General features: G+C 55.3%; 4 protein-coding genes and 1 pseudogene across 8 annotated transcripts in view; 1 reads left to right on the top strand and 4 right to left on the bottom strand.

The window, feature by feature from the left end:
- PACSIN1 (protein kinase C and casein kinase substrate in neurons 1) overlaps nucleotides 1-44,930 on the top strand; it is a 56,438-nt gene extending 11,508 nt beyond the window's left edge. The window contains exons 1-10 of one of the 4 annotated variants that reach the window (XM_055129043.1): nucleotides 29,493-29,629; nucleotides 36,687-36,812; nucleotides 37,761-37,917; nucleotides 39,425-39,660; nucleotides 39,935-40,090; nucleotides 40,180-40,355; nucleotides 40,803-40,923; nucleotides 41,038-41,165; nucleotides 41,958-42,145; nucleotides 42,642-44,930. In XM_055129043.1, the coding sequence (XP_054985018.1) occupies nucleotides 36,750-36,812; nucleotides 37,761-37,917; nucleotides 39,425-39,660; nucleotides 39,935-40,090; nucleotides 40,180-40,355; nucleotides 40,803-40,923; nucleotides 41,038-41,165; nucleotides 41,958-42,145; nucleotides 42,642-42,751 (1,335 nt within the window). In that variant the 5' untranslated portion in view covers nucleotides 29,493-29,629; nucleotides 36,687-36,749 and the 3' untranslated portion in view covers nucleotides 42,752-44,930. Of the gene's footprint in view, nucleotides 1-29,492; nucleotides 29,630-29,661; nucleotides 29,821-36,686; nucleotides 36,813-37,760; nucleotides 37,918-39,424; nucleotides 39,661-39,934; nucleotides 40,091-40,179; nucleotides 40,356-40,802; nucleotides 40,924-41,037; nucleotides 41,166-41,957; nucleotides 42,146-42,641 lie in introns of those variants that run through there. The other 3 variants (XM_055129042.1, XM_055129044.1, XM_055129041.1) reach the window with 3 other exon arrangements.
- On the bottom strand, nucleotides 30,064-32,865 carry LOC129402445 (uncharacterized). Of its 2 annotated transcripts, none has more exons than XR_008628663.1 (2): nucleotides 31,589-32,865; nucleotides 30,064-31,542 (listed from the first exon to the last, which is right to left on the bottom strand). XR_008628663.1 is itself a non-coding variant. In XM_055129045.1 (2 exons), the coding sequence occupies exons 1-2, from the start codon at nucleotides 32,800-32,802 to the stop codon at nucleotides 31,803-31,805; spliced, it is 951 nt and encodes a 316-aa protein (XP_054985020.1). In that variant the 5' UTR covers nucleotides 32,803-32,865; the 3' UTR covers nucleotides 30,064-31,802. The 2 variants fall into 2 exon arrangements, 1 of the variants encoding a protein (XP_054985020.1); XM_055129045.1 differs by having other exon boundaries at nucleotides 30,064-31,822; nucleotides 31,872-32,865.
- A 3,420-nt stretch (nucleotides 44,931-48,350) lies between the features above and the next one.
- On the bottom strand, nucleotides 48,351-65,703 carry SPDEF (SAM pointed domain containing ETS transcription factor). Its single transcript, XM_004617645.2, has 6 exons — nucleotides 65,407-65,703; nucleotides 55,428-55,889; nucleotides 53,315-53,512; nucleotides 51,622-51,669; nucleotides 51,058-51,204; nucleotides 48,351-48,747 (listed from the first exon to the last, which is right to left on the bottom strand). Exons 2-6 carry the CDS (start codon nucleotides 55,858-55,860, stop codon nucleotides 48,569-48,571), a joined length of 1,005 nt encoding a protein of 334 aa, XP_004617702.1. The 5' UTR covers nucleotides 55,861-55,889; nucleotides 65,407-65,703; the 3' UTR covers nucleotides 48,351-48,568.
- A 24,175-nt stretch (nucleotides 65,704-89,878) lies between these two features.
- Nucleotides 89,879-175,172, bottom strand: ILRUN (inflammation and lipid regulator with UBA-like and NBR1-like domains). The gene is made up of 5 exons (XM_055129046.1): nucleotides 174,748-175,172; nucleotides 129,438-129,592; nucleotides 123,308-123,505; nucleotides 108,618-108,946; nucleotides 89,879-91,948 (listed from the first exon to the last, which is right to left on the bottom strand). Exons 1-5 carry the CDS (start codon nucleotides 174,903-174,905, stop codon nucleotides 91,913-91,915), a joined length of 876 nt encoding a protein of 291 aa, XP_054985021.1. The 5' UTR covers nucleotides 174,906-175,172; the 3' UTR covers nucleotides 89,879-91,912.
- A 4,614-nt stretch (nucleotides 175,173-179,786) lies between these two features.
- On the bottom strand, nucleotides 179,787-180,061 carry LOC101554075 (40S ribosomal protein S27-like; annotated as a pseudogene).
- Between the last annotated feature and the right edge of the window lie 39,957 nt (nucleotides 180,062-220,018).

Genomic DNA, 220,018 nt, shown 5'->3' with positions numbered 1-220,018 from the left:
AACTGAGGCTGCAGAGGAGCTGGTGGTTCCCAGCGGAGCGCCCCAGGGGGAGGATGCCTAGAGTTGGACCCAAACTGCCCCTGAACCGGGTCTCCCCACTTCTGCCTCCACTCCTCCCCCGCCCCAGATCTGATGTCGCCTCTATCAGCGGCTCCATCGGACACCAGGCGGCCACCACCGCCCGCTCCCTCAGTGTTGGGTGACTGGCCGCCGGCTCGCCTGCCCTGCTTGGCCCTGCCCCAGGTGGGGCACCTCTGATCCCGGACCCACCCTGGCTTGCAGGCCGGGCTCCTGGCCTTTGTCCTGGGCCCCAACGGCTGGCCGGGCCTCGGCGCCACCCCGGGGGCGGGGCCGGGGCGGGGCCGGGGGCGGGGTCAGGGAGTCAGCTGGGGTGTCCCTCTGTGGTCCAGTGCTGAGCTGGGGCCTGGGCTCCCCGCCCCCACCCAGCTCCCGGGAATAGCTGCTCCCGTGCAGGGTCCGAGCCAGGGAGCCCATCTCCCTGGGAGAAGACCGGTTCATTTTTTGTGTCGGGGCCACACCCTGCAGTGCTCAGGGCTTACTGACTCCTGGCTCTGCACTCGGGGTCACTCTTGGCAGTGCTTGGGAGACCCTATGAGGTGCCCGGGGTCGAACCCGGTTGGCCATCTATCTCCCTGCCAAGGCAGGCTCCCTACCCACTGTGCTCTCTGTCTGGCCCCCTGTTGGCACGGGCGCAGGGCCATCACCTGCGCCCCCTCAGCTGCCTCTCAGCGCCCCAACTCCGTCATCCTGCCCCCTGCAGATGGAGATTTCCTGATTTGATCACTTTGTTTGCATTAGATAGGCTTCTATAAATAAACCCTCCGCCGATGCGGATGTTCTAGAATCAGGTACCAACTGCGATGTACAGAAAGTTTCGCTTCCTTCTTCCGATCCACCAGGTTCTAGAGAAACCTCTACAGGTGACCTACATATATATATATTATTTTTTAAATATTAAGGTGCATAAATAGATTCTGCTTCCCCCCCCATGAGGGGGCCTCACCCAGCAGTGCTTTGGAGTCGCTCCTGGCAGTGCCTAGGGGAGCATCTGCCTCGCCAGGGGCTGAATCAGGCCTCCGAGGGCAGAGCTATGCATCTGGATAGTCTGACATAAAAGTCACTATTCAAGTCGTACCATCTAGGTCAAAAATATAGCACCGGGGGCTGGAGCGATAGCACAGCGGGGAGGGCGTTTGCCTTGCACGCGGCCGACCCGGGTTTGATTCCCAGCATTCCATAGGGTCCCCCTGAGAACCGCCAGGAGTAATTCCTGAGTGCAGAGCCAGGAGTCAGCCCTGAGCATCGCTGGGTGTGACCCAAAAAAAGCAAAAAAAAAAAATATATATATATATATATAGCACTGCCAGGTGTGGCCCCAAAGCCAGAAGGAAGGAAGGAAGGAAGGGAAGGAGGGAGGGAGGAAGGAAGGAAGGAAGGAAGGAAGGAAGGAAGGAAGGAAGGAAGGAAGGAAGGAAGGAAGGAAGGAAGGAAGGAAGGAAGGAAGGAAGATCGGTCACAGCTCAAAGAAATCCCCTGGGGCCCTGCAGGCCTTTTACCACGTGTCTCTGCCCTGTCCTGGGAGACCCCCCATTCTAGATAGGCTATCAGTGGCTTTGTTTTGAGGGTTTGCTGTGTGCATCCAAACCAAATGACTCTTCCTTTGCACTTTAGTGGATGGAATGATATCTTTTTAAATGTCTGGCACTTTTCCCATGAAAGTGTTCTTTGTGCCATGTGTCTGGGTTGTTCTGGTGGTAGGAACCCTTTCACTTCTTCCCGTGACTGACTTCTTCATCTTACAGTCATGGGGCTCTTTCTGATTTTTTTTCTTTGTTTTTTGGTTACGAAGTGACATTTTAGTTTTGTCAAATGTGGATTTTTATTGTCATTAAGGATTTCTGTAAATTTTATATGTTTCTTTGCACTCACTCTCCGTGATGTTCAAACCGTCCCATCTTCAAGCAGCACGTACCTCTGTAAATTGGCTCTGCTGTTCCTTTCATTAAAATTTTCTTTTCCAGGGGGCCAGAGAGTTAGTACAGTGGGTAGATCTCTTGCCTTGCACGTGACTGAACTGGGTTCTATTCCCGGCACCCCAGAGAGTCCCCCGAGCCTGCCAGGGGATCCCTGAGCACAGAGCCACGAGTAAGCCCTGTTCATGCTGCCTGTGGCTCCCCCCGAAACAAATAGAAAAAGTTTTGTTCCAGGGGCTTCACTCTCCGTGGTGCCCAGGAGAGCAGGGGAGCGAGGCACCCGGGCTCCAGCCCCGACTCTTCTCCTGGCCCCCCTGACGGCCGCCCTGCTCTCCGGAGTGGCCTCTCCAGGGTGAAGATGCCCGGCTCCTCAGAGCTGCAACAGCCGTTTCTCCAAAAGCCGTGGACCTACAGATGTAAATTCTTTTAAAAAAAAGTTATATACAAATATGTCTCATATATATATATAGATTTGCATTTTTTTGGGTCACACCCGGCAATGCACAGGGGTTACTCCTGGCTCATGCACTCAGGAATTACTCCTGGCAGTGCTCGGGGGACCATATGGGATGCTGGGAATCGAACCCGGGTCAGCCACGTGCAAGGCAAACGCCCTACCCGCTGTGCTATCGCTCCCGCTCCATGTCTCATATATTTTTTTTTTTTTTTTTTTTTTTTTGCTTTTTGGGTCACACCTGGCGGTGCACAGGGGTTACTCCTGGATCTGCACTCAGGAATCACTCCCTGGCGGTGCTCAGGGGACCATATGGGATGCTGGGAATCGAACCCGGGTTGGCCGCGTGCAAGGCAAACGCCCTACCCGCTGTGCTATCGCTCCAGCCCCTTTGTCTCATATTTTTAACCTTTAAAAAATTACATTTTTGGAGGGGGGGCTGGAGCCATAGCACAGCGGGTAGGGCGTTTACCTTGCACGCGGCGGGACTGGGTTCGATTCCCAGCATCCCATATGGTCCCCTGAGCACCGCCAGGGGTAATTCCTGAGTGCAGAGCCAGGAGTGACCCCTGTGCATCGCCGGGTGTGACCCAAAAAGAAAAAAAAAATACATTTTTTTTGCATGTTTGCAAAGCTACTCAACCATTCTTTGATTCCAGAACATTCCATCTTTCCAGAAGGAACCCCCTTGCCCATTCGCCGCCACTGCTTTTCCATTCCTCTCACTCAGCTCAAGCAACCATCAATCTGCTGCCTCTATAAATTGGCCTGTATTTGGCATAAATGGAACCATGCACATATTTATTTATGCTGGGGGCTTGAGGGCCTGGCAGTGCTCCAGGACCCCACCTGGCTCTGTGCTCGGGGGGCCATGGCTGGGGGTGCCAGCGTTGGAACCAGGGTCACGGCTGCCGGCTAGGCAGTGCCTTAACCTCTGTCCCATCTCCCTGGCCCTGAATCATGCGCGTCTTTGGTGTCTCGGGTGATAATCCGGCTGGTCAGGTGCTCGCCTTGTTCGTGGCAGCCCGGACTCAGTCCCTGTGTGCTCCCCCGAGTACTGTCGGAGCATCCCTGAGTGCAGAGCCAGGTGTGGCCCCAGAAAGCAAACAAAGCAAAACAAACCCACGCACATCTTATATTTTTAAGATTCAGCTTTTTGTTTTTTGATTCTGTTTTTTTTTTTTTTTTGGACCACACCTGGTGGTGCTCAGGATTTATTCCTGGCTTTGTGCTCAGAGATCACTTTTTTTTTCTTTCTTTCTGGGTCACACCCAGTGATGCTCAGGGGTTACTCCTGGCTCTGCACTCAGGAATTACTCCTGGCGGTGCCTGGGGGACCCTATGGTGCGCTGAGGATCGAACCTGCATCAGCCACATGCAAGGCAAATGCCCTACCCGCTGTGCTATCTCTCCAGCCCCCTCAGAGACCACTCTTGACGGTGCTTGGAGGACCGTATGTGGTGCCGGGGATCCGACTCGAGCCCACCACCAGCACCTCACCCCCACCTCACCTCCTGTACTGTCTCTCTGGTCCTGGTGTTGTAATAGAACTCCCAGCTCGATCATTCTGTTTGCGCTGCCTACAAACGCCACGAGGATGACCAAACCCAGGACACCATTCATGCACAGTGTGCTGTCTGCCGCTGAGCTATACTTCAGGCCCCAGTGTTTCCCTCCCCTACCCCCCTCTTTTTTTTTTTTTTTTTGCCACACAGTGGTGTTCAAGGCTTACTTCCAGCTCTGAGCTCAGGGATCACTCCAGGCAGTGCTGGGGAATCCCATGATGCTGGGAGATGAACCTCAGCCAGCTACATGAGAGGCGAGCACCCTACCCACTGCACTACCTTTCTGGCCCCTCTTCCCTCCCCTGTTTGGTGACTAATATCTCACTGTGTCGGCATAGACATTTTGTGTCTTCATGCATATGCATTCGTTGCACATCGGCGTGGCATCTGCTTTCCAGTTCCCGTGAAAAATGCTTGGGGAACACTTATCCACGAGTTTCTGTGTGGCCAGATGTTGTCCTTCCCCTCGGACACACAGCCAGGAGTCGGATTTCTCAGCCACAGGAGACCCGTCAGCGTAACCTTGGAGGGCCGCCGGCCGGCTGACTTCCCAGCCTGCCCGGAGACATGCCCCCCAGCCGGCTGCAGAGGCCCAGTTTCTTTTCGTCTTTGCCAGCCCTTGTCCTTGTCCATCTGTCTGTTTGGTTTTGCTTTCTTGGGCTGTACCCCGAGGTACTCAGGGCGCACCCCCACCTCTGTGCCTCGGGGTCACACTGGAGCTTCTGGGGCCCAGGGCAGTTCCAGCCAGCACGGGCTGCACCAAGGCAGGGCTCACCCCGCACTGTCTCTCCAGCAATTGTCCGTCCTTCTGCTCAGAGCCATCCTGCCGGGGTACGAAGGGACGGCTTACGGTTTCAGTTGTGCTTCTTGAAAGCCTAATCCCTGCCAGACATCTGTCGTACACTAGTCGGCCTGTGCATCTTATCTGAAATGACATCTTTTCATATCCTTCACCCACCATTATTATTATTATTATTTTGGCTTTTGGGCTCTGTGCTCAGAGATCACTCCTGGTGGTGCTCAGGGGACCATGTGGGATGCTGGGGATCAAACCCGGGACAGCCGCGTGCAAGGCAAGCGCCCTCCCCACTGGACTATCCGCCCATTTTTATTTTTTGCTTTTTGGGTCACACCTGGCGATGCACAGGGGTGACTCCTGGCTCTGCACTCAGGAATTACTCCTGGTGGTGCTCAGGGGACCCTATGGGATGCTGGGAATCGAACCCAGGTCAACCGTGTGCAAGGCAAACGCCCTACCCGCTGTGCCATCACTCCGGTCCCCCATCCGCCCGTTTTTAAGTGGGTGATTTGCCTTCCTGTTGTTGAGTGTTTCCCCCTCACCCAGGATCACAGAGAGGGGGCTGTCGGGGTCTCGTCTGTGCCTCTGGGTGCCGCTGGGGTCCGGCCTCTGTGGCCTGCGCTCGCCAGGCAGCTGATTGGAGGCCTGGCGCCATCTCTGGCCCTCTAGGACTGAGACCTCAGGTGCTAGACGCTCATCACGCAAATGTTTGCTCCCGGGCGGGGGCCTTTACCCTGTTGTCTGTTGGACGGGGAATGGTCTGGGGGTTGGAGGCGGCTTTCAGAATTCTAGAAACCGACCGAAGGAACCACCCAGAATGTCAGACTCTCTGGGGCAGGGGCTCCGGCTCCGGGGCTGGCTGGCAGGGCACCCCGGCTGTGCGGCTGCAGACACTAGAGCCGGGTCCCCAGCGTGGCCCCCCATTGCTCCTCTTGGGGTCCTCCCCCCAGGCTGACACACACCCTCCAAACCCCCGAGCTTTAGCTGTCTCCTCGGCCCCAGCCCAGAGCCCTCGTCTTCCTGGGTGACCCCCAGTGACCCCAGATGAGGGAGGTTGCACTTGGACTTTTGGCACTGATTCATTTTGGGAGAAACTGGGCACAAGCAAGGAAAAGTGTTTTCTTTGTTGCATGACTCAGCAGTGCCTTTAGCCTGCCGGTGTGTGAGACGCTGTCCAGGAACGGAGTGGTTGGAACCGCCAGCAAGGGGACGTCCTTCCCTGGGGATGGACACATAAACAGTGGCGCATGCGTGCAGCTGATGACATGTTATTTATTTGTTTGTTTTTGGATACTTTTTAAAATTTTTATTGAGTCACCTTGAGATACATAGTTACAAGGTTGTTTATGGTCGGTTTCAGTCATACAAGTTCCAAAACTCTCCTTTCACAGTGTACATTTCCACTGTGTCCACCACCAGTGTCCCCAAGGCAAAGCAGCTACTTTTCCTCTCTGTCTCTGTCTCTGTCTCTCTCTGTCTCTCTGTCTCTCTGTCTCTCTCTCTTCTTTTAGCCGTTATGGTTTGCAATACAGGTACTGAAAGGCTTAAATATCCTTTAACTGAAGAGCTCAGTTCTTTTTTTTTTCCTTTTTTTTCTTTTTGGGTCACACCCAGCAATGCACAGGGGTTCCTCCTGGCTCTGCACTCAGGAATTACTCCTGGCGGTGCTCAGGGGACCCTATGGGATGCTGGGAATCGAACCCGGGTCGACCGCGTGCAAGGCAAACGCCCTCCCCGCTGTGCTATCACTCCAGCCCCCAGCACTCAGTTCTTGTCCAGAGTGATCATTTCCAACTATTATTGTTATAGTGAAATGACATATTTAGCATAAAAAAAAGTTGTCACGCTATAAAAAGCATATATTAGTGGCTGCTCCCAACTCTACCGAAATCGCAGAATGTGGAGCACCCGGGGACCTCAGGGAATCTCTGGGCTGGATGTGTCATTTCTGGGTCGCTGATTGATGCTAAGGATCCCGGGGTACCCCTCAGGGGTGTGGGGTAGCCTTGAGGAGGGTGGGGGGGGCATTCCCTAGGCTTTGCTCCCTTTTGCAAAAGGGAGCCACACTGCTAAGACAGCTAAACAGTGTTTGCTAAACAAACAAACCCCAGCGTGATTCATTCAAAACATAGCAGCAGGGAGCAGAGCATGTTAGGAAGAATGCCTCAGGATTAAGGGGCCGGCCCTGGCTGCTCCCTGGGCACATGTGCACATTGATCAGCGGCCCAAACTGGCTGGCCGGGCCCGTGGGCGCGCCCCCTGGTGTCTGAGAACCCTGGAATTTTCTCCTTTAATGGCGTGTCCCTGGGCATCAAAGCAAGGGACCAAATTTAGATCCCCCTCTTTTTTTTTTTCTTTTTTGTGGTGGTTGGGGGGAGGGGGGGAGTGCGACTCCCAAGCCGGTGGTCAGGAGGTCCAGAGGCCCCATCAGTGGTTCTCGGCCCGTGGGCCAGTGGGTCCAGCGCAAAGGCCCAAAGATGCGATGTGGTCCAGGCCCCGCCGGGGGAGGGATGCTCAATGAGCTCTCCAGGAACTGGGGCTGCTGAGGGGAGCCCGCTGGGCGGGTGCTGTTCTCTCCTGCACCCTGCGTTCTGTTGGGGGGGGTGCTCCTCACCTTGTCCTGACTGTGGCCTGTTCCACCCTCCTGTCCTGCTGCGGCCGGGGTCCTCACTCTGGCCCCCCGCCCCCCCTCCCCCCCCCCCCCGTGTTCAGGGGCTGCTTCCTACAGCCGTTCCTCACACCAGCTGTCAGGGGCGGGTCCCTGGGCAGAGATGCCGGGAGGAAGATGGTGTGCAGAGCTTGGGGAGTGCTCGGGCACTCGGTACTTGCAGCACGGAGGGCTAGCAGGAGTGGCCGCGGAGGGAACACAGTCCCCCTGGATCCAGGAGGGTGGCACTTGTCCTGGACACAAGCGGGGGAGCTGGGCCTGTGCCGGTGGCTGGGGATGAGCTGCCGCAGAGAGGGGGCAGGAAGGCCATGGGAGCACCCCTGGAGCTCCTCTGTCCTAAGCCGGCTCCGGGGCAGTGTGGCCCCCACACTGGGCATGACTTAGGTCACCGTGTGCCTCGGTGCCCCTGCCCAGCCTTCCTGCAGGCCCTCTAAGGCTTCGCCGGCTGAGCTGCCTTCCGTGGGCGTCCGGGAAGCTCTGCCAGGCGGCCGGGCACCGTTCTCTCCCGGCAGCACCCGGCTGTGCTGTGTCCTTGCCGACACTTGCTACCGTCTGTCCTTTTCTTGTAGCCCTTCAGTGGACCAGCCCTCAGGGACTCTGTGGGGGAAAGCCCGTCCGTGCTGTGTGAGGGTGAGACTGGGGGGCTCCCGGGGGTGTGCCCCACCTGGCTGTATCGTCGGTCACTTCCCGGGGCCGGCTTCAGAGCCCAGCCCTGGCTGGCACAGCAGTGAAAGCCGAAGATTCCCCCAGCATGCCTTGGTGCGAGGGTCCCTTGCAGCTGAGATTCCAGCCCTGCGGGGCCGGGGGCACAGAGACGGGGACAACTGGCCGCCCGTGAGGCCACGCGCACTCGGGGTCTCCCGAGGACATGGGCAGCAGCCAGGATGACTCACTCACGTGTGTCACAGCCTTTCCAAACCGCTTCATCATCCTGGCTCCGTCAGCCCCGCACAGCAGCCCTGGAGGCAGCTCAGCTCTGGCTCCATCAGACGGAAGGGGAAACTGAGGCAGAGTCAAGGGCGAGCTCGTGGGCCCAGACACAGAGTCCAAGGCCAAGATCACCCCTTTTCAGGCTGGAGAAATCATGTGGAGCAGAGGCATTTCCCTTGCATCAGGCGACCCTGTTTCCATCCCCAGCACCACGCAGGAGCCCCTCGCCCCACCAGGGGGCACTCCTGAGCACAGGGCCCCGAACGGCCTTGCAGACCCGTTGGTGTGGCCACAGGGCAAAAGAAGATCCCAATTTTTCATTTTAGTGAGCTCATAACATGCGTGGGTGCTGCACGACGTGTGCGTTTGGTGGCCGAGAGCCGCCTCCCACCCTCCCCAGGCCTCCCCAGCAGAGAGACAGAGAGACAGAGAGACAGAGAGACAGAGACGGGGGACCACAGCCTGATGGTGAAAGTGGCCCGTTTCATGCAGAGCTCCTGGTACCCTTATAGAACATCGAAAGGGGCCAGAGGCGTAGGACACATGTCTGTGATTGACAGAGGTGAAACTTTCCAGCAGAGTCAGTTCTGGGAAAGATAAACTCAAGGTTTATCTCTGTCCCCAAAGGATATCTATACTGCTTCTCTCTTTCCTCCTAGTTGTATATATCAAATAATTAAGTCAAACAATCAGACAGTCAATCAAACAATTAAGGCAACTTCTTACCAACACTTGCAGTTGTTTGGATAAACACAGTAAGAGATCAAGATCCCAAACTTCATTCTCTGGGCTCTTAGTTCCCTGAGAGCAAGCAAGGCTTTTACCGTAAATCCCCGACTAAGTCTTCAGGCCGGTTCAGCGTGTCCTTCTCCATGGGGGTCCTGTCTCTTAAGTCATAACAGCATCAAGACCATGCATTTATGCTTTCTACACTGTCCCATTTCAGTGCCGGGGTAGCTTTGCCACTTACCCTGAATCCATCCCAGCCCCGTGGTGGAACCTCCCTTTTGGGGTGTTAGGAGCTACAGCAACTGATGCTGAATCGAGTAATTATGATGGGTGCCTGGGAGTAGACATATTTCAGAGTCAATCAACTCCCAAATATTAGGAGCACAGTATTAACAGTCTTTCTGTGTTTATGCAAAGAACAACATTGCTCCATAGTAAAATATAAAAAGACTATAGGGGAAACAGAAAAGCAAGTAATTCACTACAAATACAAAATCCAGAATTGCCAGAAAGTTTTGGCTTACAAGTAACCAAGATTGACTTGGGGAACTGTGACAATGAGATGTAAAACATAAAGGAGAGGTTAAAGATAAACTCAGGGGAAACTTTGGTACATCTACACAATGGAATACTATGCAGCTGTTAGAAAAGAAGAAGTCATTAAATTTGCATATAAGTGGATCAACATGGAAAGTATCATGTGGAGTGAAATGAGTCAGAAAGAGAGGGACAGACATAAAAAGATCGCACTCATCTGTGGAATATAAAGTAGCAGAATGGGACGCTAACACCCAAGAGTAGTATAGATAAGGACCAGGAGGTCTGCCCCACAGCTTGGAAACTGGCCTCACATGCTGGGGGAAAAGGCAGCAGAGACAGAGACGGGAACACCAAATACAGGATGTTGAGAGGACCCACTCGGGTTGAAAGCTGCGTGCCGAAAGTAGACTATAGACTGAACATGATGGCCACTCAATACCTCTATTGCAAACCACAACACCCAACAGGAGAGAGAACAAAAGGGAATGCCCTGCTGCAGAGGCAGGGTGGGGTGGTGGGGGTGGTGAGAGGGATACTGGGATTGGTAGAGGAGAATGGGCACTGGTGGGGGAATGTAATCAATCACTGTATGATTGAAATGCAAACATGAAAGTTCATAAGTTTGTAACTGTACCTCACGGTGATTCACTAATAAAAAAAAAACAACCTTGGGGATTAGGGATGCTCGCAAGAGCACTGTAAGCTTCTCTGGGCAATTCACTGATGAAGCCTAAAGCACTTAGGGTTAATATCCAACATTAACCCACACTCCTCCTCCCTCCCTTAAGAAAGCCCCAGGGGATCAGCGCGGTCATACAGCAGGAAGACACTTTACCTTGCTTGCATGCAGTTGCCCCGGGTTTGGACCCTGGCACCCCATATCGTCCTCTGCCAGGAGTGCAGAGCCAGGACTCAACTTTGAGCACTGCCAGCTGTGGCTGTAAAAAGGACAAAAGCCCACGAGTGGGGATTAGCCCCTCTCCCGTTTCCCAGGAATCCCCTGCCAGCTGTGCTGGAAGACTTTGTGTCTGGAGGCCTGGGTCCCCGGAAGCTGCATTTCCGACAGCCTCCGAGCAGTGCCTGGACACTGAGTAAGGGGGGGGGGGTGCGGCTAGCCCACACCCCGGCCTAGCATCTCCCTCCTGGGTGCCTGCAGACACAGCCTGGCGGCTGGCCAGCCTAGACTCTAGCAGGTTCAAGCCTTGAGGCCGGAGCGATAGTACAGCAGGCAGGGCGGCTGACCGGGTTCAATCCTCAGCGCCCCGAGGGTCCCCTGAGCCCTCCCGGAAGTGATCTCCGAGTGAAGAGCCAGGAGTACGCCCTGCGCCCCATCAGGTGTGGGTCAAAACCAAGCAACAGGAACGCCACCCGCGCTGGAGCGATAGCACAGCGGGGAGGGCGTTTGCCTTGCACGCGGCTGACCCGCGTTCGATTCCCAGCATCCCATAGGGTCCCCTGAGCACCACCAGGAGTGATTCCTGAGTGCAGAGCTAGGAGTAACCCCTGTGTATCACCGGATGTGACCAAAAAGCAAACAAACAAAAAGAAAACAAATCAAAAAAGAATGCCACCTCAGTTCAAGCCCCGTTTCCTCATGTGGAAGGTGTCATTCATCCATCCAATTAAATCCCTTTACTCTTTTGGTTGGGGGGGCCCTGGTGGGGCTCAGGGGCCGCTGCAGTGCCAGGAAACAAGCCCAGGGCTGACACTCACAGACACAAAGCTCTAACCTTGGATCTGTCTCCCTGGTGGTGTGGTCGGACCTTCCTCACTGCTTGGAGGCTGTCGGAAATGCAGATTCCTGGGACCCCCCCCCCCAACCTCCGGACACAAAATCTACCAGGCTGCTCCCAGGGGCCTTCTGGGCACGCCAGCACTAAAGGCATCTGGAATATCTATATTTGGGAGAGGGGCTCGGGGCGAGCAGCGATGGAGCCCGGGCCCTCACGTATGTCAGGCGGGTGCTCTGCTCCTGAACCACTCTCCTGACTCTTTTTTTTTCTTTCTTTTTTGGGTCACACCTGGTGATGTTCAGGGGTTACTCCTGGCTTTGCACTCAGGAATCACTCCTGGCGATGCTCGGGGGACCCTATGGGATGCTGGGAATGGAACCCGGGTCGGCCTCGTGCAAGGCAAACACCCTACCCGCTGTGCTATCGCTCCAGCCCCCACACTCCTGACTCTTCAATGTTCCTTACTCTTGTTTTATATTTTTGGGTTTGGGGTCACAGTGCTTGGGGGACCGTATGCAATGCGGGGGATCAAAGTGGGGTTTGCCCGGCTGCCTCTGACCCTCGCCCCTTACTTTGACCTTCTCCAGAAGCTGCAGTTCCCTGCAATTTCCCGTTCTTCCCTCCTTCCTCTTCTACCCACACTCCCCATTCTCGCCCTCCTCTGCTCACAAATAGGCAAAATCTCAGCTAGCCCTCAGGGGGTAAAAAAAAACCTGGGTGAGTCAACTTATTTATACTCAAGTGTGAATGACTCACATTTCTTGCCTTAACTCTTCCCATCGTTGTTTAGATGTGCAAAGGGAGCTTTTTGGTTGTTGGATGCGTTGAGGGTGTGAGGGAAAGAAAAAAAATAAAAAAGGAATTCTTTTCCACGTCTCTAACATTTGCCAGACTTAAGCTGGTGATTTAACTCTCGGGCAGACACTTGAGAAAACAAACAGGAATGCTTGGACCTGAGTTCACATCAGTCAGTCCCAGAATCTCCAGGATGGGGCCAGGAATGTGGAGGCTTTTTGTTTGTTTGCTTGTTTGTTCAGTCTCACCGGCAGTGTTCAGGGGTCACTCCTGGCTCTGCACTCAGGAATCACTCCTGGCGGTGCTCGGGGACCATATGGGATGCTGGAGATTGAACCTGGGTTGGCTGCATGCAAGGCAAACGCCCTACCCGCTGTGCTATTGGTCTAGTCCCAGAATTTTTTTTTTTCTTTTTGGGTCATACCCAGCAATGTTCAGGGGTTACTCCTGGCTCTGCACTCAGTAATCACTCCTGGCGGTGCTCTGGGGACCATATAGGATGTTGGGGATCAAACCCATGTCGGTCACGAGCAAAACAAATTCCCTCCCCCCTGTACTATTGCTTTGGCTCCTGGAATTTTTTTTTAATAAGGCGATTTTTTTTTTTTTTTTTTTTTGCTTTTTGGGCCACACCTGGCGATGCACAGGGGTCACTCCTGGCTCATGCACTCAGGAATGACTCCTGGTGGTGCTCAGTGGGCCATATGGGATGCTGGGAATCAAACCCGGGTCAGCTGTGTGCAAGGCAAACGCCTCCCCGCTGTGCTATCACTCCAGTCCCTATAAGGCAAATTTTATGTGCAAGTTTGTGAATTTCATTCCTAAACCCCAGGGCGCCGTGTCGTCAGTGGTGATGAGCCGTGGGGCTCCCGTCTGTGCCGGGAGCGGGGCCGGCAGCCCATCGCCCACCCTGCAGCTGTCATGTGGGCGAGGACGGCCGACTGCAGGGCTGCGCTGGGAGACCGGGGGCCGCCGGTGCCGGGGCGGGGGCTGAGGCCCGGCTGGGGGCGTCTCTGCACCTGCGGGAGCCTTGTTCCCCGTGGCTCGCTGGGAGTAATTATTTTGCCAATTATGAAGATTGCCCAGGAAGCTGGGGTCTGGTGTGCGTTCTGCCCCCTCAAAGGTCCTCTGCGGTGGCCTGACTTCCTGCGCGGGTTGGTAGGAGGCTGTGCACATGTGTGTGTGTGTATGAGCATGTCTGTGTGTGTGAGTGTGTGTCTGTGTGTCAGTCGTGTGTGTCAGTGTGTATGAGTGTGTCTGGGCGTATCTGTATGTGAGGGTGTGTCTGTGTATGAGTGTGTGTATGAGTGTGTATGAGTGTGTCTGGGTGTATCTGTATGTGAGGGTGTGTCTGTATGAGTGTGTATGAGTGTGTCTGTAGGTGAGGGTGTGTCTGTGTCTGAGTGTGCATAGGTGTGTGTCTGTCAGTATGTATGTGTCTGTTGTGTATGAGTGTGTCTGTATGAGCGTGTCTGTCTGTGAGGGTGTGTCTATGTATGAGTGTGTGTACTAGTGTGTGTGTGAGTGTACAGTGTGTGCCTGTGTGTACAAGTGTATGTGCATGTCTGCATGTGTGTCGGTGTGTCTGACTGTGTCTGTGTGTCTGTGTGTGTGTTCTTGCTGCTGGGGGGCTCGGGCTCTAGCCATGCTCTGCTGGCTGAGGGGGATCCCAGCACGGAGCCCCTCAGGCCTTGCTCAGCTGAGCAGGCTGCAGGGGGGGCGTGTGGTCTGTGCCAACCCTTGGGGAGACTGAGGCAGAGCGGTGGCCCCTCGAGCTCCCAGCCCCAGCCTGGCAGCCGTGTGGGGCTGTCGCCCCCTTGCTCCGTCTGCGTCTCTCCAGACCGAGGGGCGCAGAGCGCGGCTGGGTCCTGGGATACTGCGATGCGTGCAGAGGGTCAGTGTGGCTTGAGCTGGACAGGACTCGGCTGGGGGCTGCCTCGCGCCCGCTGTGTCATGGCACCCGAGGTCGCCTCTCTGAGCCCCACGTTCCTTTGGGAAAGGGAGGAAAGGGGGCCCGGCTCCCAGGGCGCTCTGGAGCCTGGGGACTGTCCCCCGGCCCAACTGAGAGATGAGGAGACTACAGTATGGTGGCAGCTTCCCGGGCCTTTAGCCGCGACCCTCCTCCCTCACCCCTGCCTCTCCAGGAGGGAGGAGCTTCCCCAGGGCTCAGCGCCCTCACTCCTGCACGCAGTTCCCGAGCCTCTCTCACGCCATGCCACAGCCAGGCCTCCCTGACGCCGCCGGGCACTCGGGGACCCTGTCGGTCCTGAGCCTCTCCCAGCCCCTCCCCTGCTCCTCCCCAGCCTGCGCAGGGCACTCGGCAGGGAGCTCAGGGGCGACTTCCAGAGACGGGATCTTCCGTGTCGCGCCAAGTCCAGCTGAAATCCCACGAAATTCCCCGAGGCCGCTCCTTTCCCGGAGACAGGCACCTGGCGGTGACTCCGACAGCCGGAGTCACTCCTGGGGTCAGTCTGCCACTAGCTGGTGGCCGTCGGAGTCCCTGCACCGGAGTCACTCCCTGGAGTCGGTCTGCCACTAGCTGGTGGCTGTTGGAGTCCCTGAAGGCTCCGGGGAGCTTGAATTACTGATGTCTCGGCGCCACCCGGACTCGGGGAGATTTGAGTGTCCTTAGAAAGCCTGGGGGACCCTTGGCGCCCCACACCGCCAGGAGGAACCTAAGAGGCCCAGGCAGGGCCCGAGCAGGGCCGTGTGTGATCCCAGAGCAAACAACAAAGCAGTAAGAAGAAGCAGAGAAGGGAGGAATTAAATTTGACCCTTTCCTTCCATCACATACAAAAATGACTTAAAGATGGATGCAAGATCCAAATGTAAAATCTCAAATCCTGAAACTTTTCTTTCTTTTTCTTTGGCTTTTGGGGCCACACCTAGCGATGCTCAGGGGTCACTCCTGGCTCTGCACTCAGGAATTACTCCTGGCAGTGCTTGGGGGACCATACAGGGTGTTGGGGATCGAACCTGGGTCTGCCATGTGCAGGGTAAACAACCGACCCACTGTAGTATTGCTCTGGCCCAAAATCTGAAACTCTTTAGAGAATATGTATGGGGGAAATCTTTCTGACATTGGATTTGGCAATGATTTCTTTTTTTTTTTTTTTGCTTTTTGGGTCACACCCAGCGATGCTCAGGGGTTACTCCTGGCTTTGCACTCAGGAATTACTCCTGGCGGTGCTCAGGGGACCATATGGGATGCTGGGAATCGAACCCGGGTCGGCCACGTGCAAGGCAAACACCCTACCCGCTGTGTTATCACTCCAGCCCCTTGGCAATGATTTCTTGGCTGTGACAACAAAATCCCAGGAAAGAAAAACAAAAATATATTGTGTTGTATTAAAAACTTTTCTATCAAATAATTGATTTTGTTGAAAGCGTGAAAATCCAACATAGAATGGGAGAAAATGCTTGCAAATCACATATCTGATAAGATATTAAAATTCAGAATATAGAAACAATTCCGACAACAAAACCCAAACAGTCTGGCTGCAAGCCTTGCAAAGGGCTTCAGTAGACGCTTCTTCCGAGAAGGTAGACAGATGGCAGAGAGGCGCTTGGAAAGATGTTCAGGCTCAATCAGGGAAGTGCCAGTGAAAACTACCATGATATATTGAATCACATTCATTAAGAAGGTCATTATTGGGGCTGGAGTGATAGCATAGCGGGTAGGGCGTTTGCCTTGCACGTGGCCAACCCGGGTTCAATTCCCAGCATCCCATATGGTCCCCCGAGCACCGCCAGGAGTAATTCCTGAGTGCAAAGCCAGGAGCAACCCCTGAGCATCACCAGGTGTGACCCAAAGAGAAAAAAAAAAGGTTATTATTTTAAAAACACACAACAAGGGCTACAGAGATAGCACAGTGGGCAGGGTGCTTGCCTGGCATGCAGCTGACCCGAGTTCAATCCCTGGCATCCCATATGGCCCCCCAAGACCCACCAGTAACCCCAGAGTGCAGAGCCAGGAGTAAGCCCTGAGCCCCACGGGGGTGCAGCCCCCAAACCAACAGAAATACACACCAGAAAATAACAAGGGTGGGTGACACATGGAGAAGTCAGGAACTTCCTGCTTTCTCGACGGGGCTGTGAGAGGGCACAGCTTCTGTGGAAACAGTTTGTCGGTTACCCAGAAGTTAATTATAGAATGTGACCCAAAATGCCACTTCCAGGATGTACCCTGAGAACGAAAAACAGGAATTCCAGCAGACTCGGGAACACCCGTGCGCGTTGCAGCACCAGCGCCCACTGCTAATAAGTGGCATCCACCCAGCCGCCCCCCGACGGGTGGACGATGACCCGCGATGGCACTGGCGTGTTGGTGGGGGGGGGGGACACCCTCTGAGCGAGGCTCCTGGCAGCCCTGTCGTCGTCGTCGTGCTCCTGTCACAGCGAGTCACGGCACCCGCCTGGAAGCCACAGCCTCCGACACCCGGGGTCGCGGGAGCGAGGCCGCTGGCATCACTGCCGTCTCTGCCTTCTGCCAGCCAGCGTGTGCCCAAGTGGCACGTGACCGTCCAGACTCTGGAATGTCATTCAGCCTTAGAAACAGATGAGGTCCCGCAGCCTCGGCACAGTTCAGCGGGCAGAGCGCAGACTTTGGTCCCTGGGAGGCCTGGCTTTGGCCCCCGGTGCCAGGAGCTTCCTGGGCACCGACAGGAGCCGTCTGTGAGTGAGCCCGGGGCCTGGAGTAGCCGCCCCGAGCCCCGCTGGGTGTGGCTCAGAACACAAACAAAATGATGAAATTTAGACTCGTGCCACAGCACGGGTGAGTAAAACACGAAGGTCTAGCACGGCACGATTCCACCCCACCTGGCAGGGCCAGAGGAAATAGACACAAAGGCAGCAGGGGGGGTGCCCCGGGCTGATGGGATGGCGGTTCCGTGGGGACTGAGTTTGGGATGACGAGAAAGTTCCAGAGGCTGTGTGTGATAAGGGATATGTAACGTGTAACTGTGTGAATATAATTAGTGCTGTTGAGTTGTACCTTTCTAGGGATGGGGGGGGGGCGGGGGGCTATGCCTGATGGTGCTCAGGGGTTGCTCCTGGCTCTGCACTCAGGGATTACTCCTGGGCGCTGCTTGGGACCATATGAAATGCCAGGGATCGAACCTGGGTGGGCCGTGTGCAAGGCAAGCACCCTTCCCGCTGTGCTATTGCTCCCACCCCCGGCTGTACCTTTTAAAATAGTTTGTTAGAGCACCGCCAGGAGTAATTCCTGAGTGCAGGACCAGGAGTAACCCCTGAGCATCGCTGGGTGTGGCCCAAAAAGAAAAAAAAAAGAAGCCTAAAATAGTTTGTTAGGTGCTTTTTAGTACCAGTTTTAGAAGTGCTCCAGGGACCAGGGAGATAGCATAAATGCTTTGCATGGAAGAGCACAAGTATCAGAGCACTGCCAGGAGCATCGCCCCCTCCCCCCAATAAAATAAGATAAATAAAGTGTTCTGGCTTCTTTCTACCCTAACTGAGCACCTACGGTCCTCAGTCTCCTACAGTGATCACAAAATGGTTGCCACAGCCCAGACATCACGTACAGACTCCGCAGTGTCCAGGGAGACAAAGGGCTGTTTTCTCCCCCAGGCTTCTCTTACTATTAACAAGAAAGCCTCGCTCTGTTCCCACCGACCTGGGGAGCAGTGGCTTTGAATAAGCGGGTTTTGGAGTGGAATCCCTGCACCGGGAACGTTAGCATCACCTGAACATGTGATAGGAATTCACATTCTTGGGGTCCGTGCCAGGGATCAGACCCGGGGCCTCACACACGCAGAGCGCATCATCTGTCAACAGGCCACGGCTTTTCCCTAGAAATGCAAATTCTTGGGCTCCTCCGTGGACCTCCTAGACCAGAAGCGTTGGGAGTAAGCCCCCACCATCTGCTCTGACAAGCACTGCCCACTCCCAGGTAAGAGCGTTCTAGGAGGGGCCTGTGTGCGTTTACGACCTCTCGAAGAGCCCCCGGCAGCTGGGCTTGAGTTGGGTGGGTCCTGGGGACTCTGACGCATGTTCTGGTTCCAGACCTCTGGCTTAGTCCACACCTGGGCCAGTGTTTCTCAGCCTGCTTGATTTTGCCTTGGCAGCAGGTAACGGGCAGGGATGCTACCAAAACGCCCCTTACGAGGCGGGACAGCCTCAGGACAAGGAATCACGGGGCCCAGGAGTCAGGGTGCCAGAGTGAAGGCCACCCTTTAATCAGTTCCCCCCTCCCACCCCGAGTCACTGGCAGGGGGGCAAAGGCTGCAGCTTGGACAGCACAGTGCGTGCTAGACACCGCCACTTCGCACGCACAGCAGACACACGGGCCGGAGAGACAGAGCAGAGAGCGAGGACGACGGGGAAGGCGCCAGCCTTGCACCGGGCTGCCTGGCCCGGGCTCTTTCCCTGGCACTGCAAACGGTCCCCCACCGGGAGTGATCCCTGGGTGTAGAGCCAGGAGTAAGCAGAGAGAGAGAGGGGTGGGGCACGACTCTCCGGGTCAGGGAGAAAGCTCTGTTTTGTCCCCGTCTGACTGTGACAGGGTCACTCGGTGGCTTCCTTTAAGTGTCATTAGTGGTGCTATCTTTTTTTGGGAGGGGTCACACCTGGCGATGCTCTGGGGTTTCTCCTGGCTCTGCACTCAGGAATGACTCCTGGCGGTGCTCGGGGGACCTTATGGGATGCCGGGGATTGAACCTGGGTCGGCCACGTGCCAGGCAAACACCCTCCCTCGGTGCTATGGCTCCGGCCCCAGTGGTGCTGTCTTGTCGGGAGCGTGACCATCTTCTGAACTAGGCCACGTGCTTTTAACACACGGCCGCGTCCGTATAAATGTGCGTTTTCGTGTGGAAGCGTCTGAGTGGCGGGGCAGCGGGGGCTAGCTGGGGAGGGGCTCTGCCTGGGGCTGCTTGCGCGCGTGTGTGTGGGATTCGCTTCTGTACCTTTTGTTTCCTTTGGGGACACACCTGGCCGCACTCAGGCTAACCCCCTGGCTCGAAACTCAGGGTTGACTCCTGGCAGTGTGGGGACCCTTAGGGGATGCTTAGGGGATGTGGGGGATCGGATGCTCATCAGCCATGGGCAAGGCAGACGCCCCCCTGCTGGACTGTCTCTCTGCCCCCCCCTTGCTTTCCCTCGGCCCACAGCACTGCCCACGCGGCCTTCCTTCCTTCCGTGTCTGTCTGAGCCCCTGGCCACGGGCGGGGTGCGGGCAAGTGGCTAAGTATAACCGAAGAACGAATCTTTTTTAGGAAGAAAATTTTTCATTTAATTTCATTTAAATAATTGAACGGGCGGTCGGGGAGTGCTCATGTGCCTTTCCTTCTTGCTGGAGGCCGGGGTTTGATTCCCCCGTACCTACCAACCCCCCATCACCCATTCATCATGGCCGGAGTAAGCCCTGAGCACAGACTTGGGAATCGCCCTGGGCACTGTCGGGTGTGGCCCCAACACAAAATAAACAGAGCCAAGGGCGCTAGTAACTACTGTAATGGACGGTGTGACTGTATTTTGTTGGGTTTTGTTTTGTCCTGTTTTGTCTTTTGGGTCACACCCAGCGGTGCTCAGGGCGTACTCCAGGCTCAGAGCTCAGGGGTCACTCCTGGCGTCCATGGGGGCCCGCATGGAATGCTGGGCATTGGACCCAGTCAGCCGTGTGCAAGGCACATGCCCTCGCAGCTGTGCTATAGCTCCGGCCCCTGGACAGTGCTATATTAGGGTCCCTCCACCCCAAATTTCTCACGGCTCTGGGGAATGTGTGGTGTGAGAGGCACCGGGTGTAGGGAGCGCTACACGGGTCTGTCTGTCTTAAAGGCTGCGCGGTCCAGCTCTGTGGAGGGTCCCCACAAAGGGAAAGGGGATGCGCTATTATTATTGTTGTTGTTGTTATTATTATTATTATTGGTCTCACTGGTGGTACTCGGGTTACTCCTGGTTCCACACTCTGGGATCACTCCTGGTGGTGCTTGAGGGACCACACGGGATGCGGGGATCGACCCAGGGCTGGCTGTGTGCAAGGGAGGCGCCCTGCCCGCTGGAATATTGCTCTGGCCCCACTTGTTATTTCTGCAGTGCCGGGGGCGGGGCACAGCCAGGGGCCTCACACATCCCCGCTGAGCCCCACCCCTGCCCTAAAAGCTGTACGTGGCCTGAACACTTCCCAAGCAGAGACAGCCCCGCCCTGTGTGGGTGGGGTGGGGTGGAGTGGGGGTCTCCACTGGGCCTGGAGTGCCGGGGTGGTGTAGTCTGCGCATCTCCCATCGGTGGGCTGAGGAGGCATTTGCTTTCGGAGTTAGAAAAATCACTTAGCAGGGGCAGTTTGGTGGACAAAAAAAAAAAAAAATCCTTCATGGGGGCCGGAGCGATAGCACAGCAGGGAGGGCCAACTCGGGTTCGATTCCCAGCATCTCATAGGGTTCCCCGAGCACCGCCAGGAGTCATTCCTGAGTGCAGAGCCAGGAGTAACACCTGAGCATCACTGGGTGTGACCCCAAAAGCAAAAAAAAAATTCTTCAAAAACATGGGGCTCTCTGGGTGAAGAGATTCGTGAGGGCTCGCTCAGGGGTGCAGGGGTGTGAGGTTGCGAAACAGGTCCGACCCCTCGGTGTGAGGGGAGCCACCGTGGGGCATGACCCATGTCATGTCCCCAGGCTGTGGCCCGGTGTCTGCCAGGACCAGCCCTGTGTCTGTGGCATCCAGACAGGACACGGGGGCGAGGTGGGAGCCCCTTCCACGGCCGTGTGTCAGGAGCAGCAGGAAAGAGCCAATTGTCGGCCCCCCTACAGACCCAGCCTGGTGCTCCGCTGATCCGCACCTGACTTCTCTGCCAGATTCGCTCTCTGGGGTAGCCCCCACGGCCTTGCTGCAGCTGAGCTCGCCCCCCCCCCCCCCCAGCTCTCTGGACGGGGCAGCCACAGGACGGAGATGACAGGAAAGATTCGCACACTTGAAGACAGCATCGTGGACGTGATCTGAACGGCTGACGGGAGATGGGCCGGAACGGCCTCGAGAATCTGTGGAGGAAGAAAAACGGCCCAGCAGCCAGAGCGTTAGAGCCCTAGGGGAGGAGAGAGAGAGGCAGTGGCTGGAAAAGATTCCAAATTCGACAGAAGACGTAATAAATCTACGGCTTTGGAAAGCAGAGTGACCTCCAAACCAAAACTCCCCTGTCTGGTACCACATCATCGAACACTCAGAAACAAAAACAACGGGCAGGTCCTGCGAGCAGAGAGAAATGGCAGCTTGCCCCGAGAGACAAACAGCCCCGGCCACAGATCCCTCACCGGTATCTGCGGAGACCAGACGGCGGGAGGGAAGACGCATCACCCCGGAACACGGGGCTCCGTGCATAGATCCTTCGCGGCCATGGGAGATAGCAAAACAATCTCAGAGGAAGGAAAACGGGGAGAATTTGTTGTTTGCTGACTTTCCCCGAGAAAGAATGACTCAAGGCTATTCTTAAATCAGAAAGGAAGTGATGAAAGAAATCTCGGGCTTTCGGGGAGGGAGGGAGCACATCCAGAGAGCTGAAACACAAGCGAATGTGATCATCTCAGCCTACTCGGGGAGTTTTCTGAAATAGGTTTAAAGCTTGAAGCCAGGATGGAGATACTGGGCCAGAGAGGGTAGGGCGTTTGCAGATGGCCAACGGGTGGGTTTTATTTTTTCTTTTTGGGTCACATTTGGTGATGCTCGGGGGTTACTCCTGGCTCTGCACTCAGGAATCACTCCTGGCAGTGCTCGGGGAATCATATGGGATGCCGGGGATTGAACCCAGGTCAGCAGCATGCAAGGCAAACACCCTCCCCACGGTGTCATTGCTCTGACCCCAACCTGGGTTCAATCCCCAGCACCCACTGTGGTTCCCTGGGCCTGCCAGGAGGGACCCATGAGCACAGAGCCAGGAGTAAGTCCTGAGCACTGCCTGTTGTGGCCCTAATACAAACCAAGAAGTTGAAAGTACTGTCTGAGGTACTTCTCAAATAAGGGAGACATTTGTAGAGGAAACATTTAAGAGAGTAAGATTATTGGGGGTGGAGAGATGGTACAGTAGGGAAGGTGCTTGCCTTGCAAGTGGGCAACCCAGGGCTAATCCCCGACACCACGTTCGTCCCTAGGGTACCATCAGTCATGATCCCACCGAGGCAGGAGTAAGTCCTGAGTACCTGAGTACCACCTGGTGTGGCCCGAACAACCCCCTCCCCCCTCCCCAAAAAAAGAAAAGAGAAGATTGTTGGGTCAGAGATGTAAAGATCAATTCTACACACTTTTTTTTTGCTTTTTGGGTCACGCCTGGCGATGCATAGGGGTTACTCCTGGCTCATGCACTCAGGAATTACCCCTGGCGGTGCTCAGGGGACCATATGGGATGCTGGGATTCGAACCCGGGTTGGCCTCGTGCAAGGCAAATGCCCTACCCACTGTGCTATTGCCCCAGCCCTACACACTTTGTTTGAACTGCAGAATACTGACACTAGCAGACAGGTACGTTATTAGGTGGGTCAAGTGTCAGACACACTCGCAAAGCTCTGCTAAAGGGTTGGAGCCAGAGTGAAAACACTGGGCCAGGGTGATAGGGCAGTGGGTCGGGCACTTGCTTTGCACATGCCAACCTGGTCGGGTTTGTTTTCTTTCTTTCTTTCTTTCTTTCTTTCTTTCTTTCTTTCTTTCTTTCTTTCTTTCTTTCTTTCTTTCTTTCTTTCTTTCTTTCTTTCTTTCTTTCTTTCTTTCTTTCTTTCTTTCTTTCTTTCTTTCTTTCTTTCTTTCTTTCTTTCTTTCTTTCTTTCTTTCTTTCTTTCTTTCTTTCTTTCTTTCTTTGTCACACTTGGCGATGCTCAGGGGTTACTCCTGGCTCTGCTCTCGGGCATCACTCCTGGTGGTGCTCAGGGAAGCCGGAAACTGAACCCAGGTCAGCTGTGTGCAAGGCAGGTGCCCTCCCCGCTGTGCCATCGCTTTGGCCCCCCTATGCCGGTCCTCCTTGTCCCTCGCCTCCGTCCCTCGCCCGCTGCTCCTCATTACTGACCTGGGGGGGACCCACCAGGAAATAGGAGACGCGCTGAGGAGTTTGGCCGCCCACACAACGCCTGGCCTTTCCGTTCCAAATGCAGCACCTTGGCGGGAAGGACCCCCGGCCCCCACCCACTTGATTCTGGGCTGGACCTTGTGACTTACGGTCGGAGTCCCCGGGGCGGGTCCTGTGGGTCCTCTCGCTGTAGGTGCTCTGAGCTCCCCTGTAAGTTGGCTCAGCCGCGAGGAGCCGTTCTGTGGACGAAGAGGTTGGTCAGACCTTTCTGCCGGGCTGAGGCCGCGTGGAACAGAACTACGTGCCTGGCTGGACTCGGGCAAACTGTAGAGTCACGGAGAGTGACACGCTGTTGTTCAGGGCACTGGATCCTGTGGAGCGGAGGGAGGGTGGACAGGCAGAGAAGTGCCACAGCCAAGGGTGTGTCCCCCTCACTCAGCACAGCAACAAATGTTTTTGTTTCTGGGCCACACCTCAAGGTGCTCAGGGCTTCCTTTGGGCTCCGCACTCAGGGATCAGTCCTGGCAACCTTGGGGTACCGGATGGGGCACTGAGACTCGAACCCGATTGCCACATGCAAAGCAAACACCCTGTCTGCTGTGCTATCACCCCAGCCTCAGGAAAATGTCTTTTGCTTTTGCTTTTGGGGCCGTACCCAGCAGTGTTCAGAGGTTACTCCTGGCTCTGCCCTCAAGACTTAACTCTCAGGCTCAGGGGACCAGATGGGATGTCGGGGATCGAACCCCAGTTTACCGTGCAAGGCAAGCTCCTACCCACTGAGCTATCTTTCGGGCCACTTGACTTCTCTCATGGAGTGTAGACCTTGGGATTTTGCCATGTGGCTATGTGTAGTTGGGTCATTTTCGTTGCTGTGCGGTTAGAATTCAGTTACAAGAATAACTGTGTTTGATGCCTTACTGTGAACTTTGCACTGTGGAATTCTGTATGGCAGTGAAAAAGCAAATGACTTCGACCATATGCCATCAAGCAGTTGGAATGTTCTTGATCAGCCCTGCCGTGGATGGGCACGTGAGCGGCTTCCACTTTGGATAGAATTTGCAATTCAAAACAAATGTTCTCGGACATCTGTTTTGGTGGCCGTGAGCACTCACTTTTGGTTATGTTTTTGGATCACACCTGGCAATGCTCAGGGGTTGCTCCTGGCTCTGCACTGAGGAATTACCCCTGGCGGTGCTTGGGGGACCATATGGGATGCCAGAGATCGAACCTGGGTCAGCCACGTGCAAGGCAAACGCCCTCCCCGCTGTCCTATCTCTCGGGCCACAATTGAACACCCATTTCTGATGAGAATTAATGTGGCAAAAACCCCTGGTTTTCGTGTTTCAGCCCTTGCCCCTTCTAGTTACTTTTTCACGTGAAAACCACAGTGATCTTTGTTTGTTTGTTTGGGGGCCACACCCTGCGGTGCTCAGGGGTCTCACTCCTGGCACGCTTGGGGAATCTCCTGGGGTGCTGGGGGTGGAGCCGGGGTAGACCACATGCAGGGCCCTGCCCACTGTGCTACCCGCCCCACAATGATCCTTAGAGAATAAGAACTGGATCCCTTCCCGGGTGTCAGAAAGGCTTCCCCTCAGCCTCAGAATTTAGCGCAGTCCCCTCCCACAGCCTCCCAGAGAGAGTGCCTTCCTCAGTTTCCCCACCTCACACTTTCTCCCGGCAACCATCCTGCCATCTGCCCACTCGCCTGTCCACCCCTCATCTAGTCTCCTGGTCCCTTCGTGTGCCCGGCATGCCCCGACCTCAGGACTGTGCCTTTGTTTCCTCTGCACCCCCCAATCCTCACATCCCACTCCCCCACCCCTCTCTGTGGAGGTGTCTGCCCGAATGCCAGCTCCTCGGAGGGGTTCTGTGTGCCCCTTGCCCTCTGTTCCTCCCCCCACCGCCCCCCGTGCGTTTTCTAGCTAGCTCTGATCACTGCAACTTCCAGTGTCTGAAGATCCCAGGCCCGCTGGCTTCTTGCTCTGCACGAGAGACCTTGAGATGACCTTGTGCTCACGCTCATCCCTTGGGTCCTAGAGCAGGGCCGCGTGTAGTAGGTGCTCAGGAAACCCTGGCTGAATCTCAGACCCCAGCAGGGCCCGAGGTCAGACGCGGCTCAGCCCGACACCAGCTTCCTCTTCCCTGGGAGTGGCTCTTAATCGCCTCGGCCCTGAGATCCCCCGTCTCTTACCCGCCGCCCACAGGGGATCCCTAGCTGGAGGGTCCCGGCCTGGGGGAGACCGTAGCCACCCCAGACAGTCCCCACACCTATGAAATGGTTCATGGTGGACAGCTAGTGGGGAGGGTGTCCGCCCTCCCCTGGTGGCCAGGGCCCTGTGCCCGTCCCTCTGACCCCCGTCTCCGGGGCCCTGTGCCCGTCCCTCTGCCACCCTGTCCCCAGGGCCCTGTGCCCGTCCCTCTGCCACCCTGTCCCCAGGGCCCTGTGCCCGTCCCTCTGCTGCCCTGTGCCCGTCCTTCTGCCGCCCTGTCCCCAGGGCCCTGTGCCCGTCCCTCTGACGCCCCGTGCCCGGGCACTCTGTCTCAATGCAGACCTCAGGAGAAGGCCGCCTCGTTCATTCCCCACCGCCAACCCCCATCCGGACAGAGCGTGGGGCCATTCTGCCTTCTTGGTAGTCACGACCACATTAAGCATCCACTGATGAGGGCTGGTTGCCTGTGCCCTGGTGCCAGCGGGGCCCGTAGCCTCAGCCCTGGGCTCCCGAGGAGGCAGGGAGCACTGCTGTGGCTGCGTGGGGGCAGCCTGGGACAGGAGTGGAGGCCCCCAGGGGCTGGAGCAACAGGACAGCGGGCAGGGCGTCGGCCTCCCATGCAGCCAACAAGACTTTGGTCCCTGGCACCCCATTTGCTTCCCCGAGCCTGCCGGGAGGGATCCATGAGCACAGAGCCAGGAGCAAGCCCTGAGCACTGCTGGGCGTGACCCCAAAACATCAACAAAGAGAAGTGGGGGACACAAGGGCTCAGTGGCCCAAGGGGGCTCCTGTCCTGTAGACTGGCCCTGCCTGGGGCGGGAAGGAGGTGTTGGGGGGGCAGTGACGGGGGAGGTCCCTGGGCCTATCAGGAACCTGCCAGCGGGAGTGTAGAGTGTAGAACGTTCCAGTTGGGTGACGGGGATCCTCTCAGCAGCAGATGGGGCTACCGGGGGTGGGGGTGGAAGACCTCTGAGCTGGGGGCAGGCCCGACAGAGGGGTCACCTTTTCCGCAGAGTCCCAGAGGGTGGACGCTGAGCTCAGGGGCCTGCGGGCAGCAGATGGGCCGGGTCAGCTGACAGGAGGTGCCGGGGTGGGGGGCAGGGTGGGGGGGTGGTTGCCCCGGATGAAAGATGATCTGGGGGGCGGGTGGCAGGTGGGCTGGGGCTCCGCTTACCACACCCGGGAACTCAATCCCTCCCCGCTCCAGCTGGGGTTCCCCTGCCCCCCACCCTCGTGGCCTGACCCCAGGGGCGGTCTCTGGCCCGGGAAGGCCAGGCGGGACCTGTCATTTGCAGGTCCCCGCTCATGTTTGCTGATATGTGACGGGCACTTCAGGTACACGGGATCCTGTCCTGCCTTTGACATAGGGCAGGTCCTTTAGCCGTGAAACTTCTAGAAACTGGTAGCCGGGGGCTGGCAAGGTAGTACAGACAAATGGCTGGCCTTGCACATAGCTGGCTTGGGCTGGACCCCAGGACCCACACAAGGTCGCCTGAGCCCCACCAGGAGGGATCCCTGAGCACCGCGGGTGTGGTCCAAAACACACAGGAGAAGGAAGGAAGGAAGGAAGGAAGGAAGGAAGGAAGGAAGGAAGGAAGGAAGGAAGGAAGGAAGGAAGGGAGGAAGGGAGGGAGGAAGGAAGGAAGGAAGGAAGGAAGGAAGGAAGGAAGGAAGGAAGGAAGGAAGGAAGGAAGATTGGGTTACAGTTACTGTACTCTCTACTCATGTTCTCCCTCCCTTTTATTTTCTCCTTCCCTCCTCCCCCTCCCTCCCTCCCTCCCTCCCTCCCTTCTTTCCTTCCTTCCTTCCTTCCTTCCTTCCTTCCTTCCTTCCTTCCTTCCTTCCTTCCTTTCTCCCTTCATTCCTTTTCTTCCTCCCTTCCTCCCTCCCTTCCCCCTCCCTGCCTGCCTCTTCTCTTCCTTCCTTCTTTCCCGCCCTGTGGTGGTCAGTGGGGCTTCCCTGACAAGTGCTCAGGAGTCTCTCCCATGAATACTGAGACCATGCGGAGCCACGGATCGAACCCAGGGCCCTCCCTGCTCACAGACCACACGCTCCAGCCTCTCTGAGCCTTGTCCTCAGCCCTTCGGAGGGAGCAGGGAACCGGTGCAGGGACCGGGGAGGACTGGGCAGGCCGTGGGGCCCAGCCTGGCTTCCGTGTCTCGGAGCCTCGGACCCCAGCTGGGGCCAGCCAGGATGGGAGGGCAGGACCCACGAGACCCCCGCCTCGGCAGCATCCGGCCGTCACGCTGTGCACCAGCGAAGAGAGGAGAAACACACGATTGGCCGGGGCAGCGCGGACAGGCAGGGGCCGAGAGCGCTGGCCGGGCCGGGGGAGGCCAGACCCGGAGCAAACCCAGAGTAGAGGGCGTTACCGAGAGGATATTCCCGCCCTGCGACCAGCCGTGACCCGTGGCAGTGGCCAGGCCCACGCGGTGGCGCCCCCGAGCGGCCGGCCGTGGGGTGACCGGGGAGCCTGGCCCGGTCCAGCCCGCGGCTCCCCGACACCCGCCACCTGTGCCCGGACGGCGCGTCTGGTTTGATGGGCAGGCGGGAGCCGGGGCCGCGCGTGCGCGGAGCGCGGAAGGGGCGGGCCCAGAGAGCGCAGCGGGCGGGCGCACAGGCTCCGCGCGCAGGAGACCCAGGTTCGATCCCCGGCACTGCGGCAGCGACCCCTGAGCACAGTTGGGAGTAGCCCCTGAGTCCTTCAGGGCGCGCTCCCGCCCCCAAAGCACTGTGGAAGACACTGTTCCTAAGCACTTTTTCTTTTTTTGCTTCATTTTAAATGTATTTTTGCTTCCTTCCTGTCCCATCTGCCCTCCCCGGGCTCTATGGGGTCCCTGACAACTTCCAGGGACTCAAGACTGCAGGGACCCCGCCCAGTGTCTCTCTGACCAAGTCCCCCGCCCCCGGCTATGGGGTGTTCCTGCTGCGGGGCGGGGTGCAGGGGTGGGAGGCGGAGGTGGGGTGCTGCTGAAGCTCATTGCACTCTGTTCTATCGTAAGACCAAGCCTCAGGACTGGCCAGCACCCTTGGGGGGGCAGCATCAGCTTCCCACCCCCTGGGGTGACAGGCTCTAGGTGGGACCTGGGGCGGGCCAGGCAGAGACTTGCAGACGGGAGCAGGGCCCGCCTGCACCCCACCCAGTGTCTGATCCTTGGAAGGCACGGGGTGCCCCGCCCACGTCACCTCCGTACCTCCCCTGTCCCCACTGCAGCACCAGACCCGCCACCGAGGGATGGGGCCGGGGGCGGGGGGGGGGGGGGCGCTGTAGGTCAGGCTGTGACTGGGCATGCCGAGGGCTGGTGTGTTGGTGCTGGAGCTGAGTACAGGGGGTGTGTGCACGGCCTGGAGAGGGCTGTGTGTGTACTTGTGCGGGGAGATGGGGACAAGCACCCCGTGGGGCGCAAAGACACTGTGGGTGCTCGTGGCAGAAGTATGTGGCTGAGGAGCGAGAACACAGCAGGAAAGGTACTTGCCCGGGTCCCATCCCTGGCGCCTGAGAGTGCTGCTAGGAGTGAGCCCCAGTACCGCGGGGTGGGGCCCCAAACCAGAGGGAAGGGAGGGAGGGAAGGAGGAAGGCAGGCAGGGAGGGAGAGGGGGATGGGAGGGAGGAAGGAAGGAGGAAAGAGGGAGGAAGGAAGGAAAAAGGAAGAGAAGGAGGGAGGAGGTAAGGAGGAAAAAGAGAGGAAGGAAGGAAGGAAGGAAGGAAGGAAGGAAGGAAGGAAGGAAGGAAGGAAGGAAGGAAGGAAGGAAGGAAGGAAGGAAAGATGGACGGAAAGGAGGGAGGAAGGAAGGAGAAAGGAAAAGAGGGGAGGGAAAAAGGAAGGGAGGAAGGAAGGAAGGAAGGAAGGACTGGAACTTTCCAAGCGCCCAGACGCGCGCGAGCTGGGCGGTGGGTGGCCGGCGCCGGAATCACAAGACCGGGTGCCCGCGGGGGTCGGGGCGCTGGACGGGGACAGCCGGCGGCCAGTCTGTAGAATGGGTGGGCGCGCAGCCTGCCCCGGCCTCGCCCCCGAGCGGTGACTGGGCGCGCGCGGTCGGCGAGGGATGCGGGGCGGGTGGGGGGGCCGGGCCGGCGCCGCGGGGAGGGCGCGGGGCGCGGGCGCGCGGGCGCCAGGGGTGAAGCGCGCGCGGGGTGCGGGCGGCCCGGGGTCCGCGGCGCGGGGCCGGCGGCGCAGCTTTGCCCGGTTGCCATAGAAACCAGCAGAAGGAGGTGGGTGGCGGGGGCGGGGGAGGGGAGGCAGCGGCTGCGGCGGCGCTGGCGCGGCGGCTTCCCGCGGCGGAGGGGACCCCAGGGCGCCGAGCCCCCCGCCGTCCCCCGCCACGGAGCAGGACTCGGAGCGGCCGGGCCCAGCGGGGGCCGCGCGCCCACCTGCCCCTGGCCCGGCGCCCACGCGGGCCCAGGTAGGCTGCCCGCTGGGCGCGGGGACCCCGGGGCGGGGGCCGGCCGGGCCCGGCTCTCTGCTCGGTCCCCCCGGGGCTCGGGGGGCTGGGCCGGGAGGGGGCGTCCGTCTCGGCCTCCCCCCCGCCCCCCACCCCGGGGACGCCGGCGCAGCCCCCGCGGGCCGCGGGCACCGGCCGCCCCTCCTCTCCGTCCCTCTGCGGCACGGCCGGGGACGGACCGCGAGCGCGCGGGTGGGGGTGGGGCCCCAGGAACTGGGCCGCTGCGGGGTTCGGGGGCGCGGGTCGGGGGTGACCTCGCGGGAGTGCTGGCGGCCCCGGGGCGCCCCGCCGTGAGGGTCACGCGGAGACCCCCGTTCTCTTCTGCTCTCGAGGTGGCAGCCACAGAGTCCGGCTCCCCTTGGGGCTCAGACCTAGCGGGTGGCAGGCCCATGTCCCCCCCCCCCGCCCTGTCCCCCCCACGACCCAGCCGGCCTGGCCCCCATCACCCTCCGTCTCCGTCACTGCAAAGGCCCTGGGCCCCGGGGTTCGTTTCTGCCTGGAGCCCTGGTGTGTCCTCCCGGCTCCGCACCCCCAGCTCCTGCCTTCCCCACACCCCCCATGTGGCGCCCGTGAGGCCTGGCTCATTCCTTCCGGTCCCCCTCACCGAGCGGCCCCCCTTTCTCTCCCAGTCCTCCCTGTAGGCCTCCCTCCTGAGTCCCGTTGCCCCCAGACTCAGGCAGGGAGACCCCCAGATGTGCCTCCTGGAACACAGTTCCCATCGCCCCGCACCCACCCTCCGCCAGGGTGGGTTACCCCCGGCTGAGGGTCCCCAGAACACCCAGAGAGCCGGCCCTGCGGGCTGGAGGGAGACTGGCCCTCCCGGGCCTCCTGGGCAGTGAGGGGAGCCCCCCCCCAGCTGCGCTAGGAGTTGGGTCTCCACTAACTGCACTCCCGGTGCAGGAAGCAGCACCCCGGGGTCTTGCCAGGCCCAGGACCCTGGCCCTGCCCTGTGGACCCCGGTGCCCCCGCCTTTCCAGGCTGTCCCCAGCATTCCCCTGCTCCCAGCACCTCATTCACCTGGGGGGCTGCAGCCCCTGCCAGGCCTCCCCAGGAACCAGGGTTCCCTGACACTGTCTTGCCCCAAGTCTGTCCTTCAAGGCCCTGGGGGTTGCCTCAGCCCTCCCTGCCCTCCCCCACTGGCCTCCTCCCTCTGTCCGCCACCTCCGCCAGGCAGGGTCAGCTGCCCCAGGGCCTAGGCACTGACCTTCCTTTGCCGTCTCCCCCTTCCCCCGCCCCCTGCCTGGGCGTGCCTCCTCCCCCCACTCTGGGCTAGAAGCTCCTGGCTCGCCCCGCCTGTCCCCTCCCTGCCGTGTCCATCTGTGCGGGGCTGGGGCCCGGCACCTGCTCCACTGGCCGTCCCTGCTCTCATGCCCGGCCGCCAGGCCGCTCCCCGGAGCAGGGCCGCTCCGTCCCGCCCTCGGGGAAACCAGAGCTGTGACCGGAGCTGCGAGTCCACCCAGGGGGTCCGCCAGCAGCCCTCCCGCTGCATCTGTGCACCCGGGGGCCGGTTCTCGGGGTGTGGGCCAGCGCCCCTGTCCTGCTGGCCACAGGATGGACGGGGCCCTGGGGCCAGGCATCTCTGCCAGAGATAGAGTGTGTGTCTGTGTGCATGTGTGTGTGTCTGTGTGTACCTGTATGTGTACCTGTGTGTGTACCTGTGTGTGTGTCTGTGTATGTGTGTACCTGTGTGTGTCTGTGTGTCTGTGTGCATGTGTGTGTATGTGTGTACCTGTGTGTGTCTGTGTGTATGTGTGTGCCTGTGTGTGTTGTGTATGCATGTGTGGATGCCTATATGTATGTCTTTATGTGCATGTGTGTGTACCTGTGTATGTATGTGTGTGCCTGTGTGTGTCTGTGTGTATGTGTGTGCCTGTGTGTGTCTGTGTGTATGTGTGTGCCAGTGTGTGTTGTGTATGCATGTGTGGATGCCTGTATGTATGTCTTTATATGCATGTGTGTGTACCTGTGTGTGTCTGTGTGTGCCTGTGTGTGTTGTGTATGCATGTGTGTACCTGTGTGTATGTGTGTGTTGTGTGTGCATGTGTGGATGCCTGTTGGATGCCTGTGTGTGCCTGAGTGTGTACCTGTGTGTGCCTGTGTGTGTGTTGTGTGTGCGCCTGTGTGCCAGTGAGTGTGTGTGTGTGCCCTCCTGCTGAGCGGAGTTCGGTGCCGTGTGGAAAGACTTGCTGACCCCCGGGCCCCAGGAGACTGATCAGGGCACATGCGGGTGTGAAATGACCCAGGCTCCATCCCGGGCCTCGCTGGGGTGGCCCTGGACACGCCCGAGCACTGCGGGGTGGTCCCTCGGGTCCCCGCCACACCCCAGGCCCTCACACTGGACGCCGGCCTGGCTGGCCGGGTTGCGCCCGGCTCCGCTGGACCTTCTTGGTGCTCCCCGGGGAGCAGGTCGCCTCTGGTCCTGCTGGGGCAGGGGCGAGGTGGGAGAGTGCGGGGGCATTCAGGGAAGGCCTCCTGGGGGCAGCGGGGTTCTCGGGGGAGAAGGTTAGGTGGTGTGTGTCGCGGATGGCTGGGGACGGAGGCCCCTTGCCGCTCCCTGGCCCCTCTGCCCGCCCGTCTCGGGGGGTGGCGCAGCCTGGCTGTCCGGGGCGGTCTCACCCCCTCCTGTGCCGAAGGAGGCAGTTCCGGCTTCCCCCGAGCAGGGCCCAGTGGCCCCAGGGCCAGGAGGACTGGGGTGACCCCCCAGGGTGCTGGCTCTGGACTGGCTCCTGCAGAGGGGGGGTGGTCAGGGGAAGGACTCGACTCATCTCTGGAACAGGGCCTACTGTCCCCTCCCAGCTGTGTGACCACAGACCTGTCACTCACCTTCTCTGGTCTGAGTGAGGCAGAGAAGTCGCGGCCCAGCCTGGCCAGCAAGGTGTGAGGGTCACACAGCCGGGCGCACAGCAGGCCCCCGCCATGGCACCCGTCGGGCCTGCGAGGCATCCAGGGCGCGGGGTGGGGGGGCGGAGCTGGCCGCCCCCGATGCTTCCCCACACGTGCGCCAAGAAGCCGCCCGGTGACTGGGGGGCGGGGTGGGGAGGGGGGGGCTCTGTTTCTGCCTCCCTCTGGGTCTGACTTGGGCTCGCATCACCTTTTGGTTTTGTTTTTGGGCCACACCCGGCTGTGCTCAGGGCTCACCCCTGGCTCAGCACTCAGGACTCACTCCTGGCAGTGCTCAGGGGGCCATGTGGGGTGCCGGGGATTGAGCTTGGTGGGCCGCGTGCAAGGCGAACTCCTGACCCCACAAACGCTGAGCTGAGCTGTCTCTCTGGCCCCAGGTCGCTACTTCCTCTCTACACATAGTGGGCGCCTGCTGTGTGCAGGTGCCCGTGTTTGGCGCGGGGACGGGTGGGGATTTAGTGTTTTTGCCATTTGATGGGTAGACGTTCCAGAAGGCCCTTGGCATTGCTTCACTCATTCAGCAGAAACGCATCACACAGGCGGTGCCAGGCGCTGCTCTGGGTGCTGGGAACACGGCAGAGCAGCAGCAGGCCGAATCGGCTGAACAGAAGTGGGAGAGAGGACACGCAATTGCTGAGCAGGGGCTGCTGAGCAGGGGCCCGCACAGCCCCTCAGACACAGGCAGCGGGAGCGGGAAGGGGCCCAGGGTGGGAAAGGGCGTGTGCTGAAGCGACGGAGACATCTGAGCAGAGCTGGAAATCTGTGGGGGAAGCACCCCTAGTAGGTGCAAAGGCCCTGAGGTCAGAACAGGGAGAAAGTAGAGCTGGAGCAGGAGGGAGGACAGAGGGTGAGGGCTGGGCCAGCTGCACTTGAGGAGCCTCCTGGAAGGAAAGAGCTTGAACCTGGAGGAGGTTGGGAGCTGTGGGATGGTGCTGAGGAGGGGAGCAGCGGGGTCTGGTTTGGATTTGACCAGTTTCCCACAGGCTGCTGCTGGGGAGTGGGCAGGAGACTCTGAGGGGAGGAGGGGGCCAGGCGCGGGGAGGTTGTCGGGAAAGCACAGGACCTTGTGGCCAGACAGATAGCACAGGGGGGAGGCCTTTGCTTTGCATGTGGCAGACCCAGGTTCAATCCCCAGCACCCCAGATGGTCCTTAGCACTGTCAGGAGTGAGCCCCAAGCACAGAGCCAGGATGAGCCCCGAGCATAGAGCCAGGAGTGACCCTGAGCACAGAGCTGGGAGTGAGCCCTGAGCACAGAGCCAGGAGTCAGTCCCGAGCACAGAGCCGGGAGTGACCCCGAGCACAGAGTCAGCAGTGAGCCCCGAGCACAGAGCTGGGAGTGAGCCCCGAGCACAGAGCTGGGAGTGAGCCCCGAGCATAGAGTCGGGAGTAATCCCCGAGCACAGAGCTAGGAGTCAGCCCCGAGCACAGAGCCAGGAGTCATCCCTGAGCACAGCTAGGAGTGAGCCCCGAGCACAGAGCTAGGAGTCAGCCCGGAGCACAGAGCCGGGAGTGAGCCCCAGCATCAGGTGTTCTCCCCACAAAATAAATTCCCAGCTCCGGGCTTGAGGAGTGACAAGGGAATTAAGGGCAGGTGCTATGGCCCCCCCCCTGCCCCCATCTCACTCCCCCCCTGTCATCAGCAGATCCCAAGAGTTTTCTTTTTTGAGGGGAGAGGTCACACCAACAGTGCTCAGGGCTTACAGTGCTCAGGGGACCATGTGGGGTGCCGGGTATTCGAACCCAGGTTGGCCGAGGGCAAAGCAAACGCCCTCCCCGCTGTGCTCTCCTCTCCTTGAAACTCTAAATTCTCAGCCCCGGCTCCCTTCGTGGTTGATGTTGTGTGCGGGTGGCGGGGGTCACGCCGAGCCGTGGGTCCCCCACGGGGGGGGGGGTGCTCGAACTCCCTTTTGTGGTGTGCGCATGCCGCTCGCTGTGGAGTGGGGTGTGGCCCAGGGACCGTGGACGGCAGAGTGGCCCCTGCCTGCGGGTCCCCTAGGCTGGGACGTTTCTTTCTTCTCCTTTCCGGTGGTGCCCAGCCGGGGCGTCAGGCCTGCCAGGCTCGTCTCTACAGAGCTGCCCCGCCCCCCTCCCCCGACACCCTCCTTGTCAGCGGAGCCCAGGGCCAGGCGAGGGGCCCGCGGTGTCTGCAGGGACCCCAGACCCAGAGCTCGTGCCACGACAAGGCCCCTCAGCCGCGTCCACCTCGCTGCGGGAGCCCGGATGCCCGGCTCTCCCTGGCCTGGGCAGGGCAGAGGGTGGGTCCTGCCGTCCCTCTCTGGACGTGCCAGGCCCGAGCTGCGCTGCCCCTTCCCCGCCTCGAGAGTGTCCGCTGCCCCAACGCCAGCCCAGGCGAGGGGCTTTTTCTTTTTTTGCTTTTTGGGTCACACCCAGCGATGCTCAGGGGTTACTCCTGGCTCTGCACTCAGGAATCACTCCTGGTGGTGCTCGGGGGACCGTATGGGATGCCGGGGATCGAACCCGGGTCGGCCACGTGCAAGGGAAACGCCCTCCCCGCTGTACTATCACTCCGGCCCCGAGGGGGCTTTAAACAGAGGAGGGGTTTTTGTTGTAGGATTTTGTGTGGGAAGAGGGCACAGCCGGCAGTGCTCAGGAAGTACTCCCGGGCCTGTGCTCGGGGCTCGCTGGGGTGGGCTCGGACCACGTGGGGGCTCTGCGCAGACGAGCAGGATGGAACGGCGCAGAACGAGCCAGCCGGGACGTCTCCTTCTCCCCGGCCCACCTCCCAGTTCTGGTTTTGGGGTCACAGCCGGCAGTGCTGAGGGGTTACTCCTGGCTGTGCTTGGGATTCCGGGCATCGAACCCGGGTCAGCCGCATGCAAGGCAGACACCCTCCCCGCTGTGCTATCACTGTACCCCCCCACACACACACCTCCCAGACAGCCTTCTGCTGATTGACACGTCTTGGGAGGGTCCCCTCCAACTAGAACATTCTGGCCTCCCTGCTTTCCCCGCCCAGCCCCGCACCCCTGGACAGGGCAGCACCTGGGTCTTCTCCAGCAGGGAGGGCATCCGGCCACCTCCTGGGGTCACCCACTCGCTGGCGGGCCGCAGGGCCCCAGGTTCCCCCTGGGTGTTTCCCGAGTCATGGCCCCTCTGCCCCCAGGCCTTGACCTTCGTTTCCAAGATAAATCAAAGAGTCCAATTTATTTTTCTTTTTATTTGAGGGGGAGGGTTGGGCCGAGTGTGCGCAGGTCTCACCCCTGGACCTGTACTCAGGGGTTACTCCTGGCGGTGCCGGGGCCCGTCTCTGGGCCTGGGGGTCAAGCTGGAGGAAGCGGCATGCGAGGCAGGCGCCTCGGCCTGTAGTGCCTCAGCCCCAGGGCCCCGCTCTTTGTGGCTTCACGGGCTCTGGGGGGCGGGGGGGCCCTGGTCTGGCCGACCCTCTTCCTTCTCTGGAGGCTCCCCAGAGCGAGAGAGATGGTGTGGAGGTTAAGTAGCACGCTTGCTCTGCAGGGGGCCGAGACCCTGATCCTGGTTCAATCCCTGGTATCACATGTGGTTCACGCACCACGAGGTGTGTTCCCTCAGCACGGACCCTGATGTAGACACACACACACACACACACACACACACACACACACACACACACACACACACACACAAGCTCCTCCAAGCCAAAATAAGCAAAATGCTTTTACTTGTTTTTTATTTGGGGCCCACACCTGGCAATCTGACTTGCTCAGGGGTTACTCCCAGCTCAGTGCTCCAGGGAGCGTGTGGTTCCTAGGCTCATGCCTGGAGGGACAGGGGGTCTCGGGGTCACTGGACGGTGAGTCCTGAGCAGGAAGTCTGCATCTGAGTAGCGGGGGATCCCGCACCCCCACAGCGAGTTGGGACTCCAGCTCTAAAATGGGGTGCACGGGGACACTCCTCTCATCTCTGGGGTCTCTCTTCTGCCCCGCAGCGCATGAGCAGCCCGGCCCGCTGACCGCCACATCGCCACTGTCCACCCCGCCACGGCCACGCCATGTCCGGCTCCTACGATGAGGCCTCGCTGGCTGCAGAGGAAACCACAGACAGCTTCTGGGAGGTGAGCCCTGTGACCCCCCACCCCCGGCCGGGCCCAGGCCTTGCTCTCGGGAGTAGTGGGTGGGATGTCTGCCCCCGTGCTTGTGCCCCTCATCCCCATCAGGCCCCTGGAGGGGCCCCTGACACTGCCCTGGGGCTCTTGCACAGCTGTCCGCCCCTGCCCTCCCCATGGACGGGGTGCAGAGAAATAGGGGGTGTTCAAGGACCACCGGCAGGGGGCACGGAGGACAAGGCTAGGACGCAGGAGTACTTAAGAGGCAGAGAAGTGTTTTTCTGTTGGCTCCTGAGCCCCCAAACATAAACTGCCAACGCTAAATTAATATGTGTTTAATGAGACGTCGACAAAACCTAATATTGTGTCAAGACGCCGCAGCCGCCAGCGCGTGTGACTGTCTAAATAGCGAGAGCGCATGAATAATTCATCCCAGCCCGGCCGGTTAGGGCAGCGTTCCGCAAGGAGGAAACCATGCGTGAAGTGGGCGAGGGCTCTGCAGACCCCAGGGTGGGCTGGCAAGGGGCGCGGGGCGGGGGGGAGGAGGGAGATGCGGCGGACGCGCGGGCGCCCCCTGCCGGACGTGGCGGGCACTGCGGAGGTACCCGCGGCGGGCGGGAGGCGGGGGAGGTGAGACGGGCGCGCGGCGCGGGCGCCCCCTGCAGAGCGCGGCGGGCAGGGCGCGCGGGCTGCGGAGAGGCAGGGAGGCGGGGGAGGTGAGCGGGCGCGGGCGCCCCCTGCAGGACGCGGAGGGCACGGTTGGAGGCCTCGCGGCGGGCGGGAGGGGGGGAGGTGAGACGGGCGCCCCCTGCAGGATGCGGAGGGCGCGCAGGCTACGGGAAGGTGGGGGAGGGGCGGCGGGCGCGGGCGCCCCCTGCAGGGCGCGGCGGGAAAGGCGCGCGCGCTGCGGGGAGGCGGGCAGCCCGCGGGAACTCCGCTCACCTGCCTGGCCCCCAGGTGGGGAACTACAAGCGGACGGTGAAGCGCATCGATGACGGCCACCGCCTGTGCAATGACCTGATGAACTGCGTGCAGGAGCGCGCCAAGATCGAGAAGGCGTACGCCCAGCAGCTCACCGACTGGGCCAAGCGCTGGCGCCAGCTCATCGAGAAAGGTGAACCATGCCCTGAGCCCCCTGGCTGCATCCTGCCCCAGGGCCTTTGCTGCCGCTGGCCCCACACCTGCACACCCCTGTCCCTCTCCCACCCCAAACCAGGCCTTGCTGTCCTGGTTGTACAAAACTCGGTACAATTTTTGGTTGAGCACTGCTAGGAGGCGAGCCCTGAGCACAGCCCCAGAAGTAGCCTTAGAGCACAGCCAGGTGTGGTCCCCAAACCAAACAAAAGCAAACCATCACCTTTTTCTTTTTTTTCTTTTTGGGTCACACCCGGCGATGCACAGGGGTTACTCCTGGCTTTGCACTGAGGAATTACTCCTGGTAGTGCCCAGGGAACCATATGGGTTGCTGGGAATCGAACCCGGGTCGGCCGCGTGCAAGGCAAACCCCTCCCCGCTGTGCTATCGCTCCAGCCCCACCATCACCCTTTTTTTTTTTTTTTTTTGCTTTTTTGGATCACACCCGGCAATGCTCAGGGGTTACTCCTGGCTTTGCACTCAGGAATTATTCCTGGTGGTGCTCGGGGGACCATATTGGATGCTGGGAATTGAACCCGGGTCGGCCACGTGCAAGGCAAACACCCTACCCGCTGTGCTATCTCTCCATCCCCCTCACCATCACCTTTTTCTTCTGAAATAATTTAAACAGAAAAGTTGCATGAATAGTCCAGAGAAATTGGATCCTTCCACCTAGGAGGTAATACCTCACCTTTTATTTTCTCACTCTATGGGCATATTTTCAAAGCCCTTTATTTTATTTTATTTATTTATTTTTTTGCTTTGTGGGTCACACCTGGCGATGTACAGGGGTCACTCCTGGCTCATGCACTCGGGAATCTCCCCTGGCGGTGCTTAGGGGACCATATGGGATGCTGGGATTCGAACCAGGGTTGGCCGCGTGCAAGGCAAATGCCCTACCCTCTGTGCTGTCGCTCCAGCCCCTCAAAGCCCTTTAAATGCGACCCTTTGCCCCAAGTCTTCCTGCAGCGTCTAAGCAGGAGAACCCTTGTTTTGGTGCCAGGAGCCCAGCCAGACACCCGGCCGGCGAAGGGCACTGTATAATTCCCCTCCGGGACTCGGGTTCCGGGATCCAACCCCGGCTCCCGTGGCCCTTCGCGGTCAGGTTCCTAGAACGAGGCCCTCGGTGCCGGCCAGTAACAGTCCCAGCCGGGGGTTTCTGTGTCTGAGCTGCTGGTTTTCTTCATCACTCGCCTCCCAGTCCCAGGGCCGGGGCTGGGCCCATTCTGCCCGGCACGGAGCCTGGCCCCGGGCCCAGAACACAGAACAAATGACGAGACCAGCTGGCCGCGAGGCCTCTCGCCTTCCTCGCCACCTGGCCCTGCTATGCCCAGCCCCCGCTTCAGGAGCCCCTCGTGTGCCTGGTGCCCGCACTGCCCCCCCTCCCCGTCAGGCTTACGGGCCCGGGCAGGGGAGGGTCTCAGGGAGGTGGGGGTGCCTGTGGGGTGCCGAGGTCCCGTGACGTCCCCCATTGGCCGGTCCCTCAGGCCCGCAGTACGGCAGCCTGGAGCGCGCCTGGGGGGCCATGATGACCGAGGCAGACAAGGTGAGCGAGCTGCACCAGGAGGTGAAGAACAACCTGCTGAACGAGGACCTAGAGAAGGTCCGGAATTGGCAGAAGGACGCCTACCACAAGCAGATCATGGGCGGCTTCAAGGAGACCAAGGAGGCGGAGGACGGCTTCCGCAAGGCCCAGAAGCCCTGGGCCAAGAAGATGAAGGAGGTGCCCGGGGGTCAGCTGCGGCGGAGGGGGGCCACCTGGTCAGAGGGAGGGGGTCCAGTCAGAGGGAGGAGGTCTCTGATCATGAACGTAGGAAGCATCCGGGCTTCTCGGGAAGAAACCAGGGGACAGGCGGGAGGATATAGGGTCCCCCATGCAGCGGGCAGGCACCACACTGCCCAGCGGGGCTCTGGGAGTGGGCACTGCTCGGGCCCCATCCCCCCAGCCCAGGCAGGACGCGGACGTGGCCGACTCACCAGTCCCGCCCCACCCGCAGCTCGAGGCCGCCAAGAAGGCGTACCATCTGGCCTGCAAGGAGGAGAAGCTGGCCGTGGCGCGGGAGATGAACAGCAAGTCCGAGCAGTCCGTGACCCCCGAGCAGCAGAAGAAGCTGCAGGACAAGGTGGACAAGTGCAAGCAGGATGTGCAAAAGGTGCTGGCCGGCCCGGGGGGCTTGGGGGTGGGGTGGGGGGGCCGCCGCAGGCCTGGCTCTCATCTTCTCCTTTCACCCCTGACCTTCAGACCCAGGAGAAGTATGAGAAGGTGCTGGACGACGTGGGCAAGACCACCCCGCAGTACATGGAGGGCATGGAGCAGGTGTTCGAGCAGTGCCAGCAGTTCGAGGAAAAGCGCCTGGTCTTCCTCAAGGAGGTGCTGCTGGACATCAAGCGCCACCTCAACCTGGCGGAGAACAGCAGGTAGCGGGTGCGGCGGCGGCCTGGGCACCGCCAGCAGCGCCCGCGGTCTCAGGACAGGGCAGGGACTCGTCCCGGGGCTGCAGGGAGAGCGCCGGCCTTGCGGGTTTGCTCCCCCGCACCCCTGGGGGTCCCCTGAGCCCTGCCAGCAGTGATCCGAGCCGGGAGGAAGCCCTGAGCACCACTGGGCACTGCCCCGCTGCCCCTCTAATGAAAGAGGGAGAGGTGCGGACCCCGTGGGTGCCAGGGGCAAGCCGGACGCATGAGGCATTGGCTTGCTGGGGGCTGCGTGGCCTGTGGGGGAGGGGAAGAGCGGCTGGGGTGGACCGGGAGCTGCCTGTGGGAAACCTGGCCGGAAAGAGCATCCACCTGAGCTGCTGAATCCCAGCGCTCAGGAGAGGAGGGGCCGGGTAAACCTGTGCCCCCCCTTCCCGTCTTCCCTGGGCACAGCTACATGCACGTGTACCGAGAGCTGGAGCAGGCCATCCGGGGGGCCGACGCCCAGGAAGACCTCCGATGGTTCCGCAGCACCAGCGGGCCCGGCATGCCCATGAACTGGCCCCAGTTTGAGGTGAAGACGTGTGGGATGGGGCAGGGGTGGGTGAGGAGGGTGGGAAGCGGCCTCTGAGGGCAGCCCTGCCCCCCCCGCCCACCCCCAGCCTGACCACTCCCGGGCCTCCAGCAGGAGTGGAACCCAGACCTCCCTCACACCGCCGCCAAGAAGGACAAAGTTCCCAAGAAGGCCGAGGGGGCATCACTGAGCAACGCTGCCGGGGCGGTGGAGTCCACCTCGCAGGCAGGGGACCGCGGCAGGTGAGTGCCCGGCCGGGGCCGCAGGGGTGCCCACGCTGGGCAGCCGCACCCTAGCCCAGGCCACGAGACGTGGTCCAGAGCAGAGTTTCTCAGCCTTTCTCCAACCGTCGCCCCTCCCAGCCTTGCTTCCTGGCCATCCTTCTCATGCCATTCGTGACTTTCACCGTGGTTGCGCCCTGAGACTGTCCCGGCCTAAATCACAGCGGCCTCCGGCTCTGTCGGGCCAAGCTGGCCCTCCCACGGCACCAGCGCCGTGCGTGGCATTGTCAGCGGGCCTGGACGGGGCTGCAGGCTCTCCACACGCCCGCGGGTGCCGTCCTGCCCTCTCCCCGCTGCTGCGGGAATGTTCCCGTGTACAGATGGACGGGCCGACACCCAGAGGGGCTCCGGGCTCGTGAAGGGCACACAGCACAGAGTCAGCCTCGGAGCCAGGGCAGGATGCCCAGGAGGCCGTTAGTCGTGGGGGCTGGAGGAGGGTCACCAGGGCGACACCTGACAGTATCGGGGAGAGTGCCAGGCCTGGCACGTGGTGCGCAGTGCCGCGGGGCAGATGCCGTATACTCGGCCCGGGGGCTGGCCCTGGGCCAGAAGCTTTGCTCTTGAACACGAGGCCGGGCCGCCTCTCTCCGGTCCCCAGACGTTCGCTGGGGTGTGAGTGCTGTCACGACGGCCACGCTCCCCATCTGTGCTGAGCGCTGCCGTGGGTGTCCCCGGCCCAGCGCGGTGGGAGCCGGAGAGTGGGTGGGCTCAGGAGGGGCGGGGCGGGCGCCTCAGCTGGGCCCTCTCCCTCAGCGTCAGCAGCTACGACAGGGGCCAGACTTATGCCACGGAGTGGTCGGACGACGAGAGCGGGAACCCGTTCGGAGGCAACGAGGCCAACGGGGGCTCCAACCCCTTCGAGGATGACTCCAAGGGCGTGCGCGTCCGCGCCCTCTACGACTACGACGGCCAGGAGCAGGACGAGCTCAGCTTCAAGGCCGGTATGGGAGGGTCCGGCCGGGGAGGGGCGGAGCCTGAGGCAGGGCGCGCTGCGATTTGCGGGCTTGCTGCTGGGGGCGGGGTCTGAGGCAAGGGACCCAGCGATTTGCGGGCTTGCTGTTGGGGGTGGGGCCTGAGGCATGGGGCGCTGCGATTTGCGGGCTTGTAGCCGGGGGCGGGGGCTGAGGACAGGGGCCGCAGAGATTTGCGGGTTTGCTGCGTGGGGGCGGGGCCACCATCTGTACTAAGATGTGTGGTCCCTGGGGCTCAGATTCCTGGGGCCTTAGAAAGGCAGGGGCAGGGCTGGCGGGCATCAGTTAGGTGCCCGGCCAGAACAGAGGCCTAGGATGGGGGTGCGGGGTGAGGAGAGTCCCTGCAGGGCCCTGAGGTTCTTGGCCCGCGGGCTGTGCAGGAGGGCTGGTCTCCAGGGCCCAGACCGCTGGGGGCTGCGCCCTGCGAGCCCCCGCCAACCAGCCCCTCTCTGTGTCCCCTTCCCAGGAGACGAGCTGACCAAGCTGGGCGAGGAGGACGAGCAGGGTTGGTGCCGCGGGCGGCTGGACAGCGGGCAGCTGGGCCTCTATCCCGCCAACTACGTGGAGGCCATCTAGCTGCCCTGCTCCCCACACACTACCCCCCTGCCTCTCCCTCACCGCGCCCTCCTCCCCCCTTCCCCACGCCATAGAGTTCCAGACATATTTTCCGATCAAGCTTTTATTTTTTTAAACGTCAAAACAGAACAAAACAAAAACTACAAAGAGACAGAGCGTTTGCAGGGCTGCCCGGAGGCCAGCGCCCCAGGGTAGGTGAGGGTCTTAGCCTGACTGACATCACATCTGCTCTCCAGACCCCACCAGAGTGTCTCCTGAGCCGGAGGGACGGCTCCTGGACCCTTCTCTCAGCTCGCGTCCCCGCCCCCATTCTCGGGCCTGATTTTCTGATCTCTCGTTGCCGTCAGCTCCCACCGCCACCTTGCTCTCCCCAGCCCCCCCCTCCAGGCTCCCCAGAAGGGGACTTCTGGTCTGTCGTCTTTCACTTTGTCTTGGGGAGCCCCCTTTATCTCCTAGCCCCGCCCTTGGGACTGGAATGGGGCTGGCGGAGGAGAAGGGGGACCCTCTTCTCCTGTAGAGGAATCCTGGGGTCCCTTGCTTCCCCCAGGTACGAGGAGAGGTGAGCTGGGGCCGGCACCGGTGTTCGTGAGGTGCTAGAGGGTGCATGAAGGAGCAGGCCTCAGTCCTCCCAGCTCCCCGCCCAGCCAGGGACCGCCACCCCCTGCTGGACCCTTGCCCCCCACTGTCCAAGCAGCTCGTCCCCGGAGCCGCCCCCTTAGCAACTCACAGAGACCCCCAACCCCCTCTCAGATGTCTCCAGGCCCAGGGCACAGCCAGCAACAGTAGCAGCCTTCCCTGTGGGGGGGCCCCTGACCAGCGCCCCGCTCCAGCCCCCACAAGGCGCATCACGCCGCAGGAAAGCGAGCCGGAATGCCAGGCACCCCCTCCTGCCCCCTCTCTGGCCTGTGTCGGGGGTCCCGGCGGGGTTTCAGGGAGAGCCTGGGAACGTCCCTGCTGTCCTGACAGGGTTTGGCCGAGCAAGGACCGTGATCTCCTTGTGAGAAGTCCAGAGAGTGACTCTGTCTTCCCTGCCCCACTCCGTCCCCTTGCAGGTTCCCCTCCCCCGCAGCTACACACTTCCCTGCTGGCAGCCCCTGCAGCCCCCCAGCCTGGGTCTCAGTAAAACAACGTTTTGGGGTGGGAGGAGCTTTGGAGGCAGAAAGAGGGGCCAGTGCAGGGCAAGACCCCGAGGTGGCGGGGAGCACTGTAAGGGAAGGGGGGAGGGTGAGGAGCTGGAAGTTCTGGGGGCCCGGGGAGCTGCCCCCTCTCCGGGGCCTGCAGGCCCCGCCCCACTCTGCATTGCATCATCGGGCAACTGGGCCCTCCTGGCGCCCTAGCCCGCCCCCCACCCTGGCTGCTCCTCCTGACAGCCCACTCCCAGCGCCAGGGAGCCCAGCCGCAGGGCCCCCCCCCACGCTGCGTGGGTGCTGTGTGTCCTCGCGGCTCCGGGCCAGGGGGGTGGGGTACCCCCGCAGCACCCAGGGCCTGTGGGCTCGCTCCCCCCCGCCATCTGCAGCTCTGCAGGGCTTGGAGCGAGTGGGGTGCCCTCAGCCCCGCCCCGCTCACCAAAGGCCTCCAGCCTCTTCCAGCCAGCGTGGTGTCGGGGGGGCTGGTGCCCTCATGCCCTCGGAAGGTGGGAAGCTGGCGCGTCTGCACCCGGGGCCTGGCCTTGGCCTTCTCGCTGTGCCGGCGGCTGCCCAGCCTCGGGGGAGGGGCGGTGGCCCTGACCACATCCCAGGCCTGGCGCCCTCAGAACTCAGCTGCCCGCGGGGCAGGGACTCGACACCCCGTTCTCTCTAAGTACCCGCCTCCGGGGCCCCGTGTGGGAGCCCCCTGCCCTGGGCCCAGACTCTCAGGGTGGGGAGCGGGAGGGCTTCCCCCACACACACACACCGGAAGGTCCCCGGGCTTCAGGGGCACGGGCCCCCCTGGCCGTGCCCCCGCCTCCTGTAGCCTCCCGCCCGCCCGCACCCTCGATGCTGCACGGGCCCGCCCGCGGGGCTCGGCGAGTAGCGTGTTTGTCCCCGTGAATCGCCCTCGCTCGCCGCCCTCGGCTTCCTGACTCCATTAGTCCGACACTTGTGAACCTCTGAGAAGTGCTGTGGTCTCAGCAATGCGCCTGTTTTGTACATGACTGTGTAATTTAAAGGCATATAAATACAAATATATATCGAGAGCAGTCGCCAGTGTGCGAGTGTCACTGCGGCCAGACCCGTCACCCGGCGGCACACGCTCAGTCTCCGGCAGGCGTTTCCCGGGACTGGGGGCCGGGCCCGAGGCCAGCGCAGATGCTCCCCGGGTTCGTCGGTGGGAGGCAGGGACACAGGTGCCTCCGGCCGCCCCCAGCACAAACCCCTCTTGGTTCTGGTGCCTGGTGACAAGCGTGACCCAAAGGCCTTCCCCAAACACCCTTCTAGGGACCCTTGCACCCACAACGCAGTTTGTTTTCATTGTTGTTTTGGGGCCACACCTGGGGGGCTGGGGGCTACCCCAGGCGCAGGCGTTGCCCCTGCGGTGTTGGGAGCCACGTGGAAGCAGATGGGGCCGGGGTCTCCTGCAGGCAAAGCCTGTGTTTCGTCCTGTGCATCGTCTCCCCTTCCCGAGGCGTTGATTTTGGTTGGTTGGTGTTGGGGCCACACCCGGCAGTGCTCAGGGATTATTCCTGACTTTGTGCTCAGGGATCACTGCGGGCAGTGCTCGGGGGACTTTGTGGGATGCCAGTATTGAACCTGGGCTGGCTGCCTGCAGGGCACACACCCTACCTGCTGGACTCTCTCCTGTCCCTGTGAGCAGGGGGCACACACAGCAGTGCTCAGGGCTTACTCCCGCAGAGTGGGACCATATGAGGTGCTGGGTGTTGAACCCGGGTCAGTCCTACCCGCTGCGCTATCGCTCTGGCCCAATTTTTTTTTTTTTTTTTTTTGCTTTTTGGGTCACACCCAGCAATGCACAGGGGTCACTCCTGGCTCTGCACTCAGGAATCACCCCTGGCGGTGCTCAGGGGACCATATGGGATGCTGGGATTTGAACCTGGGTCGGCTGCGTGCAAGGCAAACGCCCTCCCCGCTGTGCTATCGCTCCAGCCTCACTGGCCCGATTTTTTGAAGCAAAGTTCTAAGGGAGGCCACAAGGCCTGTGGGGCCCCTCACGCCACAGTCCCAGGCTTCCTTTGGTGTGACATCATCGGGCCTGACCCCGTGGTGTTCTGCCTGGCCCCCAAGAGCACTTCTGCGTGGGACCCCCGAGCGGCTTGGGCAGGCCTGGACGCTGGGCTCTGTGTGGTCAGGCCCAGGCCCTGCCCGTGGTCCCTGTCCCCAAGTGGGCAGCTTCCAGGCAGAGCTGTGACCCGAGGCCAGTTCCCACCCTGCCACCAGATCACTGTGTCCCCACCCTATGTCTGGCTGGACGTTTCAGTGGCCACTCTGGCCCCAGAGCCTGGCAGGTGCCGGCACAAACCAAGCCATAGTACAGTGGGGCGGGCACTTGCCTTGCACATGGCTGACCCGGGTTCGATCCCCAGCACTCCATATGGTCTCCTGGGCACCGCCAGGATGGATTCCTGAGCACAGTGCCGGGAGCAAGCCCTGAGCATCACTGGGTGTTGATTTGGTGTTTGGGTTGTATTTTATTTTGTTTTGACAAAAGCCAAAAATCTGTCACTAGATCAGCTCAGACCCTCCATGCCCCCCTCCCCGCCGACTGTCGGCCACCCTGCCCGGCCCAGTGGCCGTAAGGCCTGCTCGGCGCTGGCAGGGGACACCAAGCTGGGGCTGCCTCTGCCCAGCCCTGTCTGCCTCACTCCCCAGTCCACCCGCAGCAGAAGCTTCTCTCGGTGGTTCCATGGGCAGCCCCCTGAGGAGGGGCTCCGGGGAAGGACAGGAAGTGGGCTGCCAGCCAACCGGGGGTGGGCGGGGTGTGCCCGCCCCGGGATGGGGCCTCGGCCACGCAGGAGCCCCCCCCCCCCAGCTCCCTGCTCCAAGCTCTGAGGCCCTTCCCGCCTCCCCCTGCCAGCAGGTGTTTCAGGGACTCCAGGGTGGGGGCGGGGGGCAGGGCAGCGGCTGGAGACAAAGCCGGTTCCCCAGAGCCAGGCTGGGTTCTGGCCAGGGTCCCAGACCGCCCTTCCTGGGGGCCGGGCAGACAACAGGGGCCCAGCCGGCCGGGCCTGAGCCAAGGCACCCTCCTCCCCATCCCAGCCGACAGATGCCAAGGTGCTGTTTGCTCAGTGCCAGGAGCAAACCTGCTTCTGGAGACAATAAAATTGCTGGGGGCAGAAGACTCTGTCCCAGGCAGCCGTTAACCCTCGGCAGTCCGGCCACACGGCTCCTGTGGGGTCATCGGAAAGCAGAGGCTGTGGGGGGCGGGGGCAGAAAGCTGGGGTGGGGTCCCTGCTGAGGCTGTTATGACTGAAACTGCATCTTCGCCCCCACAAAGGGGGAGGGGCCCTGGAGAAGGGCCCTGAGCACAGATGCAGCCTCGGGAGCCAGTCAGGAGAGCTGGGGGGCTCCCGGGAGCCCACCGCACCCTCGCGCGCCTGCACCCCACTCCCGCGCTTGCAGGGGGCGCCGTGACCTTGGCCCTCGGCAAAGAGGCACTGAGGGCACGCAGCTTCCCTTCCACCCTGCCGGCTGCAGAGCCAGCACCCCCTCCCCTTTCCCCCTCCCCCCTCAACCCCACCCTCACCATCACCCCCACCCCAACACTCACCCCACCCTCACCTCCATCCCCACCCCCACTCCCAGCCCAGCCCCCACCCTCACCCCCACCCCAAGGCTCACCCTCACCCCACCCCCACTCCCAGCCCAGCCCCCACCCTCACCCCTCCTCTCTCAGCCCCAACCCCCCTGGACGGAGACGAGCCCCTGTAGCGGGGTCAGCCTCCAGCCCCCAGGCAGAGGCCGGGCTCAGCACAACAGGACGGGAAGGACAAACCTGCACCCCACTGCACAGTGGCGCCCCCTCTGGCCCCGCCACTCCCCTCGGGGCCTCCACCAGGTGAGGGGGGGTCGGGGTGTCCATTCAGTCGCCGCTGTGGCCTCAGGACTCGCCGCCTCGCTCACACGCTTCTGCCGTCACCTCTTACCTACGGGCAGGTGCATTCGGTGGGACTCCGGGCCCACTTCCAGTAGCGCTGGGGGCCGGGGCTGGGCCTGGAGCCCCCACATGCACACTTCGTTCCCTCCGAGCCCCCACCCTGCAAACCAGGCCTTTCCTTCCCTTTGGGGCGCACCTGCCACGCTCAAGGAACCATATGGGATGCCGGAGATGGAACCTGAGTCGGGCGTATGCCAGGCAAGCACGCAACCTGCTGTGCTAAGTCTCTGGCCCAACCGTTTTAGACTCAGCTCAACGCCACCTCCTCCAGGCAGCCTCTTTTGACCACCTCTGACCCCCTGCTACCACAACCACCTTCAGTGCTAGGCCCAGCCAGCCACTGTCCTCACCCCTCACTGCAGAGACATGGCAGGGGGATACGTCCGTTCTTTAGCATCTTTATTATCGGACCTGGAGCCCCCCTCCCCCGGACTCCCCAACTCGGTGGTGTAGATGTCTCTTAGCATCATGCCAGGCAGAATGCGAAGTAGGCAGCAGAGAGCACTGGAAGGCGAGTCACCATGGGCAGGTGACTGCAGCTCTGACCCCCCCCAGTCTGACAGGCAGGGTGGAGAGCAGGCCTGCCTTGGGGGGCAGTGGACACGGAGGGCCCCTCCGGCCTCCCTGGACGGGGCACATGAGTAGTCGCCAGGCCTGAGGCAGAAGCAGCTCCTTGGGGCTTCTGGGGCCGCCCCGCTGCCCAGTGCCCCCTGCCTGGGTCCCGGCTCAGATGGGGTGCACGAACTGGTAGACCAGGCGCTGGGAGACGTCGGGCTTGCGGATGATGCCCTTCTTGTAATACTGGCGGATGGAGCGGCTCAGCTTGTCGTAGTTCATGGCGGGCCGGTTCTTGCGGATGCCCCAGAGCCGCGCCACCTGGGCCGAGTCCTCAATCTTGAAGATGCCTGTGGGGAGCGGGCAGGCCCCAGGCGGTGGGTGCGGCGGCAGAAGGGGGAGAGAGGGGGAGCAAGAGTTAGTCTCCTATGGAGCCTGGGATCCAGCGGGGCTGGGGGGCCAGGCCTCCCCCCGGGGGGCGTATGGACGAGGCAGCCCCCAGGGAGTGAGTGGCACACTGGCAGGTCACACACTGGCGGCCACGGGACAAGCCCAGGTCACCCTGGCGGGCTACAGGGACCCCGAGGGCTTGGCCAGGCCCCTCCTGCACGCCTGCACCCCCTCTCCGCCTGCCCCCCCCCCACACACCCTGGCACACCACCTTCCCAGCCCTGGTCTACAGGGACCCTGAGGGCCTGGCCAGGCCCCTCCTGCACGCCCTGCCCCCTCTTTCTGCCTGCCACACACACACACACACACACACACACACACACCCTGGCACGCCACCTTCCCAGCCCTGGCTGCCTGGCTGACAGCCTGTACGCCCGCGAGGTCCGCTGCACGCGCTGCAGCCCCCAAGCCCGCTCCAAAGGAACGGAGAGGAGGGGGCAGGAGGAACGGACTCGAGAGGGATCAGCTGGGTTTGGAGCCCGGCTCTGCCTCTTTCTGCTTTAGAACCTCTCTGTGCCCCCTCCTTTCCTTCCCTACGCAGGGAGTTGGGGTATCCGCCAAGTGGTGGGGGGGGCTGCAGAAAGACAGGGTGGGAGCCCTTGGGATGCAGACCTCCTCCGCCACAGGCCCAGGCCAGCACACGCTTCCTCCAGGAAGCCTTCCCTGGCCATCCACCCTCACCACCCTGATCTTCCTTTCTCAGAGGGCAGTCTCGAGGCCATCTCAAACCCATCCACAGGCTCCTTGCGTCTTGCACAGAAACTATAACCTTCGGACCTCTCACACATAGCCCCACGCAGAGGGCAAGTCCTCCGGGCCCGTGGCCCCCTGCAGCCCAGCGTGCACTGCACACATGCTCATTGCACTGCTACTGGTCCCGGCGGGACAGCGGGCACCTCCCTGCCACCCCCGGAGACGGCAGTTCTCAGTCAGTGTCTGCCGAGCAAGTATGGACCAGAGACTTGACAAACTTCATAAAGTCTGTTGAGTGAATGAATTGTCCCGTTTTGCAGATGAGAAGACTTAGGATTTGGCAGCCACAGCTGCTTGTGGCAGGAGGGGGGTCCTAGAGCCCAACTTCCTTGGCTCTGAGCGGTTTTCAAACAGGCGCCCACAAATAGCTCCCCACAAAGGCCTAGCCCTATACTGTTCGCCTAGCCACATGCAGCTCTGAGCACTTGAAAAGGGAAATTTGAACTGAGACAGAATTAAATACCTGACTTTGAAGAGTTAGTCAAGCATTTTATTAATGTTTTGGGGAGAGAGGTCCTCCCGAGTGGTACTCAGCAAGTTCGAGGGCCCCACCCGTGATCCTGGGCTCCCGGCACAGTGCTCGGGCCTGAGGATGCTACTGGGTACTGAGGTGGCCGGGCTATGCCAGTGGTACTTGGGGCTCCCAGGGCTGTACCCAGAGATGCTGGAGAAACCATGTGGTGCCAGAAATCAAGTCAGGGGTGGGGGGAACGCTGTGCATATACCCTAACTGCTATAAATAAGTACCCAACTGCTATACTATCTCCCGACCCTTAGTTTTATATTGATACGTTAACATGATCATAAATTCTAATACTGGGTTAAATGTAAAACCACATTAAAATTAAATTTACCTGCCTAGAAAGTAACTTAAAAATCTGTAATAACCGGGGCTAGGGAGATAGTACAGTTCAGGTGCTTGCTTGCATCCCACTCGTCCAGGTTCCAATCCCCTGCGCCGCGTAGGGTCCCCAAAGGACCAGTAGGGGTCACTCCTGAGCACAGCCAGGAACAGCCCAGAGCACTGCTGGGTGTGGCCCCAAAGGCCCCAACACCTCTCCTCCACCCCCAATAATCGACGATGACAGACACTTGGTCTGCAATGAAGGGGTCGCATTTGCTGTGTCACACTGGGAAACTGCCAGCCCCCCGGGGTCAGCACTGACATCAGCACACAGCGCAGCCTCCGGGCCTCCCCTGGTCTTCCTCAGCTTCTAGCCACTTCCCGAGAAGCCGTGAGGCGTTGAGGGCAAAGCTGTATGTCAGCTGCTCTATGGCCCTGCGCGTCCCAGGACCACGTGGCTCTGGGGGTCCTAACCTGGTAAGGACTCCCAAGAGGGCAGCACCAAGGGCAAGGGGTGCGGGAGAGCTCTGCAGCTGGGACCCCCAGGCCGGCTCCCATGAACCCCAGAACATGCGTCCTGGCCGGCCCTGAGCGCCCGCAGGGCCCCACTCACCCTTCTCCTTGTTGAGCCACCGGATGAAGCGGCCGTAGCTGTGGGGCTTCAGCAGCAGCTCCTTGAGGAACTGCCACAGGTGGATGGGCTGCCCGGAGCACGACGAGTCCACCTCGCTGTCCGTCCAGCTTTCCTCCACCGTAGAGGCTGGGTAGCCGGGAGGACAAGAGAGCAGTAAGCAGGGAAGTCCCCTGCAGTAATAGCAGACACCCCTGCACCCCATCCCCTGCAGTAATAGCAGACACCCCTGCACCCCATCCCCTGCAGTAATAGCAGACACCCCTGCACCCGACTCTGCAGCCCAAAGCCCCGCCCTTCCCGTCCAGGCCCCGCCCATCCAGCCAAGGTGATGCTCCCAGGCCAGGCCCCCTCCGAACAAGGCCCCGCCCATCCAGGCCAGGCCCCGCCCATCTAACCAAGACCCGCCCTCCCAGTCAGGCCCCGCCCCTTCAGCCAAGGCCCGCCCCTCCCAGCCAGGCCCCGCCCAGCCGGCCAAGGCCCCGCCCCCAGGCCTGGCCCTGCCCGTCAGCCCCTCCCCTCCCGACAATACCCTGTCCCTCATACCACAGAAGTGCATGGCCCCCGGCGAAGTCCTTTCTTTCATCCAGGCCGCTGTGGGACAAGAGGAGGGACCCAGAATGGAGGGCATGTGGTGGAATGGTGGTGGGCCATGGCTGTTCCCCAGGATTCTGGGCAAGGCGTCTATTTCCAGTAGGGACCTCCAGATGGAGGCACCCCAGGGACCCTCCCGCAGGGCTCCTCTGAGAGCAGCTCGGCCGCCCCCTTTGCCCTCGTGTAAGGAAGACATCAAGATGGTGGGAACTTGGGGGTCGCCAGGCCCTCCAGCCGTCCTGCTCTCTGCCTAGCCCTCCAAGGCCGCCTGTGCTCACATCACCCTGATCTGAGCCGCACTGCCCGCCCCGTGGAGCGGGGTGTCCTCCCGGCTGCTCACCTGTCTCAGAGGGGGACCCGGGGACAGGAGTGAGCACTGCCACCCCTCCAGGGGCGCTGTGCCTCCCGGGGGTTCCCAGGGGCCCTTGTCTGCCCCGGGGCGCTGTGCTCCCCGAGGCTCCGTGTATGTGTGGAGGGGCCAGATGAGACTCTGAGATGAGACCCTTAACCGGAAGCAGCTGACAAGGCCCTTCAAAGGCGCCTTCACTGCTGGGGAGAAGTCCCCCTGGGCCCGGAGAGCAGAGAGGGGACGCTGTGGTCTTTGTGTTTCAGAGAAAACGTGAAAACACACACGTGGGCCAGAGCAAGGGCTGCTTCCCTGCGTGCTGAGCGTCACTGTTTAGCTTAGTTTTTAAAATGCACATGTTACATTGCCATTTCCCTCATGAAAACACAAAAGGAATAATAAATTTTTTACACTTTTCTTTTTTGAAGGAAAAAAAGGGAGTTCTGGAACCGCATCTTTAAATGCTTAGGAGCTACTCCGGGGTCTGTGCTCAGGGGTAACTCTTGTGGTGCTCAGAAAACCGTATGAGATGTCGCATCAAGGATCCAACTAGGGTAACCACGTCAAGGCAGCTACCTTACCCCTGTACTAGTTGGCTCAAGAAACAAACAAGGGGCTGGAGCGATAGCACAGCGGGTAGGGCATTTGCCTTGCACGCGACCAACCCCGGTTCGATTCCCAGCATCCCATATGGTTCCCTGAGCACCTCCAGGGGTGATTTCTGAGTGCAGAGCCAGGAGTAACCCCTGTGCATCGCCAGGTGTGACTCAAAAAGCAAAAAAAAAAAAAAAAAAAATTGAGTACAAAGGATGACTTCACAGTCCCACAGTTCATGCCGACCCTGACATTTGGGACCTCACAGCATTAATTATTTTTGTTTGTTTGGCCCAAAGCCAGCAGTGCTTAGGGCTTACTCTGGGCAGGGCTCAGGGGCCATAGGAGGTGCTGGGGATGGAACCTGGGTCAGCCATGTGCAAGGCGAGCGCCCTGCCCTCTGTGCCATTTTTCTGGCCCCAGGTTCTACCTTTACTCTTTGAGGTGCCTCTCCTGGCTGTGTTGAGGGGTGCGCAGGGGGTCATGCTGGGGATCGAACCTGGGTTCTGACCGGCACAAGTAACCTGCTCTCCTGATCCCTGGCCCTTTTCCCTCCCTCCATCCAACCAAAGCCCTGCCCTTCAGGCCAGGCCCCGCCCCTCCAGCCAAGGCCCCGCCCATCCCGGTCCATAGGCAGCCTGGCTGAACTGTCCTCGGCCCTCTGGCTGGGCCCCTGTGGGGAATGCGCCCCCGCGCCATGCCCACCTGATTTCCAGATGTCCAGGTGGGCGTGCAGCACGTCCCCGCCCAGGGGCGAGCGCTGGCGGAACTGCTCCTCCGACATGGCACACAGCTCCTTGCCCCCCAGCTCCTGGAAGGCCTTGCCCACCGGGGGCAGCCGGTACTGGTGCTCCGTCCACAGGAGCCACTTCTGCACATTGCCAGGGCTCCAGTCCACCGGGTCTGTGCGAGAGACACCCCTCAGGTCCCGGCCCCGCACACGCGCCCCGCTCTGCTCCCTGGCTCCGTCAGGGAGACCTGGGACGGGGGCTCGGGCTCCCGCTGTGGGGACAGGCGAGGCTGACGCGGCCTGGAGGGGTCCTGGGGACAGGGGTGCCCAGGGAGAAAGAGGGTGAGGGGAAGTCTGGGCCCTCCGGACAGACTTGGCTTGGACAGACAGACAAACGCCTTTCCCCTACCTACCCCCCAGTCCTTGAGTCCTCCCAGATCCTCTAAAGAACCTTCTGGATCTTTTAGGTGGGGACTAGGGGAGGCAGCACCGTAAGGCGCTTCCATGCCAGGCCAACCGGGCTTTGATCCCTGGTACCCCATATGGTCCCCCAAGCCCTACCAGGAGTGATCCCTGAGCACCGAGGTGGGAGCACTAGAGGTGTGGCCCAAAGACCAAAACCAAAGAAAGAAGAATCTTGGGGGAGCCCCACCTGGAAGGAAAGGTGACGCCCACTGAGACATCCCCCCATGCCCCCTCCCCCAGTGCCACCGGGAATTAGCGCCTGCCCGCCCCCACGCCCGCTGTAGCTGACGAATGAAGCGGCTGAGGCAGAAGGCAGCCAGCGGCCTCGCCCAGCCCCCAACAAAGCGCTGGTGCCGGAAGCCAGCCCGAAAGCAGGGGACGGCCTGGACAGAGTCCCTGGCAGGCCCACGTCTCCCTGGGAGCCAGGGGGCCGGGGTGGGGGGGCAGGGACAATGGGGCCTCCGCGCCAACACGGTTCTGAGCCGGCGACCTGCAGGTCGGGCTGCCCGCACTGAGCAAACCCGTGTCCCTGCCCTGCCGGGGTCAGAGCCATTTATTTCTGTCTCCATTGTTCCTGGGCATCACCGGGAGCACTGCTCCGTGGGAACACCCGGGGGTGGTGCGGACGGGCACAGGACAGCCGGAGGACTGGGCTCTGGGCACGGGGCTGTTGGGGTGCAAGGGCCAGGCCCCCCGCTGGTCTGCACACACGCGCAGACCCCTGGTGCCCCCGGTCAGCCCGCAGCGCCGACCTGCCACGCGTCTGGCTCTCTTTATTGGGGGCCTCTCTGGGTGATGCTCAGGGATTCGTCAGGCCAGGCCTCTCTCCCGCCTGCACCCTCCCCGCCCCCAACACCAGCTCCAGGAACCGGGGGCTCTGGGCTGCCTCACCCCTCTGGCCCCAGGGCCAACGCACCATCTGGCCTGGGAAAAAGTTTCTGTTTGGGGAAACTGTGGGGCGCAGAACTGGGATGGAGGAGAGACCGACCCAATGCCTGTCTGCAGGGAGGGCCGGGGTGCACGTTCCAGAGGGGGACACGGATGGTCGGGCCACACAGCAGGACACGCCGGGGGGCAGCAGAGGGGGCTAAATGGAGCAAATGCTTTATTATTATTATTATTGCTTTTTGGGTCACACCCAGCGATGCACAGGGTTTACCCCTGGCTCTGCACTCAGGAATTACTCCTGGCGGTGCTCAGGGGACCACATGGGATGCTGGGAATTGAACCCGGGTCGGCCGCGTGCAAGGCAAACGCCCTACCCGCTGTGCTATCACTCCAGCCCCTATTATTTTTATTATTATTAGATGTATTTTGGGAGGCGCCACACCTGGTGGTGCACAGGGCCCACGTGCGAAGCACACGTGACTCCAGGCTCTGCGCAGGGGTGTCTCCCGGCTTGGCTGTGCGCAGGGCCGGGCCCGACTCGCTGCTCTCTCCCTCTCAGCCCGGGGCCGGCGGCCCAAGGAGCCAGAGGCGCCTCATGGACCTGGTGCCCGAGGTGGTCCTGGGGCGATGCGGGAGATCCTGCTAGTGGGGGCGGGCGCCCCCGGGCCCCGCCCCCGCGCGGAGGAGGCGGCGTGCGGGGGCGGGCGGGAGCGGGGGCGGGACCCCCGGGCTCACCCGCCGTGATGTTGAGCAGCTTGCAGGCCGTCTCGATGTCCTTGAGCACCTCCCCCACCACCATGGTCTGCACCTGCTCCAGCGACTGCTCCTCCAGCGCCAGCGTGCCGGGCGCCAGGTCCAGGCTGCCCCCCGGGGCTTGGCTGTCGATGACCGGGCACTGCTCGGGCTCCTCCGGCCGCTCCTCGCGGCCGCCGCTGGCCGCGGGGCCCTTGGGGGTCCAGGCGCCGGGGTCGGGACACAGCATGTCGAAGTAGGAGAGGTAGAAGGCCGAGAGGCCCGGCTCGGGGGTGCCCGGCGGGCTGGGGCTCCAGTCCTGCCGCTCGGGGCCCGCGGCGCCCACCGCCTTCTCCAGGCCTGTCCGCAGCGCGGCGTCGGGGGGCAGCAGCAGGCGGCCGGGGGCCCCGCTCAGGCCCGGGCTGGCACTGCCCATGGCGCCGCGGCTCAGCTCCGGGGCTGCGTCTGCGGGAGCGAGGACAGAGAGAGGGTGGGGGTCTGGGGGTGCGAGGCGGGTTCCTGGGATGAGGGGCTGCTCGGGACGTGCCCCCGGGGAGGGAGGGGCAGCTTCTGGGCCACTGGGACGGGGCTGGGCAGACGGGAAAGAGCAAGCGGGGGCGGGGGGCGCGTGGGCAGTGGGCAGCCCCCGCCCCAGGAGGCCAGGCCCCGAGACTAGGGAGCCAGGCGCTACCTGGCCCCGGGGCGGACTCAATTCCACTGGACACTTGAGAGACCTGAGGCCGGGTCCTGGGTGTTGCGGGTCCCCAGCCCCGCGGAGGTTTCTCTGAGGGCTCTGGCCGGTCCCCCTCACTCTCCCGGCAAGGCCAGGAGGGAGGGAGAAGGCCACAGACACGCTCGCCCGGTGTCCCCCTGCCCGTGTCCACGCCCCATGCTCAGCCCGGCTTCAGTCCCCGACACGCCTTGCTCTTCCCCGGAAGCCGTCCTCTTGGGGTGCTCCCAGAGCCTCCCCTCTCCCCGAAGCTGTGGAGGGGGTGCCCTTGGGGTGGCCTCGGGGCTGCTCTGAGAAGGTGCCCAGCCCTCGGCGACCCTGACGCCTCCCTGGGACCCGAGCGGCCTTGCCTGGGACCTCAAGGTCCCCCTCCCTCTCGGTCACCCCGGTTTGTCTGAGTCGGGGCCCCTTCCCTGAGCCCCCTACTGGGACAGAAGGCCCGTTGAGATGTGCAGGTACCGGTACGCCAAGGTTTCTGGAAGTTTCCGTGGCTGTGGGCTTGCGGCTCAGAGCAAAGCAGGGCAAGGAAGATGGTGACCGACCCCAGCTCAGACCCCCGGGCTGCCCTGAGGCGGGGGAGGGGTCTGAGCCCCTTGGGGTGCACAGAGACGCTCGATCACATGACTGCCGGGTGGTGGGGGATGCCCTGCTCCAGGCCTGTCCTTCCCCACCTGCAGCCATCAGCCCCTCCCCCCCTCCCCTCCTGACACGTGCGGCCACAGGTGGGCCCGGGGGCCCGAGGGGACGTGAGAGCAGCTTCGCCCTGCGGCCAGCCTGCCCTCCTTGCTCTCCTCAGGGTGCCCGTCCGCGCTGGGCAGCCCCCGGGCCCTGGCGGGAGGGTGTGCCCGCGCGGGGGAGGGCGGCCTGTGATTTCCACTTTCCCTTTGAAGGGCTCCTCCGAGTGCCAAGGAAGGAAAGGTCAGGGGAGGGAGGGGCGGGCCGGGTGTCTCGGCGGACACGGGGCCGGTCTGGCGCCGTGTCAAGTCCTTCTGTGTAAACACACGTGTGTGCCGTGGGCTCCTGGTATTTACCCAGGCGACACCAGCAGCCCTCTCTGCCCTGGGTCCCCACCCTGCCCGGGGGCCCACACCCTTCCCCTCTGGGGCCCCACCCTTGCAGCGTCCCCTCTCCCCTCACCCCACCCTCCAGCCCCTCCTGCCCCTCCCGCCCGCCCCTTCCAGGTCCCCAGCCTTCCCGTAGCTGCCACGTTAGGACAGACTCTGCCAACAGCCCGGGCCGCGTGCCAGGGAGACGGCACCTCTCCAGGAAGCAGAACCTGCTCCAGGTGCCCTCCTGTTGGCGGGGGGTGGAGGCAGGGGCGCGGGGTGGGGGCCGGGGGGGCGCTCGGTAGAGCAGGGGCTGACAGATACCTGCCGCCCTGACAGGTATCGGGGGAGCGCCTGAGCCAGTCACCCTCAGGCGCGTCCTCTGCCCGGCCAGACCTGCTTCCCGAGGACCGTGAGGGGCAGGAAGCTCAGACTCGGGTCCACATCTCCAGACTCCTGGCTCAGTGCTCCTCCGCCATACTCCACATGCCCGCTGCCTGGACCTGCTACCGGGGAGCACTTCCCAGCTCCCACATGTTCCCGGGGACAGAGGGGGCAGGCCACGGGCAGGAGAGAGAGCCCCTGGGCTCAGGCACCTGCTGGGTGTGCGTTGACCCCTGGCTTATACCCCTGGCACCACAAATGGTCCGCCAGCCGGGGGTCACTCCTGCGCACAGGCCAGGAATAGCCCCCGAGCAAAGCCCCCCCAAAAGGGCTGCCAACCACAGGTTACAGGTGGGGCAGGACGTGCCTGACCCCAGTAGCCCGGGCTAGGGCAACCTCAGCGTGGGGCCAGAGGTCAGGGGTCAGAGGTTGTTCGCCCAGCTCGGGGCAGAACTCTGGAAGAGAGAAGCGTCTCCGGGTACTTCCTCCCCTTCACCACTCGCGCCTGGGCTGGAGCCCCACGGCGGAAGCCAGCCTTGAGGTGCATGCGGGGACGCCGGGGAAGGGCGTCTCTGGATTCCCTCCCGGGCCCCCGGCTGGCCAGTCCACCTTCCTGGAGCCCCGCTTCTCCTGACAGGCCTGCGAGATCCATCCACCCAGCGGTGCTCAGGCTCTGAGCTCAGTGCAGGGGAACCATATGGGATGCCGGGGGTCGAGCCCTCCCTGCTGGATGGTGGCCCCGCCCTCCGGCCCAGCTCATTCGCCTGTGCCCTTTCGTCTGGACCCCTCCGCTCAGGAAAGCCCCCGGCGCCCCACGCCCACCCTGCTCCGTCCTCGTGGCCGAAGCCTGCTCTGAGGTCACCACCCGAGCCGGAAGGAACCTTGTGCTCTGACTGTTTCCTGTCTCCATGGCACTGCGGGGTCCCGAGGAGCAACACACTCGCTGGCTGGACACGGGTCCGAGTCACACAGGACCCGACCAGAAGGGCCTGCCTTGTTTCTGACCACCGGCCTTTGGCCCGAGATGCCCCTTTTCTTTCCATCCCCGTTCAGCCTGAAGCCCTCCTCCCCTAGGATGGCCTCCCAGACTGCTCCCTCTCTCAGTGCTCCTCACCTGTGCCACTCATCAGCCACACGCACCTCCCACGGGAGGATCTTTCCAGAGGACCAGGGGTCCCGGGGGGAAATCAGTCACACCGCAGAGCCTGGACATGACCACAGGCCTGCTGGCCCCCGGCCACTGCTCCTGGGCGCCTACGCCTGGGGTCCTGCAGGGCTGCGGCCCAGCCTCCCACCTCGCCTCCTGGTGTCTGGATTGAGACTCTGTCCTGACTCCCTCCGGCCACATGCACACGGAGAAAGCCGGTGACAGCTGGGGCAGGGTCCGAGGATCCCTGGGGTGGGGCCCTGCCCCCCTGCCAGGAAGTCAGGAGAAGGGGAGAGGGGAGAGGGTCCGTGAGCCGAGCGGCCTGCCCGGGGCCAGGACGGGCCCCTGTACCCCGCTTCCCCCGGGGCCCCCACCCAGCGCCCCGGCAGAGCTGGGGCAGAGCAGCCCTGAGAAGTGGAGTCGACTGGCCCCTGTCTGGGGACCCCGCCCAGTCTCCACTTCCCGCTGTCAGTGCTCGGGCAGGGGGGGGCCCGGTGTGGCCCCACGGTGACCCTGGGCTCCAGGGAGTCTGAGCACTGCTGGGGGTGAGGGCAGACCCCTTTTCACAAACGGGGGGCCTGCTCCAGCCCCCGAGAGCATCTGCTGCCCAGTGGCCCCCGCCACTCGCCCCTGCTCCTTTGACATGTCAGAGTCGGGACATGGCAGGGGTGTGGCCAGGCTGATTTGCAGAGTGGACAGGGGCCTGTGAATGACCCCAACCAGGCTCCAGCTCGCCTGAGACCCCCAGGCTGGGCCCCCAGCCCGCCTGAACACTGCTGCCCCCTGCTGGCTCCCACCCTCCCACCACACTCGTCTCCCTGAGGCTGCCCCCAACCCACCCCCGCCACCCCTCTCCCCTTCTGTGCAGTGACTGCTGCCCAGGCTCTGTCCTGCAGCTGCCCACAACTGCGCCCCGGCAACTGGCCTTTGTCCACTGGACAGAGCCCTGTTTCTCAGGGGCAGTTCGGCCATCCCTCAGCCCCCACCCAGCTGACCCCAGCTGGGGTACTGTAGCACTGTCCTGTTGTTCATCAATTTGCTCTAGAGCACCAGTAACGTCTCCATTGTGAGACTTGTTACTTTGTTACTGTTTTTGGCATATTGAATACTCCACGGGGAGCTTGCAAGGCTCTGCTGTGCGGGTGGGATACTCTCGGTAGCTTGCTGGGCTCTCCGAGAGGGATGGAGGAATCGAACCCGGGTCAGCCGCCTGCAAGGTAAATGCCCTACCTGCTGTGCTGTCGCTCCAGTCCGCCCAGCTGAGGTATCCCGGGACAAAGAGGAGGGAGGGGCGTGGGGCAGCTGAGGGGTCCGGGCTGTCTGGCCTTCAGGGGCCGCATGCTTCCGGGGCCCCTGATGTTCTCGCACCGCCTCAGGGCCTGAGCCAGCTCCCTGGGGCGCTCTGTTCTCTGAGACCTCAGAGGGGTTGGGGGCCTCGGGCCTGGGGTGTGGGGGAGACATGGGGGTGCAGGATCAGAGGCTCAGGGGCGGGGGAAGGGGCACGGGAATGGGGCAGCCTCGGCTGGGATGGAGGGAGACAGTCCCCAGAGCTCTGGCCGGGGCTGGGAGCCCCAAGTCCCTGCCGTGTGGGCTCCAGGGAACCCTCATCCTGGCCTGGGTGCCCCCAAGAACAGCCCCCACGGCCCGGGGGCAACAGGTCAGCCCCACCTCGGGGACCCCACATGTGTCTGGGGGCCGAGGGGGCACTGGAGCCCGAGCCCTCATTTCAGACTCCACGCCCCAGTGAGCCCCTTTTGCCTCTGCTCAGGCCACTCGCTGCCCGGAAACACCCGCCCCGCAGGGACCACTGGGACTCGGGGGGCTCGGGGCCCCTCTCAGCCTCAGCTCACCCCAAACTCGAGTGGCTCATGGGGAGGGCCGGGAAGGGCTCGGCGCCCCTGGGGGTGTGGCCCCCCCAGGTCTGTGACGTCGCCGGGGTCCACCCTCCGCTCCACGGTCCCAACGGGGGTGCGTGGTCTCTGCTCTGTGACCCAGAGAGCCTCCCTCTGTGTCCCCCCCACACCGCCGGGTTTGAGGGGGGAGCAGTTGAGGGGCCCTGGGGCAGACTCTGCAGGGCTGACACTGTCGGCAGAGCGGGGTGCGGCCGGCCCCCTTCTGGGGTGGGAACCTGGGCGCCCCCTCCCTACTGCCCTCACGGCACACACTGTCCACCTGGCCCTGCCCAGTCCTGCAGACCCGGGCCCAGGAGGGAGTGGGAATGAGGGGTGCGAGGATCTGGACCCCAGCGGCCCCCCGTAGCAAGCACGGATGCTGCCGTCCCCTCAGGCAGGGGGGCCGTCCCATGACAGTCTCGTTTCTCAGCCTCTGTGTCCCCATCTGCCCGTGGTCCCGTGACCCGCAGAGGCTGGCGGGCTCGGGGCTCCCCTCCTCCTTCTGGCACTGTCTCCGCTGAGCCCCACAAACCCGCCTCTTCTCTCTCTGTCCCTCCCTGCAGAGACTGACCCTAACCCAGCCAGGACGGAGGCGTGAGGGGCTGCGGTTGTCCCCCACCCCCGCCTCGGTCTCCGTAACACTAGACACCATGTTCCTGGCCCCGGGAAGGAGCAGGCGGCACCGGGAGCTGGGGACGGCACGACCGCCCGGAGGCGAGTGCGGCTGTCGGCTGTCAGCCGCTCTCCTGACTCCTGTGTTCCTGCCGCTCTGCTTCAGACACTCTGGCCTCGGAATCCGCAAACTCTCCCCCTGCTCCAGGCCGGAGACCAAGCCCAGGGCCTCGCCTGCAGGGGGGCTGCCCTCCGCTGAGCTACACCCCCGGGGCTGCATCTGGACACTCTCGGGGGGCCGGGGGAGAGAACGTGCTCTGAGAACCGGTCTTGAGGCTCGGAGGGGGTTTGGACACGAAGTGAAGAGTTGCCCGCGTTAGAGAAAACGCCCAGGTCCAGAACGAGCCGCGCAGGGAAGCCCAGGGCAGGCGCCACTCCCGTAGGGGGCCCAGCACTGGCGAGCGCGTGGGGGAGGCGGCGTGCCTGGCCCGGGGGTGGGGGGACGCTGTGGTGGCCGAGACCCTGATTTGAATCCCTGGTGCCAAGTACGGACTCCCGAGCACCTCCAGGGGTCACTGCGGACCACAGAAACAGCCCCTGCACACCTCTGGGCGGGCCCCGGCCTCTCCCGCAGTCAAGGCTGGAACAGCCGTGACACACACGGGCCGGGAGCGTGTCTCGGACCCCGAGCACTGTGCAGATTGACGGCTTTGCACAGACAAACAGAAACAGAAAAGGGTCACATGGATGAGCCGCTGGGGGGGTGGCGAGGAGAGGCCCCCCCCGCCAGCCTGCTGCGGGGAGCACTGGACAGGCTGGGGCCCAGCTGCTCAGACCAGCGGCTGCCCAGGCGAGGCTGGGCCAGTGCCTGCCACCCCCGCCTCACCCCTGGAGCAGAGGGGACCGGGAAGTGCACCCCCATCTTGGTGGTGCCGGGGGAACTTGTCGCCCCTCTTACTTTTGTCTGTTTGGGGGCCACACCCGGTGCTCAGGGCTTACTCTGGCGCCATACGGGGGCCGGGGATCGAGCACAGCCACGTGCCAGGGAACTGCCCCGCCCGCCGTCCTACCTCCCCAGGCCCTCCTCGCCCCTCTCTGCGCATGGGGGGGGTGAGGGGGGAGGGCTCTGGCCTGTGGGTCTCCCCCGCCCCCGCCTGCCTGTGACACTCAGGTCCGAGGGCGAGAAGGCGCAGTGCTGAGCTCACCCTCCGCTCTCCAGAGCCCCCCACCCCGACCCCCACCGGGGTACACGGGCCGGGGGAAGCTGGCAGGGGCGCCTCCTGGGCTGGGATATGCAAACCAGGAGGTCGGGAAGGAGCCCGGCATTAAATGTCAGGAAGGGCCCAGGGCGACTCGGGCTGAGCAAAGTTTGCTTTGGGAAGAGTCGTTCCACCTGACAGGCTGCTTGCTTGGCTGGGGGCACGGGGTGGGGCGCGCAGCAGGTGGGGGCAGGGGGGTCCCAGCCCGGGCTGGAGCTCTGACTTCCTGTCCGCCAGCTCAGCTCTGGGAACTGGGGTGACCGACCCGGGCTCCCCACCCGAGACTCAGTTGTCCCATCTGTTGAATGGGTTGTCAGGGCTTTTAAAAAATTTATTTATTGGGGTGCATTCAGCAGTGCTCGGGGTGGGGCACGCCCTGTACGGGGGAGGGGGCAGCACTGGCTTGAGGTGCTGGGGACCGAGCCCAGGCGCAACTGCTGGAGCCACAGGGCAGCCCTTCAGGGTGAAAGGGGCAGTGGTGGGGACTCCTGGACGAGGCGACAGTGGGACGCAGGGAAGAGGCCGGCAGCAGGGAAGGGCTGGGACTAGGAAAGGGGGGAGGCAACGGGGTGAGGAATGAGAGGAACAAAGGGAGAGAGGGTGTGGCAGGGGCCAAGGATGGTGTGCGGGAAAGCTAAGCACACCCCAGCTCTAGGAGACCCCAGGCCCCCCAACATACATTTCTGGCGAAGCTGTGGTTGGCCTGGTCCAGCTCCTATGCAGCCTGCAAAACCCCACTCTGGGCGACCTCCTCCACAAAGCCTCCTCTATCAGTTCAGTGCCTGTCTCGCCCGTTCCGCAGAGCAGCTGCGCGTGCGGGCGGGAGGAGAGCCTGCCCCCACCACACACTGCGTCCCCCCTGCACCTTCCCTTTGTTTCTGTTTTGGGGGTGCTCAGGGCTTGCAGCTGGCTCTGTGCTCCGGGATCACTCTTGGTCCTGCTCAGGGAACCATATGGGAAGCCGGGGCTCGAACCCAGGCTAGCTCCTGGCAAGGCAAACCACCATGCTGTCACTTGGGTGCCCCGGCACCTCTCCTTGTCGGAGGATGTGTGCCCACGGGCAGCCTGACCCCCTCGCCAGCCCCGGGCCTGCACCGTGTCCTCGCGCCCCCAGGGGCTCAGGCTGCTTTGGGCCGTTCACTGTGTTGGTGGAGTGCTCAGAGGCAGGGAGCAAGTGCTCCCACTCGCCCCCCTGGTCGAGCCTGCTCCCTCTGGTGGGGGGCCCCGGGGGAGCAGGGCTGGGCGCACAGAGAGGCTCCCAGGGGCCCGTTCGCCACGCCTCCCGGTGTGTTACCCCGTTTGGTACCGGGACACACCACAGTAGCCCTGTCGGGGCCGAGAGCTCAGCTTGGGCCCCCCAGTGCCTGGTGCTGAGGAAGCACCTCTGCGGCCACCCGAGGGCAGTCAGATGGCGGGGGCCCGCCCCGCCCGGGCAGCACCCTCAGCCCCTAACCTGCGGGACGCCAACACATGTCTCCTCTCCCCACTCCTGAGGGTCAGAGGTGCTGAGGCCTGTGGGGGGCAGTGGGGAGCAGAGTGGGACGGCCTGGGGGAGCCTCTGCCCAGCCCTGCCCAGCCCCTCCGGCCGGGCAGCCCGGCTGTTTGCTTTGTTACTCAGCCCAGCAGCTGGTACTGCGGAGACGCAGCTTTATTGGGGTGGCCACGAGGCTGTTTGCGGGGAGGTGGGGCGAGCCCCAGCCCGGGCAAGGAGGGAAAAGGCTGAGACCGTCGGAGGGCACGGGGGTCCCGAGGCTCCGGGATGGGGGTGGGCTGCTGTGGGGCCCGGCCGCCAGGGGCCGGCCGGGATGAAGGGTCCGGGGCCAGGAGACTGGGCCTGCGTGCACACGGGCGCACACACGCAACAGGCATTCACACACCCACGCATACACATGCATGCACACACACATGCAACAGGCATTCACACACCCACGCACACACATGCATGCATACACACATGCATGCAGGCATTCACGCACCCACGTACACACACACACATGCATACAGGCATTCATTCACATGTGTGCTTACACACGCATTCACACACATGCCCAGGTATGCACATGCACATACACATGCTCACACACACATACACGGTCACACACACTCATGCATACACACCCTCAAGTATGCACACACACATGCACACTTATGTGGGCTCACACATAGACACACAGGCTCACAACATATGCACAAGCTTACACACATACACATGTGCTCACACACAGACTAATGCACACACATACATGTGCGCGCGCACACACGCGCACACACACAGGCTGACACACATGCACACATGAATGAACCCTCCACCCCCCACACACGGTGCAGCCTCTGGGACCCCTGCCACCCAGCCCCTCAGCCTCTCACTCTGCCTCTGCGGCCCCGCGTCACGCCCCAGCAGGGAGTGGGCCGGGCATCTGTGCAGACCAGGCCCAGAGGCCAGCGTGTGCCCGTGGACCCCAGGGCCAGGTGGCTCCATCCACAGTGCTCCAGCAGCAGGTCCCGGCCCCAGACCCGACTCCACGGCTCCCTGCTGTACCCCTGTCCCCTGCCCCGGCTCCAGCGGGACCCTGCCAGGCTGTGGCCCCGGGGCCCCGTGGCAGCGCAGAAAGGCCGTTTGTGTTTCTCTAGCCAAGCAGAACCGGGCGCTCTCGGCCACGGCGCCCTCCGAGCCGCCTTCCTGCGGGCTGGGAGCGCAGGGGTGCCGGGCAGAGGGGCTGCCCAGGCCGCCCCAGGCCCGGGGCTCACCCAGCTGTGGGGTTGGCCCCAGGGGGCCCGGGAGCTGCGGGCGGAGGGGTCAGGCGTTGCTGAGGTGAGAGAGGTCCAGGACCCGGCGCTGGAGATGGTTCGGAGCGCGCACCCGCCCCTGCCCCCGTGCGGGCTGCTGTCACCCCCTCCCCAGCCACACTTACCCGTTAGCCGCCCGGCGCCCCCGGAGTCGTCCGCCGCTGTGCCAACCTCGGGGCCAGGGGCAGGCGCGGGCAGCTCAGGCCACTGCTGGGTCTCAGCCGGGCATCTGGGGGGCCAGGGGGCTCAGGTGGGCCGAGGGGGTCTGGGCCCTTGCGAGGAGCGGCCCGCTGGGGTCGCAGGGCAGATGCCTTGCCGGGAGCCCCGCCGCTGACCCAGGCACCTGCTGGCACTGTGGAAGACCCCGGCTGGGGGGCTCAGAGAGGGGCCGCGGGGGTCACTCGGGCGAGGGCCGCGGGCAGTGTGAAGGCAGCTGAGTGCAGGAATGTCCTGGGAGGAAGTCGGGCAGCCGAGATGAAGGGTTGGCCAGGGCCTGATTTCCCATTATAAGTAATCCTTCCTTATTTACCTGAGCAAACAGCTCCCGCTTACCTCAGACCACAGACGGGCTCCCAGTTAACCCTTGCAGGCCTTCCTGCCTGCCTGGGGGACCCACACCCGGCGGGGACTTTCACGCACGTACACACTCACACGCTCACTCACACTTATTCACTCGCCACACACACGGGCACATACTCATTCACTCATTCAGTCCCTCACACACACACACACCCTCACACACCCACTCACTCACACACTTATTCCTCACACACTTATTCACACACACACTTATTCACTCATTTCCTCACACACTCACACACTCACCTACACACTCATTCACTCCCTTTCTCACTCATTAGTCACTCACACACTCATTCACTCACACTCACTTTCTCATTCATTTACTTAGTCACACACTCATTTACATTCACTCACTCATTCACATACTCATCTATTCTCACATTCATTGACTCACTTATTCACACTCATCCACTCACACATTTATTCACACATTCAACCACTCATTCACTCACATACTTACTCATTCACACACTCAGCCATTCAGTTATTCACACATTCATTCACTCACACATTCATTCATTCACACACTCACTCATTCACTTATTCATGTACTCATTCATTTATTCACTCACTCACCAACAAACTCACTAATGCACGCACTTATTCATTCATACACCAATTCGTTCATTCACACACTCACTCATTCACTCTTCCATTCAATCATGAGTTGAGATAAAATTCTCAAACTTGTATTCCATGTGGGGTGCAGGAAACATATCAAGAGGGACTCAGTGGGGTTCAAAGATGAACTGTTTAGGCAAGGGTCATACAAGGAAGCAGTAAGTTTAGAGTCATTAGTGCCCCAATAGAGAGTGACAAGCAGGCACCAGCAAGAGAGGTTAGGGAGGGCTTCCTGGAGGAGGTGCTGGTGGCTCCGCAGGCCAGACAGGGAGGAACTTCAGAGAAGCCTGGGGAGGGGCCTGATGACGCTGCCATGGCAGGAGCCGGCCTGTGTGCCCCAAGGCTTGGCCGGCCTCTTGGTGCTCAGGGCTCAGCAGCCCGCTGTTGTACCCCGCAGGTCTGACAAGTGTCAGGTCGATTTATTGTCGTTTTCTGTGTCACTGCCCACAGTGAGCGTGCCCTCGGCTTCCGGAAGATTCCAAGGCCTTGGGAAGTAACCGCCTCCCTGACGGCCCCAGCAGGAGAGCACTGGGGAGCGGGGAGAGTTGTTTCCCGGGGAGGAGCGGCGTGGGGTGCAGCAAGGGGCCCCCCCATGTAGCTGCAGCCCACCCTGCACCCCGTGCTCCCCTCCTGTCCAGTGCTGAGCTGGCCCGGCCCGGGAGCACACCCCACGGCTGCGCACGTGTCAGGGCCCCCATCCACGCTGGCGGGGGGCACGGGCCAGGGGTGGCGATCCGGAGCCCTCCCCACCTCACCTGCTCAGTAACGGAGCCCCGACACTTTACACTCTCTTCCTTCTCCCGCCCCTTCCCGTCCTCGTCGGGTACCCCTGTGATCGAGGCCTGCGTGTGCCTGGGCATGAGTTCTCAGGGGTACGGCCCGGAGCTGCTGCGCCCAGGGCCACAGTCACTGAGGTCGGGGGTCATACTCACTGAGGTCGGGGTCACACTCACTGAGGTCGGGGTCACACTCACTGAGCTTGGGGTCACACTCCCTGAGGTCTGGGTGCCTCACGCATTCTGGTTGTTACATTCTCAGAGGTTGTGCTTGCACCTGGGGCCGTGGAGGGGCGTGCTCCTGGCCACAGTGCTCACCCTCTCTCCTTTGGGCTCGCACACACCCGGCTGTGCACGGGCCATCACAACGTTTCCAGCTGAGATGCTGGGAGCTGCCGGTAGCCCTGGGATGAACTGAACCTCCCAGCAGCTCAGACCCCAGCCGGCAGTGCTCAGGGCTTACTCCTTGCTCTGTGCTCAGGGGTCACTCCTCCTGGCAGGGCTCGGGGGACCAGACGCGGTGTTGGGGCTTCAACCAGGGTCAACTGCGTGCAAGGCAAGTGCTTCCCCGCTGTGGTATCTCTCTGGTCCCACGGGACCCTAATTTTGAGCCGGGAAGTTAGCTTCCTGGAAGTAAAACTACCCCAGACCCCCTTACAGCTTGATGTAACCATGTGACCAAGTCAGGACATCACCCTTCAATGCCGATGACTTTCTTCTGAAACTGCCCCAGACCATTTGCCCGATTCTTTGCCTTCTCTCTGTTGTGCCACCTGGAATGCAGCTGTGATGGCTGGAATTCTAGCTGCCACTCAGAGCTGTTAGGACGAAGGATGATGTCATGATCTGGAAGGAACTTGGCTCTCTTGAGGACTGCCTCCATGACCTCCGGACGAAGCAGGCCTTCAGCTTCCGTTAAGTAGGTCTCGCACTCAAAGCCAGATCTGGTCTGAGGAGGACACAACAGCCTTGCGGGTAGAGAGGATGTGTCGGCGCTGGAGGCCTCGGGAAGGGCCCAGCCACAGGGCGGAGAGTGCTGGCTGTGGAGGGGACGTGCTGACCCCTGGGCCTTACTCTGATGTGTCACCAGGAAGGGGTGGGCAGAGAGCAAGTCAGCAGCTGTGGAGACGGTGATGGTATTGCAGGAGGAGGACTGCAAGGACCTGGGCCCGGAGTGAGAGGAGTACTGAGAGGTATTGCAGGAGGAGGACTGCAAGGGCCTGGGCCCGGAGTGAGAGGGGTACTGAGAGGTATTGCAGGAGGACTGCAAGGACCTGGGCCCGGAGTGAGAGGAGTACTGAGAGGTATTGCAGGAGGAGGACTGCAAGGGCCTGGGCCCGGAGTGAGAGGAGTACTGAGAGGTATTGCAGGAGGAGGACTGCAAGAGCCTGGGCCCGGAGTGAGAGGGGGTACTGAGAGGTATTGCAGGAGGACTGCAAGGACCTGGGCCCGGAGTGAGAGGGGTACTGAGAGGTATTGCAGGAGGAGGACTGCAAGGGCCTGGGCCCGGAGTGAGAGGGGTACTGAGAGGTATTGCAGGAGGACTGCAGGGCCTGGGCCCGGAGTGAGAGGGGTACTGAGAGGTATTGCAGGAGGACTGCAAGGGCCTGGGCCCGGAGTGAGAGGAGTACCGAGAGGTATTGCAGGAGGAGGACTGCAAGGGCCTGGGCCCGGAGTGAGAGGAGTACTGAGAGGTATTGCAGGAGGAGGACTGCAAGGGCCTGGGCCCGGAGTGAGAGGAGTACTGAGAGGTATTGCAGGAGGACTGCAAGGGCCTGGGCCCGGAGTGAGAGGGGTACTGAGAGGTATTGCAGGAGGAGGACTGCAAGGGCCTGGGCCCGGAGTGAGAGGAGTACTGAGAGGTATTGCAGGAGGAGGACTGCAAGGACCTGGGCCCGGAGTGAGAGGAGTACTGAGAGGTAATGCAGGAGGACTGCAAGGGCCTGGGCCCGGAGTGAGAGGAGTACTGAGAGGTATTGCAGGAGGACTGCAAGGGCCTGGGCCCGGAGTGAGAGGGGTACTGAGAGGTATTGCAGGAGGAGGACTGCAAGGACCTGGGCCCGGAGTGAGAGGAGTACCGAGAGGTATTGCAGGAGGACTGCAAGGACCTGGGCCCGGAGTGAGAGGAGTACTGAGAGGTATTGCAGGAGGAGGACTGCAAGGGCCTGGGCCCGGAGTGAGAGGAGTACTGAGAGGTATTGCAGGAGGAGGACTGCAAGAGCCTGGGCCCGGAGTGAGAGGGGGTACTGAGAGGTATTGCAGGAGGACTGCAAGGACCTGGGCCCGGAGTGAGAGGGGTACTGAGAGGTATTGCAGGAGGAGGACTGCAAGGGCCTGGGCCCGGAGTGAGAGGGGTACTGAGAGGTATTGCAGGAGGACTGCAGGGCCTGGGCCCGGAGTGAGAGGGGTACTGAGAGGTATTGCAGGAGGACTGCAGGGCCTGGGCCCGGAGTGAGAGGGGTACTGAGAGGTATTGCAGGAGGACTGCAAGGGCCTGGGCCCGGAGTGAGAGGAGTACCGAGAGGTATTGCAGGAGGAGGACTGCAAGGGCCTGGGCCCGGAGTGAGAGGAGTACTGAGAGGTATTGCAGGAGGACTGCAAGGGCCTGGGCCCGGAGTGAGAGGAGTACTGAGAGGTATTGCAGGAGGACTGCAAGGACCTGGGCCCGGAGTGAGAGGGGTACTGAGAGGTATTGCAGGAGGAGGACTGCAAGGGCCTGGGCCCGGAGTGAGAGGAGTACTGAGAGGTATTGCAGGAGGACTGCAAGGGCCTGGGCCCGGAGTGAGAGGAGTACCGAGAGGTATTGCAGGAGGAGGACTGCAAGGGCCTGGGCCCGGAGTGAGAGGAGTACTGAGAGGTATTGCAGGAGGACTGCAAGGGCCTGGGCCCGGAGTGAGAGGAGTACCGAGAGGTATTGCAGGAGGAGGACTGCAAGGACCTGGGTCCGGAGTGAGAGGAGTACTGAGAGGTATTGCAGGAGGACTGCAAGGGCCTGGGCCCGGAGTGAGAGGAGTACCGAGAGGTATTGCAGGAGGACTGCAAGGACCTGGGCCCGGAGTGAGAGGAGTACTGAGAGGTATTGCAGGAGGACTGCAAGGGCCTGGGCCCGGAGTGAGAGGAGTACTGAGAGGTATTGCAGGAGGACTGCAAGGACCTGGGCCCGGAGTGAGAGGAGTACTGAGAGGTATTGCAGGAGGACTGCAAGGGCCTGGGCCCGGAGTGAGAGGAGTACCGAGAGGTATTGCAGGAGGACTGCAAGGACCTGGGCCCGGAGTGAGAGGAGTACTGAGAGGTATTGCAGGAGGACTGCAAGGGCCTGGGCCCGGAGTGAGAGGAGTACTGAGAGGTATTGCAGGAGGAGGACTGCAAGGACCTGGGCCCGTAGTGAGAGGAGTACTGAGAGGTATTGCAGGAGGACTGCAAGGGCCTGGGCCCGAGTGAGAGGAGTACTGAGAGGTATTGCAGGAGGACTGCAAGGACTGGGCCCGGAGTGAGAGGGGTACTGAGAGGTATTGCAGGAGGACTGCAAGGGCCTGGGCCCGGAGTGAGAGGAGTACTGAGAGGTATTGCAGGAGGAGGACTGCAAGGGCCTGGGCCCGGAGTGAGAGGAGTACTGAGAGGTATTGCAGGAGGACTGCAAGGGCCTGGGCCCGGAGTGAGAGGGGTACTGAGAGGTATTGCAGGAGGAGGACTGCAAGGGCCTGGGCCCGGAGTGAGAGGAGTACTGAGAGGTATTGCAGGAGGAGGACTGCAAGGACCTGGGCCCGGAGTGAGAGGAGTACTGAGAGGTAATGCAGGAGGACTGCAAGGGCCTGGGCCCGGAGTGAGAGGAGTACTGAGAGGTATTGCAGGAGGAGGACTGCAAGGACCTGGGCCCGGAGTGAGAGGAGTACTGAGAGGTAATGCAGGAGGACTGCAAGGGCCTGGGCCCGGAGTGAGAGGAGTACTGAGAGGTATTGCAGGAGGACTGCAAGGGCCTGGGCCCGGAGTGAGAGGAGTACCGAGAGGTATTGCAGGAGGAGGACTGCAAGGACCTGGGTCCGGAGTGAGAGGAGTACTGAGAGGTATTGCAGGAGGACTGCAAGGGCCTGGGCCCGGAGTGAGAGGAGTACCGAGAGGTATTGCAGGAGGACTGCAAGGACCTGGGCCCGGAGTGAGAGGAGTACTGAGAGGTATTGCAGGAGGACTGCAAGGGCCTGGGCCCGGAGTGAGAGGAGTACTGAGAGGTATTGCAGGAGGACTGCAAGGACCTGGGCCCGGAGTGAGAGGAGTACTGAGAGGTATTGCAGGAGGACTGCAAGGGCCTGGGCCCGGAGTGAGAGGAGTACCGAGAGGTATTGCAGGAGGACTGCAAGGACCTGGGCCCGGAGTGAGAGGAGTACTGAGAGGTATTGCAGGAGGACTGCAAGGGCCTGGGCCCGGAGTGAGAGGAGTACTGAGAGGTATTGCAGGAGGAGGACTGCAAGGACCTGGGCCCGTAGTGAGAGGAGTACTGAGAGGTATTGCAGGAGGACTGCAAGGGCCTGGGCCGAGTGAGAGGAGTACTGAGAGGTATTGCAGGAGGACTGCAAGGACTGGGCCCGGAGTGAGAGGGGTACTGAGAGGTATTGCAGGAGGACTGCAAGGGCCTGGGCCCGGAGTGAGAGGAGTACTGAGAGGTATTGCAGGAGGAGGACTGCAAGGACCTGGGTCCGGAGTGAGAGGAGTACTGAGAGGTATTGCAGGAGGACTGCAAGGGCCTGGGCCCGGAGTGAGAGGAGTACCGAGAGGTATTGCAGGAGGACTGCAAGGACCTGGGCCCGGAGTGAGAGGAGTACTGAGAGGTATTGCAGGAGGACTGCAAGGGCCTGGGCCCGGAGTGAGAGGAGTACTGAGAGGTATTGCAGGAGGACTGCAAGGGCCTGGGCCCGGAGTGAGAGGAGTACTGAGAGGTATTGCAGGAGGACTGCAAGGACCTGGGCCCGGAGTGAGAGGGGTACTGAGAGGTATTGCAGGAGGAGGACTGCAAGGGCCTGGGCCCGGAGTGAGAGGAGTACTGAGAGGTATTGCAGGAGGACTGCAAGGGCCTGGGCCCGGAGTGAGAGGAGTACCGAGAGGTATTGCAGGAGGAGGACTGCAAGGGCCTGGGCCCGGAGTGAGAGGAGTACTGAGAGGTATTGCAGGAGGACTGCAAGGGCCTGGGCCCGGAGTGAGAGGAGTACCGAGAGGTATTGCAGGAGGAGGACTGCAAGGACCTGGGTCCGGAGTGAGAGGAGTACCGAGAGGTATTGCAGGAGGACTGCAAGGGCCTGGGCCCGGAGTGAGAGGAGTACCGAGAGGTATTGCAGGAGGACTGCAAGGACCTGGGCCCGGAGTGAGAGGAGTACTGAGAGGTATTGCAGGAGGACTGCAAGGGCCTGGGCCCGGAGTGAGAGGAGTACTGAGAGGTATTGCAGGAGGACTGCAAGGACCTGGGCCCGGAGTGAGAGGAGTACTGAGAGGTATTGCAGGAGGACTGCAAGGGCCTGGGCCCGGAGTGAGAGGAGTACCGAGAGGTATTGCAGGAGGACTGCAAGGACCTGGGCCCGGAGTGAGAGGAGTACTGAGAGGTATTGCAGGAGGACTGCAAGGGCCTGGGCCCGGAGTGAGAGGAGTACTGAGAGGTATTGCAGGAGGAGGACTGCAAGGACCTGGGCCCGTAGTGAGAGGAGTACTGAGAGGTATTGCAGGAGGACTGCAAGGGCCTGGGCCCGAGTGAGAGGAGTACTGAGAGGTATTGCAGGAGGACTGCAAGGACTGGGCCCGGAGTGAGAGGGGTACTGAGAGGTATTGCAGGAGGACTGCAAGGGCCTGGGCCCGGAGTGAGAGGAGTACTGAGAGGTATTGCAGGAGGAGGACTGCAAGGACCTGGGTCCGGAGTGAGAGGAGTACTGAGAGGTATTGCAGGAGGACTGCAAGGGCCTGGGCCCGGAGTGAGAGGAGTACCGAGAGGTATTGCAGGAGGACTGCAAGGACCTGGGCCCGGAGTGAGAGGAGTACTGAGAGGTATTGCAGGAGGACTGCAAGGGCCTGGGCCCGGAGTGAGAGGAGTACTGAGAGGTATTGCAGGAGGACTGCAAGGGCCTGGGCCCGGAGTGAGAGGAGTACTGAGAGGTATTGCAGGAGGACTGCAAGGACCTGGGCCCGGAGTGAGAGGGGTACTGAGAGGTATTGCAGGAGGAGGACTGCAAGGGCCTGGGCCCGGAGTGAGAGGAGTACTGAGAGGTATTGCAGGAGGACTGCAAGGGCCTGGGCCCGGAGTGAGAGGGGTACTGAGAGGTATTGCAGGAGGAGGACTGCAAGGACCTGGGCCCAGAGTGAGAGGGGTACCGAGAGGTATTGCAGGAGGACTGCAAGGGCCTGGGCCCGGAGTGAGAGGGGTACTGAGAGGTATTGCAGGAGGAGGACTGCAAGGACCTGGGCCCGGAGTGAGAGGAGTACCGAGAGGTATTGCAGGAGGAGGACTGCAAGGGCCTGGGCCCGGAGTGAGAGGGGTACTGAGAGGTATTGCAGGAGGAGGACTGCAAGGACCTGGGCCCGGAGTGAGAGGAGTACCGAGAGGTATTGCAGGAGGACTGCAAGGGCCTGGGCCCGGAGTGAGAGGGGTACTGAGAGGTATTGCAGGAGGAGGACTGCAAGGGCCTGGGCCCGGAGTGAGAGGAGTACTGAGAGGTATTGCAGGAGGACTGCAAGGGCCTGGGCCCGGAGTGAGAGGGGTACTGAGAGGTATTGCAGGAGGAGGACTGCAAGGACCTGGGCCCGGAGTGAGAGGAGTACTGAGAGGTATTGCAGGAGGAGGACTGCAAGGACTGGGCCCGGAGTGAGAGGAGTACTGAGAGGTATTGCAGGAGGAGGACTGCAAGGACCTGGGCCCAGAGTGAGAGGGGTACCGAGAGGTATTGCAGGAGGACTGCAAGGGCCTGGGCCCGGAGTGAGAGGGGTACTGAGAGGTATTGCAGGAGGAGGACTGCAAGGACCTGGGCCCGGAGTGAGAGGAGTACCGAGAGGTATTGCAGGAGGACTGCAAGGGCCTGGGCCCGGAGTGAGAGGAGTACCGAGAGGTATTGCAGGAGGAGGACTGCAAGGGCCTGGGCCCAGAGTGAGAGGAGTACTGAGAGGTATTGCAGGAGGACTGCAAGGACCTGGGCCCGGAGTGAGAGGAGTACTGAGAGGTATTGCAGGAGGACTGCAAGGACCTGGGCCCGGAGTGAGAGGAGTACTGAGAGGTATTGCAGGAGGAGGACTGCAAGGACCTGGGCCCGGAGTGAGAGGGGTACCGAGAGGTATTGCAGGAGGACTGCAAGTGACAGTGCAGCAGCGGGGAGGACATTTGCCTGGCATGCAGCTGACCCAGGCTCCATCCCTGGCATCCATATGGTCTCCCGAGCCCTGCCAGGAGTGATCCCTGAGCACAGAGCCAGGAGTAAGCCCTGAGCACTGTTGGGTGTGCACCCTGCAAAAAAAAGAAAAAAGAAAAGGGAAAAGAAAAGAAAAGAAAAGAAAAGAAAAGAAAAGAAAAGAAAAGAAAAAGGAAGGAGTGAAAAGGGAAAGGGAAACAGAAAAGTAAAGCAAAGTAAGACCCAGCCCGGACGGGGCCAGGGGGGAGCGAGCAGCTCCCGTGGCTCAGGCATCCTGGACGGCCTGCGCTGAGGCGCCAAGAGGGTGCTGGGCTGTCAGTGGGGGAGGGCAGAGCACCTCTGGTGGGTTCTGGGAGGGAGGACAACTAGAGCCCACCCTCAACCTACGAGGGGAGTTTGGGTGACACCCCCTGGCCCCGTACTGTGTTCATAAAGTTCCGTGTCAGGCACCAGCTCAGGATCTGATCCAAGTACAGAGCCCAATCTATCGCCTTCCGGCTTGGGCCATGGAGTTGGCGTTGTTGAAGGACCCTCTCTTCATCCCAGAGCACTGCTGAGAGGAGTAAGCTAATGCCGGGATCTGAGCTCAGAGGGCCTGGCACCCTGTCCCCGTGCTATGGTGGTCCCCGTGTAGCATCTCGTTCCCATGACATCTTGCTCCAGTGGCACCTCACTCCCGTGGCACCTCGCTCCCGTGGCACCTCGCTCCCGTGGTATCTTGCTCCAGTGGCACCTCACTCCCGTGGTACCTCGCTCCCATAGCACCTCACTCCCGTGGCACCTTACTTCCATGGTACCTCACTCCCATGGCACCTCACTCCCGTGGTACCTCACTCCTGTGGCACCTCGCTCCTGTGGTACCTCGCTCCTGTGGCACCTCGCTCCTGTGGCACCTCGCTCCCATGGCATCTTAATCCCATGGTATCTCGCTCCCGTGGCAATCATCTAGGTAGATATGGTCCTGGCTACTTTTGTTTCTTTTTGTTTTGGGACCACACCTGGCAATGCTTAGGGGTTACTCTTGGCTCTGCACTCAGAAATCACTCCTGGTGGAGCTCGGGGGACCACATGGAATGCTGGGGATCAAACCCGGGTCAGCAGTATGCAAGGCAAACGCTGTACTGTGGCTCTGGCCCCGATCTCGCCTGTTTTTTTTTCCAGGTGAAGAAACTGAGGCCTGAAATTAAACCATCTTGGGACGAATACTCAGACTCAAAACGTCCGTCATCCACTGCTGCCGGTGTGGCCCCCGTCAGCCGTGCTTAGAGGTCAGCTGCAGGGCCTGACCTGGGCCCCCAGGCCCCCAGACCTCCTGCTTCTGCTCCAAGCTCCCCAGGGTCTGAGGTTGCTCTTCAGTCCCCGAGCCTCACCGGGTGATCCCCGAGCACAGAGTAGGAGTAAGGCCTACGCCCCGCCAGGCATGACCTGAACGCCCACTCTCCAAAAACATATAGACTGGGGGGGACGTCTTGCCCCACCAATGGCACGTCACCTTCAGCCTGTCTCGAGGATCCTGCTGTCCCCACAAAGCCTTCCTGAGGCCCTCACCCCCGTTCTGGGCATTGCTCCCCAACATTCTCTCCTTCCAAATTCTCCCCCGAGCTGGAGCACCAACCTGGGGCTTTCTTTCTTTCTTTCTTTTTCTTTTTTTTGGGGGGGGTCACACCCCGTGATGCCCAGGGGTCACTCCTGGCTCTGCACTCAGGAATTCCTCCTGGCGGTGCTCGGGGGACTATATGGGATGCTGGGAATCGAACCCGGGTCGGCTGCATGCAAGGCAAACGCCCTACCTGCTGTGCTATTGCTCCAGCTCGGGCTCTGCTTTCTTTATTAAAAAAATTTATCTAAATTTATCTAGGGGCTGGAGCAATAGCACAGCGGGCAGGACATTTGCCTTGCACATATCCGACCTGGGTTCGATCCCCAGCATCCCATATGGTCTCGCAAGCACCGCCAAGAGGAACTCCTGAGTGCAGAGCTCTGCGCACTTCTTTTTTGACCCAAAAAAGCAAAAATAAATAAATCAATTAAATTAACTAAATAATAAATTTTAATTAAATTTTTTAATTAATGAATTAAAAATTTGAGTTGCCATGAGCCACGTAGTTACAAAGCTGTTCATGATTGGGTTTCATTCATACAATGCCCCAAGCCCTGTCCCTTGCCCTGGCCTCTGCTCTCAGCCCCTGGAGGCTCCGGGACGGGGCGTGGGTGGGGGCAGGGGTGTGGGCTCACCGCAGGGGCCATCACCTGTGTCCCAGGCACCCCTCACCTCTGACCTGCCCACAGCCCCAGGGCCCCACTGGCGGGGAGGGGTCGCAGGCCGTCTGTGCCCACTGAGGCGGAGCAGGATGAACTGGGAAAGGGGGACCCCTCTGTCCTCCCTAGGCTGCAGCTGCCCCCACAGCCCCACTCTCCAGGTGTGTGGCCCTGCCCGCCTGGCTGACTGTGAAGGGGCTGGGACATCCCCGTGGCACCGTGGGGCAGACGGGCGGGAAGTCAGGCTGGCGGGAGCCTGGAGGGGGCCCAGGGACAGTGCGGGCGGCCCCCGAGGGCGGACAGGGTCCACTCGGATCCCGTGTCGGCTGCCCCGCCCGCAGCTCCACAGGCGCTCGTCACCCCCAAGCACCATTTCCAGAGCCAAAGGCGGGGCAGCTTGGCCCCCGCCAGGCTCGCAGCGGGAGGGGGAGGGGGCATGAGGGATGTAGGGGACCAGTGTGGGGGTGGGGGGGGCTGGGCTGCAGGGGTGGGGGCACGGAACAGCACTGAACACGGAGTCGGGCCCAGCTCCTTGAGAAAGTGGGACCTGAGCAGGGGCCGGGGGGGTCCCCAGGTCCCCTCTGCCGGCTGGAGCCGGGGGCACACTCGGCGAAGCTGCAACTCTGTCCCTCCTGGGGTCTCCACGGCACTGCAGCCCCCGCATGGGCCCAGAGGCCTCGGGGTCCCTGGCCACCCGTGCTCACCACCGTGAGGAAACTGAGGCACAGAGTGTGTGGTGCCCTGGCTCTCCGCGGGGAGCGTGCGCCAGCTGCCCCGGCCGCCGTGGGGGGTGAGGCGCGGGGCCGCCTTTGCCCCCCTTAGCGCCGAGCCGGCCGGGCCGTGCAAACCGCAGGCCCAGATAAGAGCACAATCGGGGCCTGTTCTGCGGCGGGCTCTGGGGGCGGGGCGTGGGGGGCTGCTATCTGCGGCCCTGCCCACCCCTGCCCGGAGCCCCTGTGAAATTTACCCACCTTATCAGGGGCTGCTTTCCGTGGTGGAGGGCGGCTCCGGCCCACGGCCTGGACGCGGCCTTCCGCCGGGCTGGCCCGGGCCAGAGGCTCCAGGGGGTGGGGGCGTGTGCACCTGTGTGCGTGCGTGTGGGCACAGCGTGTGTTCACGTGTGCTGACCGTGACCACTGGGGAGGAGGCCGGGCCTCACACCAGGGGGGCCCTCTCCTCACATGCCCAGTGACCTTCCCGGGGGCCCCTCTCTGCCCTCTGAACCTTCACCCCAGCAGGCAGCACCCCCAAGCCCTTCATCCCTCGTCCCTCACCTCGTCCACACCTGCCACAGGCGCCCCCGGGCCCGACTGGCCTCCCCGCCCGTCACACCCCCCCCCCGCCAGTGTTGCTTGAGCAGCTACTACACCCCAGGCCCCAGCCAGTACACACAGGCTGGGCAGGGACAGGACACCAGCACGGTCCAGCCTGTGCCATGGGGTCACTGCAGCTCTGTGGTGCCAGGAGGCCGGGCAGCGGGACGGGAGGGCCTGCCTGGGAGGGCCAGAGCCATAGGACAGCAGGGAAGGCGTCTGCCGTGCACGCGGCCGACCGGGGTTCCCACTACAGGTGCGACTTCACTCATGTGTTGTGACAGTCCCATTTCACAGATGGAGAAATTGAGGCACCATGGAGGGTTGGGGCATTGTTCCCACTGACCACGCCGGCAGGCTCTGGGGGCTCTTTCCCTGACTTCCGGTGCTGAGCTCCAGACACACAGACCCAGAGAGGGCTGGCACCTGTCCCCTGTCGTTCTGTAGCTCTGAGAAGGGGTTCAGTCCCCCTCTCCCTGGGGCCCCTTCTCCTCAGCTCACACTGTGAGCAGGGCTGCAGGCCCCCAGGGCCACCGGGACTGCTCTGAGTCCAGCCTGCAAGAGCAGGGGGGGCTTCCGGACACGCTCCTGCCCTTTTGGAGGATGCCACAGACACGCGAGGGGGTGAAGGGATGAGTGAATGAATGTGAGTGGATAAATGAATGCGTGAGTGAATGAGTGGACGAATGAATGAGCAGATGAATGAATGAATGTGAGTGAGCAGATGAATGAATAAATTTGAGTGAATGAATGCATGAATGAATGCATGAATGAATGAATGTGGGTGTAGAGGTGGCGGGGGAGAGGCGTTCCAGAAGAAAAGCTCAGAGCACTTCTGGCAGTGGGGGTGGGAGGGGACCAGGTGGGAGGCGGGGGGCCCCCCCGGGGCCAGCTCCCTGTCCGGGAGCCCTGCCCTGCCCGGAGATCCGGGCGGGTGAGGCAAAGCGCAGGAAGGGGCAGCCAGAGCCCCGCCAGGGGCCGGGGCAGCAGGTAGGACGTCGCTGCTGGCCGCCGGCTGGGAGGCCGTGGGCCCTGGCCGCAGGCCCTGAGACGGGCAGAGCCGGGCTCGGCCCCCCGGGAAGGCCCGAGCCTTCGGGGAAGCTCTGAGGGCGACACCGGAGGGCGGGACACACGTCCTCCCCCGCACGGCCCTTCCTGAACGCCGGTCCTCTCAGGGGCTGGGGCGCCGGCAGGGCGGCGAGGGGGCAGGAATAATCCCTCGCGATACCCACGGCCCTGAGCACAGAGCCAGGAGAGACTCCTGAGCACTGCTGCTGTGCACCCCACAATGAAGAGGAGGCCCTTGTACCCTGACATTTTTGGGACCTAGGAATAAAACACTCACCCCACCCCTACACATGCCCCGCCCCCCGCCCCCCACCCCTACACCCCGCTCTCAGACTGTCCTTCTCCTTGCCTGCTTCCTGCACTGGGTTGGGGCCCAGAAGAAAGCAGCTTGTCCTATTTGCTTGGTACTCTTGGACTTGACTGAAACGCTTGGAAAATCCACCTTTATGGGACAGAGGGACAGACGGGTGGGTGGGTGGGTGGACGTGTGCCTAGACAAACGTGACCAGGGTGAGTGGGTGGCTGAACCCGTGAATGGACTGTGTACCGGTGGGTGGGTGGAAGGACTGTTGGAGAGAGGGAAGGACGGGTGGATGGGTAGACGGGTGGACGGAGAGGGTGGGCGGGTGGGTGGATGGGTGAGTAGTTGGGGGTGGGGGATGGGAGCAGCTGGATGGAGGATGGGCGGGTGGGGAAGGGCGGGTGTGAGTGGAGGGTGGCTGGAGGAACGGTGGGGGTGGGGATGGGGGTGGGGAGATGGATTTGGAGGGGCTCGGGCAGCAAGCGGGAAGGGGTGGGTGGGGCTGGCTGAGGTGGTTCTGGGAATGCCCCGGAACGGGGTGGGTAAGAAGATGCTCTGGGGACCACGGGCTGCAGGCCTGGGAAGGGGCAGCCAGGGGAGGGGGCGCGGGTGCTGGACAGGGAATCTGACCTGCTTCCTGCTCCTGCTTCCCAGCTGCTCCCCCTCCCCCGCACGGGAGAGGTAACAGGACCCCCGTGCCCGTGCCGGGGGCTGAGACACCGGCCCCCCAGGACCGCCGTGCCGGCCGCCACATGGCATACGGGGCCGGCCACTGTCACTGTCCCCCTTCCTGGGTATCACCCGCCCAGCCCAGGAGGGCCTCGAGGACCCCTCAGGCGGAGGAAGGGGCCCCCTCAGGAAGGGGGGACGGTGGGCTGCAGCCGGGGCCTCCATCTGCTCCTCCCCCCGCACCCCCCTGCCTCCTGTGCGGGGGCAGCCCTCCCGGGGGGGGGTCTCCTCCTCAGGCCCGGGCAGGTGAGACCCCGCACGTGTCCATCCCGAGACCCTCAGAGCCGCGCAGGCCCACCCTGACCGCCAGCCCGGTCTCCGGCCTCCTCCTCGGGGAAGCCAGGGGCCCTGCCCGGGCTGTGCTCAGGGTCACTCACTGACCCCGCCGGACCCGTGCCAGCCTCTCCCTCTCTCCCTGCCTCCCGCCCCCGGCCCGACTGTCCTGCATCACGAGCCCAGTCTGTGGCGAATGGCCTCTCTGTACAGCGTCCCCAGACTCACCACAGGGCTGGACACGGCTCCAGGGCCGGAGCCCCGAATCCCGTCCCCAGCACCCCAGGACCTCCGAGCACCAGCAAGGTCACCCCTGACCACCAAGACCGGAGCAGCCCCAAGCACTGCCCTCTGTGGCCGTTATTTAGCATGCCTAGATGAAGATGAGAAAATTGAGGTCCAGAGAGGCTAATTAACCTGCCCAGGGACACAGAGCAGGCAAGAAACAGCCAGGCTGGCTGACCAGCCCAGCCCCTGGGTCGCAGAGGTCGGTCCCAGCAAGATCACGATGTCCCGACCCAGCAGCTGGTGGCCCCCCCTGGAGCTGCCCTGCCCCCGAGGGCGACCTTCGTCCCCCCCAGCCCTGCTCCTGCGTCACACCAGGTCCCCGCGCCCAGCCTGGGGCGCAGCTCGCAGCTGCCGCGGGCAGAGACCCGCCCAGCGGCCCCGGGGCCCCTCAGCCTCCGCCTGGCAGCCTGGCCTGGCCCTGCACTCACACGTGGTGCTGGGGAAGGGTCGGGCTGGCATAGATGCAGTGTGTGGGCATGGCGAGGGCCGGGCACCGGCCAGGCCCGGCCCGTGGGAGTGGGGCAGGAGGCAGGCAAACGGAGGCCGGGCCAGGACTGCTGCCCAGAGAGGCCAGAGCTGGCGAGAGGGAGGGGTCCTGCCCAGCTGGCATCCCAGGGCCCTGGGGAGTCGAGGTCCGGAGAGGTTTGGGGGCTGGGGACCCCCTCTCCACACCTGTCCGGGCAGGCTGGCTGTGGGCCTGGACCCGCCAGCCTCCTCTGGGCCTCTGGGCCTCAGCGGGCTGCAGCGCACGCACTGACCACTGAGCCCTCCTGCCAGGGTCTGCCCTGTGCACCACCTCCAGGAAGCGGGTGTGCAGGGACCAGATGAGGAAACGAGAATCATCAGGAGCCTCTGGGGCCCCCACCTGGGGCAGATGGTGCAGCGGACTGTGGGCACACTCCCTTCCTCTGACTCCCTGGCTGTTCTTTCTTTCTTTTTGGGTCACACCCGGCGATGCACAGGGGTTTTACTCCTGCACTCAGGAATCACTCCTGGCGGTGCTCGGGGACCATATGGGATGCTGGGGATTGAACCCGAGTCAACCGTGTGTAAGGCAAACGCCCTCCCCGCTGTGCTATCACTCTACTCCCTGGAGTTTCGTTTTCTTTTTGGGTCACACCCGGTGGTGCTCAGGGGTCACTCCTGGCTCTGCACTCAGGGGACACTCCTGGCGGTGCTGGGGATCGAACCGCGAGTCGGCCGTGTGCAAGGCAGACGCCCTCCCCGCTGTCCTTTCGCTCCGGTCCCCCACTGGAGTCTCTGGGCGTCTTGGCGGGTGGCGGGCCACCCCGTGGGCGCTGCTGTGAGTGTCCAGGCGGTGGGTGCGACATCCCCCTTGCACAGGCTGGGGCCTGGAGCAGAAGGGGGCTGACCCGCGCTCCGATGACCAGCAAGTGCCCAGTGAGGGTTTGCACCCTGACTGCTGGGTCTGAGCAGAGACCACCAGGGTTTTCTGTGGGGTTCCGGGCAGCGTCCACACGGTCCTTCCTCCGCTGGCCCTGTGGGGCCCAGACTGGAGGGGGAGCAGAACTTCCACGGAAGGCTGAGTTCTGGGACTTGGGGGGTCATAGGGGGGTCCTGAAAGCGGCTGGGTTCTCTCCCATCAGGTGTCAGGAGCCTTCCCGGCCCCCCTCCACCCTCCACCCCACCCTGCACAGACGGAGAATAGTGTCCCGAGCTGTCCGGCAGGGCCCTCTGAGAAGGGCCTGGCCCTGCTCTGTCCACCTCCATTCCCTCTGCCCCAGCGGCGGCCAGCGGGCAGGTGAGGCCACTGGCCCGGAGCCCTCCTCACCGCATGCCGGGAGGGACAGTGAGCCCAGGCCTTCAGGTCCCCTGAGCGGGAGACGGGCGCAGAGGCGGCGGGGAGAGGGGGGACGGGAGAGGCTGATTTGGGATGTCCCGAGACGCCTCTTCTTCCTGCTTTTGGGTCACACTCAGATGTGCTCGGGGGTCACTCCTGGCAGGGCTCGGGGGCCCACCCGGGGTGCCGGGGCTGAACACGGGTCAGCGTGTGCAAGGTGAGCGCCCTGCCCGCCGTGGCACAGTCCCGCCTGAGTCGCGCTCCTAAGGGTGTCAGTACCTGGCAGGGGAGCTGGGGGGGTCTGGGGGAGGCTGGGAGCGGCTGTTTGTTCCCGGGCGGCCCAGGCTCAGGGCGGGCTTTATGGTGCCATCTGGGAGATGGAGCACGGGGCGGGCCTGGCTGGCACAGGCCCAAGGCCGGAAGGGGGCACAGGCGACTGCCCCGTCTCCGCACAGCTGTTTCCGGCACACGGCCGGGGCGACTGTCGGGGACAGGCTTGGTGAGGGTCGCTGGGCCCGGCCCCGAGCACTGGGCCCCGAGCACTGGGTGTATCAGCACGTCCCTGCCCGCCCCTGCCCTGGGCTGTTCTTGCCGCCGTGGGGGGATCGGGGCGGGGCACTGGGGGCTCTGGAGGAGCCCGGCTCCCGGGTGGCGTGCTCTTATCTCCACCCGCTCCCCTCGCCGTCACCGTCACCGCCACCGTCACCGTCACCGCCACCGCGCTGGCTGCGGGTCGCTCACAGCCTGCTGCTGGCCAGGGTCAACGTCCGCCCTCCTCCCCCTGCGCTGGCCCCAGGCGGGCGGCGGCTCCAGTTCCGGGCGGTGCCGCCTCCTCCATGCAACTCCCCCGGTGGACATCAGACGCCGGACGCCGTGTCCAGCTGCTCCACGCCCTGCGCGTGGAGGGAGTCGCCCGGGGACTCCCTGGGGTGTCCCCGCCACCGGCCACTCCAAAGGGCCCAGGAAACGTGCCCTGGGCTTGTCCTGGGAGCAGCGCACACTTTGGGCCACCAACACCTGGCGGTGCTCAGGGGTCACTCCTGGCGGTGCCTCGGGGACCACAGGGGGTGCTGGGGATCGAACCCGAGTTGGCCCAAGTTCAAGGCAAGCGTCCTCCTGCTGTGCTATCCCTCCGGCCGCAGCCCACGGGGAAGCGATCACTAGGGCCACTGTCTAACCAACGCAGGACACCCGAGTCGTGGCGCAGGAGCAGGCCAGCAGGGCCGCAGGCCGGCCTGACTCCGTCTTTCCCCCTTCCTGCCTGGAACCGGGGCTTGATGACCGGAGCTGTGGTGGTTTCCCTGTGACCAGGAGGGGCCGGAAGCTGGCCAGTCCTGCATTCCCTCCAGGCCTTATCCGAAAGCAGAGAGAAATTAATTCCTATTCTGTCCCCCCCCCCGCCCGGACTGTTACTCGCAGCCAAACCGAGTTCCTAAGGGCTCAGGGGGACCCGCTGGAATAAGCCACCTCCCCGCTGTTCAGATCCTGGTGACCGTCGCCCTAGGGACTCTGAGGAGCAGGGCTGGGCCCGGGTGTGGGCGTGCAGGGAGGGGAGGGCAGGAGGGACCCCAGACTCCCCTCAGCCTCCGCAGGAGCCTACACAAGCCCCGGGACTCCCGCGCTACCCAGTCAACGCAGCCGCGTTTGGACATGCTCGAGTACCAGAAAATACCCCAGGGCGGGAGTGACGGGACAACACGGAGGGCGCCTGCCTTGCACACGGCCGACCCTGGTTCAGTCCCCGGCACCCCTTAGGGTCCCCCAGTACTGCCAGGAATCATCCCCGAGCACAGTCAGGAGTAGCCCCTGAGCACTGCTAGGAGCGGCCCCCTGAAAACAAAGAGAATGGGGCAGGATTCGAATGGGGCAGGGACAAGGGAACACAGCCGGGCGCGTCTGCTTACAGGCACGAAGCTCTGAGGCGTGAGCCGGGATGGACAGAGGCCACCAGCTGTGACCCCACATTCCTGAGGGCCCGCGGCCCCGGCCCGAGCGCTGGAGCAGGCAGGCCTGACCTCCAGGTCCCCGCGCCAGGGCCGGTCTGGCACCGGGTCAGCCCCGCAAACCCTCCCCGCCCGATGCTGTCCCCCTTGGGAGAGAGCGAGGCAGCAGCTAAGGGCTGTCAGCATCTTTTCTCACTAATTTCTCACAGATGCAAATTCCCGTCCGCATGCAAATGAGCCCCAAGGCCATGGTTGCTCCCCCCCAGGGCCCGTGGGGTTCCCCGTCCCAGTCCTGAGCAGGGAGCCAGTGAAAGCGGGTTCCCTCCCAGGGGTCTCTGCTCTGGTCAAGGCCATCTCAGTCACTTAGTGACCTCCCATGACCCAAGCCTCCTCCCCTCTGGCTTCACCCCTTCATCACTGTTTCTGCACCTCAGGGCCTTTGCACAGGCGCTCAGGCGTGGGGGCACAGGGCCGTGTGGAGGGCTTACCCAGGCCTGGAGGTACTGCCAATGGTGATCGCTGTCCTCTCTCCCGCCAGGTACTTCCTGCTAGTGTGCCCCACTCACAGGCCCCACAGAGACCCCCAGCTGGTCTCCACAATCCCTCCCTCCCCCTGCCTCCTCTCCACCCCATCTTTCCCTCCCTCCTGCTCTCCCCCTCTCCTCCTGGTGCTCCTGCCCCAAACCACCGCTGGGGCTGGGTCACTGCACAGGACTGGACAGGGGTGTGTGCCTGCCTTACTCGCTGCCGACCCAGCCTCACTTCCCAGCACCACGAGTGGCCCCAGAGCACTGCTGGGGGTGCCCCCCCCACCCCAGCCCACCAGCTCCCTGAGCCGGAGCCTTCACCGCAACGGCTGGGGCGTGCGCCCGGCTGGCAGCCGTGTGGGAGGTGGTGGCGGGCACAGCAGGAAGTGGGGCGGCTCAGAGGGTCCGGCTGCCAGCGCCACCTCAGTGCCCACCTGCGGCCTGGCGCGGGCCCGGCCCTGGTATTGATACAGCTCCTGCGGGCACCTGGGTGCAGACGTGTCAGCCCCGCGCTCCGCCCTGGAAGTGGTAAACCACAGTGGCCAAACCAGTTCCCGGGCACAGGGTTCCAGCCCGTCACTGCCCGGCCACACCTGTGGGCTCCCGGCACCCCCAGAAGTGCCCCCCACCAGGCCGGGCGGGTCTTCTGAGAAGCCAGGCCAGCCCCAGCGCCGGGCAGGGCGCCGACTCCCAGCGCTGTGCTGAGGCGGCCGCGCAGTCTCTCGGCAGGAGGAAAGGAGGGTGCAGCCGTGCACGGGAGGCTGGGGGCCAGGGCTCGTCACACCCAGTGGTGCTCGGGGCTGACTCCCGGCTCTGTGCTCGGGGCTGACCCCCAGCTCTGTGCTCGGGGCTGATTCCCGGCTCTGTGCTCAGGGCTGACTCCCGGCTCTGTGCTCGGGGCTCACTCCAGGCGGGATGCTGGCATCAAAGCTTACTACTGTATGACTGCTCTGGCCCCATCCCCTTAGAATTTTTAAATAGGAAATTAGGTTTCTCTGTAGAGCCCCAAACTAACTTGGCTTACTGCCCCCTTTGTGGGGTCCCGTCCTGTCCCGCAGGGAGGACCCTTCGTGGGGCTAAGGAGGGGACGCAACCGAATGAAGAGACACAGAGCCAGAAGGAGGAGGAGAGAAAGAGTTTATTCACAGCAGTTACAATACTTATACCTCTTGGTGGGAGGGGGTGGTATGCATGCTTGGACCCCCATAGGAACAATAGTAAAATGCAGATCAGGCATGGGCGTTGGCTAGTGAGAGGGGAATGGCGAACTGACAAGATCAGTAAGGTCAGCAGTGGTGACCTTGTTACAGGAACCCCAAATAAGCCTCCGCTGGACTAGAGGATAAGAGCCGGGCTTGTAAAATGGCTCCCTACACCCCTTCACAGGAAAGGCGCACTTGGTGGCCCCCCTGGAAACCTGCCTCCTCGAGCAGAGAAAGGAAAGGCCCCTCACGTGCACCAGCGGCTACTGCTGCCCGACAGGTCGCTAGGGCTGGTGCCGCCCGCCAGGAAGCAGGATTCTAGTCTTCCAGGTACTTTTCTGTATCTCAGGCGGACCCCAGGCCACTTTCTGGAGAGCGAGAACCCAGTTTGGGCCTGGCACCCTGCAGCTCTCCGGCTTTATTTTTTTTGGGGGGTGGGTGGGAGGGCAGGGCAGTTGGGACTACACCCAGTGGTTCTCAGGGGACCAGATGGGGTGCCGGGGACTGAACCCAGGTCTGCTGAGTGCAAGGCAAGTGCCCTACCCACTGGACTCTCTGGCCCCTTCATCTTGACCCGAGGCTCTGAATCCCACTTGCTGGCCTCCTGCTTCCAGCTTGAGTTGGCCATGACCCAGCCGGCCCAGAGTGGCCCCTGGACACCGGGCAGGCGTTGCATCTCCCACTCAGCCGGCTCAAAGCGGACCCCTGCTTCCCCCACCGCCACCCCAGGGCCCCTGCCCAGCCACCCAGGCGAGAGTGGCCGGAATGCCCTGCCCCTCCCTCCCCGAACTCGCACCAACTCGCTCAACTTCTGTGATGCAGAGAATTGGGCCACAGTCCCACAGATTTCTTCTTGGTCATCCCTCGTGAAGCACAGGGGTCCCTCCTGGCTCTGCACTCAGGGATCACTCCTGCTGGTGCTCAGACCCCATATGGGATGCCGGGGCTTGAAACTGGGTCAGCCGCGTGCAAGGCAAACGCCCTCCCCACTGTACTGTGGCTCCGGCCGCCGCTATACACTCTCCAGCAGCTGTGACTGCATGTTCCTGAGCGTGGCCCTAGGATTCAGGGGCGTCTTCTAGACTGTCCCTCCCAGAGCTCGGAGCCCTCTCCCCAGGCTCCAGGTCAAGGCCATTTCAGTCACTTCTCGGCCTCCCATGACCCAAGACCCCGCCCCTATGGCTTCTCCATCACTATTTCTGCACATGCCCACCTCACCTCAGGGCCTTTGCATAGCCTGGGATTTTATTTTTGGGTCACACCCTGTGGTGCTCGCTCAGGCACCATTTGGGGTGCAGTGGGTTGAACTCAGTTGGCACACGCCCTCCGCACTGCTCTGCCACCGGCAGACCTGGCTGGAACGCTCTTCCCCCCCACATCCTCCCAGTGCTCTCGGTGCACCCCGAGGCTTCTCGGCCGTCCTGCATGAGCCCACGGACCCCTCCCCTCCACCTCTTACCCTCCCCTTCGCTGCGGTGGCCCGGGGCCTGTGACACCTGCCCACCGGGTGGCACCTTGGTGGCAGGGCATGTGCTCGCAGGTCAGTGCTTGTGGCCAGCAGAGTCCCCGGGTGTCCTCTGTCCCCAAGGTGGCCCCCGGCTAGTAAGACGGACACATCACTACCCCTGGGGCTCCTCAGCAGCAAGGCCGCTCGCTCCCGTCTGGACGCTGCCCGTGCCAATGTCCTGCGTCCTGTGGTGGCCGCTGTGTCTCCGGGCAGGGCTGAAACTACGCGGCTCAGCGATCCGCAGAGGCCAGTCCCGCCCCCCCACCCAGCGGCACCCAGAAGGAGTGCTCCTCACGCAAGGCCTGGCCCCCCAGGGTCTCGAGGCCACCAGGGCCCAGGCCTCAGAGAAGCCTCCAGAACCTCCCGACGTTGTATCGTATCGTGTGTGCTCCCGGGAGGCGACACCAGCTGTCCCGTGACCGGGAGGACTCCGTGAGGTCACTCGCCTGGACGGTCAGCGGAGACGAGCCTGACTGCAGCGGGCACTGGCTGTTGGGGATGAAGGCAGGAGGCCCAAACCCTGAAGCCCGGAACCGCGGCCGGGACAGCCTGGGTACGGCGGGGGCAGGGGGGGCCCAGCTGCAACAGAGCTGGCGCCTGCAGAGGGCCCGGCTGACGGGGGCCGGGGGGAGCCTCGGGCCAGCCCCGACTGTGCATGTCCAGCTGCAGGCGGAGGACACGGAGGCAGCCCGTGGCCGAGCGCCATGTCCGTGTCCAGTCCCGTCCCCGGCGCTGCAGCCTCCCCACCTGCCCCCGCACCCTGGGCGCTGGCCCATCCGGCTGGCAGGTGCCGCTGCGAGTGGACACTGCTCGGAAGCCCCCCTCAGGGGAAACCCCCTCCCCAGGGCGGCTAACGCTGGGCGTGCCCCTCACATGCCCTGCCCCAGCGGCCCGTGCACTGGGCTTCAGAGGCCAGGGCCTCAACGCACCGAGGGGCACAGGGCACGGACCGAGGCTCAGATCCTGGCCTGACGGGGCGGCAGGGGCAGCTCCCTTGGACACGACACAGAGGTCTGGTGGCCGGTGCGCGTCCTGCTACCACTCCACCCTCCCCAGTTCAAGGGCAGGGCTGTCCTGAGCACTCTGGGGCATGCGCTCTGGCCAGCACGCAGGGCTGGACGGCAGGAGGCGTCTGGGAAAGTGGCCGGGTCACAGCGCCCAGGTGAGGGAGAGGCCTTGGGAACTGGGTGGGTGGCACTGGGCACGGGTGCAGGGCAGGCGGGCGGCGCAGGGCAGCTGTTTGCTCTCAGGCGGGCCCGGCCCAGACTTCACCTGCCCCTGGCCCTGGGACGAGTGCTCCGCCAAGGGCCCCCTCCCTGTCACCGAGCCCCCGTGGGAATGGCCCCGCTGGGCTGCCACGGGACCTACTCCCTTCTCCCAGGGCCCGGTGGCTTCCTGACAGGTCACAGCCCCAAAGACAAACAGATCCTGCCGAGCAAATAACTGTCCGGCGGTGGGGGTGCCGGGGATGTGGGGGGCGGGTGCACCGCGGGGCCCCTGCCGCAGAGAGCAAACAGCCCGCAGGGCAGTGGGCGCAGGCGCGGGCACTCGGCCAGGGGCCCCCGGGGACGGCTGCGTGCAGGGCCCCGTCCCCAGAGCCCAGGGGCCGCGGCCAGGCCAGGGTAAGGCCGGGGCGAGTCAGACTCGGGCTGCTGCAGATGGGGACCCACCGCCCGGAGCCGCTGGGGTGGCTCCCTCCCTGCGGGCTGGCCGCGGCCAGAGGCCTGTCGGGGAAGCAGCGCCCGGCCCGTCTCCAGGAGTGCGTACTGTGAGCTGACCCGGAATCCGCAGGGCACGCGGAGACCATGCGCGCTCTCAGGAGAAGGCAGGTGCGCCCAGCACCTCAGCCTTGCACGTCGTGGGAAGACACGGGGGACACCGCGCATCCCTTGTTCCGAGTGCTCGTGCCCGCGCAGCCCCTGGACGCAGTGCCTGCAGTCTCAGCACGAACAGGGCTCCCGGGGACCCCGCGGGGGGGGGGGGGGGCGGGGGGCTCGCGCACAGTCAGACTCAGTGGCACACCGCGACAGGTTGTGTGTGTGTTAATTTAATCATACAAATATTCATTTATACAGTAAGGAAACACCTCATCTCCATCCCTTCCCAGGCACTGTGAGGCCCCAGCACGCACACCCGCGGCCCGCAGAGAACAGCTCAGCTTCCCAGCACTCACCCAGGGGACGGGGCGGGGCGGGGCGGGGCGGGGGACCCATCACCTGCTCCTGCGGGGGCGCGGGCGGAATCGGGGAGTGGGGTGTTGACCACCGTGCCCGCTCTGTAGCCTGGCCCCCCTCCAGCCAGGCGGGCCGTGGGGAGCCGCTCTCCGGTGGGCTTCCGTGGGTGGCCTTTCTCGCTGCAGAGAAGAGGCTGTTTCTTAGAGCCAGAGACCCCCGCTCAACCCTTCCACAGCAGAAAGGAAAAGAGGCATGCACGCGTGCACACACACCGCACACACAGCGGCCCGCAGGTCCCGGAGCAGGGAGGCGGGGCGGGAGGGGCTGGGCCGGGCCGGGAGGAGCAGTGGGCAGCAGGACCCCTCCCTCGGCCTCAGCCCCGGACTCCTGGCTCCCTCCCGGGATGTGAGCAGGAGAGGGGAGCCGGCAGTGCTCGGGGCAGGATTCTGCCCGTGGTGGGTGGGCGTGGGGCTGCCCAGACTCACCCCCCGCCCCTGGGCGGCCGTGCCCGGAGGCTGGCACCAACGACAGTGGCAGTGTGGGCCACACCGGGCCCGCGGGCCTCTGCCTGGGGCGGCCACACGCTCGCCAGGGGCTGCTCCGCCTTTTATTCTGGGGAGGTGTTGGGCGGAGGGGGGGTGGCGGGGCAGGGGCGGGGTGGGGGGGGGTGGAGTATTTCATACAAGCTATTCTCCCACAATCAATCAATCAGACTTTTTTATAAAACAATCTCAGAAGAGGATGAGGAGGAACAAACAACACACATTTTTGGAACTCAAACACCCAGAGACAGGCAGGCAGGCAGGCCCTCCCTCGGCCAGGTGGCGAGACCCCGTGCAGCCGCCACTCACGAGAAGGCGGGTGCCCGAGGCTCACGTCCCAGCCGTCAAACCAACCGGGACCGGGGGGCGGGGGAGGGGACTTTGCATATTCTTGTATCTTTGGCAGACAGCTGTTCCGGCCCGGCAAGCTCCCCGCGGCACCACAGCTCCTCCACCCGTGCGGGACCCCCGGGGCGCGCGGGGCACCCTGCTCAGGGTGGGGGGCCTCACTGGCATCTCCGTGTGGTCTCCGAGGGTGGGGAGTCGGCGGTCGTGGCCCCACTCCCTGGCAAACCCTCCGCCGGGGCCGCAGTTTCACCCCTTCATGGTTCACCCTCCAGCAACAGGCCGTGGGAACGCCACCAAGCACAGCGGGCGGGGGTGGGGATGGGCCCACGCGGCCGCCCAGGCACAGGGGCCCCGCGCACGCCCCGCACTGGGGGCCCGGCTCTGTCCTCAGGCTTCCTCTGCTGGCCACACAGGGAAGTTTGGTCTTCGGAGAGGTTTGCGGGGGGGACGGAGCCACAGGGCTGACGAATACAAATGTCAAGGGTGTAAATCAACAGGAGATTAGGGGAGAAGAGGAAGCCAGGGGTGATAACTCACTGGCCGATGCCATGAAAAACAAACGGGGTCACGGGCATCGCGAGTCACGTGGCACGCAGTGTCCGCCCGCCCGCCCGCCCGCCCGGTCCTCCAGAGCGCCTGTGGCCCTGCAGAACCGACAGTGGGGCCAGGGGCTGGGCGGAGTGACCCGTGCCCGGAGCGGCCCGTGTCGAGAAAGATGGCTTACGTCCCCCGTCCCCAGCACCTGCCGCCGCCGCCCGGGGGGCCGGCCAGCCCCGCGCTCCACACCAGCCCTGCGCCCGGCACTCACACATGCACACCGCCTTTACTCAAAACTAGTCTGTTCTTCTTCCTCTTCTTCTGGCCTGGGGTGAGGGGCTCAGAGCCAAGGGTCCGTGGCGTGTGGTCTGTGATCCAGAGGAGCCCCGCGCCCTCCTCCCCACCCCACCCCCCGAAGTCAGGCCTTCTGTCTCTTGGTAAGTTTTCTTCTTGCTGACACTGGTTTAAGACTGGCCGAAGGGGTAAGGCCCGCGGAGCCCCTGCAAGAGAGAACAGAGTCAGAGCTGGACACAGCCGGGGGAGCGTCTCTCCCGTGGTGGGGGCGGGGAGGGGGGAGCCCCCAGCCCGAGGCCTTCCCTGTCATACAAACCTTAGGCGGCCGAGTACCAGGACGCCCTCACCTCGCCCAGTGCAGGAGCGGGGGAGGGATCCGACCAACTACGGCCACCTTCGCCCACCGGCTCACGCACGCGTCCCTCCCTCCACAGGTCAGGGGCAAGTCTACCCCTGTCTGCTCTGTGACTTCTGCCGTGGTTACCCGCCCGCGGATGCGCCCACCACGGGACGCTGCAGGGTTCGAGCCCCGGCGCCTGTGATCCCCGAGCACGGCGGCCTAGTGTGGCCCCCAAACCGACCAGACCACAAGGAGCCCCCCCACCCCCGTGAGCAGGAACAACGGCAGGTGACCGCAGTGCTCGGCACTGGGGCCGCCCCGTTCCCTGCCCGGGCCCAGGAGGCATCAGCACACCCAGCGGCTGGCCAGGCCGCGTGGGCAGTCACACTGGCCAAGGCTGGGGTCCTCCGCCCTCGCCACAGGCGCGTCACCGCAGCCCTGCAGGGCGCCGGAGGTTGCTGGCATGGAAAGGGCTGAATCTCGAACGGGGCACGGAGGCCGGAGGACGATGACCTCTGCGTCCCTGTCCCCGGGTGTCCTCTGGGAGAGACCCGGCCCTGTCAAGACCCGGGCGGCAGAGGGGGCTGGTGACTGGTGTTCCTGCACCCCAAACCGAGGCCCCTGGCCGGGACGTCCTTCCCCACTCACCTGAGGGGCTGTGGCCAGAGACCGGCTGCCCCCCACCCCCACCGTCTTAAAATGGACATTTTTGGGGAAAGGAACCAAAACGCCGGGCTGCAGGGCTGCTTGTGCAGAGCTGCCTTCCCAGTCTGACCTTCCTGTCAGTGTGCGGCTGCATGGGGCAGACCGCTGGCCCTTGGCAGGTGCCTGGCAGCGTCCTCCCAGCCTGCGGCCTGCTTGGTCGGAGCCCGGGCCCCGGAGTGTCCTGCGTCTGCTGGAGACGGACCCCTCCCAGTCTCCACCATGGCGGGGGCAGGCCGTGTCCAGCCGGCAGACTGACCAGCTCAGTTTGTGACTGAGGCAGGCCCCGCCCTCTCCCAGGACCCTCGGGCTTTCCCGGGCCAAATGCCAGCGTCTAGGGGGTCTCGGACACCAAGGGATTTTGCTTCGTCTCATCTGGTGGTGTCGGGATTCAAGCCCAGAGCTTTGCACACGAGGCAGCGGCCCTACTGCCGGGCCAAGCCCTCGGACCCTGCCTTTCGAGAGCTTCGTCCGAAGGGGTCACTGCCAGGAGCTACAGCGGGCACCTTACAGGGCTGGGGCGGGGGACGCGCCACATGCTCCACGCCCTGGACCGAGCCTGGCTGTCAGGCCTCTCTGGGGGACGGGGTCGGAGGGAAAGACGCTGAAAACCACCTTCCGGCCTTAGTGCTCCCGACAATCAATCACCCAGAACAGTCGTGGGGAGGCCACGAAGGCTTACGTGCCTGGGAGACTGTTCAGCCAGAAAGCCCCGGGCCCTCCTGGGAGTCGGGGTGGGCCCCCGCCCCTGCCCCCTTGTGCTTCCCGAGGCCCCGCAGCCACACCCACTCACCAGGGGCCCAGTGAAACGCTCTGGGTCTTCTGGAGCGCACTGACGGCCCCGGAGGCACACGCCAGACTGGACGGGAAGGCAGTGCAGATGCCAACTAAGCCCGACTAACTAGAGCACTGACGCGGGAGGCTCAACTAGCATCGACACGCAGTAGGCCCTGAGACAGGGGCTTCATGTCCCCACGCTGAGATACAATCAATTTTGACAGATTTTAAGTATTTTTTTTCATATTTTATTCGTCATTCAGTGGTAACAAGCAATATAAAATAAGTTACTGTGGGTCTGCTATGGGGGCAGGCCTGGGGGTGGGTGGGAAAGTGAAGACAAAGGTGGAGGTGATGTGGTGGTGGGACTGGGGCTGGGACACTGAACGCCTGTCACAAATCACCGTGAACAACTTGGCAAGCCTTGGGGTTTAAGTGGGAGAAAAAAGATTTTTCTGACAACATAATCCAAAAAGGACAACCCCTCGTCAGAGTGTCCTACGACAGCGAATATCCAGAGACAGCCTGAGCAAAGGAGGCGAGAGACCTGACACCGTATCCAACACTGGCAGGTCCCTCCCGAATGCATCGGAGAGGACACCGGGGGACGGACAAGCAGTGCACGCTCGTGAGCGGAAGCACTGACACCGTCGGAATGACCGCCCGCCTCCGAGCAGCACAGACTCAAGGCGATTCCCACCAACCCCAGCCACGGGAGCCACAGCCCTGCGGTGAGGACCAGGCGGCGGCAGGCGCGGCGTGCCCGGCCCCCAGTCACATGGCAGGGCTGCAGGAACCCAACGGTTCGGGACTGCGGTGAGGGAGGAACTGGGGGCCCAGGGACGCACCGCCCAGACCAGGCGCGGCTGACCCGGGACGCAGGAGCTGGGCAGCAGGCGTGGAGCACGGAGAGCCTTGTTAGCCACCGTCTGGGCAAGCCGGGCGGCCACACTTGAGAAAAGAAGCCGGATACGCGTATGTTACCTGTGTTCACTACGTATACCCCACGGCGGACACACAAATTTAAAAGTGAACTGAAGATATCTGCTCGGGGGGCTGAAGCGATAGCTCAGCGGGTAGGGGTTTGCCTTGCCGACCGGGTTCGATTCCCAGCATCCCATATGGTCTCCTGAGCTCAGCCAGGGGTAATTCCTGAGTGCAGAGCCAGGAGTGACCCCTGTGCATCGCCAGGTGTGACCCAAAAGCAAAAAAAAAAAAAAAAAAAAAAAGAAAAAGATAATCTGCTCGGGCTAATACCCGAGACTTATAGAGTGCTTGCAGAGCTCGAGACCACCCCAAACGAGCAAGACCACTTACAGCAGGAGGCGCGTCCTCTCCCTGGGAACAGGCCCGCACTCCGCCCAGGGTGCCCGCACGCGCCCTTCAAGCCCACGTTCTCTCGAACACCGTGTTTCCCTCCAACCCCCTCCGCAGGTTTCCTTCAGCTACTGTCTCACCAAGGAAGGGGGCAGTGCCGGGGGCAGAGCCGGCAGAGCGGGCAGGCGGCCGCCTCGCCAGGGAGCGGCAGCACAGGCCCGATCACGGAGATGGACGCACGAGGCCGTGCAAGCGGCAGAGCAATGGAGACTCGGGCATTTCCCCTCAAGTGTCCCAGTCCTTAAGAGGATTCAGTGTAGCATTTAAGGCGCCCAGCTTGGATTACAGGCCTTTGTTGCGTCTGTTTGCTGACTTGAGGTTCCATGCCTTGCACAAAGGAAAATGCTACTTAATTCCTTCTCGCCCGAGAAAGGTGGATGTTTAACTGCAGGGAGATGACTTGAGGAACAAGCTGTTTCTTCCTCGCCCCACCCAAACGACTGGCCTGGCCGCCGCTGCACAGAAGGGCGCGGAAGCCGACTGTTTCGAAACCCCGCTCCCCTCCAGGCTCCGACGGACGCCGGGGGCTCGGGTGGGCCGGAGAACACGGGCGCTGCCTCCTGCCGTGCGGAGGGGAGGCCCGGCGGGGAGTCCCAGAACAGCCTGTCCAGGGCGTCCTCTGGCAGGGGGCCGGGCAGGAAGCGCCTGTGCTGACCCTGGGACGGACACTTGAAACACATCTCGGCCCCCCCAGCACCTGGTGCAACAGGTTCGGGTGGCAACTGACTTCCCCAGGTGCACGGCAACGCTCGCATTCTGCCGGGCCCGACAACCCCCTCCACCCCTAGGCTGGCATCACGGCTGTCCCGCCGTGCCACACTGCTGCAGAGACCACGGGGAGGCCACAGCTGTCGGGTAGAACGTCAGAGGGAGCCGGGCCCGGGTTCTGCTGGGCCCTCGGTGGCGTCACGAGGCCCGGAGTCGGGTGAAGATGCCCCTCCTGCGTATCGTGACACTGGCCTCCCCCCACGATCACGGAGGGGCTGAAGAGCCCCGCCCGGGAGGCCCTAGACACTGGGCAGAAAACCTGCCTGGCATGTGGGCAACTCGGGTCTGATCCCTGCACCCCATGTGGTTCCCTGCCCTGAGCACTGCTGGGTGTGGCCTCAAAACAAAACAGACATTTGAAATGGATTCTTAGGGGCAGGAGCCATAGTACAGTGAGTAGGGCGTCTGCCTTGCATGCGGCTGACCTGGGTTCGATCCCTGGCATCCCGTATGATCCCCTGAGCACTGCCAGGTATGCCCCCGCCCCCTCCAAGAAGAAAACAAAAACACATAAATGGATTTTTAAAGGTTACGTTTCTTTTCTCTCTTTTTTTTTTTGCTTTTTGGGTCACACCCGGTGATGCTCAGGGGACCCTATGGGATGCTGGGAATTGAACCCGGGTCAGCTGCGTGCAAGGCAAACGCCCTACCCGCTGTGCTATCGCTCCAGCCCCAAGGTTACGTTTCTCGGAGCAACCCCACGTCTGCCCGCGGAGGAAGGAGCAAACGCCCCCGGGGAGGGTGTGACCGGGGGGGGGGGCAGCGGGGGCAGTGCTGCCCTCTGCTCTGGCCGCCGCGGGGTGGGCGAGCCCTCTCCAGCAGACTCCAGGCTGCCATCCGCGCCGACGTGCCGCTCCACCTGTGGGCGTCGGGGAGGGACGCTGGCCGCTGGCCAGCTGGAGGGCGGCCGCTGGGCGGGGCCTCCACCGCTTCCTCTGCGGAGCAAATACCGCGGGCCACGACGTGGCTCATCTCCGAGACCTGCTCTGTCCTGTGCCCGGGGCCACGCCCGGCAGTGCTCCTGGCTCGGGGCGTGTGGGGCCCACGTGGTGCTAGGGACGGAGCCAGGCTCCCGTACACGAGGCCCGTGCTGGACCCCTGGCCTCCTCCACTCTCCACAGAGCACTGCCCGACGCAGCCGCCCCGGCCCCGGCCGTGACTCAGTCATCGCTGATCTGAGCACGTCCAGCCAACTCCCTCACCTTCTCCCCGGACACGGAGGGTCGCCATAGAAGGGGCGAGGCCCCGAGGGACCCCTGCTGCCTCCACCTCACCGGAGGGGAGGCCCTGACTCAGAGGCCCCGCAACACCGCACGAAGACCCAGGGGATGGACGCTTCGCGCCGGTCAGCCACGGGGGCGGGGGGGGGGGGGCTGCAGGATTCCTCACCGCGCAGGGAGGTCCAGGGGCTCCTCTTCCCACATGAAAGCCTGTTCAGAGACAACCACCAACAGAAACCCGAGACTCGGTCGCAAGCCTGTCTCCGCTGTGCCTTTGGGATTTGACTTAAATCAATAACAAGGTTCACGGAGGTTAACAGAAAGACAGGGGTGTCGGGGGCATACCGCCAGGTCACAGGTTCTCCGGGTGTGCACCAACGACAGCGCCAGGCGACACGAGGCCCCTCTGCCTGAGGCGCCTCCTCTCCGGGCCTGCCCCAGGGCCCTTTCTGTACCACGGCACGCAGAACGCAAACACAGAAGAAGACCGGGTCTAGAGCCGAGCCCTGTCCTGATCTTGTACTACAAATAAAGCGGGGAAGGTCCTGTCCAAAGGCTGCCACGCCTGGCAGGGGCCACGGATGGTGCCAGGCCAGTTTCTCAGAATCACACTGACGGCGCACTCACGGGGGCCCTTTCCTGCCCGGCCCTTAGGCCACGTCAGCCTCAGGGCCCGTGTGCAGAGGGGAAATGTGGCTTTCAGGTGTCCACCCTCGAGAGCTCCCACTCAGCTGACGTGCTGGTGAGGCTGAGGAAGGACAGAGTCGCAGAGGGCAGACCCCGGGGGGGCCGACTTCAAGCCTTCCCTCGCCTGCGCCGATTCTGCACTAATGTCACAGGCTTGACGTGTGTCCACTGATGCACGGATTCTCCCCCCCCATGCTGTGAAACTTTCTCATGCCTGGTCTGCAATGCTGTGCTGTTGCTCTAACGTCCGCTGGACGCGCTACGCCCATGCATAGCCTCCTTTCCCCGTCCCCCCACCCTCCTGCTTCACGGACACCTGAGCAGAGCCTCTGCTCGCGCTTCCTGCCAGCCAGGCCCCCAGTCCACCCAGGCTTCTTACCAGGGCTGACAGCCCCTCGCCCGGCCTGCACCGACCCTCCGACAGGCCAGAGAATCACCCAGTAGAACCCGGACACAATGACGAGTGAAGACCACGAACGCAGACTGAGAGACTCTCCGGGGTGGCTGCTCTCGGGAAAGCGGTGCGGGTCACACACGGCAAATGGCCAGTGTGCCACGCTAGGGCCAGGCGGAATGCTGGCGGCGGCATCCTCCCGGCACCCCTGAGCACAGAGGAGAGTCCTAACTGACACCCAAGAGGCAGAGCTCACTCACGTTTGAGCCAGTGACCACTGGCGCTGCGCTGTGGGTGCCCAGCGGGGGGACGGGGCGAGGCAGGGGGTACCCACTCCTCTGGGCGTCTCCATCAAGCTCCCGGCCCTCGGCCGACTCCCCTTCCTGCACACACCCTCACCTCATCTCACAGGATCACCGCCCCCGCCATCCTTCCCGGGTCTGTTCAGCCAGCAGCTGGTGTCACCGGACACAGCCCTGCAGAAAGCGTGACTCTGCCTCTGCCTGGCTTCGGAAGCATCTTCCCCTCCTCAGTGGGGCCCCTGCCTGCCTGGCCTGAGTTCTGGGCATGGCCAGGTGGTTTCCCCCAAACATCCATCACTCCTCGCAACCTCGACGGCCAGTGTCCCAAGTTCCGCCCGGGCTGCCCGCGGGCCGGCCTGCGTGGGTCACTCCGCCCTGCACGTCAGTCTGGACCTTCTACTGACCAAGGGCTCCCTCTCCCGACAAGGGACAATCTCGCTGCTTTCTCCTTCCCCCAAACTCCCGAGCACTCCAAGCGCGCTGGAGTAGCTCGTGAGCTGTCTCACCGACTGGGCTCCTCTGGGAGCTGGTCAGAGCTGTGTGAGCAGAGAGGCCTGTGACGGTGAGGCTGGGCACCGGGCAGAGCGCCAGGAGGCCTCGCTCAAGCACCCAACAATCCCAGCACCAAATCTGTGCAAGGCAGGAGAGTCTCAACTAGCTCTTGGCAATGGAGGCGGAGCAAAAGAGTTCATGACCTTCGCATGCAAACACCCAGTGCTTTGGAGAGAGTTCTAGAAAGCTGACCTTACACTGGGCACTCGGCCCTGACGGGAGACAGTTAACTGGGGTGTGAATGAGGACTCCACAAGCAAGCAAGCATCTCTGCCAGGGGGCAGATACCTGGACTTCAAGGCAACTCACCTGCCTGCATCTGTCCTTTCACTAGTATTTTGGGAGGGGGGGTGGGGGGAGCACTCCCAGCTGTGCTCGGGGAACTGTATGCTGGGAACAGAACTTGGATGAGCCGGTGCAGTGCAGAGCGGAGAGCGGGGAACGCGGCGCCCGGGGCTGTGGTCCAGCCCCGCAGCCCAGCTCTCGATGCACCACGGTGACGTCCGGAGCCCCGAAGTAGAGAGAGGAGCACAAGAGCTTTGAGGCTGCAAGAGGTACGAAAGGGAGAGTTCCTGGAAACACCTTATTCCCAGTCAGACGGCAACGTTACAAACAAGAGGCATCTTCCAAGGCTCGGTGTCTGCTCAGCTCATTTGTAAAACGCACACATGAGCCAAGCCAACGCAAACACGGAGCGCGGCCGGGTTTTCACGGGTTTCCAAGAGTCCTCGGAACACCCCCGGCCGGTCTCCCGGCAAAGCTTCTCTGGTACAGGATGTGCTCGCCTGCTGGGGACACCGCACCACGTCCTCCTTCCGTGGCCAGAGATCCCTCTGGACCCCTCACGACCACACAGCACCATCGACAACCAAGAGGCCACCTTCAGAGGCGGCCAACAAACCTCCTCAGTGTGCCGAGACCCCAGACCCGGGCCGGGTCTCTGGGTTCCACCCGATCCACCCCCTGATGATTTTCTTAAAGACAAAGAGTGCTTTGAGAGTTAAGAATGAGACCCGAGAAACACGGAAAGGGCCGGGTACCCCGGGCAAGTGGCAGGATCACACTCACGCCGGTCAGACAGCAGAAACCTACCGATGCCAGTGACGTGTGTTACCGGGTACTCTGGCCACCTCCCTGCCCCCAGACATTTTGGAGACGGGCTCATGGCACCTTGTGGGTGAAAGCCGCTCGGCCTCCCGGGCCGGCGAGAAGGTATAGGAGGGAAGGCTCTTGCTTTCCTATGCAGACTAGTCTGATCCCCTTGAGCACCACCATGCCCCATACCGCCCCCCATGAACAGAAAACCAACACCCAAAGTAACAAACCTTTAATGAGTTTTTTGTCTCTATCTTGGACCTGGCCAACTGTCTGCCACCCTCTTTTCTCTCCTCCTCCTCCCTCACGGTTGGCTGGACGGGGCCAACTGCACCTCGGTGCTGTCACTGTTCCTTCATCTAAAGCAGTCTTCCTCCAGAGAGCCAGTCTTCACACACACACACGCACGCACGCACACACACACACACACACACACACACACACACACGACTCAAAAGGGAATAAGATATACCCCTGCCCGAAGTTATGTTCTAGCTCTAAAATATATACATGATGGTTTGTTCACAGGGCTGAAGTTCATTCCAGAAAAAGAAAAACTCCAGGGACTCTATTGGCCACGGCAGACAGGTGTGGTGAAGTGTGTTGGCTACAGGTGGACTAGACGTGACAAGACCACCACCGGAGGAGGGGGGGGTGTTTCAGATACTTTGGCCAGGCGGGGTGTGGTACCTATGCACATCAGAACCATTAAGTGTTAACACTACTATAAACAAGAGAGCCAAATAATAATAATAATTCTTAAAAATGTACTGTGTTTTACCAAGCGGACGGAGCGGAGGGGACCTTGGGCATGGCGGAGGGACGCTGCGGGATGAGCTGGAGCCCGAATGTCTGAAGCTCTATGATTAGCAGTCCTGAGAATGACAGTGCTAAATAAAAATGGGGGTGGGGTGGGGTGGGGGGGTGCGGGCGGCTGGAGCAATAGCACAGTGGGGAAGGTGTTTGCCTTGCATGGGGTCGACCCGGGTTCGATCCCCAGCATCCCATATGGTCCCCCAGAACCGCCAGGGGTAATTCCTGAGTGCAGAGCCAGGAGTAACCCTCGAACCCTCTTTTTGGGTGTGACCCAAAAAGAGAAAAAAAAAAAAAAAGGGTGGGGGAGAGTGAGTTCATGGAGATGATGCTCACAAACATCCCCAGTGGCGAGAGGCTCAGGAAAGCGTCTCCCTCCCTGGAGGGGGGAAGAGACAGGACTGGGACCCAGTGGGCGGAGGGTTCACACTCAGTGGCGGGGCTCGGGCCCCACCCCAAGGCGGCCGTACACTGCAGACACCGCGCCCCCTAGCCCACGGCGGGTAGCGGGTGGAACGTTTGCTGGGGGGCTGGAGAGGGGAGCCGGGGAAGACGCACCCCCCGCCCCGCTGACGCCCGGCACTGCAGACTCTGGCCTGGAGGCCCTGAGCACGGCCAGGGAGGCTCAGGAAGTCCCTGGTCGCGCAGAGGCCGAGGACTCGGAATCACTAGGGGTCTCTCTGGCTAGGGAGCACTGCAGCCCCCGCAGGCTCAGAGCCAGAAACATCTGCCTCTGTTCAAACCCTGCCTCTGGCACGTCCGCACTGCAAGGCCTCAGACAAGTCCCAGGACCTGCAAAATGACTCGCTCGCAATCATACTGCGGAAAGAGCTTTGTCCTGGGGGACAGGTGAGGCACGGCAGCGTCAGTCTGTTTCTGGGAAATACTGGGGGGTCGGGAGGCAGGGAGGGGACAGGTGACTTGGGTTCTTAATAAAACGCATCACACGGTGTCCGGCTTTCCTGGCTCACTGAACGGCAGTTTCAATGCTCTGGCACCTTCCCTGGCCTGGCCCGGGGTGGGGGGGGGAACCTGCTCCCGCTGCCTGTGCCCAACAGAGAAGAACATAAGATGGGTGAAATGCGAAGTCACAGACGTTTCCCTTCTAGTTCCCCCTGAGCCACCGTGGAGAGGGTCCACGTCTGGAAACAAGGACTCCGATCAGCCCAGCTGAGGACGCCAGTCATCCACCTTCAGACTCGTGCCCTTTGGAACAGGTGAACGGGAGGCCAAGAGTCACAGAGCAGGGCCGGAGAGGAGTTTACTGGTCGTGGATGTGTTTTGCACGCAGGCACCCTGCGAAGTCCTGGGAGCACCCCAGAGCACACGTCACCAAGTCCCCCTGGGTAGAGCACTCCCCACCCAAGATTCACAAACCGTGACCTCCCATGGCCCACAGAGCAAACAATTTGCGTTTCCAAGTTTCCTCCTGCAGCCTCCAGCCAAGATCTTTAAACTCCTGCCTACAGAGAGAGAAAATAACTCTTCTACACCTTCACCGATGCACCAGCACGTTCTAAGAGATTTCTGATTTCCTCTTTTTTGGTTAAATTCCATACTAGACTTTCTTCAGGGAAAGGCAAAGGGAGAGAATGGAAGGCAGGGAAGTTCCCGGATTCTGGGAGGGGCCCCCAAAGCAGGGTTCCTAGGAGACATTTCTAATTTCTGCTGTAAAATGGTTCTGACTCTAGACCCAGGTCTCAGACCCTGCTGGAGTGACAGCACGGCAGGCTGGGTATTTGTCCTGCACGTGGCCACTCGGGTTCGATCCCTGACACCACATACGGTCCCCCAAGCACCACCAGCTGTGATCCCAGAGCACAGAGCCAAGCAAGTAGTCCTGAGCACTGCTGGGTGAAACATCCAAACCAAAATCAGAGTGAACAAAGACAAATCCAAGTGTACTAGAGGGCGGCGAGCCGGCGAGGGCGGAGGAGGGCAGGAGCAGTCGGGAGTGCGGCAGGCAGGTGGCACTCGGTGATGAACCTCCCCACAAAGATAATAACAAGTTTCTTCTGCTTCTGAACCAGCACTTGGCGGAAGCAATAACACGGCCCAGCCTATAATCCAGTTTAAAGGAGTGCATGACATCTACACTCCAAGTATTTTTTTTCTTTTTTAAAGAACAAACACAAAATAAGAATGTCTGTGTAACAAACAAAATTGATGACCTTGGGATTCTTTTTGGCCCCAGCATCATAAATCAGCTTTCAGAGAGGAAGGCAAGTGCTTGGCGATCCCGAAAGCCAGCTGCTGGTAGCTGCCGGGACAGTCCCACCCCTCACTGCCCCGAGCAGACCCTCTGGTTGGTGTCTGATTTCCTTTGGAAGGCCATCCTCAAAAACACATGACAAAAACTTCCTGACATGAGAGAGCAGGGTCTACTTTTCTTTGGGGGGGGGGGGGTACATACCCAGCAGTGCCCCGAGATTACTCACTCCCGCTGGTGCTCAGGGAACTATATGGAATGCCGGGGATCGAGCCTGGGCTGTCTGCGTGCAAGGCAGACGCCCTACCCACTGCACTATCGCTCCGGCCCGAGGAGGGTCTGCTTTTAGTGGGACCCGTTTGCTTCTTCCCTACTCCTACTGTCCCCACACGCGTCATCCTTGCCTCCAGAGAGGAGACAGAGCAAGGGGCCGGGCAAGACCAGAGACTCTTGAGCTAATCACATTTTACAAAGGTGTATTAAAACAGCATCTCACCTTGACCAACACTTGATCTGACTGTGCTCCTGGGGCGGGTCAGCCACAATGGAGCGGCCGAGGCCAGCGAATTCCCAACAGAAGTGGAGTCAGATTTATGGCTCTGCGGAGGTCGGCATACACCTCCGCCCCCGACTGTCCAGGACAGCCCTTGCACAGGGAGCCCAGGAGCTCCGGGCTGCGGGATGGAGCTGGAGCAGGAAGTCCCGCCCACAGTCCCCTCCCCCCGGGCACAGGACCCTGAGAGCAGAGGACTTCTGGCTAGTGCAGGGCGGCTGGGGAAGGGTCCCAGGGTCCTCCTGGCATTGGCAGACGTGCCACTCTGTTGACATACCCACCCGGCCCTCTGAGAGCAGGTGCATGAGGCAATTTCTTCATTTCGTCTTAGCAGGTTAAAGTGTAACTATGAGGGCAGCAGGAGCTGTCGGTGCCCACTACACCGTGCCCCACACTACCCGGAGCACAGTGCTCCTAACAGCCCTGGCGGCTAGCGGGGGATCTGGGAGCAAATGTGACCTGCCGACAGCTGGATGGTCCCGTCACAGAGGACCAGGTATTGTCACCCACCCAGTAAAGATGGCACCTGGGTGTGCAGAAACTCAGAGTACCTGCCACCCATCTAAAAATAAATGGAATTTATCATAAACACCATGTGCTTTGTGCACGAGGGTTATAAATAGTCTTTATTTTGATCAACCAGGAAAATAAGTCAAACCTTTTTTTTAAAAGTGTTTTTTGGGTCACACCTGGCAATGCTGAGGGGTTACTCCTGGCTCTGGTCTCAGGAATTACTCCTGGTGATGCTCGGGGGACCATACGGGATGTTGGAGATCTAACCTGGGTTGGCCGCATGCAAGGCAAGTGCCCTCCCTGCTGCACACTATCACCTGGACCAAACAGAGGGACCCTTTAAAAACAGAAAAACAAACAGAACCCTACAGGAAAGCCTTAGTTTACACCAGAGACACATTTCAATTCTGCTTCTCTCCCTGAAGAGGCAGCTCATCAACGCAGTTCATGCCCCCATGAACCAGCCCCAGGGCCCCTACGAAGGCTTTATGACCTTTGTTTGTCCTGGCCCCACCTACTGGTGTTCAGGAGTTATCACAGTTAGGGCTTCCCACATGCACAGCACATGCTCTCCGGCTGAGCCACACCCCCAGCCCCCAGCTTCAAGCCTACTAACTAACTACCTTTTAGAGGTTTTTTTTTGCTTTTTTTTTTTTTGAGGGGGGGTCACACTTGGTGATGCACAGGGGTTACTCCTGGCTCTGCACTCAGGAATTACTCTGGGCGGTGCTCAGGGGACCATGTGGGATGCTGGGAATCGAACCTGGATTGGCCACGTGCAAGGCAAATGCCCTCCCTGCTGTGCTATTGCTCCAGCCCCTATGGCACCTGGACCTGGATTCCAGACCAGCTGTCGGTAGCTGTGAGATCATCCGTGTCAGCTGCCCGGCAGGAAACCTGGCACAGGAGCAGGCAGAGTAACCGGGGGCTGGAGCGGCAGTGCAGCAGGTGAGACGTGGTCCTGCCCTGCACATGGCCAACCTGGGTTCAATCCCTGGAACCCACCTGGTCCCCTGAGCCCAGCCAGGAGTAAGCCCTGAGCACTGTTGGGTGTGCCCAAACAAGCAGCAACAATGAATAAATAAAATAACCCTGATGTGCTCTGATTGATGTCACATCAATCTTGTCAGAAATACCCTACACTCCTGGGCGGAGAGAGAACACAGCAGGTAGGGCACGTGCCTTGGTGCAGCTCACCTCGGGTCCATCCCTGCATCCCACAGCTCCCTCAAGCACTGCCTAAGTGCAGAGCCAGGAGGAACCAACCCCTCAGCATCACGGAGTGTGGCGCACGCACGCACACACAGACACACAGACAGACAGACAGACACACACACCCCTTCATCACCTCATATCTATCTTTAAAAATAAACATACGAACAACTGTTGAAAATCATCTCTACTTTAAGATGTCCACTTAAGGCCAGTCCTAATTCTCCTAAAGGCATCTTTAGTTCCTCGAAGGAACACGCAGCAAGAACCGTCACCTGCGCCCGCTGTCTGCCACCCCAATGGACCATCACACACGCCTTCCTCGTGGCTCTGAGCACTGAACTCAAACACTCGAACATGCCGAGCTTTGGAAACTGTCTGTCCGTGTTTTGGACGGTCCCAGCAGGCCGGGCCACCAGGCCCGAGGACACTTCGCTCACGTGCCCAGGCAGCCTCCTCCCGCCCCACTCACACTTCATCCCCGCCGAGTCACTCATTTCTGCGCATGTGTCTCAAGCAGCCCCTTGTACTGGACGCTGCGACCGGTGAGGAGACTCGTCTGCTCTGAGAGCGACCTGCCATGTGCTGCTCGAACCCTGCGATCACACACTCTTCAGACCCCCACGGCCATCTAGTCCGAAGAGGGGAGGCTGGCTCACCCTTAGCCAGGAACCGCTTCCGGAGACCCTGCTGCTCACAGAAGGCTTTCTGAGTGGGACTCCGCTCAGCCTGAGGAAGGGAGAAGGCTCCCCTTTCTCCCTGCGGCATCGGGCCGCCCTCAAACAGAGCCTCCTTAGACGCCATTTCTGAGCAGGTGTCTCTGGGGCTCCAGCAAATGCCATTACCATCCTCTTGCAGGGAGGGGTCGGGGAGCACACCTGATGGCCAGGGGGGCTTCCAAGCTCTGTGTATGGGATAGGGGGGTAAGGCCTGAATCTGGGTTCCTACAAGCTAAACATTCTCTCAGCCCTTTCAACTACCTCTCCAGGCCTTCTTTCTTTAAAATTGGAGGGAGTTCTCTGGGCCACACCCCAAAGCCATGTTGTTTGAGAAAGGCCGACTCCCACATCTGTGCTCAGGGGATCATACAAGCAAAAGGATTAAATTTGGGCTTAAGCCTGGGGGTGAAATCCAGGTTCCTGCGCTGAAAGCTCGTACTCCAGCCCATGTGCTACTGCCCCACAGCCCGTAAGTGTTCTTTTTCTTTTTTTTTGGGTCATACCCAGCAAAGCTCAGGGGTTACTCCTGGCTCTGCACTGAGGAATTACTCCTGGAGGTGCTCAGGGGGCCATATGGGATGCCGGGACTGAAACAAACACCCTACCCGCTGTACTATCACTCTGGCCCCACTAAGTGTTCTCTCGAAAGCAGCTTAGACTGCATGAAGAAAGAATGAGGGAACACACCCTAAAGCTCACAATTCCTAAGAATTATCTCCGCAGCCGCCTCGTCCAACGGTTCCTTCACCAAAATGAGGCAAGAAGAAACAAAATGAACTAAACTCTGGAGCCGGAAGCACCCCCTAAGTCACAGCGGGCCGCGGTTCAGGCAGACAGGCCCCCTCTGCTCTCAGGTCAGTGCTAGCTTTCCTGGGCCAGGGGCGAGTGACCAGCCTCCAGCCTACAGGTCCACGGCGTCACCCAGATACAGAGAGGGCCTGGCCAGGGGCACCGACCAGCCTGGACGAGACCACCACGGTCTCAGCGCTGGAACGAGGGGCTTCAGCTTCTCCGACCCTCACCTCCCTTCCTCATCAAGCCCAAGGGCGCCAGGTGCTCCTGAAGGGGCAGCTGAGCCGGGGCCCACCGGCTCACCGTCCCCAGGCAGCCAGAACCTTCCCTGACCCAACTTAATCCTTCTGGAGAGCTCTACTTAAGGAGGGGAACTGTGGAGCCACAGGAACCGAGAGGAAGCTCGATCCTTAGCAAGCGAAGAGGAGAAGGCCTTTCTCATCACAGGCACTCGTGGTCTTGTGCACTTATATCCTGCCCAGCACACGGCTCGGGGGATTCCTACGCGACCGGTGGGAGACCACCCTCTGCAGCGCTCCTGTTCCTTCTACTCTGTGAGGCGCCCTCACAGCTGTGGCCCACTGTCCCCTGTTGGGGGGGGAGAAAGAGCCTCGGCACCCCCTGGAAACCTACCTTCTTAGACGCAGAGAGCAAGTGTGCAGCCCAACTGTGCCCAAAGACCCCACCCCAATTATTTCAGCGCCCTCCGCAGGGTTGGGGGGGTGGGGGTTGTGGGGCAGTGGGGAGCAGCCTCTGCCCACTTTGGGAAAGACTGACACTTTGGGAAAGAGTGCGAAATGTTTTTTCTGCTAGGGCCCACTCACAGGCTACTGCAAGAACTGCCACCTGCCCTGTCACGTGCAGGGCAGGACCCCAGGACTTCGTGGGTCCCGGCTGCATGCTCCCCACTCTGACCCAGTCACCAAGCAGTGGTCAAAAGTCCCCCTTCCTGGCCCCTGTCCCGGGACGCCAGCTGCCATGCAGCGACACCCCCCCACCCCCCCCATGGTCTGCAGCCTGCACACCGGCGTGGCTCTGGGCACTGGCACCGCGGTCGATTCACAGACCAACACGAATGCAAACAACAGGAAGTGTTGGTGAAGGGCATCAGGCGGCAATGCTGCGCAGGAAGCCTGGGAGACCTGTCGCCCGCCTCAGCTGGGCGGGCAGGAGGAGCCCTGAGGGTAGCGCACGCGCGCCTTGGGGGCTGGGCCCACCCATCCGAACCCACCCCCAGGCTGCGAAAGCAGCAGAGCCCGGGAAACCTCCCGCCGGCAGGTGACACGGACAACCACTGCTGTACTGGGTGTCACCGGGGCCACGCTTACGGGGAGGCCGCCAAGGGGACACGCGCACTGAACAGCCACGGACAAAAGCCACGCCGACAAGGCAAGGCCTCATATGCACAGCTGCCTGTTTATTCCCCCCCAAACGAAACAAAAGCACGACCCCAAACCGAAAAACAACAAGCGGGGGCAAATTCTCGAAGTGGAAACGAAACAAAGGGCCGCCGGGAGCTCAGGAGACTTTCAACACTGGCCGTGCTGGCCGGTGGGTGATATTTTGACTTTTTTTATTTATTTATTTTTAAACGCTAAAGGTAGATTTGTTCTCTCAACACCCCAGCCAGAGCGGAGACGTAATAAATTATAGATGTGGATGGCGCAAACGTCCACGGGGCGTGAGACGGGGTGGGGGAGGGGAGAAGGGGCAGGGTCCTGTGCTGCGGCTGCTGGCAGGAGAGCGGAGCGGTCTGAAAGAACATTCCGGGCTTCCAGGTCTGCCGCGAAGGGTGTCACCGCTCCCGAGGCCCACCGCTACCCCTTCTCCTCTTCTCCGAGGGCACCTACCTTGCTGTACGTCACGACTGACAGGCTGCTGGCGCGGCTGCCGGGGCACAGGCTCACAGAGTTCTGCGAGAGTCTATTCTCCTCCTGCGCGGCCTGCTCGGGGGCAGGGGCCCACGTGTTCCTGCTGATCGAGTCGAACTCGGAGCCCCCAGGGTCTTTTAGGTTGTTCTCATCTGATTGTCGGTTCTTTTGGGGAGAGGCAAACGGGTTGAAGTTCCCTTCTACCTTGCGGTGTGGCTGAGTGTTGAACTCCGTCTCAAACGACGACAGCTGCTGCGTGACTCCCAAAAGTCCACCCACCTCCACGCTGAGAATCACCCAGATGACATCTGAAACGAGAAGGGTGAGTCGGTCAGTGGCCCGCCGGCCTCGGGGCCCAGCGCCGGCCCCCGCCGCGGAAGGGGAGCTCCTCTGGACGACGCCGGTTCCAGGTGTGGCCAACAAAGCAGCCCGACACATCTGCACTGCGGGGAAATTCCACGGTTTTGGTTTTGTTCAGGTCCAAACTCTCGACACATCCAACAGAAGGTCCTGGCACGGACCCTTCACAGCCCCGGCAGAACCATCTACGAACAACTGCCGCCCAGGCACGCCTGGAAGCCAGCACTGTGGAGAACAAGCAGGAACAGGAACCTAAAGGCAGCTGGAGCCATAGCACAGCGGGTGGGGCATCTGCCTTGCACGCAGCCGATCCGGGTTCGATTCCCAGCATCCCATATGGTCCCCTGAGCACCGCCAGGAGTAATTCCTGAGTGCAGAGCCAGGAGTGACCCCTGTGCATCACCGGGTGTGACCCAAAAACCAAGAAAAGAAAGCTATATAATTACAACAGCTGTAATTTATAAGCCACCGTTCAACCTTCGCAGGCAATCTAGGGTGACCACAGATTGTCCAAACCAGAGCAACTGAGAGTGGGTGGGGGAACTTGGACAAAGGTCAAAACCAGCACCACCCCCAACCAAAGTCAGACGGGTCCCTCCCTGCTGCTCTCCCAACCACGAGCTCCACACTTAGCAAAAACTCCAGACCTTCTCAAAATCATGCAATTTAACACTGACTTTGTCTTTCTACTTGATAGGGAAACCCTGTTATTTACGCTGAAACCATAGGAAACTTGTTTTAAAACCGTACCAAGAACTTTTGGTCATAATTTAGTTCTTTGTTTCCTCAGCCATCAAAGCGAAGGAGTCAAGCAAAATCAAACAAGCAGTTTCCCTTGAAGTTTGGCACCTCAACTCAGAGAACAATGACATCTTTCCTGCCGGAAGGTTTTCACAAAAAGCAAGCCGAGGAAGAAAGGCCAAGACGCTTTAAAGTGTGACGTTTGCTGAAAACAAGTAAGAATTGTCCAGGGCTAGGGATGTGGTTCAGGGGTGAAGCTAAAGTCTTGCATGCAGAAAAGTCCTGGGTAAGACCCTCTAGTCCACGAAAGGGAAGGAAGGGAAGAAGAAAGAAGGAAGGGAAACACGGCCAAAGAGAGGCACGACAGACCGAGCAATGCTTGACCCATGGGACCAAATCGTGCTGAGTGAAAGAGGCCCAAGTTCTGACACTAGGTATGGACCCTCCCCACAACATAACCAACAAGTAGAAGAGAAAGTGTTTAGGTTCCTTAATTGCTGCTGAAAGGTTGATAGAAAAAGACAAATAAATTCTACCAGTTAGCTACACAGAAACGCAAGTAGTACTTAACTTTAGGAGCCGGAAAGAGTACTATAGGTATAGTATGCTTGCCTTGCACGGGGTTGGTGCTGGGTTCAAGCTCCAGGCCCACTTGGTCCCCTTGCCCCAGCAGGAAAGATTCCTGAGCACAGATCCAGGAGAAAACCCTGAGCAATACCAGGTGTGGCCCCAAAACACCATAACAAGAACACTTAAATAGTAAAATGGATAGTGAAGGAACTTGAGCAAAATTCACTTGGAATTCTCAATTTGGGTTCCATACCTGAGGAACGGGATCAGTGTCAGGCAGCCATAAATGCTCAATTTAAGTTTAGTGCTTGGGAGACAAAAAAGGACTTGGCTGTACGCAGCCGTAAGCAGCAACCTCGGTGGAGATGCAGTGACCTCTGCTGTTCACTTGTGGAATGTACAGTTCTCTCACCTCCCGAGAAAAGGAAGCGAGGTCCCCAGCAGGGGCGTGACTCATGGGAGTAGGCCTCCACTCCAGACACCTTTATCCCCAAAGCAAACGTGGATGCTCCTGTGAACTGTTGTCACAAATGCCTGGCCTGCTGGTTCAGCATTAGGTCAGGATGTGCACGGGGCACTGCATGTGGAAATCTGGGGTGCTGGTGAGTCAGGGCTGAGTCAATACCATCAAACAATCAAATGTGGCCTTGGAAGGACGCACCCATGCTCTGCCATGGACTGCCCTGACCATGGGCAGCAGGCTGCTTCTCCGGGCATGGTAACGCCCACTTCCTGTCATCAACCTGTTTTCTAAAATCTGGTTCTCATCCTCTCTGCAGTATGTTCCGTGCGCTTAGCCCAGGAAGCTGCACACAGGAGAAAGGACAGCTTTCTAAAGAGCTGTTCCCATAAATCACCCTCCTGCTTCCCCTTCGCCAGTCTTTAAGGACTAAAGCTTGTATAACAGCAATGCTAAATACTGAGCTGTATCATAATTAAGGCACCACACTCTCTTCAGCTTGGTTACTTTTTTCCCTGTACAATTCAGAGTCCACAGGGAAGCTATGAAACGGTCATTTAAGAATTCACTTATTGGGGCTGGAGCATTAGCACAGCGGCTAGGGCGTTTACCCTGCACGCGGTCAATCTGGGTTCGAGTCCCAGCATCCCCTAAACACCGCTAAGAGTAATTCCTGAGCGCATGAGCCAGGAGTACCCCCGTGCATCGCTGGGTATGACCCAAAAAGCAAAATAAAACAAAGTAAAATAAAAAATAAAAAATAAAAAAATTCACTTATTGGGGCCGGAGCGATAGTACAGCAGGTACAGTGTTTGCCTTGTACACGGTCAACCCGAGTTCAATCCCTGGCATCCCATATGGTCCCGAGGACCGCCATGAGTAATCCTAAGTACAGAGTCAGGAATAACTCCTGGGCATCGCTGGGTGTGACCCAAAAAGCAAAAAATAAATAAAAAAATAAATCCATTTATTTATAAAAACTATCAATTGTTGGGGCTGGAGCGATAGCACAGCGGGTAGGGCATTTGCCTTGCACGCGGACGACCCGGGTTCGATCCCCGGCATCCCATATGGTCCGCCAAGCACCGCCAGGAGTAATTCCTGAGTGCAAAGCCAGGAGTAACCCCTGAGCATTGCTGGGTGTGACCCCCCCCCAAAAAAAAAGCAAAAAAAAAAAAAACCTATCAATTGTTAAATCCTCCAAATTATGGGTCATTCATTACTAGCAGCGAAGCAGTTTCCCACGCCCCCCCACCTCCCCAATATGGTCCAATCAGTCACGGTGATAACATCAGAAAGTAACTGAGTGAAGGTTTTGAAAAAAATGTATCAAAATTAAAGATCTTAAGGAAGGGTCCGAAGAATGCTTTTTCTTTTTTTTTTGGGGGGGGGGGCATACCCAGCCACGCTCAGAACTTACTCCAGACCTCTGCACTCAAGGATCACTCCTGGCAGGCGTCAGGGGACCATACAGGGTGCCACGGATCAAGTCCAGATTGACCACATGGAAGGAAAATGACTCACCTGCCGTCCTATCTCTCTGGCACAAGGATTTTCAGTTTCTGCACAGTCAGATCTACTATTACCTGTAATAAAAACGTCATTAGAAGGACTCTTTGGGGCCATCTAATGGAACTGTCGTTTGTTTGAGGACTACACCCAGCGGTGCTCAGGTCTTACTCCTGGCTCTATGCTCAAGGCTCTTTTCTGGGGAGTTTGTGAGACCATATGGGGAATCGAACCCAGGCCAGCCATGTGCAGCAAGCACCTTATCCACTGTACCACCGCTCCAGTCTAGTATAGCCTTTTTGAACTCATACCTGTGTTTCTCAAACAGAACTGTAAGAATCCAAGAACCTAGGAAACTAAAGCGTCAGCACCATAGCTAGACTGGGCCAAAAAGGTGTCCTAGAAAAAAACAACGAAGAAAGAAGAAACAGCGTGGAAGAAAGCACTCGGTGAGTCTGAGTGCACCCTTGGTATCGGGGAGGCCAGGGTTCAGGCAGGGGTGGAGGGAGAGAGAAACAAACGCCCTGCTCATGTGCCCAGGACAGATGAACTGATTTTAGAATACTCAGCCTGAAGGTGACTCATTCTGCTTTCAGAAACTCTCGGCCAGAAGGTGTGAAACGCTCAGGGGCTGGGCACATGCCTGCGTGCTCCCCACGAGGGAGTCCAGGCCTAGTGCCACGCACCGTGCCAGGAGCAGCCCCTGGACATCAGCGGGCGTTGCCCCCTCAATTTTTGTCTCATTAAACTCATCCCCTTTACAAACGATAAACCCTTCAATTAAGAACAAACTCCCCTTTGCAGGAATGTTCAAGAATAGAACCATCATCTTATTTCTTAAATTTAGACTACCAGAGAAGCAGATTAAAAACAAAGAATACATACTTCGAGCCCAAGCATATAGCCGACCCGGGTCAGTCCCTGGCACCCCACAGTCCCCTGCGTACCACCAGGAGTGATCCCTGAGCTGACAGGAGTAAGCCACTGGGTGCGGCCCCCCAACCAAACCAACAGATGCCTGGGCTGTAAGAAAGGTGGAAAGGCGGAGCAACTCTGAAGACAGAGAAGCCCGGGGCACAGCTGAGAGGGCACGAAGGCTGGATCCCGGGCAGAAAGAAGTGGGGGACTGGGGAACCCCAAAGGCTGGAGCCCAGTTAAAGCCAACGCTGGTCAGTGCCTTCTCTGTGGCGGCCCATGGCTGTTATGTCAGGTGCCAACCACGGGGGAAACGGGGTCGTTTTTCAACTTGACTGTAAATCCAAAATTCTTAAAAGCTCCTGAAAGAAACTTAATACAGGATTAGGGAATCGGCTTCAGACACAAGGAGAGCTGGGATGGGGGCCAAGCAAAGCACGATCAGGGTAGTGAACGGGGCCAGAAGGGGTGAGAACGAGGCTAGCAGGGGAGCAAGGGGGACGAGCACCGCTCAGACTCTTCCCAAGCCCTCCGAGGAGCCACACACAGCAGGAAACAACTGCTACTCCCGCAATCGCACACGGAGGAGGGAGGCAGGGCGGCGGACGGGGAAAGCATCGCTCTCAGGATCAAGTCTACCAGGATCCTTCTAAAGGGTTCTGAATGTGGCCAGACAAGTGTCTGCGTTCTAGAGCACTGCGTCTGTCCCCGGGGCAGACACAGCACGGGAGGCACCCGGGATCCTGGGCTGGCTCTGGTCGGCATGCATCAGCCTCTGGAGGCCACGTGCGGGGCGTGAGTTCCAATCCTTCCGGAATCTACACTCCTCTTCCAAGCACAAAGGTGCCTCCCCCTTGCCCTGAGGGCTGAGCCAGGACCTGGGTCTGGAGAGGGAGGGAGGAGGGAGGGAGGCAGGCTCTGAGGAGCTGCCCGGGGGAGGGGGCTCGCAACCCACTGCAGGAGTGCAGGGTGCACGGTACCGGTTTCACGCGCCTCGGAGGGGGAAACCCCAGACCTGATGACCCAATGTGTGTGTGTGTGTGTCTGTGTGTGTGTCTGTGTGTCTTGCTACTGAGTTTCCTGCCCACATGGGAGGCGGAGGGAGCCGTCATGATGTAAAATTCTCCAGGGAAAGCTTTGCCATGAAGAACACAGGAATTTTATCAGAAGAAAAATTAATACCATAAAATTTAAAACAATCTCCAGAATATATATTTAGTGATCTCTAGGATATATTATCAAAAAAAGAAAAAATAAGGTGTAGATCAGTAAGTTTTGACAATTCTGTGTAAGAGAAGGAGACACTGGAGCTGGAGCGAGAGTTCAATGGGGAGGGGACCTGCCTTGCACGCAGCCAATACCAGTATACCATGTGGTTCCCGAGACCACCGGGAGAGGCCCGAGTGCAGAGCCAGGAGCAACCCCTGAGCACCACTGGGTATGGGAGAGGGAGAGAGGGGGGAGGGGGGGAAGGGAGAGAGAGAATTAGTATACAATTTATTAAGTAATGTTTTCAAAACAAAACAAAAAATCTACACAGGGGATTACCCATAAACAACCAAATAAACAATGGGTACCTATAGAGGGAAATTAGCTGACGGAACGCAAATGGAGAACACATCCTTGAAAACCATCAGCATGAAATTCTGATTTAAAAATCATGTAACTGTTTTAGATATTCAAAAAAACAAGCACACCGACTCTGGGGCGGTAGGGGGGAAGAGGGAGAACTGGGGTTAAAAGCCAACTTTCATCTGTATTGCAAACCATAATGCCCAAAAGTAGAAAGAGTATGGGGGAGATTGCCTGCCATGGAGGCAGGGGGAGGGTGGGAAAGGGGGGGGATATACCGGGGAAATTGGTGGTGGGGAATGTGCACTGGTGGAGGGATGGGTGTTGGATCATTGTGAGACTGTAACCCAAACATGAAAGCTTTGTAACTGTATCTCATAATGATTCAGTTAAAAAAATAAATAAATAAAAATAAAAAGGTCACCCTTCTAGGAGGGAGACCGGCAGAGTGGAGGTGCTTAACAGCAAATGTTTTTTCCTGTGGAACATTTTTAAAATGTTGCCGGAAGTTGGAGAATGGGCAAAATGGGCGAAGGGGACTCAAAAAGCCTAAGCTTATGGTGAGGGGCCTGGGAAATAGTTCAAGGTGCTCAAGAGCCCCCTTTGCTGGTGAGGGTCTCGGGCTTGATTCCCGGCAGCATGTGGTCCCCTAGCACCATTCAGAGTAACCCCCAAACAAGCCTCCAGCGAAGAGTCGGGGATGAACGTGCACGGAGCCTACAGCTGACGGCCGAGCTGCGTGAAGGCCTCCTCGCGAGAAAAACTGCGTGTGAAGGGTAGTAATCGGACTGCGGTCACTAACTAGGTAGTTCTGAAGTATACGCAGCATCGAATCAGATGCCGAACACCTGCCATGCAAATTAATGTGTCAACTACGCTGCAGCGAAAAAGAAGAAAACCGAAGACACCAGAGACCACCCCTGGGCAATACCACCCAGCGGGGTTCCTGGAAACGGCCCTTCTCAAAGCCTTCACCAGCACGTCCCGTCAGATTCGGCAGGTGCTGCCCTGCCTGAAACAGAGGCATGGCTCAGGGTGAGGTGCTCGCCCAGCAGGCCCGATGCCTGCTGTGACCCGCCCCTAGGCACCAGGGATGGTCCTGCAGCTCGGGAGCCCGGATGCCAGCGATAACGTGACAGTTCACCACCAGGTGTGGCGGCACCACAAGGAAAGTGCGTGACAACAGGCATGTGTGCATGTGTGTGAGCCCCATGGCACCCCTAGCAAGCATTACACCCATGTGCAAACCACAACTACAGACGTGTGACCCTGGGGAAGTACCACGACCAGTGTGCCTGCCCAGAAGCCAGGCGTGTGACCCCTAGTGACAAAATGAAGAAAAAAAAAGTGTTCTGTTCTGTTTGTTTTTGAGCCATCCCCGCTGTGCCCAGCCCTGGCTCTGCACTCAGTGACCACTCGTGGCGGATCAGGGAGCCAAAGGTGTGCTAAATAATAATAGTTTTCTGTTGAAATATTGAATGTATTCAAAGTATAGAGAGAATAAAATGAAAATCATCAGCTGCACAGGTCGAGGGGTGGGATGGGGGGTACACTGGGGTTCTTGGTGGTGGGACATGTGCACTGGTGAAGGGATGGGGGTCTCATCATTGAGTGACTGAGACTTGAACCTGAAAGCTTTGTAAATTTTTTCATGGTGATCCAATTTAAAAAAAATTGAAAAAAAATAACGAGAGAAGAAAAGGAGGAGGGAGAGAAAGAGACAGGCAAAGAGAGAAAATTTGCTGTAATAACAAATTTTACATTTTCTTTAAAAAAAACTATAGTTTAGGAAGTTACAATAGTGTTAAAGTTTATGCAAACAATACAAAAACTACTGAAGCCACCCCTCACCCCGCCAGCCCCGACGTGCCCATGACCACTGTCTGTCATCTCTGGCCTGATCTTCAACCCCGCCCTCCCTCGCCCCAAGTCTCCTCAGGACTTGGGAAATGGCTTTGTAATTGTTCTTTTACTATCTATTCTCGTCTTGTCCCTATATAGTCTATAGATGAGGATGTCACTTGCATTTGCCTTCCTCCCTTTTACTTATTATCAAATATCATAATACTTTACAGTCCCCCCCCAAAAAAAGGATCGGTCAAAATATTACTAAAATACTAAAACAAAATTAAAAAAAAAATCAGTCAAAATGCAGGGCCATGTTCTTCTGCGTGAGCAGCGGCCGTAACGCCTCCCGGGACACGCCTTGAGAGGCATTATGTCAAATGAAGACGCTGGAAGAATTTACAAAGGTTTTAGGAAGACCACTAACCTTCCCTAACTGGTGGGATAAATAGTGGACTGGGAACTCAGTAAGTTTCATTTCTAACCTCTGAACATTTAAGAAAAATATATTTAGGGGCTGGAGCAATGGCACAGTGGGTAGGGCGTTTGCCTTGCATGCGGCTGACCCGGGTTCAATTCCCAGCATCTCATATGGTCCCCTGAGCACCGCCAGGGGTAACTCCTGAGTGCAGAGCCAGGAGGAACCCCTGTGCAATGCCAGGTGTGACCCAAAAAGCAAAAAAAAAAAAAAGAAAAGAAAAGAAAATATATTTAGTCTACATGCAAAACGTCCCTAGGGAACCATCGACTGAATTAAAAGGGGTTACGGGGGGGGGGGGAAGTTTTCGTTGGCAGGTGATGAGTGTCACGTGGCCGTAGCTGAGCTCGACAAGCAGGGGTCCCTGGAAGCAGGAACTCTGCAGGGGAGGCTCAGGCTGCCCACTCCTTCCCACGTGTCCACGCAGCAGGGGACTGCGCTGCTCTAGCAGGCAGGAGGTCCCCACCCCCCGCCAACCAGTGTCAATCCCACCTCACCGTACTCGCTCTGTGGAGATGGGGGTGGTGGGGGCGTGGGGACCGTATAACTCACCTTCCCTAAACTCTACCAAGTACCGACACGAAACATCCTGCCACCAGAGTTTGCTTGTAAACCCAGGTAGCAGTGAGCGCCAAGTGAGTGCCGAAGATTACAGGCTTCTTCTGTTAATTTATAACTATGATTCATAGTTAATTTCTAACTTCCTAAACCTTAAGACACATCATTCTTTCTGGTATTTCCTGGTCTATAAAACACAGCTAATCATCTATAAGATAATTTATAATACAAAAAGCCCAAATACAGTATCTGACACAGAATATACTTAGATAATAGGTTGTCTTATCTAAAATAAGTCAATAAAAAGGAAATACAATGTTTAGAATTTTTTTCTTTTGGACTTTTTGGGTCACACCTGGTGGTGTCAGGGGTTACTCCTGGCTCTGCACTCAGGAATCACTCTCCTGGCAGTAATCGGGGACCATACGGGATGCTGGGGATGAAACCTGGGTCGGCCGCGTGCAAGGCAAGTGTCCCACCCTCTGTACTATCGCTCTGGCCCCCAATGTTAAGGCTTGAAGACGCGTCTGTTAAGAATCAGAACTTGGTGCTCCTCAACTAGGGAGTTAGGGGCCGGGGTGGTGCTGCTGGACAATCACTCAAGGGACTGGAGTCTATGTTCTGCATACGGGAGCACACCTGACCCCCAACGTCACATGGGATCCCCTAGCTACGCTAGATGTGAGTGCCCTGCTCCCCCACCCCCCAGAAGGAAAGGCCTGGTCGGGGAGGATTAAGTGTGAAGATGAACACGGGGCTCCGGAGAGACAAGAGTGGGGAGCGCGCTTGCCTCGCATGCAGCTGACCCAGTTTCCATCCTGGCATCCCAAATGGTTCACTGATTACCACCAAGTCCTGAGCACAGACCCAGGAGTAACCCAGGAACAGCACTGGGTATGGGCCAATGCCCCTCCAAAACAACTACAAACCAAACCAACAAACAAAAACCCTCACACAGATGAACATGGGAAGTCACAGGTATTGCGTGGGAAAGACCAACCCGTCTTATGTGATTGGGATAGTTCAAAAGGGGGGTCCCAGCATTGCCAGGCATAACCCCGGTGACACCAGCACTGAGTATTGTGGGGGGTGGCCCACAGCACCCGATCACTCTCAGGACGCATCAGGGAAGGCTCCAGTAAGGTAAGTGGAATATGCGCCTCATAATTAACTGTCCACAGAACACGCTACCACCCCCGTTAAGACTGAGCGAGCACAAGCCACGGGAGCCACCTGGAGGACGGAAGCCCACCTGGGACAGCAGACCATGGACTCTGACACAGATCTGCACCGTGTGCCTGCTACCACGCACACCCCCCGACTCTGGACCTGGCTTCTGGGGCACTCGGGGCCAATGTTCAGAAGCTACACAGCTCCAGCAGCGCAGGGGGTGGAGCGGGTCCTGAGGGCTGGGCCCTGATCACCCGAAGATGGACCAAAGCCAGCATCCCTCTGAGGGGGAGAGGCCGGATGAAATAACTCCCGTGCCATTAGCAAAGTAAGAATGAACTCTCCCTAGAGACCACTTATGAACAGGAACAAAGGGAAGGACAAGCTTGTGCAAGCACACAGGAGTCACGTGACTGGCCTGAGTGCACGCCAGCGACCCTAGTTCTGTACCCCAAACACTACCATGTCAAAAATGAACAGGAAAAATGAGGCGGGGTATGTGGTTTTATGAACCACACAGTGACAATTACTTTTAATTACACATGAAAACACACACACACACACACACACACACACACACACACACACACACACGAGATCATATTCTCTTACAAATGTTACCAGTGTGGTTTTATGTAAACCAGACTAATTTTCTCCCACTCAATATTTCTGCTACCAGGAAACATTTTCTTGCTAGTTTTATTCGGATATAATTGACATACATCACTATTAAGTTTAAGGGGTACGCCACAAGTGTTGTGAAATGAGTACATATAGTTAAGTTAGCATTCATCACCTCATACATTCAAGAGAGCAAGAAAGTCTTTCCCTTACACTAAGAACTCTGAACGATTTAAAGACATTCTCGGGGCTGGAGCGATAGCACAGCAGGTAGGGTGTTTGCCTTGCATGCGGCCAACCCTGGTTCGATTCCCAGCATCCCATACAGTCCCCGGACCACCGCCAGGAGTAATTCCTGAGTGCAGAGCCAGGAGTAACCCTTGTGCATCGCCGGGTGTGATGCAAAAAAAAAAAAAAGACGACATTCTCAAAACAACTCCTTATGTATCACAGAGCATAAAACCCAAGTCCCCACACACACTCTGCCTCCTCGGTGCTTTATCTGAAGTTTGGAAGTTCAAACACCTTCTTCCAATTCTACTCCCTATCTCCCTGCCTCTGGGAACAACAAATATTATCGTCTTCCTTTACTTTTTTAAGACTCCACATGTGAGACAATACAGTATTGACCTGACTTAATTCACTTACCACAGAATCCTTAAGGCTCAGTTACAGTGTCACAAATGGCAGAATTAACAAAAACAATTCCCTATTTGTTTTTTAATGGCTAAATATGATTCCACTGTACACATATACCACTGCCTTCTTATCCAATCTTACAGGCAGTGCTTTATAATCAACAATAATTGGGATGGAATATAGTCATTTGTAAAAATGAATTAAATTCTTCACTAGGTAGGTAGACAAAGGATTTGCAAACTGTGGTCCACAGAATCCCGTGGGGCATCCAGAGAGCAGAAAACACAGACCAAACAGGCTCCCAGGACAACCATGCCAGTTTTGCTTTAATATTCCCTTTTTCGAAGGGGCATTCAGACATGCTTATTTTTTTTGTGTTTTTTTTTTGGGGGGGGCACACCCAGGAATGCACAGAGGTTACTCCTGGCTCATGTACTCAGAAATTACTCCTGGTGGTGCTTGGGGGACCATATGGGATGCTGGAAATCGAACCTGGGTCGGCCGCGTGCAAGGCAAGTGCCCTACCCACTGTGCTATTGCTCCAGCCCCTATTTTTTAAATTTTTAAAATGCCTTTTACATTTTTCTTTAAAATTGGATCACACATGCTTTAAGAAAAATGCTCGAAAACCAAGGTATCAGATGAATTATTAAGATGCCTTAAAGTATTAGATTTCACGAAATCCTGAGAAACAACTAAACAGACTGAGGCCAAGGAAGACTGAATTATTACCTGCCTCCAAAGCCAGCACATTTATACTCTATGCTCTTCTAGAGCGAGAGGGAGGTTCCAAGTATTAAGTTTTATGAACCACACAATGCCAATTACATTTGGTTACACATTAGAACATACGCACGCACGCACGCACCGAAAATCACAGCTCTCAAACACTGGAGAGTAATAAAAAACAATGTCTTCACATCGGGATTCAGAAAAGTCATTTATGATGTCTTCCTCTTTCCTTAAAACGGATGACATCCATTTCATTCATTGTTTAATTTTTGAATTTTGGGCTACACCCAGCTGTGCTCAGGGATTACTCTTGGCTCTGTGCTCACGGATCACTTGTGGCAAGCTCAGGGGACCATGTAATGCTGGGGATCAGACCAGGGTCACCCACATGCCAGGCAAGTGTCCTACCCGCTGTTCTATCGCTCTGGTTCTCATTCATTTAAAAATTATTTATTTTGAGTAGCCACTCTCCACTCTGCATTGAGTTCACCTTTTGCAGAGTGAAAATGATGAGATTTATAAATCTCATATAATATAATATAAATAATATATTATTTAAGTTTTAAAGGAAATCTGACTTTCCTTAACTTGGCAAGAAAGAGTTAAGTTAAAGGGCCAACCAGAGGCAGAGGAGTGAGAGGCAAAGAGATAATACCTGAGCAGAGGGAGAAATCACTTCAAAACGTAAGAGGACTCTTAGGAGAGTGGTCTAGGAACAGCCGAGGAAGGGAGAGAAACTGTGTTCTGACACATGATCACAACCGCTGTCCAACACAGTTGAGAAACAGAAAAGAAGGGAAGGAAGTTTGTCTGGGCCTGGGGATGAGCAGGGGTCTGCCCCAGAGGGGAAGAGACAGCGCGGGCAATGCCAGACGGAAGGGCAGGAGCAGGCGGGCAGGCAGTGTTTTCTGGGACGGGCCTTGGATGAAGAGGCCGCCCTGCAGCGGGAGGAGCTCCCAGCACTACATCGGGGATACATGCTCCAGGCACGGATGGTATCTCAGAAGCACAAGTTCCTTTCCTTTTTTTTTGCTCTTTGGATCACACCCAGGGTTTACTTCTGGCTCTGTGCTCAGGAATTACTTCACTCCTGGTGGTGCTTGGGTGACCATACGGGATGCCAGGGATATTGAACCCAGGTTGGCTGTGTGCAACGCAAAGGCCCTACCCACTGTACTATGGATAAGTCCTTTTTTTAAACATAAAAATTTTCTGAGGGGCCAGAGCGATAGTACAGTGGGTAGGTGACCAGGGTTTAATCCCTTGCATCCCATGTGGTTCCCTGAGTACCGCCAAGAGTGATGCCTGAGCACAGTCAGAAGGAACCTCTGAGCATCACAGGGTGCGGCCTAAAGCAAAAACCAAGATGACAAAAAAAAATTTTTTGAGACTGTAAAAAATATATTTTTTATAGTCTCCACTGTATAGACTCCACAGGCTATTAAAAACAGAGAACACCGATTTCGGGACACTTTAAAATAAACCCAAAGGACCTACTAGACATAAAACTCACACAGCCTACCTACGCAGGTTTGATCCCTGGCACCACATATGGTCCCCAGGACCCCACGAGGAGTGAACCCTAAGCACAGGGCCAGAAGCCAGCCTTGAGCACTGCCAGATGTGGCCTAGTAAGATATAGTAATCTACAGACATCCATATATACTACCAGCAGCAACTAAAACATAAATCTGGAGCTCAGAAAGAGTCCTCAAATATAAATTTGGGCCACCAACTTGTATATGCCACTGACAGCTAATGTCATGAGCGGCTGAGGTCATTGGGGAGGAAGAGGGCCCAGTGAGTCTCTAGTGACCCCAGGCCAAAGACGTGGTTGCAGAGACAGAGAAACACACCCAGAGAAGGAGAGGAAAGAGAGGTAGCACGTGGTCCTAAGCAGCAGACATCTGAAAACTGGTACCTGAGGAGGGAGGACCCACGAACACAAAAGTGTAAAGTGATCTACTGGACGTGCGAACTCGCTAACCACTGCTAACCCTTCACTGGAGGAGGGAGAGAGAACGGGCTGAAGAATAAACGGGCAGCGGGGAGAGGAGACAACGCACACAGATGACGTCTAAAACACAGGCAATAAAGGGAAGCGGAGTCGTCCTCGGGTGCCAGGTCACTGAGGTGTGGACATTTTACACACTGGTGGTGTACTTCTCTCACGTGGGCCTGCAGTCCCCACGCAGAAAGGATCCCTCTCCCGTCTTACAGCACGAACTAGATCATATAATAAAAACAGAAGCATTATGAAACTGTCTAGAGTGTAAGCTACAGCTCATATCCGTCACAAAGCTTTAACAAAATTCTCAATATGCGAGGAAGAGGTTGAATGGAATCAATTCGGTATTAGATTCGTTTGCCTGTACGGCAAACCTGTGTTCAAAGGCCGGGCCCTGCCAGGTGACTGACCAGCTCCGTGAGCCACATCAGACACGCCCTGGGGTGTTCCCTTGGCCGGTCAGCCCGAGGGCGGGGTGGGGACACACTCACCTCCGTAGTAGAGTCCCGTAGCAGTGCACATCCGCCACTGTCCCTGGTACATTCCCGCTCTGCTGGGGCTGCACATCTGCACGCTGACATCTGCGATCTCCTGGGGCTCCAGCGACCTCACCATCACCATGTTCACGTGTCCAAACTGGTCTCCCCCGACATACTTAAGACAAACCCCTGGAGGCCACGCCTCTGCCCCTGAGTGCAAGCGAAAGAAGAGAGTGTCAGGCAGTTCAAGGTACAGGGCACGAACAATTCATTACACAACTGTAGAAGAGTTTCCCCTCTCTCCTCGCCTCTCTCTCTCTCCTCTCCCCCCTCCCTCCCTCGCCTCTCTCCTCTTTCTCTCTCTCCCAGACACCACACACAGATTACCCTACCCACATCCCGGAGCTGTGTGAAATCTCTCCGATCAGAGGGGTCATCAGAGCCAACCTGACAGTCCCGTCCCTGGGTGATGCAAGTCAAGTCAAAGCAGCACCTGGAAGACGGGCCCCACGTATCCCAGGGAGCCTGCACAACCCCAGAATGTGGGCGACGAGTCGGAGAAACACAGCAGGCTCCCTGTCCTCGGGCGACCAGGAGTGGGGGGCCGGGGGGGGCGGCTCTTCTACTAAGAGGTAATTCGGGCCTATTTTTGTTTGAACTCACGTTCAAAGTAAAAATTCAAGGTGAAAAGAAGGGACTGTCCCAGTTTTTCTCCTAGGGAAGAGAACAAAGCCCTACGAGAGGAAATTTTTCCATCACCTCCACTCTCCAACGGCCTTTTCCCTGACAGAGACTTCCACCTGGAGTCCTAACTCTGGAAACGTTGGCGGCTCAGGAGCCCGAAAATACGGGACGGGAGTCGGGAGGAAATTCTGACTCCGGGTTCACACAGCACATCTGGGGAACAGAGGAGCCGGGAGGCGAAGCCCCCTGGTATCCCCACGAACCATGGCCTCGGGGGTGACTGCACCAGCCGAAAGTGCTCAGAGGGAGACTAGGAATACGAGCAAGTTCCTGGCCTGCCAAGGCTCCTCTCTGCCTATTCTCGGGTAAACAATTTCCAAGTGAGGAATCTATGAACCAGTCAGAGGCAGGCACAGGGGGGCCAGCCAGAATCTTCCACAGGAAGTCCCTGACATACAGGCCTCTGGGCGTAGACAGAAACTCAGACGGAGGGAGGGCAGACGGGGATGTTCACTGCACAGAGCCGGATACAGCAGCACTCGTGAGACAGCATGTGGCCAGAGACAGAGGGGTGGGCACTTGCCTTGCACCTGGCCCACCAGCATCCCACAGGGTCACCAGAGCCAGAGGCCCCGAGCACTGCTGGGTGTGCCCCTCCCCACAAAAAAAAAAAAAGGCCGCATGCTTAAAATTCACGTCCCAGTTGGAGCTGGGTTCTGGTATAACCGATAGTTTACTACCAGAGAGGCAGCCAGAAAGAAAAGCAGGACGTGCTCAGCAGAGAACTCGAGCCCCAGTACGAGCAGTGCCCCGTGGGACCCAGGGAAGAGCAGCTGGAGGGTGACCCCGCCTCCTCACACTCCAGGTCTGCCAGCACTCTGTACCAAGTTCTGGGGAGGGCACCTGACTTGCACGCAGCCAACCCAGGTTTGATCCCCAGCACCACTCATGGCCCCTCTGAACCTGCCAGGAGTGACCCCTGAGCACATGCCAGAAGTAAGCCCGGAGCGCTGCTGGGTGTGGCCCCAAAACAAAAAAATTAAAACGCAAAAAACCATAAAGGGCAACTGCTGCTGTGAAGATAGGGAAGACGACAGGCAAGTTCCACTGCCCTGCCCAGCACCCTTCTCCATTTCTGGGCGCTACAGCCTGACAAAACCATGTCCCAGGTAAAAAGCACAAACAATAGAACGCACCTCAGGAAACCTCTCTTTAAAGCTCAGGTCCAGGTAAGAGACGGGTTATGAAACATCGTAAGACCGAAATCCAATTTCAGTCTTATAGTGTTTGCCATGGAGTGGGGCGATAGCACAGCACTAGTAGGGCGTTTGCCTTGCACGCAGCCAACCTGGGTTCGATTCCTCCGCCCTTCTTAGAGAGCCCAGCAAGCTACTAAGAGTATCCCGTCCGCACGGCAGAGCCTGGCAAGCTCCCCGTGGCGTATTTGATATGCCAAAAACAGTAACAACGAGTCTCACAATGGAGACGTTACTGGTGCCTGGTCGAGCAAATCGATGAACAATGGGATGACAGTGATACAGTGCAGATATTTGCCACTGTGTATCTCACTGTGATTCAATTAAAAAAAAAAATTTGGTTTTTGGCTTTTTGGGTCACACCCGGTGATGCATAGGGGTTACTCCTGACTTGGAACTCAGGAATTACTCCTGGCAGTGCTCAGGGGACCATATGGGATACTGGGAATCGAACCCAGGTTGGTCGCGTACAAGGCAAATGCCCTACCTGCTGTGCTATTCGCTCCCTGCCAATATTTTAAATATGTAAAGACCAGGTCCAAGATTGAAAACTAAACTGTCACAGGGCTGAACCTACAGTGACTCCTTAATGCGTGCACATGTACACATGCACACACAAATGACATATCTGCAACCGCACAGTCAATCTGCATGAAAATCCAAGACTCTTTGTTCTGAACCTCTCTGAGAGTAAGGAAAGCCGAGGCTCTCTGGGAGTGAACAGGGCGGGCTGTCCCGAGCAGAAGGCGCCCGGCAGCCCCTAGCAGTCGGGCCGTCGAGTCTGAGCTGTGCGGGACGAGGAACGCTCACTGCCTTGGGAGGCCACGTGATCGGACAAGCAGGGCAGGGTCACAGTTACTATGTGTTGCTTATTTGGGCCTGGGGGCAGGGGGTGGGGGCCCCCACCTGGCAGTGCTGGGCGGAGGATGGAATCCAGGCTTTCAACACACAAAGCATCTGCTCTAGTTCTAGACTATTAGTGTTGTGTGTTAAGGGTCCTGACTTCTGGATATTCTATCAACAGGACAGCCGGAGGTCACACCTGGCGGCGCTCAGAGCTAGGAGGGATGGGGTGGCTGTGTGTCGTGCCAGGGATCAAGCTCAGGGTCTCACGCATGCCAGGCATAGCGTGCACCACGTGCGCCCTAGTCCCTGGGAAAAGTATCTTCAAGAAAAAGTAGAGAGATTGCCTGTCCACCAACAACTGTTTTGTTTTGGTGAAGCAAGAAAGTTTTTATTGAGGGGCCGGAGCGATAGCACAGCGGCTAGGGCGTTTGCCTTGCACTCGGCCGACCCGGGTTCAATCCCCGGCATCCCATATGGTCCCCCAAGCACCGCCAGGAGTAATTCCTGAGTCCAAAGCCAGGAGTAACCCCTGAGCACCGCTGGGTGTGACCCAAAAAGCAAAAAAAAAAAAAAAAAAAAAAGTAAGTTTTTATTAAAATTTATTTAGAAAAGTGTGAGGGAAACAGAGGGAAGAGGACATGTTCGAGAGAACACAGGCTTCTCCAGAGTGGAAATGTGGATGTAAGCAAAGAACGTCGAGACAAGCAAGATCTGTGACCAGCGGCCCCGGGCTGGATGAGCAAATCCTGGCAACGAGGCTTCGTCAGGGTGCTTGGAAGGGAAGAACCAGCCCCTGCCAGGTGGATCCCTCTCGCCCACAAAGCTCTTACGCTCTTAGCATCATTCTTCCAGCTCTTACACAACTGTGGAAGGGCCAAACACACCGGCGTATCTTGATACAGACGGAAGGAAATCTACATCTGAGAGGTAGAACAAGGCTTCCCATTAGTCTTCCTCACAGACTGGCTCAATGGAGGGAAAGGCAGAAGACCAATCTGCGTTTATGATTTTCTAAGCGCCACAGGCACACAAATAATGATACCTGTAATTCTTCAAATAGAGAATGTAATTTTTAAGTGGAAAAAAAAAGAACTGGACCGAAAAGATAGTACAGTAGATAGGGCGCTTGCCTTGCATGTGGCCAACCCAGGTTTGATCCCCAACACCCCATGCTGGGGATCAAACCAGGGCTGGCTGTGTGCAAGGCAGTCCCTTACCCCTACACTACCTCTCTGACCCTTTAGCTTTCTAAATTAGTTCAATTTTATGTCTTAGAGCTACACCCAGAGGTGTTCCAGGGCTGATACTGGTGGCATGGGATCAAACTCAGAGCTCCAGCGAGCCTCTGAGCGACACCTTCCCAGCCCATTAGTAGCTTGATTTGGCTTACTTCCTGCTTATTACTCAGTTATTACTTATTACTCAGTTGGGGCCACACCCAGCAGTGCTCAGACAGTATGCCCAGCTTGGTGTTCTGGGGTCCTGGGCATGCTTGGGAGACCACACAATGGCCAGGATCACCAAACTGGAGTCTGCTGCGTGCAAGAAGGGTATTTTAACCCCTGTACTATCCCTGCAACCCCTAGTTAAAGTTTAAATGACATGTGGCATCGGCCTCCCTTGGGGAAGCGGCTTGGGTCAGCTGTATGGAGTTCTCATCCACGGTACCTGCTGGAGAACGGAATGCCGGGCATCCCCAAAGCTTTGTGTTCCTTTCCCTGGAAGAATTTCACCAAGGTTGAACACGAGGAAGAATCAGAGTGCAGGCCTGTTCTCTCTGTGTCTCGGTAACAACCACCCAGTGCATCGGGGGCCAGATTCTCCCCATTCAGAAGAACAGAGTCTACAGGAACAGGACTCTCTTGCTGGCTGGCTGATCTCCCGGGGGAGGAGGAACTTGGGGGGCTGTGTAGCAGCAGCGCAGCGGTTAGGTCGCATGCTGTGGCTATCCTGACCTGGGCTGGCACCCCAGAGTCCCCCCAAGCACAGCTGACCAAGTATCGCCAGGAGAGGACTCTAAACAGTCGGCTACATTATGACACACAGGCTAGCAGAGGAGCCAGTTCTCCACCATGGAGCAACTGCAGCATAAAGGAAGGTAAAGAAACAGAGTGAAACAAGCCCGGGGCTCTGTATCGTCTCAGAAGAGATCACCTTTCCACAGAGATACACCCATGAAGTTTTGGCTTGGGGACACTGAGGAAAAGCAGGAAGACACGGCAGGGATGACCGCCGGGACGGTTCCTCCCAGTCCCGCTGGCGAGACCCAGGCTCTCTGGGAACGTGACCCTTGACTCTGCTATTTTATAGCGGCATCCACAAATCTCCTTTTGCCTAGTTCTCCATCACTCAAAATTTCTCTACAAATTCTCATCGGCAAGGAAATTAAAGCATCCTCATCTGAGCAGCATAAATCATTACTGGCGCAACAAAAAATATTAAACCTGTTCAAGAAAAAAAATCTGTAGAACAGAATTTAAGAAGTGAAAGGAAGTAGCGGTTATCAGATTTATTCCAATACTGTTTTCAAACGTGGCTAACTCATTTTCTATTTTTCTTAAAGTCAGCAGTACATCGAAACAATGCTTTAAACCAAACCAAACCAAACCAAAACAAAACAAAACAAAAAACCACCTTTCTCTCCAATTCTGAGAAAATCCCCACATTACTTTTGCTATTTCTCAAAGTGGTATTATTAGATAACGCTACTTTAGTTCAAGTAGCACAGAGAAAACGGTCCTTGCAATTGCAACCCATGTGAGCTTTCGAAAGAGACAGTGCTCATGGGCTTCCTCGGGCCCTGGTGCTACTCAGGAATGCACCTCGTCCAGCCTCCCTAGAAATGACAGGAAGATTAATTAGAGCAGAATTAAAACGATGGAGTAGAACTACACAGGGGGAGACACGCCTAGCCACCAGACAGGCCCAGTCCAGCCAGAGCATAAAGGATGGATTGTGTTGAGATGCTATCAGTTCTCCCTCGGTGAGGCTGGTGGTGGCTCGCTAGTAATTGTTCACCAAACCACTATCAGGAAAGTGCTGCATTATGTCCAGCCAAAAGCTCAGAATTGCACAATCACGTAACTTAAGCAAAACATTTCTTCTTCTAACTACTAAAAAAAAAAAGGTATCTTGGCCAGAGTGATAGGACAGTGGCTAAGGCACTAGCCTTGCATGTGGCCAACCCGGGTTTCACTCCTGGCATCACATATGGTCCTGTGAGGAGAGTCAAAGTGACCCCTGAGCACTGCCGGGTAGGCCCCCGAACAGGAGCACAGGGAAGGGGAGGGGAGGGGCGGGGGGAGGGGAGGGGAAGGGAGGGGAGGGGAGAGGAAGAATGGCCAATACACATGTACCAGAATTCTGGATCCGCCATGTTTTTATGAACTGGGTGTCAGGAGGGATTGACTCCCCTTCTCCGATGGTGACGTCTTCGACAAAGGACATAGAGGGCACGCTGATGTTGGGGCTCTCGAAGTCATAGTAGGCGCCAATAGCTGCTTGTAGGTTCCTACAGATAAAGAGAAAATGCACAAAAACGTCAGTCCCGTCTGACACATTTATCGCCTTGAAATAGTGCCTAAGGCCCCCCCATACGCAGACCCACACGGGACCCTTCAGGAGCGAGGTGCCAGGACAGGAACACTGGGCACCTCTTTCCTCCCAGGACAGCCAGACAGTGAGAAACACTGGTCCCTGGGCAGCAGGGGCAGGAGCTGCGGGAGAGGAGGTCAAAGGGGAGAGCCCTTGGGCCGGACAACTAGCACAAGGGTCAAGCCCTGTGCACAGCCAGGCGTAACCCCGGGGGACCCCGCTCCCGGCACTGTAAGGGCCCAGCCAGGCTGAGTCACACCCCGAGTGGTCCTGGGGCTTCCTGCGTGGTGCGTGGTAGCCCTCAAAACATATACAGGAGAGCGCCTCCAAAACCATGACGAGAATCCCCCAAAACTTCCTTTTAAAAGACCGGCTGAGTTCTGCAAAGTGACTACCCTCAGGGCGCAGGAAGCAGCAGGCGCGAGGCCCTGGCCTGGCCTTCAGCAGCGCCTCCCCAGCGGCTAACACAGTGAAGCACCCGTCTCTCCTCTGCTAAACAGCCACGTCACATCGTTTACTTTCTGGAGGGGGTGCCCAAGCAGTGCCCAGGCAGCCTGGGGGTGGTCCTGGCAGCACGTGGCCCTGCCGTGTGGCTGCACAGCCCAGTGCCCTGCGGACCCGGCGATGCAGCACTGCCCAGGGAGGGCTGTGGCTGCGGCTCCAGGCCTCAGCAGGACTCTGGTCGGTGCGTGAGGTGCCAGGGACAGACCCAGGGACTGCACCCAAGCCTCCGGGAATGGCCGCCCCAGCCCGGTTTACCTTCCTGACAGCCTTCCAGAACTACCCCTGCCACACGCAGGCAACTATTTGTACTTTCCACATTTTTACTTGTTTTTTTGGGCCACACCTGGCTATGCCCAGGGCAACTTTGAGGAGACTCTGTGCTCAGGAGACCGTATGGATGCTGGGAATTGAACCCGGGTCAGCTGCGTGCGAGGCAAGTACCTTCCCCACTGTGCGATGGCTCTGGCACCCTCATTTCCCCCATTTACACAATAGGTAGTGCTTATTGCGGGTTTTGCTTTATTTACTCCTTTAAGTGAAAGAAAGATAGTTTAGTCTATCACAAAGACCTTTTTTTTTTTTTTTGGCCTTTTGGCTCAACCCGGCGATGCTCAGGGGTTACTCCTGGCCCTTCATGCAGAAATTATTCCTGATGGTGCTCGGGGGACCATATGGGATGCTGGGAATCAAGCCCAGGTTGGCTGCGTGCAAGGCAAACGCCCTACCCACTATGCTATCGCTCCAGCCCCTATCACAAAGGCATCTTAAGGCTCTTGCTGTTCCATTTATTTTTAAGTAAGGGCCTCTACAGTGGTCAGGACATGGAAACAACCCAGATGCCTAACTATGGGGGGATGAATCAAGAAGTTGTGGTATATTGGTGAAGGGATGGGTGCTGAAAAACTGTATGACTGAAACCTAATCATGAACAGTTTTATAAGTATGTACCTCACAGTAATTCAATAAAAAAGTCTATTTAAAAAAGGCGGGGACAGGCTTGGGTGGTGGTTGGGAAATTTGAAATAATGGTGGTGGGACTGGTTTTGGAATATTGAATGTAATAAATTAATGAATGTAATAAATTATTGTGAACAACCTATAAGGTTGTTTATAAATAAAATAAACATTAAAAGAAAAAAAAAGGGAGGGGATGGGGGGGGAAAGAAGTTACAGTACAGGGGCCTGAGAGATAGTGCAGTAGGCAGGGCACTTGCCTTGCATGTGGCCAGGCGGGTTCCATCCCCAGCACCCCAGTACAGCCCCCAAGCACAGCCAGCAGTGATGCCTGAGCGCAGAGCCAGGAGTAATCCCTGAAAATCACTGGGTACGGGCTCCCACCCCCCCCCCAAAAAAAAGCGTGGTATATATACACAATAGAATAGTATGCAGCTCTAAGAAAAAAACAAATCAGGCACTTTCGGAGAAACATGCTGGGACCAGAGGGACACTGAGCGGAGTCTGAGAGGAAAGGGTTGGCCAGAATCATCTCTCGCATATGTGGGACTTAAAAATACACAACAGGAGAACGATTCCACACAACTGGGTGGTCGGGGAGAGGCTACAGGAGCATGGGGAGGGCGGTGGGTCCCCTGGGGATGGGCTGGTACTGAATCATGTGCATGAGAAGCCACCCCATTTATTTATTTATTTATTTATTTATTTATTTATTTATTTATTTATTTATTTATTTTTGCTTTTTTTTTTTGGGTCACACCTGTCGATGCACAGGAGTTACTCCTGGCTCTGCACTCAGGAATCACTCCTGGCGGTGCTCAGGGGACCATATGGGATGCTGGGAATCGAACTCAGGTCGGCTGCGTGTGAGGCAAACGCCCTACCCACTGTACTATCGCTCCAGCCCCGAGAAACCACCCTTAAGGGAAATGAAAATCAACATGGATCTCACTTTTCATAAAATGAAAAATAAAGGCCTCTCGGCAGTATTGGGGCCACCGGGTTACCCAGGAGGTGCTTTGGGGCCACCAGGGCCACACCCTGTAGTGCCCGCGAGGCCTCAGGGGTACAGCTACCGCTGCTCAGACCACGCAGTGCCGGCGATGGAACCCTCGAGCACTCGAGGAACACACCCAAGCCGTCTCCAGATTGCAAAAGGGGGTACTTTTGTGTGAGGCGGGAGGGGGGGAAGCGCGCCTACACCCAGAAGTGCTCAGGGTGCCAGAGAACAAATGCAGGTGCTACCTCCTTTTGATCTCTTTACTGAATGACTAATCAAAAATAAAAATACAGGACTTAGCTTTGGTCCCATACTCTGACCGCAACAGAAGAGGAAGGGAAAGAACAACCGAGAGTGCTGGGTGAAGGCGGTACCTGGGACGCACATGACCTGCACCCTCACCCTATGGTTCCTCCAGCAGACCTGGGAGGAGTCTGGGGTACGACCCAGAAACCAAATCAGTATGTCTAAGAGGGGCCAGAGGAGCAGAGCAGCAGTTAGGGCTGTACTTATTCTCGTGCTTTCTCTCTCTCCCCCCTCACACCCCAGTACAGTTCGGGACTTTAAAAGTCTGATATAAGGAAGTATCTCTGATCTCAGTGAGGCATTAATACGATTTCCTCTCATTACAAGGGAAGCTGTAGCTTTTACATGTTCGAGAGCCATTTGTAATTTTTCCTCGAGCACCATTTTGTACATGTTGGCATTCCCCTTAGTACTCAGAAACCCCTTCTGCCACGAGGAGCCACTGCAGCACACAAGCCAGTCTCCAGCGGAGCAGAGTCCCAGACTGGCAGCCTGGGCCCTCAGTGCCAGGAACCCAAGGCCACTCACTAATTTAAGTAAGCTGTGTGCTCATTACAGACATCAAAGAGATGGCTGGGAATGACAGGAACTGCTTTGCTTATGGTCCTACTCAACCAGTGACATCACCCTCAGTCCCCACGGCAGACAACACAAATTGCGTTTTTCTAAACATAACGCCCTAAGCCAATGGATCCGGTGTTTTATACTGAATTGATGTAAACAACGTGAATCGAGCAGTCTATGACTGCTGGACAGACACACAACCAGCCGACACTGCCCTCCGCCGGGGTGGGCCTGCCTGTCTTCCAGGTGTTTGCAGCTGCCAGGAGGGAAGGCTATATTTAGCACAGCTACCTCAAGTAATGGACGTCTGCCTTATTAGTCAGGAACGCCTGGAGTTAGCTGGCCTGGCCATTCGGGAGGAAGGTTCAGCTTTTAATCTCTCCAGAAACTTAACTTGCCAACTGAGTCAAAGTGAGAAACGTGACGGACTGAACTTGGAGAAGTCCCATCCCTACCACGCGCTGCAAACAGGCCTAGGAAAACAACGGGACTCCCCACCTCGCCTGAAGGAATCGGGGATAAGACTAGACGGGTGAGGGGGTGGACCAGGTGTTCTGCGTGCAGAGCACTGGGTTCTCTCTGGCACTGCGGGGCTCCCCCAAACTCCGCAGGGAGCAGCTCCCAAGCAATGCCGGGTTTGTCCCCTCAAAAAAAAAAAAAAGAAAGAAAGAAAGAAAGAAGAGCAAGACGGTAAGCCTTGCTTACGTTATGTTCCTCTGAAAACTGGAAAAGCTACGTGTGCACCTTTCTAGAGGATCATTTTCCCGCTGTGGGTCTCCACCATGCAACCTGCTGCCTTGTTCTCTGTTCGCCGAACTGTAAAACACACTGGGGGGCTGGGGGGCCGAGAAACTATTTGTGTACTCAGGACAACTGCCAGCCCACATCCCCAGCCTGCGTCGTGTTCCGCACTTGGCCCTGCAGGAGCGCAGAGTGGCTCTCGGCCACGGCAGTGGGAGCAACAGGCCCCTCCTCCCCTCCTCCCGCAGAACCCACCCCTCTTCAAATGGACATCGCGGTCTAGAGCCGGGCTGTCAAAACCACATTTTTGTGCCCGTATTTACGGATCATTCAGCTAGAGAAACGGCTGGGAATAGTTTTTAAACGCCGAAGTGAAAATGAAAGCAGTAAAGGGGAATCCTGGCAAGAAGCAGGAGTGAGGATGACAAAGCAAAATCATTTCTCCGGCACAAGGCGTGATGTGGACTCTAGCCCCGTGGCGCTGGCCAGACCCAGGGGCAGGTGCACAGTCCAAAGTGTGGGCCGCTCTGACCAGAGCTCCCGGGCGAGCAACGCCAGCACGGTCCACAGGGCTCTAATGCAGGGTGGGAACAAGGAGACGCGCAATTACTCAGCTATTCTTAGCCACCAACCAAAAAAACATTCTCCATGAGTTTGGCAAAGGGACCAGGAAACGGAGATCGGTAGCCGGGGTTCACCCCAGCTCGAAAGTCTGAACTTCCAGGTTCCTCTAGTGTTTTTGCCTCAGTCTTGAATCTGATTTCTGACTGTGAGAAGCACCCTGAGGAACAAACAGAGGCAGTTTTAACAGTGTGGGAAGCGTCGGGCTAAAACGGATGATGGTCGTGGCTGCAGAGCGCCGGGTGTTTAGCACCAAGGAGCCACACGCGCAGAAAAGGGCGAAGCGGTAAATTTTGTTATGTAACCCAGCTTTGTCTGGGGGCAGCGCCAGCCTCGGGCTGTGGCATTCTGAATAAGCAGCCGAGCAGCTGCTAGTAGTCATCTGCAAAACAGGTCTTTTAGAATAAAAACCTCACTCATAATATGCTTGTTGGCTATGGGGATTGCAGTAGGAAGGTGTATAAAGCGAGGCTCACATTCATTCAACAAAATTTTAATGAGCATTTACCCATGAGCCAGGCATTTAGGTACTTTACCTGGGACTAAGGACAGGACAAAGCAAAACAGGTCAAGTTTCTGCTTTTAAAAAACTTAGTCTAGGGGCTGGAGCGATAGCATAACGGGTAGGGAGTTTGCCTTGCACACGGCCAACCCGGGTTAGAATCCCAGCATCCCATATGGTCCCCTGAGCACCGCCAGGAGTAATTCCTGAGTGCATCGCCAGGTGTGACCCAAAAAGAAAAAAAAAAAACAAAACTTGGCCTAGTCCCCAACTTTTTGTTCTGTTTGGGGGCCCACACCCAGTAGTGTACAGCGATCACCCCTTGGGGGGCTCAGAGGATCATGTGTGGGGGTGTCAGGGAGTGAGAAGGCTGAACTTGGGCTGACCGCATTCAAGACAAGTGTCCTACCCGCTCTAAGTCCCTAATTTCTAACCTGTGGGTTGCACTGCTGGTTGTGGGGTCATGAAAAGGTGGGCAATACTGAAAGGCTTCTGAATGTGCCACCACCAACATTTAATCCAGCATCAACCACATAACGAATCTAAGGTGTTTCTGGCAGCTCCTGCCCATGCTGCACTTTTCAGGTGACAAGGAGTTACGTTTCACAGCTGGGCAGACTGCAGCAAAGCAAGGAGCCTCCGATAGAGGCACCAACTGCCCCTCACACCCAGACTATCAGCTGGGGGCAGCTTGTCCTAACTGGGGGGAAAATGGGCTGGTTACAATACAGTTTCCCTACTGCACTGATAATCAAAACTCCAGTTTAAAGCAGAAGAATTTGGTGTTGCTGATATGCGTTGGCTAGGTAAACACAGCAGTTTTATAATCCAGAAGCAGTACCATTCATTTCACTGACGAGGCCCAACCCACACTGACAGGTAACAGTATACTCCAGAACACTGCCAGGAGTGATCTCTGAGCCCAGACCCCGAGTACCACTGAGCCTGAGCACCACTGGGTGTGGCTCAATAATAAAACAACAAAACAAAAGAAAGAATGAACATGGGTAAGGTTGGCAGGGCCAGGGGCCCAAAGAGACAATACACGGGTAACGCACTTGCCTTGGATGTGGCTGACTCAGGTTCTACTCGTGGCACTGCTTGTGGTCCTCCGAGCATCGCCAGGGGTTGAGCCCCGAGCACTGACAGGTGTGACCCCATTCCACCCAAAACAAAATAACATACGGCGGGGGAAGGGGGGGCAGGAGAGACAGTGCAGGGGTTACGGCTCTTGCCTTGCACGTGGCCGATGGTTCAATCCCTAGTACCATAAGTGGTCTGGAGCACTGGGGATAAGCCTGAGCACAGCGGGGTGTAACCTCAAACCAACAAAAGAGAAATGAAGTGGGGCTGGGGGTGGGGAGGCGAGCGGCTAAGGCACCAGTCTTGCAGCTTAAGGCTGAGAGTCCAAGCCCCACAGCAATGGAAACAGTTTTCATCTTCACCATCAATATACTGGACTGTTGCTGTATCTCCAGGCCCTCACAATTATCTTGCCTTTAAAACACAGGCCACCCTACAAAGTATTTGACTGTGATCAGCATTTTCACATTAATATTATAATTTCCCTAATGATCAGTGATCCAAAACACCTTTCATGTACTTGTTGGTCCTCAGTGTATCACTGTCACTGTCATCCCGTTGCTCATCGATTTGTTCGAGCGGGTACCAGTAACGTCTCTCATTGTGAGACTTATTGTTACTGTTTTTGGCATATCCAATACACCACGGGTAGCTTGCCAGGCTCTGCTGTGTAGGCGCAATACTCTCGGTAGCTTGCCGGGCTCTCCGAGAGGGACGGAGGAATCGAACATGGGTCGGCTGTGTGAAAGGCGAACACCCTACCGCCAAACCTGTATATTCAAATCTCATTTGCTGCTGTAACTGGATTGTTTGTCTAATGTTCAGTTCTAAGAGATTTTTATATATTCCTTTTCTTATGTTGGGGCTCAGTAATTTCTGCTATCATTGCATATGGGATGCCGGGGATCGAACCATGTCAGCAGCACACAAAGCAAGCACCCTACCCACTGTACTGTCTTCTTTGGACCAGAATTTTTTTCCCCCTCCTTTTTGGGTCACACCCAGTGATGCTCAGGGGTTACTTCTGGCTCTTCACTCAGGAATTACTCCTGATGGTGCTGGGGGACCATATGGGATATTGGGGATTGAACCCAGGTTGGCCGAGTGCAAGGCAAACGCCCTGCTGTGCACCCCCCCCAGATTTTTTAAAACATATGTTCTTATTACTAGAACTGATTGTGTATAGTCTACAAATATTTTCTACCATCATACAAGTTATCTTTTGAGACCAGAGAGTTTTAAATTTTGTTGAAGTGTAATTTATCTAGTTTTTGTGTTCTTTGCTTTCAAGATTAAATCTAGTAAGTGACAGGCAGTGCATAAAGATTTATTTCTGGTTTTAATAGTTTCACTGCCTTAGCTTTTTGTTTTATTTACTTATTTATTTTTGGTTTGGGGCTACACCCCGAAGCTCTGTGCTCAGGGATCACTCCTGGCAGGGCTTAGTGGACCCATCATGTGGTGCCAGGGCTTGAACCCAGGTCATCCAGACTCAAGGCAACCCCCCGACCTGCTGCACTACCTTGTCTCTCTGGCCCCGCTTTTAATTTTTTTCAATAAAGGAGGTGCTGAGGCTAGAACTCAGGGCCTGGGGCTTGAGCACAGGTAGGGGGTACAGCGGGTAGGGCATCTGCCTTGCACTTGGCCAACCCCGGTTTGATCCCCAGCATCCCACATGGTCCCCCGAGCATCACCAGGTGTGATCCCCCCAAAAAAAACCTCAGGGCCTCGAATATGCTGATATGTGCTCTCACCCTGAGTGAGCTGGAATGTTCCATACACTGATCCACTTTGGTTTCATTAATCTAAAAGGACTGAGGTGGGATCTACTGTCACTCTTCTGCTGGTGGTTTTCCAATGGTTCCAAGACCAGGCGTTGAAAGATTAAATTTATTTTTAAAAAATAAAATGTTTTTAGGACAACAGACAGGAACCAGAGAACTAGTACAATGGTAAAGGCACTTGCTTGGCAGACAGCTGCAATTTGGGTTTGAATCGCAGCACCCCACAGTCCCCTGAGCAGGGCACACCACCGAGTGTGACCCAGGAAAAAGAAGAAAAGGGCAGAGTTGAACAAATTCTTGGATATGGGCAGGATCCTGCCGACTTATGGACTAGCTCACGTGACACCTATGTGGCAAGTGCAATAAATGACCAAGCTCAAACTTGGGAAATCAAATGGAAAACAAGTTGAGTCACACAGCACCTCACCTTAGAGAACTCAAGTGTGGCATGCTCACCCAGAGACACCCTGAACACTGCCTGTCCCCAGACATGTATCTAAGAATCCACTTAAACTATAAGCACGAAGTTTTCCCCTATCTGCCAATCTACAAGTAAAAACATTTACTTCCTTTCCATTTCCTTTAAGTTTTCCTTTAATTCTTTTCTATTTCCTTTCGCGCATTACTCCAGCTTCTGAGAGTGTGAGGATAAATAAGACAAAGTCTTCACTCCCAAGAAATCTATTACGATTTGAGGGGGGAATAATAAAAACGGCAATAAATGGCAAAAGAAATCACAGGGTGCAAGTGGCATTGCATCCTTGGAACCCAGCACTGAACTGCCAGCCCGAGAGTACTGCTGGGGGCCCCTGGGAAACAAAAAACCCTAGGAGGGCCCCTCAGAGAAAAAACACCTGATGGGAGTCACGGTACAGTACTGCAAGTAGGGCGCCTGCCTCAAGCTGCTGACCTGGGTTTGATCCCGAGCACCACAAATGGTCCCCGAGCACTGCCAGGAGTGATTCTTTTTTTAAAAAATCCTTTGCTTTTTAATTTTATTTTTTGCTTTTTGGATCACACCCAGTGATGCACAGGGGATACTCCTGGCTCTGCACTCAGGAATTATTCTTGGTGGTGCTCAGGGGACCATATGGGATGCTGGGGATTAAACCCGGGTGGGCTGCATGCAAGGCAAATGCCCTACCCACTGTGCTATTGCTCCAGCCCCCTGGAGTGATTCTCAGGAATGCAGAGCCAGGAGTAAGCCCAGAGCACTGCTGAATGGGGTTCTCCCCTCCCCCCAAAAACAAACGGTAAGGATGCAGTATGACAAAGAATGGATAACGAAACTGTGTTGTATATGCACAATGAAATGCCACATAGAAGTAAGTTAATTTAAAACCCTGCCATTCACTGCCACCTGGATGTAAGTGGAGGGTATCCTGCTGAACAAAGTGTGTCCATGGTAACAGGCCCTGCCAATGTGCACACAGAACTGAGCTTAGCAGGGTAGAGAGGGAGGAGAAGAGCCCTAGAGACAGGGGTGAGGAGATGTGGGTACACGGGTGGCAGACACGGGGTAGTGGCACTGTGGTCTTAAAACAACAGCATTGTAAATCATGGTGCCTAATACTTGAAACAAACGAAAAACAAGTACCAGTTAGGGCCAGAGGTGTGGCTCGCTGGTCTCTCGCATGCCTGGGGTCAGTGAGCTAGCTCAGGAGGCCAGAGCACAGGTTTGGTCCCAAGACCAAGAGCTGACCTACAAGGTATGGCCTCATCTCTCCCCCGCCCCACCTTTTATTTTACACTTTTTAATTAAAAAAAAAAAAAAGCGCTGGGTTTGCTCTCCAGCCCTGCATTTAAAATACTAAATTAAAAGTAGTTCACTCTGGGGGCTGCTGTAGCAATAGCACAGCGGCTAGGGCGTTTGCCTTGCACGCAGCCGACCCGGGTTCGAATCCCAGCATCCCCTATGGTCCCCCACACCGCCAGGAGTAATTCCTGAGTGCAGAGCCAGGAGTGACCCCTGTGCATCGCCGGGTGTGACCCAAAAGGCAAAAAATAAAATAAAATAAAATAAAATAAAATAAAAGTAGTTCACTCTGGGTTGGAGAGACAATAGAGCAGGTAGGGTACTTGCCTTGGATGCAGCCAACTCGGGTTCGATCCTGGAATCTCACATGGTCTCCTGAGCCCATAAGATATGGTCCCTGAGTGCAGAGCCAGGAGTAAGCCCTGAGTGCCTCTGGGCCCAAAACACAAGCCTCCACTGAAAAAATGTAGCGGAACTCCACACGCAAGCTAGATGAGGCCTAAGGCGCTCTTGACAATCAAACAGCCCACAGAGCTGAATTCAATAAGCATCTGAAAACTAAATAAACGAAACACAATCGCAGCCGACGTGGCCTCCCAGGGAGCATGTAGTCCACCCCTGTAGTGGAGGGAGGCACCTGCCCACATGCAGCCACTTCGGCTCGAACCCTGGTCTGGACTGCAGAACCACATCCGGTCCCTGAGAACTGCCAGGGGTCACTGCTGAGTACAGAGCCAGGTGTGCGCCTCCGCCCTCCCCACTAGATGGAGATGGAAAGTAAATATAAAGGAGGTAGCCCAGTGGGTAGCGCACCTCGCAGGTGTGAGGCCCCGGGCCCAACCCCCAGCACCCCTTAAAAAATAATTAAACATCTGCGGCCAGAGACACAGTTAGGGGTCATGCATGCCAATCTAGTTAGGCTCCTGACGCCCCCTGGACCCAAGCATCCCCGGGTGTGGCCCTGAAGCCACCCTGCACCTGCATGGAACCACTGGCGGTTGGCCAACAACGTCCGGGTACCCCCACGGTCCTGAGCACCGCGTGTGAGGCCAAGAAATATTTTGTTTTTAAAATTTTATTTTCCCCTTACATAAACACTGTGTCTTCAAAGTTGCTCATGATGGTTTGTTACGACCTTCGACATTCCAACGCCAAACCCCCCCCCCCCCCGCCACTTACCTTCCCTCCACCTGTTATCTCCAATTTCCCCAACCTCCCCTTAAGCCCTTAGGCCCCCACAGCAGGCACGCAACAATTTATTTTGTATTGCTGCCCCCAAGAAAAAAATTTAAGTTTAAGTGGGGGGGCAGGCTGAGGCCTGCACTGCATGTGAGATTCACACACAAGCTAGGAAACATGAGCACAGAGCCGTGAGTAGCCCCGGAGCACTGCCTAATGTGGCCCCCGGAAGAACAAAGTAAGAAAGCAAAACCTTCTCAACCTAGAGCCTGACATCGGGAGTCTATGAAGGTCAGAAAATCCAAGATTTGCTGCTCAATGTGAGCAATCACACGATCAAATTTCACTAAGAATCTTAGGTTAAACAAACGAATGCAGTCGACCCATCTTAAACGAATGCAGTCGACCCATCCTAAACTCCTGCACAGTGCTCTGAAGCAGCCAAATGTCATCCTCTCCCACTTCAAGGTGTATATGATAAAAATGCACACAGGGAGGGGGGAAATTCAGAATTTTCCTATAAAAGACCTGAGTGAGGGAAACCCAGATCGTTTCACCTATGCGAGGCCCAAATTCAGAAGTTCCCACCCGTACTCTGAAACGGGGACTGGAGCGATCTGGCCAGCTCGGGTCTGACTCTGCTCCAGACACCTGCTACTCACCAAAGGGAACATCCCAGGAATCAAATGGATTAAAAAGTAAACTAAAAGTTTTTGGGCGTTTTTTTCCTTTGTTTCTGGGCCACACCCATCAATGGATGCTGGGGGCTACTCCTGGCTCTGCGCCCTCCGGGAGGGCTTCGTGGACCCTACGGAATGGGCTCACGCCCAGGCTTGGCTTGTGCAAAGCAAGCACCCTATCTGCTGTACTACCGCGCTGGCCCTTACAGTCTGTCAGGGTTTCTGCCGCCAGGACCCTGCAGTGAGGAAAGCCTTGCTCCAACACTAGATGCAAAAAGCAGCACCTCGTAGGAGGCCCAAGGCAGTGTGATCCTCAGAGAGGAGCCACCCGCCCTGCCTGCCCCCTGCCCCGCTCAGACATGGTCCTGAAGACTCAGATCTGTTCTGGGCAAAGCAGCCTTCCGTCCCCCGCCAAGGCAGTGAGCAGCCAGGGGGGCCCACAGAGATGATATGGTTCCACACGCTCTGCATGCCTTCTGCTTGTATGCTCTGGGCGGGGAGAAGCCCCTGCGGATCACAGAATCATGAAAACGTGGACTTTGAGTGCTCCAGTCCCAACGCGGGAAGCAGAGCTACATCCCAGAGACGTCTGGAAGGTAGGATGTGACAGCTGAGGCCTCGAGTCACAGCATGAGAGCCAAGTCTCCCACTGGGGAGGGAGGAGGGCGCCCGGAACTGCTACCTGCCCCCCTTACACGCCCCTCCTCCATATAGACTGAGGTCACCCTGAGAGTCGACGTGGGAATGGGAAATCCAGGAATTTCAGAGTGGAACCAGAAAGTTTTTCTCATAGCAGCTGTTCTCTGAGCACAAGAGATTTGGGAGTTTTTGAACACTCTCTTTTGTAGAGATGTAAGATCACTGCAAACACCTTAATATTTTGAGTTCTTCGTTCCAGTTATACCAGAAGCCCCAAATCAGATCTTCCTCAGTAAGAGTAAGTTCTGAGAATTGCATTTTAGATGCCTCTGTCACTCTGCAAATGTCACAGTTTTATCTGTGCAAACCCAGAACCGCCTGACACTGAGTAGCCGAAACACCATTCCAGAGAACAGGACCACATCCCTACCCTTGGCAAAACAAAACAAAAACAAAAACAAAATCTGCCCTGTAGCCTGCCCACCTTTCTGTGAAGTGACTTTTTCGGTAGCAGATTCATAATTCCAAACTGGAGAGCAAGTTCCAGGGACAGAGTCTATCTGGTAGGAAAGCTGTGACCGGGTGGGAGAGCAAGAAGAGTAAACAAAACAACTCAGAGACTGGGGGGATATTACATCTGGTAGGAGCTTGGGTTACGTGGGGCCCACCTCCCTGGGTCTGGATGGTCCCCCAGCACTGCCCTGAGCACCAAGTGTATGCACCACCCCCTGCCGCAGCCCCAGCCCCAAGCAACAACAACAGAACTCAAGACTCCAGATCCAGCAATCCCTTTCAGTCAATGCAGCCCTGGCAAGCTACCTGTGGTGTATTCAAAATGCCAAAACCAGTAACAACAATTAAAAGTAGGGCTTTGAAGAGCTACTTGCATATATGCTCACTGCCGTTCACCACAGTGCTATCACAAGTCACCATCACGATGGAAGCAATAAATGAATGGACCAACTCTGATATACAGATAAATACAGGAGAACTGTATTCAGTCTTTAAGGAGGAAATTCTGACACATGCTGAAAATATCGATGAACCACAGAGGACTAAATGCCAGCAGAGCAAGGCAGTTACAAAAATAATGTCTTATTTACACAAAGGGCTGGAGCGATAGCACAGCGGTAGGGCGTTCGCCTTTCTCGCAGCCGACCCGTGTTCGATTCCTCCTCCCCTCTCGGAGAGCCTGGCAAGCTACCGAGAGTATCGAGTCCACACGGCAGAGCCTGGCAAACTACCCGTGGCGACCTGGATATGCCAAAAACAGTAACAATAACTCTCACAATGAGAGACGTTACTGGTGTCGATGCAGGCCTGGCAAGCTACCTGTGGCGTATTCAAAATGCCAAAACCAGTAACAACAAGTCTCACTTCATGTTCCTGGAGCGAGCAGACACCATTGGGCTACACTAGCACGCAACAGGGATGAATGGAGATGTTACTGGTGCCTGCTCGAGCAAATCAATGAACAGGATGACAGTGCTATTACCTATGTATTATTTCTCTGGCTCCACAATTCAGCTTTTAGTGATTTAGACTGCATGACCACCCTTATGTTTCAGAAGGGTTGATAAAACAGTTGGAACATCCTACTGCCCATAACGTATAAATATGACATGACTGGACAAAAGGATTCATGCTGATAAGCCGATCTGAAGTAAGGACATCACCCAGGATTCTCTGGGTGAACTGAGGTGATGGCTTCCTTAATAATGGAAGAGGGGCCTGGAAGAGAGAGCCAGGGAGAGCAGTGTGACGCAGACTGGGGCCTGCTGGCTCTAGGGACAGGAAAGGGAAGGTGTCAGCCAAGCACTCATGTGGACCCTGGGGGCAGAAAAAAAGCAAGAAAATGAATTCTCCAGAAGGAACACAGCTCTGATAACATCTTCAGATCAATTTAGGGCTTCTGAACTCCCAACAAATGCTGAAGAAAGTATGGGAAAAAAGAAACTCTTGTATAGTGCTGGTGGGAATGTAAATTAGTGCAATCACTTTGGAGTAGGAATTTTCTCAAGACGCTCCAGATAGTGAAGCCCCAAGCCCACACAGTTAACTGTACAGAGATTATGATGACATCCAAACAAAGTCACGTGGGGGGGGGGGAATCCAGCACCTGAGGTTAGGACAGAGAAGGGACCACTATGACAGTGACAATAGGAAATGATCACTGGACAAGGAGTGCTGAAAGTAGGCAAAGGGATACACAGTAACAACAGTACTGCAAACCACAGTGCCTAAAAGGGAAAAAGAGAAGAGTCTGCCATAGAGGCAGGCTGGGAGGACCAGAAGGAAACTATAAACATTGGTGGTGGGAAATGTACACTGGTGAAGGGACAGGTGTGGGAACACTGCATGACTAAAACCCAATCATGAACAACTTTGTAACTGTGTATCTCACCTTGATTCAATTTAAAAAGAAAAAAGCCACATCCACCCAATGGTTAATTGCAGCATTATTAACAGTAGTTAAAATATAGCTGGAACCGGAGTGCCCCTCAATAGATATAGGACAAAGATGGGACGTATTTATACATGGATTACCATTTTGCTGTAAAAATGGATGAAATTTCACCACGAACATCAAAACAGAAGGAGCCTGAGGGGATGATATGAAGCAAAATAAATCACAAAGAAAAAGATCCGTACTGAATTATTTCATCTCCCTGCCCAATAGAAAGATGTTTTAAAAATACCAGACAAGGGGCCGGAGCGATAGCACAGCGGGTAGGGCGTTTGCCTTGCACGCAGCCGACCCGGGTTCGATCCCCGGCATCCCATATGGTCCCCCAAGCTCTGCCAGGAGCAATTCCTGAGTGCAAAGCCAGAAGTAACCCCCTGAGCATTGCTGGGTGTGACCCAAAAAGCAAAAAAAAAAAAAAAAAAAAAAAAAAAAAAAAAAAAAAAAACCAGACAAAACTAAACGGAAAGACAAACTAGGGCTGGAAAGAGAGCTCAAAGGGTTGGAACAGAAGCTCTGCGGGAGGCCAGGGTTCAACCCCTGGCACTACACGGTCCCCTAAGCACCACCGGGAGTGACGGCCAAGCAGAGAGCCAGGAGTGGCCCCTGAACACCGCCAGGTGTGTCTCAACCCCTCCCGCCACCCCCCAAAAGGACAAACCCGTGGGCTCTGATAAGAGAACTCAGGTTACCAGAGGTCAGAAAGGGTGGGAGGAGGAAAGAGAGGGTGGGAGCGCCTCTAGAAGGAGCCTCTCTCCCCGGGACGCGGGCATGCGCATGACTGGGTCAGGACTGTGTGGACAAACAAGAAAACCTCAATTATGTACATCAGAGGCACATGCTTAAAAGTAACCCTCCCTCCCTTTGTTCCTGCTCCTGGATGTAGGTGTCAAGAACACTTCCTGAAAAAGTAAATAATCACCAGGTCTGGTGCTAACTGAAATTCTTGAGGATCCTAGACCCCTGGCCCAGAAGAGACACGAGATGTATGGGATCAGTAAATCCAAAAAAAAAAAACCCGGCAAACTGAGATCGTAAATCTTTTTCATAAACAAAATGTCTGGGGTTTATTGTTGTTCGGGTAATTTTCTGTGGGGCATAGTTTAGCAGTTACGAAATAATCAGGTAAACTGGTAATTGTGTATTTACCCAGCAGGAAACTTAGCTAAGCCAGTAGTGGTCAGATGAATCCCAGTGAAGGACAGATGAACTTTATCCAACAGCCTAGACAGGCATTTTCTGAAAAATATTAGACATCTTTGCTTTCTATTTTCATTACAGGGGGGGTGGGGTGGAGCAGAGGTGCTGAGGCATCACTCCTGGCAGTGCTGGGGAAGCCGAGAAAGATGGTGGTGCCAGAAAGAAAACCAGCCTGTACTATGTGCAAGGCAAACTCCTTAACCACTGAACGCACTCTCCACCCCATTTTGCTTTTTCAGAGAAAAAAGCAAAAAATGAACTGGAGCAATAGGACAGCGGGTAGGGTGCTTGTGTTGAGTGTGGCTGGCCGAGATCAATACCCAGCATATCTCTTTCGGTCACGAGCCCCACCAGCAATGAGCTCAGGGCCAGGGGAAGCCCAGAGCACCTCCGGGTGTGACTCAAAAACAAACAAGGTGCCTAAAGGTTAAACTGTGAACAACAACCCTGCATGGGCTTTGAAAAGAAACTGCATGTCTGTGGTATTAAAATGGTGTGCAGGGGGCTGGAGCAATAGCACAGCAGGTAGGGCGTTTGCCTTGCACGCGGCCGACCCAGGTTCGATTCCCAGCATCCCATATGGTCCTCCGAGCACCGGCAGGAATCATTCCTGAGATGCAGACCCAAGAGTAACCCCTGTGCATCACCAGGTGTGACCCGCACCTCCCCAAAAAAAAGAAGGTGTGCAGGTGTCTGATGGGTTGGCCTCTGGGACTTTCTGACAGTGTACAAAGGGGCTGGCATCAAAGTCTCTTTAGTTTCAACTTCCCTGGATAAAACAGTCCCGCTCTGACCATCTTCCGAAGTTGCACAAAAGTAAACCTCAGTTCACCTCTGAAAATTCACATTTGGGCACACATCTAAGAGAGAACCTTAAGGTCCTGGGTTAGCAATCTAAATTTCTTCCTCTAGGAACAAAAGTAATAAAGGTTGGCCAACTGCCCCCTCACCTAACGGTCAAACAGATGTGTACCGATGGCCGATGCCGTCCCCGCGTGAGAAAGGGAACCCATAAGCTGCGAAATTACAGGGGGTTAAATTAAATAAGGCGGCATGAACCTGAGAGGATGAGGCCCCTTTGCTTTGGAAACTAATAAAAGGACACAAAAGTAAACATAATACAGCACTCAGAGGCTGCTGCCATATTTAGCAATAATGAAATGCGGAAAACACTATTTAAGGAAAATTTCCTCTAAAGGATTTCGGATAGCTGCGAACAGTCTCACACCCTCTCCTGGCGTGTTCATGGGCTGGGTAACCAGGAACAAATGACAAACTGAGGCTCAGGCAGAGCTCACGCAAACACTGCGTTTCTCAGAGTTACTGAAGAAAAGGAACGTCAAAATTAGGGTTTTTGCATCATACTGTATGTTTAGTAACAGTTAAGTTACGCCTCTCAAATCAGAAAACCATGGGGGGGGCGGGGAACAAGGAAAATCAAGAGGAACTGAAGGAAGAGCTGGGAGCTGCGTTGAAGGACCAGAGGCCGTGCCGTCCTGGGAAGCCCCGGTCGCTCCCCGCCATAAACAGGCGGTCACGCCTCTCCTCACCCCACAAAAAACTCAGGGAAAAATAACTAGCTCTTTCCATCTTCCTGTGAAGAGTGGAAAAAAAGACTCTTTAAAAGCCTCTTTTAAAATGAGACTCTTCAAGTGTCTCTCAGAGAGAAAAGTGGCAAATACGCCCAAACTGAAGCCCGGGGAAGGGCCTGCGGGCAGGCTGGCTGCACTTCACGCTTCATAGAGGTCAAGTTCATGCTCGGCAATGCCCTTCCTCTGGACTCTCAGTGGCTAAGAGAAAGGGAACTACACCTGGGGCCATAACATCAAAAAAAAAAAAGTTTGTAATAAATATTTTTAAAAAGAGGAAAAATGTGGGGCTGGAGCAATAGCACGGCGGGTAGGGCGTTTGCCTTGCACGCGGTCGACCCGGGTTCGATTCCCAGCATCCCATATGGTCCCCCAAGCACTGCCAGGAGTAATTCCTGAGTGCAAAGCCAGGAGTAACCCCTGAGCATCGCTGGGTGTGACCCAAAAAGCAAAATAAAAAAAAAAAAAAGAGGAAAAATGTGGTTCTTTATTCACCATGACTTCTTTTTGTTTTGCTTTGGGGCCACACCCAGCGATGCTCAGGGATCCCTCCAGGAGGTGCTTGGGGGACCAGGTGGGATGCCAGGGACTAAGCCCCGGCCGGCCTCACGCAAAGCCTATCCACTATACCATCTCTCTGGCCGGATCATCGCGAGTTCTTGATTAATTTGGTAAGTTCCATGAAAACCTCAGCATCCTCCTTACAGAATAAGGTACAACAGAATTAGGAGACTCCCTTTGCAACCATGTACGTGATGAACGACCTAAGCGGGACCATCCACAGATACTGTAGTATCTGCCGCTGGGGAAAATACCGATGGGGAAACGGACATGCTCCATCAGAGTCACCCTCAGATTTTTATAAAGGAAAAAAACTGCTGTAACATTTTAACCAAATACTCAAATTTAGCACCACAATGAGACAAAGAAGTATCATATACCTCCTGATGCAATTCAATGGGAGGCACAGAATTATCTGTCTCCCCCCCGATTGGTTTGGGGGCCACACCCAGCGATGCTCAGAGTTACTCCTGGCTTTGCACTCAGCAATTACTCCTCACTGGTGGTGGGAAATGTGCACTGGTGAAAGGATGGGTGTGAGAACACAGCAGGACTCAAACTCAATCATGAACAACTTTGTAACTGTATCCTCACAGTGATTCAATTTTGAAAAATGGAAAAAGAAAGGAAAAGAAATTACTCCAGGTGGTGCTTGGGGGACCATCTTGGGATGCCAGGGATCAAACCCAGGTTCATCCCATGCAAGGCAAGTGCCCTACCCACTGTTCTATCACTCTGGCCCCTATGCATTATTTTTATTTTATTTTTTTTATTTTTTGCTTTTTGGGTCACGCCTGGCAAAGCACAGGGGTTACTCTTGGCTCTGCACTCAGGAATTACTCCTGGAGGTGCTCAGGGGACCATATGGAATGCTGGGAATCGAACCCAGGTTGGCCGTGTGCAAGGCAAATGCCCTACCCCCCTACCCGCTGTGCTATCGCTCCAGCCCCCCCCCATGCATTATTTTTAATAACATCAACAACAAAAGTTTATCCTGGATCTGTGAGGAAAAATCAGAATAATCAAAATATAAGATACTCTAGAAAGAACTGGCCTTAACTCTTAAAAATAGCAATGCCAGGGGCTGGAGCAATAGCACAGCAGGTAGGGCATTTGCCTTGCACACGGCCAACCCGGGTTCGATTCCCAACATCCCATATGGTCCCCCAAGCACCGCCAGGAGTAATTCAGGACTAACCCTGAGCATCGCTGGGTGTGACCCAAAAGGAAAAAAATACAGCAATGCCAGGGCAGGAGAACTATGGGACAGCAAGAAAGGTGCTTGCCTTGCAAACAGTTGTCTGGGATTCGACCCCCTGCCCCCATTTTGGTCCCCTCGGCCCTGCCAGGAGTGATTCCTGAGCACAGGGTCACGAGTAAGCCCTGAGCAACACCAAGGATGGCCCAAAAGATAAACAAAAATCAATGCCATAAAACAATTGATAAAATGAAGAAACTGTTCCAAGAGACACAGCAGAAGCAAATGTAACCTGAGATGCTTGAGAAGATCCTGGTTTGTTTAGTTTTACATTCAAGTGTTACTGGGCCTGAGGACAGGGCATCTGTCCTGCAGGCCGCCAGCCCAAGCTAGGTGCCTGGCACATGGCACACCTATGGTCCCCAGAGGGCTCCAGGAGTTAGTAATTCCTGAGCGCAGGGCCAGGAGCAGCCCCTGAGCAAGCCGGGTGTGGCCACAAAAGCAAAGTAAATAAACAAATAAATAAAGAAATAAAGCTATATTGGGCCTGAGAGATACTATGGCGTTAAGCATGTGGCAAACCCAGGTCTGATCCCATATGGCCCCCAAGCCCGCCTGGAGTGATCCCTGAGGTGTCCCCCCGCCCCAAAATCAATACAGTTATATTTATTTTACAGGAACAACAATGTGGCTCAGTGGCAGAACTCAAGCCTTCAGCCCTGGACCAAGTCGCCAACACACCCCCAAAATAAGTTATAGAGGAAACAAACAAGTTTCCTTATAGAGGAAACAAACAAGTTTGTACTTTGGAAACAAACCAGAAAGCCTAGATGGTCTGGATAGTAAATCATATTCTGGTGCCCATGCTACATTTGTTTTTGAAACTTTTTTTTTCCTTTATTTGGGGTCACACCTGGCTCTGCACTCAGAGAATTACTCCTGGCGGTGCTTGGGAGACCATATGGGTTGCTGGGAATCGAACCTGGGTCGGCTGCGTGTAAGGCAAACGCCCTCCCCGCTGTGCTATCACTCCAGCCCCCCATGCTACATTTCTTGCTGGTGACAATGATAATGCAATTATGTAATATGATAGTTTTGTTCTTACGAGATATTTGCTGAAGGGCTAAGAGATAAAATGCCATGATGTCTGCAATTTTTCCCAAGTACTTTATATTTTAGAGGGAAAAAAATGCATAGACTACATAGAAATCTCAGTGCTGATGGAAATGGAAAATGGTCGTTACTTTGGAAAAGTGTGCAGAAAGTTAGACATAATTCTACCAAGGGTAGCAGTTCATTCCTGTCTTGGAATCTACCCCAAAAAAGTAAAAACATATCTACAATCATGTAAACATTTACTGCAATGTTATTTACAATCGCTAAAAAGAAACAACCCAATGTTTTATCACCAACCAGAAAATGTGTTAAATGTGATGTGATACAAACAACCATACAATGGAATACTAACCCCAACAACAAAATAGTCAACAAAGTGCTGATGCCTGTTAAAATAGATGAGTCTCCCGAACATGGCAGGTAAGACAGCTACAAAAAAAAAAAAAAAAAAAAAAAGTAATTCCTCCAATATAAAAAATTGGAAAAAAAGGGTAACAATTTAGATCCAGAAAAAAATTAGTTGGTGCCTAAATCAGAAAGTAGAATTGGGGACTAAGTCTAAATAGCCACAAGAAATCTTACTGGGATGATGAAAATACACAATTGACTTCAGGGATGCCTGCATTCACAGGATGTTTAAAACGTGTGTATGTGATATTTTAGGCTTCCATAAAGGTGCTGAAAAGTAAGTGGTGGGCCAGAGGGTAGAAGAGCGAGCAGGCAGGGCACTGGTCTTGCAGATTCCCAGACCACACAAGGTCCCCCGAGTCCGGCCAGGTGTGATCCCTGTGAGTCGAGCCAGGAGTGATGCCTGAGCACCATGGGTATGGTGCAGAGACAAAACATAAAACAAATGTAAAAACAAAAAAAAATGGAGTGCACTAGGGCTTAGGTGAGCAACTCATTCTTGCTAGTCTGTGTATCCTTCTCTACTTCTTCGATTCTTTCCTTTGGTGGGGGTAGGGCATGGTGTACCGGCCACAGCTCTTCTCAGGGGTCACCCCTGGTGCTGCTCAGGGGGCATTACGTAGTGCCAGGGGTCAGACTGGGATTGGCCACATGCAAGGTAAACACCTTAACCTCAGTACTCTAGAACCCCTGTAAAAAGAGGGGGGGCTGGACCACTCCTGGGGGTGCTCAGGGCTCAATCCTGGAGGGGCATAGGGAGCCATACGGAGTCCCAGGGGCCGAAGATGAGCAAGGCCAGTTCCCTACCCACTGTACTACCGAGGCCTATCAACGGTGACATTCCTACACAGCTGGGATATGGATGAAAAGGAACTGTGAGGCACGGAAGGACAGCACAGTTTGGACAGACTTAGGGTCACACAAGAGGAGCACACGGAAGGGGACAAGGAACAGCCCCAAGGTCACAGAACCTGCTTGCAAGTGTGGGTCTGTGAGCTGGGACTCTGGTGACACGCTCAAAGGGATGGCCCAAGCGTCTCTGTCGTCTGTGACACGGCACGGCAGCAGCGTGCAGCACGCTCCAGGCACCACAGGCAAATGCTGGGACTAACTAGGTGTGAGCACCACCACCTGGGCAATATTTACCAGAGGGAGGGTGGGCCTGGAGAAACAGCACAGGGCCTTAGAACAGTTGGAAGCCCACAAGAGCTGAGGCAGAGCCTGGGGAAACTGGAAGCCAATACCAACAGGTGTGTGTGTGTGCGCGCACACGCGTGTCAAATCATAAAAAGCAATGCAACCGCCAGCATGCACTGTAAAGCAGAGACGCACAACTTCCAGCAACTGCAGGAGCACGGTGCCTGACACGCAAACCCTGGCGGCAAGCACCTCAGACAACTGAGCATCACGGCCAGGCACAACGCCCGGCCACCACAGCAGCAACAACGGCAACAGTGAAGGGACAGGACAGGAAGGAGGGAGAGTAAAATGCAGCATCGACCATCAATTGATCTGTAACTTATTCAAGGATTTAATTAACAAAATTTTTCTCTAGTCTTTCTTCCCCCGCCTTTTTATTTCAACCTAAGTACACTGCATATACTACATTCATTTTATAAACTGATTAGAAAAAAAGAACTGACGTCTAAAATACAAAGTGGGTTCTGGGCATTAGTACAGCGGGTGGGGGCGGGGGACTTGCATTGCACACAGCTGAGAGCAACCAAGCCCACCAGGAATGCTTCCGGAGTGCTGAGCTGGGAGTAAGCCCTGAGCACCAAAAACCAAAACCAAAAAAAAAAAAAAAAAAAAAGAGGGAGATCCCAAACCCTAACTCACCTGGAGGGGTGAGATCCCAAGCCCTAACTCACCTGGAGGGGGGTGTGAGGCCTGGCAGAGCAGACTCTTACTGGTATCTTTATCTTGGATGTCCCAGCCTCCAGATACATGGGGAATAAATTTCTGTTGTTTATAAACCACAAAGCTGCTATTTTTGTTACGGCAGACTGAAAGGGGGGGAAGAAAGATGGAGAAGGGCTGCAGACATGCAAAGGAGAAGAGGAACAAGCCAGAGAAGAGGCAACACTGGGAGCTGAGAAGGGACCCCGGGAAGGGCAGCGCCTGAGGAGCCAGGATTCTCCCTCCAGAGGCAGCGGCCCAGAAACCGAGAAGCAACTTAAACGATTCAATCTGCTAGGCCAGGCCCGCTCCCACGAAGGCAACATTGTTTTTAAAGGAGAGATTATGCATTTACCTATGCTCAAGGGTCACAACTCCAGTTCCCTAATGCTCCAGAGAAATCGTGTCTTCTAGAGAAACGGGCCAGCTGCTGAGTCCTTAATTAGAAAATCCAGCAGAAAGAAGGACTGTCCCTTCCTTAAGCAGGAGCAGGTGACCAAGAAAGCTCATGGACATTGAGCGTTTAGCACAGTCCTTCCCACAGGGGCCAAGGAGGTTCCAGAAGGGAAGAAGTAGGTTCTGGTGCCATCACAGGGCAGGGCATTCTGTCTGGTCACTTAAAATAGGCAGGAATGCCAGTGCAGCAGGAAGGGCACTTGCCTTGCACACAGATGACCTGGGCTCGATCCCCGGCATCCCATATGGCCCCCCCAAGCCTGCCAGAAATAATCCCTGAGTGCAGAGTCAGGAGTAAGCCCCGTGCATATCCTGGTGTAGGGAAAAAAGGGAAAGAGTAGATTTCCAGAGGGGTGATGAGGAATTTTTTTTCCTGAAAAGTGGTGGTCGGTCAAATGAGTTCCGAGTGTCTAATATCTAATGCATTGTAGCACTGTCATCCCGTTGCTCATCGATTTGCTCGAGCGGGCACCAGTAACGTCTCCATTGTGAAACTCGTTAACTGCTTTTGGCATATCGAATACGCCACGGGGAGCTTGCAAGGCTCTGCTGTGCGGGCAAGACACTCTCGGTTGCTTGCCGGGCTCTCCGAGAGGGATGGAGGAATCGAGCAGGAAAGAAAAAAAGACTAAAGCAAGCAAACGAAAAAGGTAGTCTGAAGAAAATAGAGATCTCCCAGAAAACAAAGCCAAGTTCCTGCCCACAGAAGTGAGGGGGCCGGAAAGAGAGTACAGCACGTGAGATGCATGTCCCATCCGGATTCGATCCCCAACACTCCACACGGTCCCAGAGCAAGGCTGAGCGAGATCCCTGAGCACCACTGGCTGTGGCCCCCAAACAAAAGTGTAAAGTGGATAAAGAAGACCATATCGAATTTTTAAACAAGCAGCAGAGAGATAGCACGGTGGGGAAGGCTCCTTGCATTGGCCGAGGTACCGGTCCAATCCCCAGCACACAGTAAATCAATCCTGATCACTACTAGGTGTGGCCAGAACACCAAAATGAGAGACCCAGATAGAGATCAAACAGATAAAATAAAAGGGGGGGGGAAGGGGAGAGGAATAAAAGGATTAATTCAAAAATTTTCCAAGAACAGGGCAGTTTCCAGATGAAAGGGCTCACCACAGCTGAGCACAATATATAAAAATACATGCTGAAATTCATCACTGTCAAATTTCGGGACACAGAGGGCACAGCAAAGTTACCAAAAGCCTTTAGAGAGAGGAAAAACAAAACTGAAAGAACAAAGAATCAGGACACCATCAAATCCCACCATTCCTACAGAAAAAAAACAAAGGAACAATGCCTTCAAAATTCTGATAAAACCATTTCCATCCTTATAATTGCTGCCACTGTCACTGTCATCCCGTTGCTCATCGATTTGCTCGAGCAGGCACCAGTAACGTCTCCACTGTGAGACTCGTTGTTACTGTTTTTGGCATATCGAATACGCCACGGGGAGCTTGCCAGGCTCTGCCGTGCGGACGGGATACTCCCGGTAGCTTGCCGGGCTCTCCGAGAGGGGCAGAGGAATCGAACCGTGTCAGCCGCGTGCAAGGCAAACGCCCTAACCGCTGTGTTATCGCTCCAGCCCCTTAAAATTGCTACCTAGCCAAAAATGGGATATCCAAGTATCAGATTAATACACAGTATCAGAAGACAACGTCTCCAACTTTATCTCCTCTGCACTCTCGGAGTTAGAAAGAAACTATCGCCTGGGTGAGATGACAGTACAAAGAGTAGGGCACTTGCTTCGCATGCAGCCAACCTGGGTTGGATCCCCAGCGTCTGTATGGTCCCCAGGCCTGCAAGAGTGATTCCTAAGTGCAGAGTCCGGAGTAAGCCCAGAGCACTGCCCAGTATGTCCCCAAAACAAAAACAAACAGGGCCCATGGGAGTAACAGGAGAGCAGGAAGTGCACCTGCCTTGCGTGCAGTCGACCCTGGTTCAATCCCAGGCACCCCATATGGTCTCCCGAGCCAGGAGTGATCCCTGAGCACCACCAGGAGTGGCCAAAAAAGAAATAAAACACAGGGCCCAGGAAACAGGGACTCTTACTCTGGGGACAGGGGTGAAGGTGGGGTGAGAAGGTCAGGGCTGTTCAGGTCGGACCTAGAATTCCATCAGCACAGATCAAAGGTTGAATTGCTCTGGAAGAAGACGGGACTGGCCGCATGCTACAACCCGGGTTCAATCCCAGGTACCCCATTTGGTCCCCTGAGCACTGCCAGGAGTGATCCCTGAGCACAAAGCCAGGAGAATTTAACATTTTTTAAAAAGTTTAAGAGACCAAGGAAACCAAATTAAGACAATCTATTAGAGTCGGGAGAGCAAGATTATGCCGAAAAGGAAAATGAATCCAAGTACTCAAATGACTGAGTGTTAAAAAGCATTTAAATGCTGGGGGCCCAGGTTTGAGGCCGGCACACGGGGTCCTTGGGGCACTTCTGGGAAAGAGCCCTGGCACAGCATGCTGGGAGTAGCCCCTGAGCACCGAGGGGTGATCCAGAGATGCAAATACAAACTTAGAACCACATGTGCACTGGAACCAATACGGCCCAATCATAACCCACATAAGCGGCCAGAGAAACAGCACAGCTGGCAAGGCGCCTGCCTTGCACACAGCCCGGGTTCAGTTCTAGGCAACCCAAATGGTTCCCAGTCCCCACCAGAAGTGACCTCTGAGCACAGTGCCAGGAGTAAGCCCCTAGCACCACTGGGTGTGGTCCAAAATCTAAACAAAAATAATGAGTATGAGAAAAATAGAGGCTGGTGAGTGGGACAGTTACCAGGTGCAGAGTTCTCTGCCTCTAGCCAGTAATTTATCTAATCCTCAAATAAAAACTGACTGTCCTTAATCCTTATGTAGGAGAGAAGGAGGCTCGGAAGGTAAATAACTTGCCAAAGGTCACAGAGAAAGTTACAAAAGCCGTGAACTTTGCTCTTCACCAGCAGAGCCTCTCATGAGCGAAACCTCAGCTCCTGTTGTTAAGTAAACAAATTAAAGCCCGGCAAAGTCAATCAGTGGAAGAGCTTTAAGAGACGCCTCTGGAGAGACGGAGGGCGAGAAGGAAGAGGATCCTTGATTCCTGCTCATCAGTCTGCAGATTTACCTGGCTCATTAAACAATGTGTGTTTATAATTTGGAAACAAAAAATGAAGCCGGGCCAGAGAGACAGAGGTTACGGCACTTACCCTGTGTGTGGCTGACCCTGGCTGGACCAAGGCCACCCACCACACAGGGTCCCCCAGCACCCCTAGGGACAACTCAAAGCACAGAGCTGGGAGAAGCCCCGAAGCACTGCTGCACGGGAGCCCACCCGTCCCCCAACTTCACAAGCTACAGATTTTAAGCACATAAACCAAATTTTGAAACAGACAAGGGGGGGGGTAGAGAGCACAGGCCAACCTGGGTTCCCTCCCTGGCACCACAGAACCCCTCCCCCCATTCCCTCCAGTTATCCCTAAAGACAGAGTCTGAAAAATATATAATACAATGAAAAAACACAAGTCACAGAAACACAAAGGGCCTCAAGGAGGCTGTGGGGAGACTGGAAGTGGGTGGCCAGAGCAGCGACTCACAAGTGGGGGGCCCCGCAGGGTCCCCAACATCACAGTCCCCAGAGCTGCGAGCACCGCCAGGTGTGACCAGAAACATAAAAAATACAACTGGCCACTAAAACTACGGAAAGACGACCAGCCTCGTTTCTATTAGAGCAACACAAGTTAAGATGAACATAGTTGAACCCCTCCGGCCAGCAGCCACGTAAATCACTGTTCCTGGGCTCATCAAAGGGTGGCCGGCAAGTATACCCTCACATGCAGACTTAAGGGTTGGAGCGGGACCGGGGAGTAGACGAAAGCACTGCGGGGTGTCTGCAAAATAAAAGCAAAACTAAAACAGCCTAGTATGATGCTCCTGGAGTAACTGACGTAGCCTCTCAGACTTGAAACTACCCACACACTCGCCACCAGCAATTCCTCCCCTAGGAGCTAGGAGCCTAGCATAAGGGTACCTACTCTGGAGCCGCTGTACAAAGCAGAACCAGGCACTGTCCATCAACCAACAAGGAAGTAGCTGCGGGGGCCAGAGAGGTAGTACAGGGGTAAGGGCGCTTGCCCTGCATGTAGACAACCCAGGTTCAACCCCCAGAGTCCCACAGGAGTGATTCCTGGGTGCAAAACCAGGAATGTGGGAAAGGAAGGAAGGAAAGAAAGGGAGGGAGAAGAAAAAGAAAAGCAATCAAGCAAGCTAACCTGCGGCTGGAGAGAGAATAACTGGCTTTGCCTATGGTAACACGGGTGTGATCCCTAAACCCAAAAGATTCCCCATCCTCTCCAGGAGCAATCCCTGAGCACTGAGATAAGACTAAGCCCTGAGCACTGCCCAAACACCAAAACCAAAGGAAGAAAGCAAGCTAAGGTTATGGCGAAAGGTTACGAAACAGAGGTTACGGCACAAACAGTAACTGTATGAGTTATTCTGTGTGTGTGTGTGGTGTGGTGTGTGTTGAAGAATGGGGGAGGAGACATGCCATCTATAAACAGGGCAATGTATCGACAGTTATGGACTCCCAATTAGGAAAAATCTAAACAATGAAAGCTGTGATGGGGTCAGTATGAAAATGGCCTAGCATAAAGAATACATTTTTTAAAGCATTCAAGTTTGAGGCTGGAGATGTAGCTCAGTACTAGAGCCTTGCACAAACGAGGCCGCTGCCTGATCCTAAGCACCACCCCAAAAATATTAATAGTTAAAGAAAAACATGAGATTGGCAGTAAGTTACACCCTCTGGCAGGGACAGAAAGTATGAAGAAAAAAAAATTTATTCCTGAAAAAAATCTAATACTGTCTGATAAGGGAGTAAGGGGGGGTGGTGGGAGGGAGGGGCTGAGGGGCACACGGTGGTGCTCAGGCTTACTCCTGGCTCTGTGCTCAGGGATCACTCCTGGCGGGGTCAGGGGACCATAAGGGGTGCTGGGGATCAAACTCAGGTCAGCTGCATGCAAGGCAAACACCCGACTGGTTACACTTATTACTCTGGCCCGGACCGAAATTTTTTTTTTTTTTAATGATTTTTAAACACGAGAACCCTCAGGAATAAAGCAATGGCTATCCTTGTAAGATACGGACTGCAACGTGACAGACCTTGGAAACATCAACCGAGGGGAAGGAACTGGTCACAAAGTCCGCAAGTGTATGTTTACACTGAAGGACAAACCCAGGGCCAGGGAGATAAAGAGGACTGAGAGGTGCATGCCTTGAACGTGCAGGGACCAAGGTTCAACCCCCAGCATCACATGGCAGCCCCCACACCGCGAAGGCCAAGCAGTTCTGGGCCAGAAAAACAGCACGGGATTCAGGCACTGCATCTGCAGGAGGCAGCTTCTGGCTCTGTCCCTGGCACAAAGTGTGATCCCCCAAGCATCACCAGGAGCGACCCCAGAGCACAGAACCAGGAGTCGACACTCGTTTGGCCCAGACCATCCCTCCCCAAAGAACAAAAAAGTCAAGGAGTTCTGGCTCCGTGGCCCCAGCACCTTACAGCGGGGTATCACAGGGACCTGTGAGCACTTCTTGGGGAGTTTCTCCTCTCCACTAGCAAGACTGATCCAGAGAGGCTGAAAACAGAGCAATGGTTACACGGAACATCCGGAAAAACTGAGGGCTGACGGTGAGAGAAGCGCTAGGAAGAGTGGCCCAGTGTGCCTGTGGGAGCCTGCCCTGGAGTCTGACCCCGCACCAGCCCCGTGGGAAACTCAATCCAAGCTGCCTCTTGCGACCCCCAACACAACAAGGCGCACAACCACCAGCAAACGCCACAACCAAGTCTGAGAGCTCTGCAACCAAGATTAGCAGAAACCCTGATGAGCACTGCGAGCGAGCCAAGGACCGGGGTGCGCGGCGATTACAATGTGAGCACTGAAAAGCAGGGGTTCAAGCCCCAGCCACAGTACAAGCAGCAAAGGGAGGGGAAAGAGGGAAAAACAAGTGCAAGCACGCAAACACATGCATGCACACACACGCTCAAGCACACAAATACACACACAAAGACTTTACCAGCAACCAAGGAAATGCAAATAATGCAAATCTTATTTATAAATTGATCCAGAAGTAAAAAGTTGTAATTCCTAGAAAACAGGCTTCCTAATGCCTGTGATTATTAACTGGCATATCCCTTATGAAAGCAATCTGACAATGTTTATCAGGAACTTCCAAAGAACGTATTCTGACCTGAAAAAGATTCCACTGGTGGGAATTATTCCTAAATACATAGGTAATATATCAGAATTTTTTTAAATTAGGGGAAAAAATTAGACAAGTGAGCAGATTTATAATGCTGATAAATTAAAAAAATCAGTAAATAGTTCTATAAGTTACAAAATACTTAATGGAATACTAGTAGTCATAAAAAAACAGAAAGATACCTATAATACGCTTAGTGGGGAAATAGGCCATAGATATGTATGCTTCTATTTTAACTTAAAATGTTATGCATATGAATCTCTATATGAACATGTATGAACAAGAAGCTGCAATGACTAGCTCTGAGTTGTTTACCATTAGCTTTACTGTCTTCAATATTTCTGAACTGTATGTTTTTTCCTATTCAGTATTACTACTATTACAGTAAGGAGAGAAAGGTACTTCTATTTCCCAAAGACAAACTCCCCACAGAACCAGTGGACCATGGAACCAGTCAGTCAATGCATGAAAAAAAATAGAACTGACAACATAAAAAGAAGTTATTAGAAATGGCAAAATACAAATTAAAACAATGACATCTTTTATCCTACCAAACTAGAGGGGCAATATTTTTAATTATAATACTGTACTGATGAGATATCAAAGAGCTACTCACAGAAATACAAACTAGTCCAAATGTTGGCAGGGAGAAAAGTTAGCAGTTAAGAATTGAGATCATTAGTAACCATGTTTAGCTCTAGCCCAGAAATCTAATTCTACAAATAAACTCTAGAAAGATAATTAAGGATGCAAACAGATTTAGCTACAAGTATGTTTAATATGGAGTTTGTATAGACAAAAAATTTAGAACTGGATATCCAACAGAAAGGAATTGCTTGGGCCAAACAATATAGCAGATACGGCACCTGCCTTGCTCTACACAGCCAACCTGGGTTCGATCCTCTGCATCCCCTTACGGTCCCCCAGCCCCGCTAGAAATGATCCCTGAGGACAAGTCTGTCTCTGTCTCTCTCTCTCTCCCTCTCTCATACATAGGAATTACTGTTGTAAATCCATACAATCACTATCGTCCCATTGCTCATCGATTTGCTCGCTCGGGCACCAGTAACATTTCACTCGTCCCTGTCGTGTTCAGGGTCAGGGGATAACCGAAAAGTCTTTCAAAGAGAATAAAATCATTATGAATGAAAAAAGACAGGCACAAGTTATTACATAAAAAACAGATTACAAACAGAACATGTACTAATTAACGGTGTTTCCCAAAATTCATGTCAACCCAGCACCTCAGAATATGGTCTTATTGAGAAAGTCTCTGCAGATCTAAGATGATATCATGCTAGGTTTGGCTGGTTCCTAATCGACTGGTGCCTTCTAAAGGGAGGATCCGAAGGCCACAAAAGGAGGGAAGCAAGCAACGAGACTACTTGAGGCAAAGACGGAGAGGCACTACAAGCCAAGAAACATCCAGAATGCAGGCGGCTCCAGAGCGCGGGAGAGGGAAGGCAGGGCTCCGGGGAACCTACAAAGGGAGCACAGTCGGCCTCGTCCCTGCCAGAGCCGGAAAAGAATCCCCTTTTTGTTGTTCTTATCTTTACTTATTTGTGTACTTTGGGGCTTACTCAGTCAGTTAAAACAGCACCTGGAGGGCCAAAGAAACAGTACAGGGGTTACGGCACTTGCTTTGCACAGTTAATCCCAGTTTGATCCTTAGCACTGAGGCTGCGCCCCCAATCAGCACCAGAGTAGCCCCGCGCATACGAAACACCAGGGCACCACTGAAAAAAACAAACCACAGTGCCTGGAATATAGTAATACTCCACCTGTTTTACAGTACACACAGATTCACACACATACACACAGTGCAGTTAGGGAGATATATGTCAGAAGGCTAAAACTACTTATCTCTGGGCCCTGGAAGTATGGCCTATTTTTGTTTACTTTTCACTCACTGGGACTTTAGAACTTATCTACAACGAAGTTCTTGAAGTAGTTGTGACATTAAAATAGTTGTGACTGTTTAAGTTTTTGAAAATTGTCAAGGGGGTTGGGAGGACATTTCCTGTTGGATGCAGGGGCCTAGAGCTCAAGCCCTGTGGGGTCCCCAGAGAATCAGGGACACCAGGAGTATCAAGTGTGACCCTCCTTGGCCTAGCACTGCTGGTTTCAGGCAGTGATTTCCCCTCTGACAAACCCTACTATTATAAGTCATTAAAATGAAAAGTTGGGGGGAGGGGCAGAAGGTAGAACTTTTGCCTTGCCTGCATCGACCAGGGTTCAACCCCTGACACCCATAAGGTTCTCCACGCCTGCCACGAGTGACTGTTTCCTAAATGCAGAGCCAGGAGTAAGATGGGTGTGGAGCCACATTCCCGATAGAGGTGAGGGGGGGTGGGCACGGGACACACACAAAAAAACCTAAAAACCTCTTTTTCCGCATGTGAATGTGGCCCAAAAACAAAGTTACGGCAAAATTTGCTTTAGAAAATCCTGGGCCAGAGAAATAATAGAGCCTTATGGTCCTGCACTCGGTCTGTCTTCCAGCACCCTCCCCCCTCCACCAATAGGTCTCCAGAGGAGGCCCAAAGGGAGGGAGAGAAGTGGAAGGGGGGGGGATGCTGACCAGAGAGCACTTCACAGAGAGCACTTCAGAAGTACAGCATGTACCATTCAATCAATCATCAAGTAGGCTGCTGTTCCATACATGCTGTGAGTCACTGGCCTCAAGCACCGTCACTCGGATGTGAGCCTTCAGAGACACTTTCCAGACCAAGGCTCAGCACGACTATTTGAGAAAATGCCCCCGTCCGTAGCCAATTCAGTGGCAGAGTTCCACGTTTGGGATAAACTGCTCCCCTTTCCCTAAGACACACATTAACTTTAAAAATCATTAGAAAAACCACTTGCAAAATCAATCCCCTTTCCCACGGGTGAAAAATTGATTCGCCTCATCTGCACTTCTTCGGCAGGTCTGTTTATCTTTTAGACGCCTCAGAAGTTTAACTTTCATATTATTCTCTGACAATACCTCCTAAGCAGATTCAGACAAGCTTACTACTAGTTTACTTAGAAAATTGCTTTCATCATAGAAAAATGTTTTATTAATGGTGTATAATTACTAGATAAGTGTTTTGCTTAATATCGTGACGGAATCCTACTATATTTGAAGAGAACAAAGTTTACATTGCATTGCTCTGTTTTTGTTTTTTTGGGGGAATACATCCAGCAGTGCTCAGGCGCAACTCAGGGCTATATGCTTGGGGGTCGCTCTCACCGGTGATCAGGGGACCATGTGGTCACGAAGGATTGAACCAGAGTCAGTGACATGCAAGGCAAGTACCTTAGCCCTACCCTCTCCAGCCACCACACTAATTTAAAAACAGGGGCCGGAGCAATAGGACAGCAGGTAGGGCATTTGCCTTGCACGCGCGGTCAGGGTCAATCTCCGGCATCCTGTATGGTCCCGTGAGTAACAGTAATCACAGAGTACTAAGCCAGAGCCCTGAGCACAGCCTGATGTGCCCCCGGGGAAAAAAACAAAACTTTCTCTGCATATGAGTGCCTATATAGTGCACAAAAACATACACAAAAAATTTCAAAAAATAAAACTGTCCGGGCCTGGGAAGTACGGCAGTTGTGATTCTAGCTTTGCCAGTGTCAGAGCAGGACTGGAGCCCTGGGACCCTATACAGCTCCTAAAAGCCCACCAGGAGTGATCCCTGAGCACAGAGCCAGGAGTAAGCCCCGAGCACCTCTGGGGGCTGTCTGAAAAGAAATTTCGCTTAGTAGTGTCTGTATCTAAAATAGGGAAAGGCTTTTTCCCTTTTTATTATTTTTATTAGCTTAGAAAACATGTTGACATTTACATTAGTATTTGTATGTTGATGAAAGTTACCTAACTTCATCACTACGAAGGTTCCTGAGACTTTAATATGACCTGTATCAATGACCTAATGTTTCTGTTCTTCCTTATCGTTTCCTCTTTCCTCTGCCCAATTCTGATGAGCTCCATTATATAATCAAAGAAAGACTACTCATGGTTTGTCATTGTTTGATACTTTTCATATTTTATTTCTCTATGTAAAGGACTTTTTTTTTTTTTTGCTTTTTGGGTCACACCTGGCGATGCACAGGGGTTACTCCTGGCTCTGCACTCAGGAATTACCCCTGGCGGTGCTCAGGGGACCATATGGGATGTTGGGATTCGAACCAGGGTTGGCCGCGTGCAAGGCAAACGCCCTACCCGCTGTGCTATCACTCCAGCCCCTGTAAAGGACTTTTTTTTTTGAGCAAGAAAGCTTTTACTGAATCTTTCAGATGTGAGAAGAGAGAAAGGGCGAAGTCCATGGTGGAGCGTGAACACGGGCTTCTCCAGGGTGGAAAGGGCAAGCAAAGAAACATCGAGACGGGCAAGACAGTGTAAAGGAAAAACACAGGCGTGCAGGACAAGAAAGGGAAGAAAGGGACTAAAAGTGAGAATTTTTACTTTTCACTTTTAGTCCAGAGATTACAAATCTCACTACAGATGTACTTCTTGGGTCAGTGTAATAAAATACCGGAATTAACTACCCGTTAGAAAATCAGAACATTCCTGTAAAAGTTTCAACTGTTGTCTTCTCTTTGGAAAAATGAGAGAACCTACCATTAAGCGCACCATGCCAACAGGGCAACGTCTGTCTGAAGGCAAGTAACCATCAGACTCCGTAGAACGCAAATGCTCTCAGCTCACACACTTTAGCATCAACTGTTCCTGTTCTAGACACGCAATCTAAAGAATTGTAGTTTGCATCCCTCGTTTAGACCCTCCTAAAGTGTATGGGCTTAAGAGTGTGTTTATCACTATCATCACTGTAGTCATCCTGTTGCCCATCCACTTGCTCGAGCGGGCACCAGTAACTTCTCCATTGTGAGACTTGTTGTTACTCTTTTTGGCATACTGATTATGCCACAGGTAGCTTGCCAGGTTATGCCGTGGGGGCGAAATACTCTCGGTAGCTTGCCTGGCTCTCCGAGAGGAGCGGAGGAATTGAACCTGGGTCAGCGGCATGCAAGGCAAACGCCCCACCCGCTGGGCTATCGCTCCAGCCCAAGAGTGGTGTGTTTATGTTCCTTTTAAAAGTTCTCTGGGGCCAGAGAGCTAGCTTGGTGGGCTGAGCACACGCTTCTCGGGCAGTCTGGGTTCAATCCCTGGCACCACATGGTCCCTTGGCGCACAGGCGCGTGAATAAGGCTTTCTTTTGGCTGCACTGGGGCTCACGTGGTCAAGCGTGCTATGGTACACAAAGGAGCCCTGGCTTAGATTCCAACACCAGGTCATCAGCACAGCTGGGTGTACCCTTGACAAGCCAGTGAGGGGAAAGAAAGAAAAGTTTCCCACCAAGACACATACCAGCAGAGATCCCAAAGAACTTCAGAGCTCTCTATTCCTCAAACAAAGTGTTACCCTATAATAAATTATCTCTTCCACTGAATTACAAAAGATATTCAGAGGCTAGAGAGGCACAGTGGGGAGAGCTTGTCTAGCTCAGTGCCTAGTGGCCAGCCAGGGGCTCGATCCCCTGGATCCCAGATGGTCCCTCGAGTCCCACCAGAGGTGATTCTGGAGTGCAGAGTCAGAAGTAAGTCCTGAGTGCTGCCTGCTGCTGGCTCAAAACCAAACAAAAGGTATTTCCCATACAAGGAAATATGCCTGCAAAGGTGAGGATATAAAATGGGAACATCTAACTATGGGGCAGGAGTGGTAGATACTACAGTAGGTAGGGCGTTTGCCTTGCACACAGGCAACCCGGGTTCGGTCCCCGGCATTCCATGGTCCCCCAAGCACCGCCAGGAGTAATTCCTGAGTGCAAAGCTAGGAGTAACCCCTGAGCACTGCTGGGTGTGACCCCCCACCCCATTACTCCCAGACACACACACACACACACACACATACAAAAGACCAAACTGCTCTAGAAACAATAACTATTACTGTTAAGCTTAAATTGTTATGTTAAAAAAAAAAAAAGCCTAACAAGCAGGATTAAGGAACTATTTAAGCTAACAGAACTTGTTTTTTTCTGGTAGCAGTAAACTTCAATATTTTACTGAAAAAGACTTTGCCTCCATGCCCAGTATGATCAAACACTACTTTAACAAATATTTACTAAGTACCTACTACATATAAATCATTGCATCAGACACTAATGGTGAAACTAAGGCTATTACTAAGTATTTTTTTCCTCAAAGATATGTATTACATGTGGCAAATGTTCTGAAAAAGACTAGAGCTTAGAAGACAGAACTACTCTGAGCTAATGACTAGTATGACAATTTCAGAAGAATGGGATTTCATGAAACAGAAAATGAGGAAAGAACAGCATTCCGGGGAGAAGGAAAAAAGTGTCAAAGTGGGAAACCAGGCCCAGGATGTAGCCCAGACTGACCACTTGCGTGTACATGTGCCATCTTGGGTTCAATCCCTGCCCACAGAAACCGAAACCAAGCCCTGCTCTTCAGCCAGAGTCCTCCCGTGAGTATCTCGCCTGCGCTCTCTGGATTTCTTTGCTTTTTATTCACCACGGAGAAACCTGTGTTCTCTTTTGCACACTCATTTCCTCCTCCTCTCCTCTCACATCTTTCTAAGCAAGTTTCATTCCATGAAAACTATCATGCTTCACAAAACAAGATTCAAGAGGCCGGAATGACAGTACAGCAGGTAGGGCCTTTGCCAGAACAAGACAACCTGGTTTCAATCCTCGGCATCCCATATGATGGCCCCAATCACCATCAGGAGTCTTTCCTAAGCACAGAGCCAGGAGTACCCCTGAGCACTGTTGGGTGTGCTTCCGCCCTCCAAAAAAGAATCGAAAAGCAGTCATTACATGTGGATAGCAAGTTTAGATCCGCTTGCATGGGACAGAGGAAGCAGGCTATTCAGCAGAAAGACATGCCACAGGAAGGCAGAGGCAGCAGAGCTGAGCTCAATCTCTGGAGGACTCTCAGTCAAACCAAAGCTCAACTAGGTACTATTAGAGCTTTCTTAGCAAGTCAAGTCCCTGGTCACAGCTGTGATTCAAAATAAATGGATCTGGTAGTGGTTATGTCTGCAAACTGGACTGGAAGAGAACTTGCCAGGTGGAGAAAACCAATTTGGAGACTATTCTTATGTCATCCTGCTAGTGGTAACATAATCTGCAAACGAACGTGGTGGTGGCAGGGGGAATGGAAAAAGGAGACAGTTGGGAGGTATCCTGCAGAGTGGAAATGAACCAGCTTGGCAGGGGATCTGGGGTGTCCAGGAAAGAGAGGGTGTTGGAAATAACTCAGTTCTAGCCAAATGTCTGGGAGATCTTTGGAGCTATTAACAGAACTGGAAATGTCAGAAAACCTGGAGGTAGGGAAAAGCATAAACTGATCTTTTAGACATGTTTAGTTTGGGGAAATATCAATTCCCACTCTCCCCCACACACACCAGCGGAGTTAGTGTATTTTCCTGGCATAATTTTTAATGATGGCCACAGAGAGTTAAGCATATACCTAATACAAGAGAAAGAGACATATGGAATGCAGTCAATGAAAAGACAAAGCATATGACATAATCAAACTCCATAGAATAAAGGCAACCATCTCTTGCCATACACATAAAGCAACTAAAAACAAATCAGTGACCTAAATTTAAGAACTAAAACCACAAAACTCTTAATAGAAAATTGGAGCACAGGCCTTGCACACAGAGGCCCCCAATCAATCCTTGGCCCTGCTTGGTGCTACCCCCATCCCAGCACTGCAAGCTGTGGCCAGGTGGTCAGTGTCACCAGGCCAAGGGTACCTGGTCCCCACAGCTGCTCTAAGTATACTGGGAGTGGCCAAAGGGCCCTAGGGCACTGCTTAAAATGGATTACCCCACCACCACCTAAAAAAAGAAAAAAGATAAAGAGGTATATCTGCACGATCTCTGCATGGCCATGGATATGAATATTAAACGTGACCGCAAAGAACCAAAATAATTAGGTAATTGTTAAAACTATCGAAACTTGGGACCAGGGGGTCAGGAAGCTAGTACAGTGGGGAGGGTGTTTGCCTTGCACATGGCCAGCCTGGGTTTGATCCTCAGCATCCTATATGGCCCCAAGCACAGAGCCAGGAGTTAACACCTGAGCATCACCAGGCATAGCCCAAAACCAAAAACAAATAAACCCTGGGGTCAGGAACCAGTGGGTGAGCCGTTTGTCTTACATGCAGCTAACCCAAGTTCGATCCCCGGCACCCCACATGGTCACCTGAGCCCGAGCACGCAGAGCCAGGAGTAAGCCCTGAGCACAGCCGGAGACGGCCCATTCAAGAAAACCCTGAGTTCAGCAGATGTGGCCCAAAGGCAAACCAACAAAACCTAAAAATACTGTGCATCAGAGTCTATCAAGAAAAATGGAAGCCAGAGTGTCGAGGAGGTCTGCCCCCGCCTGAGGCTTGGCACCCGTGACCCCGCTCTAACCCCCAGCACCACTTACAGTCCCCAGAGCACCGCAGGCTCACTCCTGAGCACAGAGCCAGGAGCAGTCCCTGAGCACCACTGGGTAGGGCCCGAACACAGAAAAAGAAAACGAGGAGGGTGGGGTTTGTAATGACATTCAACCTGTGTTTTAGAAAAAGTAACCAAACACACACATATATACACACAACAAAAGAAAAGTAGCAAAAGAAGGGAGGGGGGAGAGGACAGAGGAGGGAGAAGCCTGAAAAGCTGATACCTAAAACCTAGGGAAGAGACGGGAGGGGAGAGAAGGACTAATAGAAAAAACTATTAGTAAATATATACCTGATAAACACCAAATTACCCAAAATACACGTAGAGCTATTACAACTAAGCGCGGAAAAAGAAAGGGGTGCTGGGGAGCAGTCTGCAAGCCTACGGCCACGAGCTCCATCCCTGCCCGGACCCCACTGCCCCGACAGCACCAGCCTGTGTGGCCCTCGGCACAAGCAGCTGAGCACTGCAACAAGAGTACGGTCCCCAGTTACCACAACCAAGGGAAGGGCGAAAAAAAACTGTGGGCAAAAGACATGAATAAACGTTTTTCCAGAGAAGATACACCGATGAGCAAAATTATATGAGAAGACACTCGGTAGGACTAGTGTTTAGAGAAAATGAAAATCAAAGCCACAATGAGGTGACGCTTCAAACCCACTAGGACTGTAACTTTTCTCTGTTTCAGGGTCACACCGGGTGATGCTCAGAGGTTACTCCTGGCTCTGCACTCAGGGGTCTCCTGGTAGTGCTCAGGGGACCATATGGGATGCCAGGGATCGGACCCAGGTTGGCCGTGTGAAAGGAAAGTGACCTACCCACTGTACTATCACTCCAGTCACCAAAATGGGGCTATAATTAAAAAACAGAAAAGAATTACTGGAGATAATGAATACAGACCCATTCACACTGCGGAGGAAATGTAATATGATTCAGAAGAGTAGAAAAGTTTGACATTCCTCAATAAGTTACACAGAATTATGTCGCAACTCAACTCCTAGGCACCAACCACCAAAAACCGAGAAGAGGACAGACCAGTAGCCATATTCTACACTCACTGTGCACAGCAGCCAGAAGGTGGAAATAGCTCGACTATCCACCAAGGAAAGGAATGACTGGAATATTCACACAATGGGCAGATATGCTGTTCTGAAAGAGAATTAAGTACTGACACAGGCTATCCAATAAAGAAAAATCCTGAAAGAAGCCAGGCATAAGAAGACAAATACTGTAGACTCCACTTATGTAAAATATACAGAACAGAGTGACTAGAGAGAGAAACCAGGCAGCTGCCAGGGCTGTGGGGAGGAGGGGCAAGGAGCAAACTGCTTAATGGGTGCAGAGTTCTTCTGTGATGAAAATATCTTGGTTTGCCAGAGGTGGTAATACAACACTGAATATGCTAAATGTCAGTGAATTATTCACTTTACTATGGTTGAATTCTGTCATGTGAATGTCACTTAATTTGTTTTTAAAATCAGCAACACGGGGCTGGAGAGATGATAGAGCAGGCAGAGTGCTCCCTTGCACACCACTGGCCCAGGTGTGATCCCTGGCCCCCACATGATTCCCAGATCCCTGAGTGCAGAGCCAGGAGTAAGCCCGGAGCATGGCTGGGTGTGGCCCAAAAACAGCAGGGGGGGAGGGGGGATCAACCATATACTAACTGAAAAGCAACATTACATGTCCATGTCTTGTCACTTCTGGTCCCACTAACCACATTCCAGCCAAGACAATTCTACAGCACCATGATCTGTTGGTTCCTTCCTGGTTTTGCTCAGGAAAATAGCTGTTTTTTTTTTTTTTTCTCCACCAATTCAAATGCCCCAACCACTTCAAAACAACTTTCAGGAAAGTAATTTGTTAGCAGTAGTCACTCACTCTTTGTAAATCACTGATCTGATTCAATTCAATCTATGTCTACCTGTTTTGACACATTAATCTTATATGTAGTTCAACATTAACAGATGACTGTTTCCTCCTTGTTATCCCAAAATTCCGATCATTTTTCAGAAAGATCTTTTACTACTAAAGAACAGATTATAATCAAGGTCATCTTTTGCTCTACTAAGGGTCTGTCCAAAACACAACTGTTAATAGTCTGATTGATAGTCCCTAACAAGTGGACAGTAAAAAGATTTCCTGCAGGAAAATAGGGCTTCTTTTGTTTTGTTTTCGCATGTAGAGATCAAACCCAGGTCACATGCAAGCAAGGAAAGCACTTTACCATTGAGTCACATCCTTAGCTCTAGGGCATTATACTTTTTACTCTATGTCTTTGGGCTGGAGTGATAGCACAGCGATTGGGCGTTCGCCTTTCACGCGGCTGACCAGAGTTCGATTCCTCTGCCCCTTTCGGAGAGCCCAGCAAGCTACCGAGAGTATCAAGCCCGAGTGGCATAGCCTGGCAAGCTACCCGTGCGTATTGGATATGCCAAAAACAGTAACAATAAGTCTCTCAATGAGAGATGTTACTGGTGCCCACTCGAACAAATCGGTGAGCAACGGGATGACAGTGACTCTATGTCTTTAAAACTAAAAGTCAATCTGCACACTCTACATTTCGCCCAGAGTTACAAGTTTTGTGTGTCATCCAAAAAAAGGTGAATGAAAAAGAGGGGGAAATTATGCCAAGGGGACAGGTATGTGGCGCAGAGCTGAAATACATGACTTGTACGAATGAAGCCCTGGGTTCAATCCCTTGTACACAGACACACACACACAGACACACACAGTAAGAACCCCAACCTTCTGAAAAATGAGTGTTGGCTACAGCGATAGTACAGCAGGTAGAGCACTTACACAAAGCCAACCTGCGTTCCATCAAGCCTGGCCAGGTGTGACTCCTGAGCACAGAGCCAGGAGGAAGCCCTGAAAACCACCAGATGTGGCTTCCCAATCAAAAAAATTGTGCAACATACAACATGCTGTATCTACCATCTTCTAAAACTATTGTGTGATACGTTGCTTCTAAGGAAACCAGTATTAATATTATGTTTTATCATAAATAGACTCTTCCTAGATTCACACAAGATCTCAAAAGAACCCACTTCGAAAGCATAATAGAAGGGCTGGAGCAATAGCATGGTGGGTAGGGAGGGCGTTTGCCTTGCACGCGGCCGACCGGGGTTCGATTCCCAACATCTCATACGGTCCCCTGAGCACCACCAGGGGTAATTCCTGAGTGCAGAGCCAGGTGTGACCCAAAAAGCAAAAAAAAAAGAAAAAAAGAAAAAAGAAACCATAATAGAGAAGAGTGAATTTGACAGCCAAAAATAAACTTAAAATTTTACACGATGCTTACCTGTACAAAAAGTTGGTCAAAGGGTGACTTCCGTTATATACACCTGTCCAAAATTTTTTTAATCCTATGTAAAACTATCCTTTTAATCCTATTGGTTTCCCTTGAAAAATATCTATAAATCTATTAACTACTTTAAAAGATGTGAAATCAGAACCTGAATTTTTTTCCCAGTTTTTAGGCCACACCCAGCAATGCTCAGGGGGGTACTCCTGGCTCTGTGCTCAGGAATCACTCTTGGTGGTGCTTGGGGGACCATATGAGATGCAGAGGATCAAACCCAGGTCGGGTATGTACAAGGCAAATGCTGTGCTATTGCTGCAGCCCCCAGAAAATGAACATTTAAAATATGAATTTTTATAGTTTATTTATAAAAGATCTAAAAATTTTTGTGATCTGAATAGATTTCTGACATCTTAAGGAGGCTGTTTATTAGATATTCTTTATATTCACAGCCCAGATACACTGTCCATAATGTCTCTCAAAAATATTTCACCTATAAGATTTTATTACTTAGCTACAAGTCATTTCAGTCTGACTTTGAATGCTGGGGTTTTTTGACAATATTTTTCACTTAATGTAGTTACACAGGAATTGAAACTTTGCTACTTTTGTTGAGACAGAATTCCACCAATCTCCAGAAACTGGGCTGCCAGCTCAGGTATAAATACCACCCGAAAAAACAAAAAACAAACAAAAATAAACAAACTGCTGAAACTGCAACTACACTTGGTTTTAAATAGTACAGAGGATAGGCCATTTGCCTTGCACAAGGCCAACCTGGGTTCGATCCCCAGCATCCCATATGGTCCCCTAAGCACCTCGAGAGGTAATTCCTGAGTGCAGAGCCAGGAGTAACCCCTGAGCATCGCTGGGTGTGACCCGAAAAGCAAAAAATAAAAAATAATCCAATTTAGTTTTTCAACAGCTTCTTAGAAAGTTTTTTATACTACAACAAAATATAAAAGCTTACTTTCCAAGCAAAGGCATAGTCCTTCATTTAGACTTAAATTTTAGAAAATACCTGGCTTCTGGCTTGCTCTTCAAGCCCGTATCTCACTTGTCTCTTTGTTTTCAATTCTGGAGAAACCCGAATTCTCTCACAAACACATTCTTCTTTCTAAGGAAATTTTAATAAAAACTATCTTGCTTCACAAAAAGAATTCATGGCCTTCATTTTAAAATGCTGATTTTTAGTTAACTATATTAGTTCTTGAGCCATCCGATAACTGAATGGCGGTTATTTATTCCAACCCAAGGCAGGCACCTGTGACGTCACAGGAAGGTTAATCATCTGAAAAACAAGCTTGCCACAGTAATTTGAAAGATAATTTGCCAACCTATATTAGGATTCCTGAACAGTTTCCAAAGTCAGACATTAAATGACACTTAAAAACATCTTTTATTAGACTTCTGGTATTTATTTAAACATCACAAATATTTCATCTAAGTATTTATGCCCATGAGCACAGATTTTATTCATTATGATAAGTACTTGTCAAAAACTGAAATCTAACAACACAAATTTAACTAAGTCAATGAAAAAAATCAAAATGCTTTATTGGTTTATGGAATAAAACTGCAAATCAAAATACATTATTGGTTTGTTTATAGAATAAAACGGCTTTCATCAGAAAATAACCAGCCCGACTCACAATGACTTTTCATTTTACAATACAAAGACCAAAAGTTCTCCGACCAGAAAAATACGGCAATGTGGCTTACAGCTGAATTATCACTTAATAAGTTCCAACTGCTTTAAAACCAAGAACCCATTTGTAATGGCTCGGTAAAAATGTATCACACTTTGTTTCACAGAGATAACAGGCCTCAAGAATACATGCTGCTGTGTCCTGGAGTTTAATCATTTGTTTAAATTTTCAAATAAAAATTTTATGATGAAACTACGACTTTTAAAGTTTTTTTTTCCTGTTCCTTATCCACACCGGGTCTCACCTTTCATAACACCGGAAAACAAACAATCTTAAGATGTCGAACACAGGCAGCTCAAGCATATAAAATCCATTACACAGGTTTTGCCGCCGTAGTAATTGTACTAATAAATACTGACTCTAAAGAACTGAAAACATAGTAGGGAGGGTTTTAAATGCTACCACTCACAAGGGGAAGGGAAGAAATAATGATCCTCCCCCACCAAACTGGCAGCAAGAATATGCCAAGTTTCCTACGCGGTACTAGTGTAAACAAGGAAGAAAAGGAGCCGGGGGTGGGAAAAGGCTGGCAGGGGAACAGCCCTCTGCAAGGTCCAGCTTTACCTCCGAGTTTCACCTGTGGGCACTTCCTCTCGCAGCTGCCCATCACCCTGTCACTCTCCTCCTGTAAACCCCCTCGCTGGACGGTTGTGCCCGAGGGAGCCGGTGTGTAAAAGGTAGCAGTGTTATCACAAGTGCTCCTTTCATTCTAAACACTCCTTCCTGCGTGCAAGAACTCATGGAAGCTTTCTAGCCCCTGGAAAAATTCGACCCTTCTTGGTGAAACTACCGACTTTAAGGATAAACTAAGACCCACGGAAGGGCGCTGCAGAAAAGGGCGCGGGGCGGGGGTGGGAATCACACATCACCCCAGATGTGTGCCCAGCCTTCAGATGTGCACCAGGCTGGGTAGAGGGGGCATGTGCGGCAGCTGCCAGCCCCTCCTCGGGCACTCTGCGGACAGGGAACGCGGGGGACACGGCGGCCCTACAAAGGATGCCAAAAGAAACAAGATTCCACAGGTCAGGGGACCAGATGCCCTACAGAGAGCAAAGGGCACGCATCCCATGACTCCTTTTGACCAGAGGAAGATGAGTTGCCTCACCTAAAGTTCTTTCCAAGGAACTCCGACGGCCTCCACTTCCCCGCTCACCCTGTGTGAACTCCGCACCCTCTGGTCGTTGGGGGTGCAGGTGGACGGGACCCTCTCATCACACAAGGTCGCCGGCCAAAGCCAAGCCAGCCCTTCGGCCCCACGCAGGCTTCTGCCGGGAGTCTCCACAGAGCCCCCCCAAAATACTTGTTTCCCAGCCCAAGGCGAGGTCTCCACTTCCCCCAAACACCTCGCGACCCCGCCGCGTCCCCCGGCTCAAGCCCACGGTCCATCCAAGGCACGCGGGGGCTCAGGAACCAGCGCCTTCCCCGGGCGCCCCCAGAGACAGAGGACCGAGACCCCAGGCCCGGGCGGGGGTCCCCACAACACTGCACCCACTGGCGGGCCCCGCACAAGTCTGTCCGGGCGTCTCTGGTGTCCTGCTGGGAGCTGCTTGCCCGGGTTCTCCCCTCGCTCACACACACACACATACACACGCACACGCGCGCGCGCACACGCACGCACGCACCGTCCAGCTCCTCACTCCCGAGTCTCCCCCACGGCACTCACTCCTCCCCCCGACTCCCCCCTCCATCCATTCCCGAACTCCGTCCCCCCCCTGCCCCCGAGCTTTCCTCCCCCATCCCCCAAATTCGGATTTCCCGTGCCCGGTACGGGAAATCCGAATTTTCTCTTCCTCCCAGGTCGCCCCCGACGCCGCCTGCACGCGCAGGTCTTCCCCCCACACCCGCGCGGTCCCCAGCTCGCGCGGCCTCGGGGTCCCCCCGCGGGATCCCGGGGTGCCCCCCTCCCGGGCCGCACTTGGCCTGGCCGCCCCTCGCCGGCCCCTCCGCGGCCCCCCAACTCTCCCCGCGCGCCCGGCCCCGCTCGGTGCCCCGACGTCTCCCACGCGCCGCGGGGCTGCCGCTGCCCTCGGGGCGCCGAGCAGGGGGTGCCCCCGGGCGCCCGCCCGGCCCCGCCGCCCCCCCCGCGGCCCCCTCCCGGCCCGCCCCGGGGCCCCCGAGGCCGCGGGCAGCGCTCGGCGCCGGCTCACCAGTTGGTCATGTCCAGGAAGAAGGCGCAGCCGGCCGGGTTGAGCTGGAAGCCGAGCAGCCGCTGGAACTCGGAGATGAGCACGTCCTTGTCGGTGGTGCCCAGGCAGCTGAACTTCTGCATCAGCTCCGGGTCCAGGTCCACGTCCATGCCCTCCATGGCTGGGACCGGACACTCGCTCCCCCGCCTCCTAAGCGCCGCGCCGCCGCCGCGCCGCCGGGCCCGGGGAAGCGGGAGGAGCGGGAGGGCCGGAGGGGGCCCGCTGCTCGGCCGGCGCCGCGACCCCGCTCCTCGGAGGTAGGCCCGGGGCCTCTCAGCGCCTCATCGGGCTAAACTCACTCGGCCACTCACGCCCTCGCGCGCTCCCCCCCCTCCCACCCCCCCCAGCGCCGCCGCCTCCGCCGCCGCCGCCTCTGGCTCGGCCGCCGCCTCCGCCTCCTCCCGCGCCGCGCCCACTGCGCAAGCGCCCGACGCAGGCCCCGCCCCTTCCTCTCCCGGAGTCCCGCCCCTCAGTGCCGTCACAACCCCGTGACGTCCCGCGCGTGACCTCACCGCCCGGGCGCGAGGGCGGGGGCGGGAAGCGGGGCCCGCGGCGGAGGCGGAGGCGGAGGCGGAGGAGCACGGGGCGGCGGGGGCAGGGTCCGGGCTGTGACCGCCGCGTGCACCGGCCCCACCCTCTGGAGGAGGGGGCGAGTCGGTGCGTGTGGCGGGAACCGCTGGAGTTTTCGGCTTCGGGCGAAGCCACCATTTTGCAGGTGAGGAAGAAGTCCCGGGGAGGAGCCGCGGCCGGGACAAGGTCAAGTGTCCGAGCGCGCGCGGGACCTCGTCCGCCCGCACGGCCGAGCTGGAAGCGGGGGGCGCAGCGTTCGCGCCTCGGTGGCTGCAGCTCGGGGTCCCCGCCACCCGAGCCCGCGAGGACTACAGTGGGGCTGTCTTGTTTGTGTTATGCAACAGTAACCGCGCGTATCCGACGCAGACGTCAGTCACGCCCCGGGGAACCGCACACGCATCCTCCGCCTAGAGCAACCCGGTGCAAAATAAAGGTCACAAACACGCGGCGTGGCTTCGTTTGTGTTTAACACCCAAGGCGGGGGCCCGGCGAGACGGTAGAGGGTAGGGCACTTGCCTAAAAATAGCTGAAGAAGTAGACCCCGTCTTTCACATTCCCAGTGGACTCTGTTTTCCAAAACAATTTCGGCAGCATGTGCCAGAGAGATAGTAAGATAGGCGGCTTTGCAGGCGCCTGACCCGAGTTTGGACTGTTTTCCAAAACAATTTCGGCAGCGTGGGGCTGAGAGATAGTAAAATAGCTTGCTTTGCAGGCGCCTGACCCGGGTTCCATCCCCCAGCACCTTATGCGGTCCCGTGAGTCCTGCCAATACGTCATCCCTGAGCACACTGCTGGGTGTGGCCCCAAAACAAAAATTTTTTTAAAAAGGAAAATAATTTTAACAGCATACAGGATTAGATATAAGCGACCCGTAGTGTCTAGGGCTAGGAGGTTTCCCGAACTATTCTACCTCTATCCCACTACCAAATAGAAATTAAAAAGCAGGACCAGAAACGTGGGTGAAGGGACTAGAGTGCACTGCATGCTGGAGGTGGGTTAGGTCCCGAGGCAGCCGCGCCTGGGAGCCACCGAGGAGCAGGGCTAGAACTTGGGGGCCCGGAGTAGCCCTCGTGGTGCTTACCCAGATAGGGCTGGTGTGAGGATGAACTGAGGAAACCATATGAGAAAGTCCCTGCTTCTGGGAAACAGTCCCTGCACTCAAGAAATGGTGCCTGAGAGGCTGGGGTGATAGCACAGCGGGTAGGGCGTTTGCCTTACACGCAGCCGACCCGGGTGGGTTCAGTTCCCAGCATCTCATATGGTCCCCTGAGCACGGCCAGGAGTAATTCCTAAGTGCATGAGCCAGGAGTAACCCCTGTGCATCGCTGGGTGTGACCCAAAAAGCAAAAAAAAAAAAAAAAAAAAAAAAGTGGGCCTGAGAGAGTACAACCCTAAATGCTTGCCTTGCACACAGACCCCAGTTTGATTCTTGACGAGTGTTTGGTCCTCTGAGCACCGTGGGGGAGTGATCCCTGAGCACACAGTCAGGAGAAAGCCCTGAGGACAACCAGGTGTGGCCCCAAAACAAACAAACAAAAATGTTCCCATTTTCTTTGTCTTATAAAGGAGGAGGTGACAGTGATGCAAGCAAGCAGGAATTCCTCTTTCACCTGCTGCCTCTCCAACTTATTTCCCTTTCTGGTTCTCTCTTAAAGTATAAAATGTATCTTTTCTCTCTGCAGTGATTTTTTTTTCCAAGTTGAATAATGGGAAATAGACTTTTAGTAATATCTAGTAATACAAATGAGACTATTCAGTCATTATAAACATTAAGAAGAAACTCTTCTCTGGGGCTGGAGCGTAGCACAGCGGGTAGGGCGTTTGCCTTGCACAGGGCTGACTCGGGTTCGATTCCCAGCATCCCATATGGTCCCCTGAGCACTGCCAGGAGTAACCCCTGTGCATTGCCAGGTGTGACCCAAAAAAAAAAGCAAAAAAAAAAAAAAACTCGGTTTCTGAGATGGAAGCTAAGGTCATTGTCAGAGTCTAATTATGAGGGAGCCCAGTGTGAGAGTATTCACCAACATTAAGGAGAATTTCATCTCCCTTCAGGGTGAGACCTTGTTTTCCCAATCTTATAGAGACCCAAAAAGATGATGAGAATCCCAAAGTTAAAGCTGAGAAAAACTGAAGCTATTTAGTCCAACCTCCTCATTTTACCAGAGAAGAAATTGAAACCAAGAGTGAGTCATACAAGATTTTAGAGCAAGTAAACTATCTCCAAACTTCCGGTATTACATTCAGATCAGTAGCTCCTGCTGAAATTCTTTTTTTACTTTGAGTTCAGTTTGACCTTCAGTACAGTAAACAGTAATCAGAAATTTTGTCCCAAGAACTGATTTGATGTTAGACTTAAGATGTCCTCAGTATTCTAGCTTGTCATACCCAGGGACCAGGGATGTGCTCAGCTTTTTACTTTTTTTTTTAGTGTAAAGGGTTTTTTTTTTAATTAAATTTTTAATTAAAAGTTTTTAATTTGGGGGGCCGAAGCGATAGCACAGCGGGTACTGCGTTTGCCTTGCACGCGGCCAACCCAGGTTCGATCCCCGGCATCCCATATGGTCCCCCAAGCACTGCCAGGAGTAATTCCTGAGTGCAGAGCCAGGAGTGACCCCTGTGCATCGCTGGGTGTGACCCAAAAATCAAAAATAAAGTTTTAAATTTGTTTAAAAACATAAGCATCAGGGGCTAGAGCAATAGCACAGCGGGTAGGGCGTTTGCCTTGCACACGGCTGACCCAGGTTCAATTCCCGGCATCCCATATGGTCCCCTGAGCACGGCCAGAGGTAATTCCTGAGTGCAGAGCCAAGAATGAGACCCCTGAGCACCGCCGGGTGTGACCCAAAAAGCAAAAAAAAAAAAAAAAAAAAGCATTTAGTGAATACATTTTTATATGTCATCTTGTCGGAGTTACTGTCCTCTGCATTCGTCTTCACTCAATTTAGTTATGGCTGTCACCCCAGGCAATTCTTTCTTTTCCACTTCCGTGATCTTCACAAGGCAACAGACGTGATTCTTACAAGTTTCTCAGCCATCATCAATGGAGACCATTTTTTTTTCTTTTTGGGTCACACCCGGCGATGCTCAGGGGTCATTCCTGGCTCTGCACTCAGGAATGACCCCTGGCCGTGCTCAAGGGACCATATGGGATGCTGGGATTCGAACCCGGGTCGTCTGCGTGCAAGGCAAACGCCCTACCCGCTATGCTATCACTCCAGCCCCAAGGAGCCCAATTTCTTCACATCATTTGTTTGTTTGTTTGGGAGCCACAACCAGTGATGCTCAGGGCTTCCTCCTGGCTCTGTGCTTAGGGATCCCTCAGGATCACTCCTAGCGGAATAGGCTGGGTGGGAAGGGGAGGAGGGAGACCATCTGGATTGCCCCCACATGTGCTCAGCTTTACATACCTTGCACCTGTAAGGTCCCGGGTTCAATTTGTGGCACCACTGTGGATTGTGCGGGTGCAGGGCCAGGGAGGGGAGGAGCACCAAAAAATTTGAATCCCAAAGAGGAAAATGTTCCTGGAACATGAGGATTCCCTTAGAGTATGAACACAAGTGACATTAAAACCTGGCAAACCGCAGGTAGAAGGAGGACCTTAACACCTGAACAGCTACATCGTGCTGAGATTTTAACAAATAAAAAGGACAAAGAATTAAAAACGCGCACGTGCATGTGTGTTTCTGAGACTTGAACCCAAGATCTTTCATACATACAAAGCAATCTACCACTGAGCTACATCTTCGTCCCTGGGATTTGGGGGCCACGCCCAGCAGTGTTCAGGGCTGCTCCTGGCTCTGCACTCAGATATGCAAGCTGGTGGGTTCCAGGGACCAAATGGGATGTTGAGAATGGAAGCCGGGTCAGCTGCGTGCAAGGTAAGTGCCTACCCACTGTAGCATCTCTCCAGCCCCGCTTGCATTTCTTACCTAAGATCACAAACCCAAGAACCGCAGACAGGGGGCTGGAGCAATAGGACAGCGGGTAGGGCGTTTGCTTTGCACGAGGCCAACCCGGGTTCGATTCCCAGCATCCACTATGGTCACCTGAGCGCCACTCTCAGCCAGGGTGCTGACCCACGCTTTGCACTCCTTCAGTGGTGACACTTGTCCACAACTAAGAGGACCAAGATGAGCAGTGTGAGTAAGGCCCACAGTCATGCTCACTTGTGGTGCTCATCAGAGGTCACTGATGTGTGGTCACCCAGAGGTTGCACTTCCTGGCAGTGACACTCACGCATGATTTGATTTGCTGTGTTAAGGGTCACACCCACACACATATATGACTGGTAAAGCTGGAATCCCTATCAGCCACAAACAGCAGAATGACCAGGATTACCATTGGCATGTGTCAGACGCCGGGGATTTAAACGTGTGACTGTGTTTTAAAAATGAATAAATGAATAATGTGTTTATTGGAATGTTCCCCGTTCATCTTGATGCAGTGAGCTGTTCGTGCCTCTCCTGTCTGCAGGAGCCTCCTCCTGTCAGCCTTGTTTTTCCTCCTGTAGACTGCCAGAGGACTGAGCAACCAACACACGAAACTACTGCGTGTGCATGGCTGACGATGGTGGGGATTTCAGTTTCCTGGGAACTGCAAGCCCATGAAGTCAGAGTTTGGGCTCTGCACTGACTGCTGCTTCTTATGTTTCCACTTCTCTTCCTCCAAGGGGTGAGGGGTGAAAGAGATCCTTGGCAAGAGGCATGTCCTTGTGGGGAGGCCATCCCTGCTGGAAAGGACGTGACTGTGTACTTGCAAGACAGGTACTCTGAGCCCTGGTACCCCCCACACCTGACTCTCAGACTTATTTATTGGTTTTGGGGCCATACTCAGCAATGCTCAGGGCTTACTCCTAGCTCTGCTCTCCGGGATCACTCTTAGTGGTGCTCGGGGTGGGGATCTTATAGGACACAGGGGATAGAACAGGGTCAGCCGCATGCAAGGCAAGTGCCTTACCTGCTGCACTAAGATTCAGCATTCTTTTTTTTTGCTTTTTGGGTCACACCTGGCGATGCACAGGGGTTACTCCTGGCTCTGCACTCAGGAATCATTCCTGGCAGTGCTCAGGGGACCATATGGGATGCTAGGAATCGAACCCGGGTCGGCCGCGTGCAAGGCAAATGCCCTACCCGCTGTGCTATTGCTCCAACCCCAAGATTCAGCATTCTTAAAGAAAGACATTCTATTGTCCAGAAGCTGCAAGTCTGGGGGAAAAAGAAGTTTCGTTTTCTTCCAGGTCCTTAAAATTCAGATGCCAAGACCAGCTAGCATGCCACCACATAACTGATCCAGAGAACAGAATCCAAATAGAAGTTATTCTGTTTAGACTAGAGTAAAATAGAAGTTATGAAATGAGTAGCTTGTCAAAAACTTTTGCAGCAGCCCAGATACCCTACATGACAGCCCAGCCTTCTGACCTCCATTGATTGGACAACAGGGATTCACCTGACTGTGGCATTGCCCAATTAGATTGTCTCAGCAATTTGGAATTGGACCCAAATGAGTTGGACCCAAACAGACCTGGACTGTTGACTTGAAAGGAAAGAGAGAAATACAGAACAGGTGCAAATGTTAAGGGGCCCTCAGGGCAAGGAAAAGGAGATAATGGCCATCTGCAGAAAGAAAGCATGAGACAGGGGGCCGAGGAATGACTTCAAAACACGAGAGAATGTAGTAAACAATTTACTGAGTCCTGGTTGTTCAGCTTCCCTTAGATTCTAAAGATTCCACTCAAACTATAGACCCTCCCAGATGACATCGAAGACAGAATCAAGTAATTTTTTTTTAAAAAAATGTTTTTATTTGATTGCTTTGGGGCCACGCCCATCTGTGCTCAGGGCATACTCCTAGTTCTGTGCTCCATGATTATTCCTGACAGGCTTTGGGAACCTTATGGGGTGCCAGAGATTGAACCTGGGTCAGTTGTATGCAAGGCAAGTGGCTTACTAGCTGTACTATCTCTCCAGACACTCAAGTAATTTTTTTTTTCTTTTTTGGATCACACCCAGCGATGCTCAGGGGTTACTCCTGGCTTTGCACTCAGGAATCACTCCTGGCAGTGCTCAGGGGACCATATGGGATGCTGGGAATTGAACTCGGGCTGGCCGAGTGCAAAGCAAATGCCCTACCCGCTGTGCTTTCACTCCAGCCCTCAAGTAATATTTTTAAAAGAAGAAAATGAATTGAAAACTTGATTTCTATGCAGGGATGGGAATACTCTTAAAAATAATGAAAATCTTGGAAAAAAAATAATGAAAATCTCTGTAGGAAAAATAGGAAATCAAGGAAATCACACAAATAGAAAATTAATAAAAGATGATATAAAATGCCAATAAACATTTGTGAAATACATCATGCCACTCATAGTGAAAGAAAAATAACAATTAAGAATAATTTTTGGGGGGCTGGAGCGATAGCACAGCGGGTAGGGCGTTTGCCTTGCACGCGGCCGACCCGGGTTCGATCCCCGGCATCCCATATGGTCCCCCAAGCACCGCCAGGAGTAGTTCCTGAGTGCAAAGCCAGGAGTAACCCCTGAGCATCGCTGGGTGTGACCCAAAAAGCAAAAAAAAAAAAAAAAAAAAAGAATAATTTTTGGTAATCATATTAGCAAAGCTTTAAAAGACTTAAAGCTTTAAAAGATAATGGTTTAGGTGGCTGTAGAAACAGCACACTGGTTCAAGCACTTGCCTTGCATGCAGCTGACCCTGGTTTGATCCCTGAATACTTCTAGGAGTGAGCCCTGAGCTCAGACCCAGGAATAATCTCTGAACACTGTTAGGTGTAATCCATAACCCTCCCCCAAATAAATAAAGATAATAGATTTTATTGGCAAGACTATAGGGAAATAAGAACTCTGGGACACCAGTGTTTCTAGAAATTGATATAATTTTTCCTAAAGGTGAGTAGGTGTGAATTTAGATGAATTGTTAAAAACATTCATATACTCTGCCAGAGACTTAGTACAGGGGTTAAGATGCTTGGTGAGCCTGTAGTGAACCTAAGTTTGATTCCTGGCTCCGTGTGGTCCCCAGAGAACATGCAGGAGTGATCCCCATGCACAGGGCTAATACTAGCTGTTGAGATCACTGGGAGTGGCCCCAAATCCCAAAACAAAATGATGGTAATAAATTAAAAATTTGGGTTGGAGAGATAGTCTGGGAGTTATGGTGATTGCCTTGCATGTGACTGATCTCGTTCAATCCCAGGCAACACATAGGTTCCCCGAGCACTGCTGAGTGCAGCTGCGGAGACCCCTGAACACTGCCAGGGTAGCCCAGCAAATCCCAGAACTGCTGGGGGAAAGCCCGCTGCATTCTCTGACCATTGCACAGAGCCACGGGCCCTGTTGGAGGGAGCCCAATGATTCTCCTGAGCACAATTTGATAGGGGGAAAAAGTGATGATAAAATAAATGGGCTGGAACGATAGCGCAGTGGGTAGGGCATTCGCCTTGCACGCGGCTGACCCGGGTTCGATTCCTCTGCCCCTCTTGGAGAGCTCAGCAAGCTACCGAGAGTATCGCCCCCACGGCAGAGCCTGGCAAGCTCCCTGTGGCATATTCGATATGCCAAAAACAGTAACAATAAGTCTCACCATGGAGACGTTACTGGTGCCCACTCGAGCACATCGATGAGCAACGGGATGACAGTGAGTGTGAATAAGATAAATATACATGTAAATAAACATATATTCATACACTGGTCCTTGGAGAGAGCTCATGTGGCAGGGCACATGTGTGATGCGCCAGACCAGGTTCCAGCCCCGGCACCTTAGGCCTCTCACACACTCAGGGCTGTGACTCCTCTGACGGCAGTCATGTGCAAAAGCCCTAAAATCCTGGGTTTATGAATAAACTTTTTATATAACTCGTCTATAAATAGTGAAAAATAGTAAAGAAACCCAAACGTCTACTAAAAGTAAAACTGTTGCCTCCCCCGACAAAATGTCGACAGGGAAGAAGAAATTACTATTCTATGTTTTTCACCTACATGATTTTTGACTTCATACTCAAGAAAAGTAAAGTGGAGTAGAAGGGGGCCAGGAGGATAGTCCAAATGGTAGAGCACATGAATCCTTGGTTCAATTCCTGATATCAAACAGTCCCCCAGCATTGCTGCCCCCCAGTACCATCAGGATCCAAGTGAACCCCAAACATAATAGGGTCTAGCCCCTATTTTTATAGAAGGGTTGGAGAGACAGTGCAGTGAGTAGGGTTGACCCAGCATCACATAGGGTCCCCTGAGTATTACCAAGGGTGACCCCTGGGGGCTGGAGCGATAGCACAGTGGGTAGCGTGTTTGCCTTGCACACAGCCGACCCAGGTTCGATTCCCAGCATTCCCGAGCATGGGAGTGATTCCTGAGTGCAGAGCCAGGAGTAACCACTGAGCATCGCTGGGTGTGACCCAAAAAGAAAAAAAAAAGAGTGAGCCCTGTACACAGAACCAAGCGCTGAGCACAGGTGGGTGTGACCAACCCTTCCCCATAATTAAACATTTTGTTTGGTTTTGTGTTTTGGGCCACATCTAGGAATGCTCAGGGGTAACTCCCAGCTCTATGCTCAGAGATCACTGATCATTTCGGGTGCTGCTCAGGGGTTACTCCTAGCTTTGCACTCAGTAATCACTCCTGGTGCTGCTCGGGGGAACGTGGGATTCCAGGGATCCAACCTGGATTGGCTGTATGCAAGGCAAGTGCCTTACCCAATATACTCTCCCCGTCCCCCTAAATATATTTTTTTAATAAGATAAACTCAAAGCTGGGGAGATAAAGACTCTTACCTTGTACATGGCTGGTTGACACAGATTCAATCCCTGGTCAATGCATAAGTTCCTCTGAGCACTGCCAGGAATGATCCCTGAGCACTGTGCCAAGAGTAAACTCGAAGTACCACTGGGTATGACCCAAATCCCTAAATGAATAAATTAAAAAAAGAGAAAAATATGGGGCTGAAGTGATAGCACAGTGGATAGGGCGTTTGCCTTGCACGTGGCTGAACCAGGTTCGATTCCCAGCATCCCATATGGTCCCCTGAGCACCGCCAGGAGTAATTCCTGAGTGCAGAGCCAGGAGTGACCCCTGTGCATCGCTGGGTGTGACCCAAAAAGTAAATAAATAAATAAATAAATAAATAAATAAATAAATAAATAAATAATGAAAAAGAAAAGTAAAGAATTTCAAAAGGAGCCCAAATGAATAATTTAATCAAAAAAGATCCTTCCAGGGCTGGAGCGATAGCACAGCGGGTAGGGCGTTTGCCTTGCACGCTGCTGACCCGGGTTCAATCCCCAGCATCCCATATGGTCCCCTGAGCACTGCCAAGGGTAATTCCTGAGTGCAGAGCCAGGAGTAACCCCTTTGCATTGCCAGGTGTGACCGAAAAAGAAAAAAAAAAAGATCCTTCCAGTCATAAAATTAAAGAAAAGACAAATATTTTTGCGCATGTAAAAATTTGTTTGCAGCAGAAGTTTAAAAGCAGCATAACCAAAAGATAAAATGCAATTCAAAGACAATATTTATAATATGTATGGTATATCTTTTACCTTATTTAGAACCATGACTTACAATCGCCTTAACATGAATGATGGTTTAGGGATATGGTGGAGTTACAGCACACCCCATCTCGCCCCGGAGAGTCCCGCCACTCCACCACCACCCCGAGGGTCCCGTGCCTCCCTCGCCACCACTTACTTAGCAAACTCAGCTCTGGAATCAGACTCTCAGTCTGTGTCCCTGTTTGGTGGTGTGATTGTTGGTATTCGGTTTCTACCTGGAAGGGCCCAGGGACGTCTCAGGCTGTACGCTAGGGATCACTCAGCCGGGGATTGAACCTGGGTCTTCAGCTCAGGGTCTCTTGTTACTGACCGTTGTCTAGTCCCTTCACTACGTATCTTTATACTCCACATATGAATGAAATCATTAGGTGTTTGTCCTCTCTCTGACTTAGTTTACTCAGTCCAATAATTTCCAGCTCCATCCTAAATTGCAGCAAAGTGCAAACTTTTCTTTTATTTCTTATAATTAAGTAGTATTTTATTGTGTATACACAATTTCTCTTTTGTTTATTTCTTATTTGGGGGCCACAGCTGGCCATGCTGAAGGGTAACTCCTGGCTCTGCAGTCAGGAATTACTCCTTGCAGTGCATGGGGGACCATATGGAATGATGGGATCTAACCCAGATTAGCTGCATGCAAGGCAAGTGTCCTACCCACTGTACTATCTCTCCAGTCCCTACAACGTAATTTCTCTGTCCACTCATCTGTTCTTGGGCACTGTGGTTGTTTACAGAAGCTTGATTAAACCTAAACCATTTATTTTTTGGGGGGGCACACAGAGCAGTGCCCAGGGCTTATTCCTGGCTCTGCATTCAGTGATCACTCCTGGTGGTGCTCAGGGGATTATATGGGGTGCCAGGAATCAAACCCAGGTCAGCCATCTACAAGGCAAGTACCCTACCCAGTTGTACTATCTTACTGGCCTCCTTAAGCATTTTTAAATAATAAAATAGTTTTATTTGTAAAAATTTACTTAGAAATTTGAGAGAGAGAGAGACAGACAGAGAGACAGAGAAAGAAAGACAGAGAGACAGAGAAAGAATATAGACTTCTCCAGAATATGGGACCAAAGGGATTTGCATATGGCCAGCCCGGGGCCAGGAAGCAGCCAGCCCTGCCTCCCATACGGTTCTCCAAGCCCCAAGCCCACCAGGAGTGATTCCTGAATGGAAAGCCAGGAATAAGTCTTGAGCACCACTGGGTGTGGCTCACAAACAAATAGAATAGAAAAAGCCAGTAATTTTTATCCTTAATACTTTTTTATATTAATTTTCTATATCTAGTCATATACGGTTTGGAGTAACCCCCAGCTGTGCTTAGGTCTTACTCCTGGTTCGTGTTCAGGGAGCACTCCCGGCTGTGCTCAGGGAGCACTTCTGGCTGTGCTCAGGGAGCACTCCCGGCTGTGCTCAGGAGACCATATGTGCTGCCAAGGGTGGGGGCAGGGACAGTTGCAACTCAAGCATCTTACCCCTGTACTATCTCTCCAGCCCCACTTTCCTCAATTTAAAGAAAAGAATAGATCAACTTTATATATTTTTTTAGGTTTTTTTAAAATAACTAAGCAAAGATGACCAACAGCAGAACAGCCCAATTTCAAGTGTCATGTTAGCATCTTACTCGTTCCGAAGCATACTGTCCAGTCAAGTTTGCTCACGTTTCGGTATGACTAATCTCCACCTTTTCATCTTGTAAAAATGGAACTCTGTACCTGTTAAACCACAAGCCCCTTTCCCCCTGGCAGCCTCCATCTGACTATCTACTCTTTTGACTGCTTTACATAATTCATAAAATTGGAAACATGCAGTGAGTGTCTTTTTGTGGTTGGCTTGTCTCAGTTGCAGTGATATCCTGTAGGTTGGCTGTGTGGCGGCAGGTGGCAAATTCCTTCCTTTTTAGGGCTGAGTGATGTGCCATTATATTGTCTCTCCGTTGATGCACATTTGAGTGAATTCCACCCCCTCCTGGTTCTTTTGAACAGAGTTGCTATGAACATAGATGTGTAACTGTCAGGACCCTAATTTCAATTATCCTGGTGGTGGGAGCAGAACACCCGATTCTGCTCAGAACTTAGGTCTAGGGGCCGGAGTGTGAGTACAGCGGGTTTGGGGGTTTGCCTTGCACAAGGCTGGTTTTGCGCAAGGGCTTGATCCCTGGCATCCCATATGGTCATCTGAGCGCTGCCAGAAGTAATTCTTGAGTGCAGATCAGAAGTAACCCATGAGCATCACTGAATGTGACCCAAAAAGAAAAAAAAAAAGGAACTTATGTCTATCTTTGTGCTCAGGGATTATTATTCCAGGTGGTGTTAAGGGGAGCACATGTGGTGCCAGGGATCAAATAGGGAGTCACTATGTGCAAGACAAGCGCCTTACCCGCTGTACTATCTCTCCAGATGCCCTACTTCCAATTTTTTTTTGGGGGGTGAGGCCCTCCCTAGCAGTGCTCCGACACAGGAACTGTTTTGTCTGATGGTGTCAGACTGGCTGTTCAGCAAAGGAGTGTTGAGCCTGGCAGTGCCAATGCCTGGGGGCCAAACACTGGGCCTCACGCATGCCATCTGCACCCCACCCCTATGAGTTTTTTTTTTTTCTGCATATATACCTTCAAATGGGATTTAGGGATCATATGGTAGTCTCATTTTTAAGTTTTTGAGAAACCACATATTGTTTTCCATAGTGATTATACCACCCTATTTTATTTTATTTTATTTGGGGGTGTGGAGTCCACATTCAGAGGCTTAGGACTTACTTCTGACCTTGCACTCAGGGATCACCCCTGGCCATATGGGACAGAGGTGATCAACCCCAGGTGAGTACATAGGAAAGTTCTCTCCCCCCCTGTACTATAGCTACAGCCCCGCCCCCCATTTTTTGATAGGTCATTTTGTTGTTGCCCAGTGTTTTGTTGCCAAATGCTTATATATCTTGGATATTAGCCCTTTGTTAGATTTTTTCAATTCTTTTTTTTTTTCAGGTAGGGAAACTTAATTTTATTTATTTAGTTATTTATTTTGCCACTCCTGCCAGTGCTCAGGGTTTGCTCCTGGCTCTGTGCTCAGGGATCAGTCCTTCAGAGCTTGGGTGATGTCATGGATGGAGCCTGGGTCAGTCTAAGTGTCTTACCCCTATATTAGGGTGATTTTTTTTTTTTTTTGCTTTTTGGGTCACACCCAGCAATGCTCAGGGGTTATTTCTGGCTCTGCACTGCACTCAGGAATTACTCCTGGAGGTGCCTGGGGAACCCTATGGGGTGCCAGGGATTGAACTCTGACCGGCCACATGCAAGGCAAACGCCCTACCGGCTGTCCTATCTCTCCGGCCACACCTGGCAGTGCTCAGGGATTAGTCCTGGCTCTGGACTCAGGAATCACTCCTGGCAGAGGTCAGGGGACCATTTGGGGTGCTGGGAATCAAACTCGAGTCAGGCCCACGCAAGGCCAGCACTAGCCTGCTATACTAACACGCTGACTTCATTTTTACATACTTTTAAATTTGATTTGACTGTTGTTTAGTTGTACACTTTCTTTGGTTCGTTTGTTTTGCTTTTGGGGCCAGTCCCAGCAGTGCTCAGGGTTTACTCCCGGCTCTGTGGTCGGGGGTCACTCTTGATAGTGCTCCTGAGGACCATATGGGGTGGTCGGCCACGTGCAAGGCAAGTTCCTTAGCCCCATACTGCCTCTTGAACCCTATCAGCATTCTTTACATACTCTAGTTCTTATCAAATAAATTATTTATAAACGTTTTCTCCCACTCCATAGCTTGCCTTTTCACTCTATTGATTGTGTCCTTTGATGCTCAAAAGTTTTAAATTGATGGAGGTCAGGGAGGTACAGTGCAAAGGGCTGGCTTGGTGTGTGCCAGAGTCCTGACTTCCACCCTGCACCCAAACCAAACAGAACAGAAAAGTTTGAAGTTGCTAGAGTTCCATGTCTCTCTTTTGCGCCAATCTGTGCCGTCATAGCTAAGAAGTCATTATCTAATTCAATGTTATTAACTATTTCCCTCTGATTTCTTCTAGCAGCTTTATTATTTGTGTTTCTTGTTGAGGACTCTAATCCATTTGTTGGGTTAATTTTTGCATATGGTATAAGATAGAGGTCTGACTTAGTTTTCGACTATGCATCTGGGAGGTTTTATCAATATCTTCAATATCTCTTGTTTCCTGTTCTGTTCTGATTTGGTTTCTGTTTTTTTTTTTCTTTTTGGGTTACACCCAGCGATGCTCAGGGGTTACTCCTGGCTTTGCACTCAGGAATTACTCCTGGCAGTGCTTGGGGGACCATATGGGATGCCGGGGATTGAACCTGGGTCAGCCGCGTGCAAGGCAAACGCCCTACCCGTTGTGCTATCGCTCCGGCCCCCTGGTTTCTGTTTTGTTGAGAGAAAGGTATCTGGAAAGGACTCTAGTGAAAGGAAAAAAATAAATAGTGTCCTATAAGAATTTTTTTAAATTTTTTTTCTTTTTGGGTCACACCGGTGATGCACAGGGGTCACTCCTGGCTCTGCACTCAGGAATTACCCCTGGCGATGCTCAGGGGACCATATGGGATGCTGGGAATTGAACCCGGGTTGGCCTCGTGCAAGTCAAAAGCCCTACCCGCTGTGCTATCACTCCAGCCCCTTAAATTTTATTTTCATAAGGTTGTTTACATTAGTTGATTGCATTCAGTATTTCAACATCAATTCCCACTACCATTACACCTTCCCACCAGCATTATTTCAAAATTTCCTACCACTATTCAAGCTTGTCTGCCACAGGCAGATCTAGATAATTTATTTTCTATTGCTTATTTTGAATATCATGAGATGTCGGCTGCGTGCTCCTGGAACTCTAAAATTGAAAATGACTGGGGTCCAGAGACATCTCTGTAGGGAGCTAAAATATTTTGAGATTCATTTGTGAGTCTCTGGATCAAGGCCCTTAAGGTGCTGAGACGATGCCCGGAGGCAGTTCATGGGCATGACAGCCAGGACCCCAAGCGATGAGAAGGGACAGCCGTCACCAAGTGGCCTGGAATCTTCAGTCCCTGGTCCCTCGTACCTGTGTTTTTCTTCTGGAAGTTTGTGGCCACCAGTGGTTGGTTTGGAGTAGGCAGGGAGAGCACCCTCTCCAACTGAGGTTCCCTGGTGGCATCAGTCTGCACGGGTCCGAAAGCTCTCTGGTGAGCTGCTGTCTTGAGAGTTAAATTTTTTTAATGAGAGGTACCTACCACAGCAAGCAGTATCTTCCAAACCCCACTGAAAGCAGGATGGAGAAGGAGGAGACCACCTCCACTTAAGAATTTTCTGGTACTTTTACTCTCCTAACTGTACTGAAGAGACACCAAAATGGGAACAGAAGCCAAGTCACTGGCTTTCACTCCTGTTCCCAGGATCCTTCCATCCTGCTATAGAGAATGAGACCATGCAAAAGAAGCCAGATGTAGCGCCTGAGAGATAGTACAGTGGGTAGGGTGTTTGCCTTGCACACAGCCAACCCAGATTCAATCCCCAGCACCCCATAAAGTCCCTGAGCACTGCCAGGAGTAATTCCTTAGTGTAGAGCCAGAAGTCAGCCCCGAGTTTGAAAAATCAAAACAAAAAAACAACAGACGCTTGCCTCACGACCATCGCTGCCTTGGCCTAGATACAGCTGGAAGTTATCCTTTATATTTTCCCTTTCTTCTTGACCCCTTTAATTTACCAGAACCAAAACATCGCCCATTTAAATGTCAGCTTCTTTATCACTTTTGCGCACGTGCGCACACACACACACACACACACACACACACACACACACACACACACACAACCTCACAGACCTTCCGGTTTGACCATAACCACTTGTCTCCACTTAGGTGACACTAGGTAAGAATATTGCTTCCTAGAACTAAGGAAGAAAAAAAGGGAAGGGACACGTAATCTTCCCCAACAATGCACCAAATGGCATCACTGCAAGCTCTTTGATTCAAATTAACTGTCACAATGAGAGATTAGTACTCTTGTTCCCACTTTTCAGACAAGGAACTGCAGAATGAGAGTTGAATGAATATGTCTATGGAGACCTGGTGGTTGAGAATACCAGGAATGGAATCCGAGTCTCAGTTAAAACCCTGTGTTCCTTATCCTATAGATTCACCACCTGCATTATGTGTCTATGACACCAACATTATTTCTTCTTCTATCTTTGGAACATACCTGATGGCGCTCAAGGCTCATTCCTGGCAGGACTCGGGAGACAGTATGGGATACTGAGGATCAAACCTGAGTTTGACTGCATGCAAGGCAAGCACCTTACCCGTTGGACTATTGCTCTATTTCCACATTACTTCTCCTTCAGGTGCCTTTGATATTTTCAGAAAACTTCCAAAGGAGTTTGGGAGAGTATCCATCCCGCACGGCAGAACCTGGCAAGCTACCTGTGGTGTATTCAATATGCCAAAAATAGTAACACCAAGTCTCACAATGGAGACGTTACTGGTGCCTGCTCGAGCAAATCGATGAACAATGGGACGACAGTGCTACTATTAATTCTGATGTTGGGGCTGGAGAGAGTACAGCAGGTAGAGTGCTTGCCTTGCTTGTAACCAACCCCAGTTTAATCCTCAGCACTGCATAGGGTTCCCTGAGTCATGCCAGGAGAGATGCTAGAGTGAAGAACCAAGAAAAAGCCCTGGGCATCACCACGTGTGGCCACAAAACAGATAATAAAATGGGTCATTGAGGTGAAGGTCAATTGGATCCCCAAAAAGAATTGGTCTTCTGGGGTTCCCCAGATATGATTTCAGTGAAGAAGTAGGGAGCGAAGGAGGAGAGAAACAGAGAGAGAGACAGAGAGAGACAGAGACAGAGAGAGACAGAGAGAGAAACACAGAAAGAGAGACAGAGAGAGCGCTACTACCATTCTGTTCATCTCACCTTGGTTTACAAGGTGGGGCAGGACTTATAAAAGTCTGTCACAAACACCTTTGTGGCCTGGTCGTCTGCATCCTACCAGCTGCACCTGAGGTCTCCGTGGCCTGCAGGGCATGGCCATTGTCCCACAGTCCTAGAAAAAGCACAGAACAATTGATTAGAAAAGAGGTTTTCAGGGGCCCGAGCGATAGCACAGCGAGTAGGGCGTTTTTGCCTTGCATGCGGCCAACCCGGGTTCGATCCTCGGCATCCCATATGGTCTCCCAAGCACTGCCAGGAGCAATTCCTGAGTGCAAGCCAGGAGTAACCCCTGAGCATCGCTGGGTGTGATCCAAAAACCAAAAAAAAAAAAAAAAAAAGGAGGTTTTCAGAGCTGGGGCGATAGTACAGCAGGTAGGGCGTTTGCCTTGCACTCAGCTGACCCGGGTTTGATTCCCAGTATCCCATATGATCCCCCGAGCACCGCCAGGAGTAACTCCTGAGTGCAGAGCCAGGAGTAACCCCTGAGCATCACCGCCCGATGTGACATATGACGCAAAAAAAAAGGGGGGGAGTTTCCTGGCCATGAAACAACTTGAAACAACTTAAGCCAGGAAGGATGTCTACCATCAGGAGCTGTAGAACAGCTTTGATGAGAGGGAAGAGGGGGTTGGTTATATGCCTAGTAGAGGTAGAATCATGTGAGAGTTTATTCTTGTTCTAGTAAGTTTTTCAGAAAACTCATATATATATTCATGAGGGAGAATGTTGAACATGAACAATTGAGAAACATACAATGGACATGCAGACATTGCAAGCACAGATAATGGTGGAGTCTACCATACACCACCCTGAACACCTCTGATCTCAGCACGTGGCAGGGAAATGTCATCATGACCATTTAGGTCACGAAGCCCAAGAACTCTATTGCTCTGTGCTCCCTGGCCTGCATCCAGGGGCCTGGGGCTTTATTGGTGCAAAAGTGTTCTCCAAGCTCTGCTTTGGCCCAGTCAGTGTTGATAGAATTCACACTCTGCAAACCACAAGCCTCAGGCTGGTCCTGTTTGTGCTTTTCCTAACCTGAGAGTCTTTCTCAGTTTGGTGGGGTGGAGGTGGGGAGAGAGATGGGAAAGTGAAAAGTTGCAAAAAATCTTTTTTTTTTTTTTTTTTGCATTTTGGGTCACACCTGGTGATGCACAGGGGTTACTCCTGGCTCTGCACTCAGGAATTACCCCTGGTGGTGCTGGGGACCATATGGGATGCTGGGAATCGAACTCGGATCGGCCGCGTGCAAGGCAAACGCCCTACCCGCTGTGCTATTGCTCCAGCCCCGAGTTGCAAAAGGCTTTTAAAAACTTTTGCATTGACTTGTTTTAATTTTGGCCCACACCCGGTGTTGCCCAGGCAGTTACTCCTAGCACTGCACTCAGAAATCACGCCTGGTAGTGCTCAGGCACCATATGGGATGCTGGGAATCAAACCCGGGGTCAGTCATGTATCAGGCAAGCATCCTACCTGCTGTACTATCTCTCTCACCCTAAAAAATAAGTTGTGAAAAGCTTGGTTACTCCCCTCCCCCCCCCCCCCCCCCCCCCCCCGCTTGGGGAGCAGGCGGGGGCGTTGGGCTGGAGTGAGGGACGGCTCTGGCTCTTCGAGGAGAAGGAAGCTCAGTTCTGACCTCCGCCCTGGTTTCAGGTCTGTCCTCTACTCTGACTGATAAGAATCTCAGAAGAACAAGGAAGTGAAACTATGTTATTCCGGGACTATAAAGAGAGGGGGCGGGGCGGGGGGGGAAGAGAGAGAGAAAGAGAGGGGGGTGGAGAGAGAGAGAGAGAGAGAGAGAGAGAGAGAGAGAGAGAGAGAGAGAGAGAGAGAGAGAGAGAGAGAGAGAGAGAGAGAGAGAGAGAGAGAGAGAGAGAGAGAAAGTACTCAGGTGTCTGTATAAAGCAGAGGGCTGAGGGGACACACGGACAGATGACTGAGAAAGTGGCTTTAAGGGTTTCTGAAACTGCCCCCACCTGGGGCCTCCGTACACGCAGAGCCTGTTGCTAGGACATTTGTCCATCCCTGAATTTTTGCTATTCTTTCCCCAAGTTCTTATCACAGCCTTTGTTTCTCTTAAAGCTTCTCCTGGGGGCTGGGCCAGTAGTACAGCCTTCTAGTGAGTGTACCTGTCCTGCACGAGCCCAGGTTCAATCCCTCTCTAGCGCCTGCCAGGAGAGATCCCTGAGCACAGAGCCAGCAAGAAACCCCCACCACTAATATGGGCACTGGTGAAGGGATGGTGTTTGAATACGGTGTAACTGAGACATAAACCTGAGAACTCTGTAACTTTCCACATGGTGATAAAATAAAAAATAAATAAATAAATAAAAATTTTTTTAAATAAAAAAAAAGAAAAAAGAAAAATAAAAAGAAACCCCCACCACTAGCAAAAAAAAAAAAAAAAAAGCTCTCCTTTCCTGCGGGACTCACTCATAGTTGGGTTTTATCAGGGCTGTCTCTGCCTTCGGGGCTGTCAGGGCAGGTGAGGGAGGGTGGGCCACACCCTGCCTGACTCTGAGACTGCTCCCAGCTCTGTGCTCAGGAGAGATCCTCGGCAGTGCTCGGATTTGAGATTTGAGAGCAGTAAAGGCCACTTCAGCAGGTGCCTTCCCTCTGGTACTATCTCAGCCCACGGCGAGGTCTTCTTCCGGCTTTTGTGGTCACACCTAGCATTGCTCAGGGGTCACTCCTGGTTTTGCACTCAGGAATTACTCCTGGTGGTGCTCCGTGCTTGGGGGAACCACATGGGATGCCGGAGATCAAAACCAGCTTGGTCACGTGCAAGACAGATGACCCTCCTCCCCACCCCGCACTATCGCTCTGGCCCCACTGCAAAGTCTTTCAATCTCTGGAGCTGGTGAGTAGCTGGCCTTGAATGCCGCCCCCCAAGTTCATTGGCATCCTACATGGTTCCCCAAGCACTGGTGGGGAGTGTTTCCTAAGACAGAGCATAGCAGGGTGTGCCCCTCCCCCAAATTTTAATTTTACATCACATATTTGTTTTATTACTTTTCAAAAAAATTCAGGGGCTGGAGCAATAGCACAGTGGGTAGGGCATTTGCCTTGCATGCAGCCAATCCGGGTCTGATTCCCAGCATCCCATATAGTCCCCTGAGCACCACCAGGAGTAATTCCTGAGTGCAATGAGCCAGGAGGAACCCCTGTGCATCGCCGGGTGTGACCCAAAAAGCAAAATAAATAAATAAATAAATAAATAATTCCATGCCAGTGGCCTTCTTTCTATTTGCCTGAACAGTGGGTCTTTCGTTCGCCTCTTCCTTTTGTGCTGGTGGTACAGTTTTGTGACAACTCTTTATGTATGTACCTGTTATTTCTTTGTCATTTTCTTTTCCTGCCCCTCTTTGTCATTTTCTGAGTCTGGGGTGCTCAGGGCCCTTGACTGGTGGGAGCGGAACCACAGCCACCCGTGTGTGAGCCGGGCGGGGAGCTGCCCGGGTGGGCTACTGGTCCTGCAGATTCTCGCTCTGATGTGAGCAGAATTACAGGACTGAGTGGGACTCAGCCGGTTGGTTTTATTTCTCCAAGCCAAGCTGCACGTGGACGCTGAAAAGAAGAAGCCCTGGGGGATTGCTCATGGGGGCTCTCCCACACGGTGTTTCGGCAGCGGCTTCTCTCGGCGCCTGGCTGCAGGGGGCCAGCGGCGACTCCACACTGTGGGATCTATGTGGCGAGCTGAGAGGGGACCATTTGAGCTCGAAATTGCAAACTCACTCTCTCTGCCGTGAGTCAAGATGGTTATGTGCCAGATTTGTTTGGGGATGGGGAAGCAGTGGTTCGGATGACACCTGAGAGGGCTCCCGTCTTGCTCCTGGCTCTGTGCTCAAGGAACCATGTGTGGTGGCAGAGATCATACCGGGGTCAGTCACATGCTAGGCAAGTGTCTTCACCCTTGTACTAACTCTTTGACCTGTGTGATCAGGAAAAAAATTTTGCTTTGGGGCCGCACCCAGCAATGCTCCAAGGTCACTCCTGGCTCTGCACATTAGGAATTACTCCTGGTGATGCTCAGGGGACCATATGGGATGCTGGGGACTGAATCCAGGTCAGTTACATGCTAGGCAAACACTCTACCTGCTATACTATCACTCTGGCCCCTGATCAAGAATTTTAAAGTGCCCCTTTGGCAGGAAGGAGGATAGTTTGGGTCACACCCCATGGCACTTTGGGATACTCCTAGCTTTGTGTTCAGAGGTGTCTCTTGGCTAAATCAAGGACCAAGGACCCATATGCATTGCTGGAGATCCAATGTGGGCCAGCCGCAAGCAAAGTAAGTGCCTTAACCTCTTTCCAACCCCCAGAAGGACACACGCTCGGGGCTGGAGCGATAGCACAGCTGGTAGGGCGTTTGCCTTGCATGTGGCCGACCCAGGTTTGATTCCCAGCATCTCATATGGTTCCCTGAGCACCGCCAGGAGTAATTCCTTTTGGTGTGACCCAAAAAAGCCAAAAAAAAAAAAAAAGGACACACTCTCTCTCTGACTTTCTCTGTCTCTCTGTCTGTCTCTGTCTGTCTCTGTCTGTCTCTCTTGTTTTTGGGCCCACACCAGGTGATGCTCAGGGCTTACTCATGCTCATGGCTCTGCATTCAGGACTCACTCCTGGTAGTGCACAGGGAACCATATGGGATTATGGGATGCCGGGGATCGAACTCAGGTTAGGGTTAGCCACACGCAAGACAAATGCGCTGCCTTGACCCCCCCTCCGCCCCTGCGTTGCTTCCTCCACACCCTCCCGCCCTCGCAGTGTATTATAGCTCAAGACAAACACCCCTCTCTGATGTACTATAGCTCTGGCCGGTCCTTTAATTCTTGCCTGGCAACGGAGCTGCTACAATGGAGACAACCAAGGTACTTCCTGATGTTGCAAGGAGCCCATCAGAGATGAGCCACAAGAATCAAAACAAACTAGCAACTGTAACACAAAGAATGAATCAATAGACAGGAACAGTAACAAGGAGACCTTTCCAGTCCTGGCGCTTCTCTCTGCCCTTCCTCTTCAAGTCAAGAAGCTGAAGACAGGGACAGAGAGCTCATCAGCTTCGGCCTGTGCAAGGAGGCTCCGCTTCCATCCCTTGTACTGCATGGTCCCTAGAGCACTATTGGGAGGGACCTCTGAACACAGAACCTGCAGCAGCACCTGGCACTACCAACTCAAAAAATAAAATAAGGGGTCGGAGCGATAGTACAGTGGGTAGGGCATTTGCCTTGCACGAGGCCAGCCTGGGGTTCTATCCCTGACATCCCATAGGGTCCCCCGAGCTCCGCCAGGAGTAATTTCTGAGTGCAGAGCCAGGAGTAACCCCTGAGCATCGCCGGGTGTGACCCAAAAGAGCCTAAGTAAATCAATGAATGAATAAGATTTGTGTTGGAGAAATAATACACGGATTAAGGCATGTCCCTTGCATGTGACTGACCCCAGTTGAACCCCCAGCACTGCATATAGTCAGGAGCGACCCCTAGCAGAGAGCCAGAGCCCCAAGCACTGTTGGTATTGCAACCCCCCCAAAAAAAAATAGCAAGCAAAAAAGAAGAAAGAATACTAAGGACAAGCTTTTACATTTTAAGGGTTTCTGTTACCTCCTCAACTCACTTGCTGCTAGCCCAAGCCCTACACCTCGTGTTGGTTTAGGATGTTAGTTTTGTCCTGGCTGTGAATCTGTTTCGTTTCCCCTGGGCGTTTGCAGGAGTTAGTGCCTCGGACCCTTTTTGGCAGCGGCAGCAGCTTTGGAGATCTCCGAGCCCATCTCCTTTAGCTTCAGGGCAAGAACAAAGAGCCCTTTTCAAACCCTGGCTGCTTCTCTCCCTGCCACAGGCTGGCGGCTGAAATCTTTTATTTTTGAAATATTTTAATCCTTATGTTGTGTCTTGCTTTGGGACAGGCCTGGCAGAGAGCAAGGGCTACTCTCAGCCCAGTGCTCCTGAGTTGTTCCTGGGGTGCTCAGGGAACCATGAGGTATCAGGGGGCAGCCTGGGCTTCCCCGTGCAGCTGTGTACTCAGTCCTTAGGTGTGATATGTTTTGTTTGTTTGTTCTTGGGAGTGGGGGGGGAGGAGGCACCCCGGAGGGTGCTCAGGGCTTACTCCTGGCTTCGTGCTTGGGACCATATGGTACCGTCTCTCTAGCCTCTCTAGCCTTTTCGTCTTTTTATTTTGTTTTTGGGCTTCAGGGGTTGCTCCTGGCTCTGCACTCAGGGATCATTCCTCGTGGTGCTTGGGGGACCATATGGGATGCCAGGAATTGAACCCAGGTCTGCTGTGTGCGAGGCAAGTACGCTACCGACTGTACTATCCCTCTGGCCCCAGAAATATGTATATATATATATATATATATATATATATATATATATATATTGTGTGTGTGTGTGTGTGTGTGTAAGAGGGGGTGGAGGGGACACACCCAGCAGTGCTCAGGGGTTACTCCCGGCTCTGCACTCAGGAATCACTCCTGGTGATGCTCGCGGCACCCTAAGGGATGCTGGGGATTAAACCCGGCTTGGCTGCACTCAAGGCAAGAGCCCTATCCGCTGTACCATCTCTCTAGTCCCCTAGCCCTATGAACCTTAAAGATCTTCTTATCTGCCCCCGCTTGCTCTCTAGACCAGGCAGCAGAGTGGCAGAGAGAAGTCCTACATGACCACTGGGATGTGCCCCAAGCTGGGAGGTGACACACACCAGAGCAGACGCTGCCGGAGCAGACAGTGCTCTTCACCTGGGCTTTGCGTCTATTTGGCTTCAAGAAATACAAACCAACATCTCAAAGTCCAGCCTCGTCTGCAGAGCCTTATTCATCTGTTTAACTTTAGACCACCCTGGGCGGTGCTCAGGGCTTCCTCCTGGCTCTGTGCTCGGGGATCACTTCTGGTGGGGTTCAGCGACCATGTGCGGTGACCAGGGCCAGCCACATGCAAGTACAGCACCTTCCCCACGGTACTGTCTCTCTAGCCCTGGATCTGTCATTCTTTTTGCATCAACAGCAAAAACCCACTAAATGGAAATGTTCCCACTTGGACCTGCCCCAAGCTGGGAAATTATAAAGACCTGTGGGTAATTGGACTGTTCGAAAAACCTTCCTCATGGTCTGAGTGATCACTCTTAGCTTTTCCAAACATATGTTCCTCTTGACTGGGAGAAATAAAACCAGATTTATAAGGGCAGCTTTGTTGAATGATTGTTTTGGAGTTAAAATCAAGACCTACCAAGTGCAAGAATGTTCCCGCTAATGTTTCTGTATAATTTGCTTAAATGGTTTCATATTGTACCTGCCTCTTAGCCACTTAGTTTGCTTTCATAGCAAGCTGTCAGCAGCTTCTCATTATATATGTGTACACATATATATTTGTTTTGTTTTTATTTAGGGGCCTGTCCTGGCTCTGGGCTCAGGGATTTCTCCTGGTGGTGCCCAGGGAACCATATGGGGTGCCAAGGAGCAAGCCTGTTTGGCCTTGTGTACATGCTGTACTGTCTCTCTTGTCCACAAATGGTACACTTTGGATGGATGATAGTGTATACACATAATATCTCAAAAAAGTTTTTTTTTCTTTTTAAAACTAACCACCTGAGGGCTGGAGCATGCAGGGCACTTGCCTTGCATGCGGTCAACCCAGGTTCTATCTCCAGTATCCCGTATGGTTCCCTGAGCACTGCCAGGAGTGATTTTTTTCTTTCTTTCTTTCTTTTTTTTTTTTTTTTTTGTTTCTTGGTCACATCCAGCGATGCACAGGGATTACTCCTGGCTCATGCACTCAGGAATCACTCCTGCCGGTGCTCGGGGGACCATATGGGATGCTGGGAATAGAACCCAGGTCAGCCGTGTGCAAGGCAAACGCCCTACCCGCTGTGCTATAGCTCCAGCCCCAGGAGTGATTTTTTTCTTTTTTATTTTAGTTTTGGGGCCATACCAGTGATGCTCGGGGGTTACCCCTGGCTCTGAACTCAGGAATCGCTCCTGGTGGTGATCAGGGATATATGGGATGCCAGGGATTGAATGCTGGTCCGCCTAGAGCAAGGCAAAAAGAGCATCACCACCTCCCTGCTCCATTCGTCTTGGCCGCTGGGAGTGTACTGGGAGGGGAAGGACTGAGGGCCTGCCAGGGCGCAGACGCCAGAATGCCTCAGCTCTACACACAGCATTTATTTATTTATTTATTTTGCTTTGTGGGTCATACCCGACAATGCACAGGGGTTACTCCTGGCTCTGCACTCAGGAATTACTCCTGGCGGTGCTCAGGGGACCATACGGGATGCTGGGGATCGAACTCCGGTCAGCAGCATGCAAGGCAAATGTACTATCGCTCCAGCTCTCCCCCCACAACACACACACACAGCATTGACCTGGTCTGCATGGCATGGGAACTGAGTCCCAGCACCAAGTCCCTGAGGAACCAAGCTCTTGAGCAACTGCTCTTTGCAAGAGAAGTCAAGTCAGTCCTAACCTCTGCCCAGGTTTTCCAAGAACACCTTTCCTTACAGAAAAGAATTTCGGGGGAGACAAATGGAGAAGTGAAATAGTTTTACTTAAAGAAAACAGGGGGGAGGAGGGAAGAAAGAGACAGAGAAACAGAGAGACAGATGAGATAAAGACAAGAGCCAATGAATAGTCCATTTTTTACACACCTCACATGAAGTCTTTAATCATCAAACTTTCAATCTATCCATATGTATATTCTTTCCCTCCCCCCCCATTCTTTTGTTTTTGTTTGGGGACCACACTGGCGATACACAGGCATTACTCCTGGCTCTGTACTCAGAAATTACTCCTGGCGGTGCTCGGGGGAGCATATGGGATACTGGGGATTGAACCCTGAACCCGGATCAGGTGCATGAAAGGCAAGCATCCTACCCAGCTCCTCTTTTTTTCTTTCTTTCTTTTCTCTTTTTAAATTTTTTTTTAGATGAGTGGAGGTGGAAGGAGGGAAACTGGGGACAATGGTGGTGGGAAATGTACACTGGTGAAGGGGTGGGTGTGGGAACATTGGGCTACTGAAACCCAATCATGAACAATTTTGTAATTGTGTATCTCAAGGTGACTCAATTTTTAAAAATTAGGCATTTAAAAATTTTTTAAATAATTTTTCTGTTTTTTTACTTTTTTCTATTTTCCTTTTTTTTTTTTTTTTTTGCTTTTTGGGTCACACCCAGCAATGCACAGGGATAACTCCTGGCTCATGCACTCAGGAATCACCCCTGGCGGTGCTCAGGGGACCATATGGGATGCTGGGGATCGAACCCGGGTCGGCCGCGTGCAAGGCAAACGCCCTACCCGCTGTTCTATCACTCCAGCCCTCTATTTTCCTTTTTGGTTCCTTCTTTTTATCTTTTTTTGAGTAGTGTGTGTATTTTTTTTCTTTTGAGTGTATGTATTCTTAAATCAGTTTTGGTTTTTCTTTTTTTTTTTTGCTTTTTGGGTCACACCCAGCGATGCACAGGGGTTACTCCTGGCTCTGCACTCAGGAATTACCCCTGGCAGTGCTCAGGGGACTATATGGGATGCTGGGAATTGAACCCAGGTCGGCCTCGTGCAAGGCAAACGCCCTACCCGCTGTGCTATTGCTCCAGCCTCCGTCAGTGATTTTCAGAATATAATTCTCAAGCATCAATTGGAGGGAGATAAATAAATATATATATATGTATATATATATTCACAGTTATTTAATAAGTGTTACATATTTATATCTAATGTGTGTGCATATATATACACAATCATGAATTACCAGTTTACAAAGTTACTCATGATTGTGTTTCAGGCATACATTGCTCAAGCACCCTTCCCTTCAACAGTGTCCATTTCTCTTGACCAATGTCTCCAGTTTCCCTCCCACCCCGCTTTTCTTTTTGGAGGAAGGGGCTCTTGTTTAAAATGCCTTTCCTGGAAGTGGAAAGATAGTTTGGGCGCATGCCTGGCAGGTGACTGACCCTGCATCAATCCCCAGCACCAAATATGGTCCCCTGAGCACAGAGACAAGAGCGTGCCCTGAGCACAGTTGGGTGTGGCCCAAACACTCCTCGCAATAAATAAATTAAAATAAAATAGATAAAATGTTTTTCCTTGGCTAGCGACATGGCTCAAAATGTTGGCCAGCATGTTTGGCACAGAGGAGGTCTGGGATCAATCCCCAAGACCACACATCTCTCTGAGCACCAGGCTGGGAGTCACCTCTGAGCATTGTGGCTCCCAAACAGATGGGGGGAAAAAAAAGCCTAACAAAATTATTAAAATGCCCTTCCTGGGGCTGGAGCAATAGCACAGCGGGTAGGGAATTTGCCTTGCACGCAGCCAACCCGGGTTTGATTCCCAGCATCCCATATGGTCTCCCGAGCACCGCCCGGAGTAATTCCTGAGTGCATGAGCCAGGAGTAACCCCTGTGCATCGCAGGGTGTGACCCAAAAAGCAAAAAAACAAAAAACAATAAACTGCCCTTCCTGGGTCTCAGCACCTAGGATCTCAGTGTGTCCCAACAGGAATCTCCCATTGGTTATTCCTCCCCTTCAGCCCCCATCTCTTCTTCCTTCTCGGGGCCTGGAGCAAAACTTGACTCTTCTAAGGCCCTCAGGAACCTGCACACAGCAGGAAGTACCACAGTGCCTTGCGTTTCCAAGGGGAATCCCGTGATGCCTTTTCCCCAAGAGGCAGGGCCTTGTGGGAGGGGTTCCCGACGCAGCTGGCTAAGGGAAGGGAAGAAGGAAGCAGGGCCTGGGAGCAGGGGGGCTGCTCGGTCACACCCAGGTACTCTGCTGGGCCCTTGGGGTGATGACGCACAGGGCAGGCCAGGCCCAGGTTCTGTGGGCCCAGGTGGGCATCAGAGGGTGAGGTGCATGGTGGGGAGGCATTTGACTGTGTGTACCTCAGCCCCAGGAGACTCCCAGGTGCATTGAGTGGCGTGGTTCTTCCTTCACTGAATTCCTGAGCAGGGCCGGGAAGTCCAGTGGTCATCACCACAGCTCCCGGCTTAGGCACCTCCAGCCCTGAGGGACAGAGGAGGGGAACAGTGGGCCCGTGGGGGAGCAGAGACCTGGGCTGGCACAGGAACGGGATGGGTGCAGCGGAAGCTACCCAGGAGCAGCAGCTTCTGAATGAGAGGCTGTGAGAACGGGAGTCTGGGGGCTGCTGCCGCCCGGTGTTCTCTGGGCCCACAGAAACATGCTGCCCGTCTGGGATCTGGACGCCAGCAGCCCAGCCTGCTCCTCACACCTGAGCACTGGCTCTCAGAGCAGAGCTGAGGATCCCGCAGTAGCACCCCTGTCTCGCCTGTCTCAGGACCGGCTGGGTGGGAGACCAGGATGCCTGCTGTCAGTCACGGGGAGGCGGGGCCACCGAGTCCACTTCCGGCAGCCTGGGATGGGGGGGATCATGAAGTCGCAAGAGCAAACCACAATCTCCAGCCCTTCCAGCGGTCTCTCCGGCCCACACCAGGGGCTGTTTTGGTTTTGTTTTGTTTTATGGTTTGGGAGGAACACCCAGTGTTACTCAGGGCTTGCTCCTGGCTCTAGGCTCAGGGGTCACTCCTGGTGGCGCTCAGGGGAGCTATATGCAGTCCTGGGGTGAAACCCAGGTCAGCCACCTGCCAGGCAAACACCCGACCCGGGGTACTATCTCCTGCCCCTACCAGGAGTTTCTTACACACACTAAAGGCTTGGACCTCATTACTTTAGAGAAGCTGTTAATTGTTAATCGTTAATGGATGATTTATTCAATCATTCTATTTGCTCCTAATTTAACAAATTAAATTCCACGTTTCCACGGGTATATTGGATTACTTCTCCCTCAAGAAAAGCAACTATGACTTGGCAAGAAAAATCAAACACAGCACAGGATGGGTGAGAGGGTAAATCCATATTGCCTTGTGAGACCAGTGCCAGTATGTAATGAAAGTCTTCTAAATGCTTTGACCCAGATTTTCCACTCCTAGTTATGTAGCATAAGAAAATAATTTGTTTTGGGGCTCATAGTGATAGTCCAGGAGGTAGGGCACGTGCCTTGCACGTGGTTCAACTTGCATACAGTTCAATCTCCAGCATCCCGTATGGTTCCCCAAGCCCTGCCGGAAGTGATCCCTGAGCACAGAGCCAGCAGTAAGCTCTGAGGGTCACTGGCTGTGGCCTCCAAATCTAAATCCCTCCCAAAAAGAAAGAAAATAATTTGGTGAATGAACTAAGAAGTATGTTTAAGAAAGTTTATTTTACCATTGGTCATGATAGTGAAAAATTTGAAACTATCAAAATAGAACAGGATTTAGTCATATAATAATATAAGAAATACAAAATGAGGGGGCTGGAGTGATAGCACAGTGGGTAGGGCGTTTGCCTTGCACGCGGCTGACCCGGGTTCAATCTCCGGCATCCCATATGGTCCCCCAAGCACTACCAAGAGTACTTCCTGAGTGCAAAACCAGGAATAACCCCTGGGCATCGCTGGGTGTGACCCCAAAAAGCAAAAAAAAAAAAAATACAGAATGATAGTGATTGAAACGGAAATTGTTTACAATATATAAATTTTAAGAGAAAAAAATTTGAAAACATTTTTGTCATATTTTAGTTTTGTAAAAATAACTTGGAACAGGGGGCTGGAGCAATAGCACAGTGTGTAGGGCATTTGCCTTGCACACGGCCGACCTGGGTTCAATTCCCAGCATCCCATATGGTCCCCTGAGCACCACCAGGGGTAATTCCTGAGTGCAGAGCCAGGAGTATCCCTGTGCATCGCTGGGTGTGACCCAAAAAGCAAAAAAAAAAAAAAATAATAAAAATAAATTACTTGGAACAAAAAAGTTTGAAAAGATAAAACCCAAAATGTTAGTGGCAGTTATCTCCTGGTGATGGATTACAGGGAACATAGTGATTTGCTTTGTAATTTTTATAAATTATTTTAAAATAATATATGTTCTTTTTTAAACTTAGAGGGAGGGAGCAATTGGGGCTGTGTGTAAAAACACAAAAGAGAAAAGGACCAGCGGGGCTCTATCTCTCCCGCTGCCGCTTTGTCTCACGCCGCTTCCCTACCCCGGGGGAGGTTGATGGCGATGATGAGGCAGGTGAAGGAAGGAAGAAGGCCAAACTGGTTGCTCGATCAGTTTATTTCATTCTCTCTCTCTGCTTCTCTCCCGGTTCTGGATCTTTCTGGATCTCTCTGGATCTTCCTCTATCCCCTCTGTCTTCTTCCCCCCTCAGTGCCTCACAGTCTCAGTTTATATAGCAAATTACATAAGGTGGTGACACAAAGGTGGGTTGAACATTAACAAATCAACAAAGAAGGATAAGACCATTTCTCAAGGAGATTAACAAAATCTCATCTAAGGAAATCTCATCTAAGGAGATCCACTCAAGGGTGTGATTCCAAACAAGGGTGTATCAGGGTGTGAGCTAGTAATCTGCTTAAATAGTTATAGTAAATCCACTTTTAATATTTCTAGCAATGTCATTCTGTATGAACACAGTAAGAGATATAACCTTAAAGTTTGGTTCTTACTGAGGACATTCACTATATAATCCAGACCACAGTCCTCAGGTTAGGTTAGTCTTCCTAACCCCAGCAGGGTCCTAGTCTTGTCGTTACCTCTGGATCATGACAGCATTTGTCCATGACCATGCTCTCAACTTATAGTTGAGTATTGTGGCACTTTGGCCTGGCCCATTTCGATGCCAGGGTAGCTCACAGCTTGCCCTGGGTCCATTCTGTCCCTCATCGGGACCCTGGTTTTGGGGTGCTGGAACTAAGGGCAACTGAGTCAGAAAGCAGATGCCCAGGAGTAAATATCATTGGAGTCAATCAACTCCCAAGTTACAAAGCATATTATTAACTGTCTTCCTGTGTCCATACAGAAAGGACATTGCTTTAAGGTAAACTATGCAAAAGACACTAACTTACAGTACAAGTTCAGAGTCCTTAGAAGAATCTGATCTTATAAGATAACAGAATCTGATTAGAGAAAAGGTGATTGACTTGTTGGGAAGGAGGGTGCAGAGAAGAGTTTACAGATAAACAAAGGAATGGGAGTGTCTCCAGAGCACTTAAACCTAAACTCCTTGTAGCAAGGGAGGAGGGACAAACCAATGTTATCCTACAGGGCTGGAGAAATAGTGAAGTAGATAGGAAGTTAGCCTTGCACATGGCAGGCCAGAGTTTAATTCCCAGCACCTCGTGTGGTTCCCCAAATTTGTCAGGAGAGTTGGGCATGAGCCCTGGGCACTGCCAGGTGTGGCCTAATCCCCTGCCCCTGAGAAGCAATAGGCTATATAAATTTTCCATAAACGTGAAACCTGACACCCATGAACCACCTCTGCCACCGTGTAAGCTCACCTACTGGCTTTGCTCCAGATAATAAATCTAGAAAGAGAGCAACTAGCCGCAAAAATTTCTCAGACACCTGCTCTTGGCTGAGACACCCAGGGTACTCTCAGAGGTGGCTCGGCCAGTGCCGGCCCAAACAGAGTCCCAGTAGTTGCTCACTCCCACACTCTAAAGTCACTGCCATACCCTTGGCTGTACCCCAGCGTCTCCAGATTGAGCCTCACAAAGAAACTAACCTGCCGGAAACTCAGGTACATGGGTCCCTGTGAGTGAAATCTTTAGACTTTTTTGGAGTCCAGATGAGCTATCTTCCCGCACCTCTCTGTCCTTCGGACAACCCCAGCAGTTATGCCCACACTCTAAAGCTGCTTCTCAGTTGAAAATTTAACTCCAGTTGAACTGTCCAGTTAAAAATTCCAGATTTCCTGGAAAATGCAGCTGCATTCATGGCGGTGTGACTTCTCCAAACTCTACAACACTGACAATCCAGTAGCAGCACACCAGGTCGGATGGGATGTAATGGAAACCAACCGATCTCGACAAACAGAAACATTAACAGAGAAGGCTTAGCCTGTAATAATAAAATCAGTAATTCCTCATGCAATAACTTGATGTCCACGGTGAGACACAAAAGTTGACACTAGTTTTCTTCTAAGGAAATATTTTTGATCATTTTTTTAGCCATTTATCGGTAGCAATCAGTATGAAGTAAGTTTTTGTGGGTCTGCTACGAGGGGTGGTTGGGGAAACTGGAGAGAATGGTGGAAGGAAGGTGACTGTGGGGGCGGGATTGGGGTTGGAATATTGAATGCCTGTAACAAATCATCATGAACAACTTTGTAAACTACGGTGTTTAAATAAAGTGGGGATTTTTTTTTAACATATGTAGGCCTTACCTATTTCATGTAAACTCCAAAATATATTAGCACAGAATTTTTAAAAGTTTTATTAATGACAGGTAAGACACGATTTTTACCAAGTGCAAAATAAAATTTAACACAATTTTAGAAAATGAAACCTGGGCTAATGTTTTAGATATACTGACCACTGGGCCAGAGAGATAATACAGAGTTAACGTGCTTGCTTTGCATTTGGTCACATCCAGTTCAATTCCCCAGCATTGTATGTAGTCTGCAGAGCACCATCAAGACTGTTGAGCACAGAACCAGGACCCATGATCACCGAGGCAAGAGTAACCCCTGAGCACCAGCCAAAAATTAAAAATCAACCAATCAAGTGTAAACCATACATAAAAATACCAAAACATAACTGGAAAGTTAACAATGACAATATTGTATCAAATGTGGTTGTGAGACAGGTGACATTTCTTTCCTCAATTTATGTGAAAATTTTCTGAGTTTATTTTTTTTCATTTTTAAAAAATTTTATTTTAATGAATCACCGTGAGATACAGTCACAGACTTATAAACTTTCATGATTATGTTTAAGTCATACAATATTCTAGTACCCATCCCTCCACCAGTGCCCATTTTCCACCACCCATGTTCCCAGTATCCGTCCTGCCACCCCCATCCTTTCCCACCCCCTACCTCTGTGGCAGGCACATTCCCTCTTACTCTCTCTGAGGTTAAAGTATTTGAATATTCATAGAACTCACCACTTAAACTTAAGGGGAGCAATTATTCAAGTCATATGTTGTCAATCCTTAGAGGACACTACACAGTAATTCGTTTTTTGTTTGCTTGGGGCCACACCTCGAACTTAAGTGTTAAGTGCTCAGGACTTAACTCTTGACTCTGAGCTCAGGGATCACTCCTGGTGGTGCTTGGGAGGGGATATGCAGTGCCAGGGATCAAACCCAGGTCTGCCTTGAGCAAGGCAAATGCCCTACCGCCTGTGCCCCCATTCTAGCCCTTATACCAGTAACTGAATGCACCGCTGAGTTGTTTCCTTACCATCTGTGAAGACTAGGCTCGCAGCTCAGCACTGGGGCTACCACAGGGGCTGGGGAATCTGAGGGCTGAGTTTACATCCTTGTCCTGGTCCAGGCACATGGCTCGGTGGAAGAGGGTGAGGCTCTGGGCTCAAAGCCTGACTTCAAACCACAAGTCAATCCCAGCTGCATCACCTATGAGCTGTCTGCTCTCAGACAAATTAATGATTCCCTTTGAGCTGTGCATTCCAGCACTTCACTCCTATCACTGGGTCCTATTCACAGAAGACTGAACTCAGAGAATATTTATGAAAACATTTAGCACGATACCCAGCACAGAGAGGCCATGATGACATTCCCTTTAAGTAAAAAAACCTCTGGGGGCTGGAGCGATAGCACAGCGGGTAGGGCGTTTGCCTTGCACGCGGTTGACCCGGGTTCGATCCCCAGCATCCCAATAGGGTCCCCCGAGCACCTCCAGGAGTAATTCCTGAGTGCAAAGCCAGGAGTAACTCCTGAGCATCGCTGGGTGTGACCCAAAAAGCATAAAAACAAACAAACAAAAAAACCAAAAAAAAAACCACCTTCTGGATGACAGAACCATGGATACTGATTGCCCTTTGGCAAATGGAGAAAAGAGACGAGTTTAGTAAGTATAGCTCAGGGTGGAGTCTGAGGTCTTCATGTTCTCCACCAGGCCAGGAAATGAAAGTAAAATGAAAAGTCTCGAAACCCCTACGGCAAGGAGATGGAGTGGATGAGCTGCGTGTGGCAACATGAGCAAACCTAGTCTTTTGTCTTGCTTTGTCTTTTGGGTCACACCCAGCGATGCTCAGGGATTACTCCTGGCGCCACACTGAGCAATCACTCCTGGGATGCTGGGGATCCAACTAGGCCTGCGGCATGCCAGGCGAGCTCCCTGCCCACTGCCCTATCTCTGCGGCCCATAAGTCTCGTCTTGAATGGAAAGAGGTGAAATGACAGAAGGAGTGACAGAAGGATTTGTACCACATGATAGCAGTTTCACTAGGTTTGGAAACACGTGAGCAGGGCTGGGAATGCAGTTCCTGTCATAGCACATGGCTGCAGGTGCAAGGCTGGGCTCGGATCTTGCACCTCAGCCAGCCCGACAACCAACATTGTCAGCCTGAGTGGGCCTGAGAGCACCCCTTCTGCATTGGTCCCCTCAAACCAATTTTAAAAGACATATGAGGGCTAGAGTGACAGTTCTGTGGGTAGGGTGCTCGCCTTGTACTTAGCCAACCCAGGTTCTATCCCTGGCATCCATATGGTCCCCCAGGCACTAGGAGTTATTCCTGTGTGTAGAACCTTGAGTAACCCCTGAGCATCACTGGGTGTGGCCCCAAAACAAAAATAACAGTAATAAACTAAAAAAATTAAAATATATGGGAACAACAGCATATATCTTTTGTGTATTCAACCTTTAAAAATAATACGTAGCAAATGCAAGAATAATAGTTATCATTGCATGACTGATATGCAAGCAAGAAAGTTTGCAAGCCTGTAACTGTACCTCATGGTGATTCACTAATAAAAAATTAAAAAAAATAATGGTAATCTCAAAAAAGAAAAAGAAGAAAATGTATTCAGGTAGACATATTTGGCTTTTTTTCTGTAAATTTTACTTCTTAAACAGTACCTAAAGCTTATAAGGCATAATTATGGAATTTGTTCCAACAATTATACTCATTGGCATCTATTTCAAGAACACGAAAGCATTAATTCATAAAGATATGTACATGAGGGGCCAGAGAGGTAGTACAGCAGTAGGGCACTTGCCTTGCATATGGCCAAGCTGGGTTCAGTCTCAAGCATGGTCCCTTATGGTCACCGGAGCCCCTCTGGGAGGGATCCTTGAGCTCAGAACCGGAAGCAAGCTCTGAGCATCATCAGGTTTGGCCCCCAAGTAAACAACCCCCAAAATGGCACACAGAAAAGAAAAGAATTTGTGTGACTCGGGGCTGGAGCGATAGCACAGTGGGTAGGGCGTTTGCCTTGCATGCAGCCGACCCGGGTTTGAATCCCAGCATCCCATATGGTCCCCTGAGCACCACCAGGAGTAATTCCTGAGTGCAGAGCCAGGAGTAACCCCTGAGCATTGCCGGGTGTGACCCAAAAAGAAAAAAAAAAAGAATATGTGTGACTCTGATGTTTGTTAAATTCTTCTTTGTATATATTTATGTGTATGGACATATTGGATTTAAGAAGTGGGTACAGGGGCTAAAGCAATAGCACAGAGGGTAGGGCATTTGCCTTGCACAGGACCGACAGGAGTCATTCCTGAGTGCAGAGCCAGGAATAACCCCTGTGCATTGCTGGGTGTGACCCAAAAAGCGGAAAAAAAAAGAAAAGAAAAGAAGAAGAAGGAGGAGGAGGAGGAGGAGGAGGAGGAGGAGGAGGAGGAGGAGGAGGAGAAGGAGGAGAAGGAGAAGGAGGAGAAGGAGAAGGAGGAGAAGGAGAAGGAAAAGAAGGAGGAGGAGGAGGAGGAGGAGGAGGAGGAGGAGGAGGAGGAGGAGGAGGAGGAGGAGGAGGAGGAGGAGGAGGAGGAGGAGGAGGAGGAGGAGGAGGAGGAGGAGGAGAAGGAGAAGGAAAAGAAGGAGGAGGAGGAGGAGGAGGAGGAGGAGACGGCAGGGAGGACATTAGCCTCCCAAACAGCTGACGGTTCAATCCTGGGCATCCCCTATGGTCACCCAAGCACCACCAGGAGTGATTGCTGAGTGCGGAAATAGGAGGAACCCCTGAGTATTACCAAGTTTCATCCCCCCAGAAAAACAAAAACAAAAAGGAAGAAGAAAACATGCAGGACATCTCTGTTCAGGCAGTGTTCGGTTCTTGATCTGTGTTGACTCAGGCCCGGGGTGGGGGGTGGGGGGTGGTAGTGACCAGGATCACGCCCAGGCTCAGGGATGAGACACGCGCCCACCAGACAGGCCTGCTCTGTGGCGGCCCCAGCCCTGGGGTCGGTCTGACTTTAGAGTCTGATCTCTTCAGATTATACACTCTTCTGCCTCTTGAAACAGTACATCATCTGGGGCCAGAGTAATAGTACAGAGGGTCGGGTGTTTGCCTTGCATGCAGTTGACCTGAGTTCTAATCCCCGGCATCCCATGTGGTCTTCTAAGCACTGTCAGGAGTGATTCCTGAGTGCAGAGCCAGGAGTAACCCCTGAGCATTGCTGGGTGTTACCCAAAAAGAAAAAAAAAAAGGGCTGGAGCGATAGCACAGCTGGTAGGGTGTTTGCCTTGCATGAGGCCGACCGGGGTTCGATTCTCAGCATCCCATATGGTCCCCTGGGCACCACCAGGAGTCATTCCTGAGTGCAAAGCTTACCCTCATCAATAAATGCTTAAAAAAAAAAAAAAAAGGAAGAGGGGCCGGAGCGATAGCACAGCGGGTAGGGCGTTTGCCTTGCACGCGGCCGACCCGGGTTCGATCCCCGGCATCCCATATGGTCCCCCAAGCACCGCCAGGAGTAATTCCTGAGTGCAAAGCCAGGAGTAACCCCTGAGCATCGCTGGGTGTGACCCAAAAAAGAAAAAAAGGAAGAAACAGTACATTGTTGAGTTTTGTTTTCTTTTGTTTTGGATTAGGGTCACATTCAGAAGTGCTCAGGGACTATTTTTGGTTTGGTGCCTCAGGAACCACATGTTGTTAGGGGTTAAGCCCAGGGCTCTCACAGGCAAAACAAGATCTCCACCCTTCGTGCCCTTTCCCCAGCCTTTCTAAATGTGTGTGTGTGTGTGTGTGTGTGTGTGTGTGTGTGTGTGTGTGTGTTGTTTTGGAGCTATACCCAGCAGTCCTGGCTTAGTCCTGGCTCTGTGCTCAGGGCTAGTGGGACTTAGCAGACCATGTGCCATGCTGGGGCTTAAACCTAGGTCAGCTGCATGCAAGGCAAATTGCCACTGCTGTGTTTCTGCTCTCTCTCATTCTCTCTCTCTCTTTCTCTCTCTCCATATATATCTATTAGATACAGATACTGACATAGGTAAGTATTATTACCTATTGTCTATATATAATCTATATAGATATATCTATAGAGAATATAGAGATATATCATATAAAGGTATATAGAGAAATCACTGTCACTCTCACTGTTATCCCGTTGCTCATCGATTTGCTCGAGTGGGCACCAGTAACGTCTCCATTATATAGAGAAATAAGAGGAAGTAATAGGTAATAATTACATACATAACTTAATAATAGGAAGGCAGAACCCAGATGAGAGAGAAAATTCTTTAGCATCACTCAGGCCAGTGAAAACTTCACAAACTTTCTAACTTTGTACCCTTAGTAGGAAACGCTTACATTTCCCACCAGACCGTGTGGTAAAGGAGAGCCCGACCAGACCTAGCACCCAGGAGCCGTCACCACGCGGGGCAATGCCAGTCACCGTGCTCTGGCATGAAGATGAACCACACAGTCTACTCAGGATCTGCTAGAACTCTTTAAGATCAAGTCTTCAAGAAATTCCCCGCGATGCAAGGCAGGATAATTTGTACATGAGTGAAGAGGACTTTTCACTGAAAGTCTTAACTAATAATCCTGAGCATTTTGGTAGTTGCTAAACTATTATACGCATGTGGGCTGGACCTTTTGGAGGGGCAGATTTGCAAATGAGTCATAATGCACACAGATTAAATAAAAATGGACTCCAAGCTTCTAGCTGTGTTATCCAAGTAAGTAATTAAGTCTAGATAGAAATCAAACGTAATATCTACCTCTGGATCTGTGGGTGGCCTCCGCCCACCCTCTGGGCTAGGTCGTGGGCCTTCAGGGGCTGCTAGTTTAAAGGAATGGGTGGGCAGTATCTCCCCCACTCCCTCTCTCTCTCATTTGGTTTTGGGCCACACCCAGTGGTGCTCAGGGCTTACTCCTCCTGGCTCTGCACTCAGGGATCACTCCTGGTGGGCTCTGGGTACCATATGGGGTGCCAGGGATCAACCCCGGTGAGCCGCATGCAAGGCAAGTGCTCTGCCTGCTGTGCTACTGCTATAGCCCCTGGGCCACCTCCTCCCGGGAGCCATTGTGACTCAGCCTCCATGTCCCACAACCAAGCCGGCTCTGGGCACAAAGCTCCAGGGAGATTGGTGACTGGAGCCAGGAGTGGCAGTAGAAGGGACCCAGGCAAGCAAAGCAAGTGCTCCGGCCTGTCGGGTGACCTCTCCAACCCTGGCAAAGACCCCCAGCCTTGCCAGGATCCCAGAGAGCAGAGTCAGAGGAAGTTCTGAACGCTGCTGGGTGTGGCCCCAAGCCAAAACCAAAACCCTGGCAAAGAGAGGCTCACCGAGCAAAGAAAATTCCTAGGGAAACAAGTCAGCTGGAAGTTTTCCAAATAGATAGTATACTTTTTTTTTCTTTTTGGTAGTGGTGGTGGTGGTGGCGGTGGGGTGACCACACTTGATGATGCTCAGAGATAACTCCTTACAAGGAAAGTGCCCTGTCCATTGGACCCTGACCCCAGGAATGTATCCTTCCTTCCTTCCCTCCTTCCTTCCCTTCCCTTCCCTTCCCTTCCTTCCTTCCTTCCTTCCTTCCTTCCTTCCTTCCTTCCTTCCTTCCTTCCTTCCTTCCTTCCTTCCTTCCTTCCTTCCTTTCTCTCTCTCTCTCTTTCTCTCTTTTTCTTTCTTTCTTTCTTTCTTTCTTTCTTTCTTTCTTTCTTTCTTTCTTTCTTTCTTTCTTTCTTTCTTTCTTTCTTTCTTTCTTTCTTTCTTTCTTTCTTTCTTTTTTTCCTTCCTTCTTCCTTTCTCTCTGTTCCTGGGCCACACCCAGTGCTGCTCAGAGGTTATTCTTCCATCTGCACCCAGGAATCACTTCTGGTAGTGCTTGGGGGATCGGATGGCATGCCAGTGATGGAACCTAGGTTGACCACAAGGCAAACACTGACCTGCTGTATTGTCTCTCCAGCCCCTACAAATTTATTTTTTGTCACAGGATTCCAACTGTCTGGCTAGGGACTGGCACATGGTGCAAACTAGTTGTCAGGGGCCCTGGTCTGCCCAGTTTTTTCTTCAAACAATGTCTTGCACTGGTTGTCAGGTCTCTGAGCCGCTTCACGGAGCTGGACCATCCACGAGGTCAACTCTCCTTTCCAGGGGACCATCCTCCGTCCAATTCCTAGCTAAGCTTTTAGGGACAACAAGTTGTCACCTGGAGTGGTGTCACTTGTGTTTGTTCTCTGAGCGTGTCTGTTATACAGGGGGACTTAAAAAGCACAGCGGAGAGGCCAGAGCAATAGTACAGTGGGAGGACTCTTGCCTTCACACAGCCAACCTGAGCTCAGTCCCCAGAATCCCGGGTGGCCCCCTGAGCTCCACCAGGAGTGATCCCTAAGCACTGCTGGGTGTGGCCCAAAGACAAAGTTTTTTTTTTTTTTTAAATAAATAAAAAATCTTTGGGGTTGGTGAGAAGGTGTCGAGCAGAGGGCATTAACCTTGCCTATTCAATATACCCCAAACAGTAACAAGTCTCACAGTGGAGATGTTATTGGTGCCCACTCGAGCAAATCAATGAGCAACGGGATGACAGTGATACAGTGAAATAAAAGATAAAAACACACTGGACATGCACATACATGGGCAGATGTGGAATTTACCCAACCAAGATTCAATTGCTTTTTGGGGGGGTTGTGGGGAGTCACACCCAGTGATGATCAGGAATTGCTGATTTCTCAGCGATCACTCCTGGCAGGAGTGATTCTCAGGAATCACTCCTGGCAGTGCTCGGGGAACCATATGGGATGCTGGGGACTAGACCTGGGGCAGCCACGTGCAGGGCAAATGCCCTCCCTGCTGGAGTATCGCTTTCCTGTTTTCCTACTCTCTGTTTTCCTACTTCTCCCAGCTTTCATTTTATTTTTATTTATTTTATTTTTGCTTTTCGGGTCACACCCCAGCGATACTCAGATGTTACTCCAGGCTCTGCACTCAGGAATTACTCCTGGCAGTGCTCAGGGGACCATATGGGATGCTGGGGATTGAACCCAGGTGGGCCGTGTGCAAAGCAAACGCCCTACCTGCTGTGCCACTCCAGCTTTTTAGCTTTCAGTTTAGTCTCCTCTCCACAGTGTGACTTCTGGAATCTTCAGAAGCTGCTACAACCTTTACTTTTACATTTTCTCCATGTTCAATCTCTCCTCCTCCTCCTCCTTCTTCTTCTCCATTTTTAGTTTTCAGGCCACACCCAGCAATGATGCACAGGAGTTACGCATGGCTCTGCACTCAGGAACTACTCCTGGCAGTGCTCTGGGGCCCATAAGGAGCCCTGGGGGTTGAATCCAGGCTGGCTGCGTGCAAGGCAGGACCCTACATGCTGTACTCTCTCTCAGGCCCCTGAGGAGTCTCCTTTCTGAGAAATACAGGTAAGGGCGCTAGGTCCTTGAAACATGGGATTTGAGGAGTTTGAGGGTGGGTCCACGTGTGGGGGTGCTCAGGGATTCCTCCTGGCCTAGAATGGTACAGCATAGGGCTGGAATAATATGTCTTGATTGGTACAACATAGAGCTGGAGAGATCGTACAGCCGGTAAGGCTCTAGACTTGCACATGGCTGACCCAGGTTTGATCCCTGGCATCCCATATAGTACCCTGAGCACTGCCAGGAGTGATTCTTGAGTGCAGAGCAGAGAGTAACCCTGAGCATCACCAGGTGTGAACACTCACCCCCCCCCCACGCTGGAAACCAATGCCTGGGAACCAATATGTCAGTACAACCTGACCTGTAACTAAGGAACAACCGCTTCTTGGGAAAAATATCAAAGTACCTTTTGGAGGTTGCAGAACAATGCCCAGGGTAACTGCCATCAGGGCCCACATCCAGCTTTATTAAACTTTTGCATTCTTTGCTATTCTCCCATTCTGCCACTTCCTCATATAATCAACTATAAAAAACTAGCTTAAGAGAAATAAAATTGGAGCTTGCTCCAATTCTTTTGTGTCTGTCTGTGTCTTTCTTCTGGTGTCTGTCTCCTTTTCAGTCACATACTCTCTCCTGGCTACCCACGGGACGGGACACCCCCCTAAAAACAAAAAAAGAGTAACACGACATAGCAGCAGAAGTTCTGAACTGCCTTCAAAGGCATTGCTCCTCCTAAGGACCTCCACTACGAAAGTCTGGGAAACGTCTTGATACCTGGAAAGAAAACCAGACTTCCCAGGATCAGGCTCGGAACAGCAGGAAAGAGCCAGGTCCCCTGCGATCACTCAGCCGAGGGCCGGAAAGCCTGTTTAACAGGATCATAGGGCGAGACAGGAAAGGTCCAGAGTCCGGGAACCGGGGAGTGAGCACAGACAAGCAAGGCCTAGTATTGATCCCGGCGGATGCTGGCTGACCGCCGGCCTTCCGGCATGGAAGGGAGAGCACACTGATCTGAAGTCCAGGGTTTGCGACGAGCCACGAGAAACGCTGGGCAAGCTTCTCACTGAAACGGCCCAAAGCCGCGGGCTTGACTTGGTTGGGACTTGGGGAAAAGCTGTGTCAGTTGGGTTCCTGTTTGCACCTGGAATTTGGAGCTGGAAGTTGACCATGCTCTGAAATCAGCCGCTGCCAGGACCAAGCTCACTTGGACACCTCAGCGAGGGCAAAGGCAGCCGCACCGTCTGGGGTGATTTTGTTTACCGAACTTGTTCAACTTCTCCGCCCATCACCAACACCCTCGTGGTTGATGGGCCAAACCCTGGTTTGGGTGCCACACACGCAGAAAGGTCTTCACTGGGTGCAGGCCCCAACCCTGGCCTTGGGCACCTGTTTTCAGAATGAAGGCAGAACTGAGACAGTCATGCGCAATGCAGTGGAGAGCCTGCTTTGATCCGCCCCTCTCCTGCTCATTTGTCACAGTGCTCAGGGCAGCTGTGACAGCTGACCTCTGCACACCATTCTTCCCGTCCTTGATTCTAGAAATGAGTCCAACTTTCTTGAAACCTGTTGTAAGAAAAACGAGAGGATGGGGCTGGAGCAATAGCACAGAGGGTAGGGCGTTTGCCTTGCACGTGGTCGACCCGGGTTCGATTCCCAGCATCCCATATGGTCCCCTGAGCACCGCCAGGAGTAACTCCTGAGTGCAGAGCCAGGAGTAACCCCTGTGCATTGCCGGGTGTGATCCAAAAAGCAAAAAAAAAAAAAGAAAGAAAAACGAGAGGGAGTCTGGACACACAGCTCAAAGGACTGCAGTACCGGTTTCGCCCATGGGAGCTCTGGGTTCGAATCTTAGTACTGCATGGGCCCCTGAGCACTGCATGGCCCCCCCCGAAAAAATAAAGACAGAGGGGGCTGGAGCGATAGCACAGCGGGTAGGGCATTTGCCTTGCACGCGACCGACCTGGGTTCGATTCCCAGCATCCCATATGGTCCCCTGAGCACTGCCAGGGATAATTCCTGAGTGCAGAGCCAGGAGTAACCCCTGTGCATTGCCAGGTGTGACCCCAAAAGCAAAAAAAAAAAAAGACAGAGCTTAACCTTGCAGCCGTGGTTTCCTAGGAGTCAGGCCCTCTGTTGTACGTGTCATTCACATCACGTGTTTCGCTGAGCACCACATGCTGAGGTCGCAGTATTTCTCTGCACTGGATGACTGAAAAAACTTAGTTGAAGGAAATTGCTCAAGTGTCCGTTGTGAGCGTGGTGGAGCCGCGGTGCGGTGGTCCCTGCTAAGGAAGGTCTTTGATTCCTTCTGACCACACCGAAAGACCACACTGCCCAGATGGAAGCACGTGATTGAGTTCTAGTCGAGAGAATAGAGATGCACCAGACTTCCTTTCCAGGTTGAGAATGCGCCACCCAAATCCCCATTTTTCCAGGGGCTGGGTAGTACAGCAGGCAGGGCATCTGCCTTGCATGCGGCAGACCCAGCTTCAATTCCTGGCACCTCATGTACGGTCCCCCCAAGCTACAAGCGATCCTTGAGTGCAGAGCTGGAAATGAGCCTGAGCATAGCTGGATGTGGCCCAAAAACAGAAACAAAGAAACAAAAATCCCCATTTTATTTTCTCTTCTGAAACTAACCATTCCTGGAACTATGCAGGAAGAGAGGCCTGTGGGCTAGCCTTAGACACACTGGTTGCTTCCCACTCGGGCCTCAGCGTGCTGGGGCCTCAATTTCAGTCCACAGAAACTGATTTGGACTTCTGATCCCCAGAACTGTAAGTGAATGACGTGTCTTTCCCGAATCTAATAGATGTGTGGCTATTTGCTATAGGAACCAAACAAAATTAATACAATACACACTAAACGTGTTGGCAAGTGTCTAGATGCTATCCATTCTACCTACTTTCATCCCGAATCTAATATTCAGCTCAGGATTTGCTGTCTGTTTGATTGCTGGGGGGTTTCCATTTCCTCTGCTCTGGAATAGCTCCTCAGTCTTATTTTGTCTTTTTGTTTTTGTTTTGCTTTTTGGGTCACACTTGGTGATGCACAGGGGTTACTCCTGGCTCTGCACTCAGGAATTACAACTGGCAGTGCTCAGGGGACCATATGGGATGATGGGAATTGAACCCAGGTCGGCCGCGTACAAGGCAAATGCCCTACCAGCTGTGCTAGCACTCAAGCCCCTCTATTAGCTTATCTTGCCTCTTATATATCACTCTTTTCTTACTTTAATAATTGAGTTTATCTGCATAGATGAACTGGAGCGATAGCACAGCAGGTAGGGTGTTTGCCTTGCACACAGCCGACCTAGGTTCAGTTCCTCCATCTCTCTCAGAGAGCCCAGCTACTGAGCATATCCTGCCCGCACGGCAGAGCCTGGCAAGCTACTCATGGTGTATTTGATATGCCAAAGACAGTAACAAGTCTCACAAAGGAGACGTTACTGGTGCCCACTCAAGCAAATCGATGAACAGCGAGATGACAGTGCTACAGTGCAGTGCTATCTGCATAGATTGTCAATAATATTGTATTGTGTCAATAATATTGTACTATTCATTGTCAGAAAATTCTATAAAACAAATTTGACCCTGGGAGATGGTAACATGGAAGTAAAGTTGGAGAAGTTATTATTTTAAAGGTTAAAGGGCGTCTGGGTTTACTTTTTGATTTGAGTTAATGCTTTTCATAACATAAGTATTTTCACTTCACATTTTCACCATCAGAATGTTCTTCTATATATATATATATATAAATATGCATATGTATATACTGCTCCATATGTATATATATGGGCGGAGCAATAGCACAGTGGTAAGGTGTTCGCCTTTCATGCGGCCGACCTGTGTTTGATTCCTCCGCCCCTCTCTGAGAGCCCGGCAAGCTACTGAGAGTATCGCGCCCGCACAGCAGAGCCTGGCAAGCTACCCGTGGCGTATTGGATATGCCAAAAACAGTAACAATAAATTTCATAATGAGAGACGTTTCTGGTGCCCACTCGAACAATCGATGAGTAATGGGATATATATATGTATACATATATGTATGAATATATACACACAAATATATAGAACCAGTTATCTTACAAAACATATTGCTTATGTTTATATATAAGAATTCAATTTCTGAAGAGTGCCATAGAGTTATGTCAATATTTTAAGTTGGAATCTTGCTACTAACACTCTAACCACCACTTTGGCCCCAATTTCTTTCTTTCTTTTCTTTTTTCTTTTTAAATTATTGAATCACTGTTGAAATAGTTACAAGATTTCATGTTTGGGTTACAGTTTCTTTATGAACTATCCCATGTCCTATTTGGGGTGATTGGAAGTCCTCTCTGTCTGTCTGTCTGTCTGTCTCTCCTCTCTCTCTCTCTCTCTCTCTCTCTCTCTCTCTCTCTCTCTGTGTGTGTCTCTGTCTCTGTCTCTATCTCTGTCTCTATCTTTCACTCTCTCTCTTTCCCTCTATCTCTCACACTCCCCTTTTATCTGTGTATTTTTACTATTGGGTGAGGGGGAATTTCTACGTGCCTAAAATTACTTGAAAGCATTCACTGGACTGTTGCGACATCCAGAGTTTAGCAAAATCCATGCCGACAGCACTCTGCAAGCTGTT

Source organism: Sorex araneus, chromosome 2 (assembly GCF_027595985.1).
Source record: "Sorex araneus isolate mSorAra2 chromosome 2, mSorAra2.pri, whole genome shotgun sequence".
NCBI lineage: Eukaryota > Metazoa > Chordata > Mammalia > Eulipotyphla > Soricidae > Sorex > Sorex araneus.
The sequence above is the reverse complement of the archived record's forward strand: the minus strand, read 5'-3'. Positions and strand labels throughout refer to the sequence as shown.

Excerpts from the sequence above, each read along its gene's own strand:
- LOC129402445 (XM_055129045.1), bottom strand. The coding sequence starts at position 32,802 with ATGCCTCGCAGGCCCGACGGGTGCCATGGCGGGGGCCTGCTGTGCGCC. Across the intron at positions 31,823-31,871 it reads CAACACACACATACACACAG|GTACACACACATGCATATAA; the intron begins GTACACACATGC and ends AGACACACACAG.
- SPDEF (XM_004617645.2), bottom strand. The coding sequence starts at position 55,860 with ATGGGCAGTGCCAGCCCGGGCCTGAGCGGGGCCCCCGGCCGCCTGCTG. Across the intron at positions 51,670-53,314 it reads CCTGGACATCTGGAAATCAG|CGGCCTGGATGAAAGAAAGG; the intron begins GTGGGCATGGCG and ends CTTGTCCCACAG. Across the intron at positions 48,748-51,057 it reads GTGGCTCAACAAGGAGAAGG|GCATCTTCAAGATTGAGGAC; the intron begins GTGAGTGGGGCC and ends CGCTCCCCACAG.
- ILRUN (XM_055129046.1), bottom strand. The coding sequence starts at position 174,905 with ATGGAGGGCATGGACGTGGACCTGGACCCGGAGCTGATGCAGAAGTTC. Across the intron at positions 129,593-174,747 it reads TTCCTGGACATGACCAACTG|GAACCTACAAGCAGCTATTG; the intron begins GTGAGCCGGCGC and ends CTTTATCTGTAG. Across the intron at positions 123,506-129,437 it reads ATGGCGGATCCAGAATTCTG|GGGCAGAGGCGTGGCCTCCA; the intron begins GTACATGTGTAT and ends GCTTGCACTCAG.